The sequence below is a fragment of the Astatotilapia calliptera genome, chromosome 19 (assembly GCF_964374335.1).
Source record: "Astatotilapia calliptera chromosome 19, fAstCal68.1, whole genome shotgun sequence".
Lineage (NCBI taxonomy): Eukaryota > Metazoa > Chordata > Actinopteri > Cichliformes > Cichlidae > Astatotilapia > Astatotilapia calliptera.
This window is the reverse complement of record NC_137440.1, coordinates 28,550,814-28,837,148: the sequence shown is the minus strand read 5'-3', so window position 1 is coordinate 28,837,148 and position 286,335 is coordinate 28,550,814. Positions and strand designations below refer to the sequence as shown.

At 41.0% G+C, this 286,335-nt stretch overlaps 13 protein-coding genes, 2 long non-coding RNA genes and 1 other non-coding gene across 21 annotated transcripts; 8 read left to right on the top strand and 8 right to left on the bottom strand.

Annotated features, from left to right (window-relative positions):
• Positions 1–4,648: 4,648 nt before the first annotated feature.
• Positions 4,649–13,723, bottom strand: pkdccb (protein kinase domain containing, cytoplasmic b). Its single transcript, XM_075410362.2, has 7 exons — positions 13,010–13,723; positions 12,145–12,276; positions 10,212–10,483; positions 9,807–9,886; positions 9,392–9,499; positions 5,970–6,146; positions 4,649–5,678 (listed from the first exon to the last, which is right to left on the bottom strand). Exons 1-7 carry the CDS (start codon positions 13,610–13,612, stop codon positions 5,572–5,574), a joined length of 1,479 nt encoding a protein of 492 aa, XP_075266477.2. The 5' UTR covers positions 13,613–13,723; the 3' UTR covers positions 4,649–5,571.
• LOC145422570 (uncharacterized) lies at positions 11,652–12,332 on the top strand. The gene is made up of 2 exons (XR_013903880.1): positions 11,652–12,062; positions 12,164–12,332. It is a non-coding gene; the product is annotated as an uncharacterized LOC145422570 (long non-coding RNA).
• A 2,949-nt stretch (positions 13,724–16,672) lies between the features above and the next one.
• disp2 (dispatched RND transporter family member 2) lies at positions 16,673–30,347 on the top strand. Its single transcript, XM_026152368.2, has 10 exons — positions 16,673–16,920; positions 20,445–20,583; positions 20,681–20,934; positions 21,724–21,753; positions 21,881–22,004; positions 22,821–22,936; positions 23,535–23,650; positions 24,404–24,501; positions 24,733–24,891; positions 25,496–30,347. The coding sequence occupies exons 1-10, from the start codon at positions 16,826–16,828 to the stop codon at positions 28,826–28,828; spliced, it is 4,464 nt and encodes a 1,487-aa protein (XP_026008153.2). The 5' UTR covers positions 16,673–16,825; the 3' UTR covers positions 28,829–30,347.
• On the bottom strand, positions 30,333–32,987 carry rpusd2 (RNA pseudouridine synthase domain containing 2). The gene is made up of 3 exons (XM_026152369.2): positions 32,311–32,987; positions 31,497–31,793; positions 30,333–31,412 (listed from the first exon to the last, which is right to left on the bottom strand). The coding sequence occupies exons 1-3, from the start codon at positions 32,935–32,937 to the stop codon at positions 30,606–30,608; spliced, it is 1,731 nt and encodes a 576-aa protein (XP_026008154.2). The 5' UTR covers positions 32,938–32,987; the 3' UTR covers positions 30,333–30,605.
• A 624-nt stretch (positions 32,988–33,611) lies between these two features.
• pcmtl (l-isoaspartyl protein carboxyl methyltransferase, like) lies at positions 33,612–36,581 on the bottom strand. Of its 2 annotated transcripts, none has more exons than XM_026152572.2 (9): positions 36,470–36,581; positions 35,987–36,154; positions 35,715–35,819; positions 35,525–35,556; positions 35,333–35,437; positions 35,096–35,216; positions 34,905–34,990; positions 34,446–34,615; positions 33,612–34,354 (listed from the first exon to the last, which is right to left on the bottom strand). In XM_026152572.2, the coding sequence occupies exons 2-9, from the start codon at positions 36,102–36,104 to the stop codon at positions 34,342–34,344; spliced, it is 750 nt and encodes a 249-aa protein (XP_026008357.1). In that variant the 5' UTR covers positions 36,105–36,154; positions 36,470–36,581; the 3' UTR covers positions 33,612–34,341. The 2 variants fall into 2 exon arrangements, with proteins under 2 accessions (XP_026008357.1, XP_026008356.1); XM_026152571.2 differs by having other exon boundaries at positions 33,612–34,318.
• A 42-nt stretch (positions 36,582–36,623) lies between these two features.
• Positions 36,624–39,895, top strand: ccdc32 (coiled-coil domain containing 32). The gene is made up of 4 exons (XM_026152573.2): positions 36,624–36,772; positions 37,043–37,278; positions 38,616–38,769; positions 39,168–39,895. Exons 2-4 carry the CDS (start codon positions 37,044–37,046, stop codon positions 39,349–39,351), a joined length of 573 nt encoding a protein of 190 aa, XP_026008358.1. The 5' UTR covers positions 36,624–36,772; position 37,043; the 3' UTR covers positions 39,352–39,895.
• Positions 39,896–46,355: 6,460 nt separating this feature from the next.
• On the top strand, positions 46,356–48,945 carry prlh2r (prolactin releasing hormone 2 receptor). Its single transcript, XM_026152890.2, has 2 exons — positions 46,356–47,628; positions 48,078–48,945. The coding sequence occupies exons 1-2, from the start codon at positions 46,687–46,689 to the stop codon at positions 48,402–48,404; spliced, it is 1,269 nt and encodes a 422-aa protein (XP_026008675.2). The 5' UTR covers positions 46,356–46,686; the 3' UTR covers positions 48,405–48,945.
• A 5,999-nt stretch (positions 48,946–54,944) lies between these two features.
• On the bottom strand, positions 54,945–90,571 carry bahd1 (bromo adjacent homology domain containing 1). Its single transcript, XM_026151713.2, has 7 exons — positions 90,113–90,571; positions 68,900–70,657; positions 63,681–64,090; positions 63,213–63,372; positions 63,009–63,088; positions 60,029–60,120; positions 54,945–59,916 (listed from the first exon to the last, which is right to left on the bottom strand). Exons 2-7 carry the CDS (start codon positions 70,524–70,526, stop codon positions 59,724–59,726), a joined length of 2,562 nt encoding a protein of 853 aa, XP_026007498.2. The 5' UTR covers positions 70,527–70,657; positions 90,113–90,571; the 3' UTR covers positions 54,945–59,723.
• LOC145422308 (uncharacterized) lies at positions 90,461–95,800 on the top strand. Of its 2 annotated transcripts, XR_013903604.1 has the most exons (3): positions 90,461–93,893; positions 94,112–94,233; positions 94,368–95,800. It is a non-coding gene; the product is annotated as an uncharacterized LOC145422308 (long non-coding RNA). The 2 variants fall into 2 exon arrangements; XR_013903603.1 differs by having other exon boundaries at positions 90,461–94,233.
• A 3,137-nt stretch (positions 95,801–98,937) lies between these two features.
• ivd (isovaleryl-CoA dehydrogenase) lies at positions 98,938–112,593 on the bottom strand. Its single transcript, XM_080294002.1, has 13 exons — positions 112,533–112,593; positions 112,244–112,379; positions 106,886–106,975; positions 105,474–105,525; positions 105,141–105,310; positions 104,949–105,042; positions 102,700–102,830; positions 102,526–102,622; positions 102,328–102,421; positions 101,256–101,337; positions 101,022–101,126; positions 100,689–100,761; positions 98,938–99,889 (listed from the first exon to the last, which is right to left on the bottom strand). The coding sequence occupies exons 2-13, from the start codon at positions 112,373–112,375 to the stop codon at positions 99,756–99,758; spliced, it is 1,254 nt and encodes a 417-aa protein (XP_080150128.1). The 5' UTR covers positions 112,376–112,379; positions 112,533–112,593; the 3' UTR covers positions 98,938–99,755.
• Positions 112,594–134,544: 21,951 nt separating this feature from the next.
• LOC113012081 (uncharacterized) lies at positions 134,545–136,551 on the top strand. The gene is made up of 7 exons (XM_080293702.1): positions 134,545–134,555; positions 134,661–134,743; positions 134,841–134,952; positions 135,268–135,356; positions 135,469–135,641; positions 135,805–135,982; positions 136,340–136,551. The coding sequence occupies exons 1-7, from the start codon at positions 134,545–134,547 to the stop codon at positions 136,474–136,476; spliced, it is 783 nt and encodes a 260-aa protein (XP_080149828.1). The 3' UTR covers positions 136,477–136,551.
• Positions 136,552–136,640: 89 nt separating this feature from the next.
• LOC113012083 (ubiquitin carboxyl-terminal hydrolase 42-like) lies at positions 136,641–143,527 on the top strand. Of its 4 annotated transcripts, XM_080294001.1 has the most exons (8): positions 136,641–138,232; positions 138,480–140,741; positions 140,862–140,911; positions 141,003–141,085; positions 141,361–141,501; positions 141,740–141,840; positions 142,021–142,186; positions 142,282–143,527. In XM_080294001.1, the coding sequence occupies exons 4-8, from the start codon at positions 141,077–141,079 to the stop codon at positions 143,101–143,103; spliced, it is 1,239 nt and encodes a 412-aa protein (XP_080150127.1). In that variant the 5' UTR covers positions 136,641–138,232; positions 138,480–140,741; positions 140,862–140,911; positions 141,003–141,076; the 3' UTR covers positions 143,104–143,527. The 4 variants fall into 4 exon arrangements, with proteins under 4 accessions (XP_080150127.1, XP_080150126.1, XP_080150124.1 ...); XM_080294000.1 differs by having other exon boundaries at positions 138,480–140,911; XM_080293998.1 differs by having other exon boundaries at positions 138,480–141,085.
• LOC113012559 (cytohesin-3-like) lies at positions 143,353–161,969 on the bottom strand. The gene is made up of 7 exons (XM_080293701.1): positions 161,904–161,969; positions 157,324–157,424; positions 151,780–151,813; positions 151,476–151,630; positions 145,912–149,681; positions 143,948–144,043; positions 143,353–143,872 (listed from the first exon to the last, which is right to left on the bottom strand). Exons 1-5 carry the CDS (start codon positions 161,967–161,969, stop codon positions 149,609–149,611), a joined length of 429 nt encoding a protein of 142 aa, XP_080149827.1. The 3' UTR covers positions 143,353–143,872; positions 143,948–144,043; positions 145,912–149,608.
• Positions 161,970–162,497: 528 nt separating this feature from the next.
• itpka (inositol-trisphosphate 3-kinase A) lies at positions 162,498–173,848 on the top strand. Its single transcript, XM_026151460.2, has 7 exons — positions 162,498–163,315; positions 167,754–167,853; positions 169,184–169,397; positions 170,676–170,880; positions 171,714–171,815; positions 172,226–172,297; positions 172,813–173,848. The coding sequence occupies exons 1-7, from the start codon at positions 162,905–162,907 to the stop codon at positions 173,080–173,082; spliced, it is 1,374 nt and encodes a 457-aa protein (XP_026007245.1). The 5' UTR covers positions 162,498–162,904; the 3' UTR covers positions 173,083–173,848.
• A 119-nt stretch (positions 173,849–173,967) lies between these two features.
• On the bottom strand, positions 173,968–242,774 carry ltk (leukocyte receptor tyrosine kinase). The gene is made up of 29 exons (XM_026151459.2): positions 242,022–242,774; positions 210,707–210,799; positions 208,755–208,901; positions 208,255–208,483; positions 205,334–205,467; positions 204,615–204,752; positions 201,861–202,010; positions 200,728–200,828; positions 200,426–200,586; positions 199,974–200,068; positions 198,752–198,823; positions 198,189–198,363; positions 197,727–197,877; positions 197,397–197,525; positions 196,917–197,073; positions 193,423–193,608; positions 192,619–192,717; positions 187,861–188,025; positions 187,580–187,693; positions 184,131–184,317; positions 183,938–184,028; positions 183,482–183,546; positions 181,475–181,604; positions 181,286–181,383; positions 180,733–180,825; positions 180,416–180,517; positions 177,654–177,788; positions 177,341–177,431; positions 173,968–177,231 (listed from the first exon to the last, which is right to left on the bottom strand). Exons 1-29 carry the CDS (start codon positions 242,071–242,073, stop codon positions 176,194–176,196), a joined length of 4,578 nt encoding a protein of 1,525 aa, XP_026007244.2. The 5' UTR covers positions 242,074–242,774; the 3' UTR covers positions 173,968–176,193.
• On the bottom strand, positions 183,249–183,321 carry trnak-uuu (transfer RNA lysine (anticodon UUU)). The gene has a single exon. It is a non-coding gene; the product is annotated as a tRNA-Lys (tRNA).
• Positions 242,775–286,335: the final 43,561 nt, after the last annotated feature.

Genomic DNA, 286,335 nt, shown 5'->3' with positions numbered 1-286,335 from the left:
AAACCTGTTCTCCACGGCGCTGAACACAGAGAACAATCACTTCTATTTCCCATCATAATTTTAATTTATAATTGATTCATTTCATAGCGTATTTCTGTAAAAACGCATTTTAATTACTTTCCGGTTTTGTCTCCGAACCATTGTGACACATCCTAAAGAATCCAAGACACATACAAAGCTAAATGAAAGACATCACTTATATATATGTTTATTTATGTAACAAAAACACATAAAAATTAATCCCACAACAGTTAGATAGAAAGAGTGCTACTTTTAATATTTTATCTTCATCTTTTAAACCCTATTCCTCGCATCTCAGATGGAGACATGTCAGTGGCTAACCTTGTTTGTAGTTTACAAGAAAAACAAAACACAAATTAAAAGTCCTGAATGTGCTAATTAATTGAATTTGTCTATAATCCTGTGACTCAGAGGGGGTCCACAGTGTATTTGTGGTGGAAGATTAACTGAGGAGAAGGAAGTCTTCCTCTGCCTGGGGGCAACCGAGGTGTGACGGAGGGGATTCCAGAGCAAGTAACAAAAGGCAGACACTTTGATTTGAACAGCAGTGGTAGTCAGAAACACACACACATATACACAAACCACAGTTCCTGATCCTGAGCAGCCCTGCCCTCAGGTTCCAGCCAGGCTGAAAGACGGCAGAAACTCCAGATGCTTCGCAGCAGTTGTGGGCTGCGACTTGGTAGAAGACGGTTGCCGTGGAAGACTGGCAGGAGGAGGACACTGATGCAGGGTTGGAGTTATGTTGGCTATGAAGTGGAACAATTTAACAACAGCGGCGGAGGCCTAAATTAATAGCAAAGCTGTGGAGGTTGTGGCCCGAAGGAGCGTTTCAAACACAGAGAGAAAGAGAGAAAGCAGAGGCAGCAACAGAAAAGGGGGACGGGTGGAGTGGAAGGAGGCTCCACAGACTCTGTATGATGGATGGACTGGTGAGGAAGAGAGGAGGGTGTGGGTGTGGGGGAGTTCAAAAGAAAAATGACCCAGACTGCTGCTGTGATATAGCAGGAGGGAATGCAGGGCAGGGAAACATGTGGGGTTCTCATAATGAAGCAGGGTTTTGTGATAGCACCACACTGATGCAAACATTCGGAGACCTTAAATAAATATGGACAGACGCTGATTAAAGTCAGCTACCCATCGTGAAACAAACAAATCCAGCACTTCTGCTACGCTCCAGAAAGCTGTGCAGCAGGTCTGTGGAGATGTCACTGGATACAACACGAAGCTATTAGAGCTTTCAAGATGTCTCTGTGGCTTTAGTGGTAGGCATAAACCTTTTGACTGGGGTTAACTTCGGGGCTTTTAAAACATGATCCAGCCACACACCCCCTTCCAATGCAGACAGGCAGAAATGAAAACCTCTCCTCACACACACCTACTTGCTCTCTCTCCTTTAGGGCCTGCTAAAGCCATTATGGCTCTAAAAGAGATCATATCGGCTCCAGGCAGACAGACAAATAGTTAGCTCGACAGTTAGATATGCCTGCAAACTAAGACGCCTCTGTGCTCGGGACAGGCCGACTAAATGTCTGGCTGCTCTTCAGAGGCTCTCAGGTGTGACCGGCCAGTCTTGTGTGTACCACGGCCAAAATGGCAGACAGACACAGAGGCGTTTCTGTGAGCCCGGAGTCGAGTGAATATCCACTCTATCTTTCCAGTCACGGGCAAGCATATGCGCCGGCGAGCAACTCAAACACAAGCCAGATCTTCTTTCCTGCAGAACTATGCAGGCTTTCACTCAGTTAATGCATATTTTTAGTCTGAGCCAAGGTCAAACATTTCACCAGAGACCTTTCCTGACACGTAATTTCTCCCAGCAGCTGTGGTTTCTGACATTTGATGACTAACTTTGCATTTGAATCAAAGACTTTTGGCCAGACCACAAATGCATCGCGCTAGGATTTTAAGTGGGGATGATGGAGGCTTTGGTTCTTAGCTTAGTCACAGACGTGTTTTTCACTGAACTAACACCGTCGCATCAGTAGAGCCTGAACCCAGCAGAAGAAGCCCTAATGTCGCCTTCCCTGCACATATGCACGCACATGCACGCACTAGTGTTCTCGAAAAAAAATTGCTGATGGCGTGTTTTCATGAAGTTATATTATTTCCAGATGGAGGTCATGAATAAAACCTGACGGAAACAAGTCGGTGAAACTGGAAACTTGAAAAAACAAAAATGGAGGGGTATGGAGCTGGGTAAAAAAAAACAATCATTCTCCTCCCCCGCTCATTCCCCGAGCCTTTCAAAAAGACCGACTTGTCAATTACACGCCTTAAAAAACAGAGGAACAGTGTGCCACACAGGAACACATGGACGGGAACGCTGTGTTTGAAATGTTTCACTACAGTGAAAACATCCGTAAACAAAAACAACTTATGGGAAAAAAAACCCTCAATCTTCAAAACTCTGTCCTTGGTTTCAGCCAAAAACAGAGTTAAGGGGAAAAGCGATTATTTTTAGACTCACTGAACATGCTGTGAAGATCTACTCGGGGGTTCACTAACCCCCCACCCCCTAGGCTCTCCAGCAAATCCTGAGCATAAAGAAAGACTCATTGTTGTTCCTTCGCTGCATCCAACTGAATAACCTAATTAATCTATCAACATTCTGCATTTTTAATGTATTTCAAAACATTTAAGCATAAAACAACATGTGCAACCTTTGCGCGAGGCCAAAACATCCATTAGCTCTGTCAAAAAGACTGCCAAGACAAACCCAATGTGACGCCAGAAGTTTTCCTCTTTGAGCTGATGTGGAGAAGGATGAACCACAGCTGTACATTTCACTAAATTACAGCTTATCACTTGAGGGATTGTTTCACTGCATTATCGAGGTAAAGACCTCATCTCAGGATAAATCCTGCGATGAGCTTACAGAGTCAGCAATTCGTTGTTGGTGCCTCTCCAAATTCCTGAGATGTGATTTGTGTGTCCCGACCTGCATGTGTGTGTATTTATAGGACACCAATCGATTAATGAGAATACCACAGGCATGTTGGAATGAAGACTAGGAAACTGCCACTTCAAAGCTAGGCCATTTAGCTTAGCACAAAACTTAGAAAAAGCTACCCTACTGCTATTAAATGTATACTCAGATGTATAAATGGCTCTTTTTTCTAGAAGGGAATGTCCCGTCACACCATTTCATGACAAGGAGTAACAAACTACCTTCTTAAATAGTGTTTGAAACCATACAACACCACCCAAAGTGACTATGTATGGATCTAGCTGATAGCTAGCACTAGCTAGCTTGATTGGTATAATGCATGCTAGTTTGTAATTAGTGTTAGAATTTACCTCATCAAAGAACAAAATGGACACAAACTTGGATAGCCTGTAAATATTAATAATGGGGAAGACGTGTTTTAAAATGGTATGAAAAGGACTTGTGTAGTATAGGGAAGCTATGTGTCATATAGCATATAGCTTTTCTGTACTGTGACATATTTTCCAGGCTAAGCTAAGCTGTTGTGTTTAATTTTTACCCTATATATTTATGCCCAAAATGCTGGCTTTGAATTATTTGATTATGTGTAAATTTCCCATGGTTTTTTTGTGTGAATAAATAAAACCTTTTACAAAACAGCACACAAATCAAACTGTGATCATTTTTCTTCTGCTCTTCTCTGACTATAAGTCATGTTATGTGTTGGGAAAATTTTCCCACCAGGAAACCAGTCCTTCTAGTTAACGTGGCTTTTGGTTTTGCCTTATCTAATCTGAGTCAGACTCCTTATCTTTATCATCTGGACTCTAATCAGCCGGCTTTGTCCAGACAACAAGGGGCCAACCTAAGGCAAAGACAATTATTTGTAGACAGGGACATGCCCTTTCAAGTCAGTGGCACTGGTATGGCTGAACGGTAAAGACTCACCGCAGAGCTATCTGGAATTTGCTGCTTCCATTTTTGTTTGAGTGGCGTTTTCCGGCGTGACGTAGGCGTGCCTTCTTGAGAAATTAAACAGATTTTTATCGCTTCTTAAACTGTGTGTGTGCATCAACATTCGCGTTTTACCTCAGAAGATAATAGATGAAGAGCCGTTGATGGCATGTGGCAGAGATCTCCTGTTCGTATCACACCAGGTATTTGTTTAACCCTCTCCTAGCATAAACTCAGTAGTTTCTGAATCTGACTTTACAAATCCCTCCACCCTGCAGACCTGCCCTTATCTCAACCTCGCCAGGTTACTTCTGGCAGGCACAGATGGCAGCCCATTCGTGTGCTAACCACAAACTGAGCTCTGATTGTCCTGATGTCTGCCTTTGTCTTACAGTAATGCACCCTCTCTCACCATGAGAAAGGGCTGGCACGTAAGCCAATTTACATGTATTAATTAAGGCTCATAATGAGCTCAGCGTGGTGGGGCATTAGAATGCATTCTTCTGGTATTATGCAAACTCTGTGGAGCTCCTTTCCTCTGAGCCATTCAGATGGGCTGCAGATAGTGGATGTGGGGGCATGCGAGAAGATAAAGGGCTTAAAAAACACACAGAAAACCAGGTCAGCACACACATTCTAGGCCCCCCTCCCCCCACTGAAACACACACGAAGGTGTTAATGAGAAGTAAACAGGCTGTTAGTTGCAGTTACACTGAATACAATAAAAATGCAAATGAACACAACTTTAAAAAAAACAGTAGAAACATTATATTTATATATCTGTACAAACTAAAAAAAACTGCACAGTAACAACACGGGAAGTATTAAAAAAACAAAAACAAAAAAAAAACAAATGAATAATTTTTCATTGAAAATAAAAGTATCACCCACAAGGTGCATGAAAGCTGTAATGCACAAACATGTAAGAACAATTACAGTCCATTTAATCATATAAATATTTAGGAATGAAACACTATAACTAAGTGCACAAAAGTATCTAAAGCAAACAAAAAAGACTGCTCTGGAATGGTTTTGATCATCTTTGCTCATTGTTGATGTGTAAACGCTTACATGGTTGTTGCCGTCTCATGCGGCGGTGCAGCTAAGCCAGGGAACCACGAAAATACAGCCACAACCTCTGCGCATTAACATCAAAGTGTATTTGTATAAGAGCTTGTTTTCCTTTCTCATCCTCGGGCTCCAAATGCTCAGCGACTATACTTCTTACCTCTTTGGTTTAAAAAAAATAAATAAAAAAAATCTAGCAACAGGGACTCGACCTCACAGTGAAAGCTGACGCACACGGCAAATAAAGGAAAGGTAAAAAGAAAAAAAAATGTCAAGGGCATGAGGCTCTCCCTGCTTAATTGTACCTGAAGGGAAATCCCTTTAAATAGTAGCTGGCAGAGGGGAGTGAGCTGGCAGGCAGATCAAACAGTCACAGAGCAAGAAGCCCCATAAATACATCACATTCAGTTGCTGGCTTCAAACGCCTCCTCGTCAGCCTGGTCTCCACGCTGCTCTTGCAGATCCACAGAGCCATGCTGCGTTTGACTTGTTAAACAGGAGGACGCGGTTCTCGAGTGCCACGTCTTGCATCAGTTCCCATCGCCCCGCTGTGTGCCATCTCTTGGTAACTCCCATTTTGACAGAAACTCGCTCGGACGTCAGGCGCTTGATTTTTCGACAACTTTTGTCTTCTTTACATAAACTTCTGACGTCCCATCAGGCACCAAGTGACTGAAGCCACTCCTGAAAGAGGCTAGGAGGCGGCCTACAGAGTAGAAAACAAAGAGAGAGACAGAAAAGCAGATCCACGTTAAACAAACTGGCAACATCAAGAAAGTGACAAGTCCTGACTCGAAAATTTAAACTGTGTATTTAAACTTTAAAAAAGCTTCACTGGAAGATTAAAAGGAGCAGCAATTGTATGCTTAGCACTTCTAGTCATGTGGCAGGTGTGGTTTTGTGGAAAGTCATACAACTAGTGCTTTTCCATGTCTACTTGATAATGGGAGATGGGGAACTATGTACCAGTAGAACCAGTAGAGGAGGCTTTACTAACCTGTCCAAGTCTTCTGCCCCGTCAGAGTGAAGCTGTTGCACTGAGAGTGGGAGTTACAGGTGTACGCTGCCTCTCGGGCACTGTGGACTGACAGCACGCAGCCCTGCTGGCTGTAGGATGGCCAGCAGCGGTACTCCACGTTCCCAGAAGTGCCCATCCCTCGCATCACAGTGTAATCTAACCACAGAAGAAGAGACGCCACTTCAGTACGTGAGGCTGCTGAAAGATTCTGAAATGCTCTCCAGGCATAAACACGGAAGTTTAGTAATCCCTGGAGGGAAAACAAACACGCTGGAGCACTGAAAGAAAAGAATGCTAATGAAAATAAAATAAGGGATCCCTAAATGTAAGACTACGTCTCATAGAAACACAGACTCTGGTTTTGGTTGGGAGATATTTAAAGAACAGATATTCTTATGATAAAAGGACACAAAAATGTTAGTGTGAAAATGTAAATCTACTGCTGGCAGAACAGGATTTAAAATGTGCCGATGGTCTGGAATTACCTCAAAGTGCTGACATACATTATTATGTATTATTTATAATAAACTAGCCAGCGGTAAAGTATTACTTTAAATTATTAATTAATTTGCAATATTTTTCTTAAATGAAAACAATAATTTAGTCGGTAAAATACTATGAAATACTTTTAAAAAATACAAGCCAATGTCTTAATTTCTTTTTATTTCTTTTTTTAAACATGGGATCAAAGAACAGAGCTGCCAAGCAGGAATCACAAAATGCTTTTCGCTTGAAAAATGATTTCTTATTTTACTCAACTAACTTATTAGGCGACAAATTGTTTTCAGCAATGTTTTTGTTCGAAATGCCAAAGCAGGACCTTCTGCGTCTGTCATCGTCTCTAATTATGTGTCAAACGTTTCATTTGACACCAGAGATTTTTTGCTCACACACACACACACACACACACACACACACACACACACACACACACACACACTCTCAATCGACCTCATCGTCCACTTTCCAAACATTTGCCGTACATTCATCATTATAATTCTTCCTGTCAGACGTCTTGTGGATCTGGCCTTAAATCATCTGCTACACATTAGCAGGAGCCATGAGAGGAACCCATGCTCACATATGCCTGCACACACACACTTACACACACACAAGAAATGGACAAAAGCCTCGTCTGTGAGCCCGTACGGAGGAGGCTCACTGTTACAAACTGTTAACCTTCCTAAATGGCAGGAGGCGGTGTGTGTGGGGGAGTATTGTTACGAGGAAAAAGACACGAGGATCTGCCTTCTGGCTCTGAGAAAAGGGAACAAGGAGAAGGAGTGTTTGGAGGATCCTTCTCTGGGGAGAAAAAAAATGAGGCCTGTTGGGGTGGCAGACCTCAGCTGTTAAAGAGACAAAGACATACAAGTCTCAGTGTTTAAGATGAAGAATGGGAGAAAGGACCTCGTTTTCTTTTAATATATAGAATATCATTTAACGGTGAATTTACGGCCCGGCCTATGCGGTCTCTACAGTTCTGTACACAGCTGGATTTATAGTTGCAGCAGTTTTTAGGAAACTACAGTATATCTTCATCAGGTTTCCCTCCATCACATCAGAGATGATCTCAGCTGCGGACAGCTTACATCCACATTACCTATGAATCTGCATCTGTCAACAATTTCAAATTAAGACTCTGGACCTGATGAGTCTCCCTCCCTCTCTCTCTCTCACACACACACTATTACACAAGCTTTAGCTCTGTTGCCATTTGGCTTCTTTTATAAAGATAAGTTGGGACTTTGGCTGCAGTTATGTTTTCTCTCTCTTTTTTTAAATTTCCTTTGAGGGAAAACATTTTAATTCATGTGGCTTTTAATATACAATCCCACAATTACTCAGTTTTTTCCCCCCTCAGGCTGTTTAATCATTTAAAAAGACAGTTCTGTCAGATAAGTCACATTGGAAATGATTTATTACAGCAGCCGAACAGAGTTTGGTTTCTGTGCTCTGAGCTAAAACGTGTTCCATATAAAATTGGTTAGCGATGAGTAAATATCGCCCCTTGGAGTGTGCAGGTGAGTGTGCTGGGGAGGTGGAGCAGGGTTGAAGCATTAAGGGCACTGACATATGTGAGAGGGTGATGGTAGAAATTTTGCAGCTTAACTACTGCCCCTGCCTCAAACCGGGGAGGGCGTGCTTGGTATATAATGTGAGGAGAGTGCGGCATGTTACATGTGTGCGACAAAAATGCAGCTTTTTTTCCAGTTTGTAAAAATGACTAATTTGGTGAGAACTGGACGAGAAGTTTAATACCTTTTTCATGTTAGTGCAGTGAGCATGCAGCTAACCACCTTAGCTTAGCATCTGGAATAAGGGAAATGTGGAAAAATATGCCCACCAGCCCTTCATATGCTTACTACTCATCTCCCTTTTTGTTAAATCTGTGTAAAATCTGAAGTGTGCAAGCAATCAGGACCGACTTTAAACAAGGAGATTTTTTAAGCTTCGATAAAGCTGGCCATTTCCCCAATATAGGAAATTAGGCTAACCAGATGCTGGTAATTTACTGGATGGAGTTGAATTCTCAACATGATTGAGCCACGAGCTTTATTTCCCCCAATATGTGAAACGGATAAGCCAAGCTGGTGCTGAGCACAGGCTTTTCCTCCACCCACAAATACCTCTGCTTCAGCTAATATGCTGAATTAATAAACACACGCATTTTTTCCCCCCACAGTCTTATCACACACACTCAGCAGCAGCAGCAGTCTCCTGGCACCTCCTTGTTAAGCTGAAACATTCCCTCCCGGTGTCAGCCTCGGCACCAGGGCCTCTTTACCCTGAATCTGTGATTAAATTCACAAAGTGCTGCTATATAAACAGTCCAGCATCTGGGGGGACGGAAAATCTCACCACAGGAACGCAGCCAGTCATTCTGTTATTAATATTTCATACGGCTGAGAGGAGCGGGGCAGGAGGGGGGGCGTGGTGGAAGCGAGTTGGAGAGAAGAAAAGTGAAGGACGTTCAGCGCTTAGGCTGGGCGAACACAGAAACAAGTAGGACAAAGATTTTGAAAAACTGTTTACGTGGCCGTTCTGCACAGCAAAAAGCGAGGAATTTTAAATGTAATGAAGTAAAAAAAACACTTCTTTTTAAAATGAACGCCAACTGCACTCTCTAAACAAAAGACATACGAGATTAATCTCACTTTGTTAGTCTCGTCCCCTCATTCCAGCTGCCTAATAAACCTGTCAAAACAGCCCCTTCTTTTTCAGTTTTTTCCCTTCTTAAGTAGAAAATGAAAACACAGGTGTAGACTGTCTGCTTTTCTCTACAAGTAGATTAAAAAAAGCCAAGCATTCTCTTCATGCTCACAAAAAAAAAAGGGAAACAGGTCCACAAGAGAGCCCAGTGTGCTTTTATATAAAGCAGCCTTCATTCCACGAGCGCTTACCTCTGATTATTGATGGAGGCAGGTTCTCCAGGTGTAGGCCAGACTTATAGAGGTGGAGGATGTGTTCAAAGGCCTCCAGCGTCTGATTGATGTCAGCTTTCAGCTCCCCTGGAAACACACGCACGCACAATGAATTCAATCTGGTTAAAGATTTAAGTGACTACAGGCATAAAGTCAGGCATTATGGATGTTTTTTTTTTTTACACTATGCTGTCTACTCCCAGTTGTGTGATCTCAACAAATAACTACTTGTATTCATTACTGTGTTACATGTCATGAAGCATCTTGTCTTGCTCATTAAAAGAAGCACTTAGGCAGAGGCATGTCATTACACGACTGCCGTAATGGAAAGATTTGCCTTCTGATCTTTAGTAGCGAGCGTCCCCCGTCATGTCGGGACGACTCTCATCCTCACCTGTGGCGTTCATGATGCGGTCTACCAGGTGTGTGAGGCTGGGCGGGGCCTGGTGAGGCAGCAGGTAGGTGAAAAAATACCTAAGGTCAGGCAAAGACACTCATTCAGAGAGAGAGAAAGTTGGGCAAGCCCTATCGCATAGCCGTCTCGCTCCGTCTCACACGTAAAGATCGTAAAGCTGTCAAAAAAATCGGAACCATTTTTAAAAGGAAATTGCTCTTTTTCCCCCCCACTGAAACTAACAATGCATTCATTATACTTTCCCCATCAAACTGCAAATTTCCAGCTGCACGTCTCCACTGTCAACACTTTAGGTGTCAGCTTGTTCTATATTTATGCAGTTATCCGTGTAGCCGATGCTCCTCCTATCTATCACGCAGTAAAACTGTCACTTTTTTTTTTTACCTGTAGGCGTTGTAAATGTTCCTCTTCTCGTTTAGCCCCTCACACACACCCCGAGCTGAGCAGGGCAGAGTGAAGTTTCTGTGTGGAAACTGGAGAGTGCAGTCTGCGTCTGTGTGACAGGTGGTCTCCTCCGCGCTGGCATCATCCAGGTCCGTGAGCTTCAGCGAGCCGGACACTGTGACAAACTGCCGAGGCTGGAAGTCCAACAGGGCCACGGAGCCCAGAGGCGACTGAGAGAGGAAGTGGAGGAGCCGGACCAGGTCCAGACACACCTGGAGATTAGAAACAACAAAGTCTGATCAGCTGGACTCGTGACAGTGGTGAAATATTGCTCAGGAATATTTCACGTTGGCCTTGAAGCGCTAAATGCATTGTCACTGAAGCCAGTTACGGTTTATAACCAGATAACCGTTGAAGTCATTCATCAAGTATGTACTCAGCTGTCTGACGTGAGAATATGCTTATTTTTTCTTTAATGTTAATATTTGTGATCAAATGTCAAGAAATGTTTTTAAAAAATGTATCAAATACAAATATAATTACAGGCGTCAAAGCTTTTTCTTGATTTTCATATATCATTTTTAGGCGTGTTGCACATGGTTTGGTCTGAAACTGATGAAAAACCAGGCTGCAGTGTTCAGAGTGATTGTTGTGTCATACCAACAAAATCCAAAAATACTACATTTTGTACAATAAAAGAAAAATACTAGATTTTTTTTTTTTTTGCAGAACCTAAAAGTTTTTTGACAATGACTTTAAATTTATTTCCATTCTCTCTCTCTCTCTCATTTTATTTTTTCAACCATAATTTATAATATAAAAAAAAAATCATAATCATAAGTAATTATCTTGTTAGTGAAAAATGTCATTTGGCCAACAAAAACCTGTTAAAAATATTATTATTTGACTTGTTTTCAAGTTAAAAACTGACTTGTTTTATCCTCTAAAAACTCAGAACATTGGACAATTTAATTAGGTTTAATTAAATGGCTAAAAATGGTTAAAACTGGAAGCCATGCAAAAGCCTTTCCTTTAAAGACGGCTCACCAACCACATTTGCAAACCATTTCCTGACACTGTTTTTATAGTACTCTTTAAATCCTATAATAAAAACAGAGAGAGAGGGAATAAGTAAGGCTACCAAAAGCAAAATTAAAGCATTAGCCATGTGCTAAAAGTGCATGAAATGCTTCTGTCACACTACAAACATAGCTGCAGTGTTAGGTAATGCTCCGAGTCTCTTGGACGTCGCTTGGTGGAATCGGGGGCATGGCAAAAACGGGGCTGGCTGAAACCAAACACCCCTGGATTACTGAAGCTTGCACAGATGCGATGTAGCTGAAAGTGGCCAAGCAGCTCAAGGGGAGGGTTATTATGAACTGCTATTTTGGTGATGCAGCAAAAAGTTGCCCACTGTTGAGATGATACGTGCAGAATGCCAAAGTACTTTTTGCCAGTCCAAAAACAAAACATGCATGCTCAGGCATTCCCCCCCCTTTCCAACCACTCTCCTTTTCAAACACATCCATGCGCGAAGGCGAGCATATCTGAATCCCTGGAGTGTAAATTCAGCCTTTGTTGGCTTCCACTGTGGAGCATACCTGTGATCGGAGGGGGGTTGCGCTAAAGCTGTATGTGTGCATCTAAGAGTGTGTGTCTGGGATGAAATGACATTCCCAGTCATAAGTGGATTAACTCCAGGGCCCATCACGACTCAAAACCTCGGCCTGATCAAATGTACCGAGGGACAGATGCCCGACCTCCAGGAGTTTCCAACATCGGCCTCTGTCATTTTTCAACCTTCACCTTTTCTGCAGACTTGAACAATGGCCTGCACATGCTCTGTGCACAGTAAGTGTGAAACAGATACCTCTAACTTCCCAGTGCGTCTGCAGTGTATGAGATAAATGACAAAACACGCCGTGGTGCTTACTCTGAATCTGTCCTCCCAGGAGCTCTGGAGCAGCTGGATCATCTGGAGAGGGTTCCCCTGCTCCAGAATGACTGTGACTCTTTCGGCCTCGCCTTCTCTTCCTCCTGGGCCCCCAGCACAGTGACCCTTCAGCTGCAGAGTGGAAAATAACTAGGTTAAGCCACAGTACAATAAAGAAAAGCAGGGTAGATCATGCTACTGTTTGTTTTTTACATTTTAATTCAGAGAAAGCAACAGGTTAAAGTCTCTTTAAGGTTTTGAGCAAAGATTGCATACAATGTGTCATCAAGCTCGCTCTAGCAGTTATGACTTGTGATAAAAATCTGAAAAATTACATTATAGCCAAGAGAATCCAGCACATCTCTGAAATGAATCAACTGGGCTGTCACACGACTGCAGGACACGAGAAAGAAACCCCTGGGTTTAGCTCAAACTTCTTCTAAATTGGGCTGTAATGGTTTGAGTGAATAAGCGCCAGGGGGTTTCAGATGCAACCATGGATAGTAGAGGAGGACAGAGTCACATTGTCTGCTCTCGCTAAACTGGACCCAAAGGTCAGAGGAGGGTCACCGAATTTAATTTAATTAGATGGGAAGGCCCTGCAGCAACCTTTCACGCAGCTCAGTGTGTGTGAAACAAAGGAAAATGTGAGCTGTAGTACGAGGATTATGGAAAATCTTCACTTTATCCAGTTTCCCCAGCTGGAACGCTCAGAAGTCAACAGTAGCCTCTGAAACTTCATGGCCCTTAAATAAACACCGAGAAAGACGCAGACTAAACGCTGTTTTAGCATTTGAACTCGCAACTTAACAATTTAAACTGATTAAAAAACAAACCCTCAAAGCAGAGGGAGAGGAAACTTTACCTTAATGACGTTCGGATGCTGGAGTCTTTGGAGAAGGACCATTTCTTTCCTCAGCTTGAATGAAACGAGTTCGCGACATCCCCGAGGATCTTTAAAGTCCTCCACGCACTTCCCCATGTCTATGCCCTGCTCGTTGACGAGTTTCAGCGCCACCGGCTCAGATTCCCCGGCTAGATTCACTTTGACAACCAGCTTGGTGTATCCCGATCCGAGGATCTCCACCGCCTGCATGTCGGCTAGGGAATCACAACCCATTTCATCCAGATGCGTTTTCCCGGAGCCAACTGTGATCTCATTCCACAGACTGTAATCCAAAGTCGAGTCACGCTGGGAAAAACTTTCTCCTAACAGTCCGTTTTCATCATCATCACCAACACCAGGTGAAAGCAGCGGAATAATTTCTTTTCGCCTCTCGTTGAGCTGGTGAATCAGCGCCTCGCGGAGCGAGGCTAACTCCTCGTCATCACCAGAAGGTGCGGTGGAAAAGTGCGAGATTCTTGCTCCAAACTGCTGCACGCTGCTGATCAGGAGCGTCACCAGAACTGAAAGAACCACGAAAGCCAGGAGGGCAGCCGCGCGTAAAGAGTTGCCCATCCCGGGCATTTTCACTCTGAGGCACGGCTACAGCTGCCAAGACGCACAGCCGCCGGCGGAGGTAATCGCCCTCTCAAGTGAAAGGGCTCCTGACTTTCTGCAGGAAGGAACGATCGGCTCCTTGTTTCCACCTCCCCGGGAACTCCCTCTAGAGGTGTGTCCTGCCGGCTCGTAACTTTACACCCGCCGGACAGCTTTGCAGGAGAGCTCGACCTCGCGTTGTCACACAGTGTGACTGGTTTTACAGCAGCAGTCATGGAGTTAATCTGAAGAAAGTCATGAAAAGTAATGAAAATATTTACTTAAAAGACACAAGAAAAGAAAACAAGTTGAGAGTATAGAGTATTGAAACGCGTAGATTTTATGTATGGAATGGCACTACTGCATATACCTCAAATAAACAGACAACGCGTAGGGTACTATAGGCTTATTTATTGATTGATTTATTTTCATTATAATGGTAAAAACAATTCAACCACTTACACAATCTGCCCAATAGGTGGCAGCAAAACACCTTTGTGTTCCTACTCACAGAAACAACAACGTGTTAATATCAACTCGACGATGAAAATAAACAGACACGCACTATTTTCTTCTTCGCTCTTTGTTTCCACGCCATATTTTAAGCCATATTTCTGCTTGCATCTCTGTTTTGAGCCGAATGTGTTTGGGCAACAGATCTCGAAACAGCACTGAAGCTTTAATGAAGCGTTTCCCTTCCCGTCCCCGTTCACTGGCAGAAATCTGCCACAGGAAATTACCATGGCTGTCACCTCAGTACCAGCCTCAAGCCAAACCCTCTCATTATACATGTGTGTCTGGTATCCAGTACAAGTCTGTCAGGCTCTGCATTATGTGGGTATTTGTGTGTGTGTGTGTGTTTTTGTGGCATGCTGAGCAGTTAAACAGTAAGTTAATCAGTGCCTGAAGTCAACAAGGCATTAGCAATGTCAGCTGCCACACAGGTGGATCAGAAAACTCCACGCCAGCGGGCTTTTGTTCAATGTGAGGCCAGCGATTCACAAACGCAAACCTGAACACTAAGTTTTTAAAGACAGATCTTAAGTCAGATCAGATTTAAACAGCCACACCCCTCATCTATGACTTTCACAGTTTGTTTAACCTAGTATGAATCAGTGCTGACCATCATGAATCACTTATAACAGACATAAATTGGGCCACGCTTTCAGATTTAAAGCCGTAAAACGAGACTTTTCATCTCTCCTACAAAACTTTCTCACAGCCTCCTTTTCTTGATCTTCGGCTTTCTTTCAATAAATTATTCCCTTCTCCCCTCTCAGTGGTGGCCTCTCACAGACAAGCACCCACTGCCATGATTCATATTTATAACCAGATCCAGACCAGCGGCCGCCTCATTAGCACACTTTCACACAGGTCTGCTGTGTCACAGTCACTCCTTTCTTTTTAGTCTGCTGTGCTTTGGCTAGTTCTCTTCTCTTCTCTTCTCTTCTCTTCTCTTCTCTTCTCTTCTCTTCTCTTCTCTTCTCTTCTCTTCTCTTCTCTTCTCTTCTCTTCTCTTCTCTTCTCTTCTCTTCTCTTCTCTTCTCTCTAATCAATAACAGCTCCACAGACTGAGGTATGTAAAATCCACACCAAATAATGATTTTTACATTCTACACAACGTATATAGCTGCACTTCCTACTTACTCAGCTATGATTATTCTTATTTAGGAAGTCTTCATTTGCAAAAGTCTTCAGGATTTTATGGCACACTAATCAGGATGACCTGGTGCAGGTTATTCTGCTAACAGTGTGTAATGATGATAGAGCAAAGCCGGTGAGTCCTTTACGGGCAACAACACAGATAATTAAAAGAACACCAGGTCAAAAACCAGACCTATAAATTGAGCTATTGTCTTGAATTGTTGTTATAAGACTTAATTGAGAGTTGTGAAAGAGGAGCTCTAGATGGATGTTTCTTCTTAACTTTAAGGAAGTAAATAGGGTTCAACTGGTAAACGTCTTTAGAGCAGTATCATAGTGTTGAATTGTTATTGTCAAAGACAAAGGAAGACAGACATTTTCCTGCTATTCTGAACAAAAATCCTAATTTCATTTTTAACTTTTGGGCCAGATGCTGAAACTGAATCTTAAAAGAGAGTCAGGTATCAAGCAAAATACCTTCCAGGTATTTGAAAGACTCCACGAGACTGATATGAAGATAATTTAAAGGACAGACAGAGTCACAGGTTTATTTAAACCGAACCTAAAAGTAGGAGATAAGCCTAATCTTTAGGAATATTATTCACATGTATTTATTTCTTTTTAATTTCAGTGATAATGATTGCATACGTTATGCCACAACGCTTTTCTTTCATTCCGATGAGGCATAAACATCTGGATGTTTTAATAATTCATTATTTGGAGCAATTTGATACATCAAGTTAGCATTGGTATCAAACCACTAAAAGAGATTTCACAAAATCTGGCAAGAATGAAAGGTGCTGTTATTAACGGCTAATTACTGATCTATGAATCATCACTCTCCCAAATGGTATTAATGTAACCGCTGGTTGCAAACCTCTTCATACATAATTTATGAAAGCATCCTTGATTACTGTAATGCAGCAAAGACAATGAAGGGACAGGGCTTAAATCTTTTTTATACATTCTAACTGACTGGTGCAATTTCCACTTACATTTCTAGTAAAAACATGCATTTAAGTGTTTTCCTCTAACTAAAGCACGTCATTATTTAAAATTAATGAATAATGTACTGATTGTCTTAGTCCCTTCTTTTTAAATCGTTAAGGAGGAGAGTATTTCACCCGGCGGTGATTTATGCTCAGCTTTGCTGTGATCAGCAGCAGTTAGCTATTGTTTTAATTGAGTGCAGCATCTCTGCCTGTGCACCTTCATAATGAGCAGCTGTAGCTCCTGTCTGAGCCGCTTAATCAGCCACCGAGGCTCACCACCCTTCACTCGGTCGGTGCTCCAGCACCGCGGCCAGTTGGACAGCGACCATACAGCCTCCTCAGCATCACCGGGGCTCCGCCAATCAGAGCGCAGCTCGGGGCAGATTAACCCAAACAGCCCTAGTGCTGCTCTGTAGTAGAAGCCCCAGAAACAAGCATTTGATCCTCGTGGACTCAGTCCTGGCAGATAGAAAATTAACCGTTTAGTTAACCCGATCTGATATTAGAAGGGATTTATTTTATTTTTTTTAAATAATCAGAAAGAAAAAGGCGGATCGGGAGGAGGATGGATGCTTGCTCAATAATAGGAGAAAGCACGGACGCGATAGTAATGGTTGATTCTCCTGTAGATGAAAAGGAAATTCGGGAGGCTTGTAAAAGGTGGGTTGTTGTTTTTTCTTTCTTGTTTGTGGAAACGTCCAAAAGCTTACTGTGTAACTTGATCAGTAGCGAAAATGAATGGATGTTAAAAGCAGACATCAAGGTGTGTGTGTGTTTTTTACCCCCCTGGCTGCTGCTAGTTTCGCTGAATGGTGGGTTACTGAACCCAGCTGTTTCTGCTGTAGACAGTGGGAACAGTACACGACAGGATTCCTGCTGCTGCTGTTGTTGTTCTTGTGTTTCAACATTACTGCAACAACATATATGCTGCTGTCTTAGTTTTAAGAATTTATATTGAATCACTGCGTTTTCAGTGATAGCACACTCCATATAAGTGCTTTATGATACTCAGAGCTAGTACCCTGAGTGCCTACTTTAATTTACCACCATACAAAAGACCGTTCCCTTTCTGCTTCTGACAGATTTGCAGGATTCAGTGAGCAGCTCATAAATAGTTGGCTGGAGCTCTTTGCGATCTGTTCAGTGTCATCCTGCTGCTTTAGTCAAACTGGTTCTTTGGGTCACTGATGTCACCCTGTCACTCACTTTGTTCTCAGCTTGTAAAAAAATCTAATGGATAAGAGGCTTCAAACATGAAAGCAGGGCTGGAAACAGCTGAGACCTGTCACCCTTCAGCTCAGCAACAGGCCACATTATTAGTATTATTATTATTATTATTTCTCTCTCCATGAACACTCCTCACTTGGTTTTGTCACCTATATGCAGAGACAGAGCATCACATTTTTACTCTAATGATACCTCAGGCTTTTAAAGGTTAACAGTCAGCACTCTGCATACAGAGTGTGCTTTTGCACAGTTCTTCAGCGTGTCTATATGCGTGATTGTCAGGTTAGGAAATTTTGAGAGACATGACATTGACTGACATCCAGACAGTTGATGCACGAAGCGTGCTGTAGACAAGAAAACAGACAAAGATCTAAAGGGAAATGTTTGGAGAGAGAGACAGAAAGTACAGCTGACAGCCTTTAAGCCTTAGAGATATTCTGGTTCCTCCCGGGGCCACCTTTGAACAACTTTAAGGTGATTTTATACACTCAGTTTCCAACTCAATATCACACACTCAGCAGTCATATGAAGGACTGTACAGAAGCGCAAACCTGATTTGTGCTTCTTTTCCACTTCATTCAGAGGGCGAAACATTACAATTTCAACTCTACGTTTTTAAAAAAATTAACATGATAAATTTGAAGCTTGAAAAATTAATAAACTCTAATTTAAACTATTCATTCGTATGTCATTGTAATGGAAGTCTAATAACAGCCCAGAAATACCCAGCACCTTCCTCAAGTCACAGTTATCAGTTTTTGCTGAAACTGCTTGGTGCTGGCTGTATTTTCCGATGAGTCTGAGATGTAATAATAAGAGGGGTTTCTAATAATTAATGACATGGTCTAGCATCACTGATTATTTATAGTTGTTATATGAGACTTCATTATTTTAAGAGGACTAATAATCTGGCAACAGAGTGTGTGCACGGTGAAAAACGAGCAGCTTTTGTTTCAGCTGTGCACTCTGCTGTTCTGATGTAAACTCTGATTTATGAGGTCATTTTGATTTCAGGGCACGCTGCCAGTTTCCCATTTTTGTCCTAGGTGTCGGGAGTAGCTTGGTGACACCTTTTTGGATGTATTTTTGTATTCGTCCGCTGAATTATTGATAAGCTCCAGAATTGAATTCCTTTGTTAGTGTGTTTGCCTGGGTTGGCCAGCTCTGTGGAAACCATTAAGATGAAAACTCAGGGTCAAACACTGATATCCCACACCCTGTGGTCAAGAGGCAGCCAGGCAGTGTCTCCTAGTATCTTTAATTATATTCCTGCATCAATTCTAAGCTGTAGTGAAACACTGGATGGACTGAGTTTCTTGTGATTACAGTGAAAATAAAGTATTTACACTCTGAAGTAGCTTCATTTTGTTTGTTTATTCACTCACGTCAGCGTCTAAATAGGTCAAACTAGTAGATGAACAAATGCTTTGCGATTAAGAGCTTCTGAGGACTTTGCGGGGTATTTATTATTTAGGTCATAACACAATTTTATTGTAACATGAAGACAAAACTCTGAGGTTTTCTTCTTCACTTGGCTCCACTAATAAACTCCATAATCCCTCTGCTTATGTTTACCAATTCAGCAGACTGCTCATCATCATTTGTTCTCCTTATTATGAGATGCAAATAAAACCTTGTGAGGTCAATTAAGCTCTGTTGACTTACTCTGTCGCCATGGTGACTAGGCAGGAAGTGCGGTTGCATCCAGTCTTGCGTGGAAAAACAAGCATGTGGTTGACTTTAAGGAGCTCATGCCCACTTTCCTGAGCTACAGCCAAAGGAATACGCAGCTATCCTGTTAGGTCTCTTTATTTTCTGTTGTTTTTATGTAACGTAATTTTGGGGGTAGAAAGTGAAATAAAACTAAATGAATGAATGATTTTAAGGACATGTGATAGAGGAGGAATGGAATATAAAACAAGAGTCTACAGCCACACTGTGTAATTAGTTTAGTTGTTGTTTTTTGTGAACACTGTCTTTATATTTCATGACAATCCATAGAATAACACAGAGCATTAGTGCAGGCAGGCTATAAGGTCAAGCACAGCCAAGAATCCCATTACAAGACGCTTTGCAACCCACTTTTTTCCTAGCTACTCCTTTTTTTTCATGAGTCTAAGTTAATCCCTATCATCTCTGTCATTGTCCATTGTCATTACAGCCTGCTCTGTTCTGCTTTGCTTTGTAGTCAGGCCTTGCTGCTGGGGAGGTCCCAGATTAGAACCATGATGCCCAATAAAAATAGAAATGGAAAGAAAAGAAAAAAAAAGTGGCTTAAGTGAATGTCATTGAAAAAAACTCAAAGGATCACGGAAGTCAGTAGGACTCATCTTCAGGGAACTAAACAAGCGGACATGTGAGCCTTTCCATAACTGTGTGGGCTAAAGTGGTGAATGCAATAAACCGACACAGCTATCCACAGAAGAATGCTTTTAACATGACCAAAGACAGACAGTTTTCACAAGCACTGCAAAATTAGAAAAATATAAAAACAACTACTGAATGCTGCCGTTAGCCACGAACCATCCCTCAGTCTTGTCTTGTGTGCCATCCTAAATAACCACCTACCCCAATGATGGTGACATGAAGTGAAAAAAGTCTCACTCTCTCGCTCATTCTCGATTCCTTCTCCTTCCTCCTACCTTCTGTTTTAATTGGCCCTTCTTCCTTCCAGTGGCTACAGCATGTTATCCAGAAATCCATTCCTTACCTCATTAGCTCAGCTGGGCTGCTCAATTCGCCGTTGAAAATCAGATGAAGTAAGGCAAGAAGTGCATTCAAGAAACTGAGTTGTCAGTCACTGTTTACAAGCTGAACTTTTGCACCTTCATTTGAAAAGAGCTGCTGCTTCTTTCACTGCTACCACTGTCAATCATATCCTCTCTCCTGTTAATATATTTCCATATTTTTATATTTTCATTGTCTTCCTCTTCTCCCCATCCGACGTCTCTCCTTAGTGAGATCCCGACAGTTTCTCTGTGCCCCCCTGACAGCTCTGCTGAGGCCCAGTTGACTGTCATCCAGCCTGAAGGGGAGCTATGTGACAGCTGCAGCAGCCTTGGCAGACCCTCTTCTTCCTTTCAGCTCTATCACCAAGTATACCTTAGCATATATAGGGATGCATTAAATAAGGTGGTGGATTTGGAAGGCAGTGACATCAACAGTCATATTGTTATCTTCCTTCCTCCTTTAGGTTCCCCAGAGTCCCCAGCTTCTAAAATGTCCACACTGCAGTCACTGTGGGCCAATCAAATCAAATGCCTGCCACAGCTGTCATTCAAACACCAGCGTTCCTAATGATGAAGGAGGAATTGTTGTAAAAGTGGGACACAGCTGTGGTTCTGCCCATCAGTCATCCTGCCATGGACCGGTGAGATGTCACTGGCTGCACGGGTCAAATGAAGGCGGGACACAGAAACCAAAGCAGCAACATGTGGTGACAGTAAGGTGTGTTTTGGAAAATATACTTTGGCTTTTTTTGGCTGTTTTACCTGAAAGTAGATAGTTCAAAAGTCATTGTCTGCATTTCAATTTTTTGTGTGTGTATTCAACAAACTGGAGAATTAAAGAGCTTCAGTGGTGCCGACAGTCGGATTTGATTACATTAAAGAAAAAAAAAGAGAGACAAATCTGCTGTTTCGTTCCTTTTCGGTTTACTTGTGCTTGGCCATAGCTTCATACTTAATACATGTCTCAACTACCTTGTGGGAAGAGGTCAAAAGTCACATTTATTTATATGACACATTTAAAACAATAGAGTTGACCAAAGCACTGTACATTAAAAGCATATTGCCCCAAGAAAACTACACTGAAATCCAGAAAAAATTGAAAGCAATACATAACATTAAAGGACAATAAATAAAATAAGATAACAATAAAATGAAATCAAAATAAAAACAGACCATAAAATGCAATCCTTTAAGTGGATGTCACACTGCCAAGGAGAATAAATGTGTTTATAATAAAGATTTAAATGTGTACTGCCGGAGCTGTGTGGATATGAAGATAGGTAGATTATCCCATAGATGTGTTGCTGATTCTGCAAAAGCTCGATCACCTCTCTGTTTTAATCTGGTTTTAGGCTTGTGTAAGAGCTGCTGGTTAGATGAGGTCAGAGCTCTTATAGAAGAAAATGAATCAACAAATTTGCTTGTTTTTTCCCACATGTGCACAGAGTCATTATAATGATAATAATTATTTTTTTTGTTACTGATAACAGTTTTCTTTTGTGAACAGGGATGGGGGACTGTACTGTATCCTTAGAAAGTAAGTGTGAAAACCCTTTTTTATCTTAAAAGCCCAAAAGTACTGCAGGTCTCTCTTAATTTCATCATGATGATTCTCTTTTCTTCAGCGACACAGCCTGATTCTTTTGCGGTATTTTATTTAACAGTTATTCCCAGGTGATAGTGGACTACCCGTTGGCGGTTCTGATTGGTTGTGCTGTGCTGTTGCTGGGATGCTCACTGGCTGCATTCTTGATTGGCCCACTGCCAGACTTCTCTGACCCATTACTGGTTAGTCTCAAATACATGTGCACACTCACAAATTTTAATATTCATTAAATGCATTCCCTAGCTCCAACTGTGACTTCATGATCTATGCCTTCCCCATTGCTAGTAGTCTCTTCCAGAGTGTACATCCTTTATGTCAAAATTTAGTCAGAGAAGGCCCCCATGGTTTGCTTTACAATTGGTTTAAAGTCCCCACTAGGCCATGAAAACAAGAACACTCAAGCCTGTACACACAAGCAATCTTCAAATTTTAATCCTAATTTTCTTGCTGCAGCACATGTATCTCTACTGTCAGGTTCTGTTAAATCAACAACACAAACATCCTTCACCACCTTAGGCTGAGTGTGGTTAATTACTGTTCTGCTAATGACTCATGATTTCAGCCATATCCTTTTAGTTCAGTCTAATCTCAGATTCAATGAGCCGCTCTGAATTAGATCACACTTGCTGTCATCTTAATTAAATACACCTTCTCACCTTTGAGATGCATGTTTACAGGATAAACACTGATTAAGAAATCATTCTCAAGTCTCAACAAGCGACTCACAACAATGAATCATGAACGGCAAAGCTAAAAATGATTTACATAAGAAAAGAAGTACGATTATGCCAATGATAAGAGTGCTGCTTTCTTTTTATAAACACCACTCAGTAAAAATATAAGCAAATACAGGCTGCGTATATACATGTTTATTAGACAGCATTTAATTTGCTTGATGCTGATTATATCAGTGGATGCATTGTGTTAAATGGTAACAGCATCTGTACTGCCTTTCACTGTGATGTCTGCTTGTGTTTGAAAGTGCTCTCTTTCTACAGGGCTTTCAGCCACGAGGAACATACATCGGAGTTCGCATGTCGAGCTTGTCCAAGCTGCAGGAGAACACTGGCCCTGGGAAAAAACTGTCTCTTTTACCACAGCAGCTCAGTAAAAGGTCAGCAGAAGGTTTTCGCGGAGTGAAGCACAGACTGCACCACTGACAGACGCACAGATGTGCTGCTGTAGAAATGGATTTGAGCAATCTGAAGACTGATAACATATTATTATAATTACTTGCAGTAAAAGCTTTGGCAATAGTGACTGTATGCAGACACACTACACACAGTCATTACAAAAAGAATGCACACCCTCTTTCAAGTTCTGGTTTCTGTATTGGGAAATAATAAAACAATAATTAATTTGGGCCTTACTAAGTTGTGTTGGATCCTTAAGGCAGAGCACAACCTGAACAGTGTGTAACACAGGGCTAACACAGAGTGGTAGACAACCATTCACACTCTCACATCTACCTCTTATGGAAGTTTATGGAAGAGAAATCCAAGACAGAGGAAGAATGAATGTTGGACTTTAACTGAATCCTAACTTTGCAGTATTCCCACTGAGTTTATAAATAAGCAGCATGAATAATAATGGAAAAACAAACAGCTAGTGTCTATTGTGCTTATCCCAAGTGCTAAAAAAATATTGCAAATTAAAAAAATGTTAAAATCAAAATGCTAAAAAGGGCATCTGTCTGGTTTTATATGTGTTAGATTTGGAGGAACTATCAGCAGAGAAAGTAGCAGTGGCCACGACACCTCCAAAGCTCGAATGAAAAGGATGCTGGCCAGGGACTCCACTCTAGACACCTTCCTCTGCGATTCTCCAGGTGAGAAAACCCTGATCAGTTTAAGCTTTTCAGTAAAATAAACTTTTATGTTTTTAAAACTTAAACAAATGAAATCTCGTTGTTTTCACACTGTAGATCTACAAGGGTTAAGAGTAATATGTATCTATGCTGGCCATGACAAACTAAACATTAGAAAATTAAAAGGAGATAACTATGCATATGTGAATGCAGCCGATTCATTTCAATTTAATCCACCTCTATAAACTGTATTTAAAAACTGTGAATGTTGGGAAAAACACTGGAGCTTAGTAAAGAGTCATTAGTGGTCTCTGCAAACTTAGAATGAAAGACATAAACAACATAAAAGTGACCACTTAAATACAAGTTCACAAAGAAAAGTTGCAGATCAAAGAAGTTTTTTGAGAGCTATTCTTTGGGAATGGTATTCCTGATTTTCTTCTTTAAGCTCTGCTTTGATATAGTTTTCTGTTAGATCAAAGACTTCTTTTTAAAATACGGAAAGCTCCCTAAATAGATTTATTAGCAATCCCAAGCCCTAGGTTTGCATTTTATTGAAGTTGGCTAATTTCTATTCACATCCAACACTGACGCCAGGATAAAACACACAAAATATGTAGTTTGCTTGCTTTCATCCCTAAGGATTCATACCTCAGAGCCCTTGACAAGGGTCTGCAAACATTCTGAGCATTTCTGACCACCCCTGTGAACTGAGGAATCACGGCTGGTCATCTTGTTCCTGTATGGAGACTCCATCTGTCTCTCTCCACACAGGCGAGCGTTTTGCCCAGCTGGTGTTTCGATCAGAAAACTCAGCCAGTCTCTGGAGTCTGAAGGCGATCCACGCCATGTGTGAGATGGAACAATCCAGGGTTCGTCATGTTCTACTCACTCCTCTCTGTCAACTTTGCTGAAACATTTAGTCATCGTCTCCTCTCTCTCACTTTTTCAGTTTAATACAGTGGCTGTGTTCCACATTTTAATCCATCTCCTCCAATAAAAATCACTCTACATCATCTTGTGTGAAATTAGTTCTTTTTTTTTATGAAATAGCTTTAAATCTGGGCATGCATTCAAAAAAACCTTTGCCTCCTTTGAAACAGATTCGCTCCCAGGCCCAGTTCCAGGACCTGTGCCAGCAGCATGTGAGGGTGAAGGCTGAGGGAATGTCCAAGAGCGGCTGTTGTCCAAGCTGGTCTCTGGGGAATTACTTGGCAGTCCTTACTAATGCCTCCCGCTGCCTCAGCCTCACCTCACAGCAAGTACTGAAGCTTTCTTCTCATTTTCAAAATTATAAAACAAAACAAAATAAAACAGGCAAAGGGATATCAGCTCATCAGACCAGTCCTTTTTATTTTGTAAATTGTACTTTGTAGGTGGATGTCTTGTCACGTTCAAGAAGACATTTGAAAACCTGATCTTGTCCTCAGAGTTGTTTGGTAAAGTAACCCAAGCAGAAAGTTGACCATTACAAGCTTTTAACTGCACCTCCAGTCATAATGAGCAAAAATCAAATTAAACCACGTTCAGTTTAAATATACTGTGTGTGAAATCTCACCTTTAGATGTCAGTAGATTCCAATCAAGTGCATAATTGTAGCTACGGAGGCCACTGCAGGGCAAACAACTCTGGCTGCTGTTCGTCTGTAGTGAGTGTAGTTGGTCAGTCGACTGGTAAAGCATTATGCAGATATCCCTGTGACGTGGCATTTAATTTTCTTTCAGAAATAAAATGTGCTTATTTTACAAAAGGTTAAAGGAGCATGGATATGTGTGAGCAATGCAAACTCAGTAAGCACTTAATTATACCTCAGTTCTGTTGTGTTATCTTGTGGTTTTATTTTCCATTGTCTTTCTCTCATACCAGGTTTCTGAGTCTCTGAACCTTCTGCGGAAATGTGCGCCATACTATCATGAAGGACATCTAGTTGAAGCCTGTGCCCAGAGACCCAAACATGGCAGCTGTTCCTCGGTTCCCTCCCGCTGCAAACAATCCCGCGTGGTGTTTCAAATCCTGCACTTTCTGGTTGACAAAGACTTTCTTGGACCGCAGACTGTTGAATACCAAATTCCCACACTGAAGTACAGTCTTCTTTTCCTACCTGTAGACAAAGGAGAACATATGATGGAGATATACATGAATAGCCTTGAAGGCAGGGATCTAACCTACAATAATACGACTATTACTGGCATAGACTTTGGCATTAAGCAGGCTCTGTTTGAGTATTACCTGACAAGAGATTCAGTTTACCCTTTCCTAGCTGTTGTATCACTTCTGTTCACTATGGCTCTATACCTCCACTCGCTCTTCATAGTAGCGCTATCTGTAATAGCAATCACCGGCTCCCTTCTAACATCCTATTTTTTCTACAAAGTAGCATTTCGTCTGACTTTCTTTCCTCTGGTCAACCTGTCAGCAGCTCTTATTCTCTTGGGAAGCTGCTCCAATCAGGTTTTCATCTTTACTGACTTTTGGAATCTGCAGCTATCCCAAAATCCTTCAGCTTCCCTGGAAAAGAGAGTAAACAGAGCTTTGCAGGAAGTAGGCTATTTGATTTTAGCATCAGGGCTGACCTCCAGTGCAGCTTTTTTCTCTGGTTATCTCAGCAGCATCACAGCAATCAGATGCTTCTCCATTTATCTCGGAACTGCCTCTGTAATCAGCTCCCTCTTGGCATTGGTGTGGCTGCCGTGTTCGTTCATTCTGCGTGAGCGCTACACAAAAATGTCTTCTGCATCTGCGGCAGCGCAAGGATGGAACCCCTGCTGCTCCAAAAGCACTGGTGGCTTTTGGGACACGAGTTCACGCAAGAGATGCCTCTTCAGCCTTGGGCAGAAGCTGAGAGAATTAAATCGTGGTCTCACTGACACCTCCAATTTATTATTTCTGAAAATCCTGCCCTGTGGAGTTGTAAAGTTTAGATACATTTGGGTTTGCTGGTTTGCAGTGCTCGCTGCTGGAGGCATGTACATGTCATGCATAGACCCGGGCATGAAGCTGCCAGCTCTTGAGAGCAGGGTCACCCAACTGTTCCGCTCCAGTCACCCATTTGAGCGATATGACGCAGAGTACCATCACATGTTCATGTTTGAGAGGCAGAGAAATGGAGAGGATAAGCCTGTTACGTTGATGCTTGTTTGGGGCATCAAACCGACTGACAACGGAGACCACTTTAACCCAAGAAGCAATGGCTCTTTAGTTCTTGACCCTGACTTTAACATGAGCCGACCTGATGCTCAGGTTTGGTTGCGGGAGCTGTGTGGACGGGTTCAGAACCAAAGCTTTCACTCTCCTTCATCACCTGAAGATAAAGATGCAATGACAGGTAATATCTGCCTCGTAGAGCAGCTAATACACTGGATATCTGTCAGGAGGTGCTCAGAGAGCGATGACGCCCTTCATTTCTGCTGTAATGACATCCCATTCCCCTACCCTCCCAGCGCTTTTGAGAACTGCCTAAGCATGATGCTGGCAGAGAGGTATGCCGAGGGCCATCTGGCACACAGCGGAGGGGTGTACTTCCAGCCAGATGGCAGGGTTGCTGCCCTCGTGCTGGCATTCAAAACTACATACTTCTACAGCTTCAACTTTAGCAGAACCAGTGTTTTTTACAGAGAAATCCTGACATGGTTTAACAGAGAGATATCAGGAGCACCACAAGGGCTGGAGAACGGCTGGTTCATCAGTCAGCTGTCTCTTTTTGACCTGCAGCAGTCTTTAAGCTCAGAGACTCTAGTAGTAGCTGGCTTTTCAGTAGCACTCACATGTGCTTTGCTTCTTTTAACCACATGGAATATTCCACTGAGCATATATGGAACAATAGCCGTAGGAGGCAGTGTGTTTGTCACTGTCGGCCTCCTTGTTCTTCTTGAATGGCAGCTGTGTGGCACAGAGGCTCTGTTTATATCATCTGCCGCAGGGCTGTCAGTCGATTTTATTGCCAACTATTGCATATCCTACAGCTTAGCTCCACATTCAGATAAAATTGGGAAAGTAGCACATGCCACTAAAAGGATGGGATGTCCTGTAGCAATAGTTTCTGGTGCTTTTTTCTTCATAGGGATCATCATGTTACCTGCCACGGCCTTGTTCTTCAGAAAGCTTGGGATTTTTCTGTTTTTGGTCAAATGTGTAGCGTGTGGATTTGCAACCTTCTTTTTCCAGTCCCTGTGCTGTTTTTGTGGACCCCAGAAAAACTGTGGAATGATCACGCTGCCGTGTTTTTCCGACCAAACGGACGGTATGCTTTCTTCTTGTTCTGATCCTGGCTCTTTGTCGACTTCTGCGGCTAACGGGGCATTTGGTAAATCTAGAGTGAGGAGGAGTTATGACAAAGAAGCAGGCGGTTATCTCTATCCCAACCATCGTCAGCACAGGCAGAAACAGACTGCAGGAAGTGGCTGCGGGAATCGAGGGCCCGAGCAGTACGAGCTGCAGCCATTGGCCTATCGCCTGAGTGACAGCTTTGAGAACAGCACCTGCACCAGTAAACTGTCAAACCGGCCCTCTGTGCTTTCTGATGAGATTGAGTACTGTGAGGGAGATGTGGCAAGGAATACCATGGATGGGGAGAGTGAGGAGACATGTAGCCATCAACAGAAAATCTGCCAACCACCACCAGCCGTCCAGACCTCATCTCCTTACAAAGAAAACACTCTATGCCCACCAGGCCTGGCTGAAGAAGATGTAGCTAAGGACAAGTTGCTGTGTAAAACCTGCAGGAGTCAGTCTGTCAGGGTGAAACACTGGAGCAATACATCATCCTCATCATCAAGCATGGAGGAGACCATCATCAGCCATACACTGGAGACTACTGACCAGTCATCACTCTGCAAGGATGAAAATACCTTAGGGGAGAGGTGCTGTCACCCTCATCGCTCACATAAAGGACGTCACCTCTCCCTGTCTCAGAGCTCCTGTGAGGGTCTGGAGGAGTCCTGCGAAACGTGCCTCAGTGACATCGAACCAGGATCTTCGAACACACAGCAGCAAGAAGGAGAGGCGGAGGTCCACTTACAGCCAGGACACCTTAATGGGAGGAGAGATGCACTTCGTCTCTCACTGAAAGAAATCGTTTATGAGACTTGCGGCAAGCGTCGCACCAGCCACAGCGAGGAAGTGGTGATTTTACCCAACAGTAAGCCAGACTTACCAGATGTTTGGATAAAGAGAGACGGACAGCGGGAAGATACTTGTTAAAGAAAGCTGGAGAAAATCTTGAAAACACTGTGGATCTGACTCTTAATTTATACATATAAAAAAATTAAAACCAAAACAACTGAACTTATACAATCACAGTTGATGAAAAAGGAGCATACATTGTTACATTTGTATATTACACAAAGGAAATACAAGCCAACTGCAAATGTAACACGACAGCATGTTTGTCCAGTCTTGTTTCATCGTTTGTTACAAATGAGGTCAGAGCATGAGCGTGTCTTCAGCTAAAGGTTAAAACTGAAAGCATGACAGCAAAAGATGAAGCTTTCTATCCAGCCACAGTTTTAAACAAATGCCACATTTGAATATTAACTGCAGCTCGTCATCGACACAGAAACTATCCGAGTGCTGCACCTGCTGCCTGCAGAACTTACTTTGTGCCTGGAACTTTTTAACTTCTGAACCTGGACGCTCTGCACAGACTGGGTTTCTCCAAGCTGGGATTGACCCCTATGAGCCATATGCACTCATAGATTTAAATGTGAGATATAAAGAGACAGAGCTGCGTGGGGTGTGCCTGCGCGCAAAGCCGCAAACAGTTTATGAGCATGACTCAATCATTATCACGTTTAGAGAAGCAGACAACTGTCAGTGGGTTCTGCACTCTGTGGGGATAACATGTACAGTATGTCTTTTGTGATGATAATGTAGAGAATCACTAACCTACAGTTCGCAGTGTGTATCATGTGTGGTGTCTTGGCTTGCTTTTAATGTTTCACTTTCAAATTAACGGTCATGCTGTTTATTCTAGTGTCAGTGCCAAAACAATGTAATGTTCACTCGTGCTGATTTCCAAGGGGCAAAGTGGTGTCTAACAGACTTAACACTAAGGTTTATACACTTAAGGTGCATACTATTCAGGATCCACAGATGTCAGTAAGCCTTAGCAGAATTAGGAGGAGCTTGAATTTCTGTTTTAAATGCAGTAATTGTACCATCACAAGCAGCTGCATCAACAGTCAATTTCCCATACAGATCTGGCTGCAGTGTTAAGAGAAACTCCTGACAGGCGACCTTTATCCACACTGCAAAGCATTTAACAGTATTTATGACATGAACAGCATGTGTCAAATGTCTTTCAAACGGTTGTTTCAAAGCAGCTGAAATTTTGTGATGTGCAAAAAAAAAAAAAAGTGTCCTAAGAGTAAAATTTGATATGTTTATGGTCCTTTATATGTATAAAACAAAGAAGTATTGAAGGTGCAGTGGCTGTGATTCAGCGAGGACCTTAAGAAGAAAGATTTGCCATAAAATGTGCCTATGAGCGAGGTTATTTTCAAGACTTTTCATTGCAGAGGTGTTATCTTGACTGTATAATCAAACATCTTTAACCAGCCTTCACTTTGGGTCACTCAGCAGAATAACCTTGCCTTATAGACAAAGGTAATCAATCACAGGCTTTCTATAAACAAAAAGATAAAGGTCACCACCACTCTTATTTATAGCTGTCAATGTTGATTTTTCACAAAAATGAAATAAAACATTTTATTTTCCTGCAGACTGGCTTTCGATTTATTTCAAATGTTCGCTGTGGTACAAGACAGATTACAGACTTTGTGGATAATGTTAAATTAAAATAGACCTCAAGGTGAAATGAGAACCACTCCAATCTTAACTCATATTTGCTTTCAAAGCAGCAAAACATTTTTGTTTTTGGTTCTAAATCAAAAAAATTAAAAACCAAAATCTCCTTGAGGATTAATGATTGTCTGAAGATTAAATGTCAAAGCCGTCAGCAGCGTTCATCTGGTCTGTTCTAATCTGCCTCCACCCAGTCCTCTTTTGCCCAGTCAGGTAATTGTGTGGAATATTCGAAGTCAGGTCCTTTGTAGCGTAAAGCGTGAAGATACATGATGAGTTCCTTCTCTGTGGGGTCTGGCCGCACTAGTTTACATTCACTACATAGGTGGTCTGGGGGAGTTTTCTGACTAGAATCATTTGCCCCAGTTTCATTTCCATGTGATTTGACTGGTTGAGGGTTCTGACAGTCTTTAACGGTGTTGTTGTCATTTACTGCCTCGATGCAATCTAACTTCTTGTCACTGCCACAAGCATCTACCTGTACTGGACAACTTTCTCCGCTTTTGTCAGATTCAGCGGTTCCAGCTGATTTGTCCATTTTCTCAGAGGCTTTATTTTTGTCTGCCTTGTGTGCAATGCCAATGCAGTCATCTGCAATATCCAGCATGTTAAAATTTTCCTGAGAGCGATGTTCTTCTACCAGCGCCTGCAGAAGCTCTTCATCACTCTTCCCCACAAGTCCCCCCTTCCCTCTGTGAGGACCCCAGGCTGATGACCCATAGACGGGATCATTAAGGATGGGAAAACCCAGGTACTGAAGGTGGACCCTGATCTGGTGTGTCCGACCAGTAAGGGGTAAACAGCGGACCACACTTGTTTTTCCGTTAAAGCTAAGCCTCTGGAAGACGGTCCGGCACTCCTTTCCTTTTGGGTCAACACGACAGAGGCCGATTTTGAAAGAAACAACCAGGATGGGTTCTTCACAGATCACCTCATCCTGTGGAAACTCCCCCTCCACTCGGCAGACATACTCCTTTTCAAGCTGAAAGAGACAGAAGATGTAAGAAACCTGTGGAGACGTTTTGAAAACCGACTCGCACAAAAGTGCAAAACATGCTCAACATACCTGTCTGTCTCTCACCATCTGGTCCAGTTTCTTAGAGGTCTCAAGCGTCCTGGCAAACAGCAAGACTCCAGAGGTGAGCCTGTCCAGCCTGTGGACTGTATGCAGCTCAGAGATGCCAAACTCCTTCCCCAGAATGAAAATCACCGTGTTGTGGCGGAATCGGCCACAAGGGTGCACAGGGATGGAGGCAGGCTTATCGACCACAAGCACTTCGCCATCATCTACCAGAATCTCCAGTGGTCTGCCAACTACAGGGGGCTCGTGGCGGTGTACAGTGTTCCTCAAGTGATCATTATTCTGTGCATGGTGAGGGAAAATTTAAGTGTTTGCCCACCTCAAACAAGGCCATCCAATACAATCAGGTGAATTTTTAGAAATCAGAGTATCAAGATTTGGATAGCTACCAATTTAATGACATGAAGGGTTGTTCTTTACAGCTACCACATGTCAAATATTTGATCCTTTCAATGCAAGCTACAATATTGAACAAAAGTAATCAGATTTTACTGACTGATCATTTGGCAACATGAATTTGGTGAATAATGTAGCCATGGCATAAAGTCAATACCTTGTATTAGTATCCCACAAATGGTAAATGGCCTGTATTTGTAGCGCTTTACTAGTCCCTAAGGACCCCAAAGCGCTTTACACTTTCAGTCATTCACCCATTCACACACACATTCACACACTGGTGATGGCAGCTACATTGTAGCCACAGCTGTCCTGGGGCGCACTGACAGGGGCAACTGTCAGTGCTAACTAGATCCCGTTTACCTCCCCTACATAGGTTATACTATGGACTTATGAGACTTACCCTGAGCACCACAGATAGATCCTCCACAGGTGTCTCGTTGAGGCGGATGCGACCCTCTTTAGCGGCCTTCTGATAATACTCAATGGACTCAGCTCTGAACTCATTCTTAAACACATCCAAAAGGCTCGTTCCAATCCACCGACCTTTGCAGTAGGTCTTAAAGTCAAAGTAATACGGATAGACTTTACGAAGCCCAGCCTCGAAGTAGTATGACGTCTCGTTGAAATGCTCTTGGCTAAAGCTCACACCTGGGTTGCGTTTCTGCGGTGGGGGGATATATCTCTCCCCCGGACGGAGCTTCTTCCCACCGGCTCCTCTCCGTCTCTTACCTCTGCCGCTTGTCTCTTTGTCGTCCGTGTCGTCGTTTTTGCGTTTGCCAGTTTCTGACGCCTCTACCGCTGTAGTTTGCTCCAAGGGCACCGGCGTGTTTACATTTCCCGGTGTTCCCGACTCAATACCCGCCCGCTCCATAGCCCAGCTGCTCTTTCTACACTGTGGAGAATTAAGAAAACTCAGAAACCGATTCGCTTTCTCGCAGGCAGAAACAAAATAAACTCCGCGACAATGAACGTCACACTGACTCAGAAAGAAAGATAATAAGCTTCCAAACGGCACCCTCACGTGCATCGCTCGTTAGCTAGAGGTCCTTCTCGCCACACGCGCGCGCCGTGATGACGTTTGTAGTCCAATCGGCGCTCCCTGAAGTTTAAACCAAACTATCAAACCCAATCCTGCATCTCATTTTGCACTTAACCATTAAAAGTAGACCGTTTGTTGTTATTTATGTGTTTTAATGTATTATTTTTGTCATGAAATGTATTTTTGTTATAAATTAAGTTCTATTCACACGAAATATAAATGACAGTGTTTGTGTTTGTTCATGATCATGTTTCTATGCTCTAGTCCTTGTAGCTTCTCACGATACCAATTCCCTTAATACTTCTTTGTGCCACAAAGTGATTTTTGATGCGTTTCATAATGTTTGCCTATATTTAATAGACTGTAATTAAATAGATTTATGAAGTTATATATAAAATAAAGAAATTACCTGTTTTGCAAGTGTCTTTAAAACTCTGTGTTACTGCACCTACATTATAGTGATATGAGTTCGTTTTTACCCTTCAAATGGTTTTCTTGGCTCAATTAATGTATAATTCATGACAGATTATAGGCCTAAAAGACATTTAAAATGGTTTAAATACAGGAAATCACTTTATGGCACAGCATCTCAAAAAAGGCTTGTTTACCCCAGTTATGTGTTTATTTTCAGTCTTTTTGGAATAACAGCAGTCACTAAAATATTCATTTACTTGGTTTTATTATTAAATCCAATATTTACATATGATTACATTACTTATATGATTCCAAAAATGTATCAGATTATTATGTTTTGGCACAACTTCCTAACCCTGCTCTATATTTACAGTGTCACATGTGATTTATTCTGCACACACATATTGTTAAATGAGTAAGAAGCATTCTTCCCACAAAAATATATTACTTTGTCAATTTGCTAAACGTTTATTAAAATTCCCAGGTTTGAACTTTTGCAAGTATTACTGCATATGTATCCAAATAATTCCCCCCCCCACACACACACACACACACACAATTTTACCATCCATCTGAAATCAGCACAAGCATTCACATATCCTAGAGCTTTTCATGCTGTAATCTCAACAAACCCATTATTACACTTCACAAACTTCCCCAGAAATAATACTGCGTACAGCCCTCCCTCCCCCCACTGTGATCTACTGTACTTGCATCACTCTAAATGAATCACAGGATTCTGGGAAGAGGCTAATCAGTAGACCGCTGAAGACTTATTTAGTCACTCATTGTTTTATCGCCCTTGGAAGACAATCTGGCCAGGCAAACAGAGCAATATCCTCCTTTCATGTTGCTAGGTGACAACCTAGCAGAGCAGGTGGTCCTTAAGACAGAAGCTCAGTTGAACTATAAGAGGTGTTACAGGGCCCCGGAGACGCAGCACCAACGCCACCTCCTGCAAGGGCAACCACACTGCAGTCAGAGCTCACCTCTGGGGAGAGAAGGAAGGATAGCAGGCACAGGTGACTTCCTCATTTTTTGTGTAAGAGTTCAAGGGGTTTAAGGCTTTTTTCTTTTCTTACCCAGGCCACTGGTGCCTCTTGTCAGTCAAGGGGACATAAACCACTCCCATCAAAGCTTTCTTGAGGAAGCTCCCATCACTCTGCCGATCATACTGCTCTAGCACCTGACTGCCACCATCAGGGCCCACTGGGAGAACCAACCGCCCACCTGGTTTCAGCTGCTCCAAGAGCTTCCATAAGGAAAGACAGGATTTTTAAAAAGGGTTTCATACTTTTTCACTTTAGTCATGGCATTAATTCAGCGCAGTCTGTCTTTAGAATGCATTTCAAGTACCTTCGAAGCTTAACATACTTGATAAAGTTATTTTAGAGACAACTGATTGGGTTATAATGACTTTAATATAGCTGTAGATACACCACAGCCTTCTGTGCCTTGTTTGCAGGCTTCAGTTATAGCTGAATGAGTGCCTTATGCCTATTTTTATTGCATTTTATTCTGACAAGAGCCTGTGTCCTTACAGCCTTAGGAACAGTGGCTGCTGCTGCACCAACATGAATGGCATCATACGGCGCTCCATCTGGGTAGCCGAGTCTTCCATCTCCCACTGTGGGCATACCCAGATATGAATTGTATTTTTTTTGCAGCCATGTGCTTTAAATCTCAATAGATAAAAGTGGCATGACTTTAAGTTTGACATCTCCTGACTCACCAACTAGTTTGATGCGTCCAGAGGACAGCAGCTCCGGGTCGTCAGCTTGAACATTTTTGATTGACATCTGAACCAGTTCGTCGATGTGTTCAATGCCAACCACTCTACCCGTGGGCCCTGTCTGCATATGATGGTAAAAAGCAGCTGTTTAACCTCTGTTACATGATACATGGGTGAAACCATCTAGCTAGTGGTAAGATTTAGAAAGAAACTTCTCAAATTTTTAACAGAATTCACCATTCTTGCAAAGCAGGCGGTGAGATATCCACTTCCTGAGCCTACATCCAGTGCCGACGCTCCTTCAGTTAGTTTGTCACTTAGTAGCTCCAAAGCATGAGCATGCTGTCGAGTAAAGCCAGCAGGAAAACTTCTGTTAAGTTTTGTTTAACCATTTAGTCCTCCCAGCACTGTTCAGTGTTTGTTACTCACCATGTGTGGTGCACTGATGGTTGCCCTGTAGCCTGTAATTACAACGTTTAATAACAAAGTTGTAGCAGATCTTTCTCTATAAAACAGCTATTATTCAACAATGCAATGTGATGAAAAAACCCAGGCTCTTGTTATTGCATTGACAGTAACATGCATTTATGTGTTTAGAAAGTGCTTCTGAAATAAATACCTATGGATTGGGGAGAGTCTGCATATGGATAGTCTCTCGAGTAGAGTCCTCTGTCAGTAGCCAGCATGGCATTGAACACTCTGTCACTCTGGATCACGCCATGGTCTGGCAGAAAAAGAAGAAAAAAAGAGGTATTGATACTGAGTTGAATGAATGGAGATGATGATTCCAAACCAACCTGTGCAACATGTAACTACAGTCCCAACCCTCGTTTAGAAAGGTCAAGAAAGGTCACAAACAACAACAAAGATATCAAAGCTCAAACCCTTTACCCCTTAGCCTGCTGATAAGCTCTGGATTTGTTTTGCCGCTGGACATCCACGCCATTGTCCGGGACAGCAGCACACCCATGGGGACTGCCACTACTGCCAGGCGCAGCGCCGCTCGCATCTCCTACACCGAATCTCTCTGCAGGGACGCGACGATCAGCGCTTGTAACCCTGAGTACACGACACACAGATTACTGTAAAATGCATTCAACGGCCTGGCTGTATTCTCCGTGTGGTAATCGAGAGGGCAGTTTAGGTCATTTGTAAGATGTCCAAATGTGGCAGTGCAAATTCACTAATTACAGTAAACTTGACAGACAGACAGCGAGCGGTACAGCAGCACATGTAACGGCTATAACAGCAAGTTTACGTTACACTATAAGCGGATACTATCATTATACCGTTGCAAATGATTATTGCACTTTTTAAAATAGTAAATACCCCCCATATAAACAAATTCCGTAGAGGTCGGTAGCCCTTGTTTACCTCGGTAGCTCAGCCGCGGTCACTTCCAGCTGAGACACATTTCCTAATCCCCTCCTCAGCAAACCACAGCCCAATGAGAAACTAACCTTTTATATGTGAAGCCCAAACTAACCAATCAGCTCTCAAAATTGCTTGACGGGCGGATACAGCGTCTAATCAAATATATCTAAAAGAGGAAGTGGGCTGTCGGTCGTTTAAGGTTGTAGATCATGGATATGTTTAGCTAGCAACGCTAAACTTTAATCATTAAAATAATATATCTGCGTTATTAATTTCTAGCCTTTTGAGGTTTTTCCCACACAGGTAAGTTATGTTTCTATTCTTTATGGTAACAAACTGCTCGAAAAACGTTTAAATGCACAGTAATTATCCATGTAGTTGGTCAGCAACCAGCTTAGCCGTAAATGTAAACCTTACCATCAGCTTTCTGATTTGTCTTAATTGTATGTACCTTCCAAACATCTGACGCAAGTGTCACTGAAAGAAAAGGGTCTTAGTCCAAAAACAGAGTAACACTGTGTGTGTGTTTTAAACCGTGATGTCGACATCTCTTTTACCCACTGGCTGCACCAGAATGATAGACGACTTCGAGAAACAGGAGGTTCGGTCCAGCGGGGAGCTTTGGTCCGAGATCTGCTCCAGCCTGCCGGAGGTGCAGACTGAGGCGACCCCGGAGAGCAGCACAGACTTCAAAGACTCATTTCACCCGCCTGTGCAGGTTAATGGACAAGCAAATGGGACAGATACCAGTCCATCTAGTGCCAAATGGGAACCCATGGAGGATTCTGAGATTTACATAGCCACTCTAGGTATTTCCTTTTTTTAAAAGCTTTTCAAGACTACAGACTTCCTGTCTCCTCGCTGTCTGTCAGCAAGAGGCATGGAAATGATAAGATGCTAAATTCCCGCAAAATGAAACCAGATAGTTTTCTTCAGCATAGCTGGCTTGAATTGCCTATTTATTCTCCATGTTTTTGTAGTGGCTGACACATTTGCCTAACAAGTGACTGATCCCTGGTTTGATCCCAGAAGGAGACACAGATCCCTCTGGGGTTGGGCCAGGAAGGGCATCCGGTGTAAAAACTGCTGATCAAATATCCTGTGGCGACCTTTTGTGAATAAGGGCGTTCCAAAAATTTGGCATGTGTCATCTGTCAATTATTTTATTACACCCTTCCACTGTTTAATGTTCTGCCCCATACCATGGTGCTACGTATAACATATAAAAGACAATCAATACAGGACTACATAAAGTGCAAGTGTGCAAAAACTGCAAAAAACTAAACAAAGACAGTGCAACACCAGACAGAACAGAACGATACAGGCACAAGACGGTGCAGACATAACAATGCAATAGAAAAGCGCAACAATGACAGCGAGGTGTGTGTGGTAGTGTGTCAGTCAGTGTTCAGGAGTCTGACGTCTGGGTGGATGGAACTGTTTCACTCTTCCAGTGAGGGCCTGTTACCTCTTGCCAAATGCAGCAGGGTGAAGAGTGTGTGTGAGGGGTGTATGGGGTCCTCCACAATACTAGTGGTGTCTGTGATGAAGGGAGGAGAGGCTCCAATGGTCTTCTCAGCTGTTCTCACTATCTGTTGTAGTGTATTGCGCTCCGATACGGTGCAGTTACCATACCAGACAGTGATGCAGCTGCTCAGGACGCTCTCGATAGTCCCTCTGTGTACCTTAAAGCGATAGAAATAAAACTTCATGGGGGGAAAAAAAAAAAACTGAACCAGAAACAAAAATATAAAAAATGACAACCAATAAAAATACAAAACTATAACGTTGTTACAAAACACTTGACAGTATGTACTCACACATGATTAAAAAAGACAAGATTGCTGCAGAAGGTGTTTTTTCCTAATCAAAGAAAGATCAGCACTTATTTATTTCTCATGAGTTAAATGTTTTATTTGTTCAGTAGGTGTTTTTAATTTTCATCTTAAATAAATTCATTACATCCGTTACAACCTAACCAGTCCTTTAACCTCTAAATGGTTATTTTGCATATCTGCGATCTTTGCTGGCCTTTTATGACACATTGTACCAAAACTCACACTCTTCTTTGATTCTTAATTCAAAATCTGTCGGAACTTTGATCAAAGCTATAAAACTGACATTTTTTGGCTACATTTTGCTCCAGAAAACCGCCTGAAGAAGATAAAGGGCCAGTCCAGTGATGTGACCTCCAGGGACATGCTGCACTCCTTGTCTCAAGCCAAGAAGGAATGCTGGGATAGGTTCCTACACGATACCCAGACCTCAGAGCTCTTCCAAGGGGGCGACATGGATGAGAGGTAGGACATGGACATGATGTGAAAAATCATCCTGTTGGAGGAGGATTTTTATTTATTTTTAAATAGTCATTGCATCTTTAGATGTGATTGTATTATTTTTGCATTTCTTTCCTATGTCTTTCTAACTTAACATATTACAGCAATAACTCATCATCTCACTGTTTCCACTTTTCCTTAAATTCAAGAGACTTATGTGGCATTTACTCATCCCAATACAAAATTACTTTAATCTTTATCTTTCAAAGTGTCGAGTAGTTATCTGGAGATGGCCTGCTTCTTATTGTAACCTCTTAAGCCCCAAGCCTAACTGATCTCCTGCCCTTTGCCCCCGCATCAGGGAGCGTTGGGGCTTAAGAGGTTAACACCCTAAACTATTCGTGCCCTTCATCCCTTTGCAGTGCTCTCGAACACTTCAAGAGGTGGTTGATTCCAGAGAAGGTGGCCATCAGTGCAGAAGAGCTGGAATATCTCCTGAGGCCCTCTCAGAATAAGGAATCAGCAGAGTCGGACCAAATGCAAAACGGAGAGGACGCAGAGATGCAGAAACCGGATGAAGATGACGCTCACCAGCCAGAGAAATGAGTGAATTAAAATGGTAACATGGAAAGAAGAACTTACTTCCTATATAGTCGGTAAACGTGACTTCCTGCTCTCATATTGTGTCATTGCAGTGTTTTGGCTATAGCCTTTGTTATCAGTGATTATAGCCTCTCATCACTGTCTGTATCCCCAGCAACTGAGTGTTAAACACTTATTAACTCACATGCATTTTGTCCTCTCTATTCAATGACACTGCACCTTGAGAACACCTAATAAAGAACGTGAAATGATACCTTTTTGTCCTCTAGCTGTAATCCGTGTCTCCTACTATGTTTACGAGAATGGCTCTTAACTACATATACAGATATTCATTGAGGACCATATGTAGCGTCACATGAGAAGTGATGTTAACAATGCATTAATTTGTCAAAATGTTATTTTTCTGTCATTAAAAGGCTGACATCATAAATTAGAATGGCTGTGATTCAGTCCAGAAAAATATTGTAACATACTGTGTAACATTTTATTAATTTCATGTAGAAGTTTTTAACGATGTTTCAATAAAATATTTAAAAAAAATGGTAAATGGTATTGTGTTCATTTGTCTGCTTGTAACTCCAAGGACAGTGTTGTTGAATTGCTTTAGATTTTGGGAGTGACAACGTTGGGTCTGGTACAATATGGCGTGTCATCAAGGGGGTATTTTAGGGCTTAGACGTGCAATATGGTGACAAATTAAGTGCACTCTCTTTCAGTTCAGAGATTTTAAACCAGGACATAAAAAAAATCATCTGATCCTAACCAAGTTAAATCATTTAAATGAGCAACAGCACACAACATATGAGACTTTTTAATTACTTTTTAAACCAAGCTATGTCAAAATGTGTGTGTGAAGTACACCACATTATTCAGTAGCTTGCAGAATCATCTTTAGTGGTACAAAAATAATTTTTTTTTTGAATTACTTTATCATTCTCTCCAGGACACGAGAGACTGATAAAGTGTTGCTTCAGTGAGATTTGCAGGCATTCTTTATGTGCAGCTCTCTTAAGGTTCAATCAGGTTGAGGTCTGGACTTTGATGTAAAGTTGCTGCTGTACTAGGGATCATTGTCCTGTTGGTTGACCCATATTCTTAAGCTCTCAGATAGCTTCACATTACTCTAGAATACTTTTTACAAAGGAGTTTATGGTGACTCTGTGACAGCAAGGTGCTCTTGTCCTGTGGCTGTAAAGCAAGCCAAAATGATCACCCTGTTAAGAACTTTAAATTTTAACATGCCAACTGAGGCCTGTAGAGTTTGAGATGCATCCCTGTTTTGTTTTCGTTTTTTTGCAGTTTCTCTGAACATTACATGGTCTGACCATGGTCTGAATTGGCTGGGACATCCACTCCTGGGAAGACTGGTAACTCCCTTAACTGTCTTCCACTTCTGAACAGTCCTTCTTGTTGTAGAATGATGGACTTCAAACTGTTTGGAAATGGCCTGAAAACTCTTCCCAGATTGATAGGGAGCAACAATTGCTTCCTGAAGATCAATGCTGTTGTCTTTTCTTATTGGCTTTGTGATAAAACCCAAATGCTCACACTTACTGAAGATCAAATAATCAAGTGCATTTGATTAGCAGTACACGGCAACTATTTGGCCTCTTAATACCTATGGAAGGCAGCAAAGAACCGAGTTTGATTCATTCACCATTTTACAAGCCAGCGACTTTAGCAGTCACAGCGAGTCCACAGCCTGTTTTACAAAGTCCCTCGTGGCTCTGAATGACATAAAGCAAAGACCACCAGACATGATAAAATGCTCCGCTTGGTTTGGAATAATAATTTGTGTCTGAAATGGTGCACAGTGAACATGTTTTGAAACACACATATCCTAAAAAAAAAAATGGATGAAAATGTAAATATCTTCATTTCAAAATTTCAGGGTAGCTGAAATCAAAGCAGCACAGAGAGAAAGTTGGCCTCCTTCAGCAAATTCTAGCGTTAAATTTTGAACATGCATCATTCTCCACAATGAAGGTCACACATTTGAATCAAGTAGGAGCAAGAAAAACACATTTTCGAGAGAAGAGCTCTTTAACTCTTGAAAGGAAATGACCCATGATATCACACTGGTATCTCTGCTTGAACTCGAAGACTGCAAGTTGTGAAAGGACAAGTGGAAGCTGTGGGCTTTAATTAGGCAGGGCTGCTCAAATTACAAGTTGTTAAGGCTTTTTGTGCGTGGAAGCTAGGAACTCGAAGGCAGTATTGGTCAGTATTGGCTGTTGTTTTTATTTCATTTGTCAATTCTGTGAGACTATTTCATTGTCCTCATTGAAAGCTATTCATTGGATGGTTATATTGTATATATTCAGTTTATATGTAGAAAATTCTAGTGATTCCTCTCGGAGCTACAAATGAATCCCTACAAAATAACCAAAGTTACAACAACTCTTTAAAGTGGTACAGCTCGAAAAAGGGCATTATAAACTTCTTAAAGGTAATATGTATTAAAGCGTACAGACGATTTATTGATTGGCATCCAAGTGTAATTCTGAATTAAATAAACTGAATCAAATTGTGTTCATTTGAGTAACAGCAGCCATGGCATCATTATTTAATAGGACTTAATTCAATTGGGGGGGTCCTTGACATGAAAACCTTTGGATGTCCCTTGAATTAGATTACTCTTGGATCTAAACGGCTGAGAGAGTGAGATCAGAAAAAGCATCTCAACAAAACAGTCTTTGTCCTCATTTCTCATTCAAGTGGAGAACATATTCTGACAGTTACCTTGATTTAATAAAGTAGACTTTATTTAGCTTTTTCTAGAACATCCTTACCATTATTAATAATACTTAGGGACCAGCTGTAGCGGTCTCACAGAGACATGGTTTGTGGTAATAGGTTGGACTGGGATAATAGACACTATGAAGCTCTGAGTGGGAAGAAACTAAAATCTGGCTCGGGCTCAGCAGTAATTAAAATGACATTTTCATCACTGGAGTATGTTAATAATGAAATCTACTTTGATGTCCACATAGAAAGAGAGTTTCAGAAAGCCATTTAGCCCCAAAGATCAGTCCGTTAAAAATAAAAATAGCTAAAAAATAGCTAACCCAAAAAAAACTTGATCTTTCATGTCTTTGTTTATTAATTATTATATATTATATATTATGTTCCAAAAATATCTGTCACAACTTTCAATGAAATGCTTCAAATGAGAGCCCATGGATTGATTCCTTTGCACAGAAAGTACAAAAATGAATACTTTATAATTTAATTTTTAATTTACATTGCTCTCATTTTATCTGCTGCAGCTTCTCAGTTGGATGCCTCCCACTCTACCTCTGCATATAGCAGAGGCTCTCTCAACTATAAACCCATTCCTAGTCGCATATAACTTACATATCCAAATCTGCAGACCCTCAGTACAATCTGCATTGGGATCTATGATCACAGTCCCAACACTGAGACAGCTGAAGTAAATTCCTCCCAGCAAGGTCCCTTGTTAATGAACTAAATCCCAGTAGCAGCAGCTACATCTTAGTGGAGCTCCTATAAACAGGATGTGGTGAAGAAAGAAAATCTCTGAAGGAAAAAAAGCATCTCTTTGTTAATATCAACACAAGCAAGTTTGTCATTTTGGGGGGATATATCTTCAGTGCAACTTTCTCTGAGGTGGACTAGCTTATGATTTGGTAAGTTCCACAGTAAAGCGTGGATATGTGGGAACTGAACATCATCACCATACTGTAATGATCGTATTTTATCTATAAATGATTGTATGTTTCCGATCTTTTCCTAGATTAGTGGACAGATCTTGATGAAATGTTGCACAAGAAACTGTGCCAATATCTTCAATATTTACAGAATAAAATATTAATTGTATAAATTTGTACATTTGACAGTCACTCAAGCGCTGAAAGGGACGTCAGATTAAATTGTAGCAAATATGTATATTTATCCATGTATGTATGTTTCCCGTGTCCCGCTGGGGAGCAGTGGTTTGCTTGTGTATTTAATGTATTCAATGTCAGAGTGTGGCCTTCAGTAGCATTCTGTACAGACCTAATGACAGCAGGAACTACTGCACATTTAATCCAGTGCAAACTAGATGAACTGTTTAAAAAAAAGTATTTCCAAATACAACTGGTGATGACTGGTGTGACAAAACCACCATAACCCACCACCATCCTTTCAACCAACACATTTCCAAAATTACCTAAAATATCAAATCTGAACAGACTTCTGGCTGCTCAGTATTTAATACATGAATTATTACATTTGCACTTAGTTTGTTTGATGGGTGCATTTTTCTTCTGCAGCCCTCAGCTGAATGCTGTCTCCCTAAATTGGCACTCAGTCATCAAACAAGCAGAACCCCTGTCTAGGACCTGAAAATAAGCCCACCACAAAGGCTCCATCAGGAGGACACGTAATGGGGCCGCTTGCTTTTTCTGACACACGTGAGGTTTTGCTGTGTGCTTTCTGGTGGCACAGTGAAAAAAAGAGAGCAATTAGCCGAAAATAGCTAAACACCTGTAGCTGTCACGTCTCCCACACTTGGACATAGTATACATGACATGTACAAGTGATTCAGAACTAGAGTGGTCACCGTAAAGGAAGACTCTGAGGTGGTACACCATTTGATTACTTCGTGGATGCTGCTAGAACAAACTGTTACCTTCACCACAGGAACTTATCAGACTGAAGAAAGGCCAGCTCGACAGCCCTGTCCACATCAGTGTCCAGTTAAATCAAAGTGGGAAAAAGTGGTCTGTGGAAGGAGAGGCTGTGTGCTCTAAAGCAGACCAGTCTGTGTTATTTTAAACTGTTCTGATGTGTCCTAACAGTAAACATCACACAGAAAAATGAGCAACAGACAGAAAACCATTACAGTGGCTGTATGTTCAGTGCTTTGAGTCTTCTCTCCAAACAAGCCAGATTTTAAGCTTCTCCCAATAGTGCTAAATTTACTCTTAAAGGGAGGAAAAATGGCCATGTCCTCATCGTTTACCATGTTGTGGCAATCAATATTAAAATGTGAATGCCATGGAAATATCGGTATTAGTTAAAAGCAGCATTTCAAAGCAACACTTACCAGAGCTCCATTGAAATTGAAACACTAATGATATCGTACCTTTATGTTAGAAGATTTCGAGCCTTAAAATGTCATCGTAAGAAGTTCATACTAACAAGTACTTTAAAATAGTGGCCACACTTTCTGCTCTGAATTTGATGAAAATCTGGAGACTACGTGGTTTCTGCACATGAATATGATTAACTGGAACTTTTGGGCATCTTAATTATCTTCACAATGAGATCTGTGCTCCCTTCAAGCAGCGAAACAGTCAAGCAATGAATGCCATTCGGTATTACCCTTGATGAATCATTCGATCATGCTGGTTTTGACTGAGACTCACAATTTTTTTCAAATTAGTTTTGAGATTATGAATAATGAATGCGAACTGCTGGAGAAACATCTTAATTATTCAATTTGTATTCTGTTTCCTAAATGCTTTGTCTAGAAAGTGTCCGCTTTGTGGAGAACCTCACAGCAGGATCCTTCATTCATGGCGCTCCGTGGAGGGCGGGGGTGCACAACATATTCAAAATAATAATTTTGGACCTCTTTGGTGTTTCCATCCCAATGCCTGTTTCTGACCAAACTTGGGATAACACGAGTGAGAATGCTGTAGGAATGTTAACATAAAGGGCATAATTTGAGTATATAAAATCTCAGACATAATGTAAGTCCCACTAGAAAAATGATAATGATGTCATGAGCGATATTAAACCATAAAGAGGCTCAAGGTCATCATAAATTTGTCATTTTCTAGCTGAGATGCACTCCCCAAGAGAAACATTATAGGAGATTAGAATGATTTTACTGGAGGTGACTCACTCACTCACTTCAGCCTTTACTGTATCCCTTGTTGGAGGGAGAGAGAGCGCGAGAGAGAGAGAGAAAGAGCGCACCTCTTTATTCTGAAGCAGAGCAAGCTGCAGCAAATGAGTGCGGCTGCACAACAGCGGGACTCCCTGCAGGAAAAGGACTCAAACAGGTGCATCTGATATCTCCAACAGGTACTTTTTCATTTACTCTGCACTTCAGAAAAATTGCCAAGTGGCTGATTGCGAAATTTGACTCAGATCTTCTTCCTTTTGAGGAAATAAATTTTCAATCCGAGGTCGACCACTTCAGGTTAAAAATAGGTTGATCCTATTCATGTTTATGAATGATTTTGGATCCCTTTTGTATCTTAGAGAAGATGTGGTTGCATGAATCATTCTGAGCGGCCTGATCAGAAAAGGTCAGTAAGGAACTTGGTTGAGTCAGTAAGGGAAGAATATCTGCTCTGATCATGATTTAATTAGCTTCCTTGGGAAATTACACTTTTATGATTGTTCACATTCAGTATGATGAACGCATAATGAGGCAGTCGGCCCATTAATTATTATTTTTATTATTACTATTATTTGCTTAATGTAATGCAATATGCAATATGCAATATTTTTAAATTAAAACAGCAGCTTAATATATAAAAATGCAAAACAAAACAAAATAAGGAAAATGTGTTGGGTATAAACTTAATGTATACCAAATCAAAGACATTAAATTGTAACAAAATTACATGAAAGATGTACATGTTATTAAATGACTTAAAGTCTGAATTTTGGGCATAAATATCTTCTTTTCTTGGTTGTATGAGTTTTTTAGATGAAACAATATTTGTAGCCGTTTTTTCATGTCAATGAAAGTTGAAACTGTAGCCAGTGCTCATGCCAAAATTACACCATTCAGCCCACTTTTGACTACAGGTGTTATTCATAGACTCCTCCTCTGATCTTACAATTTTCTGTGGTTTCACTCTCATTTTATTCAGTGATTTTTTTCTTTTCTTCTCTCACAGCCAAGTCTCTCATTCAGCAGTGACAGAATGTGAAACGAATCTGCATTCATGCCCATTTTCACACTCTTGCATAACATCTGATTGTGTGATGCCAGTTGATGAATATTTCTTATTTCTGAGCGACAATAAAAATCACTGACGTCAGCCTAGATTAATAAGTGCAGATGTTCCAGCAGATGTGTGGGATGACCGCCTCTGAGAAGTTACTATGATTTCGAGGCTGATTTCTGCTTTTCATAACCAGAAATCATCCGCCCAGTCAATGTGAGCTTTCTTCCTTTTTTCAATACTTTAGATAATGGATCAAAGATAATTGGAAAGGCTTTTGGAGAAGTAAAGAGAGAAATGTGTGCTGAGAGTTTTGAAGATGAGCTTCAATTAGCCTTTTAAAATGTTCAAACACCCAGACGCTGCCATACTGGCTTCAATCAAAATGTTGATTAATAAATTACACAGAAATATTAATTGAGTCATGCAAAATATGCTTGTTATTTCCGCAGCTATGGACTGGGAAAGATCACTGAATCGAACCAAGGTGAACTTTTCTACTCCAGCCTCCTCTTCATCTTCGCTCTTGCCTGACTCCTCGTCCTCCTCCTCTTCCTGCTGCAACTCTTCTCGCTCCATCTTCTCAGCCTCCCAGTTCTCAGCCCCCTCTTTCTCTGGGCTCGACCTCCTGTTTAACCTGAAGCTCATCTTCATCCCTCTCTACTCTGCTGTGGTCCTGGTTGCGTGCTCTGGCAACCTCCTCCTGCTCTTCCTCATCTGGCACAATAAGAAAAGACACAACACGACCAATTTTCTCATCAGCAACCTGGCCCTCGTCGACCTGGTGATGTGCGTCTTCTGCGTCCCTTTGACCGCGTCCTATGCATTTGATAAGCGCGGATGGGTGTTTGGATCCCACATGTGCCACTTTGTCACCGTCATGCAATCCACAGCTGTTTACGCAGCCGTCCTCTCCCTCATGGCCATTGCGGTGGATCGTTACGTAGTTGTGGCTTATCCCATCCGAAAGAGAGCCAGCTACCGCTTCTGCTGGGTTCTTGTAGTTCTGATCTGGCTCTCCTCTCTGGCTTTATCCATGCCAACGGCACTGCACACGGTCTACCTGGACCTCCAGGCGGCAGGCCTGCAGATGGCTGTGTGTGAGGAGTTCTGGGATGGCCAGGAGCAGGGTCGCCTCATTTACTCCTGTTTCATTCTCTTCTTCTCCTACTTTGTCCCACTGGTTGCTGTCTCCATTTCCTACTGTGCCATTTCCTATCAGCTGAAACACAGGATGACTTCGAGCTTGACAGCATGCACGGAGCTGAGATCTGCACGGGCCACCTGGAGCAGACGGAGGAAGAAGACCTTCTGCCTACTGCTGGTGTCCGTTCTCTGCTTTGCCTTCTCCTGGCTTCCTTTACAGGTGAACAAAACATGAGATTGCTGGTTTGAAGAATATGCAAATATATGGGAATCTAAATTAGGAGAAGTTCCACCTTATGAATCAGATCTTAGCAGGTCATCTTAACTTTGAGGGAGGGATAAAACAGGGAGAAACAGCCAGCCTGCCTTTGTCCAGAGGAAACACACTCTGCCTCAGCAATAAACACATCTCAGTCTGCACACAAACTGACAGTTCAATTGGGTACAGTGACTTGATGTTTAGAGTTTTCAAGTCAGCCAGGAAAGACTCTTTATATGGTGAAGAAATTGGCATTTTCTTTTCTTTTCTTTTCTTTTGTTTTTTTTTGTGCCAATTTAGCAATTTTACTTTTTCTAGTTTGTATTTCTTTGCTAGACTATCTGTTGGCAGTAGAAAAATGGCAATTGTCCCTTGAATTAATGTTTTGGATACCGATGTTTACTCCACAGGTGGTGAACCTGATCCGCGACCTGGACACAGACTTCTCCATCCTGGGGAAGAACTATATCAACGTCATCCAGGTGTCCAGTCACCTCTTTGCCATGAGCTCCGCTTGCTACAACCCATTCATTTATGCTTCGCTGCATAACAAATTCCTCTCTTACCTGTGTCTCCACTTCCTGCCCTGGAGAAAAGGAAAAGCGAAAGACAGGCGACAAGGGTCAAGCGTCCTGACGGTGTCTCACAGAATGCCGCGCCTTTACACCTCCACCATTGCGGCAGATTTGCCGGGTGTTGTTGCAAATAATGCCGATCCTCAAGAAAACTACACATAAGTGACTTTGTGGACAAACGGGCACAAGAATGATATGAAGCTCAGTCGAATGTATGAGGCCAAAGAAGCCAGACGTGATCCAGACAATCTTCTTCTGCACTTCAGATTTAATCTTGTCAGCGTTCATGCTGACAGACAAAAGGAGTAAAACGATAAGTCATTGTTAAAACACCAAAACCCACAACATGGGGGTGTAAGGCTTTCACATACAACAGCCACACTGCTGTGCCGCTGGCTATCGGGGGATTCAAGTGTAGATGATGCTTATTAACCTGAATAATATGCTACTGTTTGCTTAAAAAGCCACTTTTAGCTTTGACTTTGCTTTTGTTGTTGCAAGTGTTTTGTGTAATGGTTCTCCATAATTAGATTCTTGTGCATTTTAACACCAACCTTACAGGATCTTTACGCAAGCCATTTAACAATGTGTTGAACTAATGTAAATATTTATTCACCTCCACCTTGAAAGACTGTGCATTAGGTTATTTCTGTGCATACTTCACGTGTAGTACTAAATATGCTTTGTTGGATTTTGCTCAGTAAAGAGGGTAATTCAAACCATCTTTTCCTCATTCATTCATTTCCATTTTGTTAAGGAACACGAAGCGGTTCTGAAATAAATAATACCGTATTTCCATCATTCATTTCTGGCCTTGAATCGTTGAGCGCTTTTCAAATGTTCAACTATAGCTGTGGCATTTGGCAAACACTACGTGTGCGCGAGATCTGCAGCACTTTTAAATGTCAAAGCCGAACCGATGAGCGAGAGAGTCAGAGAGAAAGGGAGCGAGAAAAGGCATAATGTGTGCTGGTCATTACACAACTGCAATAAAGACACAACAGAGACCTTCCATAGATAACTATAGAACAGGAAGTTTGGAAATCCCGCCTAAAATAAACGTGTTTGCATTTTCCGACCTTGTTTGTTGACTGCCTTTTGCCACCTCGACTACTTAAGAGATGTCCGCTTATAAAAAGTGTGAATGTTGGCACAAATGAAGCTCCAAATTCATTATTGGGTAAATATTGATTTACTTTTCTCTCAAACAGCTTTTGAGATCACCTATCAAGCAAAGAAACAGAGTTTTTATTTAGATTAAAAATAATAAAACTGCTACTCATCACCCAAGTTACTGTTTATGAAACAAATAGGTTTCATAAAAAGAGCAACGCCTTTAAATATAAATCGTGTTTTTGACAGATTGTTTGAGAAAGGATTTTTGTCTCATCACAAAGACATTTCTGTTAAAAAAAAAACCTCACACAACTGAAAAGCATTAGCAGTGTTTGTGACTGTGTCTGGTGTCTAACGCCTTTAATGTGAAATTATATCAGAAAATAGCACAGTCAATTATCCAGACTGGTATCTGCAAAAGGAAAAGTTAATCAAACATAGTTTCTTTGTTTCCACATATTCTTTTACCAAGCTAAAAAGATTTTTTGAAAACAAGATTATTGAAGGAAAACCATCTAATGCGTCTCATTTGAAACTAACTAAATGGCTTCTTTTCTTGAGATCACTTTCTCAGATTTTATCTCACACAGAAAAGCGCCTTGCAATTCATGGTGGTGCAGCGGCTGATTAGACACTTTACACAGTGCTTTTCAAGAGCAATTTGCAGAGCACAAAGTGTATATTTTAGCAGCTGATGTCAAAAGCAGACTGCTGTGTGAATATATGAGTTGACAAGTGAAGATAAAGAGGAGACAGCTTTTCATCTTATCACAGAAACACAACAGTGGTCATCTCTGCTAATGGCAACAACTGTCCACATGCAGCACACTGCAACTTTGTGCTTCCTGCTTAGCCTTGAAGTGTCAAGGACGACCTTCATCTGAATGTAAATGTGTGCTGCCCTTACAACCATCTTTGTCATGTTGTTGACATTGATCGACTGTGTTTATAATTTCCGGGTCCCCTTTCATGCTTATGATCTGAAGATTGTTACAATGAACTCTATACATTTAAAATATTCAGAATAAAAATGAAGCAGCTGCATCCTGAGACCTATAATAATGCAGAGAAAACAGAAATTGGTTTATAAAAGACTTTAGGATATGGTTTTGATGTCTGCTCTCACTGAAAGAAAGAAAAAAGCAGCATACAACAAATGACACAACTCTGAAATAACCTTTCGGGGCATTTTAAACTGAAGAAAACAATTTACAGGCTTTCACTACTGTATTGTGCTTTTTTCTCTCTCTAGACTTACAAGACTCTTAGTAAAAAGAGAGAGAGAAAAAACAAAACAAAACAATCCTTACCTGGAGGGTGCAATGTTGAGAGTAGTTTTTAAAAAAAGAATCACTGAGCATTTTAAGGGAGCAAGAAAATGCTGAAGAGCAGAGAAGTAGCAGCTTCTGCAACCATTAGAAGAGGATTTTGCAGAGATATAACAGCAGCAGGAAAAACAGGCTTTGAATAAATTCTGGGAGAATCTGCCCCTCAGCAGAATCAACTCAAGACCAATTGCCACAATAATCTGGAACTTTCCAGAAGATGAAGCCCCTGTGCCTGTGAGTCAGTACATCAGAGTGTAGAACACTACAAAGGTTCAAAAGACACGACAGCAGTGCAAAATTGGATTGAGTCAGGCAGCGGAAAGCCTTACAGGTGTGTAATTTAAACACCTCAGGACCTCGAGCAAAATCCACTTGCTCTTACCACATTTCTTGCAGCTATCTGACAAGATATATAGTAAGGAAATCCCATTTGAGGAAATTGCTTCACCTTTCTGGACAGTTTTGGGACGAGGGGAAATCTTTTGTTGGAGAAAATTTAGAGAAAAAAGCATTTTTTACTTTGATCTTGTTCCTTAAATGGTCATTTTTGTGATTGACTACAGCCTGTTATCGTAAAAGGTGTGACTAGGTCAGGCTGTACCAAGCTTTGATTCATCTACGTACTAATTTATACCTATACTCAAGTCCTTTTTTTCATTTAAATAATTAGACTGGGTTTGTAAAGTTTACATTTGTACTAACTTACAGCTACTTTGGCAAAATATCAAGTTCAACTGTACATTTTGAACAATTTCAACTACTCACTAAGATTTAGTTTTTAAAATATTTTTGTGATTCAAATAGCCGGGGAGGAAAAAGACATTTAAGCATAGTAAATTAGTTTAATGTGACGATTTTTAAGCAAAAAATTTAAAATTGTTGGAGAACAATTTTATCCATTGTCTTTGTCAGATTTTGACTCACCATGCAATACCACATGGAAAGCGCCTGGTTGACAATAGCTTCATTTTTCAGCATGACAATGAACGCAGACACACTGCCAGTGCAGTGCAAGGACACCTGAATAGAAAAATACACAGTGGAGTAGTATCATTCTTGGACTAACTTCACCTGGGGCCCAGATGTCAATGTTTTTGAAGTGCTGTGGGATCAGACAGAGAAAGGAACAAACCAACTTCCAAAGAAGAGCTTGGAAGTCCCAGATAACTATTCCTGAAGACCATTGAAGAAATGACAAGAAAACTTACATAAAGGTGTTCAGGCTGTGTTGAAGAATAAAGATGGTCACACTAAAGTTCAAACTCAGTAGAGCTGTACAAACTCAGTTTTTGTCTATATATTGCATTTCTATGTATGTTTTTACATGTTTCAATAAATCATGTGCCTATTTTTTATTGTCCTAGCAGAATATAGGCAGATCAAGACTTTTGCATGGTACTCGATCCATTATGATTAAACTGTTTTAACACATCTTCTCCCCTTTGATTTTCTTTCTCTCCCTCTCTTTCTTTCATTCTTTCTCCCTGTCCTATCCCCCAGTCATGTCTGTCCCGTTTGTAGCAACCGAAAATAAAATAAATTCATAATTATAATAAAGGTCAATCAAATGGACCAATATGGCAAGGCCATGATGATCCACTTGGTAAAATAAATCCGCTTGGCATCTTTCTTGGCCTTAAGACAACAATTCTGATGGCTAAAGATCCAAACGGGACACAAAAAAAAACAAAAAAAAAACAAAAAACTGTTTTAACACACAACCTTTTATTACGGAGTTTTGTCAGCTTCTATAAATTAAATACTGCCAACATGTGTTTGACTCTTTCAACTTTTTGCCCTTCCAATTTTCACTTTCTTTCAGTTCAGTTAAATTTTACTTATATAGCGCCAAATCACAACAACAGTCGCCTCAAGGTGCTTTATACTGTATTTCAGGACCCTATAATAATACAGAGAATACCCCAACAAATAAATGTCCACTATGAGAAAGACAGGACAAAAGACATAAGACAACCAGAGATGAATAATTACTAATGATTAAATGCCAAATTATTATTGTTGTTGTTATGATTATTCAAGACCTTGTATGTGAAGAAGAGGATTTGAAATTTGAGTGGATTTAACAGGGAGCCAATGAAGAAAAGCCAACTGGGAGATTATGCTCTCTCCTTCTAGTCCCTGTCAGTACTCTTGCTGCAGCATTTTGGATCAACTCTGCTTTCTGGTCCCAACTCTGGATAGTCATGTTTTTTGGGGGTCATCAAATTTAGTCAGATTTCTACAAATGAGTGCTGCATCCAAAATGTTATGGCGGACATCTCTCATAACATGACCTGTTTTTTCCCAGAAAATCTTTCAGTTATCTCTAAAGTGTTTTCTTGGACACCAGAGAAGGCCAGAGAAAACTACAGTCCGAGAGACATTGTTCTGGCAAAACTACACACCTGTTCACTATGAATTTTAGTGACCTCCGACGGACGTAACTGGGTGTCAATACCCTAACGTAAATTGTTATTTAAAGAAATCTACCAGGCCCAGATAATCTGCTATCGTTGGTGGCTAGCTTCAGAATTTTCCAGAGTACAGAGCCTGTCCTCCAGAACGGTAAACAGGCTACATTTATAACTAACATGATGCTTGTAATAAGGAAGCTTAACAACAACAATAAGCTTAACAGCTGCTACTAAACAGGAAAGTGTGTAAGGGACAGGTGAAAAAACCATGTTGCTAGTGACTCAGCTACAAGCTAAGCTAAGCTATCGAATTCTTACAGACAGAATACTGTGAATATAAATAGCAGGTGATTCAGCAGAGTGTGCTCTAGACAAAGCACCTGGATATGACACTATGTTGTTATCTAAAGGTTGTTTTTTTAAATTAAACAGGCTACATAAAACACCACCGTGAGCTGTAATAGGAACATGAAGTGATACGATATCTCAGCGGGAGCTAACACAAAGTAAAATTTTATTTGTATAGCACCTTTCAAGTCAAAGATCACAAAGTGCTTCACAACAAAATGCCAGAGCAGTAAAAAAGAGAAAAAAAGAGTTAACTAAATGCTAGTCTACAAAGATGGGTTTTTAGTTGTTTCTTGAAAGAGACCCATGAGTCCACAGATTTTCTCATTCCTATTTAATTAGTGCCTTTTCTACTTCTATTTTAACTGGTAATGTGTCAATTTTAGACATTTTCACCATATAATTGTTCAGCTATATTTATCCCTTTTGTTTCGACTGCTTCGCATTTGACTAACAAATCATTTCTAGTGCTATTTGCAAAGCAATTTAACTGGTAATTTAGTACTTGTAGCTGCTTTAACCCAATAAGTGTCTATCCATTACCTTTCAAACCTTTCTGACTCTGTGTGTGTATTTGAAACTAAAACTATTTATTCCTAATATTTAACTGCTTCAGATCCACTGATTTCTCTCCCTAACTGCATTAAGCCTTATTTGGGAACCATAAATCTTGTACTGACAGTCAGTACAGATATTCAGTAAAGAAAGTAACCTAGTCATAACAGGAATTTGCTGCACAACCACTGAGAATTCACATCATATACAGACTGATGACTATATAAATGCCATTCACACAGACATGTAATCACACTAAATAGCCCAGTGTGTGAGCTGAAGCAGATGAGCTTTCTGACTCACACATGCTTGCTGTTACAGATGCAAATCACTTACCTGCTCATGCCATTTAAAATCTCAGAACCAAATTTAGCTGTGCCAGAGGCATCATGCATATTCATCACAAGCCTAATTATCGAAGTTAGATGACTGATATCTCCTCATTGCTCCTTTCGAGATGCTGCCTCTCTTGTCTTTTCCATCATGATCTATGCAGCACAACAGACAAAAGGGCTTGTATCCAGTTCAGTTGAAAAAGGGGATTGAATGAAACAAAAAGCACAAACAAAAGAGAAAGATTTGAGGCTAAATTATTTTTATGCATGGTAAAAAATATTTTACTTGTGATTTCCAATCAAATCAAATCAAATATGCAATAAAAACTGATGTAAAGAAAAAAAAAGACTGAAAGAGACGAGATCAGCCATGATTATGTAGGTTTGTGTGTTTACCTTTTTCCACATATGCATGTTACACATTAATATTTATCTCTGAAACCTTTTAGTAAGTCTGTGCTTTGATTATTGCAATGACTTTTTAATTTATTGAAAAACAAATCAGATATTTTAAAAAAAAATTGTCCAAGTGGGCCACCATGTGGGCAAGAAGCATTACTGCATCCATAATAACATATGTGTAGGTAATAAAAACTCAGAAGCTTGTTCAAACTCATATATTATTTATTACAATTAAATATTTTTCTTATATTACAGGTCCATTTGAAACCATACAAATAATCTGTGCTGTGATTAATATTTCCAAGATATTTCCAAAAAAAAAAGCCATGCAAAGAAACAAACAAATTCACATAAGAAGTACACCTGGGAATGAAGTTCAATTCATGGTTTAATCCCCTGCCCTCTTTTAGTCTTAGTCTTTTTGGTGAAAGCATTTCTTTGTGGTGATTCAAGCTCAATACCAAGAACTGTGTCATCTGATGAAAAGTGAAAGGCATTTGAAAGGTACGCAAAAACTACAGTGACTATTTGTACTTTTCTTTGTGGAAAATTCTTGGAATACATGTAATACAGGATAATGGGAACAGGCACAGAGGACCAATTAAGACACAAGCATCACACATCTTGATTAAACATAATTAGTTTGCTGAGTGATTCCTAAGGCCATAAAATGTGCATGGTGTGGTTTTCTAATTCTGGATTTAAGTTGTTGAACCAAATCAAACCAAATATTTTCACCTGATTCAAGTTGGCTATACTTCATACACCATCAAGCAATATTCAGGATTTTTTTTAAAACGTTTGTTGAATAAAGACATGATAATATTTAAGTCATCGGGACATATTAAAATAGCATGGAATAGTTTTAAATTCAGATGAATTGAAATAAACAGAAATAAATGAATATGAGACATCTATTTAAATTATTTCTGAATTCAAACAAACAAAAAATGTCTATGCCACTTACAGAGGATAAGGAGCAAAGGAGATGTAGGCGGGATGTGAGCATTTTAAAGTGATTCCCCACCTAAAATTTTGACTATCAAATACTACTGTGCTTGTAGGTCAGGTGTAACGCCTCCTTCATGTAGATCAGCAGCTGTAGTCAGCTCATATGTCCTTGTGTTATCGTGTTGAGTGTGAGTATGTTTGTCCGAATGTCTTTTTATCTGTATTTATGGAACTTATTAAACATACACTGAGAGGTTTATTATGATAACGTGGTTTAGGGAAGCTTCTCTGGACATTTTGACACAGTTTATTCACCATGATGACTTGCATCAATTAATGTTTATAAGAAATGATACAAATCAAGCTAACTATTATGTTTTTCAGGAAGGCTTAAACTACCAAGTTAAAGCAGTGAGGAGGGAGCCAAGCGGTTTAGCAGGACAAAGTCACAACAACCTCTTGATATGAGTATAAAACGTGGCTTTTTTCTTTTTCTTATTGTAGCAAAAATCATGAAAAGTCCCCAAATGAAATTTTGTGTCATTATATGAAACAGTAGCTGAGATGAGATTCCACTTTCTGTCAGAAAAGCAGTTTGAGAAATTGAAAATCCATCTGGTAAATCTTTTGATATTCGGTCTAAAGAAGTGGTTAGCTTTGGGACTTGCAAGAGAAAGAAGAATTTATTTATTAGAATGCTTCCAATGATCAATGGGCAAGTTTTTTTTTAATGTTTCCTTCAAATGGGGTCCCAAATCCACATACTGATCTTTGCATGGATAAATCAAAGTTATGGTAAGATATCCTGCTTGGCTTTTCATAAAGACCATAAATCTAAAAAAACAAACAAACAAACAAACAAACAAAAACAGGTATATATAATATAATGCACAAATAGTCAATAATGGGCTGTGATATGAAAAGAATAAAACAATCAGTGACACCAATCAATGTGCCAAATTTTGCATTGCTGCTTGGCCCCAGGTGATTGACATTTTGTGAACAAAGCTTTCTTGTGGAGAGTTACCAAAAAACAAACAAACAAACAAACAAAAACAAAAAAAACAGTATGCAAGCTTGTTTATGCCACTTAAAAATATATGTTTTTGGCTATCCATAAGTAAAAAAAAAAAAGTGGATTATTATCTCAAAGTTTTGACCTAACTTCAAGTTTGAAGGTGTTTTTTATAAGTATTTTGAGTTATTTTCTGATATTTTTTGAATTAATAAATTAAAATGTTAAGATTCTTAACTTGAATTGAATTGAATGGCATAATAACCCCAAATTGTGACTTATGGATGGCAAAAAAACATTTTTTTTTCCTCAATGGCAGAATGCTCTAAGGTCTGCATGTAAGAAATGAATCCGTAACCAGCTGGTTAGCTTAGCTTAGCCTAGCATAAAACCAAAAACAACACAAAATTTGCTAACAAGAAATTTGTTATAACACTTTGATTTATACAGACTAAACAAATTACATACATAATGTTACCTATTATGCTCACAGATGATAAGGGTGCATCTGGCTTTCTACCGCCCGCTCCCACTTCCAAGCGTTATAGATCGCTAAGCTAACTAGCTTCTGCTTTATATTTAAAGTACTAATATGAAAGAATTGTCAGTATTGTCATACCACACTCTGTAAAAAGTTAGTTTCTCCAAAAAAAGAAAAAAAAATCCTCATCTACTCTCAACTAGTTAAGTAGTTTGATACCAAACATCACTCTCAATAAAAATTTTGATTAAGATGGACTTTCAGGTCACATAAGATCACAGGTAACACTGAAATACATGTCAAGCATCTAGGAATCAAGATCAGCGCACTTACTAGCTTCATAACTCCAGACTGTGATCAATACACGTTACTAAATAAAAGGCTGGGAATGTTCTATAAGGCAGCAAAGATCCAGGGCACAGGCTAATGGTAAGTTAAAATCAGTGAAGCAATCGGCATTTAAAGATGAAGAGGCAAAGCTTCACCATCTCAGGGGAAATGAAAAGGAGGATGACAGAAAGCTGGAAAAGGCCAGGGTACATTTTGGTCCTGCAAGGTTTAGCATCTCTGGTCACATGTTAGCGCATGTCCTTCAAACCGCATCTGAGATCCTTCCAAATACTCCATATGTGTCCTCAAATCTGCCTATTGCCTACTTCAGTGTCTCAAAGCAAAATTGCACGAGCTTGTATTGGGTAAGCGAGCTGAAACACAGAAATACTGCTGCAAAGACTCTCACACTTATACAGTGCAGCTACCGAGAGACATCGTCAGCCTCCTTTCTAATCAGGAATGCAAGCCACTCATCTAAAACTCTTTAAAATGATCTTTTGAAAATAAATTATATATTTTCTCAGTACAGACATAAATACATATCTTTTCTCAAACATAGGAACGAATCATCATCACAGATCTAAATGCTACACTGACTACATTATTCACCAGCTCATCAGTGAAGAAACAAGAATATACGTGACTAACTGATGCCATCTGCCACTAACAGACACCCATCCAGATATTTAAATGCAAATATACAGTACGCTGACACCGGAGTCAAATCACACCTCTGGTAAACAGCTTTGAAAAAGTTAAATATTCCTCGGCATTGGCATAACAAAAATCCCCTTTAATGCTCGGCTGATCCTCGCAATGTGAAAGCAAGCAAACTAAACTCTCGCTGTCTTTTAGCGGTTAGCATGCCCGTGTCTTCACTACAGATACAGATACGGAATAAAACCTGCATCTCTCTCAAAACTTAAGTAGAGAAGAAGCCAAAAAACCTTTAATTGCTCACTCTTGTTATACTTTTTCACTGCTAATTAGATTCAATCAAACCGTTTGACTGAGAATGTCTTTCATGGCTATCTTTGGGGCGCGCTGCAAAGCTCTCCAAAATCAATCACCATTAGACAAAAATGTCAATTTCAATATTTGGGAAATTTCCTCACATGCTTGCTTGCTGAGATTTGGATGAGAACACTCTCTGTATACGTTGTAAGCACACAGCTGGAGCCAGCAGCTAATTAAGCTTAGCACAATCGCTCCAAAAAGATATGTATGCAGATATTTGTAGTCTGCTTGTAGCCCACGTTCTATCAACCAATCATGTTTGAGCATGCTTCGACTGCATGCATTTAGAGGGGGAAAAATAGGGATTGCTGATTTACTGAAACACACCTAGCTTCTTTAAAACTGATCTGTAGTCGCATGCAGTCGATAAACCTCTGACAGAACAGGTGTTCTTGCCCTTGACAGCTGCTAATTACATATATAGTATCCGACCATTGCCCCGAGAGTCAGACTTAGACTTTATGCTAAGCTATACTAACCAGCTGCTGGTGATTATTTCATTTTGATTAAACAGACATGAAACTGATTCCTTCTTATTTATCACAAGCAAGCACATTTCCCAGACTATCACTATTTCTCAGAACAGCATGAACACAGCTGCATTACAGTAAGATTTCTATATGCCGTGTCAGTAGAAAACGCCATGTTTTCACTATCAAATGGACTCAGTGCAGCTCAAAGCAGCAGAAATAAACTGAGTGAAAAAAAGATGTGATTAAGTCTTCAGCTGCACCATCCGGTGTGGCACAATATGCCACATATTTTCATTATCTATGGCATATCAAGATACTTTGTGTTATCTGTTGTCTGTCAGGCAGATAGTAGCATTATTCACATGAAACATCGAGTTCTCGGCAATCTAATCAAATTTCACATTTCTAAGAGCTACAGTAGCTTTTTCTACAGCAGAGTACGTTCCAGGTTCTTCACACAGCTGCTACAACACCAGAGAGCCATGTATGATAAAAGAAAAAGATTTACACTGCCATAGCAACTCTTATATATTACGTCAAACCATTAGTTTACTTAATAAATGCGTGACATGTAAGCATGAATGAGAGACTGAAAAGAAAATAAGCTGTCAAGCCGTCGTCCGAAACTCCAGTTCCTCTCTCACGGAGGCAGCCAGTGAGAATCTGTGGCAGATGAAACCGGGGTGTAATGTGATGTCATGCCTCGTCAGATACTACTGCAGGTTCTTGAGGAGGCGTCCGTAGCGGAAGTCGTAGACGTGTCGACAGAAAAACACCAGCTCTGGGTCAGTGTCATCGGGCACACAGTGGTGGGTGGGCATGGCGTTTCCAACAACAGGGGGCACTACAAGGGAGGCGGCGCTGTCGCTGACGCCTTCTCTACGGCGTTTTACCAAGGCACAAAATCTGGACAGGAAACAAACACAACATGAGAAACTAACCTCAAAAACACCCCTAATGGCTCAAAACTACCTGAAATTAAGAACACGACAGAAAGTAAAAATGCTTTCCTGCTTACCGACAATACTGTGCCAATGTTAGGACATAGCATTTGTCCTCAATACAGGCCACACTGTTCACATCCTGGTGACGGGATGCAAAGACCTCATTCTAGAGAAAGACACTCGGGTTAGATCCATACAAAAAAGCCCAAACAAACAAACCCCATCATGATATCCTCTTACATGTAGAAAGAAAAAGAAAAAAGTAGCGGGTGGGACTTTAAAAACTAAATCTCTCTTCTAAATTTTAAACAATCCCTCCTGCCTCACCCTCACTTCCAGATTTGCAGAGAAAGATGCTTTACGTCATCCTCTGTGACAAAGCCGTGTTCCCGTTCTCACACTGCTGCTCTGATGTGTTTGTTGTCTGTCAGCGCACGCTGAGAGTCGACAGACTTCATGTGGTTTAATGTTTCTAGACAGTGAATTGAACTCGTTCCTCTGGGAGATTACTGACATCAGGACGTGAACACAATAGAGACGCGTTCCGTCCGCGAGCGTACAGTGCTGTGCAAAAGTGTTAAGCCACCTTTCATTTCTTTATCTTTTGCTTCTAAGGAGTCAGATTTATCTTCAGCAAAGGTTTTCCAGGCTTTAGGAAGGTCTTCCAAAGTTTTTCTTTGTACATCAGCTGCTTTTTCACTTGACCATTTACAGAGGAATTTTTGTTGTTGTTGTTTGATGAGTTACTTAACACTGCAATAAAAAGACTTCTAACTCAAGAGATACACCATTGTTGTGTTTACACATAACAGAAAGTTAACAAAGACCCGCTTTAAATGTTATCTTCAGTCACTTTGTTACTATCTGCTTATTGCAAAAACATATAATTTGTTCCAATTTTCTTAGTTGAAGATTTGAAAAAAGCCAAGAATAACCTACACTGACAGGTATAAAAATAGTACTTCTGCACCAACAAGGTGATTTCCAAAGAGCTATTAGCCAAAAACTTGATGTGCCTCTGCTCGGTGCAGTGCAATGTGTCCTTAAAAAAATCTGAGTAAATTGCACAATGGGAGGACAAAGAAAAAAGTGGTAGGAGGTGAACAGTCTCTGAAAGTCCTTAAGAAAAAGGAAAAAAGCAAGGACCTGACCCAGGACCTCAGAGATTAATCTGGCCCCATAGTTGCTTTACTGTTCACTGAAGCCTCATCAGAAATAGTCTCAGGGGAACGGTGGCTGTCAAGAAGCCAGTCTTAAGAAGGGGAAACAGAAGGAAAAGGCCAAAAGAGAAAAAGAGCCATCTGTAACGGAACAAAAGGCAGCAAACATACAAAAAAGAGCTTTGAATGTTCTTCAAGACGCCTGGAGAACTATTCCTAAAGACCGCTTAAAGAAATGACAGGAAAGCTTGGATAAGAGAGTTCCAAATATTGACTTTAAAGCTTGTTAAAATTATCCAAACTATATTTTTTCCTTATATGTTGTATTTCCATGTAAGTTTGCATAAGAAATCTTTGCAGTGATAAATAATTTCATAGCAAAATTTTACAAAAAATAGTGATGATTTAAGACTTTTGCACTGTACTGTACAACTGTGCATTCATTGCTTTGATACAATGGTTATTCTTATTCTGTAACACAGTTCAAGGTGTCCCAATACAAAGAAATATACTTAATGTCCTTGGGCAAGACAATGAGCCAATGAGAGTGAAGGTGAACACCTTACACTGGTATTTGAGTGAGAAACAGCTTACAGCCTGCTATAAATACACTGCTGAATTTTTCCTAAAACACCGTTCACTGTACTTTGTAAGCAGCTGGTGGTTTAACAGAAGTAGACAGCATACTTTTTGGGAACAATCTGCAGCCCTGGATTAATACACATTTAGTGCATTTTTTAAATATTAAATCAGCAGGATTTAAAATAAACTACATCATCAGGTTTTGGATAATTAGAGAAGCATTTTAGCGTGTTCCCTTTCTTTCTGTGTTTTAAAGTTTACATAACATGTGTTGTTGACAATAGAAAACACATTTAACACTATAATAAGAGTCATTATATTCATTAATAGTATCTAAAATCTCTTCTGGTTTAGAAAGCCAGCACGAAGCACACATTACAGCCATTAGTTAAGCATGGATTACAATTTTTTCCCCTTTTTTTAAAATCACAGCACTCAACCTGCTTGTTGTGAGAGTGTGGAAACCCACAATAATATGTGTCAGTCAAACACCTGGATCCACCTTGAACCGTGCCGTAACCTTAACCGCGCCAAAACTAATTTTACAATTCCATTTGATCCAGCTACTAGAACTGCATCAAAGAGGCGAGTAAAAATTACATGGAAATTATGCAGTTTAAATAATTATGCAGATTATTATGGATCATGCAGCAGGCAGGATTTTCCAAACTTCCTCGCAGTGCACTACAAAGCAAGGCCGTTTAAAGTTACATGACCTCGAATTATATATCGCTGTAGCTTCTGAGTAGAGTGTGTTTCACCAAACAGTAAAATGTGGACCTAAAGTCAAGTTTCCCCTAAAATACTTTGTTATAGAGGCAGCGGATTGGCCTCTGGTGCAATTTCAGCAGCGCTGAATGATCATAGCAGCATTAAAAGGATATTATATGAGCACTTAAGGTATCAGAGAGTCTCTTTGATCCTCTTGTTCTCCCATCTTAATAGACATTTGGGCTACTTTATAGCTTTGTTAGGCCATAGGACGACTTGAGCCTTTCAGTGTATGTCTCAGAGAAGGAGAGATATGCAGATAAAGGAGACACGAAGGTAGTAATCAGAGCCTGGCATATTGCACATAGTGTTTCTGTGAGTTATTTAACTCCTCCCGCCAGAACCGGTGATGCTTTCTATTAAACGTACGTGAACTGGCTCGACCTGTGCATCACTAATAGCCATGATTACAGGCACTGAATATGCTGCAGTTGACACAAGCTATATTTTAGATTTGCTGGTCTATAATTACCCCTGACAGTTATTAGAAAGCCGTGGTTAAAAAAAAAAGCATTTCAGAAACACACGTCAGCCTTCTCACCTCACAATGTACGCTGGGGTTGCGTCCTCCCTGTGTGTGTTCTGGACGGTAGTACCAAAGCAAACTCATCATCAGCTCTCCTGAAGGAAAGAAAAAAAGTAAAACATAGCACGTCTTTAACTTCACTTCTCAAACCAGTTATTACCACATAAATGCGTCTTCTCGTGTGGTCTGAGTAAATGCTGCGTACAGCGAGCATACTACCTGACTCTGGCTCTTCCCACAGAGCTGAGACCTTAGCCACGTAAGGCAGAGACTTTTTTCTAGGTCCAGATTTCAGCAGAACAGTGTCTCTGACTCTAATCAGCTCCCCGTCCCTGTGGACTCCCTCAAAGCACTTCCTCAGCACCAAAGTGTCCTCTCCCTGGGAACACAGCAGCAGGAAATACTGACTCCTCTAGCAGTCAGAAACTGATAAGCTTTGAGAGGCTGTGGAGTAAAAAGCTGCAAGATGTGATTTGTATTGAATGGCTTCTGCGCCTTGGTTGTCGGGGTTGCTGGATAAAATGTAGTAAAAAATAGTGAATAAGCCCTGATCCAACAGTGAAACAGGTGTTATGAATCACCCCCCATACTCTCTCAGGACACTTCAGTAAAATTACATCAGCTCTAATTAAAAGTGGTGCCATTGTGGCTGTGTCAAAAAGCACCAAAATGACTTTCTCTACATACCACAGAGAAAACCTCCTTCTCAAAGGACAGGCCAAATGGCCTCCAGCCGTTGGTGGATTTTTGGCGGCCATTCTTCGGCTGCTTGGCAACCGTTTGCCCTCCGTCACTGGCACAGCTGAGCTTCTGTTTCTTGTTTCTGTTGAGAGGGCAGACAGCCGAGCTGATGCTGCCGGTGCTGCGCGCGCCAGACCTTGACCCGCTGGGCTGCTTGGCACTCTGTGGACACTCCTTTGCCACCTTCAGCGGAGGCTGCGGTTGGCTGGGGTCAGACAGCGGAGTCTGGATGTGGGGCACTGATTGGCCGGCTGGAGGCACAGTGGGAACGGGGCAGCCAGTAAGGATTCGAGGGCTGGGACAAATGGGGATAGAGGAGGGGCTGTGGTGGTCATTGATGGTTGCTGGGTAGTCATCTGAGGAAAGAACAGAAAAGGTACGATAATGTGAAATGAATACAGAGTACTGAAACGAGCCCTGCATGCAGATTTCAGAGCAATAACAGCTATTGAATCGCAGCCAAGACACACAGTTTATTCTTCGCCATTTGTTTTCATGCTACGCCCTCTTTCACGTGGCTGATGAACATCTGCAGGAAACATCACGCAACCAAGCTTCAGCTGCAACATAAGCAGAGTTTCTGCTTGGCTGGAATGGCAAAAATTTTCTTTAGCTATTTTACTTCAACCTAATCTAGTTTATTTTGTTTATTTGTCACATTGCGAGATGGTAGCCCTACTTTTCTGATGGCGCCGTAACTGATCATTTCACTGTAAGTATGCTGTACCTTTTGGGGTGCGTGCTGTATTATGGAGTGACTTAACCTTGTCTAACTTCCAGGTACTTTACAGGTATTTCATGGGAAAGGAGACACCAAGGACACTTATTCCTTTACACTCACTCTGAAAGATGTTTGAACAGTGATTGTGAAAAAAAAGAAAATAAATTAAGTTAGATTTCGGTCCATCATGATGAGGTCACAGGCAAATTTTTGACAGTATTTTTTTTTTTCTCTTATAAATTGCTGAGGGGGAGCAGTTCTCATTTAGATCAAATAAAATAACAGCTGAATAAGAGAACATCAATCGTGCACATCAACATGATGAATATTGAAAAAGGATCCCAAAAGGCAAGCTTAATCCACTCCATAATACGGCCAACGCCTTGAAAAACACAGTGTACTTATGACCTAAGACACTACCTAAAACTATTTACACTGTACTGAAATTTACTTGCAGTATAATTATTTCTTTGTTTCCTATAAAATCCTGAATTGTTATCCCCTCATTCAAGTGTACCTACCTTTAAGTATTTGTAGATAAATATAATTACATTATCATTTCAAATAAAACCCACAGAAATTCCATATGATTACCGGGAATTGCGCCCTTAATTGCGAGCCGTATCATAAGGTGTTACCTAGAACTTTGAACTCTGATACGAGAGGCACAACAAATACTTCGTTTCTTAATATTTATGCTGAAGTAGCAAAAAAACCAAACAGGCAGAGCCTCAATTAAGATCAATTATAGTCTTTACCATGCACACAAACTAGACGTTTCTCCTACAGTGGCACTGAAAAACAAGACAAGCATTCTGCTGTGTGAGAGGGGGGTTGTGCACACTCCCATGACACAGCTGCAGTGGTGACATTAAGGTGAAGTGATGATCAATGAACCCATTTCACAGCAGATTTGTGCACTTGTCATAGCAGGAAATATTCTTAACAGTGGCTCAGCTGCAGTCCCTGTCCCAGGCAGGAAGCCACAGCTGAGGATTAGATTACCAGGATCCTTCAAGCTCGCTCACCTAAATAGAATCCAGTCATTTTTAATGTTGTCAATTACACCTGTGCTTTTCCTGCTATGGCAAGTCAAAATCTCTGCTGACCGACCTATTTGTTGGCTTTCTGAATCTGAAGCTCATCTGCTGCATTCATCGAATCCCTGAGAGTACATTAACACTTTTTTTTTTGCTGTCCTAATAATTCTACCCAGTAAAATTTCAGACAAAGATTGCCTGATCCTGCTTGCCTGAGTTTTTACTGGAAAGTCCATCATTTTGTTCCATTCAGATTAAACTACTACTCATATTTACTGTTTTTGTGATCCAACTAGTATTCTACACGTTTTACGTTATTGTGAAATACAACTGTATACCAATCAGTAATTGTCACAAGCTGTCCTCTGCAATCTGATGAGTTTTATTGTGTGCTCAAGAATGGGACTTTACAAAGACTGCTTGAATTTATTTATCATATTTTCACCAGCCAATAAAAAGATTTAACGTTGTGTCCAGAGATGGGCAGTAACTTTTTCAGCTAACGAGTAAAGTAAGGGATTACTATTGCAAAAACTATTACCGTTACTTTCCCGTATGAACGCTGCGTTACTGCGTTACTAAAACCGTGAATTTTTGCGAGAATGTCTCATGACAGTGACGTAAGCGAGTGCGACGTTCGTGACAACAGCTGTGTGCAGATCAACAATGGATTATATATCGATTGTGGGAGAGAGTATGAGCGTGCAGCGTTTAAAGCGTGGAAGTACTGACCTTACTTTGAGTTTGATTCCATAAAAAGTGACAAAAACATTAGGGTCCATCGTGCGTGGGAAGAAAACTTCTTTTTACAGCGAAAAAAACCCCTAAACTTCCAAGCAAGCACCGAGTGCGCAACAACGTAACGGGAAACTCACAGAGAAACTCGCGGATTCTTCAACTGACCGCGGCACACCTGCACCAGGGTAAACCTCCGCCTACCGCAATCCTGCTTTACAGGTGAAAATAGAGCAACAGGACCGCTGAGTCTTTGACTTTATTTATTTTCTGCTGTGTTTCACTTGCATCTATTTGAAAGACTATGGAAGCCCGTTTCCGCCACTAAAAAAAAAAAAAAGCTAGTATCCATAACTCAAAATTTCGAGTTATTTTCTCGAAATTTCGAGTTATTATCTCGAAATTTTGAGTTATTATCTCGAAATTTCGAGAAATATAACTCGAAATTTCGAGTTACTTTTCTCAAAATTTCGAGTTAGCTCTGCCAATCAAAAATATACGTGAATGAGGTCGCTTTCTTGTTACCCGGAAGCATATGGCGCAGGACCGCGCACTCAAAAACGGATCCCAACAAATTAAAGTATGTTTGCTGATAGTAACACCATGTGATTCAGCTAATAACACAGGGATTTCATCATTTGTGAAGCCAGGCTGAAAACACTCAGCAATCTGTGCATTCACGACTGGATGTAATACCGGTAGCTTAGCTGTAGCATTTGTAGCTGAGGGCTTCAGCTTCCGGGTAACATGGAAATGACGTCATTCACGTAGATTACTGATTGGCAGCGCTAACTCGAAATTTCGAGTTGCTTTTCTCAAAATTTTGAGTTAATATGTCGAAATTTCGAGAAAATAACTCGAAATTTCGAGAAAATAACTCGAAATTTTGAGTTATGGATCCTTTTTTTTTTTTTTTGTGGCAGAAACGGGCTTCCATAGAAAGATCTATCGCTTTATCACCTATTCAGGTTGTAAATCCTGTTTTTAAAAAGTAACTAAGTAACTAAGTAATTAATTACTTTTGAAAATAAGTAATCAGTAAAGTAACGGGATTACTTTTTTGGGGAAGTAATCAGTAATTAGTTACTGATTACTCTTTTCAAGTAACTTGACCAACACTGGTTGTGTCCCAAATTACTAATCCTGATTCATTTTTTATAGTAAGAAGGTAAAATTTTCAGACGTTCAAACATCCAACCAGCCCTTTTTCTTGCACTTACATACATTTATGTCTGTATTATTTATAATAGTGATAAGACATCTGTATTTTTCATGCATTATGTGATGAACAGCAGGTCCTCCTGCACATTTGCTGAGACTCTGAATCATGAGGTATTGCCATCTTTTCTTAAAAACTGATGCTTGGGTGAATGAGCACTTCGAGACGTGCATTTCCTCCATCCTTGCACTTCTTCCTCATTTCCTTCCTCGCATCCCCCGCTGGGCGAAGCCGAGATTCGAGGAAGAGACGAGTGAGGGAAGCGAGAGGGCCCATTAGCCAAATGAAATGCAGCTTAAGCTGTACACACCTCGAAAGATGCCACAAAATGAGCAAGAGAGCGAGGAAGCTGTCAATAAAACCGGAGGTGTATACACCCAAACAGTAATGAGGTCTGTTCAGGCAGAAAAGTGGCAACACCTGTGTGGGTGGACCACAGACCTCTTTGACAGCATACTTGTCACAACAGGAAAAACACAAGTGTACTAATGACATTAACAATGGGTCTGTGCTATTTAGGTCTCCTAGTAAGCCATGACAGTATGACACAAACACACCCCACACACAATACCAGCAGCCAGTAAGTAAGCAGCCAAATGAAATTCAGCCATTATTTATTCTATTATGTACGTCTGTTCTTTTCCAAGTTAACATTTCCACTGAGATTAAACTTGGTTCTCTAGCAGATAAAAGCGTAAGTCCTCACAGACAGCGTGACCTGGTTGTGACTGCTAGAGACCAAAGAGTGGCAGAGAGAGAGTGCGTGTGTGAAACTAGTGTTATTTTGAGATCGCATTCAGGTGTTTCTAACCATACCCCCACATATTCAGACACTGTTTAACCCCAGCGTGCTTTCCTGTTCAGGCTCACATCGCTCACTTTGAACACAGAAACTCACAGCAGACACTCGAGCCCGTACAGCTCAATTGTATTCAGCCGCACAGGCCTCGTGTTCACCGTCCAATGACTTTTATTCAAACGGAGACAAAAGGGGTCTTGCCCTTTATCTAATTTTTTTTTTTTCCAACTTCCCACTCAAGTGACATGCCAAAGTGGGAGAATATAAATGGCTCATATAATAGCTATTCTCAGCACATTGTACTCCTTTGGCAGCTGGATGAGCGGGGCTCTGCATGCAAAATAATATACCCATACTGTGCTGATGAACATTTAATACTTCTTCAAAACGCTTACTTAGATAAAAGGAGCCCGTCACAGAAATACGACTCCACTTGTGAAAACAGCTGTTTTAATGTCATTTATGAATCTTGAGGGCACTTTCTGAAGCCTAAAAGAAATCTGATCTCAGTTTGTATTTGGAAACAGAATACTGATGCAAACTTTGACAGGAAAATGTAATTTTGGTTGCACAAATGCCATAAGTAACTCATTAACTTGGAATTTCTACTAAATGAATTCTTGCAAATTAAACCGTGTGATCTCCGCTTACCTCTTTTTACGCTGTGGTTACATTTGATGCAGTCTGTGGGGCCAGAGGAGCACGCTCCTCTGTTAATTGCTGGAATCACACTGGTATAAGCAGAGTAGCCGTTGATCCTGCAGGGCTCTCCGTAGCACGGTTTCACTGAGGTGCAGCAGTACACTGGATGGTTAATCCCTGAGGGTTGGGGACCCGTGCTGGGGAGCAGCTTCGGCCTCTTGCTGCCGCTTGGGCATAAAGCGAGGGGTGATATGGTGGAGGCGGAGTTGTCCGGGTGGCTGAAATGGACGTAGTAGCCTGGGAAACAGGTGTACGTGTGCGGGCTGATGGTTATGGCCGCCGGGTGGCCGACAGAATGGTGGTGGTGATGGTGGTGGTGATGATGATGGTGGTGGTGGAACACCTCAGACAGTGAGCCGTCCTCTGGTTCCTTGAAGGTTTTGTCATCCAGGAAGAGGGCTAGCCTGTGAAAGTACTCGACACATCTCTCCTGGGAGCAGCAGTAACAGGAAGACACCTCCGTCTCCACCTGCTCCTCTTTGATTGTTTTTAAGGAGAATCCCAGAGAAGAGCCACAGTGGAGAGGATGCTTGACACACTCCTGCCCCCCTGTGGCACCCTTCCACTCCGGATCCAAAGTCTCCGTCTTACACAAACTGCAGCATTCCTGGATGGCGGGGCTCACCTGGGAATGGACTGGATCTTCTGTGCCCTGTTTTCTGTGCTTTAGTTGCCCCTCATGTTTGGGATGTGTTCTTCGTTTGGTGTGTGTTGTTCCTTTGCACACAGGCTTACCACTCATTCCATCCTGAGTCGTAGCTGCAGCTTCACTTCTACTCCCTGGCTTGGACTCCACCTTCCTTTGCCGTTTGGCCCCATATGGGGCACTGGTGAGTTTGAGCAGCGTTGCAGCGGTGAGGCCTGCTTGACGCCGAGGTGTCGGTGCAAGCAAACTCAACCAGTCGATGTTCTGAGCCTCAGCTGTGGAACGCTTTTGTTTTTTCGGTCTCTCTTTTTGGACTGCTTTCCCTTCCAAAGAACCTTTTTTGGTTTTCTGATCTCCGTGTTCAGTTTTAGTGAGCTCTTTTGCTGGCTCTTCGTTGGATGGCTGACATTTCTTTGCGTTATTCGCCATGAGTGAGTCGCCTTTGTAGAGCAGCAAGCTGTTGACAGCCTCAGCGTTAAGCGAAGCCATTCTCCTTCTGCGGGGCTCAAACATAGCTGAGGGCATCATGAGTAAGGCGTCAGATTGGTTGTTTTTTGGTTCCAGTGCTTGCTGATTGGCGACAGAGGTTTTCTTGAGTCTATGTTTGGTCCCTCTTTGGATGGAGTGTTGCTTCTTTTTAACTTTTACACTCCTTTTCTTCCCAGCTTTTAGTGCATTCTTCTCTTTACCAGCAGCTGCTTTCTCCTCCAGACGGGTGAGCAACACGCAACAGTCCAACGCATCTCCATCACTCACGGCTAGTTTCTTCTTTTTATTTCGGTGCAAGTCTTTCTTGTCCCTCTTTTTCTTCCTCTTCAGCTCAATCACCCCCCCTCTCCCTTTCTTCACACCATCCTGCTTTTCCTTACTTCCCCTCTCCTTCTTGGGCTTTCCGCATTTCGCCGTCTGGCACCGCTGAGCTTTCACCATATTCTCAGCGTCTGGGAGCAGATTCACTAAACTGTCTTCATCCACGGGTTTCTGATTGGTGGAGGGTTTCAGCTCAGACTGGGCTTTCAGTGGATATCATCATGGATCATCATCTGGGTCCATATGGCTCTCTGAGAAGACACAGATCAGACATTCAACATTAAAGCTTAAGCCACACACAGATGTTACTCATGCAGAACCTGAAAGTGACTTAATGTAACAGACAGGATCTTCTGATGCATTATGTAGCAACCAGTTTTACTCCGTTTGCTGTCAATTTTCCACATCCACAGAGAATAGGAGCACTTAGGAAACCCCTCTCCTTAACATGCAAATACGCTTCATGCTCAAGACAGAGGATCAGACACCAAAAGCACATCACACGCTGCACGCACATTATGCATTCAGACTGCTCTCCCTTTTTCTTTTAGATGCATTTTAGATTTAATTTTTCTCCTTTTACACTATCTTGATCACAACACGCTGATAACCACAACATTAAGACCACTAAAATTAAGTATCATTAATTAATACACTGTTAAGCTGAGAAACTTTGGGTCTAGCCATTCATGTGAATCTTACTTTGACACCTACCGCCTACCTAAACCTGTTCTTGATTGTTAACTTATTGTTCCAGAGCAACAGGTGTGCTGTTGCCATCACACCTGTAGTATGGGAACAACACACCTCGACAGCAGTGGTTTTCCTCTGGCTGAACAATGCGGCCAGCCCCCCCACAAAAAACAGGAACACAACAAAAATGCTGCAAAAGCGGTCACTGTGGTATCTGTGACATGATCATGACAATAGTGAGAAAGGGCACACAGCCAACTCTTCACATAAAATGCTCATATAGATAAATCAGAGTCCTTTGTAGTAAATGCACACATACTTACTTAGTGCCTTTTAAATTTTTTTACTCTCACACAGCATTTTATTCTATGCCTGGCGTACATCCATCCATCCATGGAGTTCAGTTCCTTGGCCAAAGCACAGATTGCAATGAGGACTGGAGCCTCCTAGAATTGAACTGTAGATCTTCTGATCAGTAGATGACCTGCTTTGCCTCCTGAGCTGGCACTTTAACGTTTAGGTTTAATATTGAGAAGGGCTGAATTTTGACCTAACCCACCATCTTGTCCTAAATAAGATGCACAAAAAGGACAAGAGGTGGTTGTAGCTCAGGAGGTAGAGCAGATCATCTACAAATCGGAAGGTTTGTGGTTTGATCCCTGGCTGCTCCTGCCTGCATGCCAAATATCCTTGGGCAAGATCCGAACCCTAAGCTGCTCCCTGATGCATCCATCACAATGTGAATGTTACACAGAAAACACATAAGCATTGAAAAAGAACTGTTTGCATAAATGAGGGAGGAAGTGTAAAGTGTTTTGAGAACTCGGTTAACATAGAAATGCCCTGTTTAAAAACCAGTCCATTTGCCAAACTGACCCAAATTTCCTTTTTTTTTAAAAAACAAAACAAAACAGGAAGTGAAACTCTTGCCATTTACATTTACAGGAGTATCCTGGGCCAAGATAGGCAGCATTAGCCTAGCATGTTATATGGCAGGAGAAACCAGAGCGCCTGTAGAAAACCTGCAGAAGCACAGGAAGAAAAAAAAAAACTCCACACATAAGTGTTTGTCCTGGTTTGAACCCAGGATCCTGTTGCTGTTAGGCAAGCACTGTGGCTAACCTCTGAGCCGCAGTGCAGTAAAAGCCGTTTTTGCTTAACCTAAACAAGCAGCAAGCTGTGCAAAACACAAAGCTCACAAATATGATTTGAACTGCGGTCTCTTGGCAGACAAACCAGTGCCTTCTTCTTCCACTGCCTCCCCCTCCAGCATTCTGATCTGGACTGTTTAAAGGAAGGCCGTTATCTCTCTGGATCCAATACTGCTGTGGCTGTTGTGTTCAGGCACCAGTGCTAAAGGGCACCTTGTTCGTATCACTGTGGCCCCACTGCATCTAACTGAATGGCAGCATTTGATGCCCTGGGATGAGAATGCACTGGATGCTCCCAGAGGACCCGTGTGTCCATGCCCTGATGGGTCTGAGCTGTTTTAGCCGCACGAGGGAGGCTTGCACAATATTCCACAAGTTCTTTTAATGTTGTAGCTGATCAGTGTATGTTTAGTTTAATGTGCTGTAGCTTCCACGTTTCGGTTTTTATTTTGATTCGAGTTTTAAAAGAGAACTGTTGGCTTTTGATCCTTCGTATTAAAAGACCATTTTGCCTTGAAGTCACATTGAAGCAGATTAATGACTCAAGCAAGTCACTGAGAGCCTGTTGGGTTGCAAGCACCCACTCACTGCTAAGACACAGAAGCCAAAAACCAGAAAAAGGTGAGGCATTTGAGTGATGCATTTAATATTTGATACGATGGATGCTCAGACACTCGCTTCTCATATTCTCATTTATAGTGTCAACGACACAACAAACTCTTTCAATTCACTGTAAGATATGAAATTAAGCAATGATTGTCTGACACTTAGAGGCACAAAACAAACAGTACCACGAACAAATGACTCATGAATCGATCCCGATTCTACAAAAAAAAGAAAAGAAAGGGAAAAAAATTGGTGGCAGAAACACTTGTCACACAATAGCCTCTTCAGTTTCCATGTCAACAGGCTGATACCAAAGCAGCGCCAGCAACTTTAGAACAAACGATGCATAACAAGACTTACGGCCCTCCGTAACTCACGGCTTTCTGCTCCCTCAACGGGAAAAAACACCTCACTTAGGAAAAGCCTTTAGATATCCTGATGACTCAACTCCGGCGACCTTTATGTAATGACACTCGTGTGTGCAGCAGAAGGAGATGGATCGTGCTTCTTGCTGCAGCAGTGGAACACAATTATGCTACTTGACCTCCAAGGAGTAAGTCAACATGGGTCCTTTTATTATAAGTGACTCTCCAGTGAGAAAATCCCTGAGCGTTCACAAACATACACAAATGATCAAGTTCTGAGCACGCTTCTTATTAATAGATTCAGTGTAAGTGTATGATATGAGTTAAGAGGCTAACGATACTACATTTCAATCACTATATTTCAGCCAATCATGGAAGCCTATTTCATTTACACACTAGTAAAGGTCTGTTCAGTATTTAATGTGAGTCTAAAAAACTCTTCACTTCAAAACACTGCTAGGTTTCAGATTTAGGGTATATACATATAAATAGAGTAAATGTGGCATAAGTTGTTTTTTACGATCTTAGGCACAGACATATGGGCAAAAGAAATAAAGGAAAATGACAAAAAATGTGCACAATTACTTTTAATGTTGAAGGAACTACTCATGTCATACACAACTACAAATCCCAGATTCCACAGCGACTTCGCAACTTCCTTTCTTCTTCTCAAATGTAATGCTTTGAATTTTTACTGTAGTATTTATATGGTTATTAACAGTGTTGTATGTTAATAGTTATTTAAATAAATTATTTTGTACTGTGCATGTATAATTATTCACACCTCGAATGTCTTAACATTAGTGGGTCGAAACATTTTCACAGGTCATTTAAATTAAGGGTTGTAGGTAGAGTAGTTCTTTACATGAACAAATGTATTCTTGTTAAAAAAGGTTAATATCATGTAGACTGATGGTTTCTATCCGGTCGTTAAGTCTGACGTCACTAGCCGTGTCTGGACCTAAACTCCGCTGCAGGTCCATATATCAAACGATCACTATGGCATTACTGAGAGTTGAAAAACTGTCTAAAGTCTTTCATCTTTAATAAAATGATCAGCGTTCTGCTCTACCAGGTGTAACAATTGAGTTTAACATCCAGGCATCCATGAAAACGGAATTTATGACATTTAATGGAGTTAGAAGTTAGCAGGGAGTTAGCTCGCTAGCTTCTATCTAAATACAATATAGCATGTCCTGACTGCGGGGTTTTGGAAACAAATTAAAACGTACAGCTCTGTTATCACTTCCAGCATAAATGAAGACAGAAAACTAAACAGCAGTGACGTTTGTAGGGTTACTGAAGTTGGGCTAGCTGGTATATAATGATGTGCTACGTGACCGCTAGCGACACAGCTATGTTAGCATAATATAAACAAGCTAACTTTTTTTCCACTCGATAAAAGTTAACGTGAGTGTTCTCGGTGGTCAGGAACAAATGTAATCGCATGGCAGGATGCTGTAAAAGGACCAAACTTCAGCCAGAGAACAACTGAGATAATCCATCCACAATACGAGGTTAGTCATTCATATACTGCTGCGTGGGCTGGGCTGTAGTTACATCCTAAGGTTTTAAAAACTGAGCTTAAATAAATGATTAGCGGTAATAAAAGCCGAGGGAGGTCAACAGTGATCACTGACTGTTTTAGGAGCTTTTTGAGATCAAATAGAAGAAAATACAAAACATTAAACATGTTAACAACACAAAAGCCATATTAAACGCAGACTACTTTAGGCCCGGAAGTAGGATTCGTCACGTCATCACTTAACGACCGGATAGGAGCACATGCCATCGTTTAACAATGTCTTGGGTCGCAGTAAGTCTGCTTTAGATGGTTAAAACATTATGGCTCATCATCAAACTCTCTATGGAGAATATGAGTGGGATTTTTACGTCCAGAATGCCCCTGTTGAGACATTAATAATAATTTGAAATATGCATATTATCTCATTTACTTTAATGAAAAAAAAAATCCTATAAATCACCAGAAAAAACAAAAAACCTTTCACACTTTGAACACCGAGCAACAACCGCCTGCCATCTTTCTAAAGGCTACGATTGACAACAACTGATTGGAGCTGATGGTATTGTGAGACGCTCTTACAAGCCCACAGTAAGTGATGTTTATTATCTGTACTCATGTTGGCTTTCTATAAATCAAAGCGCATCACATCATGCTGTAATCTTTTTTGCCCGTTGTCCTGTTTTTAAAGTGAACCACTTAGGAGTTCCAACAGGGCTTTAATGGCTGCGATGGGGGCATTCAAGGAGAGTGTATGCGTGTGTGCGCCGGAGAGGGTTATGAGAAACAAAACAAGGATCTCATACACTGCACGCTATGAGCTGTCTCTTTGAAATTCACCTTTAATTATGGATTTAAATTTTTTAAATTTTACAATTAGGCAGCGCAAGTCTAAAAAAAAAAAACTACATATAGGGCTGTGCCGTATAACATCGTCCACGAGATTGTGATATTGCTGTTATAGCAACGCCACACGTTCTTAGTGCGCATAATAATGAGACAAACCCGGGCATGCACCTAAAAAAGGCGAGCCACTTTAGCAACCTCCAACAAAGCACGATGCTTTGCAAAATAAACAAGAACACTGTTCCTGCCGAAGGTGGAAACAACAAACTAGTTTTCCACTCGAGGCTGAAAACATCGTCAACTATAACCGGGCTACAAAGGAGTAGATACTAGCAGCTGGTGATGTGCAACCCAAAAGTAAACAAATGACTCAAACCAAGCATCGCCGGCTGCTAGTTGCACTCCATATGGCAGGAAGAGCAAACGGTGGATGGAAATTACTGATGTGGTTACACGGTGGAAAATCAGTGCTTTAAGCAGCTGGTTAAAAAGTTAAGGTTAACTTAATATACTAAAGTTTTAAGCAGTTATTCTATATTTTTACTTAAAAATTCCAGGCAAAAGCTAGCTGGGACACTTTTGTGCTTACATTTGACTTCTGCCATGTCACTGGATATACTGCTGTGCCACTACTATCACACTATACTGCTGATGCTGCTTCTGCTGGCACCTTGTTTCAGTAGATTCACACTTTGATTTAGAAGGTGTGCCATCAGTGACAGCAGCTCACTGGAAAAAAAGGAAAATCCCCCTATTTACTTACACTGACTGCAAGCATCACTGAAATGTAGCTTGCTATTTTTTCTATGTCATGAGAAATATCATTGCACATCATCTTGAAATATTTTAATATCATTTTAAGGCTGTATTGCCCACAATAAATGGTGTAAAATAATATTTTAAAAAACCATAAGGCACTCTAGTATTTACACGAGTTGACCTTATCAGCAAGTGTGCAACAAAGTGCATTTTTTTACTATGTCAGCTTGCTCTCAGGTCCCACTTAATGAAAGGTTGATTAAACCAAAACCTTGTGTAGCTCCTTTTGGAGTTCTTTAATTATAGTGTGAATAGTTTTATTCTGCTTTTCCAGTCATTTTCCCCCCGTCTGCTAATATAAAATATGTGCAAGACTTTCTGCGCTAAAACCTGAGTACAATTTTTTATAAGCCACAGTGCATTAAAACGAATAACGACACGGAACATACTCGGGCTTAACCAGGCGAACCACTGTAAACCCACTTAGATCCGGAGCGGACAACTCCGCCCGGACGTTTTTGAAACCATCTCATAGCTCGGTCTTACGGCCCTTATTGGCGGATGAGTCGGTGAACCGTGAAATGCAATCCATGAGGGAGAAATTTAATTTTCAGATAACAAGAGGACAGAGGGAGCCTCACATTGAGTTTCTGTCTGTGGATATCAAATCAAGTTACTTCATTTGAATAAGACAAGCGTGCACAGTGGAAGGACAGGAGCTCATTGAAGAGCATCATCGTTTCCCCTGGCTAAAGCATCGCCACGCTGACCACAACAAAGAACGCGGCCTTTCAGCGGAGGGAATTAATGCCAGAGTGTTACGGTCACTTTTCTTTCGTGCTGTTGCGAAAATCTAACTAAAACACGTTGCCAGTTTAGATGAGCTTTGCTCACACCGCCTTATGCACAGCAGCAATGCCAGTAGGCTGCATAAAGCCACCCACACACACATACACACACAGTTTGAAAATATTAACATTTGTATTACGACTCTTTGAGGGAACATTAAACATAAGTCTTGAAAATCCCTGTTAGCAACAGTTTATGTTTTTTTTCTAACATCCCCCGTGTCCATATAACCCATTCACAGAGAACACTGAGTCTTAATATACAGTGAAGGATGTTTAAACCCTGTTTATCTTTATTTTACACAGGAAACCTTTTTCTCCACTATCTGACTTTAAGACAACAGTAGACATGCCGAGTACAAATCTCTGTGACTAAATCTGTTTACTTTGAAAGGTCAAGGATTTAACAGATGAATCCAAAGAGGTCAAAGGCCATCGAGTGACTAAAGGCGGAAATCCATTTTTGCCTTCTTTGCTTTTCTCATTACCTTTGTTCTCGTTTTTTAAATAAATGTATCCCATAGCTGAGAATTAAAGGCTCTTTCCACGACATACTGCATTTACAAAAATATTTCATCTTTTAAAACCTCCTTAATGTGATACACTGCTATATTGTATTACACTGTTATATTCTTATACAGTTATAATGCTTTTTTAAGGACTCCTTAGCCCAAAAAAGGAGGATTTGATGATTTTAAGTAATCCTTTTTTTGGCGGTGACTATTTTCAATGTGCAAACCTATAGAATACAGTGTCAGTGTGAATATACAGTATACGCTATTTCATTTTTATAGTATTAAAAAAGCTGAAAATGCTGCAATGTTAACATTTATTCATTTTAAAGTCCTTCTTTCCAAGTGTTACATAAGTAACACTATTAAAACTAGTATCTTGCAGTATGAAGTTTCAAAAGTAAAAGGGTGCATTCATAATATCATATTGTTTAGTGCTGTGTTTTACTACTAATCTTCCAACATCTAAGCTGCATTTACCTGCTGCTGGGATTCAACACATTTATCTGCTTTTAGGCAGTTTGTCCTGCAGGAACACGTCACACAATAGAAGCTGTTAGTATTACTGTGTAGAAAAACCTTAATTTGCACACAAATCGCCAACCAAATAAATGTAGGAAAGGAAAAAGCTCAATATTTAAATGTAAAGTACTAAAACTGAATTATTCAAGTACTTCATCAAGTACTTTGGTTGATGCAGTGAAGAAATATCAAGAAAAAGAAAACATAAAGCAAAAGTGAGTAAAAATATAGTCATTTTTTTCCTTTTAAATCCTTTTAAATATCTTGAGACTCCCTTTTGACCCTGAGATTAGTCGGCAGATGATCAAATGCCAGTGCAGCTCTACTGTGTGAATCTTACGCATTTTAAAGTAAATGGAGCATAGTTCACACATCAGACCTACTTGCCATTGATTTGACTCTCTCCCTGCCGATGGCACATTAAGAGACTGTAGTTTCATCTACATCAGAAGTCCGATAGATACAGGATTAGGAGGAGGAGGAGGCGGCTCTGCCTGGCTGTCTCACAGGCTCATTCAGAAGAAGGACATGGTGTAGCGCTGTCATCATGAGGGAAACAGCCCCGAGGCTGGAGCTCTCGGGGACCTAAGCTGCTGTGCTTCAGATAGTGCATATAACCAAGTCCACTTTCCTGGAGCAAATCAGCAGTTCCACAGTCTTACACCACCAAACAAACGCTAACCATCCTCCACCACCACCAACACCAACACCTCGCTTCTCCTACACGCAGGTTCGGGCTCCAGCAGTTACACAAACACCCACATCCACTACTGTTTCGCGAATATATTGGGTAGGAAAAAACGATTAACGTTATAATCACACTGTTCAACAAAATAAAGAAAATACATACAAATGACTCGCCTCTTGAAGATCGTAGTTGGCCACGGTGGTGGTGGTGGTGGACAGTGTTAATCTGACAGCATGCCGTAGCAGGAGTGCAGGCTGCGATATGAGAAGTAGGAAATAAAAGGAGAGATCCTCAGCGGGGAAACGAGTGGAAAACACCCGACCATCCTCACTCAATCGGGCTTTTTCGGAGCTGCTAGTTAATATCAGTATCATTAGGAGGCTCGTATTACAGCCGAGTTGTTAGAAGCAGCCTAACCACCGACCCTGTCATCTCCAACTGTGACTGAAACACAGCAGCGATTCACCATTACCTCGCGTGTCCCGTTGGAAATAATCACCCACTCAATTTGAAAAAAATTAAATAAAATAATAACAATAAAAATCTCCCGTCCGTGATGTTTGTTTCTTTTCCCGATGATCAGTTTCTACTCGGTAGAGCTGCGGACCCGGGGAGCGATCCGTGGACCAAACAGCCCACAGTAGCTGGAGACATGGTGAACAAATCGGTGAGCGGTGACCTACTTCCGAAGTGGCAAGCTGGAGATAATATTCATGCGCTGCCTGCATTCGCATTCGCCGTTGCACCGGGACATCCCCGTGTAAAATCACGGTCACGTTACTGTAATATTCCTACAGGGACTAAACGGTGTCATCGTGACAGTTTTTTCCACACTTCCTCGTGGTTTTTCTTTGCTTTTTAATTCTTTAAATCTTCTGTGCATATGCGCCAAAGACAAGTGCAATTTCCCCATTTCCCAAACGTCGGTCTGTTTTATGATGCATTTGTACCAAATGAAACCAGCTCTATTTTATGTCCCAAAAATAAATAAATAGAGTTATTGATAAGTAAGTTTTCCCTCTGCCTCATTGGCTGCAAAGCAAGAGTGAATGTACTGAAACCTGACTGACTTTCAGCCATTAGATGGTCAACTTGAAGCCGCACATCCACAAAAAGCGTAAGTTAAACATAATAAAAGCAAGTGGGCATGAATAAAAGATGTGGAATATTAAAATATTCTAGCCATAAAGACCATATCATCACCCAATTCAACTACAAACTAAATCCTTTGTGTAGTTTACTATATAAAGGATTTCAAGTTTCAAACGACTATTTGAATAATTGTTTTAAAACCAGCTGAAAATACAAGTATACGTCCATCTAAATGTTTCATCTTAATGTTCCCACAGCTTCTATACAGGCACATAATGCCAATAGGTACTATTCATTGAATTTTTAACAAGCCTTTGTTCAAATACAGAAGAATGCTTATTATGTCATGGTCCTGGGTCGGTGACCCAGCGCTTTTAGTTATCATTTTCTAGTTTATGATGATGATGATTATTATTGTTTGAGTTCTGTGTGTTATATTTGGTCTGCCTTTGAGTCTGTCTCTGTCTATGGTGTCACCCCATCTGTTTGTGAATCTGTCTGTTTAGTTCAATGTCTTGTCTGGTTCCATGTGTCTGAGTTTCCTGTTTTATTGTGAAGGTTTGTGTCATATGTGAGTGTGCTCAGTTACGTTTCCCCTGTCTCGTCAGCTGTGATTTCTCCCAGGTGTGTTCCCCTTCTGTCTCTCATCCCTTGATTACTGCCGTCTGTGTATTTAAGCCCTGTGTTTCTCTGTGTCAGTGTCGTGTCGTACCCTCAACTAGCTGTGTGTTCTGCTTCTATGTCCCTAGTGTTTGGTCTCCTGCTCCAGTTTAGTGTTTCTTTCCAGTGTTTCAGTCCTTGGTTCCTCTGTTCTGACTTTTGGTTTTCTTTTGGTGAGTTTAGTTTGTACGAGGTTTTTCCCAGCAATAAAGCTGCGCCTTAAGTTTCACTCCCGTGTCTGAGTTCTGCATTTTGGGTCCACCACTCCTGCTTGCCTCCCACACAGCGATTCATGACATATTACAATAGCTTTAACAACTCATTGCGTATAAAACTACAGTAACTAAAACTTTCTTGGGTGCAAAAGGCATAGGAATATTCTAACATGCAGCCCTGCTATAGGTTGGATTGTGTTCTGGTTTTCTTTTAATAATAAAATAGGGATACATTCAGTTCAACTGCTTGTTAATGCAAATATCGAATCAGCCAATCACATGGCAGCAACTCACCGTGTTTAGTCATACAGATTTGTCTGAGATGACCTGAAGATGACAAACTTCTAGCCAAGCTTTAGAATGGGGAATAAAAGTGATTTAAGTCAGTCTGAGTGTGGAATGGTTGTTGGTTGTCTGGTTTAAGTATTTCACAAAACTGTTCATCTCCTGAGATATTCTCACGTAACCATCTCTAGTGTTTAGAGAGAACTTCAGGAAAAGAGAAAACATTCAGTGAGTAGCAGTTCTCTGGGTGAAAATGCTGTGTTGATGCCAGAGGACAGAGGAGAGTCAGACTGCTTCAACTGGTAGGAAAGTAACAGCGTGCACTATTAAAATAAATGTCTAGGGTTCGTCCACGTTGCTTTATGTTCAGCCTATTTATATCCATCATTCAGGCCCAGCTGTAATTTGTTATAGTTTGTATAGATTAAGAATTTGTAACTTGTATTTTTCTTACTTTTCATCTACTCTTCGTATTTATGGTCTCCATTTATATCTGCTTATTAAAAAATGTCTGTTTTTAAAATATTTATTTTCTTATGCAGAGAGCAAAGAACTTTGTTTGTGTAAACAAACTTAACCAAATGAAGATGAATCTGATTCTAACTCAAATCATTTATAATACAACCAAAGTGTGCAGACAAACATCTCTGAACGCATCACGTGTCCAGCCTTGAAGCAAGTGGGCTACAGCAGCAGAAGACCACACCAGGTGCCACTCCTGTCAGCTAAGAACAGGAAATGTCAAAATTAGACAGCAGAAGACCGGAAATATGTTTCCTGTCTCATGAGTCTTGATTTCTCTTTCATTAAAATGTTAAGGTCGAATTAGAAGTAAATAACATAAAAGCATGGCTTCATCCTGCCTTGTTTCAAAACTTAGGCCGATGCTGGTGGTGTAATGATGTAGGGGACATTTTCCTGTTACACTTTGGGCCCCTCAGTACCAACTGACCATCAGTTGGTACTAACACCACAGCAAGCAGTATCGTTGATGGCCATGCCCATCCCTTTATGACCACAGTGTACCCATCGTCTGTTTGCCACTTCCAGCAGGATGACACACCATGTCACAAATGTGAATATATGAATATAACAATGAGTTCACTGTATTCAAGCGGCCTTCAAAACCAGCAGCTCTCCGTCTAATAGAGCACCTTTGAGATGTGGGGGAAACAGGAAATTCGCGTCCTGGATATGTAGCCGACAAATCTACAGCAACAATATGGACCCAAATCTCTCAGGAATGTTTCCAGCACCTTGTTCAATCTGTACCACAAAGAATTAAAGCAGTTCAAAATGCAAAACCCAGCAAGAGCAAGATGTGCCTAATAAAGTGGCTGTGACTTTATATGAAGCACAGTTTATCTGTAAAGAAGCACAAAGATGAATTGCATTAAATGCATTCATGTTAAACTGTATTCATTTAAGTAAAAGCTACAAAATATCACAACTTCCATCCATGTGTTGACAAAATAAGTCATCTGAACAGATCTCGTTAGAGAAGAAGAGACATTTTAATCAACATTGATAACATTTACATAGAGCCCCAGGAAATACACTAAATAATACGATATATTATGTAATGACGAATATGCAATGAGCTATAAATTCATCATGTTAATGCCTAATGTAGTAGGTTAGTAATGTTTTTCTCATGAATAACATCAAAAAAATAGAAGCATGTATCCCTCTTAATTAGGCTAATTTACTGTATCCTCTGCTCTGAATGAGACATTCAATCTAAACATGACTGATCATTTGCTGCTCATCATTTATTACCTCTTAACACAGATAAGATCGGCCCGTTGCGATACACACAAATTACGGACTATCACTGACGGCTGCTGGACTCACTCAGTGGGCGTTCAAGTTAAAGAAAAGCTTAACGGACGGTTCAATTTTGTTTTTCCACAACAGCCTGATTGGAAAGCCACCATGTTGTCAAGTTACTGACAAGTCAGAATCAAGCTTAACTGGGATAAATGCTGTCCTCGCTGATATCAGCTTTACAGTGTGTAATTAACAGCTGCAAAGGACCTGAGTGTGTTGAGCTAATGAGGCGTGAGCACCGGGGGGAGCTGAGGGAGAATGGACTGCTGAGAGGTGACCTGCGCTGCAATAAACACGCTGCAACACACTGCGGAGAGGTGCAGGGCAACAACTTAGAGGGCTAAATGCTTCCTACATGCAGGATGCACTCACTTACCCGCTCAGTGCTGATCTATAGACATACAGCAAACATCTCAATCATTTCAGGAGAAGCAAAACAAAACAAACCCACCAAAACATTTTACCAGAAGAGACGTTTGTAATGTGAAAGAGGAAGTACGTCCTTTTCCACTACAAGGCTTTTATATATTAGGAGATAATTAAAAAAAAAAAATCATTTGGTCCTTAGCAGGATCTGAAATGATGTAAACTCAACCTCAGATGAACCACAACATGACATACTACACCGTGTCATTACTTATTTAGCAAAATGAAGAAGAAGCAGTGTGTGGAAACTAAGTACACCCTTCCTGCTTTTGTAGGAATTATTGGATAAGTAGCATCCAGACTCTTAATCAAATGCACTTATTTAACTGATCATCAGCAAGTGAACAACTCTATGAAAGCAGATGTTCTGGCAGTTTGCAGGTCTGGTGCTTTCAGCAACAGAAAGTCAGTCAGCTTCACTAAGATTGGAAAGGCTAATGTCTCCTCGTTAAGACGTTGATCGATTGATGATCTAAAGTTAATCTGGGAATGGATGTAAAACCATTTACAAACAATTTGAAGTGAAACAAAAGATTATTCACAAGTAGAAAACATTAAAGGCATTTGCCAGTAAGCGGAAGATTGCACAGCACGTTTGATGAAAACCTAACGCAGCATATCAGCACGAACACCTCATAAAACTATGGTGGTGGTGGAGTGGTGATGGTTTAGGCTCGTTTTGCAGTCGCAGGACTTGGTTATCTCGCAGTCTTTGAATTGACCTTGAATGGTTCCGTATACCAAAGTATTTACAGAGTCAAATGTGAGGCCAACAGCCATTCTCTTGTAGACCGGCTCCTTTAAATAATCAAGATGTTGCAATGGCCCAATGAAAGTCCAAACTTCAGCCCAACTGAAATGCTTTGACAGGATCTTAATAGAGCTGCGTATGAATCAGTTCAATTGTACTTATATAATGCCAAATGACAACAAAGATATACCAATGCCAACAAACCTCAATGAACTGAAGCAACTCTTTAAAGAAGAGTTTGGAATTCAAACTGGGGGTTTTTTTTTTTCATGCCAAATGTTTATTTATACCCTCAGCAGACACAAAGTACTTACAGAGCACTCATTCACTGGAGATGAGTTTTTAGTCAGTTCTAAAAAAAAACTGGCCTGAAACAAACAAAAAAATCATTTATTTGTTCTTTTCTGGTCTCCAACAAGTCCTCAGAGGAGTCATTTTCTAGCAGATAAATACTAGAAACTAAGAATAATGTCCCAGTGCAGTTAGGCTGCACACAGTCATTTGAGCCACTTGTTGTTGTTACAACAAAAATATTAATTATGGCTGCTCTAAAGAGCTAGTTAATGACTGGAATAATTGTTATGAGATTTTCAATCATGTCCCACTAACTGTGAGCCAACACCTTCAGTCCTACAGCCATATTTTTATATAACCAGTGTGAAGCAACCCAAATGTGATTTTTTTTTTTTTTTAAATCCCCAAACTAAAACATCACTACACCAGGAGACTAAATATTTGTGACAGGCATCAATATGTTCAGGGAGTGAAGCCCTGATGAGACATCATGCAGCGAAGGTACTGCAGGTGGGCTGAGAGGTCATTTCTCATAAACACACACAACACACTAAAACATTCAGTTAGCAAACTCTTAACTGAATATTTAATCATAATTAAAAGTTTTAAGTTATAAATTCTATATGATCAAATACTTTGGGAATTTAAAAATAAAATCACTTGAGTTGGTTGTGACTAAAGGTTTGGGTGGGCTGTGGAAGATTTTCACATTTCAAGCTTTGCTGTGGCGGACTGGCAAGGCAAGGCCAGCGCAGTTAGGAAGCCACACTTAGATGTGAATGCACTGCCTAACAACAGTGACACAGGCACAAATAATACCTTCAGGTCAGATCTTTAAGAATAAACTTGCAGCAAAAAAACAGGATACAGAAATGTACGATTTAGGCCTTTTGAGTTGAACTATGCACTCAACCTATTATGTCACCACATGGGTTCAACACAGTCCGTGGGGGGGCATTTGATTCAGATCGGTCATGTGCCCTTTGCCCAGCTGCCTGACTACGCAATGCTGGTTTTGTGTCCACAACTCGCTTTGCCTGCTCAAACTGACTGAAACATCGTGTACCAGTGGAGCTGATGCAAATACAGTTTCTACTGTTGCTCAAAACCTGCTTGTGGTATTATTCGCTGCAGCTCTTATGACTCTTAGCCGAGGTGTCCTCACTCTCAGGCTAGCTACAAGTGGCTGATTTGAGACTAATGGTCAGTTTGTCATTTTCCCTACAGTGTTTTGGCTGCACAGCAGCTCTGAGCCTGACAGTGATACCCACAGCAGATAATGTGACTGTTACACACACCAGCAAAGCCTGAATGCAACAATGATGTAATGAAAATCACATACAACCGCACAAAGCTCCACATAAAACAGCTGGGTGACACCCTAGAGATTAAAATAAAAAAGTACCAGCAGTGCTAATGAATGGGAAGAGTCAGTCTAAGAACAGAAGAGGAAGTGCCGTGTACACCAGTCTCCTGTCATTAAAACAAAATGGACTTTTTCAGCAGGGCATATCTCTCTAACCACTTTAACAACCTGTCATTGTTTGGCTGCAGACTGTTTGTTTACCAGGGGCTTTCTAAAGGGAGCGTGTGTGCGAGAGAAGTGTTTGTGTCAGTCTTGGCTGATAGCAGCAATGTGACAAATAGCTGGTTATCATGTGATTGAGTTTGCATGTGTTAGGAAAGATTTTAAAGTCTAATCTTAAACTCAATTTTAACTTCATCTGACCATTTCTGTTAGAAATAGGAAGACAGGGTGCACAATTCAGTCTGACGCAGGCGGGGGGGATACACGGAGCAGTCAATGAAGCTTTTTAAAAACAGCCAAGAAACTGATAAACATGATAGACAAAAATCATCTTAATTGCACACGTGCAGAGGCAAAACGCAGCTTCAAAAGAGAATGTGTCATGCACACAGAGCAGCGCTTCGAGCTCAAAACTGGTTGTAAGCTGTTTATCGTCTTCAACGTGTAGCCTACCGATGTAAAGATGACAGTTGAGCAACACAGAGCAGATACAGGACAGGAAGTGTAATTATCTGCTTCTACTGTTCTGCTTCAAAGAGACGGGGCAAGATGCCAGGCTGCCTGACTAGCAAAAGGGGAGGAGAGAGGGGAAAAAAAGAGAAGTAGATGGAGAGATACTGATGAAGATCGAAGTGAAGCAACAGAGAGGAGAGGAGAGGAGAGGAGAGGAGAGGAGAGGAGAGGAGAGGAGAGGAGAGGAGAGGAGAGGAGAGGAGAGGATCTCACCTCTTACATCTCACTGAGCAGAAGAAAAGTCAAACTCAGTAGAAGTCAGAGAGGCTTTTTTTCCTTTCACATTCAGCTTCCTGTTTTTCTTTGCCTGACAGCTCTTCAGAGATACAGGCGTTTGACACAGAGTTTGTGAGAGAGCAGGGGAAAACAAGAGGGGGGGGGATATTTAAGAGAATGTGTGTGAGACAGCGATGGAGGGAGGAGGCAAGAGACAAGAGAGTGATGGATTGAGATAGCACGGTGAATGGAGACAGTGAGAGATTGTCATCATCATCATGAACAATGACTCTCTGATAGAGGAGGCCTGAGGAGCTGAGGAGTGAGTGAGGAGGGGGTGGGGGTGCCCGCCTGCCCACCTGCCAGGGTCTCAGTCATGCTTTTAGCATCTGCCAAACTGAAGGACGCTTGGTGCCATGTGCTTTTCGCTGAAGGAGCCTGACGTTTGTCAGTCACAGGGAGGACTTCTGTTCTGTTTAGTCGCGGCCAAACAGGATTTACTGTAATGCCTCCATCAAAACCCACACACACACACACACACACACACACACACACACACACACACACACACACACATGTAAACAATCCCAGTGTGTGTCAGAAGTAGAAGTGAGTGAGACCCCATCTCTAAAATCTCCACTGCAGCTGTGGACCAGTGGACAGCTGACAGCAGTCTGTGGATCTCTGCTCCACTTCTCCTCCCGTCCACACCAGCCCTGCCTCCTCTTCTTCTATGTTTCCATGAAGCAGGCCTGTAATTTTCACAGCTGTGTCTTGGAACTGAGCCAGCGTGAGTCGGGGAAAGAGAGCGCAGAGCAGTATGGGCTGGCTAATGGCTTTTAGACAACTAAGGGCTACAGAGCAGCTTTGCTAATCCCGAGGTTCGCTGCTCATTCAGTACAGAGAAATATTCATACCAGTGAACAGGGATAAGAAGGAAACTCATTAGCATTGGAAAACATTTAAAAAAAAAAGGTGCAAAGTTCTGTAAATTGTATGTTAACCTGTAACACGCACTTCTTTTGTGGTTATGATGGCATTTAGTCAAGTAACAGCTGAAATCTACGATCGCAGCAATTGACCTCATTATAATGTCAATAAAGACATAATTACAGGTCAGCCTGGCTATGTGCAACGCTGTGGTTGGGGGTTAAACTTCACTATTTGCCCTATTTTCTTCCCAATAAGGCCAACTAACCTGTGGCTTTGTACAAAATAAAATAATGATGTTACTTTCTGTTCCACGTGCATTTCTTTGGAATCCCATCATACACCCACATCTCAGCTGAGGCTGGGTTACCTGCAGAGGACAGTGGGCACCTGCTCTGAGGTTTCGTAACTTTGCTGGGTCAGGGTTTAAGGATAAAGCTCCCAGGTAGCTCTGTGTGTCAGCTGGTTCCTTTAGATGTATTATATGAAAACATATCTGGTTCTTGCTTTATGTAAAGTTAATTTTAGGGCTTTATAAGAAGTAAGTTTGGTATTAGAAACAAAAAAGCTCACTTACTGAGCTCAGCGCATGAAGGCAACTTAGATAAGCATGATTATTTTTAACATAAAGTGCTCTTTAAACTCAGCTGGTTTGGACAGCACTGTGATCATGAAGAAACGACTTGTGTTCTTCACTTAGTGAATAAGTAAGTACATATAGGAAATGGATTTCTCTAATGTTCTCCCTAAAAAATTCTTTAGAAATACAAGTTTCTCTGCTAGAAAACAAATCTTGAAAATGTAACAACAGATATTAGATTAAAAAGCAAATTAAAAAACTAAACTGTTACAAAAAAACCCCAAAAAACAGCCCAAAGTGGTGTTTCTATTAGACAATATTTAACATCACTCTGTGGGGAATTACAGTGTGATGACAACCACACAGTGATGTTTTGGAAAATTGGGACTTGTCAGTGTGCTTTTCCTACGCAGCTGTAGGCGGAAATTGTTTCACTTTCAGATGATCTTTTCAACAAGTGAAATATATTTTTAAAGATGATAACAGGGCGACAACACAGCCACTGTTTCAGTTAGTCTGCTAACAGCTATTCTTTTCATTTCTGCCCTCTCCTCCTCCTCCTCCTCCTTCTTCTTCTGACCACATGTGTCCCGACTGCAGGCTGGAGGTATTCGTCTCCTCTGGGACATCTGGGAGGTCAGTGCGTCTTTCCTCCGTGGCCACATCAGGGCAGTTCTTCAGCAATAATGGGATTAAGTCCTGGATTGATATCCAGCTTTATGGCTCACGTGTGGGCAGCGCAACGCTATTCAACATGCTGCTATGGCAAGCCTGTCAAGGTAACGCTGGAGAACCGACCAGACACAAATCTACCACGACCTCCAAAGCTGGCGTTCTATTGTCAGGCTCTTCTGCTCACAAGGGCCTTTACAAACACTATTATGCCCAGGAACTCACCAGGCAACTTGTGTTATAAAGCTCATGTCATATGAAAAGCCTGCACTTTCCAGTGGCCTTTAACAGCAGGAGATGATTCTTCCCAGATTATGGCATTTCATTTCCTTGACTTACTGATTGTTTAGTCTATGAAATGTCAGGGAAAAGTGCAAAACAGTCCAAGTTAAACCTTCAGATTGCTTATTCTGTCAAACCAGCGGTAATGCAAGACGTATTCAGATGTTTTACCTGAGTAAAAGTGCCAAAACCGCAGGGAAAAGGCACACAAGTAGGCGAACAAAGCATTAATAATCTTCTATAGAAACTACAGCTGTTAAATAAGTAACCTGCAGAGAACTTTCAACTGTTTGGAGCAGATGGATTAAACCACGTAAAACTCTAACATCAGTTTGTTTATCTTTCTGAGTAAATCAACGTTTAAACCGTCCAAAACGCCACTACTACCACTACTACTTTGGTGGCATCATTAGCTTGAAAGTGTATAAAAGATTAATAAACCCCTCAGATTCGACTAATCGGCATGCTTTAGCCGTGTCTTTAGAAAAAAAAAAAAAAAACCAACCCCTTACATGTTCCAAGAGGATCTCCACGTCCCCCCTGCTCTTACAAACCCACAAATACAAACTCCAACACAGAGCCGAGCCTCAAACTTGACTCTAACAGAAGCTGCTTGCGTGACATTTTCTGCGATCACGAGCTGGGAGTCTCAGCCGATCGAGCCTTGCTACCCAGTGTTTGGCCGATTAAAAAAAGAGGCAGCTTTGCCACCTGCACAAGTGACACCACTGACAACAGATGTCTCCGAAAGTTACCTCCGAGGGTTTTACAGATCCCCGGCAACAAGAAGGATCTGCTATCTGTCAATAGCTGACAGATTATTCCAACCCGAGCTGCCTCCTCTCTCTCGATCCTGTCCTGCCTGACACTTTCAGTTTTGCCTCGAATGCGATAAGAGTTGAAACGCTTTCGCGTCTTACCGTTTCGCAAAGTGGAAAATAACCCAGCGGGAGTCGGTATGTTGGAGAGGAAGATCAGTTCCACGGCAAGAGAGAGTGATGCGTCAGGTGTACGCTTCCCGCAAGTGAAGGAGGAAAACCGTGCGGAGGGCGACTCATGTTGAGTTGATCGGCTGAAGCCTTTTTTCTTCTTCTCCTCTCTCCTGCTCCGATCTGCGCCGCTCCACGCTCTACGCGTAAAAATCGCCACTCGGTAAACTTAGAACTAAAGCAGAGGTCAATAAGACGGAGCGAGGCGCACTCGGCACTCCGCAGAAATCCTGCAAACTACGGCTCACTTTGGCATGTTTTTACATAACAGCATCATCCGCTTTTTGTGTTGACGCATCATGTAGCCTAGAGAAAACATGGAGTTTCTTAAAGGGCCACGGACGCATCGTCCACATGTCACCGTCCCCAGCAGCCCCCGCTGTGGCTGACAGATGGGTTTCACCCAGTTAATGTATTTAAGCCCTTTCCTTTTGACGGGTGTATTAACCTAACCCTGGCGGGGGGATTGAGGGGAGAGGGTCGGGCTCTGCTGCTGAACACTGAGTGAAGAATTTATGGAGTTTATGGTCTCCCTTTTTTGTATTGTGCTTTTGTTTGCGATGATATTTAAAATGGCTTGTTTGCAGAAATTGGTCGTCGGGTAGTATTTTAGCATTTGAATGTGATCGCGGAAACAATAACAAAGGTTATGATTAATTTAGATGAACTGACTTAAGCTAAACAAACGAGTAATTTCTAAAGTAAAATTAAGCTTCTATTTTTAAAAAAAAAAAAGTTGTAAGAAATGAGCAAAACCTTGCAGCAAGTAAACTACATTTGAAAATCTGCAATGTGTAATCACGTGCTGTGGTTGTGGGTTTTCATGTGGGTGTGTTTTTAGCCCTAGACTCTTATTGATTGGTGCACCAATATGGCTTTTTAGCCCCACTAGGTATCAGGGGAATACCCACTAATTATACCTCACGTTGCTGCTAACCCTGCAGATCTACAATAACACAATGACATTCCTCGTCAAGGAAACCCATCCATCCATTCAGCCAATGATTTTCTTCTGCTTATACAATTCAGGGTTGCAGGGTAGCTGGGGCCTATCCCAGCTATCATAACTCAAAAGGCAGGATAGCAGATTGCCAGTGGATCAAGAAACTCCAAAAGAATAAGCCCTAGAAAGAGTTCATTAAAATACAATACAACACCTGAAAATGGCAAAAGCATCCCTCAAAATTGCATCGTTAGAACCACATCGCCATACCAACATGCAAGATCAGTAATTAAACTGTCACCACTTCAGATAGATGTGCAAAATCTCATGAGTTTTTAAGCACTGATAATAGATTTTTAAAAATTATTTTGGTCACTTGTTGGGGAAATTATTTGTGTAGAGCAACAGAGGCTATATGCTTTGACTCATTAATTTCTGAAAGCTCATAAATAAAATCAACGTAGGGAGTGAAACGATAATTCATCCCAGGCCACTTGATATCACGAGCTACATGATTATCAAAGAATTGGCATTAATTTGGAAAAGAACAATAATGTTAAATATCAGCTGTCAATTATTAAAACAAAATCTGAGAAATAATTCCACCTGTATACTAAAGATATTTAAAAATGAAATATGTTAATATCACATGAATTAACCAGAAAATGTGTAATTGCTCTTTTAAACTGCTTTTGTTGAGTTACACTAAAATACAGGTAATATAATAAAAGTTCATTCTTTCAGCCAAATTAATCATGTAGTCAAAATATCCATCATCCATTCCCAGTCACATGTCTGAGCCATCTCAACTAGCTCCTTTTGATGTGGAAGGAGTAGTGGCTCTACTCTGACACCCCCCGAGCCCCCGGCGCACGAATGACCAAGCTCCTCTTCTTGTGTCTTAGGGAAAGCCCAGCCACCGTTGGCAGCTCATTTCTAGTGTTTTGTGTGAACAGAGTGACCTGGGATGGACTCAAAATCCCTTCTGACTTGACTTAAGCTACTGAATCCTTTGTAACCAGACACTTTTGTCAATTCATCTCCCGTTTCACCTCACTTTACAGCAGCAGTGACTGCTTTTTAACGAGACGCTCATTTCATTTGGTGTAAAAAGCAATGCCCCTCAAATCTCTTTGCTTTCAGCAAATGTGAGAGAGAAGAGAAAAAGGTTAGCTCAGTTCTAAAATTTATGAATGGATTCAATTTAATTAAACGTCTGCTTCACAGTGCTTTGACTTAATAAAACAGGCATTATATTGTGGCCTTTGGCTAACATTTAAAAAGTAATTTCTACAATTTTAAGCCAAAAAATAATTCTGTAGTTTATGTTTTCGCTTCCTTGACACACCTGCACTAACATTTAAACTGCCTACTGCTGATAGACTTGCTCATGTTTTGTTTTTTGTTCTTTGTATTGTTGTGTAAACTGATTTAATGTGCGTTGTGCAGCGCTATTTCAAGAGAATGGCATATTTTTCAATTTTCAATCCAGACCTCAATGGTAGTATAACATGTGGAATTTATTTTATTTGGGAGATAAAACCTGGTGCTCACACAGGAAATTGCATTGCCACTGCAGCTTTAATACAGTCGACGCATCCCAAACAGCTAAACAATATCAATTCCAAATACAGTTAATAACATAAAAATAATTAAATTGGCCAATAACCAATGTGCAAATATGCAAACATGCAGATCATCTTATCATTACTGTGCATTAAACAGTCCTGTAGCAGCGGGTAAAAAGGACCTCCTGAGATGCTCAGGCTTGCACTTTGGTGCAATCAGTGTTTGAGTGAAGATGCTACTGTCGATAACCTCCGGAGCATGAAGAGGGTGGGCAGGGTTGATGGTAACTGCTTTCAGCTTCGAGAGCATCCTTCTCTCTGCCACCTGCTGGACTTTCTCAAGTTCAGACCCGAGCACAGAGCCGACCTGCTTGATAAGTTTGTTTACTCTGTTCCTGTGTGCTGTGTGGACCCCTTTCTCCCCAGCAGGCCACAGCATCAAACAAATCACCACCATGTGGTTGACACTGTGGAGCAAAGGTTGACAGATGTTAACCTCCTTAGGAAATTAAATCGTCTTTGTCCCTCAGTGTACACTGCTTCCATATGGCTCTTCCAGTCCAACTTAATGTGCAACTGCACATCAAGGTATCTGTGGCTGAACACCACATTAATGGTGGTTATAGGTGTTGGTTGGGTCCTCCTCCAATCTCACCTGAAGTCTAAAACCATCTCATTGGTTTTTGCGATGTTAAGATGGAGATGACTGCAATCACTCCGAGTCAAGACAGTAGGTTTTTAACTAAGCTTTAGTTACCCTGTGATAGGCTGGTGACCTGTCCAGTACTCTTGTCCAATAACACCAGTGATGTGATCAGGCCATCCCTGACCATTTTACTGCTTTTTGATATCAAATGTGTTAAATAGAAATTCATTTCTATTTATTTGTGATAGTTTTAACAAAATTTGGGACATAGTGTTAAATGCTTCATATTAGTAATACTTCAGAATATCCAAAAAGAAAAAAAAAAGACCTTTTAAACTTGGGCACAGTTGCTGAATTGCTTTGTCACGTGTCTCTACAATGGCAGGTGCTTTCAGGTCAACGTGAGGTCCTTGTCGAGCAGGTATGCCTGAGACGTGCTGCTAAACAGAGGCTTACCCTCATCCAAAGGGAGCTGCCCAATAGGAAAGAAGAAACGAGACAATGCTGTCCAGCAGCTTGAAGTTCTGCATGTGTCAGCAAGCTTTGGGCACGACGGTGAGTGTGTTTACTGCAGTAGGTTGTTTGGAAATGTCTTTGCATTTTAGCTGTCTGCTGAAATAAAATTAAAGATTGAATAATATAATAAGTATATCTAAAAGACAATGTCTTTCTGTTTTAATTCAAAGGCTTAAGGAAAATACATTTCAATAATTTCTGCAGAATTCTCAGTGTCCTTGTAGGTACACAGGTGAGCACATTGTTCTTATTCTCAGAAGGATGGCGGTATGGAGCCCGTTAGCACTGTAGCAATGGAATCAGCTGTAGGTGACTACAGAGGGATGAGCTCAAAATTCTCCCCTTCACAATCAACGAAACACAGCGCAAGCACAAGCAGGTACTGTGTGGCAATATCCATGATCTCATCTGTCTGGACTGACACAACAGCCCTGCTCTGCTCTGGGCTGATGACGTCCTCCCTCACGAGAGAAAACAAGTATCTCATGAGCTCGTTCTGCATCGTTCCCCTAGAAACCGTGGCGTTCTCAAGGCGCTCCTTTCTGGGGTATTCTGGAATCCCGGGGTTACCTGTACTCCGAACTCACCGCCGCTGGCTACACATCAGTTAAATGGAGCTCCATCAGCTCTCACTTGTTTCCTCCCAGAAACCTGTGGGTTGATTTCCCCAAATATTTTGGCTCATTGTCCATGTGTCCTGTGAAGCTTTGCTGATCAAATAATATTTTCTATCCCTGCATACAATAACATAAGACATAGTGAAAAGGTCTAAAGATAGAGAAATTTGTCTATGTCAGGTAGTTCACTGTGTCAGCTTATAGTCTACCTGAGCACCGTTTAACAAAACCACTGTGTTTATAGCAACTAATAACATTACAGACATAACTGACTACCATTGTAACGATATAGACAGTAATAGCGTCAACATATATTTGCTAATTTTGCATTTTTGTGTATAACTTTGAAGACACAGCTGAGACCAGCATTCAAACTAAGGAGGAGTTCCCTGATCTGATCCAATCCTTCCTTGTCTTAACACATTCCTTTTATCTCCCGTGTTTACTTCTATTTGTTATCCTCTCCTATTTTTTCTTTTCTTTTTAGGGGGAAATCAGTCATTAAAGGGTTATTTTTGTTTATGTACTTTGTTATTTATGTCATTTAGGTTGTGTCTGCATTTTGGTTCTTCTCCATAAGGAGCTAAAATATCACAATGGGTGAACTAATGATCAAAACTAAATGGCTTCAGACTGCTTATATCATACTTACGACATATACTTGCATGCGGTCCTCCAAAAAATACCAACCACCCATAGCCCTGTGGTGATGACACTATGTCTGAGAAGCACACAGTGTAACTTCATTACAAAGAAGGTCTTTGTCTATTATGACTCAGTGTTTTCTGTGTAGGAACAACACACAACCATGCTAGTCCTTAAATTTGGAAAATTGTAATAAATGTGTTTCGGGCATGAGGATCACTGTGATCTTCAAGTTGTATTGTACGTAATGACACATGATGGCGATGCTATTAAACATAGCATGAAAAACGTTTGCATCATCATGATCTGTAGGTTTTAGTCACCAGTACAGAGGAGGGTCTGAATCGAAATCCACACATCCATATGCGCTAAAAAAAATGTGTGTAATATTGTTTCATAAGTACAATATAAAATGTTGCATTTAATGGAATCTGGTTATTTGAAATTCACTTGACAGGTGCACATTCAGTTTACACCAAGCACATTTTCCTTAGTGATCAATTATTTGAAAAAATAAATCTTTCATTTCATATTTCAGTCGCCTTTTTTAAAATATTGCTTCATGTTTACTGAGGGTCAGGGATGTTTTTTTGTTTTGTTTTTTTTTGAGTGTGGCCTCATGCTAGAAGTTTTAATTCCATGCTACAAGTCTGGTTAATTACACGTTAAGGTTTCTTGACAAAACACCATAATTCACCACTGTTCCATCGACACGCCTTTCAATGAAAACTCAGAAACTCGCAATTTAGCTTCCCCGAGGTCTTTAGACTAAACTGACCAAATATGGAGGATGTCATTAAGATAGAAAGCCTGAAAATGATGAAATCTGTAAAGTGGAAAATCACGGATTTCCTGTTTGGTTGAGGGCACTGTGTTTTGTACAGACATGTGGACTTCCTAAGGCCTCGACTGTTATTAACTGATGTACACAGAGTTAACGTGTAAATTCCTGAACTAACTATGTGGTTAGAGAACACCTGTAAATTAAACACCATGTTGATGTAGTATATCATGATTAGAACGCACAAAGCTCACTTCCCACTCACGTCTGCCATGTAAATGTCTGCAGACTTGAATACTTGTAAAGGCTGTGAATTCTTGGGCTATTTGAGTTATAACAACTTCATTTGCCATAGCGAAACAACTCACGTGCTCCCCCAGATGTGCTCTTTATCAGAAAAAGCCTCATAATTTAGCATTATGAAGAACAATTCTGGTAAAAAGAAAAAAAATCCAGTACATTTTTCTGGGTGACTTAAAGTACAATGGCTGAAAACTGCAAAAGCAACTGAAGACAAAAAAAGACGTTTTGCAACAACTACATGCAATATGAAACGTATTACCATGTACGAGGTGTGCGCTAGGTGTCATAGATGTTCAAGCATCCCTAGTCCCTCAACAACAACCTCGTGTCAGAGGTGATTTATCATGTCGCCAAACTGAAAACTCGGCGCATTCACACGAAAGCAGCACGGAAGTGTGACAGTTCTTCTGACCTCATTTGAAGTGGATGTGGTCAACCTGCTAAGAGGGCTACATCAAAGTATCAAACATTTCCTAAAAATCTTTTATCTTTTTGCCTGACTTACTAGCCCAGTATCAAAGTTATTGGAGTGGGTGGACAGATACACATGGCGAATGTGTGAATTTATATCCTGCTTGATACTAATGAGCGTATCCATTTAACTGCCAATATTTCTAGTTTTGTGGATTGAATTTAGCATTTTTTTCCTCAAATGGTTTAGTATGTGGTTTCGACCATAAATTTTGCTTGTTCTGCCAGGAATAAACAAACAGTCCCAGTGTTGCCGCCTCAGTTGCAGAATTATTTAACTGAAAACTATGAAATTACAAACCAAGCATCCGAACTAGGAAGAAACGTAGTTTAAGGAACTTTGGCATTGTTGTTGGTGCCAGATGGGCTGGTCCGGGTACAGTACCGTACAAAAGTCTTGAGGCAAAATGTCTGGAGCAATAGTTCTCCAGGTTTTCTGAAGATCTTTTAAAGTTTTTCCTCAGACATTGGCTGCTTTTACTCATTTTCAGTCCAGTCCTTGTACCTGACCATTTTCAGAGGAACGCTTTTGATCTACTTTAACTATGATTCACTTAACCATAAAAAAATGTCACGTTTACAGACAGACGACAAGTTGGAAAAGAATCCATTTTAAATTGTATCTTTAGGCCAGGGGTGTCCAACTCAGGCCTCAAGGGCCGGTGTCCTGCAGGTTTTAGATGTGTCCTTGATCCAACACAGCTAATTTAAATGGCTAAATCACCTCCTCAACATGTCTTGATGTTCCCGGCCCTTGAGGCCTGGAGTTGGACACCCCTGCTTTAGGCACGTTATTAGCAACAGCTTGTCATAAAAATGCATCATTTGTGCTTATATAGTATTAAAAAGGCACAGCACCTGAGAGATGCATTCAACCATGAGCTGAAGCATCTAATTTTCTCCAAAGCCTTGTCAGAAATGGCCTCAATTGTACAAGTGATTTTTCCCATAAATACTGTATTTCCATTTATGTTTCCATTAAGTCTCATATTTTCTACAGAATTACAAGGCAATGAGGAGTAGCTCAAGACCACATGTAGTTTATTTCTGCTGTGATATTCAGATGGTCAGAACTCAATATCAATGTGGAGTGTGGGAGATCCTTTCTTGGGATACCTTGAGCCCCCTAGCACCCTTGAGCACAGTTTAAATGTCACAGTCTTCATAAGTACTGTTCATGTTTGCACCTTGTTGAATCCAAATATGTCTCTCTCTCTCTCTCTGGAAATGGGTGAAAATCCACCCAGTAACGCAGCTCCCATCCATGTTTAATTCCCTTCAATTATAGCTCGAGCTACTGGCTCCTCTTTGGCTTTTCCCAGTGTTCAGTGGATACAGAGGAACTATAGAGACATGCTTTTACCAGACCTCTTTTTTATTCCAAGATACAAACAATGCACAAATGCTCTTCTAGTTCACAGAAATAAATCCAACCTCCCTATCTTCTGCACATTAGTCAACCTGACTCATACACGGCAGATATGATATCATGTTAACAGGTGATGGAGAAGTTTCAGCCACAAGTTACTGAGAGGGATTGTAAAGCCACAGGGATCACAGAGAAATCATTAAAGATTTAGTAAGATGACCCGGAAATAGAGGTTAATTTTTTTATTGCTGTTTTATATGCTTCTAAAGTTCAGATGTATAATTACACATTTAACTTCAACAAAGTGACTGTCAGGAGTACCTCATGTGTTCAGATATAATAGGCTGTAATAAACGAGTTCCCCCTCAAACTATTAAAATGTAAAAAAAATGCAAAACTATGCTAACACGTTGTCCTCATAGTTTAACATTTGATAGCCTCGATTATGAATTTGACTTTTATAACTTATATTTTAATTTAGGGCATGTAAATCATCCCTAAACCAATATTCATCTTGGTTGTTTTAAGGCTACTCTAACATGTAGGACAGGGGGTTTAAACACATATCACAGGTTATGCAGTGCAAACTGGAGGTTTTGCATTTTACAGACAGGATGCTGTTCCAGTGTCACAGGAGATATATCACAATAATTCTCCCGAAAAATTGAAATAAAATGGAATTAAACCAAATTTATCTGGGCTTCATGGATTGAGGTATGGAGCTCGACAGCAGATTTATTTTCCCTGCAATATTTCTCCCACCCATATAAACCTGACTAATCTCATAATTCACAGCAGCTGTAATTCTCAATCAGTGCAAAACGCAAGGAGAAAAAAAGTTCATGGAACGTGGATTACAAATCTTTCATAAATGTGTGCAATAAACACAGACAGAAATAGAAAATTACAATTTTTATTTTATAAGATTTCATTTCATACACGTTCACAATGTACAACTACATAATTCTTTGCAGAAAGGAAGACAAATCTGAGAGATTTCTACAGACTGATTTTTATTGTATACAAACAGTGACATATGCTCCCAAAAAGAAACAAATGCTAGCAGAGCGCTGACAGACATTTGCCCTTTTCACATATTTCAGTTTGCTTTGAAATCATGTTTCTGAAGATCTGAACTACAGTTAGATTCGATTTCACACTTACAAATCAAGAAAATTCAGACAATGATGGCGGCAACGTCATCAGACTTGTTTTTTTAAACTGTAGTGATAATAAGTGAGGTAACACTGAGCCCCTATATGATACACGGTTCTTCAATGCAGCCAGTGAGTGTAAAAGTTGCACAATTTGAAACATGTTGGCTGAAGGGTTTTTAGTGTATACCTCTCTGTGACCAGCGACTGCCAGTAACCTCCAGCAACCACACAAGGAATACACATTTCAGTGACCAATCACCAAAATGATTGGGCCTTTATCAACAGATTTCACAGCAACTTCTTGCTACCTGGTTGGAGAATACGAACATTTTTGTACTGTAGCTAAAAAAAGTCACATAAAGGCCACTTAATGTAGTTAAAATTGCTTTTCATTATGTCGAGTTCTAATATCACAATTTCATAATGATCTGTTTTGACTGAAACTAATCAAAATCCTTGGTGACAAGTTCTTTTGTAGAGTAAGGCCTTGTGTGTGTGAATAACTTTTATCATCCACAGCAAACCACTCGCAGTCTTTTGGTGATCACCCCCTCAGCTTTATTTGAACAAGGAGTTGAAGGCTCGTCCAATGATGAGTCTGCGAACTTCACTTGTCCCGGCACCAATTTCATACAGCTTTGCGTCACGCAGAAATCGCCCCAGTGGGTAGTCATTGATGTAGCCATTGCCACCTGACAAAGGACATAAAGATGTTAGTGCAAAGTTACCGAGTAGTAACAGAGCTCAAGGGTGGCCATCTGTTAATCAACAAAAACCATGTTGGAATATCAGATATCTATGTCTCCAAAACAAAATGAATGAAAAAGTGACTTCATATAGGCACCTCAGCAAATAAATTCTATAGATCTACGTCAGCTCCAGCAGCCAGTGACTGTCAGAGCAGAACGGATTAAAACAAGTCAGACTGTTGTTGCGGTTTATTAGGAAAGAATCAGTGTAATGGATAAGGGGTTATCACATCAACTAATTAGTAAGAGGTTTTTACACATGAACTCCACAAATTGTCGGGCGAACTAAGCTGGTAACAGATCACAGTGCTGCCCTCTCACAACAGGAAAAATATGTGTTTCAGGCACATTCTCAGTACTAGAAATCCTCCAGCTGGTTTAACAGGGTCTGCAAATAATTTGCAAGAAGTCAGACATGTGACCTACACTCGACTCTTTTTCAAGTAAACTAACAAGGTTACACTCATTTAATGAATAATCTGACTGCTACAGACATCTTTGTTTTGTGCAGTTTTGCTGGGTGAAGCCGAGAAAAGCTCAGCTATAGCCTACGTGTGAAACTGGCTTTAGGGGAAATCCCTCATTTTACTATGAACTTTCTTTCTGTTAACTAGACCTTCCTAACAGCTGTGTGTTGGTTGTAACCTGAAATATGTTGTTTGCACATTGATTAAATCATGACAATTTCCTCAGTTTAAGAATCTACTCTCATTTCATTTCAGCTCTGGTTCTTGGCACTCACCCAAACATTGAATCCCATCCAAAGCAACCTGAGTGGCATTCTCAGCACAATACAGGATCACTCCAGCACAATCCTGCAAACACACAAAGCATCACAGTCACTGAGTTAGACAAGAAAGTCTCTACGGAAAGAAAAAAAACAAGTAACTGGATGCAGACTTGAAAATGAGAACCTTTAGGATCCAACAAAAGATTATATATTACAACATTTTCTATAAAATTCTTATTTAATGCTTAAAAGGGGCCATTATACAGGATATGAATTTAGGAAACTTCTTGGCTAAAGTGACTGACTGAGTGCTGCAGAAGCAGACGTGATTACAAATCTTCTCACCTTTGCGCTGAAGTGTCCTCTGTCACAAGCACGTGCAACACTGTACAAATACTGCCGACAGGCGCTCAGCCTGGTGTACATGTCAGCCATCTTCCCTTGCATCAGCTGTCAAACAGATGAACATCAGGTCAGTCTGACTTGAGTAAACGTGAATTAAACAAATCATTAAACACAATGGCCGTCAAAATATTTGAATTTTTATTCTCTGAGGAAAGTGAAAAATGAAGGCAAAACCTGAAAGTGTCCGATCTTCTGTCCGAAAGCCTCTCTGACATGCAGATAGGGAATAGCAGCATCCAGAACCGCCTGCATGATGCTGAAACACAATATGAGGATGTCACATTAAATGAAATGTGTCACATCTCTAAGGTTATAGGACAACATTCAAAAAATATATGTTAAACATGTTTAACTAAATTTAAATTACAGGACAGTCTGGCCAATGAACTACCAGAACTTTTCTGTAATTGTACATGTTTATCATGTAGTTTCATTGGTCTGGGCCACTTAAGATTAAGGTGAGCTGTATGTGGCCCATGATATAAAAGGAGTTCCTGCATTAGCCAATCAAATACTGCAAATCAAATGAACTTAAATTAACCACTATACAGAGACGTGAAATTTCAGCTTTGAAACGGCACAAAATATCACTTCATCAAAGTCAGCATGGGCAAACACCTAATGTGCATGGAGTCGTTACGGCAACACGGGAAAAAGTCCGGTGACGTCATGTGTGCGACATGAACACCACAACAAAGGAGGGCGTTGAGGCAGCGGTATATACCTGCTGCTCGGTGTATAGCTTTTCGTCCAACTCGCGGGCCACAGTGTTGCGTTTTGTGCAGCCATTTTCTTTCTTACTGGGCTTTAAAAACGGCCGCATCACGTGATGCCACTGACTAGCCAATCGGTGGCATGCAGTCAGTTGAAGTCACATTTTTGGATTGCCTCAGATCACTTGGAATCTCAGCCAAGTGGGTACTAAAAAGGTGGCTAGTACCAGGTGCTACCACTTAATGGAAAACCCTAAAAACCAAGTGGAGCTGAGCCAACCTGAGCAGGTAATAGTGGAAAATGGCTGTGTCAGTCCAGGCTCAGCATGCTAATGAACAACACATAAACCAACTTCTCGCACACCAAGTCCAGTAACTTTCAAAGCTGAAGCACACACTCACAGAATCACTGGATACAGCATTTATGTACTAAAATACTTGGTCATTTCTAATTAAATCAACATGTATATGTGATTAGATATAACTTGACATCAGTGTAAACCAACCAGCCAACCTCTTCTGGTGAACCTTACCCAATAGGTCCAGATGCAAGCACCAGTCGCTCCAGATCTAAGCCGCTCATCATCACATACACGCCTTTGTTTAATGGACCCAGGATGTTCTCCGCTATAAAAGACAGGAGAAACGAAAACAAAATAAATTCCACGCTGATAAAAGACAATCAGTTTGCATTAGGATGACATAAAGTAACAATGCATAGTGAGGCACACCTGGGATTTTGCAGTCTTCAAAGATGAGCTCACAGGTGCTTGAGCCTCTCATGCCGAGTTTGTCGAGCTTCTGTGCGGTCGAGAATCCCGGTGTTCCCTACACAAAGCGTATATATAAATGCACAAATAAAGACACTTGTTTATTATTAGTACACCTTCTTTTACTGAATTTACCTTTTCGACAATGAAAGCTGTGATGCCTTTTTGATAGGCCTCGGGATCCGTTTTGGCATACACAATAAGCACATCGGCATCCGGGCCATTCGTGATCCAGAACTTGTTTCCATTCAGAACGTAATAGTCTCCTGTGAAAAGATTATGTTCATATAGTAGTTACTTTGTAATATAACAATTTCAGGGCACTGCATTTTCCAACAACTTAAAAATTCTCTCTGGGCTTTGTCAAAATACTGACAATCACCCACAGCTTGAAAGGCAGTACTTACAAAGCATGAATGCTGCCTCCAAACCTCATGGCTTACACCTGATGGCAATGATTCTTTCACCAAGTGGCGCATGTGTGGAAGCACTAGAGAGCTGTGCAGCTGGTAATTTTGAGGATTTGACATTTGATATTGTCATAAAAAAAATTTAAAAAATTAAAAAAAACAAAAGGCACTGATACTATTTTGGTTCTCTTAGGCCTGCCAGTAGATACTGTCACTTCACATCTTTTTGCTGTTAAGGCATCACATTTTCCTGCTGGAATTCATGTTTGTATATATTTGCATTTGTTTTCACCGGCCTTGGGCAGTATAGGTGCTTGGCATTTTGGTCTTGTTGATGCCTTTGGCTTATGCCAAGCTCTTCATGGACAGTCCTAAAACTTTTATGCACACAACCTCTAATATTTCTATTTATGTTGAAGTTTGAAGTGGAAAAACTGCTCGTCATTCAGCCAAATATACACAATAGACTGTATATAAAAGATGGACATGGCATTTGAGTTTGAAAAGTGAAGTGCCTCAAACCTGCATTATTTCAAATGGCAAGCAGACAGCGACTTTGACTGTACAGAGGCCCATTGGAGTACAGTGCTTCGGCTCCCTTGATCCATGACTTCATTAACAATGTTTTATAATGAGTTTATGTTCTTAGTTTGTAGTTTCAAGTCTTAATGAATAAAATACGATACATTTTACAAATAATCTTCCCCATTTGTGTCCAGAAGGAAGATAACACAGGGTATGCTTTAGGATGAGGGTTAGTGTGCATATTTCCCTCAGGGTCTTGATCAGATCCACCACTGCCTCATCACTTCACCAATGAGTGACCTCATGGTAGCTATGTTGATCTTTTATATACAGTCTATGTATAAAAAAAAAAAAAAAACCACTGCCTGCATCCACTGCAAGGAGACAAACCTATCAAAGACATGTGAGAACTTTGCTTCACAGCAGTGAAAATTTTCTCCCCATCCCCGAATGTCGCACCAGGCAGCAAAAGTAATTCATCCATGTTCTTCACCACAGCTTGAACCCACCCCAGCAGTCCCTGAGCAAGCAGTGGGGTGCAATCTGTACAGGTTATCACTCCATCAGGAGGCTGAATCAGTGAAACTGAACAACACATTCACCTATTGCCAATTTAGAATCAGCAGCTAAACTAACAAGCACTGTGGCAGGAAGTACCAGGTAGAAATCTGATGCAGGTACAAAACTGTCTTCCTGTGAGCTGATGGTGCTAACAAGGCTACGAAAACAGCAGCTCAAATAGTTCTATTCATAACTTGTTTATGACATACGCAAAAAAAAAAAGCTTTTAACTTCAATACTTACATAATACAGTCTATAACCTCACAAACTCCATTTTAAAAAAGCCCGACTTTTTGTTGCTGCTGTCACATCTTATTAACTATCAAAATAATGTTTTCAGATAAACAACACAGTCAAATTTTATGCCTCTATAAGCAGCTCATACTCACAATCTGGCCATGCAGCACACACACGACACCTTGCTGAGTCTGACTCATTTGTACATTTTCAGTGTGGTAAATGCCAATAGCATTTCTGTCAAACCCTGAGCTAATAAAGCCCTGAAAACTCTCTCCCCCCCCCCCATCAAGAGAGTGTCCAACACATATCTATTAACATACCATGATAATAGCTTTCAGAAGATGTTCTTATGTAATAATGCATTCAGATATTAATGATTTTGAGGTGAACAAAATAATAGAATAATTAATCCTTCTTCTTCTAAAGTCCTTGATATTAATAGCACTCAATAAACACACAAATAAAGCTACGTGACACTGGCAAAGCGGACCAAGAGTACAAAAAACAAACACAAAACAAACACACAGATCTGTAAGACCAAGAAAGCTAATAGCAGATCTTATTTATGTGCTCCACATACTGGATGTATGATTAAGCTGAACATTTATCATTACCACAGAGAAGTGAGTCACAGTTTGGGCGTCTTACCTTCTTTCTTTGCTCTGAGTTTCATTGACACAACATCAGAGCCAGCATTGGGCTCACTCATTGCCAGGGCTCCAACATGTTCTCCTGTCAGTAACTGGCAAAGGAAATAACACGATTAATGAAATAAGTAAACAAGCTCATTACGTTCAATGTTTTTCGATAATATTTAAACATGAATTGTTTGATCCTGACCTTCGTCATATACTTCTCCTTCTGCTTTTCATTGGCGTGGCGTACCAGCTGGTTAACGCAAAGGTTAGAGTGGGCGCCATAACTGAGACCGACGGCTGCTGACACTCGTGACAGCTCCTCCATCACAATTATATGATCTAGATAGCCCAATCCTGTGCCTCCACATTCCACTGAAAGGGATATACAGTGTGAGCTGAGTGTAAACTCGCCTAATAACAGCTAAAAAAAAAAAAAATAGAAACCTTTATGCCTTGATATGAACCATAAAATATGTGTTAGACATAACTGTAACTGTATGAACTGCCTGCTACATAAAAATCACAGCTGTCACACCTGGAGCAGTGACGCCAAGAAGTCCCATCGTCCCCATTTCTATCCAAAAATCCTGTTTAAGAGGGAAAGCAGAAAGTTAGTAGAAACAATACACTGGAGGTACAGTTGAACATGCATATCTACTAGAGCTCAACCAATAGTAACAGCCGATATTAGCTATATATACATATATTGGTGTCATGCAGCTGTGGTCAGATGTTTACATACAGTCATCATGGGCATGAACGTCACGACAAATTTGGTCTTTTAATGATTTCTTTGAACTGTTCTCTTTCCAGGAATGCTTGTACAGCATCTTTAGAGACTTAAAAAATACAAGTGGTTGTTTTCCTGTGGCAGCACAAAGAGGATTTGTTTGATTCTCCACTCATTGGCTTGACCAATGCTCAGAAATGACTTGTAAGTAATTGCAGATTCGTCAGTTCACACAGTTGCATGCAGGTAGAAGTAAATTGGATGTGTCACAACTTTGCCAAGTTCTGGAAGAAGACCCAAACTGTCACCCAAGATGAGAGGAAACTAGTTAGGAGGTTCAGGAACAACCCAGAAACCACCAAAGCTCAAGCCTGAACTGGAATCCCCTGAAAAGAAGCCCCTGCTCCAAACCAAGTTTTAGCAGTGGTTTATGTATATATTTGAGCCTATACATGTACTTTTGAGCCTGTGTGGATTAGAGAAAATCCAAAATAAATTCAAACTTGTGAGCCAAATTCTTGTTTTTTAAAGTTATTAAAGATGTATGCTTTACAATCGCTCCACCCTAGAAAAAGAACAGCTTAAAGAAATCGTTGAAAGTACAGTAAGCTTTTGACAACCACATTTTCCGATATGATTAGATATAAAAGTGCTTTTTTAAATGGTAAATGGCCTGTATTTATATAGCGCTTTACTAGTCCCTAAGGACCCCAAAGCGCTTTACATATCCAGTCATCCACCCATTCACGCACACATTCACACACTGGTGATGGCAAGCTACATTGTAGCCACAGCCACCCTGGGGCGCACTGACAGAGGCGAGGCTGCCGGACACTGGCGCCACCGGGCCCTCTGACCACCACCAGTAGGCAACGGGTGAAGTGTCTTGCCCAAGGACACAACGACCAAGACTGTCCAAGCCGGGGCTCGAACCGGCAACCTTCCGATTACAAGGCGAACTCCCAACTCTTGAGCCACGATCGCCCCGTGCTCAAAAAGCAATGCCGATTCCTTTAGAAAAGCCAGCTGAGCTCACTGGATTGCTTACGATACTCAGAAGTGGTGGTGCAGGATACAGCAAGTAAGGAATGTCAACAGATGTATCAACAATGTGTTGTTTTCTTTTACCACCTAGAAGTACTGTCCCCAAGTTCCATTACTACTTGGTACATCAGCTACAACTTTCTGAATTTTGTCACTTGTGCATTTCAACTCACCCGCATTCCTGGGAACTCGTTCTTCTTATCGATCTCGTCGGCATGAGGTGCAAGTTTTTCTACAAAGAATTTGCGAACTGTTTGCCTCAGCTGTGGAAAGGACGTAAAACAATTACTTAGCAAAAAACCATACCTGTAATGACTGTGCTGGGAGGATGAAGATCATAAAGTGACGGCTTGAGAAAGCTTTTCACCTGCCTGGAGATGTATGGAACGCCAGGACTGCCATAATGAATTAATTAAATACACCATTAAATAATTAATTAAATGTGGCAATAATTAATTAAAATTGGAATTAATTAATTAAATAAATAGTTATGATATATGTAATTAATTAATTATTGACACATTTAATTAATTATTTATGTATTTCACGTTTTAATTAATTATTGACACATTTAATTAATTAATTATTGACATATTTAATTAATTATTTATGTATTTCACATTTTAATTAATTATTGACACATTTAATTAATTATTGACACATTTAATTAATTATTTAATGATATATTTATTTATTTCATTTTGGCAGTCTTGGCGCCTGGCTCTCATCATGAAATAATTTTATCTGTCAGCCTCACCCATCAAACTCAGGGGGCGGGGTTAACGCTGATCGAGTCAAAACCATTGCTTTGGCCTGGTGGCCATTGTTTCTAGCACACAACAACCGGCATGTGGAAGCTAACAGAACTGAGCTTTGAAAAACCCTGTTTGTGTGTTACCAAATACCGTTTTAATATTTTTTTAGCCGAGAATGTAGTGGTTTAATCTTCATGTGTCTGGTCGGTTTGTCAAGATACAGCCTCTTTGCAAAAGTGTTTCGATGATTTCGGAGATGTCATCCCAGTCTCACGGCAAAGCGTGGGATAGACCCGCTCGCCTCGCAAGCAATCCCACCGACAAAGCGCAGGCCCCGGTACACAGCTGTAGTAACCCCCGCTGACTTCTTTTACTGAGGTTATATTTATCGATGTTTTATTTCCTGATGTTCTTATGTGTCCTACGTGTTTCAGTCGCCAATTCTGAATTATAACTAACATTAAAAACATGTTTAAGGAGGAGAGAGAGCAAATAAATCTGTTTAACATCTGATCTTTGGGTTTTTGTTCAGTAATCAGCGTGACCTGTGTATAAACACATAAAAGAGATAACGTTGGTGTTTCCGTCATGTAGTAACTGCTGGCTTTAACTGTACAAAGGTTGTTCGACACTATGAAACACATACAGACTTCATGATGTTCGGCTAATATTTTTATTGTGAATATTAATCATGCTGACCTCGCTCTGTACACCACGCAGCGAGGTCAGCATATCCACGATATCCTCAGCTCCATGAGTTAACACAAAGTTTCCCAGCTGACTATCTAACTGCCAACTATTCCAGAGACGTGAAAATATACAGCATAAAGAAAAGTGTAAGAGACTCAGCAGCAGATTAGAATAACAGTTTGTGGCGTGAATAAGACACGGCGGGACCACGGAGCAACGTTCAGAGTCATCTTTATTTACATCTCACCACACCACAACACCCCCAAACCCCTCAGTCCCCGTGTTTTTAACTAGGCGGGCGTGATTAAGGATGCCGTGCAGGTGCGTCCGCCCTCCCTGCACCCACGCCCCACCACATACCCCCATCGCCCGATTGAGGCCGGGGAGCCATCCGGCCGAACCTACTCCCCCACCGCCAGTGGGAGAGGGAATCAGCCCGGACAGCTGGCACCCCCAGGCCCCGGCCAAGCGACGGGGAGGTGCGAGTTCAGGCGGCCGCCCGCGAATCCAGCGGCGCAGGCAAAGCTGGTTCGGAAGTCGGACACGTGACAGGTGCACCCGGCGCGGCCGGCACAAGCGTGAGCCCCAGCTCACAGGTGGCTGGGCAGAGGTGTGGCGTGTACAGGCCTCTGGTGGTGGTGAGGCCGGTCTGGCGAGCACGGCGATCTCAAGCGTGGCGCCCGCCTCGCTCGCCAGTTCCACTCGAGGAAGCTCCCCTGGCACTGGGACCTCCAGCTCCTTGCGCGGCCCCTCTGTCACCGCTGTCGCTCCCTGCTGGAGCAGCCCATAGCGCGACGCCTCCGTCACTACTGCTCCCTCCGCCGCCACTCCCGGCTCGAGCAGCCCCTCGTGCAGCTCCTCTTTCTCCAACCGGCGCAGACCCTCGCGCACCTCGTCTGCCGCCTCCGGTTGGAGCGGCTCATCCACCACTCCCGGCAGGAGCAGCCCTTCACCTGGCTGTTCCCCCTCCTCCGGCAGGCGCAGATCCCCGCGCGCCTCGTCTGCCACCTCCGGCTGCTGAGGTGCCTCACGCGGCTCCTCCACCGCTTCACTGTCCTCGGGACACACCTGTGGGGGTGGCGCCCAGGCCCAGAGCAGCGCCGCCAGCTCCCCAATCCTTTCCAGGTGCCGCTCGGACTGGTCCTGCAGCTCTTCCTGCTGGCGACGCACCTCCGCCGCCTGCTCCCGCTGGGCGGCCGCCATTTCGGCCACCCTCTGGGCCAGCTCCTCCATTCCCTGGCTCCGATATGGACCCGCCGTGCTGCCTCCTGGGTTTCGGCACCAATGTGGCGTGAATAAGACACGGCGGGACCACGGAGCAACGTTCAGAGTCATCTTTATTTACATCTCACCACACCACAACACCCCCAAACCCCTCAGTCCCCGTGTTTTTAACTAGGCGGGCGTGATTAAGGATGCCGTGCAGGTGCGTCCGCCCTCCCTGCACGGCACCGCAGACCACGCCCCACCACACAGTTATACATTTAATAAATCACCAAATGAATCCAAGAAACGAGCAAACCTGTTCCGACAATTTGAATTTGTATTCCCTCAGCTGCAGACTCGCTGCTGTTTAAATGTTTGAAAAGGAAGATTAGATATAAAAAACGTCAAACATAGACTCAGTCTGCCTTCACATTTGATATGAGGCCAGCACGTATAGTGGCCTCAGCAGGCTATTACTGAAATACACGTGCTATATCATAAACTATGATATAAACAGGGAGGTCCTATTAACATGTTTAGTTTTAAAGGACACCTTCCTGCCTTTAGTCTCATTCATGAGCAGTATTCGTTTTCTTCTAACATCCAGAAGTCTGCACAATGTGTTTCATAGTTTGTAACAAGCCTTTGACAGGTAAACATAACATGACCGAAAAAGCAAAAAAAAAAAAAAAAAAAAAGAGAGAGAGAGAGTGTTGACATAAGAAGAGAAAATGCTCTCAATTATGGAGACAGGCAAATGGTTCATTTATGTTTGATGTGTGTTTATTCCTCCCTAAATATCGTCGGTGAAGTTCGCCATGCACGTCAGATTTTCCTGCGCATTTTTATACCTCTGCCAACAGAGAGAGAAAAAAAATCACATTCTAACAGACAGCTGGTGCTTAGAATACAGTTGAATAACTATTAAAAAACAGATGATATTTAGATGATAGTTCAGTCTAACACATGTGCCAGTGAACCATTAAACGTCTGTGAAACTATGCAGTTATGAAACGTAACTTTAACCTCAGCCAAACCGATTTGCTCAGTTGTAAATAAAACAGCGAAGTAAACGTGACCTGACAGACAGAACCTGAGTGAATGAAGTCCAGCGTTTAACCACTGAGAGCTAAAACTCAGCTGAGGTTTGAAAGCTGTGTGCTGGTGATTGGACATCAGCCGCTGATGAAGCTGTTCGCCTATAAAGTGCTCTGTAAGGAAACAAGCTCCAGCAGCTCTGCGCTCGGGGAAAATACTATATTTACTTATCTTGTGCAGTTAAACTGTGACTATCACCAGGTAACTAGGCTGTTTCTTGAATTAGCAGCAGGTGTTAAACAGCTGACAGATGAGGAGGAGGATGCATGCAGGTAAACTGAGGGTCTGCTGAGCTGATCGCTGGTTTCGTGAGAAAAATGTCAGCTCGTTCTTTATGTTACAGAAGCACAGAGACACAAGACCAGGCGGAAAGAGACGATCGTTCGGTGAAAATGAGAATCTGCGAATGCAACATGTGGAACACGGAGAGTGGAATATGTAAACAAACCGGTTAATGTACCCCCTCGGTGCACTCTGCATGCTAACTGTTAGCAGAGCTAGTGAAATCTCTGAAAACATCTGAGCACTTTTGCAAACATGTTCTATGTTGACAACCTGACCAGACATGTGAAGATTACGGCGCGACATTCGCAGCTAAAACACTGTTAAAAGTGTAGCTGGTGACAGAAAAACGGCCTGTGATTTGATCTGCATTCTGGGATACCTGGCTGCCCCAAGTCTACACAAGCAATCGATTATCTAGGATCGACCTGTTTTGACTTACTTTGCACGGCAACCAATCAAATGTTAGAGAAGCTGCATGGGCAGCGTTAACCCCGCCCCCTGAGTTTGATGGGTGAGGCTGACAGATAAAATTATTTCATGACGAGAGCCAGGCGTCAGGACTGCCAAAATGAAATAAATAAATATATCATTAAATAATTAATTAAATGTGTCAATAATTAATTAAATGTGTCAATAATTAATTAAAATGTGAAATACATAAATAATTAATTAAATGTGTCAATAATTAATTAATTACATGTGTCATAACTATTTATTTAATTAATTAATTCCAATTTTAATTAATTATTGCCACATTTAATTAATTATTTAATGGTGTATTTAATTAATTCATTATGGCAGTCCTGGCGTTCCATAGAGATGGAGGTAAGTGTGTTGTTTGATTTACAGGTGGACGTGTTGTTTGCCCAATCATACTGAAATGTTTTAACTGGCATTGCATGTATATTTGACTTTATAAAAGGTCTGGGATCTGAGACAACTCCTTCCATCCAATCAAATCCTGTATATGAACCCCACCCACCCCCTGCTCTCCTTGCAGCCTCGGGTCCAGTCTCCTTCACTTTGCGCAAAAATATACCCGGCCTGCAGTCACCTTTGATTTGATTTAATATCGACTGTAAACCAATGTCGGCATCAGTCACTCCATTACTACCATTTATTACCACAACCTACTTTGTAAAGTCATACGTGGAAATTTAATAAAATTGTTTAATAATGTAACTAGTAAAATTAGTTAAATAGACCATTTTCTAATTAGATAAATGTAATTAGATAAATTAATCGAGTATTAGTCGGTAGCTTTTGATTTTTTTCATTTAATTTGTAGCTGTTAGCTAACTTATGTCATCACGTAACGGGGGACGGTGTCCTCGCAAAACTGTCTTCTTTTATTGCCCTTAAAATTCACAAAACTATACAACACACTAAAAATGTTGGTCTCTGAGAGTATGTGATTGTTTTAATGCCTGCGGTTGACACGCACAGACACAAGTGTGCACTTTGTTTTGCTAGCATTAGCTAGCTAGTGTGGCTAACCTGTATCTGCTCCTCTGTGAGTCCGTTCACTACGTCGTCTATGGGGATGGCAGCTCCGGCACAGCCTCTTCTTGTCACCGCAGGGATGAATAACCTGGAGCCGAGGCGAAGTGCATTTCTGACAGCAAACATGGTGCTGCTTGCAAAATAACAAGGATAAAGGTTAGACCACGGATGAACGTCTGAGGTCTCCTGCCTGGCTGTCTTGTAGCAGATAAAAGGGAAGAGGTCTCACTCCGCCAATATTTCCTAGTCCTACAAAAGTAGTCCACGCTGTCGTTCTTCTTACCTGAAGGGTCGCGCAGGCACAGGAGTGCGCTTAAGTACCCCGCCGCCCCCTGAACCGGTGAAAAATAAAACCACATCATATCTTCCACTTCGTCTTCTTCTAGTGCGATACTGCAAATTTTGGTATCGATCAGATATCCAGTAAATACAGGACCATCAATAACGATACCTATAACTTACAAACTGTAGGGGAGGAAACTCACAATTTCTGAAATGAATCATCATTAATTTGCAAATTTAATGGCCACTAAATCACTGTGATATTTCCTTTTAACAATAATTAGTTAACACAAAAACGCATCTTTCAGCTTTTCATTTATTGTTTCCAGCATAGTATTGTGATATTTTGCACGGCAATATTGCATTTAGATACGGGCTGTACAACAGCTTTGTGTTAATGTACAATCCTTATGTTTTATCTGTGTGTGTGTGTGTGTGTGTGTGTGTGTGTGTGTGTGTGTGTGTGTGTGTGTGTGTGTGTGTGGGCCCCCCCCCCACACACACACAGACACACAGACACACAGGGGCGCCAAACCACTGGCTACGTTGCGTTTGGCGTTTCGATGGTTTTTGCATCTTCTTTAAGTGCACGTCATTACATCTCGGAATTCAACAAGACTGGTAAGCTCTCAACTTGCTCTCCGTCTGATATGATCAGGGTTTTTTGTGTGTTTTCTTGAGGTTTTGCGACGCTGCGTGTTAAAGGCCTAGCAGCCGTCATTTAGCCAATGTGAGCCACTCTGTAAGAGCAGGTGGGAGGGAACAGCTGCTTCTGTTGTAGTGATGGGATTTCCGGCTCTTTTTAGAGACCCGGCTCTTTCGGTTCGGCTCACTAAAAAGAGCCGGCTCTTTCGGCTCCGAACCGGCTCTTCAGGTTGTTTTGTTGCTTTAATTAATTTATTATTAACAATAATATAAAATTATGCACAAAAGGAATTACTAACATAAAAACAAGTGGTTTTATTTATATATGTTTATATATAAATATATGCGGTGGCCCCTAGAGACAAAACACGTACAAACTCCAAAACACATTTCTAGCATGAACTGAACTTCCAAAGCAGAGCTACTAGATCACTTAAATTACACAATTGAAAGCATGTGTGTATTGTTTGTGTATTTATACACAGGCACTCATATATATATTCAATTAATTTTAAAAAAAGTTCATTTACCTGTTACTACGACACACCAAATCCAGTCGTTGGTACTTGCTGGCTTGTGTAGCCACAAGATAACAAAGGCTCAACACTGCGCCAAGCATCCTGGAGCACTTCTGTTGTCTTTTGTACGTGTTTTGAGTTTTTATGTGCTTCTGAGTTTTTATATGCTTCTGAGTTTTTACGTGCTTCGGAGTTTGTACGTGTTTTTACGTGTTTTGGAGTTTGTACGTGTTTTTACATGTTTTGGAGTTTGTACATGCTTCAGAGTTCGTACGTGATTTGAAGTTTGTATGTGCTTTGTCTCTAGGGGCCACCGTAAATATACTTTTATTTATTCACTCCACATAAAATGTAATAAATAAATCATATAATATAAAAATCAACTATTCACATTTCAAGTTTTAACTATTTAAATTTTCAGCTTTTTCCTTTCACAAATTTAAAGTGAAAAGTATGGAACGCCAGGACTGCCATAATGAATTAATTAAATACACCATTAAATAATTAATTAAATGTGGCAATAATTAATTAAAATTGGAATTAATTAATTAAATAAATAGTTATGATATATGTAATTAATTAATTATTGACACATTTAATTAATTATTTATGTATTTCACGTTTTAATTAATTATTGACACATTTAATTAATTATTGACACATTTAATTAATTATTTAATGATATATTTATTTATTTCATTTTGGCAGTCCTGACGCCTGGCTCTCATCATGAAATAATTGTATCTGTCAGCCTCACCCATCAAACTCAGGGGGCGGGGTTAACGCTGATTGAGTCAAAACCATTGCTTTGGCCTGGTGGCCATTGTTTCTAGCACACAACAACCGGCATGTGGAAGCTAACAGAACTGAGCTTTGAAAAACCCTGTTTGTGTGTTACCAAATACCGTTTTAATATTTTTTAGCCGAGAATGTAGTGGTTTAATCTTCATGTGTCTGGTCGGTTTGTCAAGATACAGCCTCTTTGCAAAAGTGTTTCGATGATTTCGGAGATGTCTGCCCAGTCTCACGGCAAAGCGTGGGATAGACCCGCTCGCCTCGCAAGCAATCCCACCGACAAAGCGCAGGCCCCGGTACACAGCTGTAGTAACCCCCGCTGACTTCTTTTACTGAGGTTATATTTATCGGTGTTTTATTTCCTGATGTTCTTATGTGTCCTACGTGTTTCAGTCGCCAATTCTGAATTATAACTAACATTAAAAACATGTTTAAGGAGGAGAGAGAGCAAATAAATCTGTTTAACATCTGATCTTTGGGTTTTTGTTCAGTAATCAGCGTGACCTGTGTATAAACACATAAAAGAGATAACGTTGGTGTTTCCGTCATGTAGTAACTGCTGGCTTTAACTGTACAAAGGTTGTTCGACACTATGAAACACATACAGACTTCATGATGTTCGGCTAATATTTTTATTGTGAATATTAATCATGCTGACCTCGCTCTGTACACCACGCAGCGAGGTCAGCATATCCACGATATCCTCAGCTCCATGAGTTAACACAAAGTTTCCCAGCTGACTATCTAACTGCCAACTATTCCAGAGACGTGAAAATATACAGCATAAAGAAAAGTGTAAGAGACTCAGCAGCAGATTAGAATAACAGTTATACATTTAATAAATCACCAAATGAATCCAAGAAACGAGCAAACCTGTTCCGACAATTTGAATTTGTATTCCCTCAGCTGCAGACTCGCTGCTGTTTAAATGTTTGAAAAGGAAGATTAGATATAAAAAACGTCAAACATAGACTCAGTCTGCCTTCACATTTGATATGAGGCCAGCACGTATAGTGGCCTCAGCAGGCTATTACTGAAATACACGTGCTATATCTTAAACTATGATATAAACAGGGAGGTCCTATTAACATGTTTAGTTTTAAAGGACACCTTCCTGCCTTTAGTCTCATTCATGAGCAGTATTCGTTTTCTTCTAACATCCAGAAGTCTGCACAATGTGTTTCATAGTTTGTAACAAGCCTTTGACAGGTAAACATAACATGACCGAAAAAGCAAAAAAAAAAAAAAAAAAAAAAAAGAGAGTGAGAGAGAGAGAGAGAGAGAGAGTGTTGACATAAGAAGAGAAAATGCTCTCAATTATGGAGACAGACAAATGGTTCATTTATGTTTGATGTGTGTTTATTCCTCCCTAAATATCGTCGGTGAAGTTCGCCATGCATGTCAGATTTTCCTGCGCATTTTTATACCTCTGCCAACAGAGAGAGAAAAAAAATCACATTCTAACAGACAGCTGGTGCTTAGAATACAGTTGAATAACTATTAAAAAACAGATGATATTTAGATGATAGTTCAGTCTAACACATGTGCCAGTGAACCATTAAACGTCTGTGAAACTATGCAGTTATGAAACGTAACTTTAACCTCAGCCAAACCGATTTGCTCAGTTGTAAATAAAACAGCGAAGTAAACGTGACCCGACAGACAGAACCTGAGTGAATGAAGTCCAGCGTTTAACCACTGAGAGCTAAAACTCAGCTGAGGTTTGAAAGCTGTGTGCTGGTGATTGGACATCAGCCGCTGATAAAGCTGGCTCGCCTATAAAGTGCTCTGTAAGGAAACAAGCTCCAGCAGCTCTGCGCTCGGGGAAAATACTATATTTACTTATCTTGTGCAGAAAAATGCGCTGACATTGCGTTATATCGAGCACCGGCTGCCCAGTTAAACTGTGACTATCACCAGGTAACTAGGCGTGTTTCTTGAATTAGCAGCAGGTGTTAAACAGCTGACAGATGAGGAGGAGGATGCATGCAGGTAAACTGAGGGTCTGCTGAGCTGATCGCTGGTTTCGTGAGAAAAATGTCAGCTCGTTCTTTATGTTACAGAAGCACAGAGACACAAGACCAGGCGGAAAGAGACGATCGTTCGGTGAAAATGAGAATCTGCGAATGCAACATGTGGAACACGGAGAGTGGAATATGTAAACAAACCGGTTAATGTACCCCCTCGGTGCGCTCTGCATGCTAACTGTTAGCAGAGCTAGTGAAATCTCTGAAAACATCTGAGCACTTTTGCAAGCATGTTCTATGTTGACAACCTGACCAGACATACGTCGCGACATTCGCGGCTAAAACACTGTTAAAAGTGTAGCTGGTGACAGAAAAACGGGGTATTTTAAAACTACACCACCACCATTGCTGCCTGTGATTTGATCTGCATTCTGGGATAACTGGCTGCCCCAAGTCTACACAAGCAATCGATTTTCTAGGATCGACCTGTTTTGACTTACTTTGCACGGCAACCAATCAAATGTTAGAGAAGCTGCATGGGCAGCGTTAACCCCGCCCCCTGAGTTTGATGGGTGAGGCTGACAGATAAAATTATTTCATGACGAGAGCCAGGCGTCAGGACTGCCAAAATGAAATAAATAAATATATCATTAAATAATTAATTAAATGTGTCAATAATTAATTAAATGTGTCAATAATTAATTAAAATGTGAAATACATAAATAATTAATTAAATGTGTCAATAATTAATTAATTAAATGTGTCAATAATTAATTAATTACATGTGTCATAACTATTTATTTAATTAATTAATTCCAATTTTAATTAATTATTGCCACATTTAATTAATTATTTAATGGTGTATTTAATTAATTCATTATGGCAGTCCTGGCGTTCCATAGAAAAGAACACAAAACACTGCAAACCACAACACAATTAAATATAAATTATAATATGAAAACTAAAAGAACATGCACATTCTCTGTCATATGGACCTGCATGAATAAACTTTCTCAATCCTTTATCATCTGCAACCGAAAATAGTTGTGGATGATTACTATACCTTTCTAATGTTGTTGTCCCTGCCTCTCTTTCTCTTTCTCTGGCTCTGTTCCTGTGCTACTGAGTGTAACTACCGCCCCTCCCCCCTCTGCCCAGCGTAAAGCACAAGGCTCGCGTGCAGAGTGAAGCGGAAAAAAAGTGCGAGAGAGAGGCTGAGAAAAAAAAAAAACAAAACCACGTGACGGCTCGCGACAAGGAGCCGGCTCGCGTCGTTCACGTCAAAGAGTCGGCTCTAAGAGCCATTTCGTTCGCGAACGACCCATCACTATTCTGTTGTAAACGTGCTTCCGACTTGGAAATTTCCTCGGTCGAGTGGGTTATCTGGCATTTCCCCTCTTGAGTTTTCTAAACACTAATTTTTGTCGATATTTTAAGCTTGTTAGTTGGACAGAGTTAAATTAGATGTCGAAAGTTACTCTTGTCTCCTGGTGTTTGTTATTTAAAAGGAATCTGACAAGATGATTCAAATAAAAACAAAGGGTCAAAAACAAATATTTGGTCCTCACTTATGCTAGTCTGTTTTTGAATGTAAACAAATCATCCAATCTAACACAATTTCAGATACTTGTTTGCTGAAAGTTTAGTCGATGGTATGAGGGCAATGTTTAATATAGCGTTATTTAACTATAAGCTATAAGAGACTTAGAGCTTTTTATTGTCATTGTGCAGTTTCTTGCACAGCGAAATTGGGTATAATCTGTTAATGTGGCTTTTGTATTTAGTTGTTGTTGTCCAAACTCACTGTACTGCTACCTAACCAGTGTAGAATTGATGTAGTATTTAAGTTTTCTTTCCCTTTCCCTTTTTCCAAATTAACAATGAGAAAATTCAAACCTAGCAACGACTTTGTTTTGTTTTTGTTTGTTTTTTGTTTTCAGTTCATAAACGTATGTGTCTTTGTTCCTAATGCAGCTATGAACAATGACCATAGTTGACAGATCTTCAGAAAAGTCTGACCACGAGTCAGCCGGATGTAACCAATCCTCCTTCACCAGTGGAGACGTGGGGATGGACGGCAGTTGTTCCAGCAGCTGGGCAGTGGGCCCCACTGTACCCAGTGACTCTCCAGACTCTCCAGTAGGCTGCCTGGCCCCCACTCCTGGAGCTGCTGTGTACAACAGTACACCCTCCTCTGTGGACCGGCCCAAGGACCAAGGTCAGAGCAAAGCCTGGCTTTTTTTCAAAATGTCTTTTTAAGCTGTTTGAAGATTTTTATTGTCAGACAGAATAGTTTTCCAACCTGTTTTAGCAAATATGGAACCACACTTTTTAGCCATTATTTACCCATATTTGTCAGAATTGGTTTTAGTAACATACAGCTAATCTTTTTGCTTCTGCTTTCACACAAGTTTGACAACTGCTTTTGTGGGTGTTGTGTTGCTGCTTCCCTTCTCCATTCATTCATCCAGTTATGTAATGCATCCAGCTTTGCATGATCAGTCACTTCAGCTCGTGATGCAATTGCTGTTTTTATATAAAGACCGGCAGTCCAACTTGTTTAGCAGAAACAAAGGAGAAGGCAAACTGTCCTGTCTTTCTTCCTGAGCCTGTTTAGGAGTTGTTCACAGTGGCCAGAATCACATTATATAACTGTTAATAGTTGTAGCTATTACTGTGATGTCCTGACATGACTTTGCCATGTGCCAGTGTGTGGTTGTATAAGTAAGGTAGCATTAAATTATGTCCTTTTTAAAATGTATTGAAACAGATTTTTAGTAATAATTGTGGCTCTGTGTGTCAGTGATGAGCAGTAGCGATGGAATTGACTTGCCCCAGAAGGTGCTGTTCTCACCAGATCAGCTCAGCCTAAAGTGGGCCGAGGTTCACCGCATTGGTGCAGGCCTCCAGAACATGGGGAACACCTGCTTCCTCAACTCAGCCCTGCAGTGTCTCAGCTACACCCCTCCTTTAGCAAACTACATGCTGACGCGGGAGCACTCCAAAACATGTACGTTATTTCACCAACAGTGGTGTTACGCAGTCCTGCGCTGATTCTCACATTGTATCACTCCTTACTCACTCAGTATTTTGTCTCTGTCTCTGCACAGAAAGTGTTGGAGCACTCAAGTTCATTAAAAAACTTGATATAATAATGAGGTATTATATCAACCCAGTGTGGGTGTGGTAGCTTGTTTTGGTAACAGGGCTTGAAAAGATCAGAAGCAGCTTAAACGTGTAGTAAAACAGGTGTCTGGGAATATCGGGGAGAGCTGCCAGACTTATGCTGGGCAGACACTGTGCGATTTTTTCAGTCGCTCGTCGTGAGGTGTCAATCGCTTCTCGTTACCCCACGTATACTATACGATGCATGACGCACGATGAAGGCCAAAATCGGGCCGATCGCCAAAACGCATAATGCTGGGCTTATTCTGGGCTTACACTGTGCGATTTTTGGCCCATTTTGAGCCGATTTTTGAGTCGTGCGACCGTCGTATAGTATACGTGGGGTAACGAGAAGCGATTGACACCTCACGCGACCGTCGTGAGGGTGTCACCGCAGTTTGTCACACTGCGCACGCGCAAACACAAATGTCAGCGAAAAAGACGGCGCAGCACGGCAGTGCAGCGTGTGATCTGGACACAAGCGACGGAGCGACAACTTGTAGAACTTTGGAAAGCTCATCCGTGGTGGTGTGTCTGTGTGAGTGAAAGACAGAGAGGGAGAGCGAGCGACAGAATTTCTATTATAACCTTCGTTTTATGTACGCACAGTGTGAGCACTCAGGTCGCATCAGAGCATCAGGCCGTATAGTGTGAGACCCTGCATCGTGACCTATGAACTTCTAACCCCTGCGAGTCAATCGTACAGTTTGAGCAGGAGCTGAATCGCGCGACTGAAAAAATCGCACAGTGTCTGCCCAGCATTAGTGTCTAGTATCCGGTTGTTCAGTCTGACGTCACTAGCCGTGTCTGGGCCTAAACTCCGCTGCAGGTCCATATATCAAACGATCACTGTGGCATTACTGAGAGTTGAAAAACTGTCTGAAGTCTTGCATCTTTAATAAAATGATCAGCGTTCTGCTCTACCAAGTGTAACAATTGAGTTTAACATCCAGGCATCCATGAAAACGGAATTTATGACATTTAACGGAGTTAGAAGTTAGCAGGGAGTTAGCTCGCTAGCTTCTATCTAAATAGAATAGAATAGAATTCAACTTTATTGTCATTGCACATGCACAGGTACAGGGCAACGAAATGCAGTTTGCATCCATCCAGAAGTGCTTTAGTGATATAGATATATTACAATATATATTAGCAATAATATAGATATGTGAGTATATTACAGAAATGGGTCTATTATGGTATGTTATAATGTACACGATATGAAGTATGTTGTGAATATTCTATAACTATAAGTATGTACAGGCTGTAGTGAGTACAAGCTATGTACAGGCTATGAACAGGATATAAATATGAAAAACTATACAGAATATGAAATAAATAACTTTACAGAATCTGGGATATACAGCTATACAGAAATGGGAACTATGCAAGTTGTAAACAGTTGTAGGATTAAAGATTATCGAATGTACAGAATGATTATTTACAGAGCTATACAGTAGTGCAGTTAAGATAAGTGAGATATGTGGATAATTTCTACAGAGGCTATATAAAGTGCTAGTGGTTGTGAGTGGTGGTTCAGTCCATGTTATTATTGTGTTTGAGGGTACAGTTGTCCATTGTGGGTGTGTGTATGTTCAGTCCATGAGTTTAACGTGGGTCAGATGTCAGGAGGCAGAGTTCAGGAGTCTGACAGCTGTGGGGAAGAAGCTGTTCCGGTACCTGGTGGTCTTAGTCCGGAGGCTCCTGTGGCGCCTCCCAGAGGGCAGGAGGGTGAAGAGTCCATGTGATGGGTGACTGGGGTCTTTGATGATTTTCCCAGCCCTTTTCAGACACCGCTTCCTGTAGATGTCTTTTATGGCAGGAAGTGGTGCTCCGGCGATGCGCTGGGCAGTTTTCACGACCCTCTGCAACGCCTTCCGGTCCGAGGCCGAGCAGTTCCCGTACCAGACTGTTATACAGTTGGTCAGGATGCTCTCGATGGTGCAGCGATAGAAGTTCACCAGGATGTCTGAGGACAGGTGGTTCTTCCTCAGAGTCCTCAAGAAGAAGAGGCGCTGGTGAGCCTTCTTGACCAGCTTGGAGCAGTTGGTCGTCCAGGTGAGATCCTCGGAGATGTGGACTCCCAGGAACTTGAAGCTGCTCACACGCTCCACAGCCGTCCCCTTAATGTGGATGGGTGGATGTGGGTCAGCATTCCTCCTGTAGTCCACGATGAGCTCCTTGGTCTTCTCGGTGTTAAGCAGCAGGTTGTTTCTGTTGCACCACTCAGCCAGACGATCCACCTCCTCCCTGTAGGCGGCCTCATCGTTGTCACTGATGAGGCCAATCACCGTGGTGTCATCTGCAAACTTAATGATGGTGTTGGAACCACCAGCAGGTCTGCAGTCGTGGGTGAAGAGGGAGTAGAGGAAAGGGCTCATCACACAGCCTTGTGGTACACCGGTGTTCATTGTGATGGTAGATGAGCAGCGGTTATCCAGCCGGACATGTTGGGGCCGGTTGGTCAGGAAGTCCAGTAACCATTTGCAGATGAGGGAACTGATACCCAGGTCTGTCAGTTTCCTGATGAGTTGTGAGGGGTGGATTGTATTGAATGCTGAACTGAAGTCTATAAACAGCATTCTGGCGTAGGTGTTGTTGTTGTCCAGGTGTGAGAGGACAGAGTGCATTGCGATGGAGACTGCATCCTCTGTGCTCCTGTTCCGGCGGTATGCGAATTGGTGGGGGTCCAGGGTGGGGGGGAGACAGGATTTGAAGTGTGCTAGGACCAGTCGCTCTAAGCACTTAGTGATGATGGGGGTGAGTGCTACTGGGCGGTAATCATTGAGGCAAGATGGGTTGGAGTTTTTGGGTATCGGGACGATGGAGGTGGATTTGAAGCAGGCCGGTACCACAGCGTGGGCCAAGGACAGATTGAATATGTCTGTGAGCACTCCTGCAAGCTCCCCAGAACACGCTCTGAGAACACGCCCGGGGATGCCATCAGGGCCTGCAGCCTTGTGGACATTGATCCTGCTCAGCACCGCTCCTACATCGGTGGGGGAGAGAGTCATAGGTTGGTGGTCTGGCGTCATGTCTGCTTTGGTTGTGGTTGTGGGGTTCCCTCGCTCAAAACGAGCATAAAAGTTGTTGAGCTCGTTGAGGAAGGAGACATCAGAGGATGCGGGGGAGGGTTTGGTGGTCCTGTAGTCTGTGATGGTCTGGAGTCCTTGCCACATGCGTCGGGGGTTGGAGTTGGAGAAGTGTTCTTCTACCTTCTTTTTGTAATGGTGTTTGGCTTTTTTGATGCCCTTCTTTGGATTAGCCCTGGCTGTACTGTAGGCATGTGCATCTCCTGACCTAAAGGCGGTGTTGCGGGCCTTCAGGAGGAGACGAACATCCCGGTTCATCCAAGGCTTCTGGTTGGGGTACATGGTGATCCGTTTCTGGGTGGTGACACTGTCTGTGGTTTTGGAGATGTAATCCAGTACAGATGAGGCGTACTGGTCCAGGTCTGTGTGGGTGAACATATTCCAGTCTGTGTTTTTAAATCTGTCCTGGAGCACTGCGTCTGTCCCCTCTGGCCACACTTTAATTGTCCTCACAGCAGGTTTCACACGTTGGATGAGTGGTGAATACCGAGGTGTGAGGAACAGGGAGAGATGGTCCGATTGTCCAATGTGGGGGAGGGGTGTGGCTTTGTAGGCTCCAGCCAGGTTGGAATACACATGGTCTAAAGTCTTGTCTCCTCTGGTGTGGCAGGAGACATGTTGGTGGAATCTGGGGAGGACTGTCTTTAAGTTGGTGTGGTTGAAGTCGCCAGCAACAATAAAAGCAGCCTCGGGGTGTTTATTCTGGTGTTTGTTAATGGCTGCAGAAAGTTACAATATAGCATGTCCTGACTGCGGGGTTTTGGAAACAAATTAAAACGTACAGCTCTGCTATCACTTCCAACATAAATGAAGACAGAAAACTAAACAGCAGTGACGTTTGTAGGGTTACTGAAGTTGGGCTAGCTGGTATATAATGATGTGCTACGTGACCGCTAGCGACACAGCCATGTTAGCATAATATAAACAAGCTAACTTTTTTTCCACTCGATAAAAGTTAACGTGAGTGTTCTCGGTGGTCAGGAACAAATGTAATCGCATGGCAGGATGCTGTAAAAGGACCAAACTTCAGCCAGGAGAACAACTGAGATAATCCATCCACAATACGAGGTTAGTCATTCATATACTGCTGCATGGGCTGGGCTGTAGTTACATCCTAAGGTTTTAAAAACTGAGCTTAAATAAATGATTAGCGGTAATAAAAGCCGAGGGAGCTCAACAGTGATCACTGACTGTTTTAGGAGCTTTTTGAGATCAAATAGAAGAAAATACAAAACATTAAACATGTTAACAACACAAAAGCCATATTAAACGCAGACTACTTTAGGCCCGGAAGTAGGATTCGTCACGTCATCACTTAACAATCAGATAGATTTCTTCTGAGCCAACAAGGTAAGCAGTTTGAGCAGGAGCACTCAACCCCTCAGGTCATCTCTTATTCACCCTAATGGCATTCGTGCTATTATTGCAGCAGCAAAATTCAGAAAATCCAGGTTTTTCTATGTGTTACTATAGAGCTTCGAAGTCTATGTGCACATTTAACCAAAACTACACGTTTAACAGATGCACTGGGCTGAGTGTTGTGCTTCTTGTTAGACTCCTAAAAATAATTTATTAATTAATTTATTTTTTTAAGAACCTAAAGTGTCAATTCTCATCAAATCAATTCTTCCCGTGTAGCAGCAGATGGCCTCTTAAGTAATTAATCGTGCTCCAATTCCTCCTATTGTCTTTTCTGCTACTTGAATACTGTAAAGTGATCGTCTGGTTCCAAAATGCTAAAAAATACATGGTCAATCAGTTAATTGTTGCACTGTCCTTATTAGTTAACTTTTGTGCTTTATCTTTTTATTATAGATTGGACAGGCAAACGCAGGCAACCTCTTTCATCCATCAAGTGTTTGGCGGGTACCTAAGATCCAGAGGTAAGTCACTGTTTTTTAAGGTTTGATTTATTTTTCTTTTATTTGTCTTTTTATGTCTTACAGCTTGTGTGATACTCATAGCACTGATTTCTGTTTCTGTTAAACGTTTAAACTGCAAAGCTGTCTCAGATACATTTGACCCTTTTCTGGATATCACTCTGGAAATTAAGGTAATTGGACAACATTCAAAGTGACGTTGCTACTATGTATTCTCTGCATTATGGAGTGTGAGGTTTTTCCTCTCTCTCTCTGTTCATATAGACTGCTCCAAATGTCTCCAAAGCTCTGAAGCAGTTTGTCAAGCCAGAACAGCTGGATGGCGAAAATGCTTACAAATGCACCAAGTAAGTCAAAGAGATGCCAAACCATGATGAATGTTTGTTTCCTTCAGGTGCAAAAAAATGGTAACGGCCTCAAAAAGATTCACAATCCATCGCAGCGCCAATGTGCTCACCCTCTCACTCAAACGCTTTGCAGACTTCAGTGGAGGCAAAATCACAAAGTCAAATGGCCAATAGTGTCTGCTTAAGTCATAAAGATACATGACAGATGCTTTGTTTTATTATAAAACAGGATATTTGCATGTAATGTTTGAAATTCTTTGTGTGGTGGTCATCAGGATGTGAAGTATTTGGAGCATCTGGATCTGCGGCCCTTCATTCACACCCCAATTGTACTTGATAACAAACTGTAAGACCCCCAAAGAAGCATGGGAGATGCTAAAAGCACAGTTTGAAAGAGATACTGTTGCTAACAAGCTATTTCTGAAGAAGTACTTCCGGTGTGAAATGAAGGAAGGAGAACATCTCAATGATCATTTAAAGAGGATGAAGGAACTTACTGATCAGCTAGGGGCAATAGGTTCTGTAATTGAAGAGGAAGATCAAATTGTCACTAGGGCTGGGCAAAACGATTATTTTCCTAATCGGTGAATCTAGCGATTAATTTTTCGATGCATCGATTAATCTAACGATTCATTTTTCAATCCGATTCGATTTCGATTCGATTCGATTAACGATTTTTTCCCCATTATTTGACTTGTATAGCAATTTCACATTTATTAATTTATGTATATAAATGAAAAACACAAATCTATTCATTTGAAGACCTTTTAATAAAAAATAAAAAAATTGCAAAATAAAGTTGTAGAGGTCGTACAATCAATACAATAGAGATAGCATTTAACAAGAAATGAAATGTGCAAACATATATAAAATTAAGGAAAAGTTAACAAAACATTTCAAATAAATAGCAACAATGGTGTCTTTAAACAAACAAAATGTAATATTCACTTTGCTTTCTGCCAAAAAGTGCTCTTCCTTCACAAAACAAAATCCACAATAACATTGTACTACAATCTTCTGTTTTTAACAAAAAATTAAATGTTTTGCAAAACAAATATAACAAAGGAAATCATAGCAAAAAATTAATAATATACAAACAGCAGCAATGGCGTCTTTGAACAAATAATGAAATGACAAGTTTCCCCTAAGTAGGACTCTGTGACCAGACTTGTCCAAGCATCAGTGGTAAGGGAGATTTTGGATGTGGCTTTTTTTAGTTCATTCCTTAGTTTCTCCACTGAAGTTTCATACTTTCTCTCCATCATGCTTGTAAAATGACGCCTAGACGGCAGAGTGTAACCTGGTTGGAAAGTGGTCAGCATTTCTTTGAATCCCTCACCCACAGCAAGTGGTCTCTTGTCTTTTAAAATCATAGCTAAGACGCTCTCAGTAAGTACAGCCACCTCCTGGGGGGTGCATGGTGTACTTCTTCTCTGACAGTAGTCCTCCAGACTTTTCTGTTTATTCCTGAAATCATAAATCACACACAGCACACAGATGAATTCGAATAATTACAAAATAATTATATGGAAAGCATAATATCAAAATAATTTGATAAGGATCTGGTTGAGCTAGATAGATAGATACACACACACTGTTATGCCATGTGCTTTCATAGCATAACAGTAAGAGGTTAATAATAATCCCCAATGTTGAACATATGATATGCAGTAATCATGATGGCTGGAAAAGATAATGTTTAAACAGCCATAGCTGATGGCACCTTTACTGGTGCACTGCTTTCTAGTCATTAGATGGCATAACTTTGACTTATAAGATCAAGCTGGAGAAGCATAATGTATAAAAACAGCGTTCAAATAGGATGAAACACATTAAATTTGACAAATCAAGAGTTCATTGTCATTTTGCTTTTGCAAGCACTTTAACAATGTTGTAACAGTGTCCACGACGGCTACGTTTAGCAGGTGGTGCATTATCCTTGTTAACATTTCTCCTGCGGCCAATTCGCTGTCTCACATTTTTGTCTTTCGCCGATTCTGATAATCAGCCTGCGTGCATTCAGACTCATTTTGCCAGCATGGGCCACAAAAAAAAAAACAATAACAACAGCAGCTGCTATATGTTACTGCTCAGCAGCTTAAATGAGTTTTGCATTTACGGAGGTTGGGTGTTTATCTGTGTCTATGAGTGAGTGTACGTCTACGTGGGGGGGGCGGTCTGGATTAATTAACGGGTAAAAACTAGCGTTAGTAAAAAAGTTGAAAACTTACGGTGGTTTTTCCTTTGCAGAAGCTGCTCCTGGATGCCGTCGTTTGAGGTGCTGGTGCATAGCCGTCGTGCTTTTATGATAGGCCATTTCCACCTCACAAAGCCGGCAAACGACTGAATCGCTTCCTTTTCTGTTAAAATATCCCCATACTGTAGAACTGCGTGTTCGGGTGGAGTGATTTAAGTTGACTGCAACTGCCTCACTCATGATTCCGCTACTCGCTGCCGCCATGTCTTTTTTTGAAAGTGACGACGCATCGACGCAGATTTTTTTACGTCGACGTATTTTTTGCCAGCCCTAATTGTCACCCTTCTAGGTAGTTTGCCACCCAGCTATGCAACTGTTGTTACTGCTTTGGAGACAAAGATGGACAGTCTGACACTACAGTTTGTTCAACAAGCCTTGATAAATGAGGAACAAAAGCGAGTGCTTACTGACAACACCACTGTGTCCAGTAGTGTATCAGCGATGTCATCTCAGATGCATAGAAATGAACAGAGTGAATCAAAAACAGTGGGAGCAAACAGCTCCGACTCATGGAGATGTTACAAATATGGGAAGGAAGGACATATCAAGCGTGATTGTCCAAGCATTAAAAAGAAATACAAGGCCCACAAGGCTAAAAGCGTGGTGTATAAGGACAAAGAGGACGCATTTGAGGGAGCTTTTGTTGTAAATGAGTCATGTAAAAGTGATGCACAACAAGAAGAATGGTTAATTGATTCAGGAGTGTCAAAACACATGACATGGAATAAAGAAGCTCTACAGAACTACCAAGAGTTTTCAGAACCACAAACAGTAAAACTCAGTGATGGCAGAGTAGTTGAGGCTTTAGGTCTGGGCAACATAACAATGAAAATGTCATTCAGAGTTAGTAATGGAAAAGATGCCACAATGTATGATGTGCTGTATGTTCCCAAGTTATCAATGAACCTTTTCTCAGTGGGAGCTGCTGCCAAGAAGGGAAACACAGTGAAGTTCAAAAGGACTCATTGCTACATAAGAGGAAAGAATGGAGCTCTCCATAGAATGGGAACACAAAGATCTGACGGCTTGTATCAGCTGGATATTGAGGGAAACTGCACAACCTGTCATGGAGCGTCAACTGCTTCAGTTCCAGCAAGTATGTGGCATCAGCGCCTAGGTCAACATTGAAAACGTATTCTACGCTAGATTCGACACAGCGAACACCATGAAACCGGACAGTGTGCGCACCGCGGATGACGTCAGTGTGCACACTGTGTCTGAGGAGGATGTGCGGAAGTGCTTCAGGAAGGTGAACGCGCGCAAAGCTACTGGTCCGGACGGGATTCCCGGCCGCGTCCTCAAGTCATGCGCGGCTCAGCTGGCTGGAGTGTTCACGCACATCTTCAACCTTTCCCTCTCTCTGTCTGTAGTCCCAGCCTGCTTCAAAATGGCCACCATCGTCCCTGTACCCAAATCCTCCACCATCTCCTCATTGAACGACTGGCGACCTGTAGCCCTGACCCCCATCGTGAGCAAATGCTTCGAGAAGCTGGTCAGGGACTTCATCTGCTCTGCACTACCAGACTCACTGGACCCTCTACAGTTCGCATACCGCCACAACAGGTCCACTGATGATGCCATAGCCCTGACACTACACACTGCCCTGTCACACCTGGAGAAGAGAGACACGTATGTGAGAATGCTGTTTGTAGATTACAGCTCAGCATTCAATACCATCGTTCCCTCGAAGCTGGACAGGAAACTGCAGGATCTAGGACTGAGCAGCTCCCTCTGCAGCTGGATCCTTAGCTTCCTGTCTGACAGACGCCAGGTGGTCAGACTGGGCAGCATCACCTCATCCCCCATCACACTGAACACTGGTGCTCCACAGGGGTGTGTACTGAGCCCTCTCCTGTACTCACTCTACACCTACGACTGCACAGCCACTAGCAACTCCAACATCATTGTGAAGTTTGCGGACGACACTACAGTGGTGGGTCTTATCACCAACGGTGATGAGACGGCTTACAGGGAGGAGGTCAGCGCCCTGACCCACTGGTGTCAAGACAACCATCTCACCCTCAACGTCGCAAAGACAAAGGAGTTGATAGTGGACTTCCGGAGGTGCAGAGAAGTACACACCCCCATCACCATCAACGGCGCTGCTGTGGAGAGAGTGAGCAGCTTCCGGTTCCTTGGAGTACATCTGGCTGAGGATCTTACGTGGTCAGTACACATAAACAAAACAGTGAAGAAGGCGCAGCAGCGCCTCTTCTTTCTCAGGAGACTGAAAAGATTCGGCATGAGCCCCCGCATCCTCAGGACCTTCTATCACTGTGCCATTGAGAGCATCCTCACTGGATGCATCACCACCTGGTATGGCAACAGCACCGCCTACAACTGCAAAGCTCTCCAGCGAGTAGTGCGGTGCTCTGAACGGATAATTGGAGGTGAGCTTCCCTCCCTCCAAGACATCTACAGGAAGCGCTGCCTGAGGAAAGCGGGGAGGATCATCAAGGACTCCAGTCACCCCAGCCATAAACTATTCAGACTGCTTCCATCAGGAAGGAGGTTCTGCAGCATCCGGTGCCGTACCAGCAGACTGAGAGACAGCTTTTTCCACCAGGCCATCAGACTGCTGAACACTTCATAGACACCTCAGCTTCACTACTGGAACTTCAACATTATGCACTACATACTGTATATAAATGCCACTTGTTTTGCACAATATCCAACTACAAACCTCTGTATATTTTATATATTTTATTTTTTATTTTTTTACTATTTAATTTGTAAAAATGTGTATACACACACACGTAGGAAAATATTTAGTATACACATCCAGAAATGCATACACTATTATATATTGTACATATATTTATTAGTTTCAGGTTGGCCATTCTTGTATTTTGCTCGTTTGTGTTGTTGTGTTTGCACATCTCTGTTGCTTGTGGGGCTCGCACACAAGAATTTCACTCGCATGTGCTGTGCCAGTGTGCCTGCACATGTGATGTGACAATAAAAGTGATTTGATTTGATTTGATTTGAAATACTGATGAAACCTGACACTGACATTGAAATAACATTGATTCACTGTTGTTCTGTCATCGTTGATTGTTGATCTATTTATAGTTGACAAGGTGACAACAATCACGTTGAAAAATCATCAATTTATGGTTGAGCGGGAAATTAAAGCTGCTACCACTTGGACTATTCCGCAGCACCCCTATCACATTGGTACGTCCCTCCAGGTAACCATTGTCTTGTACAGTAGAGCGGGACATTAGATTTACTCTCAGCGGAATTGACCGGAGAAGGCATCAGTTCATGCACTGCACTGGCCTGCACCACGATTAGTATAAGGTAAGAATGAATGACTTTTGTTCTAGTCGTTATTTCCATGGTTGCATTTGAATAACAGTAAAAAAAAAAAAAACTTGTTAATGTAAAGTTTCGGATAAAATGTGGGAGCCCGAAATTTTGTCTACTTTCATCTTACAATCCGGCAACAAATAAATTGCACTGCAAACAAAGTCTATCAACAAAGAAAACATTTTCGTTTCATACTTTTCCGTTATATTCCCTTACAAAGCTAGCTTTAACGCTTCGAGGGTTCCTTTGTTCTTGCCGTCGCCTCGGCGCTTGACCCAGACTTTCGCTCTGTAGTTGCTTTTTAGCATAGTACTACAAAAAATTGTAAATCTGTGATATATGATTGATAAACGTAAAAGTAACTGTATAAATGTGTTCAATGACTTTGTTACTTTTAATGATTGGAGAGCACCCACTTCGATTCGCACTCAATTCAAACTCTACGCTGCACGCTCACCTACCTTGCGTTTGCACCTTTTGTCCACACGTAAACTGCGTTTTCATCAACTGAAAACTGAGATTTTTAACAGTAGAAGTCCCAGACTTTTCTAACCCTCTGTTAGCCAAGTGGAAGCGAACTTTGCTAGTCTTTTAGCATCAATTCAAATCAAATCAAATCACTTTTTATTGTCACATCACATGTGCAGGCACACTGGCACAGCACATGCGAGTGAAATTCTTGTGTGCGAGCCCCACAAGCAACAGAGATGTGCAAACACAACAACACAAACGAGCAAAATACAAGAATGGCCAACCTGAAACTAATAAATATATGTACAATATATAATAGTGTATGCATTTCTGGATGTGTATACTAAATATTTTCCTACGTGTGTGTGTGTGTGTGTATACACATTTTTACAAATTAAATAGTAAAAAAATAAAATAAAATAATAATAAAATATATAAAATATACAGAGTTGAATATGTGCAAAACAAGTGGCATTTATATACAGTGTGGAGTGCATAATGTCATATGTAAATTAGGTCGTTACCTGAGAATTCTGGAGGGGAGTGGGTGTGTGTGAATGATTGCTGATGTCTAACTGCCTCTTGTGTGTGTGTGTGTGTGTGTGTGTGTGTGTGTGTGTGTGTGTGTATGGGGGGGGGGGGGGGACTTCCTTTTGTGTTGAGGTGGATATAATCTCACTGCATTTAGCCTAATCCTTCATTGCCCTGAAGAATCCTGTGGTGTACGAACCTCCTCTCCAAGGAAAGAAAATGCAGCAGGCCTTGGAAATGATCCTGAGTGAAGTCAACCCTTGTGACTCGGATGGAGAAGACCTACAACTTCAGCCGGATTCGGACTCGGAGCTGTCTGATCAGTCTTCAGGTTAGGTTTCATTTCATATTATTTCCTATTTCATTTCAAACAAGTAAGTGAAAAATACTAAAAAAGCAGAGCAGGATTAGGGTTAGCTAGTAACCCTAACTCTAGTTGTTTCTTTTTATTTAGGAAGACATTTCATATCATTTCCTATTTCATTTCAAACAAGTAAATGGATGTAGTAAGTAAGATATTTCAGACATTATTCTGATACAGATGAGGAGATACTGGAATTATAATTAGTATCTATGCATGCATTTGTGATTTTTTTTTTTTTTTGACCTTCCCATTGCTCACAATTTGAATTTGTTCACACTGCAGATGAGGAGACTGCTTCTCCACCTAAAAAGAGAGCTTGTTTGGGGACTGAGACAGCGAAAGATGGCACAGTGTGGCGCGAAGAACAGGTGGGGACCTGTCTCCCTTTCACCCCAATAGAAGCGTACGCTGCAGATGGAGAGCCAACGGCTAAGGCCAGGAGAAGTATCTCGAGTCGCCTTCAGAGCTTCCTGTGTTTCATCACTCTTGACATGCTTCGTAGCATTCAAGAATGGACTATTCAACATGCACGGCAAACGGAGCATGTTCATTGGTTCATGGACCTCCCTGAACTAATGGCATTTATTGCAATTGTCATCTTGCGGGGGGTTACCAGGGTTCCATCTGTAAATGACTGCTGGTCAGCAAACCTGGGAAACCCACAGATAATTGGAACTATGGCACGAAACCGCTTCCAAGACATCATGCAACACCTACGCTTTGATGACAAGTCCACCCGCAGTGATCGAGCAAAGACTGATAAGTTCGCTGCAATTTCCAGTTTGTGGGGATCATTTGTCACCAACTGCATCACGTGCTACAACCCTGGTCTACATATCACCGTTGATGAACAGCTTTTCCCATCAAAGACTCAGTGCTGTTTCCTGCAGTATATTGCAAGTAAACCTGACAAGTTTGGGATCAAGTTTTGGGTGGCTTGCGACCTAAAATCCAAGTACATTTGCAATGTCTTCCCATATCTTGGCAAGGACCCCAATCGTCCCAGTGGGGAGAGACTGTCTGAAGATGTAGTAATGAGGCTGATGGAACCATTCCTAGACAAGGGCAGAAATGTTACCACTGACAATTTTTTCACATCGCTTTCACTTGCGCAAAAACTTCTTAGACGGAAAACCACCATCCTCGGCACAGTCAACAAGATTCGCAGGGAAATTCCTCAATCCACTAGACAGACAGATCGCAATGAATTCACCACTCAGGTATGTTGCAGGTCTTTTGTGGTTCTATGTTTATGTGTTTCATTGTGTGTAAAAGGGCTATGGAAATAACAATTTATCTTATTTCTTAGGTGTTTTCAACCTCTGCTGCCACGCTGACGGCGTATGCGGCCAAACGGAAGAGGACAGTCTATATTCTTAGCAGCATGCACAGCGTGGTTCAGACTGATAACACTACCAAAAGGAAGCCAAACACTGTCACCCTTTACAACAAAACAAAGTGTGGCGTGGATGTGATGGACCAGATGGTTCGGGAGTACACTGTCCGCAGAGGAACACGGCGCTGGCCAGTTGCCGTGTTTTATAACATGATTGACATGGCAACACTGAATGCACATGTGCTGTATCAAGCATGCACCGGGACGAAGGAAAGACGGGTGGACTTCCTGGTGGCGCTTGCAACAGAGTTGGCTCGCTCTCATGTAGCTGCGAAGAAGGCAAGAAAAGAACAGTTGCTTCGGACACAACCCTCCACACCTAGCCCTGGAAAAAGAGCCACGTGTCAGGTCAAACACAAATGCAAGAAAAATCAGGCCACTATGCGATGTGTTCACTGCTACAGATACACATGTGGTAAATGCAGACGACAGATACCATGGCAGTGCCAGGATTGTGAGTGATTGCTGAAAATGTTGAAATGTACTCACTCACTTTTTATTATTATTTGTACATATGTGTACAAATGGTTGGTTTTTTGTACTGTTTTCATCAATAAATCTCAGCAACAAAGGACCTACACCCATGTGTGTTGATTTCTCCCTAAGATGGCAAACTGAAACACTCCACTCCCCCACCCCCTCAATCACTCACCCCCACTCCCCTCCCTCCAGAATTCCTAGGTAACAACCTAATATACATATGAATGACTAGCCAATTTAGCTTCCACTTCCAGCATTTGACTGACTGCTCTCCGGCTTTTAAAGGTAGAAACGCAAAATGATGACTCCGCGGGGGTCTAAGGTAGAAACCCAAAATGACTGCTCTCCGGGGGTCTAAGTGTTTAAAGACGCCTGCCAGGGCGGATATTTTCGAAAACTCCGTTTTAGCATTTACGTGTGGACAAAGGAAGACGGAGAAAACGCAGCGTCAAAGGTGTGCGCCTATTTTGATGCCACACTGTGCGCCAAGTTTTTGTCTCGGTGCCATGAATTCCTACAATGGCAGACTTAGACAAAATACTGTTAATTTTATTATCTTCAGTGTTTAAATGCTTACATATACACACGCAGTTGTATGTTTAAAAAAAAAAAAGAGTTTGTTTTATCGGGTTTGCTTGTAATTGTTGCCTATATACATTTTAAGCTATTATTTATTATTTAGTTCAATCAATAGATCAGGTTTTTTTGTGGCTATGAAATATATTGTAATTATCTGTTTCCTGTTTATCCTAGACAGGGCAAAAAAGGACTCCAAATTAAAAAAAAGATAAAAATGAAAGACTGGTGCATTGTGCAGTTTAGCACTGGTGGTACAGAAATAGTCCCTAGATCATGGATAAATGGGGAGAAATTGTCATGGCCTCCATATCCTCCGTGAGACACATTCAGGATCCACGCCACAGTAAAGAGGAGAGTTCATCCTGGTGCAACATGGCTCACCTATGCACCAGTCCGACTTCTAATAAGCCATGGTGGGTATCATCTGGATTGGTGTTGTATAAATGTAACAATAACAAGTTTTTCGTGTCCTAATTTATGTCTGGCCATACATTGTGTTTGTACTTCCAGACACATTTCACGAAGCAGAACGCAGTCTTCAGAAATATCTAAGTGAACACTGTGATACGTCTGACCTTCAGTCCGAAGCTGAAACTCAGACCAGTCATAAAAGAAAGCACAAGTAAAACTTTTTTTATTTCACAAACATATCTTTGATTGCTAAGAATTTATGATCTTGTCTTTTATACATATCTGTGGTGCTTCCTTACTGCAATATCACCACATAATATAGTCCAAAAAGTGGAAGCTTGTAAACTTTTTATAGATGCAAAGCCGTGTACACTTGTGCACTTCAAAAATTCCTTGTATACTGTACCTTCTTGCACATCTCCGTTTCCTGTGTGTGTTGTTATAAATCAAACTGTAACTTTAGGAATTAATATTCCAAAAGCACATTTGTAATTACTTATGACCGTTTTCAACTTTTTTTCTTTAGACCAAATCCCCTGTACACATATAGTGACTCAGAGGATGAGCAGCCCACAAAAAAACGGTTTCCCCAGGCGCCTCGAGTGACAATACCAGGTAATAAAATACTGTCTGGTGTCTTTGTACATATCTGTGTGTGACACAAGGAAACTTTTGACAAGTTGTCTGTATTCTTAAATACTTAAAAAAAATTATCTTTTTCTGTCAGACCTGACGAGAGCTGTTAACAAACTCCGTGAGGAGGTCAGAGCCATCCGCAATACCGGCTGCAATGAATCGGTAGATGCTGGGGTACTGCCTCTGGATTTGCCCTTGCACAACATTGAGGAGCTAAACAATGCAGAGGCACCTCTTCAATCACAAGAGGCAAATAAGGCAATGGTAAGTATATAAAGGTTATGTACACTTTGTAACTATAAAGTGTAATAGCTGTCAGATGTGATTTAAATACATAACAACGGCCTGTTGATTAAACACACAAGCACTTGCATACACATTAAAGACATGAGACACGCTAATTCCATCTCTTAAAATGTGTCTATAGGTGAGACGCTTTACCTTGATTGGAGGGACCACACTGGAGGTGCGAGTCCGCCGTGTAATGGCTTATGCCATTACAAACGAGCTGGCCTCGGTACTAAACTGGGCAGGGAAAAAAACCAAGGACCAGACAAAGCAAAAAAGGGCATTTAAAGATACAGCGCTCTGCAAATGCATATTTGGTAAGTTTTACTGTTTTTTTGCTATATTACTTTGTCCTTCTTAATAACAAGACTTTCATGTCCAGTTAATCTGGAGATGGAGTCTTTGGTCTTTGGCTTGTTTAGTCCTCGGGTTGTAGTTTGTACAGCCCGAGGACCCCATGTTTATTTTGTTTTAAAGACAGTTAACAAGAGCTTATTCATGTGCTCTAATTCACTTTTTTTGTGTGTGTGTGTGTGTGTGTGTGTGTGTGTGTGTGTGTGTGTGTGTGTGTGTGTGTGTGTGTGTGTGTGTGTGTGTGTGTGTGTGTGTGTGTGTGTGTGTGTGTGTGTGTGTGTGTGTGTGTGTGTGTGTGTGTGTGTGTATTTTTGTCCTAGATGGCCTGACGCAGCAGTTAGGGGCAAACTCTATGTCCGAGTTTGTCTTTGCACAAGCAGTGCAGAAATGGCTCCGATACGCCCCAGATCGTTTGGGTGGTGCAGGACGCACATCATGCATCCCCATCCCAGAGTAAAAAATTACAAACTTCTGTGAAACATATAAATGTAAATAGGAAACTGTCTTTTAATAAAGTATTTAGCAAACGAAACATGCCTATTGACCTTATTTTGTTTAGTTTTTTCTCTGTTACATCACATGCAATGCTTTCTTATTTTAGGATATTAATATTGATGCAGTAGTTTAGTATTGGTTAAAATACCTATAAAGAGAGGTAGATTTCCAGTCATGATTTAACTGTTGTTTTAATAAAAAGCAACTGTGCGAAAGAGGTGGAAAATCAACACCATAGCTCAACAGTGTTTCAATATCAGAATCTGACATTGTTTCAATGTCAACAGTATTAGAAAATATAACGTTGAATCAATGTCAGGTTTCAACATTGATTCAACATCAAAACCTGACGTTTCAACGTTAAAAAAGGGTGCAAGAGTGACGTTAGGCCAACGTCACACTTCAACGTTGATTCAATGACATCACCTGATATTGACTCAACATTGTTTCAATGTTTCCTTGCTATCTGGGTAGGAGGAAAAAAGTACTTTGTGACTTTCATTGATGACTACTCCAGATGTTGTAAAGTGTATTTCATAAGAGAAAAAACAGAAGTCCTGAGCAAGTTCAAAGAGCTTGAAAGAACCTTCTCAAATGAATGTGGACAGGGAGTAATAAGACTCAGAACTGACAATGGTGGGGAATACACATCTAAAGAGTTTCAAGAATATTTGAAAGCTCAAGGCATCCACCATGAAATGACTGTACCACACACACCACAGCAAAATGGTGTTGCAGAGAGAAAAAACAGAACTCTAGTGGAATCAGCTAGAAGCATGCTGTCACATGCAAAGTTGCCAAACACATTCTGGGCAGAAGCTGTTGCTACTGCAGCTTACATACAGAATAAGCTCCCAACATCTGCTTTAAAGAACGAAACACCCTATCAGAGATGGTATGAAAAAAAACCCAGACATTAGCCATATGAAAGTATTTGGTTGTGTTGCCTATGCTCATATTCCAGACAGAGAAAGAAGCTGGACAAAAAGGCAGTGTTGTCGCAAAATGTGCAACAACAGGGACTGAAGGACTAAATACTAAAGGAGCAGTATCAGTCCAAGCCTAGTTCTAGTTGCAATGAAAAACGATCTTCCCGAGACAGGAAAAGACTGTACTCTAGCTCTGGCAGAGATAGAGAAAAACACTACAGGGATAGGAGTCACGAACGAGAAAGCGACGATGATCGTCACCGGTACAGACGGGACTACAAAGACAGTCACCACCGCCAGTACAGGGATTGTTTCCCCCTTTCTGGACGTTACTACAGGGAATGGGAGGCCGATCGTCACCGGGAGCAAACCTTCCAGCACCCTCGGGAGTGTGATCGCGACAGGTGCTCTAACCATTACTACCGCTACCGGTCAAGAGAGGACATTGACCATGAGCGAAGGGGATATGGTTACTCCCACCGAGAGGAGTCTCGTGGCAGTCGGAGGTGGTTGCAGGATAGTAAAGACTCCTGGACAATTAAGGATAAGAGTAATGGCAAAGAGAGAGAAAATTACTCCTCAAAGGAAGGAAATTTCTCACCTTCTACAGCACCAGAAACAAACAAGTTCAAGGGCTCGCCTTTCCTCTCCAGACAAAGAGGTTCAAAATCGCAAGAGGACTCTCAGCAAAGACAGGGACGACAGCTCTGAGGCCCGCCACACTAAAAAACACAAAAAGAGTAAGAAAAAGAAGAAATCAAAGGATAAAGACAGACACCATGAGAGTGGGTGAGTATTGCCATCTTTCTCTCGATCCTTTAATGAAAACAGAAGGAAATGTGTTTGTTTTAAGCTAGATTTTTTTTGAAAATAATATGGGGTTAAAGCTCACTATCAGTATTAATATTTTCTTAAAAACGGAAAGAATTTTCATCATTTTATTGATAATGGGTCACTTTTTCTGTCTTAGGCTGGCCGTAAAGCTTGAGATCTTGGTTTTGTTAAACAATGTGATTGGTTCTCTGTCATCCCGTAGAAGTTCTGACGGAGATTCAGACAGAGCTGCGGAAATGAAGAAGAAAAAGAAAAAGAAGAGACATCGGGACAGCGATCCCGAACTGCACAGCCCAGTGCTCTGAGCCAGGGCCGTGCAGAGAGGTTTAAAGGGGCGGGTGCTTAAAGCTAAAAAGGGGCACATTGAGCCAGGCTGAATAACAACAACACACATTCATCAAGAATCTAATATGGGCAACAAGGCAAAGCAAACGTAGCCGATGTTTTACCTGATGGGTACAATGTTGCTGTTGAGGGGTTGCTGTGGATAGTGCTGGAGGGCAGGGCTGTGTTGATCTGAGACTGTAGACATTAAAAAGTCCATAGGAGAGATGGTAGCTGATTAAACAAGTGTCATGAGATAATAACTAAATGCAAAGATTGGTGACAACGCTTAGGCTCTGCCTGTGAATCACTCTTTGCTTCTCTTCTTCCTTCCATCCCATCTTTTCATATATCACTCTCCACTTGCTATGTGAGAACAAGGCACAACTTGCTATTGCAATAAACTATAATTTAATCATCCACACCTAACAACTCCAGCACTTAATCTACAATAAAATGATGAGAGAAAAATGTTATAGCACTGCCTTTAGTAGCCTCACACAGCTCTGTTTCCTCCTCATGTCCTTACCAGGCATGTCTGGACAATGTTATATCATGAGTAATATTTTTTTTTAAAAATCCATCTAAATAAAACACACACATGCACACACACAAAGTGACATTTTAGACCTTCTTCAGAATACTGTATATACTATGGGCATCATGGTGCTGATCCAGAATCCTTACATTATTATTTATTACTAGAGCTACAATAATAAAGCAAAGAGGAGGGGGAGTAATAAATATAAAATAATGTATTTATGATGATTCCATTTGTTTCACTATCCACTCTGTGCAGGGGCAAAGCTTATTACATTTTTAAACTATAGAGATACAATCATTTTACTGCTGTAAAATCCAACTTTTGTCTTATTTAAAATATAAATCTAATATAATCTGCTTCTTAATGTATGTTCTTTAAAATACAGCGTGTGTTTTTTAATATATTATAATTATAATAATTATTATGTGGACATGAATATTAGATCGTTTTTTAGTGAAATATAATCCCTCCAGAAAGGCAGGAAAAGCCCGGAAACTTACTTTAAAACTAAATATGTTCTAAATACTTTAAAACTAAATATGTTCCCTAAAACGGTGACAGAGCTACAGACCCATGACAGCCTTACACAGGTAGCCAGCAGCTATGACCAGCACTACATGTGCAGTTAATAAAAGGACAGGTAATGTTTGTCGCGCTGTTGCACACACAGCACGCTCGTTTGTCAGTTGCAACAAGACAGCTTACCAACGTGTACGTTGGTAACCTGCGGGACCAACATCACCCTGCGCGCCACCTTTTCCATCTGCTGCCCTCAGGGAGAAGGTACAGGTCTATACAGGCCAGAACATCCAGACTGGCCAACAGCCTGTATCCACAGGCTGTGAGGCTCCTGAACTCTCTGCCCCCCTCTCACGGACAATAACCATATCCAACTTCTTAATAGCAATGAACTGGTCTGCATTGGTGCATCATATCTTTATTCTCTTCCCCCTCCTGCCCCCCCCCCCCCTCTTTCTTAAATAGATAACTATCATATCTGATATCATATCTCACAGTACAATAATATTGAATGGGTTGCATTGTTGTATTTTGTCATGTTTCTCAGGTCTTTGTCTGAATTTCTACGAACATTATTGCTAAGGATTGTCTTATTGCATTGGAGTCACACTGGGTTAAATATGTACACTTGGGTTTTAAGGGGTATTTATTATTTTCTTCTTTTTTTTTGGGTTGTATGGAAGCCCCAAACGCAATTTCATTGTTCTTGACAATGACAATAAATAAATAAATACTAAAAATACTAAAATACTAGTAATAAGATAATAATCCTGGGTGCTACACACTACAGTGTACGCTGTACACCTAGTTACTGGTTTTGTGGCATCAGTCTGTATGGAAGAAATATAGTAAGTCTGTGTCTCTGAGTTAACTTGTGTTTCTCCTACAGCTCCGGACCGCAAAATATGCGCGTGCTCTTTGTGAGCTCGTTCCCGGCTCGTAACCAGCGCGTTCTGCCGTCAAGGGCGATCATTGGTTAAATGTAATCATGTGACTGATGTACGGTGGCCCCTAGAGACAAAGCACGTACAACCTCTTTCATCCATCAAGTGTTTGGCGGGTACCTAAGATCCAGAGGTAAGTCACTGTTTTTTAAGGTTTGATTTATTTTTCTTTTATTTGTCTTTTTATGTCTTACAGCTTGTGTGATACTCATAGCACTGATTTCTGTTTCTGTTAAACGTTTAAACTGCAAAGCTGTCTCAGATACATTTGACCCTTTTCTGGATATCACTCTGGAAATTAAGGTAATTGGACAACATTCAAAGTGACGTTGCTACTATGTATTCTCTGCATTATGGAGTGTGAGGTTTTTCCTCTCTCTCTCTGTTCATATAGACTGCTCCAAATGTCTCCAAAGCTCTGAAGCAGTTTGTCAAGCCAGAACAGCTGGATGGCGAAAATGCTTACAAATGCACCAAGTAAGTCAAAGAGATGCCAAACCATGATGAATGTTTGTTTCCTTCAGGTGCAAAAAAATGGTAACGGCCTCAAAAAGATTCACAATCCATCGCAGCGCCAATGTGCTCACCCTCTCACTCAAACGCTTTGCAGACTTCAGTGGAGGCAAAATCACAAAGTCAAATGGCCAATAGTGTCTGCTTAAGTCATAAAGATACATGACAGATGCTTTGTTTTATTATAAAACAGGATATTTGCATGTAATGTTTGAAATTCTTTGTGTGGTGGTCATCAGGATGTGAAGTATTTGGAGCATCTGGATCTGCGGCCCTTCATGTCTCAGTCCCACGGGGAGCCCCAGCTCTACAGGCTGTATGCTGTGCTGGTTCACTCTGGATTGAGTTGTCATGCTGGACACTATTTCTGCTATATTAAGGTACTGGCTGTGCCTGAATCTGTTTGAATGCTGCTGTTGCTTAGTACAAACAAACACACACCATAAACAACACATTTAAGCAGAAAACTGAATGCAAACAGAGAAAAATACTTTGTATGCATTGAAAGAAAGAAAAAAAAAAAAGACCCCTATATAACCATAAGATTCTTCTTTTTAGCTCAAATTCAATTCAGAAACTGAATCTGCTGTGTCACATCTCTCTCATTCTGTCTCACAGGCCAGCAATTTGCAGTGGTTTCAGATGAATGACTCGTCCGTGTCAGTCAGTGACATTAGGACCGTTCTCAACCAGCAGGCATATGTCCTCTTCTACATCAAGTGAGTAAACATCGGTATTTTTAAACATTCTAGGCTTATTCCTTCAGTAGAACTTTTCCCATCATTATTTAATAATGTAGACATGTTTATTCCCACTTTTCTTGTAGAAAATGTATTATTATAACCTAATGTTATAATGTTGATGCTTTGTCATGGTTAATATTCTTTCCATGTCATCAGGTGCACAGATGTGAAAAAAACTGGGGACTACAGCCACTTGAACCATAACGCTGGCATATCTGGTCAGTCATCTCCCCGGCCGGTGGTGATCCCACGCACCATCGCCACCATGCATCAGAACAGTGTTGGCTTCATAGGTCCCCAGCTGCCACCACACATGAACAAGGTACTTCCTCACCTGAGGGTACTGATAATGTTGTTTTTGTTAAACCCAGTGTTTCTCTTCTAAAAACCTGTTGTTGTGACTTCTTGTTCCTTCAGAGTTCTCTTCATGTTAATGGATCTCTGAGGGACTATCCCACAAGCTCCAAGCCCAGCACGGTGGGGAAACCAAACCATGGACTAGCTTCTTCTGCTTCCCTCTCCCACTCAGTAAGTCAGCCCACAATGATTCTAGACAGCGACAAACAACAGAAGCTTTCATTTTCAATTGGGCAAAGCAAACCGAACCGCCCATCTGCTTCTTCCTCCTCTTACTGCCAGCCGTCCTCCGCCAGCAGCTCCTCCTCCTCCAGCTCTTTGTCCTCCTCACAGTCTACCTCAGACATCCAACCAGACGTTCGTTTTATTCCACGTCCACTAAACCAAGTCAGCGGCATGCCTTTCAGTAATGGGGATCAGAACCCTGTAGGAAACGGGGCGTCCTTCCTGGTGCCGGATAGCCAAGAGGAATCAGACCAAGAGAACTGTGACACTCTGGATAACGGCAGTTCATCCAAGTCTCATCCTAATGAAAATAAAGACACAGGAAATGTCTTTGATAATTCTCCCAAAACCGCCAATGGGGAGTCAGGAGTGCACCATCACGGCAATGGATTAAATGGACAAGCGTATGGAGACTTCAAATCCAGCCAAAATGGGCACCACAATGGTCATCACAAAGTGAATGGACACAGCGGCCCTGACAAGGTAAATCTTGTCTTTATTTTTATAAGTTCAAGGGCTCCCCGCCACGGGCTCACCTTTCCTCTCCAGACAAAGAGGATCAAAATCGCAAGAGGACTCTCAGCAAAGACTTTTTTTTTTTTTAAACAAAGTTGCAAAAACTTAACTCAAGGCAACCCACTGCATTTACGTTTTTAGGTTCTGATGGATCACTTATAATTTCAAGTTTAGGAGAAAAGTTGCTTCAACTAATGTTTTTGTGTTTACAAGATTAATAACTGCTTTTTCTTCTCATATTTTATTGTTTTAAGCAATGTATTTCCTAAAGTTTACACAAGGTATTAGTTTTAGTTTACGCAACATTTTGTTTTGCCAATCAATTTCCTAAAGTCTAGAAAAAGTATCCTTTATAGTTTCCCTGTTGTATTAATGAATGTTTACACAATGTTGATTTTCAAATAACTTTATTGTATTCAAACACAATTGCACCACTGACAATGTTTTGAGATGAGCCATTTTTAACATACTGACAACATTCAGCCACAAATAAAGTCCTTTTCCCAAAGAAAAAAAAAAAAAAAAAAAAAGGCCAAATTCTTGTAATAAATGTTACAATTTTAAAGGTGTGGTATTGTCAGACAGAATATCAAACCTATCTTGATTGATAGTCACTAACAAACAGATTCAAAACATCAGATGGCAGGATGTGAACTCTTCTATCTGGTTTCCATACAGCAAACAAATGTGTACTTGAGTTCTTTGGGAAACTCCATGTTGAGTCCATAAAGTAGGCCAGGTAGGCAAAGGCAGTGGGAAGGTCTGGCAGATCATCAAGAATAATGTTCTCTTCCAAAACAATGGCAGTGTTGACCCCTGTGGACTGCGAGTTGGGTCCCACGTAGTCCTCCAGAACAGTGAGGATGCCCACCGTAACACCTCAGGTTGCCCTCTCAACTGGATCTGTATCCTATGCAAAATTAACAACAGTACATATAAGTCTCTGTAAACTAAAACTGAAGATTGAGTAGATTTGCATACTCACCAGACATGTTAAGAAGAGTTTGGTCTCGTCGTCGCGAACAAATATCAGTAACCCTTCCAAACTGATGGTTCGTTGATGCTGGACTATGTTTGAGACCTAAAACAAGGAAATCAAATAAGACTCAGACTCATTTATAAACCTACCATTTTGTTTTTAAAACACATTAAGTGTTGTTGCTAAAAATACAGCCTTATAAAATAAGATGTTAAAATTAGTTATTCCAGATAATTGCTCATGGTTTTGTCAGTGTTTTTAAAGTAATTTTGATGCACAACCAATGTAGCACACTTATGACAACATTTTTTGAATGCATTTATAACAAAAAGTGGAATGAGAGTTGAACTCTCCGTCATGACCTGCCATCTGCCAAACACACAACGCTGCTTGTTAGCTTATAATCCCCATTCAGGAGGACACACTTTTTGAAAACTAATTTTATATCAATTTGGGAACTTCATGCACAAGTTTTGCAAACAAAGTTATATGGTACTATTTACCTAAAAATGCAGCCAAGGCCTCAGGCGTTTTTTATATAACCATTTAAATCTATTTACAAAACAATCAGGTGTTCTGCATCAAATAAGAAGGCACACAAATTATTTGTGCCAGTCCAAGAAAAAAAAAAAAAAAAAAAAAAAAAAAAAAATAGTTTGTGTTCAGTATAAGACAGGAGAACACCAAAGGCCTAAACCCTGCAGGTCTGGCAACAGGTGTATCAGTCCTGTTTTCCATGTGGGAACAGCGTTTACAATGGAATCTGCTTTTGATGGCTTTTTTTGAAGCAAATGTGACATTGAGCAGTATAACTGACACACAATACAAAACAATAACTACACAACACAGCCTCCAAACATGCTAAACGTCACTAATGTCTCACATATGAAAACTCGCGCTCTCTTTCTTTTGTTCGCCCGCTTTCCGTCGCGGGTGTCACTCCTAAAACGGCCCCTTCTTCCTAAACAACCAAGTGCCACATGTTGCCATATCATTTTTGATTGGCTGACATGGTAAACTCTAACACCAATAGGGAAGGGGTTTTTTGTTTCGCTTTTTTTTTTTTTTTTTTACTCGTAAGTAGAGTGTTTGCTAGCGCGGTCGTAGAAAACGCAGTTTTTTCCGTTCTTCTCGCTGTAAACACCACTGTTTTGTTAAAAAACACATCGCGTGTATTTTTTAATCATAACTCTGGTTTTACGTGGCCTATCGACACAATTCAAAAACTGGTGTATAGTTTGAAGTCCGCACTTTCGACCCAAGTTGAAATAGAGACTGAGTTGCTGCATCGTCTTAAATTGGTCATGTGATTTTGACGTGCCCCCAGAGAGTTAAAGTCTGTTTGATATGACTCTTGCAGACTCTAGTCTGCCTTCGTATTTAAAATACCCCCATATTTACTGCTCTGCTGCTTGTGCTCTGTAGCTGCTTCTCCGATCTTCCTCTCCCTCCTGTTTGTGTGTTTGGTGGAGCTCGCTGGCTGCGAGGACTCCACCACACGTTTACACAGAAACTAAACCACATTTTATTGGCTAAATATGCTTTTAACAAATTAAACGACATGGCAGCGTGCGCCCCGAAATTATTTTTTTTTAATAAAAAGCGGCGGGCGGGCGGGGGGGTTCGCCGCCGTTGGTCGTCAGCCATGAGCGAGCTAGCCTATTTTGTGGGGGGTTTTCGTTCGGTGGTATGTCGGCCACAAGCCGCACTTAATGAAATACACGTAGGGGGTGTCGCGGAGGCTTGTCAGACATGAGCGCGCCTGTTTGGTAGGGATGCTTGTCGGATTTTCATTGTTTTGTGACATGGCGATTTTTATACGAAAACTTTAAAGCACTATTTTATGATGGAAAACATTCAAGTTGCTCACGAGGGCATTCAAGCAGCACGATTGAGTAAAACAGTCTAGGGGGAATCTTAAATGATGTAGTAAACACATATAAATACACAATAAAAGAAACATTACTTGCCTTAAGAAAGTTGAGAAGAACGACCTTAGCCGCATCCAGCTCCTGGTGTAAAAAGCCTCGTGTTCGCGTTAAAGCAGACGGCAAGGTGGCTTTCAGTCCTTGCAAAAGTGCAAGTAGACCCCGTAGTATCCAAAAATATGAGATGCACAGAAAGGCGCCAACAGCTTCAACTCATGTAAAACTTGAATTCATTCATTTTGCCAGCAATAAATTTCAGCTGAGACCAACTTTTGCTCCAAAACGTTAAATGATTAGTTGAAACCCTTAATGTATTTGAGTTTATGGGGCAACTCAGCTTTTATTGTTGAATTGTGAAAGAAATGACTGTAAGCTCAGCAATTGCAAGTTTGATTTTTTACAGTGCAGGGACGACAGCTCTGAGGCCCGCCACACTAAAAAACACAAAAAGAGTAGAAAAAGAAGAAATCAAAGGATAAAGACAGACACCATGAGAGTGGGTGCGTATTGCCATCTTTCTCTCCATCCTTTAATGAAAACAGAAGGAAATGTATTTGTTTGTTTTAAGCTAGATTTTTTTTGAAAATAATATGGGGTTAAAGCTCACTATCAGTATTAATATTTTCTTAAAAACGGAAAGAATTTTCATCATTTTATTGATAATGGGTCACTTTTTCTGTCTTAGGCTGGCCGTAAAGCTTGAGATCTTGGTTTTGTTAAACAATGTGATTGGTTCTCTGTCATCCCGTAGAAGTTCTGACGGAGATTCAGACAGAGCTGCGGAAATGAAGAAGAAAAAGAAAAAGAAGAGCCATCGGGACAGCGATCCCGAACTGCACAGCCCAGTGCTCTGAGCCACAGAAACAGAAGCAGCGAGGAAAGGGAGAGCCGCAAGCGACACCACTCTGACAGAGACTTTGAACATGACAATGGCTTTCCACCGGAAAAACGTCGCTGCACAGACTACGCTGACGGCAGCGGTGGCCATCTACTACCTTCCAATCATACCACACCGGCAAACTGTTCAAGTTACGGCCATCTCAATGGACAACCAGGTATTTATATTTAGTCTCCAAAATCACAGGAATGCTGAATTAAATGGTGCTGATGAGCTAGTCCAATTTTAAACCATCAAACCCTGTTTTGTAGGTTACAGCCAAATCAGCGGCAGTGGATTTCCCAGTGACCTGAAACAATGACTCTAATAGCTACTAATACTTTCTCTTCACTAAGACCTCATCTTTGTCATTTCAGATCCATCAACCGAATTTTAACAACAGCAGAGGAATGACATCAACTTTATTGACGTGGTGCTTCTTCATTAGGAATAAAGTGTTTTAAAATTTAAACTATCCCCCTTTCTTTTTCTTTCTTTTGTTTTCTCAAATGGGCTTATTTGCTGTAATTTCTCCTAGCTATCGGCTAAAAAGAAACCTGTTGAACATTTATGATGAAGAATATTAATATATACTTGTATGAACACAAAGCCTGGAGCTTAAACATCTCAACTGCTGCTCAGTGGAACTCAGGACTTGGAAAAAAACGTGTTAACATCAATCACAGAAATCCACCTGCTTCGAAGAGGAACGAAACAAAGGGAATGTGTCACGGTCCGCTGTGGCAGACCGTGTGGAGAGTGTGTGGAGGACTCAGGTGCAGACACAGGCGAGGACACAAAACTCAGTTCGAACGAAAAGCGAGCCTTTATTGTGGCTGATGATACGGAGTGCAAACAAGGCAGAAGCGCAGTGACAAGACAAAACTATAACCAAACTGGGAAACTGATGCTATGATAAACTATGAAGACACAGAAAACCATAACTATGAATACAAAGACTGGCTGTGAAAACATGGAGGGTGGGAACACAGACGACGCGACACAGACTGTATGAAACACAGAGACTAAATATACATGAGGGATGATCAGGGGAACTGGCCACACATGGGAGCACAGCTGACACACATGAACCTAACGACAGGAGAAGTGAAACTAAATACCCTGACATTGAATACAGACTTTCAAAGTAAAACAGGAAACATGGAGATTAGACATGACATGAACTAAACATAACCACGCAGACGTGACGCATGAACCAGGGAGACTTAGTACAGGGGAAGATGACATAAACAACTAAGGAACAAAGGACTAAACAGCAATCTCAAAATAAACTAGATGAGCTAAACTAGGGCACAAATGAATACAAAAGATACATAAAACTCAAACACTGGGTTGCTCGACCCAGGACCATGACAGAATGACGTGATGCCCAAGAGGACTGAAAGGCATCGGAAGTTTAAGATGTCACCATATCTACACAGCTGCAATGTTTTACTTTATTTCTTTCTTTGATCCCACTGGGAGCCGTGAAACTAATGGAGTTTTTGTTACATACAAACACTTTTCTAGCTGTTTGGGCTCAGCTCACTCCTAATTTTCTCACAGCACTGTATCCATGTTTGAAATAACCAAAGACCTGGTAAGTTTGGAGAGTCGAGCACTGCTCGCTGAACTCACATGCACGCAAAAAGCTGTTTTCTTATCAGCATGTATTTTTTATTCAAAGTATTCGAGAGCCATTTTCCTGCACAAACGCCAAACCGTGCTTAGAGCTGAAAGCTGCGCCCGTGAGGAAAGTTTTGGCTTTGTGGGGCGGTTTGATCTGTCTGGGGAAAACGGTCCTCAAGATTCCAGTTAGAGCATTCACACGTATTCCAGCAAATTCCAGTATCTTACTTTGAAAGGGTTTGTCCTAATTCTCTTTCATATTACATATACTATCTAAACCTCAGTAATAACAGTGTGAGGGGAAGCTGCACAATGACCCTCTTCCACTATTGTAAACTTGTTAGCTGTCAAACTAAAAATGAGAAGAAAAAAAAATGAACAGGTAAAGGCTACAGCCATTATGATTTCCACACTACGTGAACACAATACAGAAAAAACAAAACAGTATGTAAATTATATACTATACATGCATAATGTGAGTCGGGGGGGGGGGGGCTGCTTTTTTGTGAAAAGATGAGAAAATAAATACAAAAGAAACGATCGCAGAGGTGGATCTTCACTATGTGAGTTAATATGATGCGTTACTGTGTGTGTACGAGCCCATGTTGAGTATGTTTGCATATACAGGTACAGTCACTTAAAGGCTACATTAATCAGACCAGCTGACTGATGAGCTTGAGGCTTTCTGTAGTTGCGAATTATCTACAAAATATTGTTGGCAGTTGTCGAAGGAGGTGAAGGTAATAAAACGCTGAGACCAGACAAGTTGGTCTGAGTGGCTGGGAGCTGAACATTCAGCTTTCAAATCCTCCCAGTGTGTTGCAGCACCTTATGTGTCCAGCAGGGGGTAGTCTCACATTAGGGCATGACGAAAAGACTAATGATTACAGCTTTGGCCATCTCCAGTTACATGAAGTCCTCATGCTGTTCTCCATCGTCGTCTAGTGTGGTGAGAATTTACCTTCTTTTTTTAATTATATTTTTTGCCTGTAGCAGACTGAATTTGAATCTTTAATTCCCAACAGCCAAGAACTGAGGTGCAGACAAATCTTCAGGCAGAAGTAGGGATGATCCACGTCAGTCCCATATGTTTTACTGCATGTCCCGCAGGGCTGACGGAGAACGTATGAATCGGACGCCTTTGAGACTCTTAAACACACACACATACACACAAGGATTCCTCTGATGACAGAAATGCTGCTGACACTTGACGTAAGTGAGGGGGAGTCATCATCATTTCTTGTTGGCTATCCTCCTCTTCCTGGTGGCCAGCATGTCGTAGAAAGGATCCCTGATGATGCTTGCTCTGTGGAGGACAGGAAGGAACAGATTTAACAACGACAACACCTATTTTTAATATCAGCAAAACTGCTTCTATCTAGTCTGTCTGTGTCAGCCCTGCGACAGGCTGATGGTTTTTCCGGGATGTACCCTGCCTCTCACCCCATGACAGCTGGGGAAGGCTACAGCCCCTCCCATCACCTTGAACTGGATATCTCTATCCTATCCATCCTGTTTTGTCTGTATAGTTGAAATAAATCACCCATCTACAAGTTCATCAGCACCAAAATCTGGCACTTACACTGAACGCTGTTCTTCACACACACACACACACACACTCGCTGAGCTAGAAATCTGTGCGACTGATAATTGTGTATCTTAGTTCAGTGGAAGTCAAATATTGAGTAACAGAATTTTAGGATGGAGCAGACATGCTGCAAGCTCATGAGCTTTTAAGTTGATGTGCATTTTTTCTTCTCCAATATTTCAGTGAGGTAGTTGCTAACTTTGCGTGCATTAAGCACTGCTGTGCTGTGAAGGTGAGAGACTGAACCAAAATGAGCTGCGGGCTGTAAAGTCAACACAAGCTAAAAAAAGCTCCAACACGTCACGAAGCAAAGTGGTACTGTGGGTGAAAGTGCGAATCATGTGGGTTTGTCACAATGAGCATCTTTCACCTCGCACATGTGATACGGAGCTGCCATAAAATTGTAAAAATTACAACTTCAAGTTTTTCCATTAACGCAGCTGCTCGTCAACCACGGCGTATTTAACTTGGACTTCTATAGCGGAGTCACAGATCGCTGATGGGAATAACGCTGAGTAATTAGCCGCTTTCCCACCACCATGACGGCTGACGTGTGCAAGTGCAGAACAGTTTCTACAACAGCAGTTTCCAGCCTTGCAGGTTGAATCAGGGCCGGACAGTGTGTGTGTGTGTGTCTGTGTATAGTCGCGTGCTTGTGTGAAATCTGCTGACCACAGGACAGTCTGCCGCCCCGGAGTGTGGTTGCGGCAGCACAGCTCTGCCCCGCTGAGTCTAATGTGTAATCATTCCACTGCCAAAGTGACAGGAGGAGACTTCATGATGTGCAGCCACGACAAGCCAGCAGTCCCCCCCCCCCCATGTGAAATTTTCTAAACCAAGAAAATTAGCAGTTTTCAGTCTATTTAACCATACCCCAGGCCATGCTCACCAAAATAAGATTCCAGTAACTCACCCTTAAACCTTCCCCACTTTCATCAAACATCTCTCCACACCAAGGGCTTTTAAATCTCATCAGGGCACGGGGAAGATTCAGCAGTACAATTTTTCGCCTGATATTGATCGCACTGAAACAGAGCCGATCATAACCAGCATGCTCGAAAGTTACCCAGTGGGTCCAATTTGCAGCAGCACCTCCACTCCTCTCTGTGTTTAACAAGTGTTTGGATGGGAATGCATTAAAACTGTCATTATGTTTTTAAGTGTACAGCAGTGCGCCGAGTCTGAGCAGGTGTGTGTGTGTTCCCCCCCCCCTTTCTTGTTGCGCGCTAATCAAAGGCAAGTGTGCTTATCCAGCAGAGCAGACATCACCTCCGAGTGTTATCTGCATGGAAGTGTGAGAAAATGAGTCAGTTAGTCACCAGCCTGCGTGTGTGTGTGTACTCAAGCCTCAAGCATAGTTATGATTAAGCTCGCAGCTCCGTGTATGTGTGCGCGCGTTTGGGCTTCTCACAGTCAAGGTCAGACATGAGAAAGTCCCACATGGGAGCAGGCAGGCGTTGGCTAAGTGCCCTCTCAGTGTAAATGGATCCACACTAACGCAGCGTCTCTTACTTGATGGATTTGATCCACTCTTCTTTCTCCTCCGGGGTGGGGGCAGATATCCTGTACACTACGTGGTTTCCCTCGACGACGCGTCCATCCGCCTCCGTTTTGCAGGCCTTGATTACCTGACCTTTATGGTTGGGGTTGTAGAGCTCAAAGCAGTTCTAAAGAAAAATCATGAAACTGTTGATTTACATGATGAAAGAATCCGAGAACACATTGTTTGTGTGTTTTGGATTTTTTTGGCAGTGCAAAGGTATTTAAATTTAAATGAGAGGAGGATTTATTCGCAGGGACAGGAGGTGTTTCTTACAGGTTTTCTCGGCTCATCCACGAGGCTCTTTATCCTGAAGAGACCCAGAAAAACAGTCCTCAGTATCACTTATTCATTTGCATGCACATCATTTTACCACCACATAAAATGAAGACAATAATCATATCTATGTGCAAATGAAGTCACAGTGACAAAAGATCCGCCTGGATCATTGTCACATCACCTGTGACACCTTTAGCCTTATGCTGTAGCAGCTAGCATGGCTGCCATGACCCAGTCACAGACTGTATATAAAAGATGGATGTAGCCTCCAATTTTTAAAAAGTAGTCTGGACAGAAACTAACTATTTGCTAACCTGATTTATGAATTCAATAAACACCGTTCCGGTGAGTTTATGGTCTCAGTTGCATGTTTCAGGTATGATTGATATAATATGATGTTATTCTATAAATTATGGAACCATCATGGTAAAATAGATGATAAAGCAGGGCATGATGAGATGTGATTGACAAGATGCTTCTGGACGAGTGTTTCTGAGCCAGATCCTCCCAAAAATGACAAAAACCAAAATGTGATTTTTATTTTTTTTTAATTATCCATCTTTCATATACAGGCTATGCTGGCTGTCTTGTTTGTTGGTGGGACAGAATATGATTCATTAAAAAAAAAAAAAAAACAAGAATTTGTAAAAAACGTAATTGCAAACAACCTTCACACTTTTATCATCACTGGTAATATTGAAGACATTTAGTATTTTTTGTTTTCTAGCGTGGAGTTTTACAGTTTCAAATAACAAGACCTCAAAAATATGTGTGTCACAAAAATTTCCCAGAGTTTTTGATGCAACACATTTGCTATTTAGTTGCCATTTTTAACCTTTATGTTAAGTCTGAATGCATCTAAGTAAAAATCAAGGTTCGATTAAAGCACTTTGAAGGTTTTTAATTCATCCTGGTCACCCAAAGGAGATGTAACCCGACTCTCTCCATCCCCCCATTGTGTCTGCGGGGCCAGATGTGTGTGTGTGTGTGTTGTGAGAGCTCTTGAGGAACAGCCCCATGTCCTGCTTGTCATCTTCCTTCTAATAAGGTGGCAAAGCGTGGGGGGGAGGAAATGTCCTGGGAGAGCTGCTCACAGCTGGCTCTGCGTATGCCCCCCACCACAGAAGGCGTTTGTATGTGCTGAGGGATTCATGGTCGTGGGCTTGAGGGAGACACTTGGCTTATCCGGTCGTTAAGTCTGACGTCACTAGCCGTGTCTGGACCTAAACTCCGCTGCAGGTCCATATATCAAACGATCACTATGGCATTACTGAGAGTTGAAAAACTGTCTAAAGTCTTTCATCTTTAATAAAATGATCAGCGTTCTGCTCTACCAGGTGTAACAATTGAGTTTAGCATCCAGGCATCCATGAAAACGGAATTTATGACATTTAACGGAGTTAGAAGTTAGCAGGAAGTTAGCTCGCTAGCTTCTATCTAAATACAATATAGCATGTCCTGACTGCAGGGTTTTGGAAACAAATTAAAACGTACAGCTCTGCTATCACTTCCAACATAAATGAAGACAGAAAACTAAAAAGCAGTGACGTTTGTAGGGTTACTGAAGTTTGGCTAGCTGGTATATAATGATGTGCTACGTGACCGCTAGCGACACAGCTATGTTAGGATAATATAAACAAGCTAACTATTTTCCCACTGGATAAAAGTAGCGGTAATAAAAGCCGAGGGAGGTCAACAGTGATCACTGACTGTTTTAGGAGCTTTTTGAGATCAAATAGAAGAAAAGCACACCTTCACCATTGTGCACCATGAAATGGTCAAATTCTGTCCTGACACACACACACGTGCACACACCAAATTGCCTACTTACTGTTGTGTATTCAAAGTAATAGAGGCAGTTGTCAGTCAGAATAAACCACCTCCTCTTCCACGTCTTCACTCGGCCACCTGCGAGGGAGAAACAAACAGCGTATGACGGTAAACTGAAAAGGTGAATCTGTTCGTGTATGTGGAAGCTAACCTGCTTTGTTCCACATTCCACATCTGGTTCTAATCAACATTTCCCAGCATTATAAGACCGAATCAGACCCTTATCCCTCAATCCCTTGGGACCGATGCCTGCAAGGGCAATGGTCTGGAGGGGAATGAAGGTGTTTCTCCTACAGGAGGAATCACAGACACATACGAACACATACATGCGACAGCTAAGAGAAGCAGCGCCCTGACCCGATTTGAGAAAAGCCTGACACTTTTTAAATAGAAAGCAGCAGGAAAAAAATAAATAATGGCCTGTGATTGTTGCAGTGACAGTCTTGGAAACATTTTAATGCATCCATCTGCTTGCGCTTGTCCTTTTCAGGGTCGCGGGGGAGCGCTGGAGCCTATCCCAGCTGTCATAGGGTGACATTTTAATGCATTAATGCAAAATATAAGGAATTCCCCACAATCTGTCCATCTAGCTGTGTCATTGAAGAAAAAATGGATTATTGGGAACATGATAAACAATTTATCTATGTAATCAAAAAATAAAAACTTAATGGGACTTATGTCAACATATAATCTTCATAATAACTTGTTTGCTGACTGGATGAAATGTGCACAAAGCAGCTGTCACTGATGTAAATAAATAACGTAATGCTTATGTGACTCAGATTATCATCCTAACACCCAGTATGATTTATTGGACTAGTTAACGAAATAGAAGTTTTACTCTGCTGCAGTCCAGGGAACCACATGTACACTTAATATACAGAGCTATCATCAGTTTGTTTTGTTTACAGAAAGCTCAAATAAATGTAGTTTTTATGAAAATTTGTTGCTATGATTAAACTTTAAGAGTTTGAGTTGGTGGATGAATGGATGGGCTGGAGCCAATCCCAGCTGCCATAGGGCACGAGGCAGGTACAACCTGGACAGATCGCCAGCCTGTCGCAGAGCTAACACAGAGAGACAGACAACTGTTTGCACACATTGACAACAATAGGAAATTTAGTATTAACCTAACCCACTTGCATGTCCAAAGAGACACACACACACACACACACACACACACACACACACACACACACACACACACACACACACACACACACACACACACACAAAGGCCTCGGCCAGATGGCCTAGACCAGGGGTATTAAACTAACATTTGAGGAGGTCCAGTTGGAGAAAATCTTCTCAAGCAGAGGTCCGGGACATCATAATGTCTAACTTGCGTTATGATTGTGATAGAGAAGCAACCTTTTTTTTTTTTTTAATTTATATCTGAACTTTTGAACAATAGACTTTCAAATCAATGAAAATACAAGTTAAAAACATTTCAACAAAATTTATTGTTAACACTGAAACACACAGTAGGCCTACATTAGATATAGGGCTGCTGTTTAAAATGAATTAGAGAAAATAAATAAACTGGCTAAATTGTGCATCTTAAAACAAAGTGCTTAATTTCAGAAAAAAAAGTTTCCCTTTTTCTTTACATTTTACATCTCGACTTAACAGTCTCAATACATTTTCAACAGATAACATCAAAACATTTTAACAATTTTACAGTTTCTCTTTCTTTCACCCCCTTATATTCCACGTCCCCACTTTCTGTTGTTCAGTGAGAGAATTGAGCTTTAGTTTGCTCTACTAGGATTTTAAATCTGGGCTGGAATGGTGTCAGGGCCATTCTCATACACATGTGTAGGTGCTCATTGGTGAGCCTGGAACGATATTTAGTTTTTATTATGTTCATTGTGGAGAAAGCTGCCTCACAGCTGTATGTGGAGCCAAACATGGTCAAGATGTACAGGGCTACTTTCCTCAGATTTGGGAAAGCTGTCTCAGAGACCATTTGGGGCCAGAAAGTGGCAGGTTCAGTTCTTCCAAACTGCTCTTTCAGGGCCACATCTGCTTGGAGATCAATCAGTTGCATTTGAAGAGGCCCAGCATTTGCCCACTTGAAGTGCTGTGTGACTTCCTTTGAGAACCCTCTGACATCAGTGATGGCAAATGGGTTCTTTATGAACATTGTGAGCTGCTGTCCAAAGCTGAAGCTATCAAAACGTTTGCTGAAGTTTTCAATCAGCTTATCAACAAAGTCAACAAAAGAGGACACATCTCTCTGTCCCTGAACCTGTTCCTTCACTGTTGGGAAGTGTGCATAGTCTCCTTGCAGGTCTTCTTTGAACACTTCAAGTTTCCTCTGAAAGCAGCAGACAGCTGTCATCAGTTCACAAATTGTCCTTCCCGTGCAGGGAAGAGGTAGAGAGCATGAGATGACCCGTTCAGCTAATCGGTATGAATCACGATGATTCCTGGCATCTACAAACAATTGACGTTCTATTGACGAGTAATTTGGCCTAACCTTTTGGGTGACTTGCTGATATTTTCATGGCTGTTATATAATTTTATGCTTCCTTTCAGTGAAGTTGCAGAAAGGATTCCAATGGTTGTGTGCAGGTTTTGAAGCTAATGCTACAGCTGATATTGGGCCAGCTCATACAGCTTTTTTTGGTATGGAAAAGGGCTCTCGTAAGAACGAGCTTAGCTGTGTCCTTTGTGCCTTCTCAGTAGCCACAAGAGGAATAATACAGCCAATCCCCACGCAGAATGAGCCAGATCATTGACCTCTGACTTAACTTCGAATAAGATAATCCATCACATCACATTGCTTATACACTTATTTTCCCATTTACAGCTATGATACAACAACACAATTATATGAGCAGGTCAGCATGTTCAAGGGCCTGTTGTGCTAAGGAGATAATGGCAGCCAGTGTCAGAACGAGGGCGCTCGGTGATGAATTGAGCGGAGGAATGAAGACAAAGTGTTACCTTCCTCCTAATACAGAGATTTAAAGAGGGCGCAGCCATCACAGAGCAAAATGGAATAGCAGAACGAAGAGTGAAACAGAGGTCAGAGAGAGGGAGGGAGGAACCAAAACATGGGAGGAAAAAAAAGAGAGATAAAAAACACCATGGCAGGAAGATGAAGAGAGAAAATGCAGAGATTACTATAAAATGAGAAGAGAATAGTAGACAAAACAAAGAGGAGAGGTCACAAGCTGATGGATAAAGACAAAAACAGACATGCTGCAGGTGCACCACAAATTTCCTTTGAAACCTTTTGCCAAGGCCAACTTAGTTTTGCCTAGCTCTTTGTTTCCTTGTGATCTCACTTGCCTGACAACCAAGTCTCCCCTGTGTTTGAAGCTCATGCTGCCCGCAAATCTGTCTCGCACCATCATGCTTCCACCTTCAGCACGATCAACCCCAGCCCTCTACATTTGCTATTATTTTGCTTCTCCAAGGTTTTAATTATTCTGGAGTGAATCTGGTGAAATATTTAATCGAGTCAGTCTACCCTAGGTGCTTAACATTTATTCTTGCATGCTCGCATGCGACAGCGGTAACAGGCAAACGTCATTCGTTGGTCATAGGCACCATTTTTGTAGTTTTTTGTGGCACCTCACTATGTGATGTCTATCACAAATTTATGTTAATCTATTAACAAAAATACAGCACACGTTTGCAACTAACATGAACCACCATGGTGAAGGTTAATTTTACACCTCTGAGGCGCCCCATACATACCGAGCTTTAAGAGCCAGCCTTCCCTGTCGGGGTTGAAGAAGGTGTGCGTCAGATCGTTCCCGTCGTCTAAATAAAATAAATGTCACCGCACAGCCAGGAAACTACCCGTCAGCTTGCTGGTCCGTAACTACGCTTCTCTGCGCCGTGTCAGCCAGCGTGCTAGCTAGCAAGTAGGCAAGCTAGCTAGCCGCACAAAATGCTAGCACAGTTCGATAGCTACGTTTAGTAGCGGTTTTAGATACGGGCGGTTGCCCGGGACGGCATCACGGGCATCGGTTAAAAAAAAAAAATTGCTCGTACTCATGCTGCCCCGACGTCAGCCAGCGCATATTGGGAATGGCATAGGCACCGATCGGTTTTCTATCGCCCATTTGCTGGGAGTAAGGGCGCCCTTCGTTTGTGAGGTGCACCTGCTGCTTGCGGCGCAGAGAGAAGAGGGCGGGGCGGCGGGGGATTCTCTGACCGGCTGGAGCAGCATCTAATAACCAACTCGCAAAATAAAACAAAATAAACACAAACCAACAAACACGAAAACACCAGACATTATAATACAGACTTATAATTTGCACCAATGTTTTTTCGAAATTCTATACACGAAAAGTGAGCGCGAGAGCTCTCGGTGCGCCTGCTTGCTGCTGAAGTCAAAGTAAACTTTATTGTCATCTCCGCTACAGACAGTCCAGTATATAGAGACGAGACGACGAGGCTCCAGTTACAGCAGTGCAAGTAAACAAACAACATATATAAGAAGAGTAAGAAAATAAATGTACACTTTAGGACTCGGGATAAAGGGATCAATAACAATTTAAAATTTACAGTTTGATGATTTAAAGTCTCACCCCGTCGAAAGGGGAGGGGGGCCGGCTGCTTCCAAATAGAGCGCATTTCATTCATAATGATGTAAATCCAAGCCCGTTATGTATTCATGATTTGAATCCTGGGTTGTGTGAAATCCCAGAAATACACCTTAGACAAAGTGAATCTGTGAACTAAGGTGTCGGTGTGTTAGATCATGTTGTGGTGATCCTTGGGTTGAGGGATGGGTGTTCATACTGCAGTGCAAAATTAAAACCAATGGAAGATGGACAAGAAAAGTTCAAAGCCATCAGGTCCTCAGTTTAGAAAAAAGAGAAAAGAAGAGGAAGAGAAACGAGCAAAAGATACAGGTAAGCAGATGTGTGATTGGATAATGGCAGGACATCCTGAAACAATCAGAATCAGAATACTTTATTAATCCCTAAGGAAATTATGTGCATTACAGTTGCTCCAAGAAGAAATGGTAAAAATAGTAACAGTAACGGACTAAACTCCAAACAATACATTATGTTACAGATTTTAATATTAATTAGTCAGTGTCAATTGTTGATTTGTCCTGTTCTCATTGTATGACGAATTATGATGGCTGTTTGGTAGCCGTTTGCGTACCATGCATACTCTCTCTCTCACTTCATATATATGTGTGTGTGTGTGTACAACAGCTTTATGTTAATGTACAATCCTTAATATGTTTTATCTGTGTGTGTGTGTGTGTGGGGGGGGGGGGGGGGGGGGGGGGGGGGGAGGCAGCCTATTTGGCGCCCAGGGCGCCAAATAGGCTAGGACTGCCACTGCTTCCAGTGACAACATTGACATCTCAGCTGCCTGTCTTTTTGTCGGTGCCACTGTATCCAAACTACATATCAGAGCAGGTGTCACTACCACAGGTGTCACTTAATTCAAGAGTGTCCCTTTCACTCTTGAATTAAGCTTCCACTCCTTTGTCTTTATGAAGACGTCCTTGCAGCATTCCCAAAATCCATTGCAATGTCCATCCTCCTCTTGTGTCAGGAACGAAGATCCTCTGTTATTTATATTTAGCAGTTAAATAAAGGCTTGATTTAATGCAGTGTTCTCAGGTCTTCCTTTTCCTTTCTGTATTTTCCATTTGAAGTCATGACTCTGGTCGATTTCTGTGTGTTGTAGCAGTATCGCCTCTTGATTCAAGTGTCCATATCTTTTGCCACAAATCCTTCGCTGTCTTTCTTACCAACAACTTACCATAAACTTTTCAACAGTTTCCTCATTACCTTTATAAACTTTAGCTTAAGGCTGCCTTCCACACCATCATCGGCAAGGAATCCCACAGAACAGCAGATTAACTAGTATATACACACACTCCCTCATGACTACTCCCTCCATTTTTAGATCCATCAGTAAATACCGACATGATTAAAATAATTCTTCTTTACATAACTGGAATTCTTTCTTGTTTTTTCTTCTTCTTTGTTCTTGCTTTACCAACCGACTTATTGGTGCATTAGCGCCGCCTGCTGGATAGAATTTAAATTCAAATTTTATCCAAATTCAAATTTTATTTGTCACGTACACAGTCATACACAGTACGATATGTAGTGAAATGCTTGGACAACTGCTCGTGACCTAAAGAAAACAAAAAAGGAAAAGGCTATGAATAAGATAGGAAATAATAATTTATAATAAAATAATTTAATATAAAAATAAAAGATTTCTGGGTTAATCTGCTTGGGGTCCCCAAATGTTCCATTCAGCCTGTTTTGCCATACTTTTCCAGAATTACGTTGACAGAATTTAAAACAAACAAGCAAACAAACTACACTGATTAAGGACTTATATTCATTTATCTATTTTATTCAGTATTAGCATAGCCTCCATAGCCTTCTGTTGCTATAATGTAGTGTTTTACTCATTTGCCTAATAAGTAAGAGAACTCCGAGACACAAATTCCTTGGGGGCTGTGTCAGGAAGGGCATCTGGCAAGAAAATCTGCCAAATCAAACATGTGGAACTACCTGCTGTGGTGACATCTGGTGAAGGGAGCAGCTGAAAATAGCTCTAAATGAGCATAAACTTTCTCTGCTCAGTAGTCTGCTTATGCTTCCATCTGTTAACCCATGCCTTCTGCAGAGAAAGCATTAACAATGCACACCAACATCAGCTCAACACCACCTTGACAATGAGTGCAAGTAAACTACTGTAATCACTGTTTATGAGAGTAAAACACTGAGATTTTATTACTAAGCACATGCAGGTTTTTTGTGATGAAGATTTTTTCGTGTGCATGAATGAGCTGATTTTCCAAACTGTATCTTTAATCCCCCCTTAACTTTAGAAAAAACACTAATTTAACCCCTAACCTCATGTCCTGAGGTATGTATCAACTTCCAATGTGATGATGAGCAAAGACTTTCTCCTTCAGACTAGCACACAGGTGTGGTTCATCCAACAAGATCATAGAGCCATGCCCAGAGACCATCAAAGTATTAATTATTTCTAGGGCTACAGTAAAGTGGAGGTGGCCTCCGATGTGGCATAGGGGTGTGGTAAAGAGGTCCACATCAGGGCTGCTTGTAAATCGACTGAAGCAGAACCACCAAGGCCCAGAGGCTGAAGATGTTGCACAACAGCAGAAGGCAGTGCAGACAAAATGCACAGTACAGTTTTCGCTAACATAATTCAGAATTTCTTACAGCAACATTTCGGTATGTAGGATTATTAAAGGTGGCCAGAGTTGAGCCGCCAAGTGGTCAAATCCTGACCAATGGATGGCTTTGGAAAATGAAAAAAGTGGAAATGAAAGGAAGGCCTCCTCACAAGTATAATTTGTGTCTCATTTTAAAATAACCCCAACATGCTCATTATTTATAAAATACAGTATCATTTGAGTTGTTTTTCTTTCCTTTTCAAATAAAACCAAATGTAGTCAGACAGTAATACTCAATAAAACAAAAACAGCAACCCTTACTCACAGGGGGACACCACAACCCCACATGTTTGAGTTTTACTCCAGATGTCCTTCCTGAAACAAGCCCAAAAGGACTGTTGTATCCAGCATTGAACTAGGGAGCTTTTGCACATCAGGCATGTGTGTATACCACTAAACTACAGAGCTACCAAAATCAAACAACCAACCAATCAAACCAATAGACAAACATTCTCACACTTGCATCCATAAGTTTTAATGACACTATTTGTGTTATAGTTGTGCCTTTGTACACCAGCACAGTAGGAGTGACTGAAGTGCAGGTCAGCCTTAATCCTTAAAACTTAAGTCATTTTATAAAAGTACTAAAATAACTGTTTAGGAATTGCATGCACACTGACACATTTCCAGAGTAACTGGATGAACTCACAGAATTTGAAACATAAAACAGTTTTTAATACTCAGCCTTTATTGCAGTCGCCTTCAGATCCTGCTTGTTTGTGGGTCTCTACCCTCAGTTTTGTCTTCAGTAACTGAAAAGCATGCTCTTTAAATCAGGTGACTAACATGGCCACTAAGAACATTTCTTTGCCTTGAGAAACACTTGGATTGCTTTTTCAGAATACTGTGGAGTTGCGTCCAGTCAATTTTAGAGCATTTGTCTGAATCTTAGCAGAAAGTACAGCCCTGTACACTCCACACTGGCTACGTCTTCCATGCCATAACATTCCCTGCGCTGTGTTTGACAAATAATCTCCTTTTAGAAATCTTATCACCTCATTTTGATTTTTCGCTTTAGTCTCATTTGAAGTTTTCATTTCTTTTTATTGCAAATGCTGCATCTGCGATGAAGGTGCTTTACTCTGGTGAAGAAAGCTTGCTGCTCTTCTAGAAGCCCATGCACTGCCCCATGCAGTCCTTCTGTCATCGTGATTATGAGATGATAGTGAGAAAGCCCCTCTTTGAACCAGTGCTGATACAGGGTTTCCTCTCATCGCAGTGTGACTTGTGAACAATGCTGGAGTTCATATTTATAATAGATGAACAGGAGCTGCAAGCAGACTCGCTTACACGAGTATCATCTCCGCGCTGCTTGAGCGAAGGAGTTAACACATTATATATTTGCTTACATTTGATTACTGAGCTAGAAATAGTCACGAATCAACATCTTATGCATTCTACTACTTTGTGTGTGTGTGTGTGTGTGTCCGTGCGCGCGCGCGCGTGTACATCCTTTGATAAGAAAACTTAGAAAAAAAATATTTCGAAGTTTTCACGCAGTTATGACAGATGCCCCCTTCTGTGGATGTGAGCGCGTGCGTTTCTGTTTCTTTAGATTTAGCATTTTTTCCGCTCAATGTGTCCGATTGATAAAGATCGATTTGAAGGTGTCCGCTGATGTTTCGGCTCAGGTTTGTCTAGAGAAGCAAGTCAGAAGGAAGTCTGCAAACCTTAAAAAAAACTTAACGTGTCAGCTGGTTTAACGTTTCAGTCAGGAAGCAAGAAAGACAATGCGGAAGATAATAAACGCCGTGCAGTTGTGTGTGGGTGCGCGCACAGTGGCGCGCGCGCGTGAGTAAACCGCGTAGAAGCGCGAGCCACCAAAGAGGGGTTCCCTTTACCTTACAGTCGGCGAAGGGTGCAGAGCAGCGAGCCTGGCTCGGGCTTCTTTTTCTTCTTTTTAAATGCGTTTACGCTTGGACAGCAGCGACGGAGAGCTGCAGAGCACCGAGTGGATACGCGCTCCTTTTGGTCTCCGTCGCGTTTGAACTTTTCTCAAAGTGAAATGACCAGATTTGAAGGTTAGAGTGACGCGTCTTTGCGCCTGTAGTCGTGCGCTCTCACGACGAATTCAGCTCGCCAATGCCCAAGGAGTGCAGGAGAAAGAGCTCCAAGGACTTCGGGTTCTCGGTGAGTGGAATAAATGAGGCGTCTCGTTTAGAGCGAAGAGTGGCTGCCAAGTCTTCGCAGATTTGCGATGAGCTCATTGAGACAGCCGCTCAGATCGCTCCGTCGTCCGGACCGCCGATTGTGATGGATGCGCCCCGGGTACCGCAGGTCACCATCACCCCGGAGGGGGGCGGCTGCTCCCGGGAGATGCAGCAGGAGGACTGGGATCGGGCGGTGGACGGTACGCTGCGCAGGAAACTGTCCAACTCCTCGATCTCCTCCACGGGATCCTCCGCCGTGGAGTCCGAGGATGATCTACTGAGTGACAACGAGAGCAAAAGCAAAGGCATCGTCACTTTAGAGCATCTGGTGGAGCCCGGAGAAGTGAGTAAACTGCAAAGAGATAGCGATCTAATGGTCGGTGCAAGGTCGCCACGACGGTTCATTTTCTCTTAAACAGTGAAAAATAACCGAATGCACAGCTAACAACAGTAAAGGTGGAGAAATACCACTCTGGGTTTTTTTTTTAAATTTCTTTTCAAACTGCAATCCTGACTCCCATCTGTGTGCCTTTGCAAATGTGCTATTACACCGTGAAGAGCTGAGGGTTAAAAAAGAAGAAGAAGAAGAGGGCAAAGCAATAAAATAAACAGCACTTAAACAGCAAGCTACTTCCTAACGAAAGACCCACGGGGACTGTTTTACTGCAGAGAACAGGCAATTACAGAGTGATAACAGCATCCTTTCATTTTATATTGTTTAGTTTAGTTTTCAAACGACATAAACACACAGTCTGATTTCTCCAGAAACACATCCCCCTGGGAAACCAGTCACGTCTACATTTCAAGCTATCTTGCATCTCTTGTTTTGGTCATGGAAGTGTGTTCTGGGAAATTTCAGTTATGAGTTATACTGGTCTGACAGGTGTCTCTTGCTCTCTATACAAATACATATGTATGAAGATGCTTTGAGGTCTTTCAATAGCATTGGCAGAAAGCACAGGAGCATTGTGAAACTCTGGGTGACTCTCACCCATTTAAGTGATGTTATCACTCCTTATTTTTAATTGGTCATTAGAGCCTTTCCCATTCTATTAATGACCAGGCTGTAAGTAAAGAAACTGACATGAAAATGCTGCTAAAAGCTGGTTAGCCTTTGTTGCATGGAATGTGTTGGATGACTGATGTCAGAGTTATGTATCATCTTATTTACTGGTTTTTATCTTCAAGGCCACATGAAACTCCTTGAGAGAAAAATACAACCTTTTTTTCAATGGGATGTTTTGCACAAAAGATTGTGCACAGCTCAAGTAATGCAAATTATTAATGTCAAAAACGGACCTGTTGAACGTCAAGCTTGATATATTTTGATACTTTAAGTCTCGGCCTTTTCCCTCCTTAAGCACACAGGCTTGTGTTGAAGGACTGGCCTTTCACCCTCACTGTGGGTGGAAATTTGTTTGTATTTCACATTCTTGTGGCTGGCAAGTGTCAGGGGACATGCTTGCGTGGGCATTAAAACTGAGCTGTCTATCAAATCACATGATCTCTCTGATTATTGTACAATTACATCCGAACAGAATGTTTTTGCAGTTCTGGAGCTCGATAGCTGTCGCTTCACATGAGCTGCTGGGAAGTTGAGTGCGATCACAGTGAGTCACATCTGTGTTTCTTCACTCTGAAAGCATAATCTGCTTTTTGTCTTCATTGTCACCACTCTTAGATTCAGACTTTCTCTTGGCTAGCGTGCGCCTGAAAAGCTGACCGTTTCTCTTTGCTTTTCCATACAAGGTCCGGATCTGTCACTTTCTTTTAAACAGACTGAACACACATGGCCCGTGTGACCCAGAGGACGATCTCGCTGAACGTCACGGTGTCCAGTCTGTTAGATTCCTTCCTAAATAAAAGGTCGTTTTCGTAACTTAAAATGGAAAGAAAATGTCACTTGTGTCAACGCTGATAAAAGCTACTGTTATGCTCCTCTCCCATCAACCCACACTCCAGCCCACACAAGGACGCCCACACACAGAGTAGCATAGGCTAACTTGTCATTGTGTAATAAAGTTTTTGTGGTCAGTACCCAATTTTAGATTTGGCCTTTGACATTTAACAAAGAAGCGCCTCAGGAAGTCAAATACACTCACGTATCAGTAGCTTTTACTTGTTTACATTTCAGGGCAGACGAGATGTTTTTAGTCGACTAAACAGCAGGTGGACGTGTTCATTTGCCAATCTCGCAGTGCTTTGCATTCAATTACCACGTCAAGGTGGCTTCACGTGGAAGGCATGAGTTATCGTGGCTGGTTTAGCAGAACCTGACTGAGTCACATGAAGTCTGATTTCAGCTATGTGTGTGTGTGAGTAAGAGCTTTTCTTTTTGGAGTGTTGTTTTTGACTCCTTTGTTCAGATCAGCCTGTTGAGTCAGTGTCTCACTCACACAGTACGGTGTTAAAAAGAAAGGTGCGCCTGACGGAGCAGAAAAACATTGTTGAAGGGTGACCTTTAAGCAAACATTACACTAGTCCTGGAGCTGGATTCCTTTTAATTTGAAAGAGCAAACACGCATTATTCCACAGCTGGTGAATAATTATGAGACATTATTTGATAACTACCTAACTTTAAAGCACTTTGCTGCAAAAAGCAACTAAAATGCAAGACACTGTTAAGGATTCAGCCACTGTTTAAAAAAAAATCTTTTTGGTATCCTGCTCTTATTAGATCTCTATGCAATTACTCAGATGATGGAGAAAGAGAAAAGCTTTCTTCTGCACAGTTTTTCAAGTTTTTCTCATCTTCACTTTTGGGTTGCATTTTTGTTTTAAGATCTAAACTATACTTTTTATCATTAAAAAAAAATTCCATGCTTTTTAAAATTTAACATATGTTCTTTTAAGCTCTGATATGGTTTTATGACCTGTGAATATCTCTGTATTGAACCGAGTTAGTCATCTAATTTAACATGAGTCTCTGTGTCTGTGGAGGCTGATCTCCTTTAGACAAAATCAGAGTAACATAATCAGTCATGGAAACATGCATCGTTGCCAACAACCTCATAATGTCATGCATAATAATAGGTATAGGTCACAGATGTCAGCTTACCACAGAATAACTCTTCATTAGACTTTGCTAATATTAGATAAGCAGAGCTCAGAATGCTGGCACTTTACTTGCAAACGCATTTTTTCACTGTTGCGCCATTGGTGCTTTTTTCTTCCTAAGTAAAACTCTTAAGTGCTTTTCTTTTTTCCATCACCTTTGCCGAGGCATGTTTTGAGCTGCTATTCTTTCTCTAGCAAAAACGCACTGTAAGCAGGTTCCAACATGCGAGTGAAACCAGTATAATATCCAGTGTTATCAGTCCAAACTCTTCCGTCATCAAGGTCAGTGCAGCGCAGGGTGAACGATGTGAAGTTTCAATGTCAGACTGTGTTTAAAATCTAAATAATGGCCTAAGAGCTGCAGGGTCGTTATGTTTACGATAAAGCGCAGAATTCAGATCTAAGCCTCTGGTTCCTCTTGCTTGTGGATGACAGCAAATTATTCCTTAATACTAAGATTCCACTGAATTTCAGCCAGTAGCCACTCGAGCTTTTCTCGCGTTTTTTTCCTCACTAATGTGCTGAAAATGTGTGCACTTAAAGTACTCACATTAACTGATAAATCAAGAAAAGCATCTGAAATTAAATCTGCTTGCTTGTGGAAGTCTTCACAGTGCAGTCTTATCAGCAAACAAGTAAGAGTAAAATCAAGTGAAGCATATCACCTGACATTTAAGAGAGCCCCGGCTGGCCCCTGAAGACTTCTGCTATTAGCGAGGATGGTAAACTGTGAGATACTCAAGCATGAGCTGAGGGTTTCACTGAGAGAAGAGCCCCTGTTTCGTTTCCTCTTTCGATCAGAGCACACAGAATGTAATGACCTCCCAAGGCTAAAACCTAAACTCCAAGGACATACACTGGTCTTTCTATCCCAAAAGTGGGAATGCACTTATTTTGCTTTAGTTGCACTTCTAATTAGTTTTGAGATGATCTGAAGAAGCACAAAAATCTTAGTGTTTTATTTAAGATGTGGTAAGTTTTCTTGGAGGAAAGATAAACAGGCAGTTCCACGTAAGTGTGAAGCATTTTTGTGTTTCTGTAAAAATGCAAGCTGTTAATGTGTTTGTTCTGAGCGTGGTGTGAGACAGAGAAAGAGAAAGAAGAAGAAGTTGGGGATGATGGTAAAAGCAATCCATAAAAAACAAAACAGATTCACCAAGAAAACATGGAATACTCCTGAGTCATGTCATTTTATTTTTATCTCCTAAATTTTTATTAGCTAAGATGACAAATCCTACTTAAAGGTGCATTCCAGATTTTTCCACTGCAACCAGGAAATGAATTAAGCTGCAAACAGGCTCCTGGTTTTTCAGCAGGAGGTTTTGGAGACTTAGATTCTCTCACTGTGAATCAAAGTTGTCAGCAAATCACCACGCCGCGTTGGAGATGCTGAATAGAGATGCTGAATGAGATAAGAGTTTCCACTGAAATGGCATTTAACTGACCTAGATAGGGGGTTTCATGCAGAGGAAAACCAAAAACCTGGCATCAGCCTCACTGGGCAGAGTTTCCGTGTGATCAGATAACTACTCAGTGAACAAAGTGGAGTGGACGAAGGCCCGTTAACGCCACTCCTTCCTGCTATCAGACCAATAAAGAGCCCACAGTTAGACCCAAGTGCTTAAAATAATTCTTAACTTTAGCAGGTTTTGAAATGTTGTATTTCTTTTAACTCTACATGAATTAATTTCCTTTCTCTTTGTTCTCTTGCATGACTTCACCAGAGCAAACCACCGTGGTGGAAGCTAAAGACGTTCGTCCACTGGCCGTTCAGTGTGTCCCAGAGGAAAAGAATAAACTGGGTCCAGTTAGCCGGGCATAAAGGTGTGATCTATTCACATAAACCACACTTGACTCGGACAAATTACATAATATTTGTCCACCAGTTTAGTGGAAGTAAATACTGAAGTTGTTTCCCCATATTTATTGCTGCCCTGAACTTTGCTATACATTAATCATGTCAGACCAGACATTAGTCATTGAACTGCCACCTCTGTATTACAGAGGTTTGTGATGCCCAGTAGAGAAGAACACGTAGCAAGGGAGTCATGTCTTATGGTGCCTACTCATCCTCTCCAGGTGCTGCCCCCCGACTAAACCAAAGCATTTCCTGAAAATCTGCTGTTGTATGAAAGTACCAAATTCTCCCAACATCGCCTGGTAAAAGCTGACAGTAACTAAAAAACAATTTGGCAAGAAAAATCCATTACAATTGCACCCCAGCTATAGACTGTATATAAAAGATGGACGTAGCTAGGACTAGTTTTTGAAAGCTCTTTCTGAAGCTTCAGGTTGCTTTTTTGGAACCTGATGTGAACATATTCAGACAAGAGGCTGGTAGGCTGCGTTACACGCTAACTCTAGCAGTCCTGGTTAGCGACTGTGTGGGTGACACAATGCCTGCTAATTAGTACTAAGTAACTATCATACTATTAAAACAGTAGATTGTTATGCAACAAATATACATTTTGGACAGTCCATTCCTAATGTTGTTTGTCAGATAATCGTATTAAAGTGCTCCAGAAAACAAATACAGTCAAAGCACAAAGTTCTATGGCTAAATTAGGTAGATGAAAGGAGTTGAACCTAGTAAAAGAAGCCACCTGCCATTCAAAGATGTCACACACTGAACTTTCTATAGGATTTCAGTCTGTGTGTAGTAAGGATCAAAGTTAGTGGCATGGCATATTTGACTGATAGCCGCTATTATCCTATTATTCGTTTAAAATAGCCTATATCAAGGCTTTTATTGCGTCTTAATACAATTTCAGCCCTGTTTTGTTGTCAAGAAGAGGCAAAGAAATGGGAAAGACTAAAGCCATTTTTAAGCATGGCTGAATTTGGTATTTGTTACATGAGGGTCAGAGGGCGGTTCTTTTGGAACCTGCCTCAAGTGACCGATCAAAGAACTGCAGCAACTTTAGGTACCTCCTTGTTTTTCATCCACAGAAGTCTTTGCTTGGTTACGAGTCATTTAATATAATTTAAAAGAAAATGTAACATTACATTAGAGTACCTACTTGTCACAGACAATGAATTTACATTGAAGGACACTTTAATTTCCCAGTATCTCCCAAGTCTTCACATGCAGGTATATTTACCTCACACTGGCAAAATCAGGCCGTTGTTCATTCCTGTCTTCATCTAATCTCAGGCAACTTCAAAGCAGCAGATGAGGGCACCATTCTGAAAAAGTTCTCAGAGAACGAGATGCAGTGTTTCGAGAAGCTGAGGAATGACGCATTGCTCCCGTTTGTGCCTGGATACCACGGTGTTGTGGAAAAAGACGGAGAGTCTTTCCTTCATATGACTGATTTACTGGCAAACTTTGACCTTCCTAATGTTATGGACTGCAAAATGGGAGTAAGGTATGAAAGTTATGTCTTCACTGTCTTATTTACATGTAATTAATTTTTATGCACTGTTTTTATTTTTTCTGCACATGTATTTTTTGATAATAGAGCCATACATTCACGTAATACATGTAACTGCAGTAATATGTATATATATGTATGTATATATATATATATTATCACTACCACACTATTCGGCTAGTTGTTAGTTGCTAGTGTTTTTTTAATGAATTAATAGGAAAGTGCAGGCGAGTGATGGTACATACAGCTTAAAGTGGTTTTGCTCTACAAGGGAACACCTGTTCTAACTGCAGGCTATATGCTTGGCTTCCTGCCACAGCGGGTGGGGTGTCTCAGTGTATCATGTGCACAAATAGGCAAACACACACATGCGCACGCACACGCGCATACAAACACACAATGGCATACATATATGCTTGAATGCACACATGAGCGTATACATGCATATGTTAGTGCATGCAGAGGCATGCAGGTACTGACACTCACCCCTCTGAGGGTTTTGTTTCCGGTTCAGCAAAAAAAATACGCAGACGCACATACGCACACGGACTTAGAGACACTGACTCACAAAAACACACACGCAGAAGAGTTACACACACTACACTTACAGAAACACCCAGCATAGCGTTTCATTGCCTGTTTGGTGTTTGCGTGTCTTTATTTCTAAACTATTCGCATGCATACACAGAGTTTCACACACTCAGGGTGTCCCTGGAGACTCCCCTTTGTCAAAAACACTCTCAACCACACAGTTGCAAAACCGCTAAGTTGCACAAACACACACTCACGCTTTCACTCAGCTAAATGCTGCACACTGGAGTCTCCTCTTAGCTTCCCTCTTCAGCACAGAGGAAGTGTGGCTCGCAAACTGAAAATGAAATTAGCATCTGTTTGCACATAACTTTATGCCAACTGTGAGTGTGCTGCTGGAATGTTCATAAACAGAAATAAAGGCTTTTAGAGTTGCAGGTTTTCTTTCCCCCCCTCTTCTGTGCACTGATAAGCTCTTCTAACATTTGCTAGAAGGGTGTAGATCTCTTTGGCTTTTAGCACAACTTAAGAAAAATTGCTCTGTAAAGTTGAGCATGAAAAAGGAGTAGGCAAGTATTGACTAATCTTACTTATCTTTCATCTTAATTACTCAAGATAAGTGATTAAAGCCAGACAAACCCTGAAAGTCCACTGACATTTCTGTGCCTTTAAACTTCTCACTTCAAATGCCAATAGCCTAAATTCAGCACCTGAAAATCCTTTGCTCCATTCTTGTTGAAGGACCTACCTGGAGGAGGAGCTTGTGAGAGCGAGGGAACGGCCCAAGCCGAGAGAAGACCTCTATAACAAAATGGTGGAGGTAGACAGCGAGGGGCCAACTCCTCACGAGCATTCCCAGCGGGGGGTAACCAAGCCTCGTTACATGCAGTGGAGGGAGTCCATGAGCTCCACTAACACCCTGGGCTTCAGGATAGAGGGAATCAAGGTAAAAGGAATGATGTGGGATATTTTTAGTGTAAAGGAAGGAAAAAATAAACTTACACAAAGGATCAGAATCCATGTGTATATAAGTCATATCAGGCACTGTAAGGTAAAGCATATAATATTTAATATTTGAATTTCCTTACACCAGTATTTGGACAACAACTGGGGAAATAACTGCCTGTAACATGAAGGCTTTCTCACTGACAATGAACTCAGACTGAACTTCTCTGCTCTTTGGATCTTTTTTAGCTTATTCAAGGTCGCTCTTTTAGTTGCCTTCAATGTTACTCTTTTTTTCATTCTCACTACTCTGATCAGTCACTATTGGCTACACCAAGCATCCCCTTTTTGTTAAAGATCTTTGATAAGCTTACTGCAGCTACGCAACATCAAACAACAGCAAAACAGAGACAGCAATAGGCACCGAATGTAGTTAGGCACTTAGCAGTGGTGCTGATGGAGACTGAAAGAAAGTGAAAGTGAATGATAGCGTGGCTTCATATATATTGAGTCTGCAGCCAAAAATTGTTTATTAATTGCAGTTTTAAATCTGAGTTTAACATCTGAGTCATGTGGCCTCCTAGTTACTCTTCCTGTGCTACACAACCTTAAATTCCAGCTGACACACCAGATAATTATCTTGAGGCATGGTGCCACACTGTGATTAGAATTGTGGCCTCACAGCAAGAACGTCTTGGGTTCGAATCCACCATTCCTGTGTGGAGTTTGCATGTTCTCCCCGTCCAAAGACATGCAGTTAGTGGGATTAGGCTACTCGGTGCATCTAAATTGCCCATAGGTGTGAACGGTTGGCTCTCTCTCTTTTTTCTTTAGAAAAGTGACGGCACATGTCGAACTGACTTCAAGAAAACAAGATCGAAGCGGGATGTCATCCAAGTCTTCAAGGACTTTGTCGGTGGAAACGTCAACATCGTGGTACGTGGCAGTCAGTTATCCTCTTCACGCACATTTTTATTCATCCGTGTAAGGACTCGGGAGTAGACACACAGTGCAGCGGTGCAGGCGTTAACTTGAAACGGCTCATCAGCTACGAATGCAGCAGCCGAATAGGCTCCCACATCCGCGTTCAGTGTTTGAACAGATAGAAATTGTTTGTAGGCTCTGCCTTTACATTTGAAAAAAGCTCTAAAGGCAAACAAAAACAGCCTCGAAGCGATCTACGAGAGTAAACCACAGAGCAAATATTCGCACTGTGATGCTGTTTGAGTTTTCTATTAGGGAGGAGGTTCTCAAATATACACTCTGCCTACATCCTGTTGTGTTCCAGCTATCTAATACCAGCTATCTAATATATGAAATATTTTAATTTTGTTTTTCAACCACAGAAGTCATATTTGAGCAAACTGACAGAGATCCAACAAGCCCTGAAGACATCAGATTTCTTCAAGCGACACGAGGTGAGAGCTCCTCTGCGTACAGTAAAGATGTGTGGCAAATTAAAGGGAAGCAAACAAAGCAGCCAAATAATATTTTTGCACCTGGCACTTCCTCCAAAGCTCCACTCAGGGGAACAAAGAGTTTTTCTTTTTTTTCTTAGAAAATATTATCTTACTTATTTCTTTTTTTTAATGATAGGCTTGAGATCGCCATCAAACACACACCGGGTACTGAGTGTTACATAATAATATTACTTGCATAAAAAATATTTCAACATGAAACGGGACTGTTAAAGTTTACATAGATACGCGGCCGTGTATCCGTACTGCTTACACTGAACCGTGGCTGAATTATCACATTATTTCTGGCCAGTTGTACGTCATGTAACAGCTAACGATGTGTTGGATTAAAAAGAAAAAGTACTGCTGCAGGGTTTTTTTTAATATGTCGCCCATCTGTATTGATGCAAGAGTGGTTATTAAAAGCAGAAGATGAAGAATCAAAAGCTAATACTAACAGCTTTTTGTTTTATCAGGTCATTGGCAGCTCCCTCCTCTTTATCCATGACCATACGGGCAACGCGCAAGTCTGGATTATTGACTTTGGCAAGACCACGGCATTACCAGAGGGCCAGACATTAAGTCATGACATTCCCTGGCAGGAGGGAAACCGGGAGGATGGTTACCTGTGGGGTTTGGAAAACCTCATCCACACACTGGAGTCTGTGAGCAGTGCCGCCGGCGCAGAAACCGGTAGCTCGGTTACCAAAGAAAACAGCCAAAATACAGAAACACACAGCCAGTGACCTTTGATTCAACGGGTTTAAGGAACAGCAACTATATTGATGGACACTGCGGGATGGTTTCAGATATGATTGATTGGTCGGGGTTACTTTTTTTAAAGCACAGAATACTAAAAATGAAAACAAGAACATGACGGGCATCAAACGTAGATCCGAGGCTCAGGTTTTCACCGTTTTAAATGTAATGTGACCACATTTAGCATCGACACCGACAAAAAAAAACGACGCTGTGCGACAGATGCTGAACAGAGGGAAGCAGGAAGTTTTGTCACTATAAAGAAAATGATTGAGAAAATGCACCGACACTAATTCAGCCTCCTACATGATGAACAGAAGTAGAAGTGCAGGCATTGTGCATTTCACTTTCAGGATGTTACAAGTGAAAATGTGCCTGTTCATTGTCTCAAGAAGAGAGCGAACGAGCACAAGTTACAGACTCATTCTCACGTTACACCACTTACTGTAACCATCAGCCTTCAGTGTATTATTAAAGGTTGGGGCGTATGTTCAGTATGTAACTGTTTGGCTCACAGACCTCACAGTTATAACTACAAAATATAGCACATTCCCAGTATAGCACAGTCTACTGCGTAATGACTGGAGTGTATTATGTGTGTTAGTCTCTGGTGAACTGTCTTTCATTGTATAGCAGATTATTTCTCTTTAATCAAGTTCATTCCTGTGATCAAACTTGTAATCGTTTTTATTTCCGGTGATGGACGTCATCAAATGTAAATGAAATTAAAATGGGAACAACGTTTTTCTTCTATCTTTAGTGGTGGAACACTATTTCACACTATATGTGTTACGCGTGTTAGTCTGGACAGAGTTGACGGCCTTTTGCAGGGATATAAATGTGTGTGACTGATCATACTCACACAAGTGAGGTTGATATATGTTGATTTATTTGGGGCACAGTTAGGTGAGATGAAAGTAAAGACGGTATATTGCATAGAATGTCTTTGCACTTTTGTTTGAGGCATCCTCAGCTACAAAAATACAGGAATAAAAACTGAAATGAGTGTGAAATAAAATCTACCGGGACATAAGAAATATAAACTATGAGTAAGATGAGGGTCTTTTTTTTTTCTTCTTTAAGAAAATGAGAAAAAAAACCAATCCACAGTAATCAGTATTGCTATATGGCACAAACGTTTTTTTTCTTAAAGAGATAAACAGCAGATAAAGACACAAATATCAGCAGGTCTTATCTTATAACACACAGTAAGCCTACAGAACTCTTACATAAATGTAACAACATATCAAAAAATATAATATTGCCATGTTCAGGCTCAAAATAATGTCACACACCAAGTACAACTATAAACTTGATTAAATAAGAATAACCTGAAAGCATAAATACAGCAACTTGTTTGGTATTTCAGAGTTGAATACCTCCCCCTGTTGAGTAAACGTAAGTACTACCAGCACTACATCTATAGAGGCAGTGTAGCAGTACGTATCGAATGGCAGTGATCGATTACAGATTCATCATTAACATGAATGAATGCAAATGCAAAAACAAAACATCAACAACAAACAGCTACAAATGTAATGTTAGTCCAGTGTAAGCAAGTAGGAGCAAGTACAAAAATAGCTTTCCTGTTTTCTTAGCTGCAAGGTCGTCATCAAACTCGGACTCTTCAAACATCTCTAAAGCCAAGTAAATATTGGGACAAGGGGAACGAGACCTCATCCACAAAAATAAAACCCTCAAAGAAAGCAAATGTGTCTAATTTGGTGGGCCGGCTTCTTCAGAAGCTAACATCCATTATTTCAATCTGGAGCGGTGGTTCTCAGACTGTTTCTGGTACACTCAAGCTCACGACCCCCATCCCACAATTTTTAGCGCACTGTGAAAAAGATGCAATTCAACACGAAAGCATTAGCATACATAAAGTTATATTTACACCTCATTAGATTTAGATACACCTTACTAATGCAGGGGTAGACCCCATGTACCCTCAGAACTACCTCAGTTCTTCATAGTATAGATTCAACAAGGTGCTGGAAACATTCCTCAGAGATTTTGGTCCATACTGTCATGACTGCATCACAAAGTTCCAACATCCAGGATGTGAATCCCTTTTTCCACCACATCCCAAAAGTTGCTCTATTGGATCAGAAGATGGGTACAGCGTGGTCATAAATCACCTTCCTTCCCCATTCTGATGCTTGCTTCAGCGGGTCGCCTTGACCATGCCTAAATGCCTAAATCAAGTTGCTGCCACCTGATTGGCTGATGAGATGTTTGCATGTTGAGTGTACCCTGATTCCTAACACCACTCCTGCAGTGGCTCTTTGCTCCACTGGGTGGGGCCCCTCCCCAGTTTGAGAACCACTGATCCAGAGTCAAAAAGAGTTTAAACCCCCCAAACTTTAAAATTATAGACCAGTATCCAGTTAGCTGAGAACAAGGCTGGAAACAGGCTCGTGCTTCACCTACCAAGTCAGAAAATACACGTTATTGCCAGAGGAAGTGTTTTCACATTGTATGGGATGAAACCAATTATATTAGAGTACCAACAAGTAGTATAAGGTCCTAAAGTGTATATAGAGCTGTAATTCTGCCCATCAGCATCAAAAGAGTGGAATTACTTTTCAAAAAATTTATACCTATGAAATTAAAACGTCTTGGAGATTCTCCTCCCAATGACTCAATATTCTTTTAGTCTTTTATGGTCATACACTAAATACTACAAATTCACATATACTGCCAGCAAAGCTTTCATGAATAAAATACAGCAAAAAGAAAAAATAACAGGTATAAAAGGAGTCCATCAACAGCAGTACGTTTTGGCAGCCCTCACCCACAGTGTGGACACTGAGGAAGTGCAGGGCCGCCAGTCTCCCAGTGTTTCAGCATCAGTGTTCAGCTACTATGGTATCAGAAGCCTTTGACAGGGCTCCAGTGTTGGCTCTCTGTATTACAGAGTGTTTGTGTGGACGGGAATGTTCAGTTGTGTTTTCCAGCATTCTACGAGCTGTAAAAATCAGACACTGTGGCACTTGACAATGAAGGAGCCTTCATGGTCATGCTTTTTATTCTAAAAATTCCAGAGCTAAAGTCTCAGTTTCTGAGAAACGGATTCAGGTGACATTTGAATCCTTTTCTTAGATAGGAGTAACACTGAGGTCTTCAGACAGAGAAAAGCCAGAGTCTCTGTCACGTGTGGGTTTCTCAGCTTTGGTGTGTCTCCTCACATCCTCATGCCCGTAGCTGGCATGGCGCTTCAGCAGCAGCAGCTTGGGCATGCAGGATGAGGGGGTATGGAGGCCTAATGCTAGTCCCAGGCTACTCCCTGATGAGACACTGGTAGCAGAGCTGGTGTTTTTCACATCTTCTGGGGCTTTGGGCACAACCAACGGCAGGCTTTCTGCCTCATAGCTTTGCTCGTCGTAGGCATAGTTGACGTTGCCACATGGGAAACTCTGGAGCTTAGCAAGGTCCATAGATTTTGTGCCACCGCCTGCTGGTGTCTTATGGGAGGACGTGCTAGAGGCAGCCTGAGCCTGGCAAGAAGAAGATGAAGTCGAGGAAGTGCAGAGGCTTTTAGGGCTGAAGTAGGTGCTGCTGGTGCCGTCACTGCCAGCCTCGTGGTTTTCTGAAGCTGGGCTGTGGGTCTGCGTTTTGGAGGTGGAGCTCGAGAGTGGCATGGACTGGGTGTGAGTGAGTGCCTTCTTCCCCCTTAAGTTATCCAAGACCCAGGATCCATATGTGGGGTTCCAGAGGTTCTTAGTCTTGTTCTTCAGCCTCTGGTTCTCTGAGGAAGAGCTGTTTCTGGAGTAGGGTCGGTGATGAGGAGGCTCAGGGTGGAGCCAGTTGGAGACCGCTGACAAACCAGGGGCAGGAACGGGCTCAGCCCAGCATGGCTCCAAAACCTCGCGACATGATGTGACTTCATGGTGGACAGGTTGGGTCCTCTGCAGGAGCAGACGGGGCTTTGTAGGCTGCAAGGGAAGAGGGGTGGGACCCAGGCCCATGGCTGAGAAACCCAGCTGGGAGGGACAATCCTGGGAGGGAGGGTGTGAGACTAGAAGTGGAGTGAGGCAGGTAGATGTCGGGTCAGTAGGACGGATTACAGTGCCTCCGTCATCATCCGTGTTGGGGCCATATTCCACAGGTAGAGGCGTGTTGATCACATCTGGATCCTGAGAGAGAAAAAGAAGAGTGAGGATTAAATGATAATCAGAGAAAAAACATTTAAAAGACACAAAAAAGCAACCTTAGCAGTCTTAAATATCTAGAGAAGATGCATGCCTGAGTACAGTAGTTGATTCTCTCCAGGATAGTCGAGAAGTTGGGCCGATGCTCAGGACAGTGCTGCCAACACTGGGTCATGATCCGATAGCTAAACAGTAATCGACAGAAGCAGAGAAACAACCAGCAAATGAACAACTGTTGAAATTCTGAATTTCTCCTTAATTCCCGTTTATCACTCACTGAGTAGACAAAAGAAGCAGGTTTAATCAACATCACATCAAAGGTGGAAGATGAAGCAAACATTATTATGTCTTTAAAAAAATACCAAGAAAAAAAGCCCACAGAAACCGCAACTTGAGTCAGTACTCACACAGGCCCTGGGCAGGCTTTGGGAGGATCCATCCTGCCTCCGCTGGTGACAAACTCCAGGACCTCCTGGTTGGTTTTACAAGGATATGGCATGTAACCCAGCGAGAGGATCTCCCAGAGCAGAACTCCAAATGACCTGAAGAGGGAGACATCGATCAATAACTGAGTGGATGAAGTTGTCTTTGAGTGCTAAATTTATTCTACTGTAATGTTCCTCAGACAAGGAACAACAAATGCAAACAACACGAACAAACACAAAACCAAAATTTTTTTCCTGAATAGAAGTTGACACCATGCAGGGTGATTCTTTTGTTTCTTTTGACAAAATAAATGCTTGTAATTGCCCTTTTCTTTCCCCTGCTGAATTAAGAGTGCAGCGAGTTTAAGTATTCGTGTAGAAATCTCCTTGTTTTTGTTTTTCTAGCTCTCTGTTTTCTCAGTTGTGTGCTTGTCATGACCCCCTGTGACCCAGATCTCAATCACTCTGCTTCCTGCTCCCGACTCTAACTGATAAGAGTCCCCAAGAGACCCTGAAAATGTTGTGTAACATCTTTTACACCTTGATAACCATGTCCAACACTGTTCAACACCTGGCAATGACCATGGAGGTGTTACCCAACCAGAACAAATATATAAAAAAACCCAGTGAATCTCCCAGTACAGCTACTCTAAAGTGTATCTACAGTGCGCCTCTGTCAGTGCGCCCCAGGGTGGCTGTGGCTACAATGTAGCTTGCCATCACCAGTGTGTGAATGTGTGTGTGAATGGGTGGATGACTGGTTGTGTAAAGCGCTTTGGGGTCCTTAGGGACTAGTAAAGCGCTATATAAATACAGGCCATTTACCATAGTAGGTGGTTTTACTAAGGTTTAGCTCTCCCATTTCCACAAACTTGACTTTCACTAGACAAAGGATCAAAGATTATTCATTGTTAGTGACATTAGGAGTGAGACTCCTGCTGTGGTTTACTTTGTATTGGGCAGGGTATTATTTTCTTCTTCTAAATTAGTATTCTAGTGGAACAGTGTTAGTAACCACCTCTGGTTTTATTAATTTCTTTGGCTTTCTAAAACCCTGCAGGCCTTGTTACTCCCCGTTGTTTGCCTCTTCTTTTGTAAGCCTTTTTTTTTTATTTGCTTGTAAAGCATCATTTTTGCATTTGAGCAAAAAACACTCTAACCTTACCAACAACATCCAGTTACAGGTTGCTACACCGAACAGTGCAGTATAGGGATGTCAAACTCATTTCACATTGTGGGCCACATACAGCTCAGTTTAAGTGGGCTGGCCCAGTAAAACTACAGGTTAAATGAATAAAATTGTTCTTGTAGTTCATTTTTCCAGACTGCTCTGTAATTCTAATCATAAAGTGTTGGTTCATTCACAGAAAAACAGACATTTCCATAGCAGACAGTGTGAAAACAGGGATTTTTCCTGTCACATAATCTGTTAGTTAATCACTTTGTTCTAATATGAATGCCAATGGGGGAGGAGGGGGAGGGGGGGGGGTCTTGATTAATAGGAAAAGCTTTAAAATCTATGAAACACAACTAAAAGTTCAAAAATCAACGCACTGCTTCACATTTTCCAAAGCCGTCCAGTGGGCCGGATTGGGGTCTTTGCTGTGCCAATTCAGGCCCCCCGGCCTTATGTTTGACACCCCTGGGGCAGTAGATCACTGGCGTTGAGTTTTGCTAACCAATAATAATAATAATAATGGATTGCATTTATATAGCGCTTTTCGGGACCCCTCAAAGCGCTTTACAATTCCACTATTCATTCACTCTCACATTCATACATGACTGGAAAGCCGCAGCAGCTGCAACACTCGTGTGTTTTTTTTGTTTTTCCTTCATTTGTTCAGAGGAGATATCTTGCCGATGAATGATTCCCCGTCTAAACAGCTTTGAAGGGACGAACTGCGGTGCAACTGTAGCTGCCTCTGTGCACGTTTCCATCAATATCCTCGGATTTTAATAGACTGCTGGTCAAATCGATTATGCTGCGGTCTCTCCTCTATAAGGGTCTAACTTTCTGATCTGCAAACAACCCTCTCTTTCACTCTACCAAATAGAGGTTTTGAAATGGTTTGCCCCAAACTAAATATTTGACTTGCACTGTCACAGGAGAAGCGGTTTGGACGCCGCTCCTCTACCATTACAGCCACTGCGCTTTCCTAACAACAATAGAGTGCTCTTTGTTTGGCTGGCTCAGTGTCTTGAATACAAATGCTGTCCTGGTTTTGAAAAGATGTTCACTTGATGTAACGCACCCTAGCTTTGTCTACTAGGAGTAGACATGTTTGGTTTGTGGAAACCTCCCTGCAGGGCATCGTACTGACCACATATAGGCTTTTAATAAAATCGAATTCAGTTTCGCTGGCGAATACTTTTCATGCCTCGTGAGAATTTTTTTTTTCTGTTGTTGTTTTGTTTTGTTTTTTTGCATTTTGACACCGCTGCAAAGTAAATTTCTTTCATTGCCAGCGTCTGTTTTCGATTACAATAAGTTCGCCATCTGGTATTAGTTGTTTTATTGTCCAGAAAATTTTTCAGACGTCTGAATAATCACTGTAGTGTTAGAACAGTTAGCATGACCGCATGATATTTCCAAAGACCTACAAATGTGTGGCACTTCTAAATGATATATTTCCGAACATGGTGTCCCAGTGTCGAGACAAAAGCAAAGTGTATACAGTTCAAAATTAACAACAGCTGTCTTGTGATTTTCTTTGTCTACTGGTATTTAGTGGTAGACTTTATACCATGTGTCAGTTTTGCAGGTGAAGATCCCCTCCATGAAGGCCTCTGGTGGCATCCACTTAACTGGCAGCATGGCCCGGCCGCCCTTCCTGTAATAGCTGGCTCTGGAAAACAAAGAAAGAAAGGCAGGGTACATTTAGGCTGAGTTAAGAACAAATGGTAAATGCTAAAAGGCCACGAACTGAAATGTAAGTAAATTACGTGGCCCTGTGGAGGGAAATGAAAAATCTATTTAGCCACACTCCAATAACCACATCAATCCATCTTAAATTATGGGTGGATAGGGCGCCACTGCAGATTTAGAGTAGCGTATATGAACCTGTAAATATCTCGTGCCATGCCAAAGTCTCCAATCTTAGCCACTCTGTCCGACCCAGGGCAGGTAAGGAGGCAATTTCTGGCAGCGATGTCTCTGAAAAACACAAAATCCTTTACATGATTTATCTGTGCGATGACATGAAACAGAGAAGCTTGTTGTTACTTTGTCAAATTTGTTGCCGCAGAAAATGTTCAGAACTGTGGTTTGCAATGAAGAAACGAAGGCCTTTGAAAAACCTTCAAATGCATGATTGATCGTGCTTGCAAATGATTGTACACATTTTTCAAATTAAGAGAAGCAAATTGCTCAAAGACAAACTCAAACTGCAGTCAAAATGAAATAATAGTTGTTGATGTGTTTTTTATCGCATTGCAAGAGGTTTCGTTTAAAGCAACATATGCAGCGTTACAGAATGTCTAATGAATCATTTTTATGCAGATTTCACCACAGCGTAGCTCTGCTAACACATTTCCTTTTTGCCGTGGCTGAAAAACCGCTTTGAGTTTGCACTTTTATGAGCTCTAAGCTGCGAAAACTGGGTGCGAATCCGAACCTGTGTATGAAGTGGTTCTCCTCCAGATAGCGACATCCACAGGCGATATCTCTGGCCATGCGCAGCAGATCCCGCATGGTGAGAGACGAGGTCTGGCCCTGGACATAGCACAGATCAGTTTAGTGTGCGACGTAAACACACAGAGCTTGCAGGCACAAACACACATGTAAAGGTGTAGTACAGACGCACCGCTCGTGGCCTGTTTCTTCTCAAAAAGCTCTTCATGTCTCCTCCGGTCATCAGCTCCAGCAGGATGAAGCGCGGCAGGATGTTCAGACTGACGCCAATGCAGCGCACGATGTTCTCATGGCTGAACTTGCTGCATGGACAGTTAACAACAGGGTGTTTTGTTTAGAAGGCTTAAGATGACTTTGATGTCCTTAAATATACATTGATGGTAACAAGAAAGTACAATTGTAAGGTTTTAAGATTTAATAAATAATAAAAACAATCTGGTCCTCATGAGGTCTAAAAAATAATTTAAATACAACCTCAAAAACCATCAGAACAACACATGTTAATGCAGTCGTTATGTATTTAACAAAAACTAAGCCAGAATGAAGAAGCAGAGTGTGAAAAATCAAGCGCACCCCATGATTCGACTCTCCAATTGTTGTGGAGGAATTCTTTCCTTTACACTCTGGATGTCAAACTTGTTTACATCATACAGCGAAGGTATGGATGCACGCATTTGTATGTGTGGTAAAATTGCTGCTTATTTGTGTGTGGATTAGAGCATGTGCTTGTGACTCTTGTGACACATCTGTAAATCTTAGTTTAGCTATATAAAGGAGTTCACGGTCAACTCCTTTGAATGACCGCAAGGTGCCGAGGTCCTGTGACCGCAAAACAAAACCTTTCCAAACCTTTCTTTAGTCTTAGTCTACAAAATGTAACTAAAGTGTAGCTCTTGGATTTTTTGCCGTTATTCTGAGCGCTGGAGGGTCTGAGCTTGGGTTGAATTTACTGGGATGTCTGTCACGGTCCGCTGTGACAGACCGTGTGGAGAGTGCGTGGAGGACTCAGGTGCAGACACGAGTGACACGGGAGTAAACTTTAAACAAAAGCGAGCCTTTTATTGTGGCTGGTAACGCAAGAGAAACAAACAAGAATAAGGGCAGCTCAAAAGCAATAACTAAACAGAAACCTAAACTGGGAATGAACTAAGGTAAGGCTATGAATACAACAGCCCGGGCATGGAAACATGGAGGGTGGGAACACAGACGACGCGACACAGACTGTAAGAAACACAGAGACTAAATACACATGAGGGATGATCAGGGGAAGTGGCCACACATGGGAACGCAGCTGATATACATGAACTTAACGACAGGACAGGAGGAGTGAAACTGAATACACTGACAGTGAATGCAGGCCTTCAAAGTAAAACAGGAAACATGGGACATGAACCGGGGAGACGTAGTACAGGGGGAGGTGACAGACGCGACAGCATGAACTTGACAATACAAGACACACAGACATAAACACACGAAGGGCAAGGGAGGCTTGATACAAGGGTAACATAACTACAAAAGGACTGGACTACCTTAAAGAACCTAAACAATCAATAAACATCAAAATAGACTAAACACAAAACACTGGGTCGCACGACCCAGGACCGTGACAGATGTCCACTCCTGGGAAGATTGGCAGAAGTTTGCGACTTAATTTTTCACACGCTGCTTCTGCATTTTGGCTTAAATTTTGTTAAATAAATAATCACACTGTGTCATATTGTCATATCTTGCCTCTTTTTTAGTGTTTATTTTTTTAAATCTCATTAATGATAAACTTATTATACAACTACAAAAAAGTCTCAATTTTCAATCAGCCAGAATACAAGTATTTAAAACTGTCACTTGCTGACTGAGGGATGGACCTGTAAATAGAGTAGACTTTAACAAAATCAGACGGGAAATCATAATACTTTATTAACACCTAAGGAAATTAGGTAAACTAAGCACGCCTGAACAGGGACTTGAACCCTGGACCCTCAGATTAAAAGTCTGATGCTCTACCGACTGAGCCACCCAGGCCCGAGCAACCCCCGCTAGAAACCAATTAACGTCACACATTTTCCTGAGCTCAAAATTTACCCCTGCAGACACGATTGTCTTTGAGGGACAATTCTTGTGTGTGTGTGTGTGTGTGTGTGTGTAATGCACAAAGGAAGTGTATGGTTGCTGTCTCGTGCACCTCATAATCAGAGCCTCCATCAGGAAATCCATTTCATCCTGCTCGGAGCAGATTTCTGGTAGAGTCTGCAGAATAGAAAGAGAATTTGAGTGTGTGCTACTTTTAAGGGGAAATATAAATTTTCAGACCTAATCAGCAGAGCATTGTAAGCAGGTAACCCCATGCGGTGCTCTCTCTGCTTTTTTGCTTTTCCCTTTTTAAACTGTGTGCCTTTTAAAGCATCTTATCCAGGGACGCTGAGCAAATCTGCATTCTTCTTTTTTAGTCATTTTGTGCTGCAGTCTTTGCACAACATAAGAAAAGCCAACAATCATTTTGTAAGTGAAAGCATCTCCATGACCTTTAGCTCTGAGAAGCAGAAGCACCACTTATGGGATTATAAGTACTGAACATACATGCGAGGTGTCATTGTTAAACATTTAAGTGCAAATATTTAAGAAAATATGAGTGGCTGACCTTTATGGCCACCTGCATAGCACTGCCATCACCACTCATCCCCAGAACTTGACCTTCATAGACTTCACCGAAGGCTCCGTGACCAAGGGCCCTAAAGAGGAGAGAAAACACAACGAATGAAACGAAGGCACACGTTTGGTGGAGAGCAGAAGCTTAAACTGGCACTCTAACATTGAGTCCGCTTGTGTCATACCTCAGTAGGGTGATGTTCTTGCGTGGCACTTCCTTCAGCTCACTGAACGAAGCGGCTTTGCCGGTGAAAAAGTAGTTTGGGTTGTAGTCCGTCATGATGGTGGAGGAACGGATTTTGCTCAGCTTATACTCGGGACTCTGAAGACGCCCCCTCACTGCATGCAGGTCGTTCTTTTTGCGGTACCACACTGCAGAAAAAGACGAGGCAGAGGGACGAACAAGCTTGTTATATTAAAGAGTCGACAAACCCTTGACAAAAATTATCAGCAAACTTTAATCAGGACCCTACAAGTGCATGTAAGTGGCAGAAGGATCTTCCTGACCATCTGTCTGAATGTAGGAGCGGCAACACAAGGAGGGATCAAGCCACATCTCAATAACTTTTTCCAATCCTAAAACAACATTCTTAGTGGGAATAAAGCTATAAAAATATGGCAAAAAGGGCTTCATTTTTGTTCTTAAAGAATACTCCACCAATTCTGCATAGCACTTCTCCAACACTGGAGTTCTACCTCTTCAAACACCACCCTCAGTATGGATCTGTAATTCACACGTTATGTTATGTTAGTAGCAGTTATTGAAGCCTCAAGCAGAGACGATGAGCTGCCTTCAGAAGTCAAGTGAGCTGGCTTCTTTCTAAAGCCACTAACCTAACTGACATGCATGTGGGATGGCCTCTCCTTGGTTACTGCTCCTATACTGTCTGTGCCAGTGAGTTTGGACTCACCCGCCATGGAGGCAGCCCATGTCCCCGATGCAGGTTGGTAGTCTGCCAGGGAGGGGGGGCGTTGCGTGCAGGTAAGAGGTGCCGTCGAGCCATCGCCCGGTGCAGATGCTAGGGACTCAGGAGTTGGGATAAGGGGAGTTTTAAGGAGGAGAAGCAGGAGAAGGAGGAGGAGGAAGAGGTGGGGGTGAAGGACATGGGGCGCCCAGGGAACAGACTACCTCCCTGCATGGGGGAGAGCTCAGGTAAGGAGACACCATTAACCTGAAGCGTGTGTGTACGTTCATTGCCTTTTTTTAAAAAATTAAACACGCTCCAGTAAAAACACCCCATCCTCCCCAAATATGTATTTTTTTAAAGCAGATGTTATAAAAATGAATGTCATCAGCCTTTGTTTAGGAACTGATTTATTTAAGAGCAAGTGCACACATTTACACACAATGCAGTTAGTGTTCCATTTTGCATATAGTGGCCCAGTACGCACCACTAGTAGCACCGCCGTATCTGCAATTATCGTCTGTCAGATTACACTCTGATAAGCTGATTGCGGGGTTGTATTTATGTTTAATTACACCGAGCTCAAACTTTCTTAAGGAAGAACTTCACAGCAGAAATGCAGACTGCAGTCTTTTATCCTAAAAGGACATTTATCTGATGAATAACTCGCCTCTTCCAGCTCTCACACGTCGCTTTTCACCAAGTCCGCCGCACTTTATCGACATATTTTCTCACTTCTGCTGACAGAAAACCAACCACATCCAACATAAATCGCCATCTTTTAATGGTCAGCCATTAGCACTTACTGATAACAAAAAAATAGAAACACTCGACTCCATCAGAGCACTGTTTCACTGCACTGTGTGCGTTAAGGGTGTCATTTAAAATGGGAGGTTAAACGTTTCATGCTAAGCTATCATGAGATATAAGGGATTCAGAATAAAGCTTGTGGCGAAACGGAAATTTGAGGGGGGAGTGTGAAGGTGGAGGTCACCACATAAATTTTCAAATACCTTCTGCTTCAGGCTCGGCTGGAAAACGGACATTATTCTGCTCGGATTTCATTGCCAGGAGGTGAAATGTCCACATTACTCTTAAATCTGTAAGAGTTACTCCATATCGCTTTCCTTACAGGAGGTTTTTACATGCATTACTTCATTAAAAAGTCCCAACTGTTTGGTCATGCCTGGTTTTCTTGTCAGGCTGCTTTAAACCCCCGGGGAGCTGGGAGTGTAGCTGTTATTCTGCAGGAAGTCAGCGCAGCGCCGATTCCTCCAGAGGCTCTGACACAAAGTTTACTCTCATCAATTCGCGCTGTGGGAAAATAGCTGAGCTTTGCTTAATATTTGAGTTTTCAGTGAGGTCATGAAAAGGACAACAGAGAGAGAGAGAAAGAGAACCTGCTATACACGCACACCTTTACAAAGCTCTTGTTAGAGGATTCCCTTCTCATAAAGTCTGCAGCACACAGTTGTCACAAAAGGTGACAAAGGTGCTCCGAGTGTTATTAGCTGTATAATCCCTCACTGTCCTACATTACTGGAAAATGACTCCACGTGTTGTTAAAACTGTATTTGTATAAAGTGTCTGGAGTTAATCAAACGAGATTTGGTATACAAAAGAAGGCACTTAACAGTATATTTTGCATAGCAGCCTTTGAGACCATGTTCATTGTCAAAATGTGGTTGTCTCAGAATCCCTCTCTTCTTTCTTGAGCTTCCTGTTTTAAGTGTGGTTGCTACAGAGTAGTTAAATTAAAGCTATACAAATGTAATGGTTAATTCCCTAATTACTCCTATTTTAGCATTTTACAGCCTGCCTGACCATCTGATTGTCTCAAACCCGCAGCCTACAAGAGAAACTCTGGTAACCTTGTCGCTCAGCAAACAAGCACCTACTTATTCTAATACTCCATATCATAGCACTTTGTGTGGATAGCATTTAACACTTTTAAAGAGGAACAATTTCTGCTCTATCCTCTTATCACGGAGTCGATGCCCGTGGGTTCAGCTCAACTCACGCTTGTCGCTGCGCGCTTCTCAAAATGACAAAAAAGGCTAATCTCTTATCACAGTTCTTCATTTTCAAATACTGTTGTAATCTTCATGTCTGTATAATCACTTCTGTGTTTGTTTTTTTGTTTTTTACAGACAATAAATTATAACAGCTGACATTTACCACTACAGAAACCCACTCATACTGAAAGAAACTTAAATGTCAACTCTTTCTGCTTGTGCTTTTTTTATAATCAGCATTTTTTTTAGAATGAATTCATGCAGCGAGACACTTACAGCACGTCTCGAAAATGGTTCATGCTTCCACGAGAGCAATCGTTCCACTGCAGGCACTGAATACAGCATATAAACAATACGGTATTTAACAGTCACCTCTTTATCGCCTCTCATCAGCAAAATAGTCTAGTTTCACCTATTTATACTGTATATACATACAGCCAGAGAAAAGAGAGCGTTACCTGGAATGAGTGCTTGTAATGAGTGTTCATACTGTGCTCACTGTCAGCGTCTAATAATTCACAACCATATCTTTGCCATCGCTCCTTTAGTCATCTTCCGCACAGCCAGCGAAGGGCATTTAAACCAACATTTATCAAAGTTGTTTCTGTTTCTGTTGTTAGTAACATCTGGAAGCATCTGCGTGTCCCAGCTGTGCTCACAGCCGGTGGAAGGTGGAGGGCACAGACTGCGCACAGAACTGGAGGAGTCTCTTACTGAGGATGACGCCGGCGCAGACCAGTGCAAAGCCGCTGGCGACGGTGGAGACCACAACAGCCAGGATCAGGGATGTCGGCATCAGGACCGGTGGAGTCGGGCTTTCACGAGTCGCTGGAGGGGTGGAGCAGAGATGGTCAATTAGTGTTTGTTAGCTGCTTAGATGGGAAAGAATTGTGAGGGATTAAACGTGTCATTAAAACTAACATTAAAACAAAACGTCTGACATATCATGGCTCACAAGTAAAAGCAAGACCGTTTGCTGGGTTTTACAGACATACTTGGAGGCCTAGAACATGTAACGTTGTCAGTGTCCAGGACTTCATCATCATCATCACAGAGGCAGAGAATGAGGTGAGTATCTGCTTCTCGTTTGCAGCTCTGCGTCTGACAGTGGCTGCAGTTCAGCTGCACCTTGATCTCACACTCACCGTGACTTTCCATTGCTAGAAAGAAGACAGGAAATAAACACAAACATCAAAAGGAAAATTATTTGTTAGAGAGTGAGGGGATGAAACCAACACACATTTAGCTCTGCAGCCTATTCATCTGTGCCATAGAGGGAAAAAGACATCTGTAGCACAGAGAAACAAGCTTTAGTATAGCAGGTTTTGGCTATAAAATGAAAGCCACACTGCTCCTTTGTTGCCCAGTAAATTCCAACTAGACCACCAAACTAAAAGGTAATCCTTAAACAAAAACTCCCACAAAACAGAGTACATAAAACTGTGTTTTTTTTAAATGAAAGCACAATTATGACAAATTAAAGAATAAGTAGATGGAGATGATCCAGATAGTACTTTGATCTTTTCATGACACTATAAAATCAGACTTGTTATTGTCCTAACACATCACATGTCAAGAACATCTTGTGCTTGTGATCAAATAGCTTTTTAATACATTCATAACCCCCACCTCTCTCCCTTTCCAAAAGAAGTGGGACACTCTATAAAATTCTGCAACTACAGCAGTGGGTCTTCTTGGTTCCCAAGCTTTTACAGAGTGTTTAAAGAGTGTTAAATGATGAGATGATGCAACAAAGTGGTAAACGTGTTGCTGGCCTCAAATTCAAAATGAGCACATAAAATAAAAACAAAAAGAAGACAATTTCTCAACATCTGATGGGTTGCCTTGGTGAGTTATAGCCCATGGTCCTGGCTCTCCAACCAGTTATCTTGAATTTGTGTTGGACTTATTATCCGTTTCTTTGGAACTAGAAGATTTTCATGTTCTAGTTCTTGATTAATGACTCTTGACTTTAGTATTCATTGGTGCCCTTGAATTTTGTTATTTATATTTCTTCTTCTTGGTTCTTGTTCAATTATGTTAGATCCCTTTTTGTGTCTGTTCTAGTCGTGTCTCTCTTTGGCCTGTCTCTGTGGTTGTCTGGTCGAGTTCCCGTAATCATCACTAATCTTTGTGTTTCGTCTTTTTGGGTCCCCATTGTGACATGGCTGGACGTCTGGTCCTTGTGTCAAGTTAACATGTCTTAGTCTGGTTCTCAGTATGTGAGTTAGTTCCTATTTTATTTTGATTGTCGTGTTGTGTACGTCATGTACAGTTTTTCTTCCCCTGTCTTGTTAGATTCTGTTCAGCTGTGCTTCCAGGTGTGTCCACTCTCCTCTTGTGTCTATAACATCTGCATCTCCCTCTGTTCTTTGTTGTGCTCTCCCTCTTAGTGTGTGAGTTTCATTTGCCTCTTGTTAGTTTATGCTTATCCTGCTCCTGTTTTTCTTTCTGTTTACCTTGCCTGTTATCAGCTAAATAAAACGGATTTTGAGTTTATTTCTGTCTGTTGAACCCTGCGTTCAGTCCACTCTCTGCCACATGTGTGTTCCTTTTACAGAAAATGATTGTAATACATTCAGGTTTTCTGTTTTGTTTTAAACACATATTTTTACATTATCAGTGCATGTGTACACTACACCATCTACATATATGGTGGATATGAAAATGACATGATGTTACACATCTGAAAATCTGATGAAAATCTCCTGGTAAACAGGTGCTAAGGCTGCCTACAAAAGTCAGACAAACGTTGGTAAAAGTGTGTCCCACTGCTGCTGAAGTGTGTTGCTGGCATTAATATGTTATATTAAGTTAAATATTATATATATATATATATAATTTGAAACTAATAAAGGATTTTAATTATTGGAAAACAATTACTGCAAATTTATGCATACAGTACAGCAGAGCTGCATTTTTTTAATGTTCTTTCTATAATTAGTTTAATTGATAAACTATATTGTGACGTAGGAAGAGCCTTGCTGTTTTAATGATGCAGTTTTCTAACAGGAAGAAGAATAGGGCTTCTCCATGTGTCCTCGATTTATTAAACTCATCCTTCAATTAAAGCTAGAGATCATTTAACTACATCACAGAGAAAAATGCATTTGCCTTGAAATTTAATTATTATAATAATGTCTCTCTCTCTCTCTTTTTCCCCCCTGATCATGCTTTGAATGTGTTTCATGTTGCAGACCCCGACATTGTGTTTTAAAGTGGCATGGCACACTGCATAAACAACAAAGTCTTTCACATGAGAATGGAGGCCTGTCTGTTGGCGCCGAAGGCAACAGGCTGCATGACGCTGTGAATTAGCCACTTTCCTCTTCCTCCCACTGAATAATGAGAATCAGATGGGCTGTTAGTTTCAACAAAAATAGGAAAAAAATAAGCCCATATATTCATGAGAATATACTCCTAAATGTTCATACAAACAGATAGAAAAGCAATTAACACACAAACACATATCCTTGCACACCTTTCTGAGGACTTGTCCTTGATATACAGGTAGTGCATTCCCTAGTTAATCCCCTAGTCTAAACTAAACCATCTCATCACAACTGATTGCCCAACCCTAACCCAAACAGCCACTTCTGCTTGTGGGATCCAGCATTTTTGGTCCTCACAAAGCTGCTGAACCCTGCATGTACTGTGGTCTCCTGGATTTGTGACCCCACAAATATAGTTCAAAGCAAACTTAGACAAAAGCACACCGAGAGACATTGACTGGTTTAGCTGTTAGAAGTATTACATGAACCTGAGGATTCGTCATTTGAGATTCACATTGCTGTCACAAAAACACAATGCATGGTGCTATCTTAGACCAACACATACTGAGCCTGCAGTTTGTAGCCTTATTTATGGCATTAAACATTAATCACACACTAATCAGGCAATGACCTCTGTTCTATGGGCTCAAATTGTGGTCATAAATATTTTGTACTTGTAAATCAGGTTTGTACGGAGCCCCGCAGGGGACATGGGAGAAAAAAAAATTAAGACTTTTGCGAGATCTCGCAAACCTTTTGTGAGATCCCAAGTTTGTTTTGCGAGATCTCGCAAAAGTTGAATTCCAACAACAACAGCTACTTAGTTGTAATATTACTCTTTCTGGGTCACAAAATACACTTTTAAGATATTTTGAGGCGTGAATGTAGTTGTGTAAACGTCAGATTTCTGCTCGGTTTACAAGACATCACATATTTGCAAAAGTGCTCCGACGTTTTCGGAGATGTATGAAACTTTTGCGAGATTTCGCAAAAGTTTTGCGAGATCCCGAGTTTGTTTTGCAAGAAGCTAGGTCCCCTTACTTTCAGCAGATGTTGAAATGATAAAGTTGTGGTATGTCAGTGGTTAGAAATACCAATATTACTTTAGGATTAGTTTAACACAAAGTCAGGGCTGACCTGGAACCATTGCTGTGAGTCACAGTGCGCAGCATGTGCTGCTAATGCTAACTGCTAACTAAAAGCAAAGGATCCAGAATTTGTTGCGCTGGCTGCTGAGCTCTGTGGGCTTTTGCAGCAGCTCTACCTGTACTAGATGCACCTGCTCCTTGTCGTTTCTATCTCTGACTTTGTCCTCTACAAGAGTTTCTGTTTTTTTTGCTGGTTCTTCAAATGTTCAATAAAAACATGTATGATAATTCATAACGAAGAAAGCTTTGTAAGTATCCCCACTAGTGAAGACTGTCATTTCCACAACACTGCCCCCCCCCTCCCGCTCACGGAGGTTCGCAGCGCTGTTGAAAAGGTTCAGGAGGTCCCTGTATTAAGCACGTAAACCTGTGACACAAAAATCACCAAACTCAGACCACCACAGACTGTTTTCCTTCGTGGTGATGAAGGAAAACGCTGGGCTGGCATGAAAAAGGGCATTTATTCCCTTCAAGAACCTGCAGTTCAAAAAAGCACCCCGCCAACAGCCAAACCCATCTGTTCTCTGATTGGATAGTTAAATTTGTGATTGACATGACATTGGCCAATCAGATGAAAGGAAGAAAAATAGGGTCAAAATTCGTACTTGAAACTTGAGTGCAGACTTTCTCACGTATTTTTGTCCACACACAAATCTTTTTTACAAACACACAAATTCTTTTTACACATACAAATCCTGATTTACACGTACAAAATATTTATGACCACAATTTGAACCCATACTGTTCGCTGATGACATTTTTGGTAAATATCTGAGCGCACGCAGAGATTTTCATTACAGAGTTGGGTCTGTTTTTAATACAGTGTCGCCCGGGGGCCGAGCGAGCACAGCGAGTCGGTGTTGGTTTGGCCTTACATACATATTATTAAACCGTTTAACGATGAACTCATGAGAGTGGGAATTTCCTGTTACTAGCAAACTTTTACTTTAGCTCTGCTGTTTTCCATTCTACTTTGCTGGAGTCTTCCTCTTAACTCTAGCATGATCACACAATTTTAAACCTATGCCAAGGTGCTACATGCTTTCAGCTGCATCTCATTGGCTTTATTAGCTGATAAAGTATGAAGCACTTGGTCTTTCTTGCTTTACTCTATTTAGTACTTGAATAAGCACTCAAATCTGATCTTGTACAAAGACTTGTACAAAACGTTTTAGCGAATCATCCAGTTATAACCTTCTGAAAAATATTCAGTAGCATCTCAAGGTTTCCATCTGGGAATGGTATTTGCTCTTTTGCGTCCTGTATCCTCCGCTAATCTCTTAAAACCTCTCTATATAAAGATGCAGGAGTAGGGTGCCACGCTCAGTCTCACCTGCCAGAGGCTGCAGAAAAATCTCTCCCATCGGGTGAATAAATGAAATTCCATTCTGACCATCAGCTGTGATGTCATCTGTCAATGCAGCATCGCCTCCTGTCAAAAACAAACCAACAAAAATAATAGTAATAACTTTAACTCTTGTCTAAACGACAGTTTTCTTTTGATGTAAAATATGATTATCAAGGCAAAAAAAATACCTTAATCCTAACTCAAATCTAGTTCTTAACACTGCTTGCAACAGTGGAAATTGTACATGAATGTTACACTAAAAATGAAGAACAGATTGCTGGCACAGAAGTAATGAATCAAGCTGAGCAGTATTTTCAGCAGACTGCAGTCAAAATAACCCACAATCAGCTGATACTCCTCTATGCATTCAGTCATCGAACCTCACAAAGAGGTTCGATGACTGAATGCATTTGCTTTAGCCTTCCAACAGTTTTTACTCTCTTGCATGTCCCTCTGAAGCCCTGTCAGCTCTGAGTTATAAATGTTAATCTGCAGAGTAGAGTACTATACAAAGGACAATGAAGATGAGCTGCCAGGAAGAAGAGGAGAGAAGAAGAAGTCCATAGAGTAGATTCATGGATGTAGCGAAGGAGCACATGCAGAGGGTTGGTGCGAGAGAGAACAAAGCTAAGGGGACAAAGTGAGATAGATGCAACAAGTCCTTTGTGGTGACCACTAAATGGAGTCTGAAGAAGAAAAAGAAGTACAGGAGTAGGGTAGTAGTGCCAAGTAGCTGACTAAAAATTTAGTCTGGGTTGAAATAACAATATGATGACAAAATACGGTTACCTCTGTATCCTCCTCCACCTCCTCCAGCTGTGCACGCACCGCCTCCTCCTCCAAACCCTCCGAAGGTCGACCAGCTGAGCTTAGACAGCGCCAGGGGGCATGAAGATCCCCCCTCGGCACCTTCCACCAGGGATCTGCCAGCCATCAGGTGAGAACTTGAACTATCTTTCCAGCCGCCACCTCCACCTTTAAGGGAAACAAAACAAAGTCATTCACTGTTACAAGAGCTACTTTGGGAGCATTGCACAAGGTTGTAAAACACGGTTCGTGTGTTTGATGTTTGCTGCAGTGAAAAAACTCACCGACTGAGAACAACGAAAAAATGAGTTGCCATTAAAAATTAGTTTAATAAGGGTTCATAAAATAACCTGAAGGCTTACACTGTTGCTGTAATGTGAGCGAGCCAGCTTTGATTTTAAAAGGGTACTCGGGAGATTTCGAAATTATACGCAGGCCAAAGTATCCTGACTTTTAGGCCCCGGTGTGGATCAAGATCCAAAAACAGGCTCTCTGTCATAACTTTGCATTTACCAAACCCAAATCAGGTTGTATGGCTGATATCTTTTAGGCAGCTTTTTCAGACTTGACAAGGGTCTCTAAAGAGTAACTATTTTCACACTTCATGACTACTAAATGAATGTTTTTATGTTCTGCTCGGGTTACACTGAGATTCTTTGCAGTCTGGATATAAGCACAGACACAGTCATCAGTGAGGTTTTATGGAGTATCTACAGCCACCAATGTGTGTAGTGTCTGTTGTGAGCTTGTCTCCGCTGTCACAAATTAGGCCCTACTTTCGACTGGTGATTCAGCATATTGAGTCAGCGGTGGAGGCAATCAGTGAGAGAGCTGTCTGTCTGTTAAGCCAGAAGGCACACTTTAAAGACAAATAAGTTCAGTCTTGTTTAGACTATAATTGAGAAGGTCAGAGCAAATCCACTCGGATGTGGAGCGTATCAAATACAGAAATGAGGGAGACGTTTTAGCACAGGGCTTTTGATTTTTCCGGCTGTTTTTTGTTCTGTTGTTGTGTTTCTTTGTTTCCATTCGCAGGCAGCTGGTGGGTGGACAAAGGGTCAAGAGTAAAGCGTCAGCTATTCGGTCGCCATAAAAAATGTTAAAACTGAAAGGAGACTTTCCGCCCATCCACTTATACAGCAACAATGTAGCTATACTGCAGCTTTGTTTTGGGCATGAATTTAACCTTTGACTGCACCAAAGTGAACTGATGAATACAGAGACGCCTCGCAATGAATAAAAAGAGTTAACGGGTTCAACCATCATCTCTAATCTACAAAGACGGGCAGATATAAGTAGGTTTCATACAAACAACATATCAAAGGAAGACAAGCTTCACTGAAAGATGTTCCTCTGCCCTTCAGAGGTCTTTGATCAGTGATAATATACTGTGTATATATAGGGCTTGTCTCATGTGGTGGCACTTTAAACATCAGCACACATGCAAACGCACGTAAACAGAAAGACCTCATCTGCTCAGTACTTCGAGCTGCAAACTTGCCCTGACACGCAGATCTTTATCTAAACAGTCTCTCAGAGGTTTCAATAAGATGAGTTGATAAACGGTTCTCGTTGAGTCTCGGCTGGTCAGAAGGGATTTACTGAGAATGTTCCAGCGAAAGAAGTGAATTCCAGATACATCCCATTATCCACAACAACAACAACAATCTTTATTTATAGAGCACATTTAAAAGCCTTGGGCATACCAAAGTGCTTTACATAAAACAATAAAAGGTTCAAACATCCACAGGCCAAACACATGCATGCCAACCTGCGCCACCCTGTGTGTGTGAGAATACAGAACAAATAAATCCTCTCATATCTCCGGCTACCTTTTGGACAAATGAAATGCGTGCTTTGGTATCAGATGACACTGAATTCAGTCAGAACAACGTCTTCTCATCCAAAGTTTACAGCACGTCCTTTATAAGAAAATGAAACTTTTCTTTGAACATAAAGTGTAGAGGGTAATTTGTAACCAAAAAGAAAAAATACCCACAATTGCAGCTTTTAAAGTTAGGGAAGAAAGTATCTGGACAATGAAACAATTTTTGTAATTTTGCTTTTGTACACCTCCACAGTGGATTCTGAATCAAACAATCAAGATGTAATTGAAGTGCAGACTTTCAGCTTTAAATGAAGGGGTTTAACAAAAGTGCTGCATTGACTAGGAAAACATAAAAGGACAAACTAAGACAAGTTTACTTATGAGGACTGTTTTCAATACTTGGATGAAGTTCCTTTCCTTTTGCACACTTACAAAAGAAATGTCATTGCCCCAGAAATCTATGGATCCAACTTTATATTAAATTTCATACGCTGCTTTCTGTAATACATTTTTGTGTGTGCTGCTAAGTAAAAAAAAACCCTGTTATGCAACAAACAATAGCATTCCATCTAACTAATTCTATTGAATCTAGTTTTTAATAGGGAAAAATGCCAGGAACACTGATTCTGGAAAGCCGTTTCATTCTTTTACATAATTGAATAGAATATTTAATACTGTGGGCACAATAACAGTAACTTCATTTTCCTCAGTTATGCAAGGGTGGACGGAGTCATCTTAAAGTCAGACATCTCAAGATTTGAACACATCAAAGTGAAGTTATTTAGTGAGGAGTGACCTTTGTGGCCTGTATTGAACAAAGACTCACCCCTTATTAATTTCGTTTTTGCTAGGAAAATAACAAAATATTTGTAGTTGTTCATTGGAAACACATTATAGAGCAAATAGTTCAATTATAATGAGTTTGAAGGCAAATGTTTGGTACAACCACCTTTATTCGTTGACACAGAACTCTTTCGGGCTGCTTTCTTGTAATTTCCCTGGGCTCTTTGAAGGACATTCAAAGCTCTTCTTTGGATGTTGGATGCTTTTTGTTGCATTCACTGTCAAGATGAGCCCACACTGCTTCAATAATGTTGAGGTCTCAGCTCTGGGGGGACGAATCCATCACTTATAGTTATCGATTGTGTGTTTTTCTACCTCCATATGCTTTTACTGAATTTGCAGGGTATTTGGGATCAATGTCATGTTAAAAAATGAAGCCACTGCCAATCAGATGCTTTCCAGATGGTATTGGATGATCAAGATGTGATGGTACTTTCCTATGTTTCTAATTCTGCCAAAACCTCCACTGTGTTTCACAGATGGCTGTAGAAAGTTAATGTTGTACCTCACTCAATGGTTCGAGCCAAAAATGTAAAATTCGGATTCATTATTCCATTTGACGTTTTGCCATTGACTTTCAGTCCAGTTCTTGTATAATGTCGCATACCTCAGCTGTTTCTCCGTCTTTCCCTTCCTTAAGAATGGCTTCTTGATAGCCAGCCTTCCACTGAGACCATTTCTGATGAGCCTTCAGTGAACGGTAGATGACTCAACAGAGGGGTACTTTTGGCATTTTTTATACATTAAACTAAAATAGCAGTTTTTGCAACAGGACGCTAGCAACAAAGAGCTTATATTACACTACCTGCTGCACCAGTTTGGCCATTGCTACTGGGAGCTTCGGTGCTGTTTTCATACTGCTCCAGTGGTATGTTGTCCAGACTGGACTCAGGGTCCTCCAGGTAGGCATTTCCTCCTCCACCAGCTGCGATCAGCAAGGGAACCAGCTCTCCATCCTCCTTCTGAAAAGACCACGCACGAGTAAATCTTTCAATTTAATTTATTTAAATGATGATGAACACTTTATATAAGCTACACAACAACTTTAGAAGTCCCAATGGTACAATAGATAAGAGCGATCATAAAAAAGTGAACCTCGTGCTAAAGTTCCATGCTGCATGCAGATATAATCGATCTATATTTAAATCTATGGATTAAAGAATGAAACACTGCTGAATCATTTCAAATGCTTATGTGCCACAGTGCTGTATCTTAACAATGCTATGCACACAAACCCAGAGAAAATGCACACAGTTCTGAAACAACTCAAAGTGTCTTCTGCTACCTTAAAGACGTACGTTGCTCCCCCTCCTCCGCCTCCTCCTCCAGCCCACTCTACACCAGCCTGCAGCTTGAGGTTGTCTTCAATCACAGATGACTCTCCGAGGCAGATCTTTTTGGTGTGAGGATTTATCTAAAACATGTGGAAGATGGAAAATCAAGCTCCACAAGATTTAAAAAAAAAAAGAAAAAGAAAAGTTGCAGAAACATGAACTTGGCATTAAAAAAGGAAAATCAGAATTTGGGACGCCGTCTCGTCTCTCCTCTTTAAGACATCCCACTCATCCCACATCAACAAATCCTTCCAGCCTGTTCTCACCCTCACTATACTCACCCCTGGGCATGCGTCTTCTCCCTGGTGTCCCACCAAGATGTAAAGCATATCTCCTTTTTCCAGAGGAAAGATGGCAGAAATAAAGACCCCATGATTGCGTTTGTTGTGGTTTTTGGCTCCTTTTCCTCCTGCAGCCCCATAAGCAGAGATCCTGAGGGGGGATCATTGCAACAGAAGGAGATTTAATCCTTGGTCTTAAATGAAGTGCTTTTAGGCTTAGCCACGCACTGTATACCGTAATGGATAGCAAATACCTCATTACACTGAGCAAATGGCTGCAGATGTCTGTTGTAAAATGTGGATTATGAAATAGTTACCAGTGATCCTAATAAGATTCCTTATTACGAACTCACATCGTGTTAATGTGGCTAGGAATTACATGTGTGTATAATTTAACTACCAAAGTCCACTTTTTACAAAAACCGGTACATGTTCCCTGGCTCGGTATCACCAACCACTTACAGGTATCTGTTAGTAGCAGGCACCTTCCACATCTGAATTCCTTTCAAGTGTCCCTCCTTCCCCACGGTAACGTTGATATTTTTGTTCCTGTAAGTGCTGTCACACTGGGCTTGGGTTGGGCCCTGTGGTCCACTGGCACCGCATGATGTAAACCACCAAGTCATCAGAGAAACCTCTACAAAAGGCAATAGAGGGGGAAAAAATACTGCTTTTAGTTGTTTAATAAGCTGCAAAAACTATAACCATTTTCACATTGTTATGTGGAGGGGGGGGAAGTACCAAAAGCATGAAAATCAGTAAACAGCTGAGATAAGATACACAGTAAAGAACAGATGCATACATATGGCACATCTATAAGAGTCACAGGTAATTGCATTAAGGAGCTGGCATGTAATTGCCGAACACAGGCTGGATTAAAAGCTTCTGGTTAGCTGTGATGAGTAAACAATTGACCACCTGGTGTGCAAATTGTGCAAACAGAATGGATTAAAGATGACACAGTAGACTGGGACACTTCAGAAATTCACACGCTATACAAGATAACTGCTGGAGCTGTGCACTACCTGAGGCCAAAGGCTCTGGAAGGGGGCTTAAGAAATCTTCAAAGTCGGTCGCGGGCAGCAGAAAGTTGAGATCTGATGGAGGGGAGGGGAAGCCAAAGTAAAGGTAAAGGCAGGGGAAGAAAAAAAAAGAGAGGAGTCACAGTCACTCATCTGGATTTCACCTGATTATGAACTATATTTAGAATGAAAGTGGCACAGATTTCCTGAGAACAGGGCTACACCATGAAAACCTTTCTATCTTGGCAGTGTTTACCCACTGTGGAGCGTACAGACACGGGATTTTTGTCCGTTTATTGGTGGTAAAGGTTGTACGCTCCTCATTGCCAAGCCCTTAGGCAATGAGGAGCGTACAATGTCCGGCAGCCTCGCCTCTGTCAGTGCGCCCCAGGGTGGCTGTGGCTACAATGTAGCTTGCCATCACCAGTGTGTGAATGTGTGTGTGAATGGGTGGATGACTGGATATGTAAAGCGCTTTGGGGTCCTTAGGGACTAGTAAAGCGCTATATAAATACAGGCCATTTACCATTTACCATAACAAGAGCCGTTAAGGTCTTATAACCCTCTCGAACACAACAAGATCCCCGCATAGAGTGAGATCATAAATGTGATGGGCAGACTCATTATTCTGAATTATTGCTTTCTAAATTTACTCTAGAAACCTGATTTAAAGCCGAAGTCAGTTAGAAAATGTTCCGTCCTCGCCCAACTGCAGAAGCGCAACAGACAACTGCGCCTCCCTGGAGGCTTCAAACCATATTTCTCCTAAATCCCGCCGAAACAAAAACAGACCTTTTCATGTCTTTGTTATTAGCGTAGCACCATAGTGGCTTGTAAAAGTCTGCTCTCTACTTTGAGAATTAAAAGCTGAAGTGCAACAACACGGGAGCAGGAATGTTGGCACACACTGCTGTCGTACTGCGGCGCTACATTTGCAGCAAATCATGAAACGTCGGTTACCCACATGTCTCAGCCAATCAACTAAACGGGGCATCAAATGAATAGCTGAGGGCCGCTGTGGTGCTGAACAAAACACAGCAGTTGGGGAGGTCTCTCTGTGCTCCTCCCAAGCTCAGCCGCAGTTTGATTTCATAAAGTGCACCGATCATTATGAAAGCAAAGACTAAATATGCGGTAAAGCAAGACAAATGTGTGTTTTAGCCCTTGAGAACTTTTAAAGAAATCTGTATTGGCTTTACTTAATGGTTGTGTGATCTTAGCTTACCTGACTGAAAGCAGGCTGCTCCAAGTGCAATGTCATCTAGAGCAACGTCAGCATTGGAGCCTTGTCCCCACACAGCTGTCACTTTAACACGAAACCTGGAGCAATCAGAGAATTACAGTTGTCTTTTCTTATGAAAAAGCAGCAGGATTTCAATCCCAGCGAGTGTACTTAAAAGTAGGAGTGAAATCTCTTTTATTATGAGCACTAAATCTGATTACACATTCTTTAGATGAAAGGAGCAATTTTCCTTTTCTTATCACTGACCTAAAGCATGTACTCATCCCTAAGCTCCACTATCTCTGACAGGGGAAAACAAAGGAGAAAATGAAACTTTATGGAGCTCCATGGGAAAAAGAGGTGAGTAAACCTCAACGACACATCATCCCTTTAACACACGAGAGATCAGCCTTTATTCTTTCATTCCTCCCCCTGTTTGTTTTCCTCTTATGTACCCGTGATGAAGGTCAGTCAGTTCCAGGGCAACCGGTTCCCAGTTATCTTCGGCTTGACCATTCCTCTCCCAGACCGGTACCGCGGCGACTGTCCCGTTTTCCTCTATAGCCACTTGCAACGAGCCATTAAAATGACCACGCAGGTACAGAGAGAAATGCATCTACACAAACAGAGATGAAGATCATTAAGATTTTTGGCGAGATATTTAGTATGATTTGAACTCCCCCACACAGACACAGACAAGACAATCAAACGTGCTTAAATTGAATAATTCAACTACTACGTCAGGCGAGTAACTGACCTGGCAATCAACAGAAGAGACTGGACGAGGGAATGCAGCGCTCTGAACGAACGCTTCTTTAAGTGAATTACTCTCTCTGACAGGGAGAAACAAGAAGTGCCCTAGGGGAAGACAATAAATGTAACACATTTACCAGGTTATGTGATTTAGCTAGTTAGTTAGTTAGATTTTTGAGCCGAACCCACATCAATCTTTCTTATTGATCAACATAAACCAGCAGCTTATAAAAGTAATGACTTTTATGGAGACGCAAATTGGCCATAGACGCGAGGCAGATAAAGTACTTAAAGCTAAAAGAATAAAGTGCTGTATGAATGTGGGGTTAAAATGTGACTTGTAGACTAAAGCGCATTGAGGTTAACAGAGCTGTAAATGTAATGCAATGCTCTGCTAGTCTCAATGAATGCCGGACACTAATTTGCTTGCTAAATGACTTGTGTACAGCCACAAGATGGTCAGCTGACATTTCAGTCAACCTGAATAGAGCATATTAACTACCAGTTACAATTACATCTTTTATTTCATCTTCTGCTGGCAATCCTGCTTTCATCCTCTTTCGACATGCAAAAAAACCTCCTGCAGTGTTTTACATTTGCCTGACAAACGAAAGCTCCACAGTTCAATCCTGGGAAGAAACTTACACCCCTTGGGGTTGCTTCAAGAGCATCCAGCGTAAAAATGTTGCCAGATCAAATACGTGGCACTACCTGCTGCGGCAAGCCCTTGTGAATAAGGAGTAGCACCCGTCAGGTCTTTCTGACAAGCATACATATGCTTTAAAGTTACACTGCGAACTAGAAATGACCTGACAATGCTTCTCAGACAATGCAGCAATAGCGGTTTTATTGTTTTTACTTACTGAACATCAAAACAAGCATTCTCGTCATTGGCTGTGTATTAAAAAAGAGTAAATGCAAAAATCCTGTTTGCAACAAAGGAAAATTAAGAAGTTTTGACACAAGGAAATGTGAGCTTCAAAAACAAATGAGGGTATTTTCCCATCACTCCACACTGCAATAATTCATCGGAGCTGGAGGAGATTCACCAGAGGAAGAGTAATTAAATTAGGGCATAATTCACATGTGCTGTGCACACACACGCACACACATTCACACACACATGCAGACACAAACCTTGTGTGCGCTGCAGAGCGAAACCCTGCATGTCTTTTCTCTTCATGAGCTCATCTCCTGCAACTCTCCTCCAGCCCGAGTGCTGGTTGGACATAGACCAACCACATGAATCCCCGTCAAATGAACAGTATGAGCCAAAGGGGAGAGCATCTGGGAAGGAAGCAGATTATCATCATACTTCAAAAAGACAGAAACCACAGCTGCTAAAAAGTCCATCTCCTACCCCGGATTCCTCGTCTTTCAGACAAGAATTATATTTTGAAAGAAATCATCCGAGCACAAATTATACGGAGGATGTTTTTCTTCACGTGAAAGTCGCGCGTGTGTGTGTGTGTTTTCTTCTGTCACTCTCCACACTTTGCATTACACGTGTACTGCGACACATTTCAGATCAGAGCACTGCGATTACTCCCAGACCTTTTAGGATGTTTTTTTCAGTTTCACCTTCAAAGTGAAAATGTTGTCCAACAACTCCAAAACATAGTGACTCTTATCAGTTTTGGGGGCTTGCAAATACTTCACTGGGTCAACATATACTGCTCAAAAAAATTACTTCTTTGAGAAGATGCCACATTGTTTGAAATGAAAATTCTTATCTTACAGAGGGTTGAAATAACAGAAACCCTGAAAATCTAGATTAAAAAATGATGCAGCAGGCTTGTCCATTTTCCTGATATTCCATTGCTGCAACTCAAGATATTACTTAGTAATTTGTATGGCCTACAGGTGCTTGTGTGCATGACTGACATCCTAATGAGACGACTCATGGTGTCCTGGGGGATCTCCCATCAGATCTGGACCAGGGCATCACTGAGTTGCTGGAACAGTCTGAGGTGCACCATGAACTAGTAGGAATCCACTGCAACAGCACAGGATCTGACAGAAGGTGCTGTTGCCTAACCGATCTGAGGTCTGTGTCTCCCTCCATGGATACGTTTCCCCAAACCATCACTGACCCACCACCAAACTGCTTGTGCTGAATGATGTTAAAAGCAACTTAATGTTCTCCACAGGTCAACCTGCTCTCATCTATGAAAAGCACAGGGCAGCAATGGCCTTCAGACCACCATCATGAAGTCTGTTTCTGATTGTTTGGTCAGAAGCATTCACACCAATAATCTTCTCATCCTGTGGAGCAGATACTGGTTGTCCTGGTGGATTAAAGTCTTTGTACGACCCCCTCCTGCTCTCCTAGAATAACTGTCTGTCTCCTAGGATACCTCAATGCTCTTGGAGATACCCTACCTGTGCAACCTCTGTAGGGTCCAGGTATTGCCTCATGCTACCAGTAGTGACACTGACCCTGGCCAAATGGAAAAACAATCAGAAAAGATGAGGAGGGAAAAATGCCAGTGACCTCCACCTGTAAAACCATTCCTGTTTTGTTGCCTGTTGTTAATTTCATTAATACCAGAGGAGCTGAAACTGATTAACGATCCCCCCTGCTGCCTAACTGACCAGATCAATATCTCAGGAGTTGAACTGGCGTTCCTTCATATCTGAGGTAATGTATTTTGCTGAAAAGCTAGGACATGAATCACTTGTTGCATAAAATGCACAGCACACATGCAGACTATCCTTTGATAGGTTTAACCACCAAGAAGTATGAGGTCAAATAATCAATGTAAAACATATGTGTAGGCATATCTTTGAGCTTTTTAGGTACCTTGTGATAAGGCTATGTTTATGCTATGGAAGCTTCCCCGACTCCACCTTTGTCCTTGATGCAGACGGGAGATCGGTGTAATTCTTCTCCTCTCACTCTAAGCATGTATTTAATTGTGAAAGAAGCCAGAATACAGATAGAGCTGTTTCCAGTTTTTGTGCTAAAATAGACAAAACATGTAAGCCACCTCTCTATAGAACCCACAGAGATTAAATTGATACCGATGTTTGCACATAAAAGTGGTTAAGACACCCGTGTGCTCGTTGAAGAAATTACATCTCCGCTGTGGCCTTTCCCCCCAGCGTTTCACAGCTCAAGTGCTTTAAATAACCCTGACTATATCGATTTTACTGACTGAAGCGTTTTGCCTTTTCAGTGTCTCGGAGAGTTTTTTCTTTGCACACAGTGATTGATGTTATAAAAAAGAGAAAGAGGTAACTTGTTAGATTGTGATGTGAGAGGAACTGAAAGGTAATGACTGATGCTTTTTTGTGCATGTTTTTTTTCAATAGGATAATAAATCTGCAAAGGGTTTATCATATTATCTGAAATCTTTGATGTAGACAGAGAAGAGAGCTTTGAAAAGAGAACAGCCTATTGGATTCCTGACACTACATTTTACTGCTAATTAGGAAAAAACACACTAGGCGGTGAAAGCGTTTTAATGCAAATTATCCGAGGAAGAGAATCTGCACTCAGGTTTCAGACTTTAAACACCCCACATAATACTTATTCTCTACACTTTAAATTTATTGTGTAAAGGCCCTTGGCATGGAATAATCTTGTGCCTTTGGTGAAAGGATTAACAATTTATCATGGACTTAAATTTTATACAGCTAATGCAAATGGATTACAGCTTGCCAATAGCTCGCTGACTGCTTCAGGACTGCGCAACAGTACGCTGGCCTGATATAACTCCCGATGTGCACAAACTGAAGCATTCACACGTGTTTTCCTGCTCATAATGCTGTCGCTATAAGAATCGGTCAGATGGTGCAGATGAAATCGAATCAAATACATCATCATAAAAGCTCTGCTGCACTCTGTGTGATTTTATTTAAAAAAAAACAACAAAAACAAAATCTCACCACAGATGAAGCCCTCGTCTTCTCCATAAGGACAGTCCGTGTGGAAGTTACACACTTGGCTCGTGGCGATGCACTCTCCTGAGTGGTTGCAGTGGAAAGATTCCTCACAAATGGGACTCATTTCACCGAAATGGTGTTCTGCAATGGAGACAACCACACAACAACTGTAACAAGGTACAAAGCAGATTTAGAGGCCCGGTGAGTTAGGATGAGCGACGAGGCAGCTTTTACAGGAAGGTCGGTTGATTCTGCGGAGGGGCTTTTCTTGACTCGCTGCTCTATACCGTAGAGACTTGAAAAATGTGAAACCACTGAGAAAAAAGGTTCAAGAAATCTGCAAAACAGACCAGGCATCTTTTGCCTGTTTGCAAATTGACCGCAAATCATGAGCTTTTAAATTTTCCTGACACCAGAGCATTTTTGTGTGCTGACATTAACTTGCAAAACATGCATGAGACAAAAAAAGTAAACCTAAACACATTTTGAGTGAATCAGTTTTCATAAGCAACCTTAACTGTAATCTGTAGAGAGAAAAGTTCTCCTGTAGCAGCTGTGGAAACGTTAAAACACGAGTATGTGCTACTGTGAAAGTACCTCAGGTTTTAAAATAAAGTTTACAGCTGGTTCCTTTTATCTGGTCTGTACGGTTGTAGGTGCTTATCACAGGAAATGACCATGAGCATCTGGTTTGAAAGCTCTTAACGACCTGATAAACTCACCTGATTCACAGTTTATGAACTCCAGCGAGTCCAGAGCCACAGTGGCTTCTCTCTCACACGAAGTGTAGAGCAGGGTCACCTGAAAGGGTCCAGCCACCCAGCCAATCGGAACTCCAAAAATCTGCCACTCAAGCCTGCATTAAGCAATCACACAGAAACAAAATCAATCGAATTTCTCACATAAGCAGCAGCCCTGGGCCATGTACTATGAAGCGAACTCAACATACCCAGGGTATCTCTCCAATATCTAGATTCACTTGCCCTAGCATCAGCAATTTGGGTAGCGTCAGCAAACTCTGGTTTTCCCCTCTGGGTTCACATGAAAGTAGTTGCTTTGGCAACAGCCAATAAGTATACTGGCAGCAGAGGGGCTGAGTTTACAAAGGATCCAGAAAGTATAAGATTACAAGAATTTAAAGAGGTTGGACTCATAATACAGACCGATGCTCATCAGTGAAACGCAAAACCATCAGCCCCTCTTACTTTCGACGTGCAGAGGTTTGAGGAGTGGTGACACGATTTAGGTGATTCATTTATACCTGATAATCTCTTACTTGGAGTATAACCTGTAAGTCACCATGGTGATTTACCCCAGGAAGAAATGAACCACCTTCATAATACAATAACCTCCGTGCTAACCCTGAAGTTCATTCAAAGTACACACTTCTGAACTTTTGTGGACCTTACCTGACGAAGGTGCACGTGAGAACCAAAGATCTCACACAGAGCTCACATCAAAATGTCAGCTCACCAGTGCAAACTACACGTATTATCCAGCTGCAGTGATTTGTAATGATGGGAGAAAGCGCAGGTAATAGACTGGTGCATTCATAGCTAGTGGTGATCTCGCTGTGACCTGCCTCCAGCATGCTCTTCTCAGACATCATCTTCACCTAAACCAAAAAGACTCTTTCCATTAGTGAAGTGAAAACTGTTTCCTGCTGTGCGCTACATTTGAAGACAACTGCGGACCACGTCCTGACTTGACTCTCCCCCACGTCTTCCAAAGTTCACATGTGAAAACAGCTACATGTGTATCTTTTTTTTCTAACTCTAATTTTTGGCTTTTATAGTTACATTAAAAAGAAGTGCATTAAAAGTAAAACAAGTAAAGGTTAAAACAAGAGTATCTTCACTTTCTTGCCTTCTTTATGCAACATTACTGCCAAGATGATTTATTTTGTATAAAAGCCTGCACTGCAGTTTCTACAGTCAAGTTTGCATTTGTTATATGTTCTGCTAAAGCCCTCTGCATTCTCTGAAATAAAGAACCTTTGTAATGTATGAAAACTGAAGCTGAATATTAAAATCCTTCACCTGCACCCTCTTCTCATTTCTCACCATAGTGTTTTACTAAATAATGTTTGAGCCTTCTTCCATCTGTCATTTATTGGCACATTTCCACTACTGCTGCCATTATCAACCATGGGAACCGCACTCCTCCATGAGCATGTGTTCCACGTAACAAAAGCACCAAACATGTCGCTATTATTCAGCATAATCCATCTGTCACCTTGTCATAAGTCCAACCTGATTGTGTTTTCACAAAGCTGGCCCACAGCTGTGTGATTATAGGTGGCGTAATAAAGCAAAGCAAATCCTGCTACCTGGGATATGTGACAGCACCCAAGATTTACCTCACACGTCACAAATCCTGCTCTCCATTTCTAAAAATACGTCCATGCTACGTAGCGCCAACTGCGCAACCCTATCGTATATGCAAACTAGACTATTTTCACCATGAAAGCTGTTTAGAGATCAGTGCCTGGAAATTATGTTTGACCATTGAAACTTTTGCCTCTGCAGTGCTGCCTGATCTCCTCTGGTGTGACAAAGCAGTGATCCCTCATCTATGTTTTCATTCAGAGAAAGCAGGAGGTGGTGAGCAAAGTTTGTACTGATGTGATCAGAAGAAGTTGCAATGTTTCCAACACACACGGTGGCAAATGGTGATTAAGTAGGACGCTGTGTCGACAAGTCTAACTCCTGTTAACGCATTCACACCACCTGGTCACCAGTTTGCTCCTCACACGACGCACCACCTTGAGTCTAGGAAACTTTGGACTACGTCAAGTTCTCATCACGAGGATTGTTTCTCCACACGAAATCCAGGCCTGCGGACGTTCAAGGTGAATAGGAAAATCACAGACCGCACACTGCGAGTGATTAAAAATGGCAGCAGCGATCAAAGTGGTTTTGAAAGAGAGATTAGCCTAATTCTAAGTGGTACGGGTTTTTTTTTTGCTTATTTGTCTGTCCCAAGTACACAAAACTTTTTGACAACACCTCATACAGCCCGATGTCAACTCCTGTGACCATTCAGTCTCTATTATGCACTTAACAAAATTGCGCCATATGTCAATACGCATGACATCCCACACAACGCACAACACACACTGAACTACTTCACTGAAAGATGAAGCCTGTTGGATGGTAACTGTGCTTTAAATGAAGAGTGTGTCCAGACATTGTATCTGCAGATTTTGTTGGATGAATAGCCAGCTTAATAAATAAAGTCACTGTGTGTGAGTGTGTGTGCTTGTGACTCATAATGGAATTGCACAGCCCATTACTGCGCAGCCACTAACAAACCCAATGTACAAACTTATTGCATATGCCAATCCATCCTCCTCTGTCCTAACCAATTATATGTAACTTCATTTCCAGCCTGCTTCTAGTCTCAGGAATGCTTTTAGCTGTTCTAAAGATAGTTGTGCTTCAGCATTAGATCAATAGGAAATATCTGTCCGTGTTTCCCAAACAACACGCAGTCACAATTCTACAGTTTGCCTTAGATGGTAGGCAGGAAACATTTTTCTTACATAACTTTAGTGGGACAGAAGTGTGCCTTCTGTTTTTTTTTTTCAGTGAAGAGGACTGGTTGTGTTGCACAATAACAAAAGGTGAGTGTGTTCGCTGACCTGCGGTCGTCTCGTCCCCTGTGGTGCAGCATCTCCGAGTGAACGTCTGAATCTGGTTGAGCAGGCTTGATCAGCAGTGCGAGGTTCCCCACCACGGGGCCGGCCTCATACACAGCCACCTGAAGCAGGCAGTCCATGCTGCTTTTTGGCAATACTGGGCTCATTAAGTGGTAGTCACATTTCCCAGAGGCCTCAGCTTCAGGTGACGGGGTTAAAAGAAGGAAGTGTCCTAAGGTAATAAAACAAAGTGGAAAATTCATGGTTGACTATTTTATAGCAGCCTCATAACACTGTCTAATGCTTTAGCGTTATGACAAATTCTGGATTAGGGTATATTTGAATATATGAAGCACAGAGTGAAAGAAAATGTCAAGTGAGAAGCAACGTTTTCACACAGTAGCTCAAAGACTCTTCTAAACATATTTGACAGAAGAAAGAGGGACACTGTGTATCAGAGCACACTGATTTAGCTGCTCCTCTGTGAGTCTCTGCACTCTTACCATCAGACCTTCCCTCTGAGTTGTCAGTTGCAGGCATCATCCCAGCCTTTGTACTCTGTGGTTGCTGTGGCGACACCAATAACCAGTCACTTCGGCTGCTGTTCGATAAAGTCCAGAGACACGGTGACTCAAAATCACAGGAGGGAACTGCAACACATGAAACAACAAAGATGAAAACTCAATTTTTAAAAAAAGAGTCCATCAAATTATGTAGATTATTTGTTGTTGTTTTTTTAATGTTTTTGTCTGAATGTGTAATTACTGTATCGATTTAAAAATGCACTGATTTGATTACAGCTCCAAGCTAACAAATATACTGAAATATAAACATAAAATACGTCTTAATGGCATTTTTTTCCCCACTAGCCTGAAATAATCATATTTATACACACATGCAAAACAGCCCCAAATCTAAGAACTGAAAAAGTGTATATTTCTCACGTTATCTTTATCCCACTATGTTTAAAATCTTGAAACGAACTGATACTGTATTAAAGAAAAAAACAACTTGTCCGCAAAACTTCACAGTAAATAAACAGCATCTGCGATTTCACAAAAAAAGCCTCCAAACTCATTTATATGAATGCCTGAGTGGGGATGAGTAACACCATATGTTTTTTAGGCTTTTTTTTTGGGGGGGGGGGGGGGGGATTGGGGTGGCGGTGGTGAGTGGAAATATGAGAAATGTGTTTCTTTATTATCTCGAGACCAGAAAAATCCCAACAGAACTAAAGAAAAAAGTTAGGATGCAACTCCTCCAGTGATGCTTCTCTCTGAAAAGATCTCTCTTTAATATAAAAAACTAATAAAACGCAAATTCCAAACACATAAAGGATAGATAAAACTAGACAGGAGAAACTGTGCCTGAGAAAATGAAAAGCTATGAAGGATATATATTTTAAAAAAGCCACAACATTTTAAAAAAATTGTATAAAATGTCAGCTCAAGGCCTTTAGTTCCACTAAATCAAATTTAAATCCAAAATCTGTTTAAAAGTCAAACAGACAGAGCCTTTGACTGATTTTGTGTCTGTCTGTGTGGGGGTCGATGAACAGGAAGGGGACGGAGGAGACGTTCAAGACATCATGTGACAACTGGAGAGGAAACTGCCTTAACCACTAATATGGCAGCAAGCCAGGGGAATTAGGAATCCCTCCTGGGATAAAGCACAGAATTATTAACTAATTATTTCATATTAACCCACATTCATTTCTTTAAACCAGATAAAAGAGTAGCCTTCCTCTGATCACAAATGATATAAAAATGTTGCTTTTTCACAGGCATCAACATGCTACTTGTGCTCCTGGCAATCTAACAGGGGAGTGTTGTTACAGCTCGAGTGATGCTTGCACTTGAAATTCAAAATGGGTAGTTTTGTCTCAAAAATCCAGTTTTTCAGGGATAATTCCCAATGTAGTCATCTTTGACAGATGCCAGTCTTTTTGATCCTCTGCCTGCACGACAAACTACTCAGGTTCTTAATTTAACCATGCTTTCCAGTCAAAGAAATATTCATGTAGATGCATGCAATGAGTATAAGAAAAGCAATAAAAACAACCCAGGTGATAACTGGAATACAGATTTTCAATTTGTGTCAAATCATCAAAGGGGCGATCGTGGCTCAAGAGTTGGGAGTTCGCCTTGTAATCGGAAGGTTGCCGGTTCGAGCCCCAGCTTGGACAGTCTTGGTCGTTGTGTCCTTGGGCAAGACACTTCACCTATTGCCTACTGGTGGTGGTCAGAGGGCCCGATGGCGCCAGTGTCCGGCAGCCTCGCCTCTGTCAGTGCGCCCCAGGGTGGCTGTGGCTACAATGTAGCTTGCCATCACCAGTGTGTGAATGGGTGGATGACTGGATATGTAAAGCGCTTTGGGGTCCTTAGGGACTAGAAAAGCGCTATATAAATACAGGCCATTTACCATCAACACATCAGTATTCTAGATACAAACTCACAGTGGCTGTCATTGTCCAGGGGATGAGGAAGAAACTCATCTGGGAAGTCTTCGTCCAGAAATCGGTCAAAAAGGGCGTGGCAGGTACTGCTCACTAATGACAGAGACAAACAGGTTTTATTAGTTCGAGATGTCATACAAGCATTTCACTGTCTTCAGTCACTCTAGTAAACTGCAGCCATCAGAACCGCTTTAACTCTTCATGGCAAAAATTCAACAAGGTGTTGGAAACAGTCCTCAGAGAGTTTGGTCCATATTGACACGATAACATCTCGCAGCTGCTGTAGATTTTGTCGGCTGCACATCCATGGTGCAAAACTTTCCATCACATCCCAGAGGCTACTGGACTGAGATCTGGTTACTGTAGTTCTTAGTGCTTAGTTAGTAATAAAGGACCAAACCTGTGCCAAACTGTACAGAGAGAAATTCCCTAACACCATTACATCATGACCATTGATACAAGGCAGGGTTTATCTATGCTTTCACATTTACGCACATCCTCAGACCAGGCAAGACTTTTCCAATCCTCTGTTGCCAAATTTTGGTGAGCCCATGGGAATTGTAGCCTCTGTTCCCTGTCTTTAGCAAGCAGGAGTGGCACCTGGTCTTTTGATATGGTCACCTTGATTGATTTGATTGATTTTCCCATTGATTTGAGATACTGTTGCCTTCCTGTCAGCTTGAGGCAGTCTGGCATTTCAACTCTAACCTTAGGTAACAAAAAGGCATTTTCACCCAAAGAACTACCGCTTACTTGATATTTTCCTCCTCTTGGAGCATCCTTTGTACTGTAAACCTGACATGCCTAAATCTATTAAGTTGCTGTGATTGGCAGGTGTACCTAACAAAGTTGCCAGGCAGTGTATCTTTTTGTTTTGATAAACAGAATCAATAATTTTCATGGATGAGTCAAAGAGAAACACTCAGATTTAGTATGAATAGCTAAAATAAAGGAGGTTTACAGCAGCGTCTACCAATAAACCATGCTGCTGCAAACAAGACGAAACAAAGTGTAACACTGTTAAGAAAAACATCAAAGTGGTCGTCTGAATCCAGGCTGTGGAAACCTAAAAACTAATATGACGCATAATTGCCCTGAGTTTCCACTGCTGCCTCGTTAGCGCCGCAACAAAAGTGCTACAAAACGAACACCAGAATTTTCAGGTGTGAAAACATATTGTTAGCATGAAGTTTCACATGAATTAGAGGACTTTACATGTCAAGACGAAAAACGAAAGCAATTACCAACTGGCCCTTTCCCAGCTTAACTTTTATTTTATTTGATTCCTTATTTTTTTGGCATCTGTCTGAGACCTTTAATAAAACAAAGTGGGGTTCTGGCAGCACTTCACATACAAGCAAGAGTCATGGAAAGGAATAAAATTGCTGTGATACAGTAACTTTAACAGTAAACCAACGCTTTTAGATACACAAGCCTTGAATCCATGAAAAAAACAGCAGTAATTTCTGCTATGCAAGAAACTCCACACACTGGAAATTCTTCCAGCATGTGGCACTTTCTGCAGCTCATTGTGAAACCAACCTCTCAGTCTATTAGATGTAGCTGAGTCAAAATGTTTTTACTGTCCCCCGTTTAATTCCATCCCTTTCAAAGACAGCTTGCCTTGAGGCTTAAATGCTCACACAACCACCAAAATATAATATTTTTTATCTTTTTCTCCTCGTAGATAAACTCCTACATGAATGGAAATATACATACAGAAATAGCATTCACTGCTTCGCAGCAACAATCAACAGACATGCTCTTATTTTGGAGACGCAAGCTGAAAGAAAAAGTCACATTCAACGTATTAACTAGCATGACGAGTGGACAATGAGGGAGATGATAATATCTTAGAGGGTCACAACTCAAATGTTGCAATGGCCCCTGAACAGTGGCGTTACTGTTATCTGATGCCTGCAGGGCAAAGTCAAAAAAGCCAAGCAGGACAAATTCAATAGCTGAAATTGCTGTTTACTGAAAGCGGTTAGTGATGCTAATGATGAGGAGGTGAGGGGTCGTGCCTATGAATGGCAGCCTTGCTATTTATTGATAATTATGGAATAACAGCTGCTATGGATAGTTCCGAGCACGGAAACGGGAAAAATTAAACTGTAGGAAAAAAGAAAAGGATTCAGCCAAAAGAAGAAAAAAAAATTAACCCGCTATTATTAACATAAGCTTGGGAATCCCCCAAGAATCCAAACTTTTTATTTTACTCCCTCCAACTCCTTTCTTATCTTGTCCAGTATGGATTTAAAAGATAAAGAACAAAAGAAATACAAATTTTAAAAAAACACCCAAACACTCTCTTTTAAGCTAGAAAGGAAATGAAAGAATTACTGAACTATCTGCATCATCATCAGCCGGCAGCGAGTTTCTTTGATGACAATCCAGGACCCCGACTACACTGTTACTGCACCAAGGCCTTTGAGGAGAGTGTAACTTTTAAAAGCTGTCAGCTCAGTTGAAAGCAAAGCCTGCCCTTGTTAGTTTTTCTATCAAGGTACTGTGGAGTCAGAAAACTGCTGTGCGTTGTAGTTTAGCTAAGTTCAAGGACGGGGCTTTGTTGCAGATCTGAACAGCTCAATAGAAAAGGCAGCAAACTAGCAGGGGCCTCTTTGCCACCAGTTTGCTGTCTCTCCGTCACTCAGCAGAAGTGAAACCATTAAGAGTGAGCTTTTGTTTAAAAGCAAGATCAGCCAGAATCAAAGGAACTTATCATCAGGCCACAGAGCAGCGGCCTGATGATAAGGTGGATAACCTGGCCTCCATCTCCTTACCCATCTCCTGCTCTGTCATCCATCGCATACGCTGGCCTCTCAGAGGATTTGCTTTGCACTACCAGGAAATGTATGACAACAACAACAACAACAACATCTGGGCGTGCCTAGAAAGCTTTTTTTTTTTAAATGTACGTGTGAATATTGGCTGCTTGTCAAGTCAATAAAACTCCAAAATTGCAGCTTCAGAAGGACTCGGAGCAATTTTCTAATGAGCAGACCATGAATTATACAGTTTTTATCTTCAAGGCTAGTTTCTGAGTGCTGAAAGCTATTTGTTACATCAGCCTCGGCACTTGGATAAACACATTCGCTCTCCATGTGCTCAGGAAAGTGGCATGCTGTAAATGCCTGAGCTAAATTAAGCTAAGCAAGGGTACAACCAGAGCACTGCCTGATGCTATTTACACGCTCGCTCCTGGATTCTCTTTCTCTACCTGTGCCTAAATCATCATATCACCTGACTGAGGGCATTTCTCACTCTCTCTAATGAGTTTTGTAGTTTTGCTGCAAATTTTGCTTCCAGACCAACAAATTAATCATCAATCAATTATGTTGAAAAGGTATTTTTTTCACTTTTGGTGTTATTTAGATGCCACCTTCCGTTTTCACCATGATTAGGGTCTACTGGTCATTTTCACTTAACTCACAAATAATGCTGAAAATAAAGTTTGCATTATTACGGCTGTGGACGTTTTGAGTTACAGGTTGGTGCCATAATGGTATAAAACATGGACGTAGTTTCCAGGTCAGAAAAATCATGCCAGTGTACAAGTACCTTGAACCTGCATTCTACCTGAAGGCCACCAGATGGCGATAGCTGTGGTCTAAAGCAGCGGTCGCAATCTTAAGTTGTTAGCCAGTGGGTGCATGGTTTCATGGTCATACTCGCCCTCTTTGTCGCCTCTGTTTTATTGCAGCCAAGATGGCGATGGCATTAACACTCATGCTGAGGCTTCAAAACAGGACTTCAGAAACCAGTGGCTGATGTCACAGTAGCTACGACCACTTTCTATTTTGTCTGTGGTTGGTGCCTGCCAGACTTGTCTACTAGGCATCACTTTAGCTAATTTGAGCATTTGAGGAGCATTTTTAAAACAAACAAACAATGTAATTACATGTCAAATGATATGTAGCTAGTGCACTTAATGGGCTTAAGAGCCAATGTGAGGAAGTTTTCTAAATCTGGTGAGTGAAATTCGGATATTTATTTGTGGGTTTGCGCTAATGGCTACACTTTGCTATCAAACCCCATTGTAGTTAGCTGATAACTTAGTATTCCCACTTCTCATTCAATAAATCTAGCTCCAATAACTCAACGTAGCAACAACAGTAATGCAGTAATGGGTGACAGCCCAGATGTGTGTGTTTTTTTACGATCTATATATCTGAGAAAACCAATAAAGGGAACAAAAGTGGAAAGAATAATATCTGCTTAAAGTTTTATTGTAAGCCATCCAGTAGTTCCTACAGATATTCTTAAACAGATATGTGTACTATTTAAGTAACACCTGATTAGGTGGATTTATACCTCCTTTAAAACAGCACTAGAGCTCAGTGGGACATGACACAGTTCTGCACAGCTCTCACACCTGGTAAAAATAAAAAAATGAGTGTGGAAACATTAAGTACCTACAATTTATCTCCTTGCGCATTATGCAGAATCGTCCTTTGTAGGAAGAAGCTTCATCTCTCCACACTCGCCTAATAAAGTCCTTAACCTCTCAAATCTCTTATTCGCTACCAGGCCTTTATCCTTCATTCCCAAGATACATGACAGCTGAACTGGCTATAGACAGAGCCACGATCTATAATTGAAATGAAAGTTCAGCATTTCAGAAGTTCAGAAGTGAAGACAGATGGTGGTTTAGAAGGAGATTAATCAAAAAGGAATAAAATATGGAACTAATATTGTTCTGATATGGAAAAAATACAAGCCCCACCTCCCCACCCCCAGAAAAAACAATACTAGATCTTAATGTTTTGCCTTATTAGGATTTTATGTCCCACACTACAATTTATTCACCAAAGTGAACCATGCTTTTGCATTTTTCTCACACAAAATGTTACTTGATGCATATTTCATTTTTTTTTTCAGTTTCAAAACAGGCCACTTACATGAGGAATTCATTTCATAATGAGATGAGAACAAAATTAAAATTGACCATAGGCCATATATTATTCTATTCATTTTCTATATGGACGATAAAGAGAGAACTTCAAAGGTAATGCCTCACATGAAATTCACATAATAAAAGTCCTCAAGTTTACCCCTGTCCTTGTTAGCATCACTATCATGTGCATTTTAACCATTGTAATTGCTTTCAAGTGTGCAGTTTTGAGCAAAGTGGTCTCAGAACTATGCATTTTATTTATGAGGATGTCAAAGAAAGGGGGGAAAATGAACCAAATACACTGTAATAAAACAAAACCAGCAACTACTCACATTGCCTATTCTTGTAGTGCTTCCTTTCAAGTTAAGAAGTACGATTAAATCACAAAACCAGAAGCAGAAGTGTGCGAAGAAAAAATAAAATCAATGAAGTGGCTGGAGATCCTTCTTACTTAACTGGGGATGGGGGCAACATTTCTGGGAGACTAATGATGAAACAGTGACAGTAAAGTGACGTAAAACTGACTGTAAAATTACATCATTAGTTAGAGACTGGATTCATGGAAGTCATTTAGCAGAGTACATACACGTGTGAGTGGGGGGATGTTATGCTTTCACGTGCAGTGACTCATTTCCAATTGATTTTACTGGAGCAATTTATAGTCTGTTCTCTGGGTTATTATTGTTGGTGGAACGTAAAATGGAAAAGTGTAAAGCGCATGGTCAGTCAAGGCTAATTGGTGCATGTGAATGGCAAAGGCTGGCACATGTGACTGGAACCCGTGTAAGAGCTATGGCGGCACAGAGTGGTGAAAACCAAAATGCTGTATATGATAAAAAGCAACAAAACACACAGTTTATTACATATTTAAAAAGCAGAGCTTCAGAACTACACCACGGAGAGATAGAAGAAAGTGCCCTGTCGCCATTTGGATGTCTGGGTGAATACAAGTCAATTCCCTTTACTGGCTCGCTCAAAAAGAAAAAGCTCAGGAAGTATTCAAGATATTGACTGGGCCTCCAATTTCCCCAGATCTCAATGAAATCGAGCATTTTTGGGATGTGCTGTGGAAACAAATCTTATCATCGAGGCCTCGTTTCAAAACTTAGAGGATCTGCTGCAAACGTTTTGGTGCGTGACCTCACAGGGGACACTCGGAGGCCTCAGACAGTCCATATCTTGAATGATCCAGGGCAATTTCAAGCAGGTGGTTTTAATGTTGCCGCTGATTGGTGTACGTCCATACAGTACATTACTTTTAATTAGTTATGACTCATGGTGCAGTCGAGATGATATCGTTTTGGAGTGGGGTTCTTTTGGCTGGCGCTTTGTCAGAAAAGTATCAGAAAAGGAGAGAAAAGTAAAAGTAAAATGTCATAAATGAGTTTGAGCGAACTCAGAACAGCTATCAAAACAATACAAAGTACAAAACAACAGGAATAGGCTTTGGCAGGAGAAAAAATAGTCTGACATTTTGGGAAAAAGAGGAGGTTGATGATTCCTGGACTCTGATACAAGGTTATAAAAAAAAGGTAAAGGTTTTTTTTTTTTGTTTTTTTTTTGCCTGTCCCGTTTGGCTCTTTTGCCATCAGAATTGTTGTCTAAAGGCAAAGAAAGATACCCAACGGATTTACTTTACCAAACTGACCATCCCAGCCTTGCCGTAATGGTCCATTTGATTCACCTTTTATTGTTTATTTTATTTTCACTTACTGAATACGGGACAGACTTGACTGGGGGAAAGAAGGGGAGAAAGAAAGAGGGAAAGAGAAACAGCTGAGAAGAGGGACGGGGGAGAAGGGCAAAAGACAAAAACCAACAGAACGGGCAGAGAAAAAAAAAATGCATCTATCAATCACCTGGATCACCTGCTGAGAAAGAAAAAAGAAAACAAGCAGAAGAGAACAAGAGTAATAGAATAAACAACATCACAATGATATATGGGAATATGACAGTAAATACTAAATATTAAACATTATTGTGCAGCACATAAGATCAACAGAACACAGTGTGCTTTGAGGTAGGAGTCAAAAAGAGTGTAGTTTGTGGGTGTGATCACCCGTGTGTACACCTGTGAGCATGGACGCGCTTGTTTTTTGTTTTTTAAAAGGTTCCTTCATGTAATAATCTGCTAGAGGGTGTGGGGGGGCCACAGCCCCGTCCTCCAGGGCATGAAGCAGGTGTGGAGGAGATCAAAACTCCAGACATCCAGAGGCCCCCAGAACACAAGAGACCAAGGAAGACCAACAGAGGGGCAGCTGCGCCACTGTCCCGGAAAGAGCTGAGGAGAGTCCCAGATGAGGGCTCACTCAGCAGCCGCGGAGCAGAAGCCAGGGGGAGTTGCAGTGACGCGCCCGTGAGCTCCGCCGGCAGCCAGCTGCGCCTGAGTGACCGAGCCCCAGGCCGAGAGGCCGGGGGCACCCCACCTCCGAAGTGGCCCGAGCGAGCCCCAGGCTCCAGGCCCCGATAAGCGGCCGCCAAGGAGTGAGCCGGTGTGTACCTGGACGCCCATCCCCGGACACAAAGAACCACCAACGCACCGATGTCTGAGGGGGTCCGCCACTGGCAGGGGAAGTGGTGGTAGGTGGAGATAGGCCTCCAAACCTTGGAGGGCCTGAGGTGTCCCCAGAGAGGTGGCGCCTGACACCCAACCTGACATATAGACACAGACATACAGGCACACACAGATACAAACATCCATTCCCACCCTCATGCTCTCATATGCACTTACTCCACACTCAACCAACGTGGAGACAGACATAAAGAGACGCTGTACACACGATCACACTCCCCAAGCGTACTCTACAAACCGGGTCTAGGTGCCCTTGCCCCTGGAGGGGGGAACTGCACCCAGACCCAGGTGGTGTTTCCCTTTTCCCTGCGGTGGGGGGAGGCAGACCGCCCCGACTCCGCAGCAGCAGGAAGGCTCCACACTCCAGACCGCAGTCGGACGGCCAACTCCTCCTCCTAGCCCCCCCGCTCCAGCAGGTCGCAGAGAATGGGGGTGAGAGAAGACTCCAAACCTCCCTCCACCCGCTCATTGTAGTGTTGATGCATGTGTGTTCTAAGGTGCATTTAAAACCCAGGAGGGCATGGAGCTACCTGCCAGAGAGCAGCAGGTAAGCGCATGGTAAAGGTAAAGGTTAAAAAACGTAATGTGCCGGTTTCTCTTTTAATCACTTTTACTGCCATTAATAAAAATCTAAAAGCTGAACGGCTCAAAGATATTTAAAACCTAACATGGGCTTTAGTTTATATTAAATTTCAGGTAAAGAAATCTGCATCGACCTTAGGGGAGAGGAAAGAGAAAATGGAACGAAACTACACAGGAAATAAATGAATAAGTAGAAGGATGTGTCAGCTGAAGACTGCAAGGGGAGCTAACTAATTAGAGTGTGTGAGAAGAAAGAGAAAAGACAGTGCTGTGTTATTTCTGCATTTCACTTTTTGGCACTTTGCCCTTTATTGAATAGTTGCAGCAGAGATGGTCAGGAAAAGAGCAGGACAGTGACAAACAACTCTTTTCTTCAGTCCTGCATTAAGCTTGACGCAGCTACAGTTTTGCAGAATATTAAAGAAGGGCACAACGATCCTGTTTGATGCTAAAGGGTTTTCCCAAAGGTCTACTGGCAGAGAGTAGAAATAAAAAAAAAGAAACCCAATTTACTATCATGTTTATGAGGAAATGTCTGGATAGTTCAACTTAAGAAATTACACTTACTGTATGTTTTACCAAAAAAAAAAAAAAGGTTTGTCGGTTCACAGAAATGGTTCATAGTGCTTGATAGAAATACTGCAAGCTGGTGTTAAAATAGAAGTCATCTCTTTAGATGAACAACCTTCATAGTTTCAATGTTTCAGACAAAAACATAAAATAAATCCAACCATCCATCCGCTCTTGCCCACTTGTTCAGACGGGTTTGTGGGGGCACTGGAGCCGATCCCGGCTACCACTGGATTAGATTCGGTGTGCACCCTGGACTGCTCACCAGTCCATCACAGAGCTAACACAGAGACTCGCCCTTACATCCGTGCCAATTAACCTGACCTGCATGTCAAGTTAATTGGACTGTATGAGGAGGCCAGAGCACCCAGACAAAATGGACACAGGCAAAGGGAGAACATGCACACTCCACAGACAAAGGCTCCAGCCATCAAATAAATCTGCTGTGTGTTAAAGCGTATTGAAGACAGAAAAGGGGCAAAGGAGTTTTCCATGAGTTTTGTATTCCTCCCTCAGATCTACCAAATGGAGCCATTACCCTCTCCTCTGATCTACAATACGGGACTTAGACGCAGATTATACAGGAAAAAGCACTTATTTAGAATTGGAGAGCGCTGGGAGAAATCCGGCTTCAGGGCTTGCAGCTCTAAAGGCTGTTCGGCAGAAAGCTTTCTTTCCTTTTGTTGTATTCAGTTTTCAGTCACCACTTGCCTAGATTCAGCTAAACAGTAATTGGTTAGGTTAAGGGCAAGATTGTGGTTTGAGTTAAAATATAGAGAGCATGTCTGGTCAATACCCCTCATGGAAAACTCTTCCCACACATGGCTCCTGAAAGCGTCCTTGTTATTCCGATATCACGGCGATTTGTCACATTTTCTTTAATGTCAGTTACTTCTGTTGTCATGGAGCTAAAACTAATGTCCATCTGCATCATGCTTTTCTCCTGAGATAACTCTTCTGCCGAGGCCACGCTCTGTGTCGGTAGTCAGGAGGAAGCTGAATGTCATGGAACTTGGAGAAAAGGTCGTCTTCTTCATCTTCAACAAGAGAAGTAAGTACGTTTTGGTGCAATGGGAATCAAAACTGCAAAATGTGTTTTTTTGGGGCAACTGTGCCTCAGTAGGGAGAGCAGGTCACACACTAATTGGAAAGTCAGTAGTTTGATCCCCAGCTGCTTCAGTGGGGCTTGTGTCCTCAGGCCTGATACCAAACCTCTCCCAAACATGCATCCATTGATGTGTGTGCATGTCAGTGTGTTTGTCTGTGTGTCGATGACAGGAAAAGCATTGTATAGCCCAGTTAAAAGTGTTGCATGCCTGTGTTTGAGTGGGTGCATGTGGCTTGCAGCGTAAAGCGCTCTGGGTGGTCAATAAGTCTAGAAGAGCGCTGTTTGAATGCAGTCCATTTACCTTGGCAGAGCATGCTCTCCCTTCTGATTATATTGTGTATGAATGGTTGAAAAAAGCTTTAAAGTGCTGCTCTAATCATACCTAGAGTCTAAATCGCTATTTAGTTTTCTTTCACGTGTGACAAAGAACAACATGAAATGTTCTTAACCCCACTCGGTGGAAGCCATCACCACTTTCGCAACTTAAACTTTGGCGTACTTTTGCTAACATTGCTTCAAAACATCCCCCAAGTTTTCCCTTGCTTAACCAGATGCTACAAACAAACCACATGACATATTTCATCATAAACCAGAAAGGTTCAAGTTTAAATTCTTTAAAAAAAAACAACAACAAAAAACCCCACAAAAAAACAAACAGACACGAATGGTTAATGTTGTTTTCCCCATCCATTTCTTTAATCTACCACCTCCGGCTATCAGTGCTTTAATTTCTTCCTTACAGACAAGCAACTCAATTTAATGAAACTATCACAGAGCGCGTTACTCATGCAATATCTGGCTTATGATGCGACTGTGGCCCTAATTAGAAGTTACAGGAAATGAACAAAGCAACAGAAATCAAAATTGAGTCTATAAAAATTTACTTTGTCTTCCCGTCTGATGCCAGGTCGCCACTTACCACTTAATGCGTCGAATGTCATTAACCATCAAGTTACCAAGAAAAAGATTTCTCGGATCTTTTCTTTGCCCCTTACAGACTGTTCTTGGAAGCTTGTCCAAAAGAAGCAAAATGCTGCTATCTCCTCCCAAAACCTCATCTATTTAGCTCCATGCACACACACAAACACATATTTGGAAACCATTTGTACATACCAGCACGATCCTGAACCATAAATCTACTTTAATTTTATGTCAGTCATCCACAAAGCCATTAGAAAGAAGAGGTATTAGACATGCAGAGGCAAATTAAAATTCAATCAGGGCCCTGAAATTGTTCTTAATGTCTTCAGGTTTCGTGTATCCAAATAAAAATGTAGACATATGGGGAACAGCTGCGGACAGCCGTCATCACTACTGGAAATTGAAGCAAATTGCTGGCTTTCATTCAGGGTTGTGCTCCCATTTATTGAATAGTCAGGTGAATATTGAAGCATCAGAAAAAAATACAGTGCTACTGTGTACAATACGGTGTAATGTGTTTTTTTTAAATGCATACAGTACAACATGAATATTCCAGCTTTTAAACATGAAATGGATTCACATTTTGCATTTTCCTAGCAAAATATAGAGAAATAGGTTGCGGCTCAAGACTTTTGCACAGTTCTGTACCCAAACCTGCACATTTTCTTACTCAAGTCATTTTGTTTTAAATCTTTTCATTGTAGGTTTCAGCTCAACCGTTTGCCAGTAAATTCCCTGTTGAAACTCTAAGGTTGGAAATGTGTCAACGCAGCGTTTGCTGATTTAAGAATATTAACCGAAAGCATGTCAGAATCCACCAGAAAATATTCCCACAGTGTTCCCTTTCTCTAAAAAGTGTTTGCTTGCTATGCATGACAGGCCTGTCAAGCTTTGGTTCTGCTTGTGTCTAAATGATATGCATTGCTGTGGTAATATGTCAGAAAATGTGAGACGGTGACTATCCAAAATATGAAGCAGGGAAATATCTGGTCTTATTGCACTTTCAGTATGGAAGAAATCCACAGGTCTCATTTTTTTGTGTGCAAATTTTTATTTGACAAGTGTATCTGATAGGATAAGAGACTTCAGCTGTCAAGTTAGCCAAATAAAAAGGGCAATCCAAAGAATCACATTAGTTTCGTATGAACTGAGGAATCCAGTTTTGTCCACAACAGCGACTGTGGACTTTGTCTCCCCTTTGCTCATATGGAAAGCAGATAGATATCTTTTAATGTTTGCACAGGTGGCAGCAATAGAAGCAACAATAATGTTTTAAATGGGAAACTTACTCTTGTTTGCAGAGTAACTGAGAGTCACTGGATTTAAAAAAAAAATCATCTTCCTTAATTTTTCTGTTGCAGTTTTTTTTCCTGGAATTTTATTTTTAAAATTTTAACAACACTAGGGTGGAAACCTCGTGAGTGAGACTGCATACAAATGACACCACGATACTGAACCCAAAGCAGCTCATCATTACCTCCACAAAGGCAGGTATATTTTTGGTAGGGTTTGCCTGCGTGTCATTCTGTCTGTAAATGCAAGAGCTCGAAAAGTTTTGAATGTATCCGAATAAAACTTTGTAGGGGTGCAGAGTGGGGTCGTGTTGACAATCCATCAAAAATGGGCTTGCACCCACCAAGGTCTTCAAAGTCAACTTAATGGTTTATTTGTCAAAAATTGTCAAAAAGTCCTATAACTTACAAGCGTGGTGGGTATTGTCAACATACAAGTATCATATAAAGATAAAGATCTGAAATAACATGTGACATTTGATCTCTGACCTCCTCTTCTTTAAGGTCAACAGACTGAACAGAAGGTCAAAGTGATTATAATGCTATATAGAGATATTTACTGCCATTGTTTGTATTGAGAACATTTAGGGATGTAGGTAGTGATTCTAAGTATCCCATTACTTTGGACCTCTGACCTCTTCTTTAAGGTCAAATAAAGTCAAACTTTCATAAAATGTCTTTTATCTTTAAAACTATGTTCAAAATTCTCCTCCCTTTATTTGTATTAGCAACATTTAGCAAATGATACTGGTATATGGGGATACTACATTTGACATTATAGTTTGCATTCAAATATCATGTTACGTTTGACCTCTGACCTTTCTTTAAAATTGACCCCAATAAAGTCATCGATCATTTAAAAAAGTATTGTTAAGAGAAAGAGAATGAGCTGCTTGGTTAGTTAGAAATATGCTCTAGTTCAATATTACATAATAAGCTCAAGTTATTTGTATCCAGTTGTTGACAAATCTGTTACCCATTACCTACGTCTACATAATGTTTGCGTAATCAAAGTAAACACCTGTCAGGCTAACCCTTATCTGAGTATTACAGCACTACAAACTTCTTACGGTATGTTTAAAAAGATCAAAGAAAATAAAATGAGTATATACAAAATACAATACTATTCCCTTAAAAGTAAATACCACAAGAGAGTGAGCTGCTTTTGTGGAGGTTTGCGCTCTCTGAGTGCTTCCAGTTGATTTTACTATTTATACCTGTGATTTGCTTTTTAAGTGCCTGTAGAAGTGCTTGTTCATGGGAGGTCTTGGGATTATTGGGCTTTTCTTTGTGTTATTGTAGGGTCTTTACCAAGCACGTTGAGAAGACCGCTGTTTTGATTCTTTCCACTATATAAATAAAACTGAACTGAACTGAAGGCGAATTGATAGTTTTCGTGTGATTATGTCAAAATGGTACATGCAGACCTGATATTAGAGACGCAAATTATCAGATGAAAACGAGAGATGTACAAAAACAAACTGAATCTTATTTGTTTAAATAAGGAAAGCATTAAGTATCCAATGACAAAACTCAGCAACTTTTTATCAAGAAAATTTGGATTCAGCACTTCTGATGTCACTTCTGCTTATTTCCACTCTCTCAAGGTGTAAAACTTTAGAAAAAAAAGCAAAGTCTTGTGACAGTTCGTCTGGATCTTGCACAAGAAGCAACTTTAAAAAGCCGAAAGACTTCAGAGGTGGAGATACCAAAAAAAAACATGGGAAAAAAGTATTCACTGGCAAGGTTATGAGAAAAAACTGACAAATGAGGCAGCTCCCTGAAAGAACACACTAGAAAATCAAGTTATGCTGTCCCTGGCTTAAAAAGAAAATTCATCTTCATACTGAACATTACAAAACACTGTTTGTTCTCCAAACACCTTTTTGCTTTTAGACAATGAAGACTTAAAGTAAGGGGCTTTCTCAGGTCAGAACAAAGAGAAAGATAGCAACAGAAAAAAACCCCACATTTACCCCAAATTTCACCTTAATGCAATTAAACAGTAATGAATTTATGGGTCTGGGGCAAATCATTAGTCACTTGAAGTGAATAAAAAATGGAAATATCTTCTTTCTCTTTTTTTTAAATATATATACACACCAGTACCTTAACCCATGTTCACCCAGCAGGCTTTAATGATCAGGACTGCATTTGTGTCGATGGAAATCGCAACCAAAGACCTTCTGGATTCAACTCTACCTCTGTGTCTCAGCAAATGGAGAGGTCGTCTCCATTATATAATATAATAGAGCCTCTATTATATATATATATTTATTTTTTATAAAAACTAGACAGATGGATGATTGTACATGTCCAAGTCAAAATATGCACACCTTTGCTGAGCTTGAACGTCTTGCCAGCATCCATACAGACTTCTGAGGACCCATTCATGTGCAGTGAATCAGCCTTTGGCATTTAGGAATTAAGACCCATAACTCAATTTATGATTTAATTGGCTGCAGCATGACTTCATTTAACTGGCCTATCGTGTGAGATATGCAGCTTCTTCCCAGAAAGTCCCTTTTCAACAAAACACAGAGATTTTAACGCAACATGCAATTTTCTGTTTTTTCCTTCCCGATTATGAATACAAAGCTTAAAAGCAGCATAGACACAAGCTAATAAGAATTTCAATTCAAGGTGGCTTGGCACAGTTTAGCTGAGGTGGGAAAAGGACATGGGAGTTTGACGGAAAATCAACTGAATAAAAGCTTGGAGTGATGGGGACAGTAAAAAGCTCTCACTACGTTAACACGAGTTATGTTTTCGCAAATACATTTTCATTCTTGTCAGAGTATGCCAAAAGCCCTTCTTCTTTACATACATCTCAAACGGTGTTCATATAGAAGAAGAAAAATATGCCATCTATACATTTTTGTAGCCCGCAATACACAATTCATCACGCAAATTAAATAAAAACTGCACAATCCAAACCAAAATCTGGTTTATTGCGTTAGTTTCAAATGGACTGGTGGGTTATTTATTCACACTGCTGACTTATCCAAATACATTAAGCCACAAGGTGGTCTCAAGAAAATAGACATTTATCTGGCTTTAGCTTGGTGGGGGTGGCATTAAGCTACGATAGCAAAAACGAGGTGAAGTTCTCTAGCCTTGACTTAGTAGTTTCAGTTGTGTAAACAATTACTGACACAGTTTTTTTTTCCAGAAGATTACCATTTTTGAACTCTACACACTACGTTCCCTTTAGCCTATATGTAGCCTATATACTTTTTTACTTCACAATTAGCTGATATGAGATAAAATCTCTCATAGACCTCGTGTGTCCCAGCTGGCCAGCAACAAACACTAGATATTGTTACTTATTTTATCTCATTTAATCTTTATTCTCCTGTCATGCACACCTAGACGATGGTCAGTAACCCTCTGATAACCACCAGTCACTAGGGAAAAGTCCCCGATCAAATGCAAGTGGGCGTAGGAGGTTGCTTGCTGTCGCTCTTAGAAATTGTCTGGAAAGAAGTATACCGCGTTTCACTGGAAACCTCCTTATGGTTGCAGAGGTCAGAGGTAGTTTGTATGGAAGACACTGACTTGTTTTGCAAGTTCCTCACCAACTCCTCGCTAATTAGTGAGTTAATGAAACTGAAGAGTGTGGCACAAACTACAAACAGAGACCGTCTGCCTTCAAAGCAAAGCTGCACCTTTTGAAATGCTTTCGTTTTTCGCAACTCATAACTAACGCAGAAACACATCCGATAAAAAAACATGCATATGTTTATTCGGAAGGTTTAATACACAGATCAGCACCAAGAACACGTGAGCAGCTGACAGTGTCCGAACTGGTCGCTTCGACATCTGTCAGGATAAAACCCCGGGGGGTCCGAGGGGACTGAAGCAGGACCTTCTCATCTCAAACCACAAAGTTCAACTCCCACCCAGTCTGAATGGGCCAGTAAGCTGACATTTCTTCCCTGAGATCAAACAGCAGTGTCTCAGTTCAGCATTAAAGGCATAAATTAGACCCTTTTTTTAAAAGAAAAAAATCACTGTATGACTCACTGAATCACTTTGCTTTAGCGAACCTGAATATCTGCTGCCCAGTGATTTAAGACTGATTCCGTCTGACAGTTTGTTGAAGCGACATTTCCTCCTATTGCACAAGGCTAAATGCATTTAGGGTTTCCTGTAAGAATGTGTTGTTTGTTGTTTGCTCCTAAATGAGCACCAGAAAAACCAGAAAACCACAATAACTCCGTTAGTATATACAGAAAAAGAGAATAAAGGCAGTCTGGATCTCAGCTGCTACCCAATCATTCTGCAGAACAGACATCAAAACCCTTTCTGACATATTAATATCCTTATTAAATGCCGACCTTCTCCTGTGTGTCTTTGAGGAAATGTGAAACATTTAAATGCCTGAAGCCAAACTGGGGTGAACTCTGAGTCATATTAGTGAAGAAACACAAAGCTGTGCTTAGATGTTGCAAAATGAATACAACAAAGGCATTAATGAAGCACGGCACCAACACAAATATATGTTATTGATGGATGTGCGGTTTTGTCCTGGTTCTGGAAGACTTGAACAGCTCTCCATTCTCTTGTAGACATCTGGGAGTGCGTGGGAATTTATCCAACTACTCCACATGTGTTTTGTGGACCTGTAGAAGGAGTGCTTACCACACCTCAAGGAGTGTCCTGTTAGGGAAGCTTTGGGAGTTTGGTTATCAGACCTGTTTTTGCAGGCTCTGTCCCTGTAGAAAGAGCCTGCTTCACACTGTTAGTAGTATATCAGACTGGTTTGCAGAGCATGTTGGACTCCACCAGGGTTGTCAGTTGTTGTTGATTCTGTTCATAATTTTTATAGATAGAATTTCTAGGTACAGATGAACAATTGCAGGTGATGTAATTCTACAGGCTTCATCAAATGAAGGCAGTGTGAGGGTAAGTGTAAAGCAGCAGGGATGAGAATTAGAATCCCCAAGTCTGAAAACCTCAGTCAAAAAAGGATGATGTGTCCATCTCATTTCCAGGTTGGAAATGAGTTGCTGCTCCAAAGCGTTCAGGAATCTTATTACACAGATTATTCCTATTCTTTCCTTCATCTATGGCAACAGGGTGTGGGGAGTGACCCAAAGAATGAGACTGTGCACACAAACAGCATCACGTGTCTGTCCTCAACCTTAGAGATAGGGTGAATGGCTCAATCATTGGGGAAGGACTCAGAATAAAGTCGCTACGCCTCCACATTGAATGGAGACAGCTGACTTGGTTCAGGCATCTGACTAGGGTGCCTCCTGAATGCCTCTTAGGTGAGGCATGTCCTACTGGGAGCGGACCTTGGGCCAACCTAACACACACTGAAGAGATTGTTTTTCGGCTGGCTTGGGCATGACTCGGTGTCCCACCTGATAAGCTGCAGGAGGCTGCTGAGGAGATTGTTTCGAAGGATTGATTATAACTAGAGTTCCTGCTGTTATCCCCCTTAAAGTGGTCCACAATATTGATTAATTTATTCTGGGGATTATTCTGCCCTATGGCAGCTGGGATGGGGTCTAACCCCTTCACAACCCTGAATTGGAGGAGCAGAAGAGAATGAATGCATGGATGGATAGATGGCTGGATTAGTAACAATAATGGATTGCATATGTATATATATAGCGCTTTTCGAAGCCCTTTCCAACTCCACTAGTCATTCACACACTGGTGGAGGTAAGCTACAGTTGTAGCCACAGCTGCCCTGGGGCAGACTGACAGAAGCGAGGCTGCCATATCGCGCTATTGGCCCCTCTGGCCATCACCAGTAGGTGCAGTGTCTTGCCCAAGGACACAATGACCGAGACTGTCCGAGCCAGGGCTCGAACCGGCAACCTTCCGATTACAAGGCGAACAGCCAACTCTTGAGCCACGATTATTGTGGGAAACAGTCGTTGTTGTCATGGACATTAATTCTTTTAATATTGTTTTTTTTTGCCTTTTTTTGCCTACCCCAATTTACAGTTAAAAGATATATAGAAATACTTAACAAATGTCTCTATAAAATGCTATATGCATTTAATAGATGTCTGAGTCCTCATAAATATTTCTGGAAAATATTTTAAGGGCCTAATACTAAGGGCTACTTATGGATGCAAGTATGTTCTCTGGCATAATGCCTTGTTTTCCTCAATCATTTTTGCAGACTTCATCTTCAGACACACAGATCATCTTAGAGTTTGTTGCTGACTAAAGTGCAAAAAACTGACGTGCCATCAGTTACATTCTTAAAAACCACAACTCATCATTCAATTTCAGATTGACACAAAATAGTCTTGCAATGAGAGTATTCACCTTCCCATCTTGTTGCAGTTTTATCCTTTTTTTTTTTTTTTTTTAGAGTTCCAGAGTTTTTAGAGCTAATTATGATCCACCAGCGTCTGGAACACGCTATTTGGGCTTTAAGAGCAAAAAGTTTAATTTGGAAAACTCAACACTTCTTCCAGAAGTAAACACCCACAGGATTTATTAGGTGCCTTGCTTTATGAGGAGTGAGAAGTGAATATATTTAAACTTCGCTCATTTTTGTCAGATTGTTTATGACCATCTGCATATTTACATTTTTTTAAACACATACTCATAAATCATAACAAGAGAAACTTTTCATCGTTTGGGTGTGATTTATTTATGTGTGTTCTTCTTTTTATAACCTTCAAAAATATCAGCAGATATTATCTTTAGCCTATCGGTGTAAGTTCTGGTAAAGACTGAAAAAGTTGTGGCCTGTGAAAAATTGTTAAACTTTTCAATGAAATTCACTGTGCTGCCAGCTTCAACTGAGAGGAAAAGGTGAAAAGCCTTGACTTTGAGACGACCCACTCTATTTGCAGACAGCAGTTGAGTAGGCGCTCCCTAGAGGTCAAATGCGACAATATTTGTAGAACTCAAGAGAATCTGTTTATTCTAAGTTTATTTTTTATTTAAAATAAAATAAAATTGCAGTGTGTCAGACTTCAAAACTTATTACCCTTCACCTCTGGGATACTAAAGATTTCCATTGTAATAAAATATTTCTGAACCCTCTTTGAGTATCGGGCTGCTGTTGACATACAGGACATCTCTGGAGATCTCAGAAACTGACACGGGTACTTATCAGTTCTTTTTTGATGGTTTACAATTGCAGGAACAACTTATTAGCCCTTAGGGATTTTCTCCAACTCTGCATAAATATGACTTATGATTTCCACTGAGTTGAAGTCATAAAAACAGTAATGAAACAAATTATACTCAGTCGTTATTTATTGAGGAAAATAATACGATATGGTAGGAAAAGTATGAGAAGGTGTTTTCAATCACTGGGATGAAAATAAGGGCCTGAGAGAGTGGTCTGTTTTTATTTAAAGAACAAGGATTTATCAAAGACTGCTAATTAGGACACATGTTCACGGAAGTGTGTAATGGCACGAACAAGGAGAGTTCTCTGGAAGTATATAAAGTATCAAATATCAGTATCGCTGTCGGTCCTATAAATATTCATTCATGAAGCAATTTGGAATTATAAAAACAATGAGTGAATTCTAAAAAAACACCCATCAATGTCCCAGAGGACAGTGGCTCATGCAGTGACAGTAGCCCTGAACACTGACACTAACCCTAGCAAAGAATAAAGACAATGTTTTTGGAGTGGCCTTAACTATGAATGCACTGATACAATATTTCCTAGTGTATCTGCTAAATCCTCATTTGAAAAGCAAGACTGGTAACATGACTCATCCACTTTAATTCAGTTTTATATTGCTTACAACATGTAGCACTTGCTAGCAGAAGAGCTAACGTAGCATGAGGGATGCTAATATAGGGTGACCAACCGTCCTCTTTTCCCTGGACATGTCCACTTTTCACGTTCTGTCCGGGGCATCCGGGTGGATTTTCGAGATTGATGAAAATGTCCGGGTTTTCCTACAGAGGACCCATATGTGTGATGTACGTCCCTCGTACCGTCCCAGTAGTGGTAATTTTTCTTATACAGATGAGGCCTTATCTCTGTACCAGTATTAGGTTTTTAAGTTATTTTTTGCCCTTGTTGACTTGTAAAAGCCTATATGACATTTTTGTTTCACCATTCATTAACCGCACAGAGAAGGCATTGTTTAAATATGTTAAAAATTTTCTTTAAGCAAACAGTATTATTAAAGTTCTTCATGACTGGGCCAAGTGTCCTCTTTTTTGGAGATCAAAATATGGTCACCCAATGCTAATAGGGGCAGCTTGGGGGTATTTCACCTACTATTACAAACGCTGGATTGTTGCATCCCTGAACTTAGTCCAACAAAAACACTGCTCAGTTACCTGAAGTGAACAGTTCACGTAAGGAAACCCATAAACACCCGCAATTGGTGCTATTCACTGAAAAAAAATGAGCTGAAATCAAAGGTTAGCACCGGTTTTCGCATTACAAATGCAAAACATGTTATTTTGGCTGATAAAAAAAAATATTTATGCTGTCTAACTTGTTTTTTCCTCTTTTCCTACTTTAGAACTTGTCACATTGGGTCATTGTGGGTCACAGTCATAAATCATGAAAAAAACAGTTAGTTGCGGGCTATTAATCATTTTCATTTATCTGAGGCTCTGAATTACAGTATTAAGCAAGAAAACAAAAAACCTAACTTAGACGCTTGAAATGTTTGCCAAGTCTAAAATCTCACTCATTTTGAATATCTTGCCAAAGGTCAGTTTCATATCATGTTTCTGCCTAATTGTATCTCTGGACTATTTTAACAACCTTCTTTAAAAAAAACTTTTTTTATGGAAAAAAGGGTTTGGCTTTGTCCCAACCCAAAGTCGCCCTTGAACATGGGCGACACACAGCTGGCTACTCATCTATCTGTTAGCCAGCCAGAAGAGGGAAGCCCCCGAGGTCAGCTTTGATCCTCTATCCCTTCCTCTTTTTGCCAGCAGTGGAAAAAGATCATTACCCTCGAACTACACCTGAGCAATAGACATTAGACCAGCAACTTCACTACAAGGACACAGGAGGAAATACTCTCACTTGTCTCTTTGTGTTACAGGCTGTTGATGGCTCAGGAGGTGGATAGCAATAAACAGAAAGAGCATCCAAGATAAAAAGACAGATGGAGTTCTAAAACATGAGGTCGATGCCAAAGCCTGCCAGACAACTTCAGAAAGGAGAAAGACTGAGGAAATGAGATGTTTTGAAGAGGAAAGTGAGAACAACTTGCATATGCAAATGATACAGTTTGCACTTCTTAAAACAGAGTGAACAGAGTGATCATATAAATACAACAAATCCTCACACCAAGTTCCTGAAATATAAACACATAGCTCCTCAGCAAGTTTAAAACTTGGACTTACCAGTTTATGCCTTAAATTTGCTCATCTTGGGTCAACCTTTCATTTTTTTAAATTTGATCTCGCCAAAAAAGTTGTCTTCTTCACCATTAATGCCACATTAAACAGCAGGTAAATTCTGGAGGTGAGTTTGGTTTTTCTATATATAATAATAGTCACTCCAATGTTGAACTGACATGCTTTGTATGTGAACGAGCGAAGGGAACATTGCCTGCAATTGCATTCAAACTTTGTTGATTAAGTGCAGATCAGATCGGTCGTCTTTTAACATTCACAGAGACACATGGGGACCGAGACGCATAAAATAAACACAGGTGATTGGAACTATCATTAAAGCCTCACACACACACACACACACACACACACACACACACACACACACACACACACACACACACACACACACACAGACTGCGTGTTAGCACTGTTTGAAATTCACAATCAAAATCAGATCCAGCAGTTAACCACATATTGAGTCAGGAAGCTTCACGCATTCACTGCAGTCACACTTCCATTGTATTTACCTTAGAGTCCCAATAGAATAGTATACATAAGCAATCCCATTTAGTTTTAATTAGCAGATATCGTGAATAACTATAAAAGCTAAAGTGTGATCAAAGCACAAGCTGAAATCTGAGGATACAGTCAATTTGGCCTCTGTTACTGGAAGCAGAAACAGGGTAAACTACTCAAAATGGTCATACGGCAGAAAGAAAGCACGATCGGAATTTGACTCTTTGTACTTTATATTTTTGCATATTTTAAATTCTTTCATGATAAAACGCATTCTTGCCAATTCACATTTTTTCAGGAAATCCCCAGTGGCATTCGGTTAATTGATAAAAAGAAGTGATTGATTGAATCAGTGTGACAAGAATCACTTTCTCCTAATACTAAAGGGATAGTTGGCTTTTGTCTCTGCTTCTTCCTGTGCCATTTCGAAAAATGCAATTTTGGCACAACTCTTAGACATGAGGAGAAGGTAAGATTATGAAACCTGGATAACAGTAACTGTTTCTGTTGTACAATCCTATTTTAAAGCCATCTCCTTTATATATTTTCACGTTCCACTGTGTTAAAGCAAAGTCTGTGTGTTTAAATCTTTCTGTGGGGTGAAGGAGAAATTTCATCTGTCCATCTTTCTTCTTTACCACTTATCCACTTCATTGTCATGCAGGGACAAGAGCCTATCCAAGCAGTCGCAGGGCGAGAGGCTGGGTTTATCAGAGGGCCGAGGATAAACATATATACGGTACTGCGCTAAAGTCTCGAGACACCTTGTATCTGATTTGCAAGGAACAAGATAAACAGGTGATTTACTGAACCCTGTGCAAACTTAGATGGAAACACAGTATATAAGGCAAAAAGAGATAAGACTCTCAACAAGTTTAAAACTCAATATTTAGCATGACCATCTTTATTCTTTAACACAGCCTGAACTCTATTAAACTTTCTTATAATTTCTTTATGGAGTCTACAGGAAAAGTCTTCCAGGCTTCTTGAAGGACATCCCAAAGCTCTTCTTTGGATGTTGGCTGCCTTTTGTTCTGTTCTCTGTCAAAATCATTGGGTTAAACAATTTTGAGATCCAGACTCTGGGGAGGCCAATCTATGACTGGGTGTTTTCTACCCAGGTATGCTTTTACTGCATTGGCGGTGTTGGCACTGGCCAATCAGGTGCTTTCCAGATCTATCTTTGGCTTTTTTGAGAGACTCAACTAAAGAAACGAGAACATGATATGTAATTTTGTGACAAGCTTGTGAAAAAGGGACAAACATGAACTCATTATTTAAGTTAGTTGCTTTCTTTTTAAATGCAATTGATTCATAGGTCAGTGTTAAGTGGCTTAACAAACAGGGAGATAAAATCTCTGAAGTTGATCTGGTACCAGACTCAACTGAAAATGAGTGAAAAAGTACTAAGAAGGACCTTCAGAAAACCTGGAGAACTTTTGCTCAAGACCACTTTTCCGAAAATGTCAAGAATGACTGATGGAAGCAAAATATAATTTGATTTGATGAGCGGCTCAAGACTTTTGTACATATGGTAAATGGTAAATTTTTACTGGGCCCAATAGTGCTTACAGTGCTGCATGAAATTTGCCAACAGGAGCCCAGGAAAGTCCTGATGGTTGGCACTGCCCCAGATACGTCCACCATCCACATTGATCACCCAAACCGTGCTCATAAGGTCCTGCTAAAGGTTGTGAAGGTGTATCTGTACAATGCTGAGTATTCATTAGAGACCTTTGCTGTACTAGATGACTGTTCTGAACGATCCATCATCCTACCACCAGCTGTGCAGCACCTCAATCTAGGGAAGGAAGCCGAGACACTTCCATTAAGAACTGTTCGTCAGGATGTGATTCACCTCCAAGGGGCCTCGGTCTCCTTTGAGATTTCCCCTACCCATAATCCTAAAGTGAGATACCACATCCATCATGCCTTCACTGCTGACAAACTGGGCCTCTCTGAGCACAGTTATCCAGTTATAAGATAAGATAAGATAAGATAAGATAAGATAAGATAAGATAAGATAAGATAAGATAAGATAACCTTTATTAGTCCCACACTTGGGAAATTTGTTTTGTCACAGCAGGAAGTGGACAGTGCAAAAGTTATGAGGCAAAAATTAGAATACAATAAGAATAAATACAGTACACAACTGTACAGAATAGAATAAAATAAAATACTATATACAGTAGAATAAAATAAAATAAATATACAATAAGATAAAAAATAGAATACAAATACAAATACTATATACAACTGAGTAAAAATACAACGATGACAGAAGGGATTATTGCACTTAGTATTATTGCATATGTATGGATGTGTGTGCTTGATCAGTTAAAGTCTTTATTATGGAGTCTGACAGCAGTGGGGAGGAAAGACCTGCGAAATCTCTCCGTCCCACACCGTGGGTGCCGCAGTCTCCCACTGAAGGAGCTGCTCAGTGCTGTCACAGTCTGCTGCATGGGGTGGGAGACGTTGTCCAACAGGGATGACAGCTTAGCCGCCGTTCTCCTGTCACTCACCACCTCCACTGGGTCCAGAGGGCATCCTAGAACAGAGCTGGCCCTTCGGATCACCCTGTTCAGTCTCTTCCTGTCCCCAGCAGAGATGCTGCCGCCCCAGCAGACCACGCCATAAAAGATAGCAGAAGCCACAACAGAGTCATAGAATTTCTTCAGGAGTGGGCCCTCCACTCCAAACGACCTGAGTCTCCGCAGCAGGTACAGCCTGCTCTGCCCTTTCCTGTAGAGGGCGTCTGAGTTATGAGTCCAGTCCAGTCTATTGTTCAGATGAACACCAAGGTACCTGTAGCTGTCCACAGCCTCAATGTCCATACCCTGGATGTTCAGTGGTTGCAGTGGAGAATGCTTGTGCCTGCGGAAGTCTACCACCAGTTCCTTGGTTTTACTGGCGTTGATCTGGAGGTAGTTCAGCTGGCACCAGTCCACAAAGTCTTGGGTCAGACCTCTGTACTCCTTGTCGTCCCCATCAGTGATGAGGCCGACTATTGCAGAGTCATCAGAGAACTTCTGCAGGAAGCACTGGGTGGAATTGTGGGAGAAGTCTGCAGTGTAGATGGTGAAGAGGAACGGAGCCAGAACCGTTCCCTGTGGGGCCCCCGTACTGCAGACGACCCTGTCCGACACACAGCCCTGAGTCCTCACATACTGTGGTCGGTATGTGAGGACTCAGGGCTGTGTGTCGAACAGGGTCGTCTGCAGTACGGGGGCCCCAGACGACCCTGTCCGACGACCTTATCCAGGCACTCATGCAAAAATATGCGCACCTGCGGGGACTCCCACTTTCCCCTATCGACAGGGTGCAGCCTTTAGTCCTTATTGGCTCAGACTTCCCTCATCTGCTTATCCCAATGAACCCTATACGGTCTGGCCCTCCTGGGGGTCCATTGGCAGTCTGTACCCGCCTTGGATGGGCTCTGCAGGGTCCAGCTAACTTAGCCCAGTTCGCTGTGGAAGAGCAACAGTGTCTCTTTACTGGGTCCCCAAGCAATGATCTCCTTCAACATGCAGAACGATTGTGGAAGGCGGATGTACTCCCATACACAAATGTGAAGACTGCGACACGTTCTAAGGAAGATCAGAAAGCACTTGAAGCTCTTGAGCAGCGCACTACCAGAGTACAGGTGGAGGGAGTGACATGCAACGCCCCTCCTCCGTCGCAAAGACATTCGTCACCTCTATGCACCCAGGCTGGCCTTGCTACAAAAGTTACGGAGTACTGAACGTCGGATAGCGAGAGACCCAGGGCAGGCTGAAACCTATTGTCAGGAAGTACATAAACTGGAGGTGGTAGGCTATGTTGAGAAACTATCACCTGAGAAGGTGGATTGTTCGAGCGAGTCATGGTATCTACCCCACCATGTAGTTCACCACAACAACAAGGCTAGACTTGTATTCAACTGCTCGTATCAATATAATGGGCTAAGCCTCAACAGCCAGTTGCTTCCAGGTCCAATTCTGGGACCTTCACTGCTTGGGGTCCTCCTCCGCTTCAGGGAGCATACTGTGGCCATAAGTGGTGACATCAAGGCAATGTTCTACCAAATTCAGTTGCTGCCTGAGGACAAACCTCTGCTCCGCTTCCTATGGAGATCTATGAGGAAGGATGAGGAGCCAAGCGTGTACGAGTGGCAGGTTCTGCCTTTTGGTACAACATGCAGTCCTTGTTGTGCCACCTATGCCCTCCAAAGACATGTCAGGGACAACAGCCAATGTAATGAAGATGACGGTGGAGAGGGCCTTCTACGTCGATAACTGTTTGCATAGTCTCCAATCTGCAGAGGAGGCTAAGACATTCATAGATCGGATGCGGGAGTTACTTGCCAAAGGGGGATTCGAGATTAGGCAATGGGCCAGTAACGTTTCATCGGTGTTGGAGCACCTGCCAGTGGAAGTCAAAGCAGCCAGCACAGAGCTTTGGCCAGCACAGCCAAGACCCAGAAGAACCAGCTCTGGTCCTTTGTTGGAACTGTCTCACTGACCGCCTTGGATACAGGCATCGATTTGTGGAGTACTCTCTGCCCACACTGAGAAATGTTTATCGGGTGATGGCATCGCAGTATGATCCTCTGGGCTACCTCATACCCTTCTCAACTCGAGCGAAGGTTTTAATTCAGGATCTTTGGAAGGCAGGAGTTGGATGGGATAAACAAATCCATTCTACGGCCCTACTAGACAGATGGACACAGTGGGAGAAGGAACTAGTGTACTTGCCACAGGTGGAATTACCAAGATGTTATGTGCCACCAAGAGCAGACACCGGGAGACCAGGTGGAGGGGCTCACATATTTTGTGATGCCTCCGAAAGAGCCTATGGAGCGCCGCCTATCTATGAACACAGGACTCTCAAGGCGACGTCCACGTGGCATTCATGATGGCGAGGTCAAGAGTAAGCCCCCGGAAACAGATTTCTATGCCACGTGCAGCTCTTGCCGGAACCCAACTGGCTAGAGTACTCGAGACCGAGCTGGCATTTCAACCCAGTGACATCACCCTATGGAGTGACTCAACAACAGTTTTGACCTGGATCCAATCCGATTCATGCCGCTATAAGGTCTTTGTTGGTACCAGGATTGCCGAAATACAAGGTCTTACTGAGGTGTCAAGTTGGAGATATGTCAACACCAAGGACAATCCGGCTGGTGACCTCACGCGAGGGAAAACCCTTCTCGAGCTGAATCAACCAAACCGTTGGACTCAGGGCCCACCTTTCCTTTTAACGAACCCTGATACCTGGCCAACTCTCCGTGAAGGTGAAGGTCAAGAAGACAATGGGGAGCTGAGAGCAACAGCATTCTGTGGAACCACCACCACATGCAGTCCACAGCTAACGGTGCCAATTTCCAATTTTGGCAAATGGAGTGCAGTGGTTAAGGCTGCTGATCATGAAAACCATGTCATGACTGCTACAGATGCATCAGCTGCTGAGCTGCATCTCCTGAAACAAGCTCAAAATGATAGCTTCCCTGAGGAATTACAGGCCCTGGCTGCTGGTAAGGCAATTCATAAGCAGAGTCGCCTGCTAACACTCGCTCCGGAGGATGACCCGGCTATTGGGCTGATAAGAGTTGGGGGCAGACTAAGAAGAGCAGAAGGTTTGGACTTGGATGCCATGCACCCCATAGTCCTTGACCCGCAGCATCCGGTGACTAAACTGCTGATCAGAGAATATGATGAGCAGCTGTTGCACCCTGGGCCAGAACGAGTCTTCGGGGAGATAAGGAGAAAATATTGGATTCTCCAAGGAAGGGAGGCAATCAAGCGGCACCAGCACAGCTGTGGTGAGTGTTGAAGGTGTCGAGCCCGTCCTAATATTCCTCGGATGGCAGATCTACCCCCCGCGAGGCTGCGCCTATACAACCCACTTTTGGTCCACTGGAGTCGACTGCTTCGGTCCTTACAACATCAAAGTAGGACGGCGCACCGAAAAGCGTTGGGGTATCATATTCAAATGCGTGACTACGAGCTGTGTGCATCTTGACCTGTTGGACAGCATAGATACTGATGCCTTTCTCATGGCTCTGCGTCTGTTTATTGCACGCCGGGGCAAGCCATATGAGATCCTATCTGAATGTTCAACTTCAGGGGAGGAGAGATCGAACTGTGGTCTAGTTTCTCAGCTCTTGAAGCCCCCATTAAAGAGTAGCTGGTGGAGCAGAGGATTGAGTTCCGGTTTAATCCACCAGGTTCCCCCCATTTTGGAGGTACTTGGGAACGGGAGATAAGATCTGTGAAGGCAGCTCTTCAAGTGGTGCTGGGAGGCAATACGGTCACAGAGGCAGTTTTGCAAACTGTGCTCGTCGAGGTGGAAGGGATCATTAATGCAAAGCCTCTCGGCTATGTCTCTTCGGATGTAGCGGATCCGGATCCAGTCACACCCAACTTATTGCTAATGGGGCGACGAGATGCATCACTCCCCCAGGTGATTTATGCTTCGAGTGAGATGCTGGGAAGATGGCAATGGCGCCATAGTCAGATTCTGGCAGACCATTTTTGTTCCAACTTCCTGCGTCACCATCTGCCTGATTTTCAGAGGAGACAAAGATGGCAGGGTGATACTGACAACTTAACCACAGGTCAAGTGGTTATGGTGGTTGACTCACAACAACCACGAGCGCAGTGGCCTATTGGAAAGGTGGTCAAGGCCTGTCCAGGGCCAGATGGTCGGGTGAGAGCGGCTGAGGTGACAATCAAGGGACAGACATATCTTCAACCTGTTGCCAGATTAGTCAGACTCTCAGCCTGGGAGGATGAGGAGGACTGTAAACCCAATGATGCTTAGACTTTTGGTTGAAGAGCAAATTTACTACTTAAATTTGGGGGCGGCTGTGTCTCCTTATATTTCAGTTGCATAGTTATAAGTGCACTGGTAATGTCTGCCGATAAGTTCCACTTTGTTCTTACTGTTTGCTACGGTGATGACGTCACATGCTTTTACAACGGTCCTGCCGTATCACGAGTCCGGGGAGCACTAGGCATGCTTTTCTCCATGAGTGTGGGTGAATAGCGATCTCCAGCCGTGTGCGTTCCTGTGCAAATGTGAGTCGAAATCCTTCCAATTCTACGAGTCCATTTCCACTTGTACTTTGATGATAATTACAGGGGGTTTAGGCTAGGATATTTATCGAGATTGGTAGAGGCATGTGACTTACCACCGTAGCCTTTGTTGCGGGTTGGATCTGTGCACCGCAGTTAGGTTATTTAGCCACTAGAGGGCACTGAAGACCATGTAATTGTCAACTTTTCCTAATTTTGGGGCATTAGGTCTTTTCTGTTGACTGAGATATGCAGGTCTTCTTGTTTCCTGCCTGTTCAAATGGGATTGTGGGACTTTCTTGTGTCAGAGCATTCACCTCCGGGCATTATTTGTGTTACAGTTCGTTATATTGGTGTGATGTTGGGAAGTGATAATTGTTATATTTACATGTGATAATTGTTTCTCCTTGTTTCTTGTTATTCAGAATCACACGTGTGTCCGCCCCTCCCACACTTGTTAAGTATGCCTACTGCTGTACTGTTGAGCTGCTGTTAACTTCCACTAAAGTATATCTGGACATCACTCTCTGTGCCCCACTCTCTGACCGGAGTTTAAGTCCTGAGGGAGCTATCATCCCAGCATCCCAGAGATAACTTTCTAACAGTGATGTTTAAAAAAAATAACATAATGATAGGATCTTAATAATACACATATGATGAAAAGACACCAATGCAGGAGTATGAGAAACAGTTCACTGAGCGGCCACTTGAGCCGGCCTCAAATGGCCTCCTAGACCCTGCTGATAAAATGCCCCAATTTAGAGAAGAGATAAACATGTTTACAGAATAGTGAGACGTCTACAAACCGATGGGTGACCTCACAGCGCACACATCCATCATTTATACAGTTTATCATGTTAATCAACACTAAGCACACAATAGGACAGTGCTACCAACCTGGTTAATAACATCCGCCCTTTGATCACACAGTATTTGCCACAGCAGAGAAAGCAATTTTCAGTCAAATATGTATCAGCTGATCTGTTTTGCATTTCCACTTGAGTGTAATTGTAATTTTTATGGGCTTTCTATAATTATGGTTAAAGATTCTCTCTCCAACTCCCCACATGTAGTTTGAGAATACTGCGAATAGATAATGTTGCGAAAATCAAATATTGGCCGCGCTGGTATGAGAAGACTATCCCTCACGAGTCGGATGCATGCTAGATGTGCCTCAGGCACAGAGAGGGGAGGAGGGGGATCTGACATAATACTGTGAGTTTTGGCGGAGCTCATCCTGGACTCATTCCTGTCACTGGAGTGACTGCAGTAAGAGCCACTTACACTGATCCAGCCACAGTGGCTGCTAAAGCCAAGGGGAGGGGCTCCTGCATGTGGCTTTTTCTTGCAAATAAAAAAACAAGGTGTTGTTGCTTCAAGTGGAGTAAGCTATCTACAGCCCTCTTTAGGTACATGTTGATTGGCTAAACATATATGATACATACAGCTATTCAGCAGAAAGAGAAAACATGTGGTGCTGCATCAACCTGTGTGAAACATAACAAAATATATGAGCACTTACCAGCAGTAGTACTAATAATAACTCCCCCCTCTAAAGAACTAATAACAAATCTGGCTTTCAATAAGCATGAGCAGATCATTCAAAATAGCATTAGCATGTAGAAAGTGAACTAACTGTGCTGCATGAGATGATTTAAAGCCAGAGGAAGTTACAGTGATGCTAATAAGCCAGCTCTAGTGGATCCCTGTGAGTGAGTTCACCATCATTTCCCTGACCACATGACATGCCTCTGCTGGTCACAAACACTCACTCTATTCATATGAAATTAAGCCTGATTGGATCTGGCAGGCAAGAAGCACAAACAAACATGATTTTCTTCCAGTAAACAATGATTCATGGATTTTATTTTTTTATTTTCTAAATACTACAAAAGGGGGGGAAAGGAAAAAAATTCAGGCATTTTTTGTTTAATGATATTTGCCTTTTTCAGCTAGGTTTAACAAAACAAAATCTGGGTTAATCTGCTTAAAGCCTAAAGAAAAATGTCATATTTTCTTCTGTTTATTTAAGATAAGCAGTATAACCAACAGCATACAATTATTATGTAACCCCATTAACTGCTCCGAGAGCCCATTCCTTGCCAAGTCTTGTCGTCCTGCTGCAGTGTAAATGAATGTAAATCAAATTCCGTCAAGTGTTGCCTCCAGAGAAAATGACACCTCGCCTGATGTCGCTTCTCAGAGTGGATGTGGAAGCACCGCTGGGACGTGTGCGAGACGGCGCGTTTTTGTGCCAAAGATTCATGATCGGATCAAACTGCAATAGACTCGGTCTAAACCCTGGACCAACTCTCCCCCGTGGCCCCTGTGAGTGGCACGACGCTGCAGAAAGGCTAATTAACGTGGCACACTGTTGCCAAATGTGCCCATTCAACCATTTAAAGAAAACACAAAGTAAGCGCAAAAAGGAGACAGAAGACGGGAAAAGTTTTACCAAAACACTCACTGGAGTCAAAGTGCGTGACTTACTTATTAAAATGAAGAAGGGGAGATAAGTGTTGTGGTTTTTTATATAGTCCATGGCTCCTCTTTCTTCGGCGGCAGCTCCACAGAGAGTCCGTGTTGGGGGTTTCCTTGTCGGCACCTTTTAAGCCCTCATGAATACGCTGAAGAGAAACCCGGCTCGTGAAGTTAACGATTAACGGTCACACGCGCGCTCCTCCAGACACTATAGTTATTTCTCAAGTTGCGCACTGTTACTCATTCCGGTGATGCTGATGCTGCTGCAGCTCCCAATGACGACAACCGCCCCAAACCCTCCTCCCTCCAAACCCTCCTCCCCTGCCTCTGCTCCCTTTCACTGCGTGTTAGTCACCAGTCAAAAGGGCTCCGAGTCCAAGAGAAGCTTTCAGGCTCACTCTGCCCACATATGTCAAGACAGACTTTTATGGAAAGGACTCTGTGAACCAGCTTCTCACGCCAGGATTAAAAACCTTACCCTGAGAAAATCAAATAAAAAAAAATAAAGCGGACATTATTGCATAATTGAAGTAACATCGCAGAAAATCATTAAACATTTTTCCATATTTCAGTTTTATCTGAACAGTGTCAAAAACAGCAAAAAGGGAACATCTGTAGATAAAATGAATGCAGTCGAATGCAATAGTCATATACTAGAGCCTACTTATATTCATGAAGACTAGCTATAAAGATAAGCCTTCCAACTTTATGGTTATTTTGGAAGTTTGGAGTTTATGGTGTTGTAAATAGACACATATAAGGTTTTACTTACTAGACCTTGTTAGTATCGGTTTGGACCCCGTTTTGCCTTCAGAACTGGTTTAATTCATCGTGGCAGTTGCAGCAGATTTTTTTTTTTTTTTGGCTGCACATCCATGGTGAGAATCTCCCATTTCATCACATCCCAAAAATCCTCTATTGGACTGAGATCTGGTGACTGTGGAGGCCATTTGAGTACAGTGAATTCAATGACATGTTTGAGCAAGCAGTTTGAGATTATTTGAGCTCTGGTGCATTATCCTGTCTAGAAGAAACCATCAAAAGATGGGTACACTGTGGCAATAAAGGGATGCACATGTTCAATAGAAATACTTAAAGTCTGTAGATCATGAGTGGTCTAAAATGTGTTGTGAAGATATCCCCCACACCCCCAGAAGCAACTTGCAGTATTGATACAAGGCAGGATAGAGATGAGCAGTTTCTGAGACCAGCCTGTCTGGTACCAACAACCGTGCCACATTCAGAGTCACTTAAACTACCTTCCTTCCTCATTCTGATGCCTGGTTTTAATTTCAGGAGGTTGTCTTGACCATGTGTACATGCCTAAATGCAGTGAGTTGCTGCCATGCGATTCACCCCTCAGCCAAACATCACACTATCACTGATTCCTTCTTATATAACTCACAGTTACTCCATGAGATCATTAATACCTCCTGCCAGCAGCTGATTTTGAGTAAATATTTATTCAGGTTTCAAGATTGTTCAAACTTTTGGGGATTAAAATAAACAATGCATATACCCAGAATATCTTCAAGTGTTTTGTACCTGTCAGATTAAAGTGATGGAAAACAAGTCAGTGGGTAACCAAAAAAGCAGCAGTGCATGACAAGGCTTTACTTCAGAACGACATAGAAAAAGGTAGACTGTGGCATTTAAACGATTCTCTGCTGACACTAGGGGGCCCAGAGTGTGCCAAGAAAACCTCTCCCACACCATTACCCCACCACCACTAACCCGAACCGTTGACACGTGGTAAGTTGATCTATGCCTTCACATTAGTTACATCAAATTTTGACCCCAGCATCAAATGTCACAGCAGAAATTGAGACTCATCTTATTAGATGGTTTTCTGATCTGCTACGGTTTTATTTTTGGTCTTTATTACAGCCTGTTTTGTGTTTCTGCTTTCCTATTTTTAGCTAATAGGAGTGGCATACAGTGTGCTCTTCTGCTGTTGTAGCCCATCTGCCCGAGTATTTTATTTGTGCATTCAAAGAAGCTCTTCTGTATACCTTGTTTAGAACAAGTTACTGGGTTACTTCATAACAGTTCGAAGCAGTCTGGTCAGTCTCCTCTGACCTCAACAAAGCATTTTTTGCCCAGAACACTGCTGCTTGTTGAATATTTTCTCTTTTTCAGACGATTCTCTGTAAAGCGTAGAGATCATTATGTTGGAAAATTCGAGCAGATCAGCAGTTTCTGAAATACAAGCAGCAGCAACCATGCCACATTCAAAGTAATTTAAATCAGCTTTCTTCTCCATTCTGACGCTCTGTTTGAAGTTTGGCAGGTCACGTCTACATGCCTTATTGAGTTGCTGCCATGTGATTAGCTGATTAAATGTTTATGTTAATGAGTAGTTTAACAGGTGTAACTAACAACATGGTGAGTGAGTGTATCTGAATATTTTGAGAGTCTGTAGTCAAAGAGCAAGACTTTCACTTTTAGGAGGTTTTGTTCTATTGACAAATCACATTTGAGCAGTCTTAGATGTTTGCAAGTAAAGAGTTCACGTGGAGAGACAAAGTCAGCCCACAGACTGATGGCCCTGCTGAACTGAATTGCATCCCACAGAAAGGTGTTCCTGTCATTTTCTCCACTCCAATTTGTATCATTAAGGGCAGGCCATTGTAAATATCAAATTGCAGTACAGTCAAACAGTAGGCTCCATTAGTTGTGGTAAGCATACTTAATAAAGTTGCAGCTGAGATTATTATTGGCTGCAGCCTAGAAATTGTAAAGTGTCATTCAACTTTAATTTTCAGTAGATGACGATATGTTGTTATTTATTTATTTATTTTGTCTATAAGATCGTAGCTAACACAACAAATACAGCTGTCCTTACTCCTGGTGATCTAAATATAACAGTACAGGTGTCATGCATATTTATCAGGTGTTTCTAATAAAAAGATTAAATGCTCATAGACGTGATACAAACATGCAGAGGATGTTAACTTTAATGAACAAACACCAGGCTTTTGTATACAGACACTTGTGTTTTAAATATAAGCTAGGGTAAATCACTGAATTATTCAGCTTGAAATACGCACCCGTCCATCCACATCAGTCAGAATTGGCAGATAGCACGTACTTCTAAAACGACTGAAGTCACAGGCAGGTTGAAAATTAAAGCCGGAGTAATGAAAGGCTGTCAAGAAAATGATTAGCTTTGTTTTTGTGCTTTTTTCTCTTATAAAGAGAATTTCTTTCACCTTTTCTTTGAATTAGTCCAATATCTATAACCTACATTTACACACTGACGGGTTTGCAAAATCCAAGTTATAAATCTCCTTTATACACTGTTTAAGTTTTCTGTCTTTCTTTCTTTCTGTCAGTCAAGCATGTAGCACTAACTGTAGCTTTCTCTCCAGAGGATGACAGTTCAAAGGTCAAACCTCTGTGTTGTTCAAGTTACATCTTCAAACCTGTGAAAAGTACCTTTCTCTTCATTTATGAAGCTGTCAATCAATGTCAGTTTGAAGAAAATGTTTTTCAAGGCACTGACACTATAGATCTGCAGGTAGGGAGTGCATTAGAGTGGGAGGAAAATAGCTCCAGGATAGGGAACAATACATGAACTGAGAATAATAACCATTGTTAAAATAATTATAAATCATTACATACTATAAAAATGTGCTGCTCACAATAACAGATAAGAATAAACACAGGAAATGCAAATTACTGTCAATGATGCCATGTGCTCTCTTCTTTAAAAGCCCTCAAAAAGGCATTTTAATGCTCATTGGCCAACAGTCCAAGCTAAAGTCCTGGTAAGCACCAGGAAGTTGCTGATTTTTAAACTTACCTTTCTTTCATTTTTAAACTTTGCCAACAACAAAGCGGGATTTAAGCTATAATTCTGCACATCTACCTTCAAATCTGAGGTAGTATATCATTAAAATCAGATGTGTCTTCTTTTCTGTGGACGTCAAACTGTTCATTCCTAAAATACTTTCATGTTTTCCCATCTGGATGACTGCAATTCCCTCTGTATGTACCTCAATCAAGGTGCACAAAATCGATTACAGTTGCTTCAAAATGCAGCTAGTAGCCTCTCAACTACAACTATTGCCCATCTGATCTTCCACCCCCCAAACACACACACACACACACACTTGTTTCCATTAAAATTGATAATAAAATACATTATTTGGTTGATTAAGTGAACTGCACAGCCTTACTGCTTTTTATATTTCTGATCTTGTTGTTCCTCTTTCTGCTTCTCAATCACTCCAGTCCTCAAATGTCTGCCTTTCATCCATCACCCACTCCAAGTGCAAAGCAAAAGGCAACAACCCTCTGCAATCACCTTCCCAAATTCATCAGTGTTTCTGAATCTTTAGGTTGTTTCAAGAAGCTTCTAAAATGCATTGCTTGTTTGTTTGTAACTTAGCATTAGAATGTGCTAGATAAATGACGCTTCACTAAATTACATACGACACTAGAGATCTGTCAGACTACCACACAACCAAAGTGCAGGTTGGTCTGCAGGTTAATGGGGCTAGTGCCCTAAATCAAATCTGATTTAAGATCTGATAATCCTGAAGGTCAGGATCAGGGTTATGTTAAGTTACAAGATGAATGTAATCGTATTAGATCTGTTGACATGAGGTGATTTGCAAATGTCTTGAGCTACCTCTCATTTCTTTATAATCCATGTCACGGCTGCGGTGGCAGACGTGCGGGGTTATGAATGAAGGACCCAAGATGCAGGCACTGGCTGTGTGGCGAGGATGGCAAGGACCGAACTAAGAAAACCTAAACTGGGAAAAACCTAACAAACCAAACTCGAAACCATACATGCAGGGAGAAACACAGGGCATGATGAGCAAAAGACCCCACGACAAACACTAGAGAACACACACTCATATACACAAAGGGAAACAAGGAAACAGCACACAGGAGGGAGACACAGCTGAACCCAAGAAGCATGACAAGACAGGGAGAACGCAAACTGAATACACTGACATCAGACACAGACCTTCAAAGTAAAACAGGAAATACACGCACACAGAACTCAGAGACACCACACTGACAGAGAACAGAGGGAACACACGGGCAGGGACGTTAAACATAGGGAGCACAGAACTAAAACCTGAGAACGAGGAAAATCTTAACAGAATACATAACCTGAATAACAAGAACATAAGATAATGTTAATTAATACCCAACCCTGAGTCAACAGACTCAGGCCCATGACAATCTGCCTGGAAAATGAAAAAAAAAGACATTGTGATTTATTAAAACATGTTAAAAATACATAGAAAGTTTCCTTTAAATTCACTAATAACCTTGAAAGCCAATATTAGCTGCTGAGTTTGAGGAAAACTTTCAAATAATTTCTTTAAACAGTCTTCACAAATAATTCTCCAAGCTTCTTAAAGGAGATTCAAAGCTCTTCTTTGGATGTTGGCTCCCTTTTGTTTCATTTGCTGACGATCCCACATTGGTTCAATAATGTTGAAGTCCAGGCCCTGGGGAGGCCAATCCACTGACTGATACCAGTATGCTTTTACTGCATTAGCAGTGTGTTTGACTACAAAATGAAGCTGCTGCCAATCAGACACTTTCTAGACCTATCTTTGACATTTTTGATAGTCAACTATAGTCATGCTGAAAAATGGAGCCGTTGCCTATCAGATGCTTTCCAGATCGTATTGCATCTTGGACGGTACTCTTCCATGTTCATAATTCCATCAAACTGACAAGATTCCCAACACCACCGGCTAAAATGAGGACTTGAACCGTGACATAGTGTCCATCGTTTTTTGCAGATGGCTGTAGACACTCATTGTTGTACAACTCTCTTCACCTCCTCTGTATATAATAACAATTATTTAAGTCAGAAAATTTCAAGGCTTTTCCACAGCACAGTGTTTCCAAACAATATGATTAAAGTTCTTTGGAAAAATTAAAGTGCAACATCATCAAGGATTAGGCGGATCACAATGAGCTGTCTCTACAAGTAGACAAGCTTCTTTAATTTGTCTGCATGTACTTGAACTTTTAAAATTGTTTTGAAAATTTGTATTTTGTGTCACCTGTCAATCAAATCATGGCAATCTTGGCCTACCATGCCTGCAACCAGCCAACCACTCCAAGGTGAGTGGCCACTTTGTCACATAGAAAGAATTTTTCTTGTAATGTAGAAAAGGGCTCTATCAATACTGTGCAATGTGTTGCTTCCTTCCCAGTAATGAAAATGCTGTCAAGATCAAAATAGTTGATGTAAAACTTAGAAGGATTTACAGCCTTCACAACATTTCTCTCGTGTACATATAAAACCTTTGCTACCTATTATGGAAGGTTAAAGAAAAAAACAAAAACGTTATTGATGAAAGATCCCAGTTTCATCAATAACAAGAGGAGGTTATGATGGATAAGAAAGCTGGGTTTTCAGTTATTCTCCTCAATAACTGTGATTGTGGTTCACTTTTTCTAAAGCTCATCTGCTTAGATAATTTAGTTATGAGTGTGTCTGTATTGATTGACAGATGTTTTGATCTAAGTCTGCCAGATTCAACAATCATGGAAAATTTAAGAAGGCTTCACTTCTTGGATGTTCTGTAATCGTTCACTGTTTTGATTGAAATTCGAGTATTTTATTAGTCCTTTACTTGTCACAAATTAGCAACACATGTGTGTCACTGTGTTGGATCCATATCATTTATGAATGCAACCTGTTATGGCCTCAACCATAGAGGTCTAGAGAGGATCTGGCAACCCCAGGTTACAAGGTAAAAGTGTGCATTCCACAACAGGTTGGTTAGTGGTTGCTGGGGGTGAAAATGGTTGCAAAGAGGTGTGCAGTTCGACACCAAACAAATTGTGACTGGTATGGCTGCTAGTTGTCATGATCAATCACAAGTTTGTGGGCGTACCACTGTGCAAATGACAGCCAACAACCTCCAGCAGCCAATAACCAAGCTGTGTGGAATACACCAGTGGTGTTCTGTCAGGACGAGCAAGGCAGCATTGCTATTCAAATATGTATATATATATATATGTCTCGAAAAGCGCTATATAAATGCAATCCATTATTATATAAAAATAGGCATAAATTAAAAGTACCAAAGAAAAGTGATGATTGCAAATTGATGAGAGTTCAGCATGCAAGGCAAGCTGCTGCTGGCTCTGCTTTCACTGCTCTGCGATCTGTTACAACCTGCACTTTGTATGAAAACAGCTAGCATTAGCAAGTGAACAGGCTTCAGTGATTTATCATCGTAACAGATGAGTTTCGTCTTGCTAACCAACTTCGCCAACATGTGTGATGTCAAGAGCGTGAAAAAGTTGTTAATAACTAATCTGATTCATCGCCAAGGAAGTTATGACACTGTTGGAGAGGGGACAGCAGGTCTGACCATGTCTGGTCGAACAAAAAAAGGAAATTTAACTAGGTAAAAGCTCAGCAGCACCTTCAGATTAGCATCTAATCTTAATCTAACACACTTAATTTTTCATTTATATTTTTAATCCTCCACAGATATCGACAGTAACCATGTCACACACGCCTTTTAATTCAGATTTTCTGTTATTAATATTTTAATATAATTGATAGTACTGTGATGTGTTACATTACTGCATTGCTGAAAAATATAATATAATTACACCAGCATTACAATAATGTTGATTTGTAACACGTTACACCCAACACTGTTTACCAAGCTTGCTCTTTTATCTTTGTGTCCTTCAAAATGCTTCCATGTTTTATACTGTCTATGAAAAGAAGAATCTCTGGTCAACACTGCTACAAACACAACAATATTTTAACATAATTGAATTCTAAAATTTTCAGCTTTAATCAAAAACATTTGTTTCCCTTTCCTCGATTATAAAATCTTTTTCCAGCATGACAAATCCACATGTTGTATTTCTCCCTATAAAAATGGCAGTAATAATAATAAAAAAAAAACAATATGGATTGTGTTGGAAGAAATTCTTAAAACCAATACTGTCATGTTTACTTGCATCCTCAACCCACAGCAAAAAGGTGACTCTTTGCAGATTTTCCATAGAGAACAGAATCAGAAACGACCCAAATGCAAAAGGCCCCCTAAACACTTGTGGAAAGTTCTGCTGTCATTATTTATTTAAAACGTGGGTTCCCACAGGATAATTTGGCGACTGTGGTTTTTTGCACAGCTGAGTGTCTTTTTCATGTGGAGCAAAGAGGTCTGCAACACATTGGCTACAAAAGCCTTAGGCAAATCATGACTTGTGAATCACCTTTAACTGTGCTTCTGTTATACGCGTGGTTGCAAAGAAGAATCCAACATTATCATGCCATGCCTGTCTTTTACCAACCAACATGTCCAAATCTTTTTGTGTGCTCTTGCTATGGCGACACATCACCTTTTTTTTTAGAGGAATGTTAACTATCTTAACAAGTGTGTTGCACAAAGTCTCACCTCTGCTATCCAGCATGATGTTATGTTCAGATTTGCAAATTCTAACTACAGGAGCAACTGACTACAGGACAAGCAGGTCATCCATTGGTCTAGATGTTGTGGTTTGATCCCAGTCTCCTCTGGTTTGAATCATGTAGTGTCCTGGGGAAATATGGCTGTGTGTGTCATATAAATGCACAAATGGTCTCTGTTAATGGATGAATGTGACTTGTATTTAAATGACTTCATTGTTTAAGTGGAACAGAGTGGAAGGATGGATAGATTTGGTGGTGAGAAAGATTTGTATATCATTATATTGTAAGACTTTTAAGAGTTGTATTCATTTCCATACAAAAGACAGCATAGTCCTCGTGCCAACCACTGCTTTACAAAGCCTTAACATTAGCCTTTACCCTGCCCATGTTGTTTTCCTTTTCTTACTTGTTCCAGATGGAAAACAGCTTGAAATGATATGCCAAATTTATTTTTAACAACTGCAAAGGCATGCTGCAATCATTACAGCTGCATCCCCGCTGTGTAAAACATGCACACATTACAATTACACAAGTTGCTGACGAAGGCCAAATTAAAAAAGAACGTCAACATTTTCAGGTAGAGAAAAGAAAAGAGATTCCAATTATCCAGTCTTTGGATTTGACTGAATGACACAAATGTCTTTCTTTTTCCCCCCTCCCTTATCTGATACACAGCATTTTAAATACCGAGGCAGGACACAACTTAAACATGTTAAAGAATTAGGTTTCACTTAAAAAAAAAAAGAGTGCATGAACTTTATGATCATGATTCCTTTATTCAATTGTCCAATTTGTCTGGCTTTATGCCAGGTACTGTTTTTTCATTTACTCGTAATTCTTGCAAATTAGTACATTTTTCCCGGAGGAGCTTTCATGTGAAGTTTCTTCTACTTCCTGGATCTGAGCTTCTGTGAAGGCAGTTCAGTTTGGTTGCTCTGAAGTGACCTGAACTTATAGTAGAAACATAAATGTAACAGCAGCCTCTGGAGCTGTTGATTGAGTGTCTTTGTTCAGGGAGTGAAACTGAAATTTATGACAGGAATATAACCAGTCATGAATGTGAATCTCTGTAATGATACTGTCAGCAGAGGTGTTTTAAAGCCAACGCATCTGCTAAATATGTAGATCCTTAAAATAAATGCAGAGTGTTTTGCTCAACCTAGTGTAAGCCTTTAGAATAGCTGGGGATAAAATTACTAGTCTGGAGTATGAAATTTAGGGTTTTTATCTGAAAAGTATCCAATGTACTTTTTTTAAGCAAAGGTTTTTCCACATAGTGTCTCTAAACACACTAGTTTTCTTTAGAAAAGAAATAATTTCTATTTGCACACAATAACAGGATTATTTGAGAAAAAAAACACGATTAGTCCCCTGACAAACTGACCTTTTTATTGAGCCATAGAACAAACCACTGGAGTGATGTGCTTTAACTTTGTAACGCTCAAAGCTTCTAAAATCAAGTTAAAACAAACTTCAGCAAGGGTTTGAGCTGTCACTTGAGAAAGCATCATGCCAAAAACAAAAAGAATGAGTTTAGACTAAAAAAGGAGGTACTAATTGCAGAGGAAGCAGGAGATTCAGTTAAAGTAATCAAAGGATTTCCTGGTGTCAAGAACTGGTGTGAGAAGTATCATCAAGAAATTCAAAGAAAGTCACACAGTACAGAACAAGCCTGGCAGAGGTAGAAAGTGAATGATTTCAAAGACTCTGGAAAGAAAACTAGTGAGATATGTGTCTAAAGACTTGAGAACAAGTGCCAAGACACAACTAAATCTTAGCCAATTTGGGAACTGTAGTGTCACTGAAGACAGTCATTAGAACCCTGCACAGGAATCGACAATATCATTGTACAACCAATTGGGGGATTAGGGTGAGAATGTGAATAAACACAATGCAGACGTTTTGCGTACATTGGACCCTGTTTACCTGTTTCTGTTAAATTAATATTTAAAATAAAGGGGAAATTTTGGTAATTTTGGAATAAAAATGCTTCACTGTGATAGCCAAACAGTCTTAGTGTGGTATTAATATTACTGCGGGTGATTGCAGCCAAAGTGGCCAAGCTTTTTTTCTAGTTTTGGTTTGAAGGGATGGATCTTTTTTTTCTGAGTTCTTTGTGTTGATTCGAGAATCCTTTTCATTTTTTAAAATTGTGCAGATATTTTAAAAAAAATTCTTCTACTTCTCTCTGATCTATCACTTGATCCGAGACAAGTGATCACGAAAGCAAAGAATCCCAACATTGGCAGGATCAAAAAGACAGAGTACAGACTGTCACGTTCATGGTAAAGAGAAAATGATTATTGTTATTACGTGTACCATATGTGCACCATTACATCAACAACAGAGCTGCTGTGGGTGCTTATTTTTATTAAGCCCCGAAACATTATAGAATCAAGTTACTACACTTTAGTGTCGTTGTGCAATACGGGTAGGGAAGATTTACCCTATTTCCATGGCAACGCTGAAAACATATTGCTATAAGTCCAGCATGACCTCAGTGGTACTCTATATGATTGCGTAAGTTCTTTCACTAAAAGTTTCTGGATCACGCAAACAAAGAGCTGAAGAATCTTTATATACTTAGAAATTTATGATAAAATTTTTATTAAAACTTATTAAACATTTTATTAAACAACACTATAATATCTGTATATACAAGATGCTTCATATGAAGTACGGCCACCTCTTGACCTGATGCAAGCAGTCATGTTTCCGGATCTGTCATGGATGAATTCATTTCTGCAAATGGTTTTTGGTTGTGGCTGCCTCTGATTAGCATTTCAGCCCAGGCATGTTCAGTAGAAGACATATTGCAAATGCTGTTAATACAGAAAGGTCTGGGCTATGCTGGCAGTGTGTGTGTGTGTGTGTGTTGTTCTGATGAAACAGATGTAGGTCATGGTGCTCCTGCCAGACTTGCACAAACACCTCACCTCTGCACCTGTGTCCAAACAGATTTCCACCAAGAACAATCGGGTCAGAAAAGGTGCTCTCATAAGTGTACCATATCCCATCTTCTGGGAACTTTAGTCAGTCTCAGCATGGTGCACAGTGTTGTTTTTTGTTTTCTGACACCACTGGCCTGGGAATGCAGTAAGCTTTTCCTTAGTTAACAGTCTCCCCATTGACTCAAACCAATCAACCAACGCCAAACACAACTCACAGAATATGTTTGGGTTTTCTAACAGATTAAAATAATGTCCTCCAAATTGGATTCACAACAAAAATTGAAAACATTTTTCACAATTCTTTTTTTGATTTATATATACACATGTAGCTCAACCAACAAAATGTGTGTGTGTGTGTGTGTGTGTGTGTGTGTGTGTGTGTGTGTGTGTGTGTGTGTGTGTGTGTGTGTGTGTGTGTGTGTGTGTGTGTGTCTGGAAAGGCGTAACGTAAATTCACCAAAAGCGTCCCTCATCAATTCTGCATTATCTCAACATGATGATTTTCCAGGTGCTCTTCACATCCACGTGCTCTCAATACGCTTCTGAAAAGTTGAAAAATCGCCAGCTGAATCAGGAGTACAGAAGGAAGGCAAGCGTGACATGAAGTAGATGCGTCAGCAGGAAATAACAGCTGAAGCACAGCGAGTATCTTAACAGGATGATATCTCCTTGTTCAAGAGTTTGAATATGCATTGAGTAAACTTTGGACTGATACTGATACTAAACACATGATCTCGGGACTAAAGAAAAGGTGTCAGTGGTAACGAGGTTGATTTAAAATGTCTATTCTCTACAGCTGTAATGCATGCTGTTGTATAACAGGTGATTATTGATTATGTGTAATATGAAAGCAGTTTCCAGCAGCTCTCTTTTTTGTACAGTCATTCAGCTCACTCAGAAGATTAGAGAGGTTTGTTGGATAATCAGAAGGTCAGGATCAGCGTCCTCTATAAATACAGTCCCTTTAATGATTTACCTGTTAGCCTTCCATCTTGCTGCTATTCCTGACATTATTTGCAGCCCCAAGACAGCTTTTTTTGTACACTTGACCTTTTTAGGCATGACAGTGTTTTCTATGGCCCGTCTCCAACATTCATTAGTGGTCTTTTCGTGCTCTGTATGCTGCTCAGGTTACCGGTATTAGATCTCTCATGCTTTTACTCTGGCCATTTATTGGTGCATATCTCTAAAATCTTGAAGCTAGTCTTCAAAAGTTGATCAGACTGGATTTATCCGGCATTAAGGCAGCTGTTGTTACTCTTTCACCACATTTCCCCCGACCTTCATAAAATACTGCTCAGTATCATTTTGAGAAGCCCATTAATCTTTTTTTTTTGTTAGAGGAATGTGACCGAGCTAAAGTTTTCCATATCTGAAAAAAAAATTGTTTAAAAAAATTGTTTATGTATTTAAAAATACTTTTATAGAGTTTCTTTGATTCAGTTGCGCCTGTGACTGTCTGAGAAATGTGTTGATTCAGACACTGTTTGCTGGATTAGACTGCAGTGTGAATTGTTTCATTTATTGTTGTCTCTGTGTTTGCTTTAGACAGAATTTGCCAATGAAGCATGTGGTTTGATACTTTTCTGTGCGTCACTTCTGATTAGGACCATCGATGTGTGTTTCTCTTATTATTCCATTTAGCATTGTTTGGATAAAGGGTTTGGAGACACAGCTTGTTTTGTGGAAACTCTTGGAGCATTTGAAAGAATTGACCACTTGCCAGAAAAGAAACACACTGATAGAATCAGGACCACGATCGATTGTTCTGGCATTGATACTGGTATAATCCATGTGAATAATCTCTTTTAAGTGGAAGCCTGCAGAAAAAATGACTTCAACCTTTTGATCTTTAGATTGCAGGGCAATTAGTCGAATAAAATTGTCCTGCAGCATATCTGGTTAATTTTATGTGGCTTCAAGTGGATTTCACTGCCATACTTCTTACATTAAACCTGATTTGAACCATCCAGAGATGTTTTTGTCTTACTCTGCCAATCACACAGATTGCTCAGACATCCGATATTTCTGAAATTTTTCCACAACAGTTATGTAATTCATAGCTAGAGTTAAATGTTGAAAATTCTTTAAATGTAAGGAATTCATTGTCTGCATGATATATATATATATATATATATATATATATATATATATATATATATATATATATATATATATATATATATATATATATATATATATTATGACCTTAAGTGTCAGGTAGGTAACATGTTTTTGGCTTTACTATACAAAGAAAACCATATTAATCTTTTGTCATATTGTAATCCTAGTTGTCTGACAGAGCTTCAGATCCCAGCACCTCCTATAAGCTGTGCTTTTAGCTCATCCTTTTGAAAGACCAATACGTTTCTGTGAAGGCAAGGTGTAAACCATCTGGCATCCCTCCACAGCTCACAAGAATGGCCAGTCCATGAGAGTTGGGGTCAAATTTTAGTGAAACCTCTCAAGTATTGGTTGGATTTTACAACCCAATATCACGGCAAAGCGTGTAATAGGCACAAGCTTGAAATGCACACTCATGCAGAAGCTGCCTTACCAGCAGGGGGAAATAATAACATGTATGAAGTACATTCCAGGGTCCTTAATTGCCAGAAACGATTAAGCTAGGTAATATGTATGGCGCCAGTGTCCGGCAGCCTCGCCCCTGTCAGTGCGCCCCAAGACAGCTGTGGCTACAATGTAGCTTGCCATCGCCAGTGTGTGAATGTGTGTGTGAATGGGTGGATGACTGGATATGTAAAGCGCTTTGGGGTCCTTAGGGACTAGTAAAGCGCTTTATAAATACAGGCCATTTACCATTTACATGGAAATGTGGTAATAATTTTTGTTTAAACACTTTCCTGCTTAAACAGACATTTTTTCACGTTTACTTAAAATGAAACGTCTCCCTCTGCAGGCAACTGTTGTTCTGATTTGGTGCTATATAAATAAAATTAAACTGAACTTCATTGAAAAGATGCTAACTTGTCTTCAAACACTTAGTCAAGCTGTAGTATAACCTGAAAAAGTGTGATGCAGACTGGAAACAGAGAATCAGAATAACAATAATGAGTTTACAGTTGCTCCAAGACGGTAAAAACAGCAACCAAAAATATAACATATCAGACATTGAGTTGCCACGCTTATCCATTCAACCTCCAACAACCACTCGGAAACTGGTTGGGTAACTGGTTTTTCCCTCACAATTGGTGTTGGTCACACAGATGGTCGCTGACAGCTCTCTCAGCCTACGTGACTGCGACCTATATTGTCACAGTGAGTGTTGCATGTCTAAATTTGTGTGGTTACCAGTCACATGACTGCAGAACTTCAATAAGAAGTACTAAAACCCATCAGTGACTATTAATCCTGTGAAGTCAAAGGTCAGTCCAAATGTAATTTTAGGGTGTATGAATGACTGCGCTTGTCTGATGGGAGGGGCTTAGCATAAGAGGGGAGGGCTGCAGGAAGTGCGCCACCTATTTTCTTCCTTTTCTAGACTTTTCCTACTGCCACTTTAACCCTCAACGTGTCATTTTAATTAGTGTATTTAAAACGATCTCAATATGTTTTTCTGTTAGTTGTTGTTGGTATAATGCATCTAAAAATGGCACAAAAACAAAATTCAGAAGGCAAAACTAATGAAGATGACCTTTAAGTCGTTAAATTAATTGAGGATTTATTCATGCATGTGTTTCCCATTCACGTCCCTCATTTAATCTCATTAAAAGTTTACCGCAAGTTAGCCCCCTTCAAATTCATTAGTTCATAACTCGTTTAGTTAACAGACAGATGTATTGACAGATGTTGTCATGCAGCAGTGAAAACATTGTTTACCCCCACTGTCGGCAGGAAACAACTTGGTCTTGATGGCTAATCTAATAAAAGTGAAATGCGAAGCTGTCTGCATCTGTCAGGATGTGTTTTCCCCATCTTTACTGTGTGCGTGTGGGTGTTCAACAGTCTTGTCGGGGTCCATCAGGAAGTATCTCTCCATTTTACCTCCCCCAGTCGCTGTAAACAACTCCCCTGATCCCACATATACGAAGCAAACTTATCTGCAGAAATCTGACACAACTGTGTAAAAAACAAAAAGTACCTAATATATCACTGATACATGATACAAAAAGAAGACAAATCGCTTCTTTCTTCTTTTTCTCTTTCTTTCAGTGCCTCATTGGTCCAGACATGTTGACAGAACAGTTAATGCTGAGCAGATCCCACAGCTTGTCGGTGTAGGTTTGCAGAGGAACCACATGTAAGGCAATAAAGCTCATGTGATTAGTTTAGTGAACCTGAGCTCAAGGCCAGCTGATTGAAACCTTTTTAGGCTCATGAAAGTTTGTGTATGTGAGAGAGGAAAACAACTTTTACAAGGTACCTAGAACTTTTTGGTACAAGTCAGACATGTTGTGAAAACGCTGTTGGTTTTCTGTCTGGAAATTTGTTCAATGCTTCATTTTGACATTAGAGGTAAAGAAGACTGGATATAATTTCCTTTCTTCTGGTAAACCATTAAAATTTGAAAATGTCTGACGCAATGCAGTGAGGAGATTCGCTCGCAAATGGAAGATTCCTGAGCAGACAGGAGGAACTAATACTGTAATGAAATATAATGAACGATCAAGGAAAAGCACTGAGTATGCAGAAGGATAATAAAACTCACCTGAACGTACCTCTAAATGAACAAAAAATAAGGTACTGAAACAAAGGTAGAAAGAAGAGCGGAGGAATTTGGAAACTGTGGCAGCACACTGATGAGTCACAGAAAATGGGTTGCATCTAAAAGATGATGGGAGAGTACAGAGAAACAAAGGAAGATTGTTGAGTGCAGCCAGATCAGAGAAGAAAAATGAAGGGACTTCATCAATGTGGCAGAAAATATGTCGGGCCTTTTAAGTGCTTGTCAAAGAGCAAACAGCAAGTGACCCCAAAAATGTGCATGAAAATCATGCAGAAACCAGACTTTTGAAAAACAAAAATGTCTGAATGTGCACTAAAATAACATTGAGGAGTTTTGTACTGCCAGAAAATGGACAACTTGGCCAAGACATCAGGGTAGTTTGACAGAGAGAGGACAGATTAAAAATACATAATATTAATCCAATAACTGAAGTTAACAAAATCTGCATTGCTTTCCTGCCAGGTGTCAAAGGAAAAGGTAACATAGCCTCGACCATATTTTACCCATGATGCACTGCAGTCACACAGGAACAGGTTCTCCAGGCAACCGTCAAACCAACACTGGTTCATCGAAATGCCAGAAGGAGAAGAGTGATCCGTCGAGTCCAGTAGCGGTGTGTTTTACACCACTTTGCATTGCACTTGGTGATGTAAGGCTTGGATGCAGCTGCTCGGCTATTCCATGAAGCTCTCTGTGCACTGTTCTTGAGCTAATCTGAAGGCCCAGTCGCTTCCACTTTGTTACAATACCACTAACAGCTGACTGTGGAATATTTAGCAGTGACTGCACTTGGACTTCATGACTGGACTTGTTGCACAGGTGGCATCCTATCATGATACCACACTGGAATTCACTGAGCTTCTTTTATAAATGTTTGCAGAAGGAGTTTGCCTCCTAGATTTTAGACACCTTTATGCATTTTTTAAAAACACCTGAATAGGTGATTTGGATGGGTGAGGGAATACTTTTGGCAATATTATGTACATTTGAATTGCTTTGATCAAACATTAAATGCTCTTCACCCTGCCAGCTCTACCCAGGAACCATAATTGAAACCAACGAGTATTTTGGGTAATTAGAACATGTTCTCCTGTTGTGACAACAATGGGCCTGATTCTCCTGACATAGTTCATGGTTGAAAACATCTTAAAGCGCAGAGTACACTTTAAAGTGCCCAACAGGATGTGGAGAAAGAGCAGATTAAATGAAATTGGGCAATCATAAGAAAGTACACAGCACACAGTTCGCTTTTCAAGTTAGCTGAATTTCCCATGGAAATGAGATCACAGCTCTCACCGCTGCTCCTGATGGATCATCCTCATCTGGCTCTAATATCCTATCCAAAACTTCATCCCGCATCACCCTCCTCTCTAAAATGAACACCACACACAGCCTTGTGTTTGATTACAGGTCTTGTCTGCTCACCTGCATTAAGTACATCCAGACATGAAGACTAACCTCATTTTTTGTCCCCCCGCCCAGCCGGCTGGAGTTTGTGCAACGTGTTCAAACACAGCAATTTATCATGAAAATTTATTTTGGGTGCAGCTGGATAGAAATAGCAAAGCCCCAGATGTTTTGGAGCAAATAATCAGTTTTTGTAATTGTAATGAACTGGCCTTTTAAATAGCCCTTAGGGAGAAATTCCATGTTGTAATCGAGGGAGAAAATCTCTGTGAAGTCTAACGGCCGCGCAAAACAACAATATGTCATTATTATCACATTAGCCCAAAATCTGTCGTTTGTTTTGTTGATAAATTTCTTTTATTAGTTTATTATGGACTTCTTGATTTCGTAAAATTAGGAACATGTATAATGATAATTTATTTAACAGTTAATGAGTCCAAAAAATGTGTTTTTATTGTTACCAGACTAACCATTCCAATCTTTTTGTTGTTTTAATGATTAGAGAGGGGATAATACATTATAAATACTCATGTGTAGAATAGAAATATTGCAAATAATGCAAATAATGACTCTAGTCCACACATTAGACTTTTATGTAAAGTTAAATGTAAAGGTTCTGAAAGCTGTGATGAAGCTCAGGGCCCAATCTTAACATGGCCTCATTAAACACTTGCAGTGACTCCCTGAATACTCCAGCCAGCAGGTGTTTAGCTCAGCACAAAGACTGGGGTCAGACGTAAACCTCAGCTTTCCCTCATGGAGCGCTTAGGCTCTGTGTGTGGACATGAGTACTTTCAACAAAAATGCTCTTTTACAGGGTTAATGCACAATCCCTTCCATTACTTTAAATTCAGCTGCACGAGAAGTTTAAAAAAGTGCACGTTCCCAATGCTGAACTATTCCTTTAAATAAGCGTTTCTTTGAGGGAAGCTGTGGATGAACCAGGCAGGCGGAAAGCGAGGGTGTGTTTCATTTATTTATGGTCAACTCCAGGACTGCGATCGGGTCTCTGCTGATGTTATATCTGGCTACGAGTCCTGCCACGCTGCTAATCACACTAACCACAGCTCCTTGAGGGTGTAGGTCGACATTTTTGACCTCAGCGGGGAATATTTTTTCAAGCCTTTCCAGAAGTCTGATTCGCAAAAGAAAAAAGGAGATACATAATAATTTTCTTCTGTGGATCGCATAACTCCACTGTTTGTGTTTTTGCAGAGGGAGCAGTTAGAGAATTTGAGGCTAGATTCCTATCTGCTGTGTTGCCAAATGTTAGTCTCAGCTCCCTCCTTTGCTATTAGATCTCACAGGAGGAGGTCTGGCCATAAACCTGGGCTACATAAAGTAATCCATCACTAAGCACGAAGGAGTGCATTATAAATCTCTTAGTATTACTATTTTCTGGACTTTTTAATTTAACAAGCATACACACAATTTTATGTGACCTATAGTTTGTATTTCAATTAGCTTTTAAAGTTCTTTCTGCACACATAAATCGTGAAATGTTATACTCGGCTGTTGTTGCTGACAGTTCACAATAATCACTACTCCTTCCTTTTCTACCTCTCACTTTGTAATCTTCCGCAGGCCCTGAGCCTGTTTGTCTTTTCAAAAATATAACCCTTTCCTCATCACAATATGAGCCACAATTAAAGCTGAAAAACGAAACAGTCACTCACTCAATTGGGAATGAGAACACCACAACCACCTGTTTAACATCAGTCGATTTTAAGTTTTATGTCATCGTTAAATTTGTTGGTCAATGAATTCTTCTTTGTTTGACAGTTTTGCAAGCAAATGTGATAAACATTACCAGAAAACTCCAGTTTCAGATCGGTTTTGGTCTTTTTTCCTTTCCTATGAGACACTTTTACTTATCAAAGCACAGCTGTTAATCAGTGAATGATATGGCTCTGTTTGGATTAGTCTGCTCTGACACTCATAGATCGGATATAACTGTGAATACCCAGAAAGAAAATAAACACATATTTTATTGCTTGTACCTGCTACATAATAATGTGCCGGATATTCAAAATTATCTCTGTAGCATTAACTTTTTATAAGGCAATTCAAATTTCAGGCCCGAGGGTGTTATTGGAGGATATTGAAAGCTACTTTCAGCTGCTCCCTTATTCACAAGGGGTCACCACAGTGAGTAGTTCTGTTCTGTTTTATTTGGCTGATGCTTTTTATGCTGGATGCCCTTTCCGATGCAATTCCAAATGGATTTGAGTCTCCTACTTTTGCTTGTTCAGCAAATGTGTAAACCTGGGAGGATATTACAACATTTACAATATATAATCATACTTTGTCTGTTGACAGTGTGAATCAGTGTTAACTTTTTAAATTTAAAGCAGCCAAATTCATTAAACACAACAGAATTTAAACCAACAGAATTTGCAGCAAGTCAACAAGTTGCCATTACTTCTCTACACAATGTGTGAATTGGAGTGTAAGCTGTCCCTTTACATTTGATGTAATGCTCTTTCCGACAACAATGTCTCAACAATCAGGAAGACAACCAGGAGAGTTTTCAGTTGCAACCTGGAAAACAGCTGAAAGGAAAATACAAAGTGTTTACAAAGGCCCCAGTCTGAGATCAAGCTCACACTTTATCTAGCCTCCCTGTGTATGCAGAGGACCAAGATGTTTACTAGAAGCAGATTAAAATATTAAGAGAAAATATTTTTATAGCCCAGTGATGGACTGGCAGCCTCTCAAAGGTGTACCCCGCCTCTTTCTTTGGCAGCTGGGATAGGCTTCAGAACCCCCAGCAACCCTGAACTGGATAAGCAGAAGAAAATGTATTTTGTTCCCAATAACACCAGCATGCAATTAATCTCCCAGTGACAAGCATGCCCACCTTTATAATTTAACAGTAATGTTAACTAAGTAACACTACCTAAGTAGCTAATGTAAGTGGAAGATGCTGTTCAGTGCATTTGGTGGTCAAACTGAATAAATTAAGTCAATCAATTAACTAACTGGTCTTATTGTAAAATATAAGATCAGTTACTCCAAGTAGAGCAACCCAACAATCACAAACAGTGGGAATTATGGCCAAATCCACTCGTCTCAACTGCCCAGGCTGCTGGCACCAGCAGCTGGCAGCAGTACACAAGGTCGCTTTGAATTGCCATCAAACTATGTTGGAAAACAAAAATCAGCCACCAGAGTTATCCGTCTAAACGGGAGAAACTAACTGATGTCAAACAAAAAGTGAGCCTTTATTACGGCTGATACAAAAACAGACAAACAAGGCAAGACGAAAAAGTGGATCTAAAACAGGGGAAACTATTACTGACTATGAAAGCGATGATTACGGTGAAAACATGAAACTGAATGGGAACATGCGAAAGTGTAACTGTGAAATAATCCAAACAAGAGCCTGAGCCTGACAGTAGGAAGCAGAAACGCCTTTACATAATCTGAGTCAACATAAAGCGAGACAACCCAACACTGAACAAAGGAAGACAGAGGACTTAAATACACAGGAGGGTAATGAGGGAAGTGGAAACACAGCTGACACAAATGAACATGACGCCACAGGGGGAAGTAAAACAAAACACACTGAACATGGAAACACTGGACTCTTCAAAATAAAACAGGAAAGACTCATAAACAGGAGACATTGACGGAACAAAAACTAGAATAAAACTCAACTAAACCCTAACTACATAATAACACAAGAAATTAATATTATCACAAACTTAGCATAAGAAAATCAAGTTACTACTAGTAAAATGAGACAGTATCTGCAGCCCACTCAGGGAGCCGGGGAAGTCCAGATCCTGCAGGATGCCGTCACAAGGTTTGCTGTTTCTCCTAGTGTAGTCTCAGGACTAGGAAATGCCATTAGATGGACAGTTATACAAGGAGCCATAGGAGGCTCCTGCTGTTTTGTGCAAGGAGGAACAAGAGGAGGACTGCAAATAACCTCCACCAAGCTACTGACGTGTATGTTTATGACAAAACTGTCAAAAACACACTTCATGATGGTGGCATGAGGTCCTTTATCCTTTAGTGGGACATTTGCTCACAGCCCAGCACCAATGATCAGATATTCACTTCATTGTTTGGAGCAGTTTATTTACCGATAGCTACCAAGGAACGAAGAGCAGAAAAAGAAAAAGCAGAAGAAGATAAGGAAGAAAGAATTTACAGTTTAGACTGAAGTGCTAAAGTCTAAAATGTGATTCAAGTAGGATTAATATTATTTTCTGAAAACCTCTGGCTCAGGCAAAAGAGAACATGAGCCACTGAAAGACACATCTGCTGAGCATCACTTTCAGAAAGTAATCTAGTCACATTATCTGGCAGCATTAGCGCCTAACTTGTTGTGTTAAATGAGATGATTACATAAAAGCCGACATTCATGAAGTTAGCTGAAGTGGGGTACAATTTCCTGTACTAGAGATTGCTGTGCTTCATAATTATTTTGTATTAAAGTGTATATTGAATCAAATGTACCAACAAATGACTGATTTGCTTAGTGAACGGATGAGTGGAGCTTTCGAACCTTTGTGCTATTCAAACATGTCACACAGGCATGACAATGTGAATGTGAGCCAGCACGAACTATACTTGGCAGCGATACCTAATGTCATCATTTTCACATGTGCTTTTGCAGTTGATATGTCAAAATCTTCTAGGACAAAAGGATTATTTTAATAGACAACATGTCCTGTTACCAAACAATCTCTTGATTAATCAAGAAAATAAACAACAAATGAATAAACAATGAAAATAATTGTTACCGGCAGTTTTGACTCGTGAAAGTGACGCAAATTCAGGCCTCTGATGCATCTGAGCTCAAAGATACGCTGTAATTTGTAATCTTGTTAGATCGAATGACAAGAAGAAAAATCCTGACACATCTGGTGTGCGGGGAAAAAAGTTCGACTATGGCTTCATATTTTATTGCATGATGACAGGGCTGTCTTTAATCACTTTTATTTTCAAGTCTTAGGTGACAGTCCAAGACATTCCTTGCATTAAGGACACTTTTTCAACCACATGTGATCTAGAAGCCCAAAAACTGAGTAGCTTAACTGAAAAGCTGCATAAATGATTTATTACAGATCATGCAAAACAGGAAAATTTTCTTTTTCTCTGTGATAATGTCAAGAGTCTCTTGAGTTATCTGAAACACATGATTACAACAACAACTTCATCCCCATTAAATCCCTAACAGTTTGAAGTAAAGGCTTCAACTTTCAGGTACCATAAAAGACATAAAATGATGTTCTTTCCATTTCCAGTGCTCGCTAATGGCAGGGGATACAGCTGGGAGAGAAACTCGAGCTTCACAGTTGTCATCCAGTTGATTAAGCAGAGTTTCTGTGTCTAACTGATCTGAGGGGCCCGGGCAGGGCCATGCTGACTTCAGCTAGAGTCCAAACCAGCAGCTTCACTGATCTCAGGCCAAGCTTTACTTCAAGCTGTGGCCCAATTTAACACAGCATGCTTCGCATATAGCAGACAGACGACAGTGAGATAATGAAGGAGCTAAGAAATAATGAGAGATAGAGGTGACGCAGACACACTGACGAGTGCAGTGTAACTTGAGTGTGTTGTTAATACTAAGTATGAGAGTCTCCTCTGTAATGGACGAGCAGTTTCTGTCATTTACCTTAGAAATTTCTCAGCATAAACCAATGGATATTCAATCCCAATTGTAATGATGGTCATGGCTAAAGCAGCAGAAAAACAGCAAGTTTAATCTCTTTATAGGACACTTTTAATTATTTTAAATTTGTTTCAGTATCATCTGTAAAAGGTGGGATTGTGGGTCACACTTTTACAAATAAAGCAGGTAAGAAAGGTTAAGACTTTTAGACTTTTCTACTGCGATTAACGTTTGGTTTTCATCACATTCTTATCAAATCTTTCCAAACCATGACCACAAGAGATTCTTTTTATTGTTGTTGTTGTTGTTGTTGTTTTCAGTAAAATACATCAAAAGTCATTTTTAAAACGTGGGATGTGGGACAGAGTGCATCACTGCTTTGCTTTACTTGCAAACTTTTTTTTTTTGTCATTAAAATAAAATATAGAAATTTACCCACTGGGTATTTTTTCTTTCTCTTAGTTCCTCCCGAGACACCTCCTGTTTACCAGACTCAAAAATGGATGGTGCATTTCATGGTCAGGAGGACCCCCATTGCTATTCAGAGCTAGCATCTGGTGTAATTGCCATAATTAAAAACAGGTCAAATAAGCCTGCTGACTTGTTAGTGCCACTGCAATTTGCAACAAACAACTCCATTATAGGATCGATTGGAAGCCATGCAGGAGCGTCACAGCTTCTCTGGGGTTCCTTTTAACCACACCAGCGGGGCTCTGGCTGTGCAACACGAGGCAAAAATCTTTTCTACTTCGGAGAGGGGAAACTTTAATGCATACAAACTTATCAAAAGAATAAAGGATCTGTGTTATGAAAGATTAGTGTAAAACAAGCTATGTGGCATGTAGGATGGTTGTAAATAAAGATAAGTCATAGTGTAACTGCAACCTTACATTTGTCAGATACAGTTTGTACTAAAACCCAAATTCCAAAAAAAGCTGGGATGCTGTGTAAAATTTGCATAAAATGTTTAAAATATAAAAAAAAAAAATTCATTTCATGATCTATCAAACATTTTCATTTGGTGAAAGGTTTGGAATGCAGACATGGCCAGGTCAGTACAGTCTCTTCTGCTGTTGTAATGGGTCCAGCATGTGGTTTCGTATTGTCTTGCTGAAATGTGGAAGGCCTTCCCTGCATAGTCTGGCTGGAAGCATATGTTGGTCTAAAATCTGTATATACCTCTTCAGCACTGATGGTATGGGGGTGCATTAGTGCCAGTTTCATAGGCACTAATGCACCCCCATACCATGAGACATGCTGGCTTTTTAACTGATCTTTAATGCAGGGTCCATATTTTTGAAAAACAGTTACAAATTTCAGATCATTGACCACAGAATAGGCAGCACGGTGGCACGGTGGATAGCATTGTTGCCGCACAGCAAGAAGGTCCTGAGTTCAATTCCAACACCAGGCCGGGGTCTTTCTGTGTGGAGTTTGCATGTTCTCCCCGTGTTTGCGTGGGTTCCCTCCGGGTACTCCGGCTTCCTCCCACCGTCCAAAGACATGCAGCTTGTGGGGATAGGTTAATTGGAAAATCCAAATTGTCACTGGGTGTGAATGTGAGTGCGAATGGTTGTCTGTCCCTATGTGTTAGCCCTGCGACAGACTGGCGACCTGTCCAGGGTGTACCCTGCCTCTCGCCCTATGACAGCTGCACTGTAAACCCCAACAGTCTACCTGACTTATAAAGTTTGTGGATATAACAATTAAAATTCCTCACAAAGTTGAAACAACTTAAAACTTTTCTGTTCGGTTAACGATTCAAACAGTTATAATTGTACATGGCTTAGAAGTTAAGAGTAAATACTGCTTTCTTAATTATGATTTTTGAGTAAATGTTTTTTTCCGAGCTCCGCATGTGGACGTCATGACGTCATGACGTCTTCTCTCTAACCTGAACGACGTTGACAGAAAATTCTGTTCAATATGGCTGCCCTTCTCGAGCGACTGGAGAACACATTTGGAGAAACTTGTAAGTAAAACGGAACCTTCGTTATGTTTATTTTTTCCGTAAAAAAGCAAGTATATTAATATGTTGCAGCCAATAACTTGTTTTCGAATGCGCTGTTGTGTTAAAAAGCACAGACCCAGGTGGTGAATAGTTGTTCGCGGTTGTTCGCGCTCTTTTTCAAACATAGATTATGTCGTCAGTTTTACAGTTTTAACCGATTAAAACACAGTTTTACGAAGAATCACACATAAAGAAAGGGTCTTAGTGATATTTTAATGACCCCTTGCCAACGCAAGAAAGTTGGCGTTTTTACAACAGCAGCCTCATTGTTCGGCAGGTTTTTGTTTTTTTTTCTTCTCATTAGCATCATTCAAAAGTGACTTAGCTAGCAGTGGCAACTTCTATCTAAAACAATTGAAATATAGCAAGGTGTTGTATATTTAGTGTGCTGATAAGGTTTTCAATATTTTTATTTTTTCTTCCAAGGCTGAAGGCCAAAGACAAAAAGACAGAAGAAAAAAAAATTCAGACTGCAATTAATTTCAGGTGGAGACAGTAAACACAGGTGAGTTGAAAGATCTATTGAAGAAACCATTCATTAAGTCCCTTAAGGTGAAGATTTCATATATTGATAATGATAAAATTAACACAAATTAAAGGTTTCACTGATAAACACACAATTTTTCCTTGCTTTGAACCCCATGTTCTATATAGATCACAGCTCTGATCTGGAGAACACTATTTTAAAATACTGTGTAGGGTTTTTGTCAAATGATTAAGAAACATACTCTCTGTCACAAGTCGACCCTCATTGACACTCCAGTTGCCCTTCTCACAGTGGTTACCGACGGCGCTTCCCAGTCCATTTTACTTCCTCAAGCATGGCTGTTTTGGTGAAAGGCGACTAGGTGATGCGTGATATTCCCAGATTTGCAAATGCATTTGCTTTATTGTTTGGCTTGATCTATGCTCTGCATTTAGACTACCCCAGGAAGCTGGTTCACACATTTGCCTTAGTCCAAAATATCTTCATGGGGCTTGATGACAGCAAACCCCTGAAACCCCTGCCTACATGCTCTTAAGGAATATAAGGCAATGTTTGTTAGGACACGCACTCTGTTACTGAGCACTTTGTTTGAAGCACTTTAAGCACTTTAAGTTTACTACAGGCTTTGGGTGGATTTAACTCCATCAGTTTACCTAATTTTCCTATACTTGACTGCCTTATCTGGTTATTTGGAAGCTGATCATCTTTGTACCCATTTTAAAAAATTGTTTTTCATTTCTATTTAAAAAAAAGTGATTAGTATTTGACTTTTTGTTTTGCATTTTTGTGTATTTTGAGAAAGATGCAATTAGGACTGATGTCGTCCTTTGTGAGTTTATAAAAAGATAAATGTTCTACACAGAATTTATAATGCTCACTTTATGGTGCCGATGTCCATGTTAGTTGTTTTATAAAAACATTTGTGATGTTTTTAAATTGTCATGAAAAAATGTTAAATAAACAAAATGTAAAGTAACTGAATTTCCGTACTTTTTTTTTTTTTTAGTAGTCTACACTCACAACATAAATATCTTTTAATTAATAATCAGATAATTTGAGTTTAGGTTGTAATATAATTGCATTGTGTTGCATCAAAATAATAAACTACAAGAAACACAAAAATATTGAAATTAAAGTATACAGTCTTTGAGTAAAGCTCAATTAATAAAATATAAAATATAATTTAAAATTTTTAGGTTAACAATAAATACAAATTTTGAGTACCCCATACTTAGAAGATATGAGTTTTTGTACTTAAATCTTTTGAGGTAATCAGTTTCCACAAAAGTTTTAAGTTCAGTCAACTTGTTCGGGTTTACAGTGTGGGATAGGCTCCAGCGCCCCCCGCGACCCTGAAAAGGATAAGCGGAAGCGAATGGATGGATGGATGACCACAGAATAGTTTCCCACTTTTCTCACATTGACATGTGGTTTCTTCTTTGCTTCATAGAGCTTTAACGTGCTTTACAGTTATGGTTGTTTTCATAGATAGCAAAAGTCTGAAGATCTGCATGACTGTTTAATGCATTGCTTCTTCAGAAATTTTCTCTGTTGATGTTATTCACTGCAGATGACGTGATATTTAAAGTCTTCAAGTTTTTGTTGAGAAACATCATTCTGAAACTCTCTATGATGCTCTTTTCATACCCACTCACGTTTCTGTTGCCATTTAACGTAAATTGTTGCAAAGGGTTCTTCCAAGTGTTTCTTTTTAGTAACACTTACTTTGCCAGCCTTTTTATGCCCCCTCCCAACATTTTTGAGACTTGTTGCGTTCGTAAAATTCAAAATGAGCTGATATTTTTTATTAAATTGTAAATGTCTCAGTTTAAACATTTGTTTTCCATGTAATGACTTGTTATGATTTGGTGCAAATCAAAAGACTCAAGACGCAAAAGAACATAAGAATTCATAAATCAGCCATCACCATCAGTGTTACAACGTAATCTTGATTATCCACAGCTTTAACAAAAAGGTACAGAAAAGGTGACTGTGACCTTATTTCACATTTCACTGAGTACTGAACTACAGACAGTGATCTTGGTTAGTGAATTTTCAAACAGCGGTGCCACTTACATAATGTACGCAAGGTAACCACATGCTTCTTGTCTCCAATTTCTTCTTTTATCAGTGTCATCTTCTGGCAGACACGAGAGTACATATGATGAATTTGAAACACATTATTACATTACAGATTATTCAGATTTTTTTTGTATTGAGGGTAATTCATTCATTTAGGTAATTCGTTAATGAAGAAGCAGCAGAGGAGCAGGTATACTGTATGAGCGTGCTGCCTATTGAACACACTGAATAATTCTCTCTCCGACTGGCAGCAAAGGCTAGTGTAAAAACATAAAAAATCTGGTTACTGACAATGTCTACTTGTCATGAGAAAGACTGGTTGGACTGAGCCATGCCTCAATTACAATAACTTTCATAAAACCTTAGAAGAAGAATTATAATGATGCGCAGGCTCCAAAAACATTTCTAAAGACCCAAGTGTTTATTACTCCATGATAAGATAAATTTGTCTCCCTTCAAGAGGACCGTGTGAAACACAAACAAAGGTGAAAGAAATCCTAAGATAAAAACACAGTTTGCAAAGTACCAGCTGGACCTTCCACAGTACTAGTGGGACAATTGTCATGGCCCTTAGTGTTCCGGTTCTTCGGTGACAGCTCACCTTTTCTATTTATTCCCTGCTCTTCTTGCTCCATCTTTCTCTACTTCTCTCCCTCGGTGAGCATGTGCGCTTTGTGCTCCGTATTTCCAGAGGCGAGGCTATTCCTGGTTTCCGCACACACGCACTGATTACTCACCCACTGCAATAAGAAGCCGGTCCTTCCGCTCATTCACTGCCAAATCGTTCCACCATTTATTATTATTACTATATTACTATTCAGGCTCCCTAGTGTTTTGACTCACAGTTAACTCCCTGTGCCCTGTTCCTCATACCTACCTGTGGACCTATGCTCTCCTCCTCTGTGCAGACTCTGCTCATGTGCCAGTATCAAATCTTAACACTCTGATAGGTAATTCAGGAAATTACCTCGCTGCCCTCTGGCTCTCCACTCCGAACCTCTTGCTTCCCCTCTTGCAGACGTTTTTAGGTCTGTGACAAAATATTGTGTTTGTAGGAAAACAAGAAACTATTAGCAAACACTAATACCTTCACAGACCTTCACAGACATATTAGCAAACACTGAATTGTCTTTGAAACAATAAAGATTGATGGAGGGGGGGGGGATCAAACTGCTTTGCTACCCCAGGGCCTGAACGCCTTGCAGTGTGCGGGATAAATGAAGTTTCCCCTCCCTGCAGTGTGTGTCATTACTCAGAGTGTTAGATAGATATGAACACAACTACTTGTGTCCTGACTTAGATGAAGATGAGACCACAATTCATGAGTAATCAGTTATTGCAAAAAACTCTAAAACCTATTCCTGTAATTGAATGTATCCCCATACCACAAATAATAATAATAATAAAAAATCTCTACATGCGGCTTTACTATCCTCCGATCCTTGACTCGGATGAGCAATGACTTCTATAAACGGGCGTAATGGATAAACATAAAACTTGACTGGCCGGGGGAGGATAGCCACCGGAAGGGAATATGTCCACGATGACAAAATGTGGAGGTGATAAAAAGCAATAATATCCATATGTTTAGAGAAGAGCTGTGTGTTTATCATCAGTGTCGTAATGCATCACAAAACGGCCACTAACATTTTCAACATAAAATGTGTGCCGTACGGAGCCCCGCAGGGGACATGGGAGAAAAAAAATTAAGACGCAAAAGTCCGACTTAATTTTTTTTTCTCCCATGTCCCCTGCGAGGCTCCGTAGTGCCGCATTAATATGCCAACCAAAAGATAATAAAAATCACTAGAAAAGAAACAAAAAAAAAATAATCATAGTAATAATAATTCGGGGGCTATGTGATCCTAATGTCTCAAGGAAGGGAACAAATAGGATTTATTAGCAGTCCTAAAAGTGGAGACAAAAAATGTGACTTAATGACTGAAAACAAAGTGAAAGGGAAAAAAATCTGCTTACAATTAGGCCACTGTTGTTAAAATTAACAGGGAATTTATATGCGTGCAACATCAACAACAGAGCCGGCTGTGATAGACTGCTGATTACTGGAAATCTGAAATGAATCTATAATTAACTCATTTTTTATTCTTGCCTCTTTTTAGTCTTCCTACACAGCTGTTTGTCTTTCTTGGAATAGTTTTTTTGTTTTTATAAATTCTCTTGAGGACAGTGAATGAGTGTTTGAGGAAAAACTGTAACCAGCGAGAAACAGCTATCCAAAGTCATCCACATCTTCTTATCGCTGTCATATATCCTACTTTTAACCATTTGTGTTGAATCTGATTTTTTTCTAGCCAATGAACAGAGACATGAGGTGGGATGTGGATGATAATGGTGGAAATGAAATCATGAATGAGTGAGCTTTTCTCTTCTCTTCACTTCACAAACTTCTCACTCGTCACGATTTGGCTTTTGGACAGAGAAGCAGCAAAAAATCTCATTTAAGTGATCAAAGGCGTTGCTGATGCTGCTACTGCTAATTCTCCTGAGTCAACACTATCCCTACAGTGTGTGTGTGTGTGTGTGTGTGTGTGTGTGTGTGTGTGTGTGTGTGTGTGTGTGTGTGTGTGCATACTCCAGCATTCAATGCAAACCTGAGTTTGGCCCAAAATGTGATCATATTCTCTATTATGTAGATTTTGACATCAACAGAGTAGCCATTCATATTTGGTATTGTACTTTTTTCTCATGCTATAGTGGCTTATCTTGTTTGGGGATTAAGGAAGATACTTATATAAAATGCATTCTTATGAAGTTATCCTTTGTTTTATTGTCTTTGAAGTCTGGAAAGTTTGGCATGTTTCCTTTTTATGAGGGTAAAGTGTAGTCAGAGGGTAGAATGAAAATGGAAATAAGTGCAGAAAGTATGGCGTACAAGCTTCCTGTGCAATCTATGTGCAATTTATCAAAGAGTAACATTTTTGTCAAATACAAATGCTCAGAGCACAAGCACAGATTAAAAAAGAGGTTCAATTCTTAGACTTTAATTATCTGGAGTGATGCCTCCTTTCTTTATATTTTACTTGCAAGGAGTCAGAGTTTCAAAGCTGTTGTTAAAAAAAAATTCTCAGAAGGTGTCTCAAAGTCTTTGAATATTTGCTGCTTTTTCTCTCATTTTCAGTCCACTCCTTGTACCTGACCATTTTCAGAGGAATGCTTTTTGTTTTTCTTTGTTTTTTTGTTTTGATACTTAATCCACTTCTTAAGCCACACACTGGTCTATGAATGATTAGAGCATAAAAAGGCAAGGGATGGGCTAGTGTCTACATACGACAGACAACTTAGCAAAGAACCGATTTTAAATGGCATCTTTTGGCAATTTGTTTTTGGCAGCCTGTCACAAAAATGCATTATTTGTTCCCACGTCTATAGTGGAATCTTTGATAAAATGCCAAAGATAAAATAGTTTGTCCAGCATAAAATAGTGTTTTTGCACCAACAAGGTGATTCCTAAATAACTATTAGCCAAAAGCGGTGGCACACCATGATATATTGTGCCGTTGTGTGGAGTATCTGTTTAAGGAAAGGTCAGGAAACTGGACAAGTAGAGGAGAAAAAGTGGCAAAAATATCAACAGCAGATGACCAGAAAATAAAAGTTGTGTACTTAAGAAATTGGGGGGAAAATACTGAAAAGTCCTGAAAGAGGACTGAGAGATGCATCTGGGGCTACAGTTAATCCATCTACTGTTTGCCAAACCCTCATCACAGAAGGTCTCAGAGGAAGGGTGGCTCTCAAGGAATAATTCTTAATGAAGGGAAACGGGGAGAAAGGCTGAGATATGCAAAATTACACAAGAACTGGACTGAAAATCAGTCAATCTCGTGGAGAGATGAATCCAAAAGTGTTAGTTCAAATCATTGTCAGCGTGTACAGGGGAGGTCAGGAGAGAGATCGGATCTGGAAAACATCTGATTGGCAAGAGCTTCATTTTTCAGCATGACAACAATCCCAAACACTTGCAATACAGTAAAAGCATACCTGGACAGAAAAGCACACGATGGCCTCCCCGGAGCCCTGATCTCAAGATTAAGCTTTTTGGGAACATCCTTACGGAGAACAGTACAAAAGGCAGCATCCAAAGAACACTTTCTTCTCCTTCAAGAACATACAGAACTATTCCTGAAGGCTTAAAGAAATTAACTTGCCAAAGAGAGATCAGGCTGGGTTTCAAAAATAATGATCATACCAAATACTGACTTTAGAACTGTACAAAATCTGTTTGTCTTTGTCTTTGTCTTTATTGTATTTCCTCGCATACTTCCTTTGCACACTTCATTTACTTACAGAACCTTTTTTTTTCTACCTTTTTCTAGCAAAATATACTGCCATCTTACAATTATATCAAAGTGGAAAATAGCAATAAGAAACAAACAATTTTTGTACTAGACTACAAACATACCCATTTCTTCTTTAACTTCATTAACACCTTAGCTTCCAAGTATTAAAAGGCCTCAAGTGGCCATTAAAGGAACTGCAATTTTTGGCACCCTGGCGATTTGTTGCCACAGCAGATGCTGGAGGTCGAGTGGGCTGGTTTAAAAAGGAAAAGAGAATATTTCTTTCCTTTAGTATGTAAATAATAACACATCACAAAAAGGGTTTTTATTTGGTCATATGGGATTTGTTTCCCTCCATTGATACTGGAATAATTAATCCCTCACAAAAACTGACCGATGAACCATGTCACGCAGGACAGATGTGTGTTAGCTTTTTAATTTCTTTTGTTTTGAGCGATCAGCTAAACTTTTGCAGTTGATGTGGTCTTTGATGCTTTCACCAAAGATGTTGGGAATATAAAGCATAATGGTATAAATACTGTTTTTTAGATTTTGTTCTCATTCGTGATGTTTTGTGTATAACATGCATATGTTAAAACTTACACGACTGATTTGAGAAAGCATCCGCTTTTAAAAAAATAAATTATCTATTTATTTGAGGTCAAGTGATACTCTTAACTGAACAGATATGAGGGCATTTTTTCTGAAGCCTGCTCATCCATTGCTGCCTTTTTGGTTACCCATTTACTTGTTTTCCATCACTTTAATCTGACAGCTACAAAACACTTGAAGGTATTCTGGGTACGTGCAGCGTTCATTTTAATCCCCAAAAGTTTGAGCAATCTTGAATCCCAAATAAATATTTACTCAAAAGCAGCTGCTGGCAGGAGGTATTAATAATCTTATAACCATGAGTTATATAAGAAGGAATCAGTGATAGTGTGATGTTTGGCTGAGTGGAGGAGGCAGAAATGAAGAGCCTATAAAACTGTTCAATAGTCTAGATTTATTTTATTTCACCTCTCTTTTTTTACAGCAGTTGATTCTGTTCACATATTTTACGCAGGTTTGTTGGTGCCAGGATGATCTCCTTGCTGCCTTGTATGAGTTCACATTGCTGCTGGTGGTGGGGGGGATATTTTCGTGACACCCTTTGGGCCCCTTAAGACCAACTGAGCATTATTTCAATACCACAGACCACAGTGTACCCATCTTCTGATGGTTGCTTCCGGCAGGATAACTCCCCATGTCACAAAACTCAAATCTTTTCAAATTGGTTTCCTGAACACGGCAATTAGTTTGCTTACTCAAGTGGCTGCTATAGTAACCGGATCTCCAATAGAGCACCTCTGGGATGTGGTGGAACGAGAGACTCACGTCATGGATGTGCAGCTGACAAATCTGATTCAAGTGTGTGATGCAGTTATGTCAATATGAACCAAATTCTCTGAGGAAGTTTTCCAGCATCGTGATGAGTCTGTGCCACGAAGAATTACAGCAATTCCTGTAAGAAAAAGCGGTGCATGGCACTGGTGAGGTGGTGATGCACGTACAGTGGCTTGCAAAAGTATTCGGCCCCCTTGAACTTTTCCACATTTTGTCACATTACAGCCACAAACATGAATCAATCTTATTGGAATTCCACGTGAAAGACCAACACAAAGTGGCGCACACGTGAGAAGCGGAATGAAAATCATACACGATTCCAAACATTTTGTTGGGCCTGTGAGTTTAGGTGGACGGCCTTGTCTTGGTAGGTTTACAGTTGTGCCATACTCCTTCCATTTCTGAATGATCGCTTGAACAGTGCTCTGTGGGATGTTCAAGGCTTGGGAAATCTTTTTGTAGCCTAAGCCTGCTTTAAATTTCTCAAGAACTTTATCCCTGACCTGTCTGGTGTGGTGTGGTGTGGTGTGGTGTGGTGTGTTCTTTGGAATTCATGGTGTTGTTGCTCCCAATATTCTCTTAGACAACCTCCGAGGCCATCACAGAGCAGCTGTATTTGTACTGACATTAGATTACACACAGGTGCACTCTATTTAGTCATTAGCACTCATCAGGCAATGTCTATGGGCAACTGACTGCACTCAGACCAAAGGGGGCTGAATAATTACGCACACCTCACTTTGCAGTTATTTATTTGTAAAAAATGTTTGGAATCATGTATGATTTTCGTTCCACTTCTCACGTGTACACCACTTTGTGTTGGTCTTTTACGTGGAATTCCAATAAAATTGATTCATGTTTGTGGCTGTAATGTGACAAAATGTGGGAAAGTTCAAGGTGGCCGAATACTTTTGCAAGCCACTGTATGCTATGATCTTAAATCGTCCGATCGATAAATAGATGGATACTGTAATGGTTCAAAGTACACAAGCTGTTCAATCAAAATGATATTCTTAATTAAAATATAATTATTGCTGTTATCCATGGATTTTTTTAATTTACTGATGTACAAAAAAGCATAAATCAGTATTGTGATTATTTTGACTAAGATGCTAAATTAAAGTTATTTACTTGCATTCCTGAGCAGAAAAATTAGCTTTAGTGGTTGAATGCATGCTTGATTAATTTCTGACTTTACAGAGAAGTTCAGGTTGCCGATTCAGATGTGGGTTGCTTAAAACTGTACTAGAGGAAAAGAAATGCACTTAATTGGTAATACATATCAGAGGTGTGGACTCGAGTCACATGACTTGGACTCGAGTCAGACTCGAGTCATTAATTTTATGACTTTAGACTTGACTTGAAAAAATGTTCTAAGACTTGTGACTTGACTTGGACTTTTACACCAATGACCTGGGACTTGAATTGGACTTGAACCGGTTTACTTGAAAAGACTTGATATTTTACCCCAAATATAAAATTTAACATGCATATTATATAGAGATTGAAAATGTGACGTCATTCACGGGTAGAACCGCAAAGGATTCTGGGAACTCGTGGCAAGCGGTACTAACGCACGCAGGCTTTCAATTAAAATCAGTTATACAGCGATAAAAAGAAACACAAAAATGTCAAGAAGCTGTTGTATTATTAACTGCAATAGCCGGTCGAATGACAGCCACGGGAAGCCGACGAGTAAAGAGATCGGTTGTTATCGGATTACGTCGTTGAAGAGAAATTGTTCGAGCCATGTTTCCGAAGTAACAAAGACGACTGGATTGCAGCCATTCAAAGACCAAATATAACGTCCCAGAACACTCCAGCTCACAGGTTAGTCTGCTCCAAGCATTTACACGAAGGTCAGTCTGCTGTTGTAGTTAATGCGTCATTTTCATAACATAATTGGTGATATAGGTTACAAGCAAGTCTGGCGCTGAACAGAAATTGTCGCGCTATGCTCCTTTGTTTATTGTGCATAAATAGTGAATTGTCCTGACACAATATTGCGTTTCGCTTCTGTTATTATGGTACATTGACAAAAACATATACTTTTATTCACAGGATAAAACAGGTTTTTTGTATCACTAATTGCCCAGTACGATTACAGCATACAATATTGTTGTCACTGCTACATTTCTGTAACGCGTACCAGAAATTATTTCCACTACTACCCACTACTACTACTACCCATCCGTCGGTAAACTGTACCTGGACTTGTTGCAGTGACCTGAAGTTACTAAACTTCATGATCGTATGCGCTCACTCCAAGAACCGTATGATTATAAATATGCATATAAATATGCTACGATGAGATAGCTGACTTCATCTAACTAGCAAATGTTGTCCAGGCTACGTTGGTGATACAGTTTTTTTTTAATGTGTATGATATTTTTGTCATGCGATTTTAAAGCTGGTCCTACAACCGCATCCAAGAATAACATGCAGCTTATCTCAGAACTGTCGGTGAAAATTATTCTTGGAGCTAGGTTTAATTGAGCTGCATTTTAAAGAGGTGCAATTTCACAATTTGTGTATATTTTCTAAGTTCACTATTTTGTATGTGTTGAGAAAAACACAGATTTTAAAATTACATGGTCTAATATTTACATTTAGCATAACTGCAACATTATTTTTTCGTTTGTTTTTTTTTTTTAAAGACTCGAAAGGACTTGAAATTCAAAGTTTCAGACTTGTGACTTGACTCGGACTTTTACACCAGTGACTTGAGACTCGACTCTGACTTGCCTGACATTACTTGAGACTTGACTTGAGACTTGAGGATAAAGACTTGAGACTTACTTGAGACTTGCAAAACAATGACTTGGTCCCACCTCTGATACATATGCACAATGTACTCAGATCTTAGGTCAGAACCACAATGGCAGCTTTCACGGCTACATCTACAACACATGAGGACATGTTCCTGATTCAAGAGGAAATGGTGGAAATTCCACAGCAAATTGATGCTTTGAGCCGAGGCGACTAGAAGCTGTGCTATTCCCAGTGGGCTTTCCATATGTGCTGAACACATGCAGCAGATTTCAGGAAGAACAACAGGCGCACACTGGCCTGTAGTCAGTTTTCTACAGATTTCTCCAACCACATTTACAGCATCTGCTTGCACAGATAGGAATTAAATCCAGAGAAATGTATATATTGTCTCCACAGTAGAATAAAAAATTGGTGAAGCTAAAAAGAAAAATTTGGGCCAAGAAGAAACAAATCCATATGGGGAAAAAAAGTGTTAACTATTTAAATTCTGTCCTCTCACCGTAAGAAGGCTGTCACCGTTCTCACTAACTAGAAAGACATGTCTGTTGGGTTCAATCATTTTGGTGATTCAAAAGTGGCTGTAGATGTGAAGGTCTACTCTCTCTCTGTCTGCCCTGTATGAACTGCTAACATGTCCAAAATAAGTCACCAGTAATAGCTGAGACAGCCTGAAGCTCAAGAAAAGATGTTGGATGAGAAAAATGTGAATGGTATTATTTTTGCTATATCATATATCCAAGTCATATATCAAATAAACATTTACTACCTGTTTTTACTATTTCTTTCCCACATGGGAGAATCTCACCCCTCCTCTGGAAAAGGTGCTCAGTGGGATTTATTAAGAGAATACCTTTGGCTGTATTTTATGTAAGGGCTTGACAGATATTGTTATTAATTACATGATGATAAGAATGATAAACAAGCGCAGGGTATTTCTCCTTCAGGTTCATCCCTGCACTCAAAGCACAAACTTCGGGGTCACGTCTTCAGAGAGAATTGATAATATCTTTATATCTCTGAACGTGAGTCTTAGGCATTCTTGTTGAAGAGAACTCCAGCCAGCAAATCTTTGGATCACAGCTATTAATTTGTCACCCTGTCAAGATGTCGTACTGTGCTGAGATGGCTTTATCTTTAGTCCGCTTTAAGTCAAATCAATACATTTCTATAGAAATAATAGGGCAAATCTGAGGTCAGAAGGGAATAAAGAAAAATACAAACACTTGCAAAATATGGAAAAATTATCTAAACTATTCTGAGGAATATGAAGCAAGGCATGAAAAAGATTTGTAATAATAAACCAGAGAACTAGAAAAATAATATTTCTGGCCTGATTGTCTTAGTTGAGAGGCGTTCTCAGGTTAGACATTTTAAGGGGCCAAGCAATGATTGAGCACCGCACAGGGAAAAAAATGCTAGTTAGTGTGGTTTGTGTTGGCAATAGTTTTTCTATCAAAGTTTATATGCATATTTTTGTAACCATTGCTGAGTTGGTTGGTGTATTTTATAAAACCAGCTGCATTTGTGTTAGAAAGGTTTAGTGTCCTTTGATAGCTGAAATGGAAGAGATGAAACTGAGGAGAAATGCCACTGTAGTCTTTTCCCTGTGGATGAACAAAATGTACAGCAGTGCATTCTTGTTGCACTTTGCACCCATAGGACACCAGCGAGGCCCACACACCTCAGTTTGAGCACCCTGACAGTAAGAGGAAAGCTCGATCTCACATCTTAAGTTCTGAAAGTTCTGACCTACACTATCCTATGCTTTAATCACCTTATAAAATCATAGCATTATTTTCATTTCACAACAGAAGCATCTTGTTTGTATCCACAAAAACTTGAATGATTCATGATTGATTATGATGTCATGTTGCCTGGTAACCATCTACAAATGGGCAAAAACCCAGACCAAATAGTGGTGTCACTACAGTGGTAGAGAGAAAAGAAGGAAATTCTCTCTTTACTCACAATTGGAAGTGCATGAACAAGCGTAGGAATACAGTCCATACAAAGCAGTATTTATGCTGTGGTAGTCGATAAATAATTCAATATACAACAACAGGATTACAATCCAACAACAAGATCAGTCTCAGCTCAGTGCTTCTGAGAAGAAGCAGGCCTATGGGAGACATCCCCGGTGATCTTTCCCTGCCTCATGTCTGTTTACATTTTCATTTTATAGAAGTGTTTTTGTTCACCCGCTGTGTTCTCTGTTTCCGTCCACAACATGTAAACAGCCTCGAAAGAACAAAAATAAAAAACAGAAGATTCCACATATGGAATTTAAGCACAGCACTACACACACACACACACACACACACAGGTCAGCAGAAATAATATGGCTCTGGATCTGCCAGCTGGATGTGAGTAAAGGGGAGGAAGAAGCAGGGGAAGAGACCACCTATTTCTGTGTCTCCTGTCCAAAAATATTTATGAGTTTGGAGTACAGCATATCAATCTCAGCTTGTGTTTTTTGAGATCTTCCAAAACAAAAAGCAAATTCATATAACAAACTGCATCAAACCACATGAGTGTTAAATAGCTGGATCATGGAGAAGGGAATTTTAAAACCAGATTTTCCTTTTGCTGCAGCAGCATTGCACAGCTGCATGTGGATACAGAAAGGTTGTGTTTGTGTATGTGTGACATATCATTTCTTTCATCATGTCAATCGAGGTGACCAGAAATTTCTTTAAGGTGTCTGAAGCACTGAAACATTGATAAGCTGTGTCTCTTCACTGCCTTAGAGCTAAATGCAAACATAAGCCAGTTAACCAGTGTTTGTACAAGATAGATGGCATTGCTGTGTGGTCAGTTATTTATGAACAGGACGCACATATTAAACAAATATGTAGGACTGCCTTGTTGCATTTTCTTCCCCTCTGCTTTTGGACACATGAACAATAACCGTATGACTGTTCGCACCACTAACACATGACCCTACGCTGTGTTCACTGCATCATTCCATTTTTGCACTGATCACCACCTGCATTCATGTATATATCTATCTACTTAGCACTTTTAATTTTTATTTTTATGTTTATTTAAGCATTGCCTGACAGTATGTTTGCACTAAGTACTGCAGCAATTTCCTAATGTTGTAAACCTGCTCAACATTTGGCAATAAAACCCTTTCTGATTCTGATTCTGCACAGTATCTCTAAACTTAGAAACATCCTGTCCCAGAGTGATGCTGAAATAGTACTTCATGCATTTACTCTAATAGTTGTAGGCTGGTTTATTGTAATTCATTATTATCACAATGACCTAAAAACTCATTGAAAAGCCTTCAGTTGATCTAAAATGCTGCAGCAAGCTTAGGGAGAGGGACAAGAAAGAGAGACTTCTCGTCATTGGCTCCCTTTTAAATCCAGAATTTAATTTATATGCTTCTCTTCACATACAAGGTCTTGAATAATCAGGCCTCATCTTATCTTAAGGACCTCACAGTTCTGTACTGTCCGAATAGGGCATGTTGCTGCCAGACTGTCAGACTGTCTGTTGCTGACAGACACGTGTGATTTCCATAAGCAGATAGAGAGGCAGAGCCTTCAGCTTTCCGGCTCCTAGTTTGAAGTTGGGAGACAGACACCCTCTCTACTTTTAAGATTGGGCTTAAAACATTACTTTTTCATAAAGCTTATAGTTCACTTTCCACGCCATCATTGCATTTAATGATTGGTAATTCATTTTAAACTCTTGCTCTTGTGTTTCTTTTGTTCTGCCTCCTTCTCCTCTCTTTTCTTTCCTGTCCCTGAGCCTGGTTCTGCCTGAGGTTTTTTTCCTGTTAAAAGAAAGTTTTTCCCTGCACAGTTGCCAAGTGCTTGCACACAGGGGGTCGTATGATTGTTGGGGTTTTCTCGTTATTGTAGGTTATATAAAGGTTATATAAAGGTTGCCAATCCATCACAGGGCTAACACAGAGGTAAAGATGTCAACAGTTAATAAAGAACTGTGACAGCTTTAATAGGGACAAAACAAAATCCTGAAGTCCCAATTCATGAAGCCGGTTTGTAGAGGATAGATTAACACAATGTTTAAACTGATCATAAGTGGTTTTCTCTCAGTCGATTGTGCCTTTCGACATCTTCTAACTCAGTAACGACACACACACGCACACACAAGCACACACAAGCACACACACGCACAACAGGGCCTGTTATTGATCATTACCTGGATGCCAGTCTAAAGCAGGATCATTCTGCACATCTTCAACTACTCACTTGATCACTGTCGCTGCCGAAGTTGTGTGTGTGTGTGTGTCACATCACACTAATGGTGTTTAATAGATAATGATTAATGCAAAGCTGTTTTTCCAAGTGATCACTTCTGTATTGATGGTTTTAATGGGTTTATAAGTACATCCATACACCGCCTCTTTCTATGTCACTCTCACAGACACACACACACACACTTATAGATCTAATTAATTAGTCTGTACTGACTCATTCACTTTGACCTCCTGTTGTGCCACAGAAATGCTATCCTTATTGGGAGTTAATGGAAAAGCTTAATTTAACGTTCAGCCTTTTCCATTTAGGAGGAAGTTAATGTGTTTTTAACACGGTAATTAAGCTGTAAACACAGGTTAGTTGTCTGTGGTGGCATCAAAAACATATTGTGACACATAGTGTCCAAAAGTAAAAATGGAAGCAGTCTTGTTAATTGAAAGGAATCTTTAAAAGAGATAATATTTGTAACACCATACATGCAATTAATATTTTCTTTATATCGCAAGTTTTAACAGGCAACCTGTGAAGAATTTGTACGATTTAGATGTTTAAACTACTACAAGAGCAGCTTCTGGGTGCCTTCATGTTAAATTGAAGGGTAATCACAAGCTCTTGTCAGATAAGCGCTTTGAGGGGTCCCGAAAAGCGCTATATAAATGCAATCCATTATTATTATTATTATTATTATTAAAATAGAACTTTTACAACCAGCAACAATATGAATCTGCATAAGGGCTGAAAGTCAGTTTTGCTGCAGGATACTCTGTGCACTCACAGGAAAAAATGTATAAGTTTCAGATTTTAGAGCTTAAGAAAGCAAACAGAGGTGCTCAGGGCATGAGTTAGGCACATCAAAAAGCATCCAAGCTGGTCAAACCCCATCAAAATTATTTGTTATTTTAAAGTAGAGGTAAAATAGGAACTGGAGTCATTGGCACTGTCATGCTTAGCTGAGCAGGAAATGTTATCAACACAAAGTGATTTGATGAGAGTCCCCACAAAAACATAAGTCACCAGGAGTCATCTAATACAAAAGTTCCAGAAAACACTGGGAACAGGTGACCAGGGAGCACAGGGAATACAACAGCATTAATACAGCTCTACAACATGAAAATTAACAAAAGAATGACAGGACTATTTATAAACTAAAGACTCAGCCTACAACACATAACAGTCAAAAAATACTAGATGTTATGATCACAGTAACATCACAATTTCTATGTAGAAAACATAACTGAACCACATGAGCTGGATCAGAGAGAGAGAGTATATTAAGGTACAGACGTAGGCCAAGTTTTTGGCCAATCAGAAGCCTTTCTTCAAATTGTATTTTTTTTTCTTCAAATTGTAAGACACTGCTTATTTTTTGTCATGAACCAATTTAAAGAAAAATTAGACCATAATTGCTGCATAAGCAAAAGTTTTAACTTATAATCATTACTGCTCCTAGTGGCTAAATGTAGGAAAGGTTAGCATTTGTATTTTTAACTAGGATTGCGCCTCTGAGGTTCTGCCTGGAATCTGCTGGAGAGACTCTTCCAGTTTTGGGGTTACAGCTCCTATTACCACTGGGACCAGTTTGGACTTTACGCTCCACATCTGCTACAAAAAGCGCTTTACAATGCCACTATTCATTCACTCTCACATTCACACACTGGTGGAGGCAGCTACAGTTGTAGCCACAGCTGCCCTGGGGCAGACTGACAGAAGCGAGGCTGCCATATCGCGCCATCGGCCCCTCTGGCCAACACCAGTAGATGTAGGGTAAGTGTCTCGCCCAAGGACACAACGACCAGGACAGAGAGCCCAGGGATCGAACCGGTGACCCAACCCCCTGAGCCACGGTCGCCCCCGTACCCACATATACTTTAAGTCCTGTAAGCTGCAAAAGTGGGGCTTCTATGAACTTGTTTGTCCAGCACATCCTACAGATGCTTGCTTGGACTGAGATCTGGGAAATTTGGAGACCATGTCAACACCTCAAAGTCGTTGTTGACTTAGAGGCATCAGGGAATAGAGTTTCAATGAAAGGCTGTACACAGCCTGCAGCAATGTTTAGGTAGTTGGTACGTGTTAAAGAATCATGTACAGGGATGGCAGGACCCAGGATCTCTGCAGAATATAGTCCAAAGCACCACACTGCCTCGGTCAGCTTGCCCTCTTTCTATCCCGGTGTCAGGTGTTACCCAAGTAAGCGCCGCACAGGGCCGTCCAAGTGATACATCAGACCAGGCCGGCTTCTTCTGCTCCATGGTCCAGTTCTGATCCCCCTTGTTGGTGCCTTCAGCAATGGACAGGAGTCAGCAGCTGGTCCCCATATGCAACAAACCGAAATGAACTTTGTATTTTGACACCTAACTGAACCACCATTAACTTTTGAGCTACTGTAGCTCGTCTGCTGGATCAGACCACATGGATCAGCCTTTGCTCCCCACATAAGCGATCAGTGAGCCATGGCCGCCCAGCACCCTTTCACTTGTTTACCACTACCACTGACCCAGTCTAGCCATCACACTTTGGCCTTTTCAAACTTGCTCAAAGCCCAAAACACTTCTCCTGCTTCTAACTTTGAGGACAAAATGTTCACTTTCTCCCAAACACATCCCACTCACTAACAGGTGCCACGATGAAGAGATAATCAGTGTTATTAACATCACCTGTCAGTGGTTATAATGTTATGCCTGACTGGTGTATTATCATGCTATTATTTATACAGTATATATATATATATATATATAAAACACCAACCTGGGAGCACACTGATAACCTTCTGGAAATATAACTATAATTTGATTAAATGATAACCATATGTGCATATTAGGATTAAGCTAGCTAATGTCTCTCAGCTTTATAAGACTTCATGTACAATCACACCTCAAATTACGCAGCCATTCTAAAACTATTAACAGTGGATCCCAAAGATTTTGTGTTATGTGAAAGGTGACAACTGGGGAAAAAACAACTATCCAGAGGTTTAAGGCCAGCTAAGTGTTTTAACAGTTGTGGTTTTACCGACATCAAACCAATAACAGACACCTGTTTTCCGTGTAAAACATCTAAAGGAACACATACCACCTCCTCAGTGCTAAGCAGCAGGCAGACACAGTTAAAGACTAGCTGATGAACACAGGGAAACATTTTACCTTTGATTTGAGCCCCACAAACTCCTGAGGGAAATATCAGGCTTTTTAGTTGCTAAATGAGAGCAAATGTTGGCCCTACGTTTGGCAGGTGGCCGGAGGCACAGTTCCAAATGAATGCTAATGTTGCTCCATGTCTGGTGGATGACTAATAAGGCAATTGTCTGTTAATGATAATAATCAAGCAATACCGCTTTACCAGGAACATAAGTCGTGAGGAAACTACACAGATTTAGACACGCACAGGCACAGGTTAGCAAACAAATGGAGGAAAGTTGCTTATAGCGGTAGTTGTAGTTTTGTCTGTTGGCCTCTGAGCTGCAGCACATCAGACTTTACAGTAACAACTGGCATAACTTATACTGACTTAAAAATGGCTGTAAATTATGAAGTGATAATACTGCATAGTGCCCATTCATTATGATTCATATTTGTGACTATTTCTAGCTGTCTCCTTTTAGCTCTTTGGAGAAACAGCCACTTAAACCGAAAGATGCTAAAACTGTTAACAGACACGATGTAATCTGTGTATTTCAGTGATGTTTCCCTGTGAATTTCTCATGAGAAGCAACATGTTTCACATGAGTATCAAAGTCTTTATGATGCATGCTTTAAAATCTTTTTAGAGGTAAAGTCTACAGGCTAAAACAACTGTAGTCATAGCAAACAAGAATAATCACTATTCATGTTTTCATACTAAATCAGTCTTGATGTTATGGTTTCATTGCGCAAATATGTGTGAGTTAATACCAGCTGCATATGTATACCATGTAATGTTCATTCTGTGATTTTTTTTTCTTGCCTTCCTGACTTTGGGCGGTG

Coding starts and splice junctions, on each gene's coding strand:
- pkdccb (XM_075410362.2), bottom strand. CDS start 13,612: ATGCCCGGGATGGGCAACTCTTTACGCGCGGCTGCCCTCCTGGCTTTC. Junction 9,887..10,211: donor AACATTTACAACGCCTACAG/GTAAAAAAAAAA, acceptor GCCTGACCTTAG/GTATTTTTTCACCTACCTGC. Junction 6,147..9,391: donor GCCTCCATCAATAATCAGAG/GTAAGCGCTCGT, acceptor TTCTGTGGTTAG/ATTACACTGTGATGCGAGGG.
- disp2 (XM_026152368.2), top strand. CDS start 16,826: ATGGATGCTTGCTCAATAATAGGAGAAAGCACGGACGCGATAGTAATG. Junction 22,005..22,820: donor ACTTCTCTGACCCATTACTG/GTTAGTCTCAAA, acceptor CTCTTTCTACAG/GGCTTTCAGCCACGAGGAAC. Junction 23,651..24,403: donor CTTCCTCTGCGATTCTCCAG/GTGAGAAAACCC, acceptor CTCTCCACACAG/GCGAGCGTTTTGCCCAGCTG.
- rpusd2 (XM_026152369.2), bottom strand. CDS start 32,937: ATGCACGTGAGGGTGCCGTTTGGAAGCTTATTATCTTTCTTTCTGAGT. Junction 31,794..32,310: donor ATCTATCTGTGGTGCTCAGG/GTAAGTCTCATA, acceptor CACCATGCACAG/AATAATGATCACTTGAGGAA. Junction 31,413..31,496: donor AGATGGTGAGAGACAGACAG/GTATGTTGAGCA, acceptor TGTCTCTTTCAG/CTTGAAAAGGAGTATGTCTG.
- pcmtl (XM_026152571.2), bottom strand. CDS start 36,104: ATGCGAGCGGCGCTGCGCCTGGCAGTAGTGGCAGTCCCCATGGGTGTG. Junction 35,557..35,714: donor AGACTCTCCCCAATCCATAG/GTATTTATTTCA, acceptor TTGTAATTACAG/GCTACAGGGCAACCATCAGT. Junction 35,217..35,332: donor CCGCCTGCTTTGCAAGAATG/GTGAATTCTGTT, acceptor CATCATATGCAG/ACAGGGCCCACGGGTAGAGT.
- ccdc32 (XM_026152573.2), top strand. CDS start 37,044: ATGATAGACGACTTCGAGAAACAGGAGGTTCGGTCCAGCGGGGAGCTT. Junction 37,279..38,615: donor GATTTACATAGCCACTCTAG/GTATTTCCTTTT, acceptor ATTTTGCTCCAG/AAAACCGCCTGAAGAAGATA. Junction 38,770..39,167: donor GGGGGCGACATGGATGAGAG/GTAGGACATGGA, acceptor ATCCCTTTGCAG/TGCTCTCGAACACTTCAAGA.
- prlh2r (XM_026152890.2), top strand. CDS start 46,687: ATGCAAAATATGCTTGTTATTTCCGCAGCTATGGACTGGGAAAGATCA. Junction 47,629..48,077: donor TCTCCTGGCTTCCTTTACAG/GTGAACAAAACA, acceptor TTTACTCCACAG/GTGGTGAACCTGATCCGCGA.
- bahd1 (XM_026151713.2), bottom strand. CDS start 70,526: ATGGTGAAAGCTCAGCGGTGCCAGACGGCGAAATGCGGAAAGCCCAAG. Junction 63,089..63,212: donor GTGGGAAGAGCCAGAGTCAG/GTAGTATGCTCG, acceptor TCTTTCCTTCAG/GAGAGCTGATGATGAGTTTG. Junction 59,917..60,028: donor ACATTGGCACAGTATTGTCG/GTAAGCAGGAAA, acceptor TTTCCTGTCCAG/ATTTTGTGCCTTGGTAAAAC.
- ivd (XM_080294002.1), bottom strand. CDS start 112,375: ATGTTTGCTGTCAGAAATGCACTTCGCCTCGGCTCCAGGTTATTCATC. Junction 106,976..112,243: donor TCACAGAGGAGCAGATACAG/GTTAGCCACACT, acceptor TCCTTTCCACAG/CTGAGGCAAACAGTTCGCAA. Junction 102,422..102,525: donor TGAAGACTGCAAAATCCCAG/GTGTGCCTCACT, acceptor TGTCTTTTATAG/CGGAGAACATCCTGGGTCCA.
- LOC113012081 (XM_080293702.1), top strand. Junction 135,357..135,468: donor GCCTCGAGTGACAATACCAG/GTAATAAAATAC, acceptor TTTTTCTGTCAG/ACCTGACGAGAGCTGTTAAC. Junction 135,983..136,339: donor GCTCTGCAAATGCATATTTG/GTAAGTTTTACT, acceptor TTTTTGTCCTAG/ATGGCCTGACGCAGCAGTTA.
- LOC113012083 (XM_080294001.1), top strand. Junction 141,841..142,020: donor TATGTCCTCTTCTACATCAA/GTGAGTAAACAT, acceptor CCATGTCATCAG/GTGCACAGATGTGAAAAAAA. Junction 142,187..142,281: donor TGCCACCACACATGAACAAG/GTACTTCCTCAC, acceptor TTGTTCCTTCAG/AGTTCTCTTCATGTTAATGG.
- LOC113012559 (XM_080293701.1), bottom strand. CDS start 161,969: ATGACAGAAGGACTGCATGGGGCAGTGCATGGGCTTCTAGAAGAGCAG. Junction 157,425..161,903: donor AGCAAGCTTTCTTCACCAGA/GTAAAGCACCTT, acceptor GCTGACGGGTAG/TTTCCTGGCTGTGCGGTGAC. Junction 151,814..157,323: donor AGGCTGGCTCTTAAAGCTCG/GTATGTATGGGG, acceptor GGGTCTCTTCAG/GATAAAGAGCCTCGTGGATG.
- itpka (XM_026151460.2), top strand. CDS start 162,905: ATGCCCAAGGAGTGCAGGAGAAAGAGCTCCAAGGACTTCGGGTTCTCG. Junction 163,316..167,753: donor ATCTGGTGGAGCCCGGAGAA/GTGAGTAAACTG, acceptor TGACTTCACCAG/AGCAAACCACCGTGGTGGAA. Junction 171,816..172,225: donor GTGGAAACGTCAACATCGTG/GTACGTGGCAGT, acceptor TTTCAACCACAG/AAGTCATATTTGAGCAAACT.
- ltk (XM_026151459.2), bottom strand. CDS start 242,073: ATGGACTATATAAAAAACCACAACACTTATCTCCCCTTCTTCATTTTA. Junction 187,694..187,860: donor TACATGTTCTAGGCCTCCAA/GTATGTCTGTAA, acceptor CCACCCCTCCAG/CGACTCGTGAAAGCCCGACT. Junction 181,384..181,474: donor GAAGAAACAGGCCACGAGCG/GTGCGTCTGTAC, acceptor TGCTATGTCCAG/GGCCAGACCTCGTCTCTCAC.